Genomic DNA, 202,938 nt, shown 5'->3' with positions numbered 1-202,938 from the left:
TTATAGTATCCATGATAGTGTTCTCCAACTTTTAAAGTATACTGTCATGTACAGCTTTTTAAAAATATATATTATACATTCCATTACTTAAAAACAGCTTGTATTCCTGGAATGTGAAGGAAGCATTGTATTCTATGTGATATTCCACTGGTTCCATTAATTTTTTACCCAGTTATATACCTTTTTTAAAAATTTGAACCCTAGGCAGCTGTCCAGGTACCTTCCTCTGAATAGCCAAAATCTCATGAGATTGAAAGGAGTCAAGCTAAATTTCCTCATTCTCACAATTTGATCCTGTAGATTTGTTTAGCTTAATTTGAGAGTCTGTGAGTTTCATTGTAAGTTTTGGTGGGAACTTGGCTTTCTTAAAGTTAATAGTTTTTGTAAGAATGCTTCTGGACTCCAAGTGGAGACAAAAGGATGTATCCTATATTAATGAAAAGAAGGACTAGGGGTGACATGATAGCAGTGTTCCAATATTTCAGGGGCTGCCAGAAAGAAGAGCTATTCCCCAAAGCACCTGAGGGCAGGACAAGAAGCAATTGGTGGAAACTAATCAAGGAGAAAAGCAACCTAGGAGAAATTTCCTGACAGTTAGAACAATTAATCAGTGGAGCAACTTGCCTCCAGAAGTTGTGAATGCTGCAACACTGGAAGTTTTTAAGAAGAGATTGGATAACCATTTGTCTGAAATGGTACAGGGTTTCCTGTCTAAGCAGGTGATTGGGCTAGAAGACCTCCAAGGTCCATTCCAACTCTGTTATTCTATTCTAATTTGGGTAATGAAATATCTGCAAGACAACAATCAAGCTCAGAGAGCACAAAGGACCCTCCGTAGACAAAAGGAATTCTTAGAAAATGGAAAAACTGAGAAATGTGAGCTGCTATTTTTGAAAGTGTCTCCTCCTGCTCAGAAAAACAACAAAGTATTGTCTGAGAAACTAGAGATGGAGAGAGGAACCTTTGTAAATTGTCCAGGCAGCCAGATTACTCGCAACTATTCTCAAGAGCAGTGATAGGATTCAATTTTTTTTTACTACTGGTTCTGTGGGCATGGCTTTGTGAATGTATGGCTTTGTGGCCATGGCAGAGGAAGGATACTGCAAAATCCCCATTCCCTCCCCACCTACCCCATTCGTCTACTTTCCAGCTCCGTTCTCCTGTTCAGGGCAACAAAAGAAGATCAGCTGGGAGGCTGAGCGGGGGCAGGTCCAGCCTATTTGCCGGTTCTTTGAACTACTCAAAATATCCGCTACCAGTTCTCCAGAACCTGTCAGCTGGCTGAATACCACCTCTGCATAAGAGTGATAGAGCATTCTTTCCCCTTATAATACCTTCTAAATATTTTGGGACTACAATCCCCAGAATTCCCAGGCTGCGTGCTGGATGACTATTCTGAGACCTGTCCTAACACAGCTGGAAGGTGCTAGGATGAGAAAGGATGATCCAGTTCTAAGGTCCAGTCCAGTTTAGGAATGCAACCAATGAAACTGAATTATAAAAAAAAAAGTTTGATGATGACTGGGTAAAAAGTCACTACAACTAACACTTATATTACAAGCTGCCTTTAAAAAAAAGGACTGAGCTGTATTATTACTTTTTTATTTTAATACTGGAATCTGTACTTGCTTTTTTGGCTGGTAATCAATTGCATTTCTTAAAAACTGGATTTATCTTAAAGGCATCTTCCTGATTTGGGGGGTGCAGACATTTAGTTACCTGCCAGTGTGGCCCAGAGCTACTGTTATTGGACAATGTGTGACTTGCGGGTGGGATCTGATCAGCCAAACCTGCTTGGCAAGTCCCCAGGCCTGACTCACCTAAGAGACAGGTGGAGCCCTGCTCTCGCAGCGGCCCTCACACAGGGGCCATCAGTCCTGCACAGAGCCAAGCCCTCGCAGCACCATGGCTCTGAGTGTCAGCATCAAGAGGGTCTCCCAGCTGCCAGGGACTGGGGAGAGGCAGGTGCACATCAGCTTTCGAGGTGCGGAGGGCAGGGCATGGGGGAAGTTTGGGAAGGGTGGAAGGAGATGCACACAGGGTTTTGGGAAGGGGGAAGACTTAATCCAATGGCTTAATATTCTATCCTAGAGCAAGATAGAATATAGCTCTGTAATGTAATTGTTTCCTAATGATACAGAGTTTGTGGGGCTTGTATACAACATGGGAAAGTACATAAGCCTGCCAGTTATTTTTTCTGTGAACACTTGTTTGTCCTTTTAGGAATATGCACACAATTATATGTGTACTGCCACAAGCAGAACATATTCAGGAGTAGCTGCTTTAATCAAATCAACAACAACGAAGTCTTACAGTTGTTTAAAGACGAACGTTTATTATAATTTAAAGTTTTTCAGACTGTAATTCACTTTGTCAGAATGCCATCCTATGAAAGGCATACTATATATTCAATATGATTGTAGGGAGGAAGCATTAGTAAAAGGAAATGACAAAGAAAAAATAAATTAAAATTAAGAGGAATCACAGATAATTAAGAAAAAAGAATCTAAAATCAGTTCCTGGATAAACTTTCTGGGAGAACCTGAAAACTTCACACCCATTCCTGTCATTTTGGTTGATTCTACTAAAAGCATCACTCCACTATAGATTTTAATCTTTAAAAAACAGAATTTTCTCTCCTAAGTTCCTTCAGTTAGTTGGTCTCTCTCTATGTATATCTCTCATCTCTGTCTCTGTCTCTGTCTCTGTCTCTGTCTCTGTCTCTGTCTCTGTCTCTCTCTCTCTCTCTCTCTCTCTATCTATCTATCTATCTATCTATCTATCTATCTATCTATCTATCTGAAATTTGAAACTTTATCTTAAAAGTCACATCTGAAGCTCTGCTTCTAGCAAATATGGAAGCAGACTCCAGAACATGAAATACATATTAAAACTGGACACCATTATTTGTGTGGCAATAAGTCCAGTCAAAATCAATTTGGTTTATTTCTGAATAGATTTATATAGAATTCTACTGCTAAGGATTTAAACTGGCCGCATTTGACACTGGAGAGAGAAGAGTAAACAATTTTCAAAAACAGTATTGGGGTTCTGAATTTAATGTAAATAGATATTTCCTACAAGACTAATTCTGTAGAAAAATATAAATATATATAAGGTACAGTAATCTTAAAAGGTTTATTTAACCTATTCAGATACTTCATATTTTTCAATCCAGGTTCTGATCAATATTTTTGCCACTCTGGATTACATACTGAACAAGAAAATTGCTTTTCAATTGAAATGTCTAGTAGTCTTTTTGTCAGTAGTTATTTCCTTCTTTTTCATTTAATGCTCCATTGTGGGTGAGTCAATAACTGATAATGGCCTGGTGTCCTTTTTTTTTATTTTCCAATACAGTGGCATTTTACTAGAGTAGATACTTGTTTCATCTGTCTGTTTGAAAGAAGAAATAAATTATTAAATAATATTCTAATTATACATCTTTGGCCAGCTCCCCACTAATCGGTTATCACATCACCAAGCCATTGATGATGTCCTCAGTACTGTTATATTAACACAAGATCGTTTGGACATGGCTCTAGAAAAATGTTTCTCAATTTTAGCAGCCTTGGTATATATGGATTTCAACTCCCAGAATCCCCCAACCATCCATGCTGACTGAAGAATTCTAACAGTTAAGGTCCATATATCTTAAAATTGTCAGGGTTTAGCAATACTGCTCTAAAAAATTCTGTAAGTGACTGGTGTGGAATGGCAATTGTCTCTATAATTGTTTTTTTCTGCTCCCATAATCTATAAAACCTCCCAGAACGTGTATGTTGTTCCTACTATAGAACTAAGCATTTGGAGGGGTCAGACTGCAGAAAAAACTCGAGAAACATCCAAGAGTTACTACCAAAACAAATGATTTAATATGAATTAGGAATACATTATGAAATATCTAACTGAAAAATAATATTAGCTATAAAGTAGAACCTCTGGTCATGAATGCTTCTGCCCATGACCAAATCAGGTTCTCATCAAAAAATTCATTTAAAAAAGATTTTTTTTGCGGCCGATTTCCCCTTCTGCACCATTTTTTTTTGTAAGAGCAAAATTTCCAAAATTTGGTTCAGGTCACAACCAAATCAGGTTGCGATCAAAGTTATGGAACAAATTATGGTTGTGACCAGAGGTTTTACTGTATTTAATTTAATATAAATACTGTAAAGTATACATTGTCTTGACCAGCCATTACTGTTTTAGAATGTGACCGTAAGCAAACTTCAGCCTAAATAGTTAAACACCCCTAGTTTAATATTAAAGGTAGAGTCACTTATTTCATTTCTCAATGTACCATTTCTCTCCCCATTTTGGTTTTTTCCTCTTACGTTCCTAAGATAATGACCTTGGAAAACATGAGGTTTTTGCTCTTATTTCTGTATGTGTATTTGAACATAACACATATTGCATAGAAGCACTTTCTATATTTTGCAATATGGTATAATAGTTTGATTTCCCCAAACTTGGATTCCTTCCAAGTGTGTTGAGACTACAATTCCAAAATTCTCAACATTTTGTTTGAGAACTACACTCTAACAAATTGGAGACACAAGATTGGGTAAATGAAGGCTAGGTTTAGGTCACAAAAATTCACTTTCAAATACTCATCAGCCACAATGTTTACAATAGACAGTAGACAATTCTCCACCTCTTAAATGAATCTCTCTCACACAGCTGCTAGGGGATAAACGTGAAAAAGCATACACATTACATTGAAGTCTATAAATAAAGGCAATGGAATGAAAGAAAGAAAAAATGCTACAAACCCTCTTCAGATAACCATGGTTATCTTCAGGTTGCCATGGAGTGATGGTGGTGGAAGTTATGTAAAATCCATACATGAGGGCATCTGATTTTCTCTACTCTGAAAGCTTAAAGAAAGGTAGAACATATATACCATTCTGATAGATTCTATATATCACTTCCTGCAATGATTGAACATGAGGACCTGGATAGCTCCTAAAGCCAACACGCTGTACTGTGCAATCTCCAAAGTGCAAAGTTCTATGAATTTAACTTCCAGGAAAGGATTGAAGCCCCATTGGATAACATCGGACTATAAAAAAAAATCCTGATTTTTGAATGTGGCTTTCTTTTAAGGATATATGTCATGTAATTCATACGCAGTGTTTCAAATGTTTGACAAACTTTATATCCCCCACCTCCCCAAGGATTTACCCAGAAAACAAAGAAGATGCACTGTGACCAGGAAGCAATCTTTGGAGAGGTAAGGAAGTGTCACACTCAGCAGGAAGACTTAATTTTGAATCATAGTAAATTCATTGGTGTGTATGGAAGCAGTATCTCTGCATTACACTGGCCCAGGTTTCTCCAGAGTAGGAAGTACTACAATTTTGTGGAAGCAGGGTTGTATTATTAACTGAAAAAGCAAACACAATTGAAAAAGAGTTTGTTAAACTATATAATTGCATTATTTCTCAATTGTTGTAAGCCATTATAGTTCAAAGACCATGCTCTAGCTTCAGTGAATCTGAAATACACCAGATTGGGAAAAGTAGTGATCACTGAATACAAATAAATACTACAAACTAGCAATAGCACTTAGACTTATATACTGCTTCACAGCGCTTTACAACCCCCTCTAAGCGCTTTAAAGAGTCAGCATACTACCCCCAACAATCTGGGTCCTCAGTTTACCAACCTCGGAAGGATAGAAGGCTGAGCCAACCTTGAGCCTGGTGAGAGTCGAACTGCCAAATTGCAGGGAGCCAGTGGTCAGAAGAAGTAGCATGCAGTACTCTAACCACTGCGCCACCATGACTCTATGTCTATGAAACTATGTCTCATTGTGGGTGAATCCAGGTTATGATCTGGCAGCTTGCTGTTAAATTATAAATCTCAAGAACCCTTGGCAGCATGACAATGATGAAGGTTCATGGGAGTTGCACCAGCATCTGGAAAACCTAAATATCCACGATCCAATGTGAGATTGCTATAACATTCAGTAATTAGAAAGATAAATCAATAGTATTATGACATAAAGTCCCACCTTTACTGTCATCTGTTGAGACTGGAGATGAACAGATGGAAAGGGGACTTTTCAGAAGCTTTGGGTATTAATTTTGGCATTATTTTATTTTTTAGCTCTTTCGCTGGCCACATTATGGAAAGTTCATTATGGAAGAAATGTTGATAATTAAAGTTTACAACTGCAGTAAGGTGTTCAGTAACAGGTAGGTTCCTAACTCACTGGGAAAATCTTTCTGCTACATTTCACTTCACAGTCATTTGAACCTGAATCATTCATTCATACCAAAAATAAACATCCCATTTTTAGTAGATACACCTTTCCTTTTGTATCACCCAGAGAACAGTCAAGTAATTGTAAAATAGCCAACAGCTTGAGTTTCTCCCATTTAATATTTTATGCTTAACTTTCCTTCTTCTTGAAGACATTTTCCAGTGAACAATATAAAAAGTTGTGTTTTTAAGGATTTGTTATGTATAGAAGAGGGACGTGGTGGCTCAGTGGCTAAAAAGCTGAGCTTGTCAATCAGAAAGGTCAGCAGTTTAGCGATTCGAATCCCTAGCGCCATGTAACGGAGTGAGCTCCCGTTACTTGTCCCAGCTTTTGCCAACCTAGCAGTTTGAAAGTATGTAATGCTTTTAGTCATTCTGGACACATGACGACGGAGATGTCTTTGGACAGTGCTGGCTCTTCGGCTTTGAAACGGAGATGAGTACCGCCCCTGGAGTCAGGAATGAGTAGCACATATGTGCAAGAGGAACCTTTACCTTTACCTTATGTATAGAAGAGAAGGAAAAGGGCTATAGTGTTATCCAACGACTATTTACATTTCTTGCTATACCATGATAAGATTCGCTTGGTTGAAACCCAGATCAAAAGGGAAAGATGGGAGAAAGCAAAGAATTTGGAGGAAGGGTGGGGCAGAAGCAGAAGGCTTAATTTGCCTTTTATCTTGGTTTTCTTTTTGTAGATTACTTGGCACCTTAGTTATCAGCCTTCAGCAGTTGGTAATGTCTGGACGACTGAACATCAGAGAGGCTCTTGTTGACAAAAACCACAGCATTACTGGGGTAAGTCATTTGATTAGTAACATTTCAAATGCAAGTAATATGACCCAAGCATCTCAAATCGGCCTTTTGAGACATAGGACACTACCACAGAAACATTTCACTGTCTTTCTGTTGCTGAATATATCCGCAGTCATCACACAATAATTCATCGCTAACTCCAGTTCCTGGCCACCCTTGGAAAACCTCCTCCACCTGCTCCCCAGGCTTCATGTTGTATGAAATACATTTTTCAATATATTTCTCCTGTCTTGTGGTCATTCCTCTCTCCATGTTGGAGTCTGGCCAGGCAGAATCTACCTGGATTAGAAGGTAAAAAAAGGATCTTAAATCATAAAGGGCCTGACAGGAGGTAGCCAGCAAGGAGGAAGGAGGGACCTATGCTTTTTGTGCAAAAAGGAGCCTACACTTTTTGAACAAAAAATCCTCCAACTATTTGGGAGTTGTAATAGTTTAGTCTTAAGTTTTATTTTTCTTCTGTAGATATATATTGAATTGGATTTGAGATATCAACCTCCGGATGGTGCTGCAGGGACATGGGTTGAGGAAGATTTTATCTACCAGATGAAAGACAGGTACTGGAATCTGTACTCAATATATTCATTTTTAATATTCTAAATGATAATAGGTAGTATTGCTTTTTTAACTTAAAATATCTATCCCACACCTAAACAGCTTTCTAATCAGAAAGCCATAGAACACTGCTGAAATTAATATATAGTCCCACAGTCTGATAAAGGAGGTGTGATAAATAAAAAATAAGATAGTTTGTAAGACTTGTTACAGGTCCAAACCGATGATGACAATTGCCACATGGTTTTCAAGGTGGATCCAGGTGTATTTGCAAATAGCCAAAAACACAAATCAATCTTGAATGTGTTTGAACTGGACTGAATGAAATGGGAGATGGAAACCTACAGCTGTCTACTATATAAAACTTTAATTTCCAACTGGACGATTTGTAGGGAAAAGGTGGTTTTTTAAAAAAAAAGTTATATCAATAATGAATTTCAACAACCAACATTTATTTGCTTTTCATTACTCATATTTTATTTTTCTTTGTTACAGTTCTGAGGTTACAATTCGCAACCCAGGATTTGAAGAATTAGAGTAAGTAGCATATTCTACATACATGCTACTAGCCTGATACTGTATATCAGGGGTGTCCAAACTTGGGAACTTTAAGACTTGTGGACTTCAACTCCCAGAATTCCCCAGCCAGCATGGCTGGCTGGGGGATTCTGGGAGTTGAAGTCCACAAGTCTTAAAGTTCCCAAGTTTGGACACCCTGCTGTATATTGTTGCTGTAACAAGTATATGAAAATGTATACAGCTCATGTGATGGTGCAATATTCCAAGTTGTGTTCTCTCCCACCCCCTTTTTTATGTCCTTTTGAATCACTGTTGCCTCCTTAGTAAGCTTTTTGGAAATGATTTGTTGAGTGGGAATAACTTGCCCAAGGTCATGGAGCTGGCTTTGTGATTAAACTGGGACTAGAATTCATGGTCTCCTGTTTGTAGCCTAGTGCCTTAAATAGTACACCAAACTGCTTCTCAAATTGTAGAACTCCACATGTAATATTAGTCTGTTTTGAACTCATATTTCAAGCAAATAGCAATAGCACTTAGACTTATACACCGCTTCATAATGCTTTTCAGCCCTCTCTTAGCGGTTTACAGAGTCAGCATATTGCCCCCAACAATCTGGGTCCTCATTTTCCCAACCTCGGAAGGATGGAAGACTGAGTCAACCTTGAGCCTGGTGTGATTCGATCTGCCAAACTGCTCTCAGACGGTGATCAGCAGAAGCAGCCTGCAGTACTGCACTCTAACCACTGCGCCACCGTGGCTCAGTAGATCAGTAAATATCAGTGATCAACTCAGGAGTGCTTGTGATGTACAAGATACAGGATAGTACGGGATGGTAATAGTAAAGGCTTTCTACATAAAGCAACTGGGTGAGGTCATCTAATGGTACAGTGTAATACCCAGCATTATATCTCCACCCCTGGTTGCCCAATAGGTCGAACAACAGGTTTCAACTCAATCTTAGCAAGATTGAGTGGCTTTGGGTATGAAGACCCTCTGCTTCTGGGGGTCATCTATCTTTAATTCTTTGTGAGCTTGTACAACCTCAAACAGAACAATTTGGGAGACTTCCTGCACTTGCAATTCTTGTGGCAGCCATGGCTAGGATGGCCTTTGCATGACTTTATGTTTTTGCACCTTTTCCTGAACTGGGATGGCACTCATGTCTTGTTCACTTCCTACAATGTCCTTATATTTAAATCTAATTCCCTAAAATGAAAGTTTCAGAGACAATTCTATGCATTATTATTAGTTAGTAAAGTGATTCCTCTTCTAAAGTTTAAGCCAATAGTAGTAGTAGCAATAGCAGCAATTAAAAATACAATAACAGGGGACTAATGTACATCTCATCGGTGGGGGTTGAGACCCCCAAACTTTTAGTAATGGGGGACTTTAACCTGCCGTCAGTGGGAGAAGCATCAGAGGGGGTTCGGGAGTTCATGGCTTCCATGACAGCCATGGACCTGACTCAAATGATTCAGGGCCCGACACACGAGGGAGGTCACACCTTGGACCTCGTTTTTGTCTCTCGCCAGTGGTTGAGTGATCTGGGAGGAGTGAATTTAACCATCACTCCTCTATCATGGTCAGATCACTCACTCCTCCGACTTGACTTCCCTGGTGCTACCCCTCGCTGCGGGGAGGCGGAACCGGAAAACACTAGATGGTTCCGCCCCAGGCGCTTAATGGAACCAGACAGGTTCCAGACGGAGCTTGGGCCACCTCCTGCAGCCCTGACCCGCCCTCGGGTAGAGGACCTGGTGGCCGCGTGGGATAATGCGACTACCGGGGCCTTGAACCAGGTGGCGCCTTTGGGGCCTCTCCGGCGGCAACGATCCACCCTGGCTCCTTGGTTCACCGAGGAGCTAAGGGTGATGAAGCGCCGCAAGAGATGCCTAGAGAGTCGTTGGAGATCCTCCCGATCCGAATTGGACCGAGCACAGGTACGAGCCCATTTAAGGACGTACCTAGTGGCATTGAGAACGGCCAAACGTCGATACTGTGCCGCTCTCATTGCATCCGCAGAGAACCGCCCTGCCGCCCTGTTTCGGGTGTCCCGCTCCCTTCTGTTTCAGAGGCCGCGGGAGGCCCCTCTACAGGGTAGAGCAGAGGAGTTTGGGAAATATCTGCTAGATAAAGTCGCTCAAATCCGGAAGGATTGGGTCCCCTTCAGTGGCCCAGTCGAGACGCCAGTGGCGAGTCTTGAGAAACCTTTTTGGGAGGAGTTTGACTTGGTTGCCATCGAGGATTTGGACAGATTGCGTGGACGACTGCGACCTACCACATGTTTGCTGGACCCGTGTCCCTCCTGGCTTGTACTGGCTTCCTGGGAGGTTACACACGACTGGCTCCTGGGCCTAGTGAACACTTCGTTGGGTGAGGGGTCTCTCCCGGCCGCCTTGAAAGAGGCGGTGGTGAGACCCTTGCTCAAGAAGCCTTCCCTGGACCCTACGGAGCTGGCCAATTATCGTCCTGTCTCCAACCTTCCCTTTTTGGCGAAGGTTGTAGAGAGTGTGGTGGCTTCTCAGTTCCCACGACATCTGGAGGAGAATGATTATCTAGACCCGCGCCAGTCCGGCTTTCGCCCTGGGCACAGCACTGAGACGGCCTTGGTCGCGTTGGTAGACGATCTCTGGAGGGCCAGAGATAGGGGTTGCTCCTCTATCCTGGTCCTATTAGACCTCTCGGCGGCTTTTGATACCATCGACCATGGTATCCTGTTGCACCGACTGGAGGGGTTGGGGGTCCGGGGCACCGTTTTGCGGTGGTTCGGCTCCTACCTCTCCGGCCGGACGCAACGTGTGTTGGCAGGGGGGCAGAGGTCGACCCTAAGCCCCCTTACTTGTGGGGTGCCACAGGGGTCGGTCCTCTCGCCGCTCCTGTTCAACACATACATGAAGCCGCTGGGTGAGATCATCCGTGGTTTCGGGGTGGGATATCATCTGTACGCTGATGATACTCAGCTGTACATTTCCACCCCGAACCACCCCAACGAGGCCATCAAAGTGATGTCCCGGTGTGTGGAAGCCGTACGGGTCTGGATGGATGACAACCGACTCAGGCTCAACCCTTCCAAGACGGAGTGGCTGTGGGTTCCGGCCCCCCGGTTCAACCAGATAATTCCATCTCTGGCCATTGGGGGCATTCAACTTGCCCCCGTGGAGCGGGCGCGCAATTTGGGCGTCCTCCTGGATGCCAGGCTGTCCATGGATGAACATGTGACAGCCGTGGCCAGGGGGGCGTTCCACCAGGTTCGCCTGGTGCGCCAATTGCGCCCCCTATTGGACCGGGACGCCTTACGCACAGTCACCCATGCGCTGGTGACGTCTCGCCTGGACTACTGTAACGCTCTCTACATGGGGCTCCCCTTGAAATGCACTCGGAGACTGCAGTTGGTCCAGAATGCGGCCGCGCGGGTGATTATGGGGAGTACCAAGTACTCCCATGTGACACCTCTCCTGCGCGAGCTGCACTGGCTCCCTGTGGTCTATCGAGTGCGTTTCAAGGTTTTGATTACGATCTTTAAAGCGCTCCATGGCTCAGGACCTAGTTACCTGCGGGATCGTATTCTGCCCCATACATCCCTATGACCCATCCGCTCGCACAGAGAGGGACTTCTCCAGGTGCCGTCTACCAGACAGTGCCATGGGGCGGCGCCTAGGAGCAGAGCCTTCTCTGTGGCGGGCCCAGCCCTGTGGAATGACCTCCCCCCGGATATTAGGACTACTACTGATCTCCGCTCCTTCCGTGTCAAGCTCAAGACCCACCTTTTCCAAATAGCTGGCCTGGCTCGACCATAACTTAGTAACGCTCCTGATGGGTTTTTTTTAATTTGGTCATTTTATTAGGGGATTTTAAATTGTATTTTTTAACTGTCTTTCACTTAAGTCCATCCTCCTCCATGCACATATGTATATGTCTCTGTTTTTTGTATATATGTTTGTCTTATGTGTATTTTTTATCTGCTTGATTGTACGCCGCCCCGAGTCCTTCGGGAGAGGGTTGCGGCTAATCAAATAAAATTATTATTATTATTATTAGTATGTAATGTTTTTTATTTCAAATTGTACCCATTACCTTTGGAGATAAAAGAATTATGATGAGCATGCCATCCTTATGATTCTTAACTTCTGGTGTGGCCTTCAGGGTGGCTGATGCAAAACGAGCTGTGGACCTGGACAGAAAGGCTGCAATGCTGGGCAGGAAGCTTGTCAAAGGTCTAGAGATGGATGATGAGGAAGACGATTACTATGATGTATCTGACATGGAGTTCTCTGGGATTATCTTCAGCTCTGTAAAGAGGTACTTTCCAACCTGAGTAATGCTTCAATTTCTTCTCAGAAGAAAACAGACTTCAACCTGATACATTCCAGATACATTAAACGGCAATATCCAGTATCTTAAATCTGCTCTAACTATGGTGCGAAGATTTATTTATTTCTTAGGGAGTTAAGGGCAAACACTTCTTCAGACTTCCGAAGGGTAGCTGCAGTTTCAAATTGAGTAGGCTTTCACTTGAATATTTCCACACTAGCTCCTGCAGGGAAGAAAGAAAAGAGAAAGAAAATAGAACTCCTATAGCCACATTTTTGGGGATAGGGTGCGATCAAAAACATGGCAAGTAAAGAATTAGCTTTCTTTTCCCTGATTTGATGCATACTGCTACCCCACAGCAGGATAATTTGCAAGTTTTGATGATTTTGGCGTAAATCTGCTGGTGTAGCCATCTGTTAAAACTTGCTTCTCTCCACACCTTGTACATTAAGGAATGTAGTTGGTAGCTGTTTTCCTATCAGTGAATGTTGGTGGGTGGGGGTGGGAGGGAAGCAAAAACTGGAGAAACCAACACTTAGTTTTCTTAGCTTCTCCCACATTAAGCCTGTCAGCAGAGCCCTGTTCCTTGATCTGATTACTGGGGAAGAAGACAAGTCAGCAATGACATCAATGCAAGTATGTGGTTAGACAATTCTGCTTCCTCCGGGGCTGGAGGAAAGCTCTGGAAGGCAGCTGGCAGGCTAACTCAAAGGTGGCTAGAGTGTATCAGAAAGGGGAAGACTAAGTATTTAGCCAAACATTCCTTTCCAAAATAGTATGTTATTTGGGTTTATTGTTAGCATTTATATTTATGTAATACTGAAACTCATGTGTCTGTTTGTAACCTTCATTTGGGCAAAATTGGAAGGTATATTGGAAGTTATTGAACCCAAGTAACCCAAATGGATTGCTTTACAAAATGCTGGGACCAATGACATCCATGGAAATTAAATTTGGGGAAGCTGTGGCTGCTTCAGTGCCATCACACCTTCTGTTTGCACTACTCAGAAACCTACCCTCTTTCCTGCCTCCCTCTGGACTCTGCTCCCAGTCAATTAGCTTGGCAGGCAAATGGCAATAGGTTGCTTTGGAAACCAAGACTGAAATCTCTAAATAGCAGCGGGCAGCAAGGGAAGGATGAGGGAGCCACTTGAATGCCTCCTTGTAAGGTAGGCCTGGCTGGAGGGTAATGGCAATCAACAGATGAAGCCTCTTCCTCCCTAGAGAGAGGGGGCCCTTGTGGACATACTGAGATGAGGAGTGGGGGTGCAGTTTTCTTTGCCATCCATGGTTCTCCTTGCTCCCCCTCCACTTAGCAAAGTGGCAAGCAGTTTGGCCAAAATTATGATTGTTCAAACATTTATTACAATTTGTACTATTTGTAAATTAGCATTGGCATTAACTAGCAGTCCCTGACAGAACTTATTTTAAAAATGTTTGATTTCAAGATACGAAATGAATTATCAGAATAATTATATAATGGCATCAGTAACTTCAACATAAATAAGATAAGTTTGGGAAATTGTTAACCAACGACATGTAGCAACAATATCTTTTTGCAGATTAGGTATAGATATCTCCTTTGAATTTTTAGAAAAAGGGTCACAGTAACCATGCCATTATCACAAACAGAAGTGGTAGTAGATATATTTACTTACTTAGGCTTGCATGTTTCTTTAATCCTTGAAGATTCAAAGCAGTTTACAACATTTTTTCCAGCATAAGGATTTTTAAAATTTAGTATGTGCTTATATTGAAGCGCAGTACAAATGAAACTAATACATCAGTAACACCTAGAGGAATTTTTATTTAGTAGATTGCACCAATACACATTATTCCCATGTTTACCATCATAATAATCCTATAAAATTAATCTGCTGTGGGCAGATTACTCAATGAGTTTGCATTTGACTTAAACTAAACCCATGGTTTTAGCTACTACAGTGCACTGTTTTGCTACATTTTGTAGTTTGAATGTAATAGTACGATTGCATATCTTAATGGAAATGTAAAATTAAATTTAAATACTTTCTTTTCTTAAAATTAAATGTTGATTTACTGTCATCCTGCTGAAACAATATTAACTAAGAATACATCCCAATTAAAAAGTGTATTGAGCATTATTAATGAAATTAATTTAGTTCTTCAATAGACTTTCCATTTCCATAAACTGTAATCTTGGGGAATTGTCTGCATTCATACTGGTAGATTTGAGTAAGCATGTAGCTATTTATTTATTATCTTTTATTCCAATGTTCTCTGCATACCAAAACTAAAATAACAATTCAAATAAAATGACAAATCAGACATGTAATTAATGTTCGATATTCCATTTTAGTCGTTCTAAGGTTTTCTCCAAGTGGGATCTGAATGCATCTCCTAGACCACAGAACTTCCAGGTGACGTATCTGCCACTTTTACTGTGAACTTTGCATTTATAGCCCTTTTGAACCAGTGGGGTATATTTGAAATTATGAGAGGATGCTCTGGTATTCACATAAAATACCTATCCTGAATGGAGCTGGCCCTACTTCACAATAGTGCTCCGATGGGTGTAGCAGGTTATAAATAACCCAGTTACAAGGTAAATTTGTGAAGTTACTTCTTGCTTTTCCTGTATTCCCCAATGATGTCCCTTGTTAGCCCAGTTTATCTTGCCTTTTTTTCCCTGCCAAATAAGCAGAATCTAAAGAATGTACAGGGCTGTGTTTTGTTTTTACAAAATAAGTTTGTGCAATCCAGAGCCATGCTTGTCAAAAAAAACGACACTAGAATTTAGTAGTATTTTTGTTTTATTTATTGAATATAGCATTTTTAATTGAAGAATTAAAATCAGGTGGACAGAAAGCTTGGCAGACATACAGTATATGCATAGTTGACCTCTTAGAGTCTCTGCCAATAAATCATTCGAAAGAGTGCTCTTTGACTCATATTTCTTACCGGATTTTGAAAACCATGTATTTGTTTATAACTTTCAGTAATGATTGAGCAATCATTCCAGCAAATTTGAAAGTAAAAGGAAACACTGATTGATTGATTGATTGATTGATTGATTGATTGATTTTTTACAAATCAACAAGTTGTAAAAACAAACAATGAATGCTGGAGATTTGACTCCAGAACCATTCAAGCAAGTAGTTGATTTAATTCCTCTCACTTTATGCTGATATATCCAGACTGATTATAGGAAATGTTTTGTCTCCCTAGATTGGCATTAACATAATTGAAGCTCAGAAGTTGGTTGGAGTTAATATTGACCCTTTTGTGGTACTGAAAATTGGAGGTGAAAAAAGACACACAGCAACACAGAAATCCACCAATTGTCCTTTTTACAATGAGGTAGGCTAAACTTGAAGAAAGTGTACATAATTCTATTCTCAGACTTGTCAATCTAATGTATGTGAGAACAGTTATAGAGCCAACTACAAAAACTGCTGATTTAAACCATGAAATACAACTCAACTCCTTGCTTAATTCAGGAACTTTATTTAGAATATTCCTGAGAGACAGCAAAGGAAGATCTGTTTAGACACATCTGCTAAACAAGAGACCTAATCTGTTTCAGAAATAGATTCCAATCTCCAAGGACTCCTAGGCAGGTTTCCCTAACAATTAGTCATAATTTGTTTTCATCTAAAAGCACATTCTGTACTCTGGGATAATATGGAGTATGTTTTGGCCTTTTTAAACATGTAAATTAATCTTAAAGCCCTATAGAAAGGGACCTTTCATTTAGAAACATTGGGACATGAAAGGAAGCCCTTTTCTTACATAGCTTCTTGTTGATAATATTCTGCATAGTATTATATGATGCTGCTTGGCACATTGTAGAACTTAATTTTTACACGAAATGTAATGTTTATATTTTTTCCTTTTTTTTAGTATTTTACATTTGATTTTCATGAACCAAGAGATATTCTATTCCACAGATTGATAGAAATTTCTGTAAGTACAGTAGCTACTATGTATGGGGTGGGAGTGAGATGAGGGTAGATGGCCTTACATTATATCATGAAGTGAGCAATGAATTAAAACTACAGTTTCTCATTTATTCTTCTAAAGTTGCAGCTATTCTTTGTCACAGATCGATAAGAGCTAATCATATCATATTTATCATGTAGGCAGCCATTAGAGATGTATAATCTTTACTTTGTGCATTTCTCTCATAAAAATGTATTATTATTCAGATATTTGACATTCTAGTTTATCAAATAATTCAATTAAGCATACAATTATGAAAAGAAATACTTGGTAAGTGATGCTACTGAGAAAAATAAGTTTGACTTATGGTCTTGTAGAAACTAATTTGTGAAGCTTGTTTCAATTTCAATGGTATTAATACCATTTAACTTGGCTATGATTGCTACTTGCCATCTTGCTTTGAACCCAGTTATCAGCTGTTCAGTGACCTCCCTACTCTCAACTCAAATGCTAGGCTCTTCTTGGCAATAGTTGCCTTCTGTAGGTCTCTTGTCTGCAATATGTCTCTTGAGAAATACCATTGTGTTCATGTGCAGGTCTTCCATTCAAAGAAGATTCCTTTCCTAGGCACTCTCATAGGCAATTTCAAGATAGATCTTGAGACTGTATACAATCAGCCAGGTACTGTATCCCGAGGCTATTATCATACTAAAAGTTGCTTTTTAGTTCTCTTTTGCCATTGCTTTGAATTACCTGCTTTGAGTCCATAATGTTCGAGCATATTATTGTGATTTGATCAAAAGCTAATAAATCTTTTTGTGATAAGTATCATTCACATCCAAATGAGAATTAAAAATGAGCTCTCCCAGTACTTGATCCCTTCAAGAAGGTCCATGATCAAGATTCTTAGCTGAGAAAAATTGAGTTGGTTCATTAAATCTGGCCAATATTTTCAGGGCTGGTTGAAGATTTTTTGCTACAAGAGGTTGATCGCATCATGTTTGTGAAATTTACCCAGCTCACATGCTCATTCACGTGCATAAGCGCAGCAGCATGTCTACCGTCCCTGTCCTGTCCATTTATTTGTACTAATTTCCTTTGTTCATATCCATGTTTATACGTACACCTGTTATCTTGTAGATGTTTGCCAAATGAAATGAAATGAAATAAATGAAATAAAATATATTTGCAGTGAATTTGTTTCACTTTCACACTTTGCCCATATATTGGAGCGCTTGGTACTTCACATTGCCTAATTATCTACCTTCTAAAATCTGGTGTCATTTGGGATTAGTACTCCCAGAGTTTCTAAATATATGTGATGGGTGCCAGGTTAGGATTGGTGCCATTTGATTCTCATGGAGATTGTTTAGTAAAAGTTTATGTGCTCTGTGTTATAGCTTTCTTTATAATCAATCTGAAGAACTCTGCTAATTTCTGGGAAGCAATAACTAATCTATGCTTGCTAAGTATAATGTCAATCCATCAGTTTTAATTTTCTTCTGGGCCCTTTGTTCAAAACACTGGTAGTCTAGATTTACAATTTGTAGGCATTATTGTTTGTTTATGTGTTTATATTAATTACATGACCACCCATCCTACACTAGTGGTCCTGGGTGGTATATATTGATTAAAAACACAAAACGTCATAACATACAACCCATCAGGTAGCCAAGGATACATAAACAATAACCCCACTCACAAAAAAAGTACATCAACAAAAGCAGAGCTCCCCTCACCTTCTGACCCAAACTCCTAATAATCTAAATTAGATCCAGAGAAATTGTGATTCAATTGTTCTCTTTATGCATTTAGACCATAGGTTCTACCAGAAGTGGGCTGTGATTAATGACCCAAAGGACACCAGAGCAGGAATTAAAGGCTTTGTAAAGTGCAACATTTCTGTCATGGCTCGGGGGGATGTAATGGGTTCCTTTCCCGCCTCATCCAGCAGTCAGAATGAAGACATTGAAAAGTAAGTCTGTGGTGGTGAAAGGTGTGTAGAATGTTGTATTATGGAATTAGTAATAAGAGAACTGCTTTCTTACTCCTAAGGAGTAAAAGATCCAGAAGTACAGCGCTTAATCAAACTTGGAAAGTTTGCTTTATTTATAAATTGTATCATTTAGCACAGGAAAGGAGATAAGTATTCTAACAGAGTGAATTTTAGGTCTTCTCTTTCTTCCTTTCTCAATCTAAAATGGTTATCTGTCCTCTTTTACATTTGGGATCTTCTCCTTGTCCCACTATCAGTACAGGCCACCCATCATTTCCTGAGTGCAAGAATGGATAATGTCATCTTCCACCCACATCTATATTTATTTTGAAACTCCATGTGAACACTGGTTTTATGCCTGAAACTTTTTTAAGCATTTCTGAACCATGCAAAGAATCCAAAATACTATGAACTCTGTATTGCTAGTTTCCTTTGATTAAGAATAGAATAATCCTTAAAAAAAAGTGGAAGGTAGGAGACATTGAGACATTTGCCTACACAAAGCTAGAAAGTAAAGTTCCCTTTTCTGCATGGATGGGAAGGGAAAGAAGTAGGGCAAATAACCAATCGGGTTCTGCAGTAGCCATATTCTGGAGTGGGCACCAACCCATTGCAGTCTTGACTTGAATTTTTAAACTCAGCTTCAGCAATAGTTGAAAGCAGTAAGAAAGACAGCTGTGTCTGGCTGCAGTGTGGATTTCAAAAGATCATCTCTCTTAACTGATCAAATATCTTCTTTTCAGGAACTTATTGCTTCCTAAAAAAGTTCCAGCTGAGAGACCCTGGGCCAAATTCTGCATCAAAATATACAAGGCAGATGGTTTGCCCAATATGAGTGCAGGAATCATGGGTGGCTTTTCAAAAATAGTGAGTGAGAAGAAAGTCTTCATTGATCCTTATGTGCAGATTTCTTTCTCTGGACAGCAGGTAATTTTATTTTTTCTGCATATTTTCTTATTGAAAGATTCATTAAATAGACTGATTTGTTCAATTTTAGTAATGAACTTTTTGAATAGGTCATGTAGAAAAGGACCAAACATCAAGAACTTAGGAAACAGTATGACCCAGTCCTCTAATTGCTGGTTGTGGAATAAATTCCAAAGCTTCCCTAATGTGCTTAGGCAACTTTCCCTAATGCCTACAACTTCATTTTGTTCCTGCCTCTTAGTCTTGCAATATACAATTAATAGAAGCCCAATGTAGGATTTGCTGATGGTGTAATAGGCGACCTAAGGCTTTTCCTAATACTGAGTTAAAATATTATTTGTCCCCATCTGAGAGTGATGTGGTGGCTCAGTGGTTAAGATGTTGGGCTTGTTGGCTGGAAAACTGGCAGCCCAACTTCAAGACCCAAGTGTCACACAACTAGGCAAGTTCCCGCCCTTGCCCCAGCGGCCCCTCCCAATCTAGACGTTTGAAAAGATGCAAATGTTAATAGATAAATAGGTACCACTTTGGTGGATAGGTAACAGTGCCCAGTGATGCCATGCTAGTCACATGACTGCAGAAATGTCTTCAGTCAGCACTGGCTCAATGGCCTTGAAACGGAGATGAGCAACACCCCCTATAGTCGGCAACAAGTAGCAAAGTAAAATCCACAGGGACTCCTTTACCTTTACTTTACCTCATCTGAGTTAGGCAGAAATATTGTTCCTATTGTCAATTCCTATGCGGCCTGTATTCCAACCACAGCCAGTCAATGACTGATAATGGATTTCAAAGCAAGGCAACTTCATGAGAACAAGAGGAATAATAAGCATGATTGTAGTTGATTGTGCTGTATAGGAATTAGATGCAAATAGGGACATGAACACAGTGCAAGACTCTTTAAGGAAACTTTTTTTCAAATGTGAATTACTTCGTTTATATCGTTCTGATTAAGTGCATGAGCACTAAAGTTAAGCTTATAAGAATATAGAAATGACCATAGAACGATTCCCCTTTAAGGAAAGGTGACAAAGTTTGGAGGTAATTGTTTGTTTAAAAGATGGGTAAATGGGACATTTATCCTAGATGGGAATTCAGGGAGTTGCAATTTCAAGACATCTGAATGAGGTCAGGGAATGATAAAGCTGGTCTGAATAATTCTGTGCTTCTTCACTCTTCTATTTCTGCCTTATCACCAATTGAGTTCTCTGGTTCTGTTCTTATAATATTGTCTTATTTAGGGAGAAACATCAGTTGAAAACAGCACTATAGAACCAGTTTGGAACGAACAAATAACATTCATCGAGATGTTTCCACCTCTTGTTCGAAAAATAAAAGTCCAGCTACTGGATGATGCAAACATTGGAGATGTTGCCATTACTACACATTTCATTGATCTGCAACAAATATCTGACCCTGGAAGAAATGGTGAGTTTGTCATAGACATTGTCTTATATCAGACCGTAGTTCTGTCCAGCACTGTGTTATCAGAACTGCTGTTTTAGCTGACTGCAAGTCTCTCCAAGGTATCAGGCAATATTCTTTCCAGCTTTAACCCAGGAGAAGTCAAGGATAGAAGCAGCAAAAATTAGATTGGAAAGCAGTGATTTTGCTATTGAGCTGCAGCTCCTTAGAGCATCACAGCTGAAATACGATGGTCTTTACCTTTTGTCTATTACCCCATTTGTCTATTTAATTTAATTAAACATTAATTAATAGTATCCTTTATACAGTTACAGAAAAACAATGAATTGGGTCAAATTTCATTATAGTCATGGCAGCATGTGTAAAATACTCTGTAGGATTGTTTTGACTATATTGTATAGGCTAATCTTATAGAAATAGAAGAAAACTTTAAACAAAAGGTTTTACTTACCATAAATGGTTCACAAAAGGGAGTCGATTTTTATCAATAAAAATTCCACAGGGCCATTTACCAAGCAAGCTTTATTATTTTTGCACATCAGTTTAACATACCTTTCTGGTGAACATTTGAGAAAGATGCCTAATACAGCGATAAATGGCCAATTGAGGTTTTGTAAAAGTTTTGCATTGTATTTTCTTCTTGTCTTAATTAAGTATAGTAATACAGATTGCAAATGTATTGGAACAATGGGACATCTTTTTCTCAACTATAGTTCAACTGAGAATAGAATAGAATAGAATAGAATTCTTTATTGGCCAGGTGTGATTGGACACAGAAGGAATTTGTCTTTGGTGCATATGCTGTCAGTGTACATAAAACAAAAGATATGTACAGTGAGAGCACATGAACCAAAGACAAATTTTGCTGAGAAATTATTATATACAGTATCTATGTCTACTTCTGTATGTGGTGAGACATAGCTAGGAAATATCTGTACTGATTCACACCATGTTGAGGGATACAGTCACAATTACTGCTCTGAATTTTTGAGTGATAACCACATGCCACATATCTATTTACAGATAGTCCTCAACTTATGACCATATTTGGAACTAGAATTTCCATTGCTAAGAGCCATCGTCGTTAAGTGAGTTGTGCTCAATTTTATGACCTTTTAAATTGCAGTTAAGTGAATTGCTATGGTCATTAAATGAACCCCATGGTTATTAAGAGAATCTGACTTCATCTATTGACTTTGCTTGCCGGAAGCTCCATGGGAAGATTGGAAATGACAATCACTTGACCCCAGCACCCTGCAATCATTGCAAATATATGTCAATTGCCAAGCACTTGGATTCTAATTATTTGAGGGCAGGAATGTTGTGATGGTCATAAGTGCACAGACCGGTAATAAATCAATTTTTAGTGCAGCCATAATGTTGAAAGATCATTAAGTGAATGGTTATAAGTCAAGAACTACCTGCTTAAGATAGATCACCAAGGAAGCATAGCCTGTTAAAATGGTCTTGTAAAAGTGCAAATCTGAACCAAATGCTGGTATATTCAAAACCATATTTTCTTCCCCCCAGGATTTAATCCCACTTTTGGACCAACTTGGGTAAATTTATATGGTTCATCCCAGAATTCAACCTTGCGAGATATACACAAAGATCTCAATGAAGGTCTGGGTGAAGGCATCTTCTATCGTGGACGCCTTCTTATGGCCATTACAGTAGAAATTTTTACTACTATCCAGGCAGCGGAAAAGAAGCCAGCAGAAGTTCTTAAAGGGGCCTTAAGCAAACTCAAGTTGAAGAAGAAGAGTAAAAAGGCCAAAGAGAAGTCCAGAACTTCTGTCAAGGAGCAGCATAAAAGCCAGCCTGATATTAGTACCACTGAGGAGGCAGAACAACCAAGTGAAGTGATTGTGGAGGTAGAAGATCTCCATCCTCTCCCAGAGGTGAGTCTTGGTGATCAGATCACAGAAATCATAGGGAAGTGAAATTATTTTATATGAGGCCTTCTCTATATTTTGTGTTTAATAAATGAGGGCTAAAACATTATTTCCCCCATTTAACATTTTCCATATTAAACTTTAAACAGTAAAGAAGTGAATACAAATAACTGTAATAAATGTTAAATATTGTAAAACAATGTGATCTAAATTAACAAGATAAAATCCTTCTTTTGAGTAAAACATTAGGCAATTTGCAATCTGTCATTGAATCTTTGGAATTTTTTTATTTCTTATTCTCCCGTCCTCCTAAGAGTTATGCGTATTTTTAAAGAAGATGTAGTAATTGTTCAATGACTTGTGCCACTGATTTTTTTACTTCATTTTTTTTAATTTTACTCAAAAGATTAAAGTACAAAATCAAAAAGAAAAAAAGTGATCATAGACAAACTAGACAAAGACAACTGTGAATTAAAAAGGACAACCCCCCCCCTTTTTTTATCTCCCAGTTGAATATCCAATCTATTGCAACAATAAGAGGTTGTTGCAAAAAATAAAAAAGTTGTAAAACTCCAACAAGGGGTTATAAAATAGGGTCAGAAGTTAACTAGTTGTAAATCTCTGTTTAAAGGTCCAGTGAAGCCTTTTAAAAATAAAAGTTATAAAAGTTATTTGAAACTTAGTTTGCACAGCTATCGCCCATAAAGAAATTCCTGTCTATCTACTATTATTTCCTTTCCATGTATAGAGGTGATCTTTTTCTGAGGACAGAATGCTTCTGCCTTCCGCTAAGATCTCTATACCAGGGGTGTCCAAACTTGGGAACTTTAAAACTTGTGGACTTCAACTCCCAGAATTCCCTAGCCAGCTCTGCTGGGGAATTCTGGGAGTTGAAGTCCACAAGTCTTAAAGTTCCCAAGTTTGGACACCCCTGCTCTATACATTACTAAGATCAACATCCTTTTTAAAAAAAAAATAAAAGGAAGAAATTAAAAGTGTTTTTAGGTAGCTGAACTTCAGCATAGAGAAACTTTGGGATGAAAAGGATTAAAATAATTATCATTGCTTTTCCTGATCAAAGCATCCATCTGCATAAAAAGGAAGGCACATTATGAATGAAAAAATGAAAACACCCCTTATGTTTTAAATATCCTCAAAGTTGTTTTATTTTAAAATCTGGATTATTATCTGTGCCCTACCAATCTTAATATATTTAGATGCAATATAATTTGTTTTTTTATTCCTTAAAGCAGAATTCAGCTTTCAGCTCCCACCCGTTAGACAAATATTGTGTTATGCTAAAGTACTGCCAAGTCTAAATACCATTATGGGTGTGGTGGTGGGGACACATTAAATTAAAAAATATAGTTTGGATTAATCTGTGAATCAGTATTTTATATTATCATAAAGGAAGAAACTGAAAACTGAAAACTTTTTCTTCAGAATGCCCTAGGAGTGAAAGAAGAATTCCTTCTGTTTGCATCATTTTTTGAAGTGACTATGATGGATCCCTCAGTTGGTACTAAACCTATGAAGTTTGAAATCTCTATAGGTAAGTGACAGAAGCTTCAGTTCTTTTTAATTTAAAACAGATTCTCTTTTTCATCCCTCTGCCATGCATTTTTCTCTTTCGTCCTTTACTACAACTCTGCAATTTTGTTACAGCCACCTCTAAGTTTAAGTTTACTTTATTGTCATTGCGCCTCGTACAATGAAATTAAATGCCATCTTCAGTGAATATCATACATAAAAAAACCTATAAAAATAAAACAAAACCACACATCCTTCACATTCTACACAATTGAATAGATAAGCCTTGATACTGCATTAATATTGAATTCAACATAGTTACTTCGTTGGGATAGAAGCTGTTTTCAAGCCTATTTGTCCTTGTTTTTATTGTCCTGTACCGTCTGCCAGATGGCAATAGTTCAAAAAAAGGGTGTCCAGGATGAGATGGATCTTTAAGAACGTTTTGAACTTTCTTAAGGCAGCGGGAGCTATAAACTCTTCCAAGGAAGGGAGAGGGCAACCAATGATCCTCTGGGCAATGATGTTAACCCTCTGGAGTGCGGTCCTATTATCCACTGTGCAATTAGCAAACCATACACAGCAGTGTTGGGTTTCCATTATTTTTACTACCGGTTCGCTCGTGCACAGAAGCATCTGGGTGGGTGGGTGGAGGCTTATGCCACTGCAACTACCGGTTCGCCCAATCCAGGAGCAACCTACCTCTGATACCCAGGTGCAGTAAGTTAAGATACTTTCTATAATGCAGCGGTAGAAAGTCACCAGCAATTTTTCTTTCGGTTGTTTTTTCCTGAGAAGTCTCAGGTAATATAATCTTTGCTGGGCCCTTTACCAGTGATGCAATATGAGCGCCCCAGGTCAGAGTCAAGTATTATTATTATTATTATTATTATTATTATTATTATTATTATTATTATTATTATTATTATTATTATTATTATTATTATTATTATTATTAATTTATTTATTATTTATTAAATATTATTAAATCTTTGGTGAGATTCACAGCCTTTGGGGCTGGTCGGTAGCTCAACAGCTAGAGTCCAAACCAAGGACCTAGGAACTGTTAAGGTAACATCGGAGGATATAAGCTTATTATTGTTGTTGTTGTTATTTATTGTTTTTTTAAAAAAACCAGTTCTTTTATGAACTGGTGCCCTTCAGATGCATAGGTCCAGAACTACAGTACTTTTAAGTCCAGTGAACATGGTCAAAGTCCATGACTTCAGGAAGTTCAGATTCCAGCATTTCTTAGGTGGCACCTGCTGGGAAGAATGTCATATGATATAATTTTTCTATTTAGACTGAGTTCATTGAGAAAGCTTCCAGTTCTCTTTATGACTCCATAACTTTATTTGACTTTAAGAGAATAAGATTTTTATTCTTGTTTAGTTTGCAACTGAGCTGTGGGTTTGTCTAAGAATTAATAACTATAAAATAGCTAAGGATTTCCTCATTGAGGTACTAACAATAAATAATACTCTCTCACTATTGCACTTCAAATAGCTGAAAAAAATGGAAATATGTTAGTTTTCCCTGTCTGAGTAAGAAAAAAGAGGGAACACATGATTGCTCTAAATTCAGACCAGATTTGGCTTAGAGATGGCCTTCATCAACCTGATGTATGAGATGGAGCATATCAGTTGATGCCCTTAGAATTATGATCCATGGTATTCTTTTGGAGTGCTTCAACAAAGAGGATTGTCCAGCTATCTTTTGCCAAGTCTGAGTGAGGAAATTTGACACCAGCTTGTAGGACTTAGGCCTAAACTGTCTGCAGGACTTCAGTTTCTTAATAGTCTATCTGTGCTCTCAGGTTTTTTTTTTTTACAAAACAACTACCAGTAGATAATATAATATCAATAGTTATATTTTTTAAAGACAATTATGACTATATGGTTTTAGTTTTATATTTTCATAAGTGGCCTAAACCAGCTTATGGAATTGGAGGCTTATACATTACGTAAATTCATAGAGATAGGATAGCTAGATAGCTAGATAGCTAGATAGCCAGAGACAAACAGACAGACAAAGTAGATATTATGATTTGTAGATTACAAATGTTATCTTTATGTTCAAATGAAACAAAAATTGTGATATAATTAAACATATTAAATGTGCTATGATAACAAAGAATAAACATGTTTAACTTCAAGGGAACTATGGGAAAACTGAAGAAGTTACTACCAAGAAGTCTGTGAAGGGTGAGAAGGGAGAAAAGAGTGAAGAAAAAGAGCCTTTGCTAGATCCCCTTTCAGATGAAGAGCTGGATGTTGAAGTCATGCCTCCAACAACAACTTTGCTTGATAAGTCTATGATAGTGAACCAAAGACCAGAACCCACTGAATATGACAGGTAATTTCTCAATAGTTTTATGTCATTTGGATTTCCATATTTTAATCAACATACCATTAATTCCATTTGCAAAGAAACCAAGGTATCAACCTTAGTGTTCATTCATGACAGAAAATCTATTTTCTAAACTAAAATTTTCTCTCTCTCTATTGAGTAACTTATATTGCATCTGCAATATTCACATTTACCTGGTTGATAGGAGCCAGTTTGAATCTCGCTTCTTGATAACAGTATTTCTTTTATGCTTATGGAAAGCTCATTATATTTATACTCCTAATCCACCAGGAACCATTCAGCAGTAAATTAATGTTTGGAATTTTAGGACGATCCTCCAATTTTAGTTCATGATAGAGGAATTCATTTTCATTTATCATGAGTGAGCAGTCTATAGCTCAGAAGCTATACAAGGCCTTCAACAGCAAAAGCCATAGTCTTAGCAATGCTCAGCAGCATGCAAGAAACTGCCACTGTTTTCTTATTGCCATAATTGTGGAAAAATTAAGCAACCAGGTTCCCCACCTGGCAATAAAATGGCAGGAATCAAGTTGTTTATTTCTTACATCTATTTGCAGCGGGAAATAAACAATCTGTAGTGGATCAGTGGGAGAAAAAGGACTATGGATTGAGAAAGATACATAAATGTATGTAAATGTGTATAGGAGAAGTTAAAAGTATGTAACTACATGTATGAGCCACGGTGGCACAGTGGTTAGAATGCAGTTCTGCAGGCTACTTCTGCTGCCTGCTGGCTGCCAGCAGTTTGGCAGTTCAAATCTCACCAGGCTCAAATTTGATTCAGACTTCCATCCTTCCGAGGTAGGTAAAATGAGAACCCAGATTGTTGAGGGCAATATGCTGACTCGGTAAACTGCTTAGAGAGGGCTGTAAAGCACCATTAAATGGTATATACGTCTAAATGCTATTGCTATGTGAATAAGGCGAATCTATGTAGCATTCTGTGCACCTCTTAGTGCTGAAAAGATTGCCCACCTGTGAACCTGTGACAGGTTCACGTAGCGGAAACAACTCTTCCTCTGCCCTATAGGTTTTATGTTTATATTCCTTTCCCCAAAGAAATAGCAATTCTTTGTTCTATGTACCGGTAGTTTCCCTACTGGGCTTCTTACCAATAATTGATTAGGGTTACCAGGGGTAAGCAGCAGCTTTGCTGAATAAGACAAAAATTTGGCAGCTCAGATCTGGTAACCCTAATCAAGAGAACTCTAGCAGGCAGGCAAATATTAGTTGTTTGTACAAGCTTAAGCATTTTCTGTATACCGCTGTTAGCTCTTACAGCTGCCTTCCAATGCTGCATGAGAAACCCTGTGTTTATGTATGGAGCTACTGGGAAGACTACACCTGGAGACTCTATAATTCCAACTGGATTGTCAAAATAGCAGAGCGTTTGGTAAGTATCAGGTTGCCTGGAAACTCTGTCCAAGCCTGCTGCTTTTCCCCACATAATTGATTTCCTGGGAACATATGTAATTGTTTGGGTAGAGCTAAATCATGAATCATATTAAGAAAATCTTCTTGATTTCTTTGCAGAATGATAATTCCTGTTGCTTCTGGGTGACACAATACTTTTGGTGCAGGGTATATACAGTATTATGCCTCCATTCTTGCAGTTCTCTCCTGTGAAAATTAAATATAACTTTTCCATCTTTAGGTACCTTTTTTTCTATCTTATTTTGCATTTATGTATTGAATTGATATGGTCACTTGCTGTTTTAATGAATGCATTGATTTACATTGGTTCAGTATATTAGCTGCTGTTGTAAAATATTTAGTTCTGAGTTAGTTAGTCTAGCAATATTTTTTAATCATAAATATATTTTAGAAATGTGATTTTTTGAAACTTCTGCATGAATTTTACGATATAGATCATATAGAGCATAAATTAATTATCTTCCTGGTTTTACATATTGAAATAAGTGGTTTAGTAAAATAGATGTTTATAACTGTACATTTCATCAAAACTTGTTTAGTAATGATTATTTTAAATAATTTTATAGAACAATTTCATAGTTTTTTTCAATCCTTATATCACAGAGAAATAGGACTATACAGCTTATGATTAAAGTTCATGCTTCAGTACATTTAGGAATCCATTCTTGTGTTAATGTGATCTATTTAAAGAACCCATCACATTAAGCTGAGATATAATTTGGCTGTGTCTTTTTATTCAAAATAGCTGTTGAGTTTTGTTAACTTGGGTTTATGATCAAGCATGTTAGTTGAGTCTAGCTTTTTTGCTGCCATAGGAGTATGGACTAGAAGATGTAGAAAAACTCTTGAGGAGACCAAGATCAAAAGCAGATGAGAGGCTTCGTCAGGTTTTGGAGGAATTTGTTGCTGGATGTAGGTCAGTAAAGTTCTATTGCCTTTTTACTGGATGTAGGTCTATATGTTTTATTTAGATCCACTCTAGAAATACAAGTTTGCTACAAAACACTTTATTGCAAAAATGGGACCTCTCACATATTTTATTTTTTATTTATCAAACTTGTATGACTCCCATCTCACCAAAGATAATTCTAGGAGGCTTACAGACATTGAGTAAAATGCAGTATACAACACTACAACAATACATAAAGATTTTAAATTTAAAAATTCAGTTGAACTAAAACTAAACAGAATGGAGAGAGAAGAAGCAAAGTGTGCCCAGGGAGGAGGTCGGATATTTTCTACATCATTAGCCATAGTAGTATTTTGAAGCATATTCATGTTTGTCTTCTGAAATATAACTTTATAGGGTCCTGATACTTTTTAAGTCCACATATTAATTCAGAAGGGAGAAAAAATGATATTGTTTCAGAACTTTTGTGGGATATTTCAAGGTAAAATTATTCAGAGCTGGATTTTGGGCTTTTAAGACATTAACATGCATTTAAAAATGCTTCTGGGTAGTTCTGGGTACAATTTTATAATACTGAATGCACAGTGGAGCTCCAGTTTACTTGATACATGGATTTCATACATATGAGTTCTAATTCCACTGCAATTTACAGCATTTGCATAATAATGCCAATTTGTAAGTGACAAATGATGTGATGTGCACTATTGGCTCTTTGGCTTATTACACATTACATATTACACAAAACCTAGCAGATTTATAATAGATTTACTGCTTTTATTTTGTTTAAACTAATATGATTCATCTTCCTGGGCTTGTTTAGTTTTCTTCTTCCTCTCAGTTTACCACTGCTCTAGAAGGTAATTTGGACTGTGAGAAAGTGACTAGGCTAAAGTAACCCAGACAATTCCCATATCCAAGAGAGAACTAGAACTCATAATCTTCTGATTTCCAGTCCAGATCTTAACCACTACACCAAAGTGACTCTTAATTTCTCATTTGCATGAAAATGTCATTCATTTGTATTTCATTTAATATACTTTAGCATATAGTAGATATCCTCTAGTCTCAATCAATTCATTAAAATGTAATTGCAATGTATACTGATTTCTTCTAACTGTGTGTAGAGTCATAAATTATGGGATTTCTAATTATTTGTAAATTTATGCAATGTATGTTTTCATAAATTAAAACTTAACAGTATCTCTAATTTCAGACAGTATTCTCTTAATGTGGACAAAAAACCAATGACTCGTCCAAATAACCTTGATCGATGTCGGATGAAATCTCTTCCACAAAACATTGTAAGTTAGGTAGCCAGGCTATGTTAGTGTTGTAGATCAGCCTGATTTAGTGCCCTGCAGTTGTAAGGAGACATCACATATTGGTACCTACCATATTAGGTAGATTAAGAATGGCTGCTCTAAAGAGATGGACTGCTTGCTCTAAATTTCAGGAACAAACTTTGAATGCTGAGTGTGACATTATACATAAAAACCCAGGGGTCTGTTAGAATATTGCTTTTCAGAATTTCTCAAAGACAATACAAAGGCCTACAAGGTGAACTTTCTAGATCAATTAAATCCAGTTCATTTAGGCTTTCTGTGTGAAAATATCTTTATTGCAAGGGAGAAAAACTGCATTGACAAAGGAGATCCAAGTAGTAGTCAGTCATACACGTAACTTCTCTAGCACCAATCATAATTTATATTAATGAACTCTACCAGGAACTGGAACTCCTCTGTAATAAAGTCTGGCATGGAATGAGAATGGAAAAGAGAATTATCTTTATCTGAGGTATCTGGAAAGGGACTCAGAAAGGTAAAATGGTGGCTCAACTATGCTAATGAAGCCCTATTCTTTTTTACATGCCTGATATTTGTTTCAAAAAGACGATGAGAACTCAGTCTGATTCCCTCTTTTGGTAAATATATCTGATTAGCTAAAAACATTACTTTCCTGATGTTAACAAAACAGTTTAGTTAAGAGTTAATATTCTAATTTCTGACTTATTTTATCACCACATGTGATTACAATGAACTCTTCCTGAACTCTCACTGAGCAGCCGGTATGCATAAAACAAATAATTTATACCTCAATTATTAATTTGGCTCTGGATCGGTTCCTGTATGTGAAAATATATTTTTCTTGGCAATATTACATGGTGAAATCTGTCCAGTTATGAAGAATTATGTTTTTTCCCCTGGCACGGGGGCTGCCTTAAAAAGCATGCTATATCTGTGGAAGAAAAAAATTGCAGTCAGGGATTTCTTGATTGCTTGTTTTGTGGGTTAATATTGGAATTGTAGTCTTTTTTTCAACGAAGGGGCAAGGAAAATCTTCGAGCAAGATGCTCAAAATATTTGAAGTTCTGTTAATAAAATAATATCCAAGCCTTTTAAAAATTTTGTACTCCTGTGCTTTTCATTGTTGAAGTTATCCTGGTCCTTTAATGCTGTTGCATACTTTTAGACCTTTCCTTTGTGGATTAATTTTTAAAACGACATCTTTGTATTGCATTCAGATACTCTGTGCAAAACAGGGACTCCGCATAAGGAAACGACTGACTAGGCTCAACATCAAGGAGAAATTAAATGAGACAAAGATAATCCTGTCAAAGTTGCGCTTCCTGGCTAAAGAGGTATATAACTACAGAATGAAGGGTATAAATAAGCACAGCTGAGCAGTCAGTTTTAGCTTTAGCATTTTTAGCTGACTTTTAGCTTTAGCATTCAAGAAACAGGAAAGAGAGATGAAGTTCTGTTGCTGTAAAGGAGAGGGGTAATTTCCTAGAATGTGCTAGGATTTTCACATTTATATTTAGAAAGAGGGAATTCAAATCCTCTTAGGGGAGTCCTGAAAACATTCTGAAGAATCCTGGTAAGGTTTTACACATCACTAGGCATCTGGGTGGCCTGATCAGGGTTTGAAATTACTGCAAACATAGCTCCCAGTACTTTCTAAAAATCTTTTGTTCTCACATTAGTACCTATTACAATTCAATGAAATCTACAGCTAAATACCACCGCTGACTGCCCCTGCCCCCATCTATTCTCTGCCTCCTGAGTCCCAGCTGATCGGAGCAAATGGGAATTTTCCAGTAAACTTCCCCTGGAGTGGGGAGGGAATGGAGATTTTACAGTATCCTTCCCCTGTCATGCCCACCAAGCCACGCCCACCAAGCCACACCAAGCCCACCAAGCCACGCCCAAAGAACCAGTAGTAAAAAAATTGAATCCCACCACTGGTTTAGAAGTCTTTACTGTCTCTGTGAATATACAAAGAATAGCTTGCACAATAAACTTTCTTGCTAATTTTAACAAACAATTTTTTTTGTTTTGTACTGTGTTTTGTCATCTTCTTCAGCCTCAGTGTACTATCCCTGATGTCCTGATTTGGATGTTTAGTAACAACAAGCGGGTTGCCTATTCAAGGATCCCTGCACAGAATATCCTTTATGCAGTGGTAGAAGAAGAAAAAGGCAAGGACTGTGCAAAGATCCAAACTGTCTTTCTAAAGGTAGACATTATTCATTTCATCATTAGCTGATGAACTAATCATTATTCATCATTAAAGCTAGTTAGTTTTAAAAAAAGAAGGACTACTTATCAAATTAAATCAAATATCTTTATTACTGTCTTTAAACAGCCTTTCCAGTAGAAAAGTTTAATTAGGAAATAGTTTAAAAATGATTTAATTCAAGAATTCATTATTGGGGGAAACAAGAGGGCAATAAAATAAAACAATATCTGGACTACCTTTGTATAATAGTATGACTTGATGAAGATACTTGACCACCTGATTTGTTAGTGAAGGGTTAGTTTCCCTTGAAAAGTAATAAATGTAACATTTATCATTATAACTTTCAAAGTTAGAAATAATTGGGGCGATCAGAGCACAGCTTGGCTCATCATAAAAAGGGCATCTTATGAAACATTACTTAGGGTGGTGAATGTAAATTAAAGAAAGAGCAGGATAAATAGTGAATCTTAACTGAGCAACATCAAGGTAGTAATATTGTTTGGGCTTAAAGGTTCCAGGGTCACGCACTGAAGAGATCTTTGCAAAACTGGAAATCTATATGTGGCTTGGGATAACAAAGTATGTGAAGAACAGTACTGCAGAACTCCCAGAAGAATTCAAACCCATCTATGACAAGACACAGAAACTTACAAGCATTCAAAAATATTTACCGCCCATCCAACTGAACAGAGATGGTGAGTTTATTGCTTATGGAACTCTGGAAATAGAGTAGAAATTCAGATGACTTTTTTCTAGTACAAATAATCAGAAGCATTATTGATTTGTTCATCGTTTTAGCCATAATGGCAATATTTGGTTTTGGCTTGGTCTATTGTGTGCTAGTATCATGTACAGGTGAATTAAGCTACTATAACTTGCTGCTAAGGAATCCAGGGTTAATCTTGTTTTACAGCTGCTTGTGGATGTCTCCACTAAATGTATAATTTTGGCTCTTAGAGAAGTATTCCACAAATTTTCTCTCTGCTGTGATTCTGCATAGTTGCTTTTGTAAGAATTGTTTCTCTGAAAACTTTCTCAACAGAAAGTTCATTCTGTTGCACTGGAAGCTGTTGAATGATTCAATTACACACAATACAGAATCATACCCTAATTAGCATATGGCATTGCCTGAGTTAATCTAAGAAGCCTAAGTAGGATTCAATGTGGTTAGTATTTGGATAGAAGAATTCCAAGGAATAGCTGTAAACTAGAATAGAAAATCTAAAATACATTCTGGGAGAATACAGAGATGATTTATATATTGTGAATAAGTACATACAGGTAGTTCTCATTAATGACCATAATTGAGACAGCTGACTTGTTCACTAAGTGAAGTGGTTGCTAAGTGAAACCAGAACTGTGCTAATCTTTTTTCAGCTTCCCTTTGCTTTACAGACTTGCAAAGGTCACAAATATGAGGATTGGCCATAAATTATTTTTCATCAATGTTATAACTGCAAACAGTCATCAAATAAGGCAGTGACTACCTGTTTAGTTTCCAACTATATGGACATGTCCATGAAATCATTAGAGGTCAAGCCCAACTTGAAAGAACTTTAAGCAAATAATTGATTGGAAAGGGCCATTTAGAGATATGCTCTGAAACTGATGTGTCCAATTATATATAGAGATATAATCCTGGTTTACTGTTCACAATTGGGACCAGCAATTGGGACCATTGTAAAATGAAGCAGTTGCTAAGTAAAAAAAACAACAACTTTGTGTATGATTTTATTTAAGCTTTCATTTGCTTTACAGATCTGCAAAGGTCCTAAATGTGAGGCTTAAATAAAATCATAAAGTTACTTTTTCATCACCATCATGGCTGCAAACAGTCACTAAATGAGGCAGTTGCTAATTAAGGACTAGTATTGGGATTGGTAATGATTGCCCTACTTAAATTCTGTTCAAAGAGAGGTTTGAATTTCTTACAAGTTAAAAATAGAAGTGAAGCAGTTAAAAAAAAGAGTAGTACTGTATATTATGCAGATATATGGCTGGGATTTCTCAATGAATCCTATGAGGCTTACAAGACATTTCATTTTTTAAATCTACTTATTTATCAAGGCAATTCAGCACTTCCTCTTCAATGTACTGGCATGAAAAACGCACAATATGAAGTTAGTATTTCACTTGCAGCTATAAGATATGAAAAAAGAGAACGTAAACAAAATAAAAACATTTTAAAAAATAAGATAGAGATATTTTTCCCCCACATGAAAGATGTGAGTAGCTAATTTATGTTGCACTGAATATATGTCATAAGATATTTATTATGTTGCAAAGTATGATCCCATTTTTACTGCACTGAAAGCAAGCACAGAATCAAATGGGGCAGTTTGTTAGTTCACTGACTGCTGATTCACAATCTATAAAGTCTGGCTGCATTTTAAATGCATGAGCATCTGGGGACAATTTTTTGTATTGTAGCTGTTATAATTATTCCCATTTAACATGGCAAGACATCATTTTAGTTCCATCTTGGTATAAACTAGTTAGAGAAGTACATGTATTTCTCAAGACAGGCAAAATCAAAATCTGTGGATATCACATATAACCCATTACTGTGGAAGATTTATCTCTCTCCCCCTCCCTCCCCTCCCCTCCCTCTCTCTTAGACTTCAGCTACTTTCAGCTTCGAGCTCATTTGTATCAGGCAAGAGGAATTCTTCCTGCTGATGAAAATGGCCTTTCAGATCCATTTGCAAGAGTGGTGTTTTCAACACAGTGCCAATCTACAATGGTAAGAATATTTGCAGACATAGCAAGTAATGCTACAGGTGCAGTAAATACTGAAATGGCAACATTTCTCCTCTTCCCCTCCCCCCAGGGGTGAGATTCAGCCGGTTCGGACCAGTTCAGGCAAACCGGTTGTTCCAATTTTAACGCAGTTTGGAGAACTGGTAAAATTGATCACCACATCCATGCGCTCGCATTTTCAGTGAACCAGTTGTTAAGTGGGTCGAATCCTACCACTGCCCCTCTCCAAGAATATCTGTCTACTGGCCAAATATTTAAATTTAAAGATATTAAAAACATCCACAGTAACTCCATGGTTTCTGATATTCTTTTACTTATGCCATTAATTGTAGGGGCATCCATGGGGGTGAGGCAGAGTTGCCCAAAATGTCCAGATGACAGCTATGACTACGTGATTGAAGCCCCACTTCTTTTTTGCGTACTCTCTTGATTTTTTAAAAATCCCTCTATAGGTATCCCTATTCCAAAGCTAAATGAATTTCTGCACTTTCTACTTATTAATACATCATCCTTAGTCTTCAGTTCATCAAAATGCTGTTATGCTCCTCCTCCCATGTTTTTTCCTCCTGGAAGTGGGCTGAGAACTAATGACTCCTATGGCCATGAGCGATTTTGAACAGAGCCTCCCTGGTCCACTGGTGGGATTCAAATAATTTAACAACCAGTTCTCTGCCCTAATGATTTCTTCCAACAGCCAGACCACCAAACTGCTCACAAAGTTAACAACCGGTTCTCCCAAAGTGGTGCGAACTAGCTGAATCCAACTACTGCCCTGGTCTTGGTTGAACACCTGAAACTTTACATCATATTTATTTCTTTGTTATACCTTGCCCTTCCTTCAGGTGCTCAAGAGAGTGTACACAATGCTCCCTTTTATTTTTCTCCTAAGAACAACTGTGAGATAAGTTGGGCTGAGTAAGACTGAGAGTAGAAACCTGGGTTTTCAGTCCTAGTCTCTTACTTTCACTACTACATCTCATATAATTCATTAACATATTTGTATTATATTTCCATGGTTCATGCCATACCATACCTCTGTTAGAAGAGTCTCAACTGATTGAATGAGTTCACATTGGAGAAAATTATCCATAATATATCTTTCCAGTTGCATGTATTTTTCTTTTACCTTCTTAAAATGTGATACTAACTTGAGTAGAGTTTAAATCGGAAGAACTTAGGGAAAGACTGGGAAGGAATGGGGGAGAAGAGCATTTTACAACAAGAAGAGGCAACATAGCCTAGATGTGAGAAGTGTGGGAAGGAAATGTTCCAGAGAGACTTATCATACCTTAAATAATTCATTGTAGATCTGGCTGGGAATTTAGTTTCAGTTTTCAAGATTATCTTTTTACTCTTTGCTCTTCACTAGTATCATACATGTTTTTGAAACCAATGTGATTCTTGCTTGTTTAGTTTGATATTGTAGGACTTAACCCTACTTAATATTCCTCTCCAAACTATTTCAAATTTCACTTTCTATTACTCCTTGCTCACTTCAGAGGTTTTTTTTTTTTAATTAAGGAAAAGCGGGAAAGGCAGATGTTATTTTTTCCCCTTCAGGCAGAAGTATTTCAATTTGGAATGAAAATTAATGGGGGGGGGGGGATAGAGAGGCTATGCTCTTCTTTGTCACTGCTTAAACCTAGGACATTTCCATATGTGATGTTTGCATCACTTCAAAATCAGCTCTGGATCCATGCAATCCAAATTACCATAGCCACATCTTCAGCAGCTGAGCCAACTTATTTTCAGATCAACTGTATTATATCTGGATTGCACTGAAAACGATTCCTCTTAAAACACTGAAATTCTGCTGAGTTTGTGGGCAAGACGTTTTCACATTAGGGGCAATATTTGCCTCTTTCTGCCCCCCAGATCTAGTTTGCCATGTACTCCATTCTCATAGATTTTCAACTACTAGGCTCTGCAGGTCTTTTAAATATAGGTCAAAGGCCCTAGGTTTTGCAATTTCTGATGTTGAAATAATCTATTATTTCTTTGTTTCCTTCTTTCTTTACATTGAATACATTAAAGGTGGAAGGCAGGGAATTGAATCAATGCATTTTTTGCACTCTCCTATTGCCTTAGATCTGGGGGAGCAATATAAGATGTTCTTAGTGGTTCAAGGTTGAGAGTTATGAAGACAATCACTGATGACCTTCAACCTTGAGAGCAGAAATATCACTACTGTAACGTAAATTTTCTCTCATAGATGCTTCAGATTGCTTCCAAATTCTAAAAAAATGCTGGAGATAAGACATATTGTATATCATTTTATATTTTACTATATCTAGATTAGTTTTAAATAGTTATGGGGGTGTCAGTGGCATTGAATGGCAATGTCTAAAGTTGGCAGGCTGTTGTCTTCCTTTATTTGGAGTATGATCCATCAACAGATTATCTCTGCTTTTCAGATAAGATACCGTGATGCTTTTCATACAAACAGAAACTGTATGAAAAGTTATTTATTTGTTATTGTTCCCGTCTGAACTTATCAGAGTACCAGAACAGAGTGTATGTCTGGGCAGTTGTGCCATAGGGTGAAAAACACATTAATCGGCTCTATTCTGTCACTGTCAATAACTTCAATTTTTGATAATTCAGGTATTGGAAGAAACACTCAGCCCAATGTGGAATGAATTACTTCTGTATGATCAGCTTGTAATTGATGGAAAGAAAGAAGACTTGAAGACAGAGACTCCAATAGCTATTGTCAATATTTTTGACTACAATAAATTTGTAAGAGTACTTTTTCTTTCTAAACCTTTAAATATGCTTTTTATTGCTCAAAGGAGATTTCAAAGCAGGGAACATTTTTTTAAAGTTTACAATTAATTAAAGCAATGTTTCAATTGAAAACCATGATTAAAGAACATTAGATAACAATATTGAACTGAATCAGAAAGCCTAACATCACCAATTTAATGAATACCTGGAATGGATGAACAGACGTGTCTTAAATTCATGCCAAGAGTTTAGAAGATTCATTGGCAATCATCTCTGAAAACTTCATAATGTGAGAGATTGTGAAGAGAGGTTGGGAATACCTTTTATTTAGCCATCACATAGTGACCCACTGGTAGGTGTGGTATCCTTAAGAAACTTTGATTTTGAAGACTGTCATTTCCAGATGACTTACATTGATTGAAGAAGACTACATGACTAAAGGAATCTAGACACATGACATTTGCATCAATCTAGAGCTGGTCCGTCACCCTGCATACTGAGGATGTGTACTTTAGATCTTTTTGGCAGATAAGTCAAATCATTTCTGGTTCAACTCTGATGTAGGAGGAAATGCTATAAATGTTTTGTAGTATTAACTGGAACTGGAAGGGTTTTTTAAACAGATTAACAGAGTTGGAATGGACCTTGTAGGTCATCTAGTCTAATTACCCACCCAAGCAGTCCCTACATCATATGACAGATGACAGTCCAGTCTCAATTTCTCAGTGCAGTTTCTCAGTACAGGAACTCTCCCATTGTTCTCATTCCCATATTTTTGGTTCTCTCCCCTCTCCACGGAAGTGAAGATGCCTTAAAGCTTCACCTCCTTTACTTGCTTTTAAAACTGAGCATCTCTCTCTGATCCCTGTTGAAATCAATGCTCCAAGCTTTTTAGAAAGCATTACCTTTTACCCTGTCCACACTGCCAAACTAAATAGGGCAGCCAGAGGTTGGTTTCTACTGGTTCGCACCGGTTCGGGCGAACCGGTAGTGGTAATTTGGCCTGGGTCACAGAACTGGCAGCGATCCAAGCTGGGTACGCCCCAGAATCGGTTCCCTGGTCTCCGCTGCCATTGCCCGCATATTTTTTACTAGTTTTTCATTAGAATAATTTACAATGAACTGCGCACACGCACAAAGTGCACGCAAAGCAAACTGGTACCAACCAGGAACCCATTCCTGTGGGCAACAATAAGAACAATAATGGACTACTATCTAAGTAAAGTAAAAGGTTAAGGACTCTCTGTGGATTTTACTCGACTAGTTGTTGGCCAACTGTAGAAGGCAGTGCTCATCTCCATTTCAAGACCATTGAGCCAGTGCTGTCCGAAGACATTTCTGCAATCGTGGCCAGCATGACTTTATGGAGTGCAGTTATCTTCCCACCAAAGTAGTACCTATTATTTACTCGCATTTGCATGCTATCAAACTACTAGGTTGGCAGGAGCTGGGGCAAAGACAGGAGCTCGCCCCGTCGTGTGGCACTTGGGTCTCGAACCTGGGCTGCTGGCTTTCCAGACGACAAGTCTAGTGTCTTAACTGCTGAGCCACTGCACAGCCCCTGGACTGCTATCTAGTCACTTATCAAAATTATGTTCCAAAAATGATTTGGACTTCATATAAGCACCACACCTCTCTGGGATTGTTTAAATGAGCCAACCTTCTTGCTGGGTTTCTATAAAAGCCTGAAAAGAAGTTGCAAGTGCTGCAAGAGTTGCTTTTAGAATGGACTCCTTAAAGCAACAGCAACTTTTGCTAGGGTGGTGTTCAGCTACAAGAATATTCTACATCCGTGTTTCTCAATTTCAACAACTATTAAGATATGCAAACTTCAATTCCCAGGCTGGCTAGGAAATTCTGGGAGTTGAAATCTACAGGTCTTAAAATTGTTGAAATTGAAAAACAGTTCTTCATGAAATGTATAAGCAAAGGCATATAGAAGTAAGGAATCTCATACTGTTAGAGATAGAATACTGTCGTCTGAGTAAAATGCCCTTGCATGTTTTGGTAGTAAACGTTAGTGATCCCAAAATAATGTGCTTGTATAATTCTGATTTGATGTTTGCTTTTTTCTATAGGGTTCACCAGAGTTCCTTGGTCGAGCCTTTGTTACCCCACAGGTGAAGCTGGTGGATGAGCCTTACAGCAAACCTTCTCTTCAATTTTTTGATATTTATAAGGGCCATAAATCAGCTGGGGAGTTAATTGCTGTATTTGAGCTGATTGAACTGGATTATAGTGGTTACTTAGAGGTAAGCATTTACATTGCCATCATCTGATTTGTAGATATTGATGATTGATTGACTGAACCTCAATTAGCAAACTTTGGATGTAATGAACAAAATCCATTCATTTGTTTAACCATTTTATGTACATTTTGGTTTAGTGGACATCATTCCTATCATTAGTCCATTAAATCTAGAGTTTGCTGAACGTGGACACATGAATGGGTTGAAAATATCCTGCTAGAGACTCGATACATATTCAGTAATGTACAGTATATTTCTAGCATAACATTGAGCATAACAAGTAGACCTACATCTATTCTGTTTTTAATAGGGTAGCTTTTCATTTTGTAGCAGGATATTTTTTTTTCCAAAAAGTTTTATTGGTTTTTTTAAAACATTTATACGGAAAAGGGTAAGTGGAATGGTTACAAATTTTGGCAGTTGCAAGTGTGGCAGACGCCCCCTCCCTCCAAACTCCTAGGTTACATCTAAATATCAAACCTTAATACATAATCATAAAAAATCAGCATATTAATTCTAGAAAAAATAATTTTCAATCAGTTTATATAGTTATAATATATAGTCTAGTTATGAATTCATTATTACTTTCGGTCTGTTTATAACATTGTGGTTTTCTTATTTATTTTTGTGATCTGAGCTTTCTTGGTGTTGCCCCTTCACCCCCCGCTGGCAGAGCTCCGGCCCCTCCCGTGTCCTGTATGACCGTTGTAGTGTCTTCTGTTTTTTCTAGGTTCGCTTTATTTTTTTCCATAAAGGCCTGTGCCTCTATGGGTGTGTTGATTCTGATTCTTGTCTCCTCCCAGAATATCAGCATACCTTCAGGCATCAACCATCTAAACCACACCCCCTTCTGGTATAATTTATTCGCCAATTGCGAATAGCTTTTCCTTTTTTCCCTAATTTTTTTGGGAATCTGCTTCAGAATGGTTATCTCCCTGTCGTGGTATGTCAGTGTTTGCCCCCTTTGTACACCCAGAATTTCATCTCTTGTGGTTTTCCTAAGGAATTTAATATGAACCTCCCTGGGTACATTATGTGTTCTGGCATATGCTGAATTCACTCTATAGGCTAGGTCTATCTCCCATTCCATCTGCTGTTTATCTTTGTGTATGTATTCAGCTAAAATATTAGTCATAATGTCCCTTATATTTTCCCCATCTGCTTCTATTACATTTTGAAATCTAAGATAAAAGGACATTCTCTCAAACTCTGTTTTCATTTGTTGGATGTCAAGTTCTTTGTTCCCCTTCTGTAAAGCCTCTACCCCCCCTTTCGCCTCCGCCACCCCACCCTCCACAAGGTCCAGTCTCTGTGAGTTCTTAAAGATTTGGGCTTGATTCTCTTTAATTTCATCTTTCATTTCCCTTAACTGTTTCTTAATTTCCTCCTGGCCCTGTAAAATTTGTTGAAGCATTTGTTGAAAGTCTATCTCTGTAGTCTTGGGTTGCATCAGTTCTGTTATCTTTGACTGTGTGGCTGGACTGGACGTTGCAGACGTTGGAGCAGAAGTAGCAAAGCCAGGCTTTCCAGGAGGTGGTCTTTTTGGAGACATGGTTTATGAAGCAAGGAGATCAGTCAGAGTAGAAACTGGGCAGCTGGAGAAGTAGAGCAGGCAGGCGAATTCAGAAGGCAGAGGATCCAAACAGGTGGGAGTTTCTTTAGTCACTCTAGCGATAGATGAAAGTTTTTTCTCCAAAGAGTTCAGAAAATAACAATCCACAAGAGATTCCTCTGGGTGACTCGGAGACAAAGACCGGAAGCCTGAATTTTAAAGGTGGAGTCAGGTTTCACAGTTCATGAAGACAACGGAAGTGTGCCATCTTGCCCTGCCAGCTTTGGGCTCAGAGGCATAATAAAATTTAAAAAGTTCAAAAAGTTCTCAGTTCACCCATAAGTTCTGGAGCTAAGTCCAATGAAAGTCACTTTTATGGGGGTGAGGCATCATTAGTTGGCTCTCCCCCCTCCTCCTTCCCCTGGGGGTGAAAGCAAAATCTTCTCAAGCCGCTTGTCCAAGGGGGGGGAAATCCCCCTCCCTCTAGCCGCACCTCTAGCAAGGATCCGAAAGTTTAACTTTTTAAAAGTGCTGAAAAGTCCATCAATTCAAAAGAGAGGGAATGAAGAAAGGAAGCCTCTCACCATACTGCCGCTGCTTCATTCAAAAGTGCGTTCTCCGATCGGCATGGAGCGAGATGCACGCACGCCCTCCAAAACTGCTCCCCGATGCCTAGAACGAAGCGGAGAAGCCCCCGCCAGCCGACGCCGACGCCAGGACCCTCCGCGAGCCGTTCCCTCAGCAGGACGCCTCTCCGGGGCGTCCTGTGCCCCCCCAGAAGCGGGGGAGGCCCACCGGGAGAGCGGGAGCAGGCAAAGGCTTGCCTGTCGCCGTAGCTGCTGGAACCGGAAGTCTTTGTAGCAGGATATTGTAGTGCTGTGGTCAAGGTCTTTTATGGGAGGCTGATTTAAAAAATAGATTATAATCTACAATCTGTACAATAATAAAATAGTGAATGAATGCAAGTTAGGATGCAGTACGTGCCTTTTCATTTCTTAGGCCCAACCAGTGTGCAATTAGGAAATATTTCTGGGTAAGAAAGGATCACTTCCAGAAATATCATGGGATAGTTCCATTTTTGAAAGATAACAACTGATTTTTATAGCAATTATCATGTAAATATCATGCTCTAATGACTGAATTTCTTACTAATAAAATATATAGGAGATTTTTTTTAATACCAATACAGTTTTATCATTCCTCTCTTTGTTTAAATTAACAAACAAATCAAGGAATCTTTAGGTAATCATAGTCCTCTGTGACGTAACAACTATGAAACTTTGATTATTATTTCCAAAAATGCTATAGCTTATTAACTTGAAAAACTGTCATTAATAATTTTAAAAACCCTCTCATTTATTTGATAGCTCATACAAAGTAAGGAGGCCATAGGATTGGGCTTGCTTAAATCTTTTGGCAATATCCTTATTAATACATGCGCACAGAGATTTGTTTTTTTAATTGCTTTGAACTTTATTTATTTTCTAGCCATCAGTGCCTAATGATGTAGACCCCAAAGAGCCAGAGTATTTGGGGGATCCCCGTTCTGGACGATTCATTATTCCTGAAGGAATTCGCCCAATCCTTAAAGAATTCCGCATAGAGGTATAAATATTTTCTAAATGATATTCCATGAAAATAATTATTGTATGTAATTTAAATTGACTATCTAGATAGGGGAATGAAAACTGAAATTATTTGTAAGTATTAACGAATACATTTTGAGTTATCCAAGTGCTCTATGCCATACGTTAAATAAATAAATACCTTTATCCGTGTATTGAAATAATGGCAAACAAATTGTATGGGTAATAGCAAGCCTTATGCTGCAGCTAAATCTATGCATACTGAGGTTAAGAAACTATGAAGCTATAAATTAATATATCTGTTCAATAATTTTTACTTTTTAAAAAGTTTTTCATGGAGTTTTGAGAATTATAAAGTGATTCTCTGGAGAGAAGTGGCTAGATTGAGGTATTTTGCCGAAATTGTAGAATTAATATACAACCCAAGACACTTTGGATCATTCCCTCTTTCCAAATATAATATAGGTTTGTGCCATTTCCCCTTCCCTCCTCCCCTAAAACTGTCTGCCAGTTTGCTGGGGAGAAAGGGAGCAAAGGGAGTGAGTAAAACATTCTAGCATATGCCTTTGAGCCCTTCCTCCAGGGAGGAAGAGGGCTCACCCATCAACTGCTAAGCACCTCAGCCAGTCCTATCCTGCCATCAGGCATTGGAGTCACTCCCTCATTCTTCCTTCATTAACTACCACCATTAAGATATTTCAAATTTCAGCCTTGATTCCAAAGTAGCCAATGGCTGCTTTGGGCCTTACCTCTGGCCAGTTGGGTATGGGGCCCAGAGGGAGGCAGGAAAGAGGGTGGTAGCAAGGCCCTTCCCATCGTTCCTTGCACCACACAACATATGAGTTTCTGGGAAGTGTACTAGAAGGTGGTGGCATGACATGGCCACAGGTTTGCCAAATTTCAATCCCTCAAGGAGTCATGGATCCCAGACTTTGGGTGCATTCTGTAAATTAGCTTATTTGAAGTAGATTGGTTTAAAAATGGTTGCTCCATGATGCGCAGTTTTGTTGAATTGAAGTTACAAAGTATCAGACAGACCCAAGAGTTTTAATAATGTATAGATTTATGAACTTTACATTATTCTAAATCAAAATCAATATGTAGATTAACCCACATTAATTTAAACCGAGTATACTATCAGCAGAGAACAGTTTGCTAATCTGTCGCACAATTCAATGTGACACAATTCAGTGGGATTTGAGATTAAGATCCTTTAGAGAAGGAGAATGCCTGGCCTTGTTCTGATATTTATTTGCCTCTCTCTTAGATCTTGTTTTGGGGCCTGAGAGATCTGAAACGTGTGAACCTATTTGAGGTTGACCAGCCTCAGGTGATAATTGAATGTGCTGGAAAGAAAGTGGAATCTGAAGTGCTCACAACTTACAAAGGGAACCCCAATTTCAATGAACTTGTTAAATTTGTCAATGTGGTAAGTGATAACTGGGAGGTAGAGCCCAAAAGTTAAGATAATTGTAATACAACTAATCAAGCTAGTGTTGTACAAATATGATCTAGGGCAGGGGTGTCCAAACTTGGGAACTTTAAGACTTGTGGACTTCAACTCCTAGAATTCCCCAGCCAGCATGGCTGGCTGGGGAATTCTGGGAGTTGAAGTCCACAAGTCTTAAAGTTCCCAAGTTTGGACACCCCTGCTCTAGGCTTTTCTCAATAAAAAGGAAAAGATAAAATATATCACTAAACTCTTCAAAATAACAATGGTCTTTCACATTGCCCTTACAGGAAGGACAATTATCTTTTATAGCAGTCACATGGATATCTTTTTGTTAAATATTGTTTTCTTCCTTTTATAAATAATGAGAATCCTATACAGCTGAGTTTCGTGGAAATGGCTGGTGGCAATCTACATATTGAATTCCTGGATATCCGATTAAGGGAAAAAAACATGTACTTCTGCTATTGTAACACTGGAAATTCAGTGAAACATCATAATAATTTACTTATCTTAGAAATAGTATGGATTGTTCTGAAATTTATTTGGTTGACTTTTTTTAAAACAGGAACTTCCAGAACAGGTGTACTTACATCCACCTCTCAGTATCTTCGTGGTGGAGAAGAGAGCCTTTGGACGCTCTGTCCTCGTGGGAACTCACATAGTTTCCCATATTATGAAATTTGCTCCTAAAGAAATAGATGAGATGGAAGAGGAAACAGATAACGCTCCCAAGAGTGAGTATTTAGAGTTTTTAGGACATTACCCAATGAAATGAAATAGAGTATCATACAGGGGTGTCAAACGCGCCCCCCTGGGCTGGATGTGTCATGCACTGGCCACCCCCATACCCATTTTAGCAAAGGGGGGGAAAGTCGCAAAATGTCATGACGTGACGACTTGAGTTTGACACTCCTGGAATAATGCATTTGTTTATAAGAGTACAGCATCTGCTTTGTGAATTATCTTTGTCATATAAAGTTTAAGTTTAAGTTTTATTTGATTTATAGACCACCCCCTCTCCCCGAAGGGACTCGGGGCGGTGTACAGACATCTAATTAAAAACCATATACAAAAATAAATACCCTTAAATTCCCATAAAATCGAATTAAACAATAGGCTGTACAAGTGATAAACATTAAAAACAACCTAAAACGCACCCCTAAAAATTTTAAATACAGACTTGAGGGACTAAGCAGGGATTAGGCCAGGCCGGCTAAATTGAACAGGTGGGTTTTAAGCTTCTTACGGAAGGAGCAGAGATCGGTGGTCCTGACAGATCACACCTATAATGTATTTGTATTAAACATGTGGTTAATATATTTTATTTCAGAAAGGAAAGCGTCAGATAAACCAAATATCTCCCAAAAGGTGATGAACTTTGGTGCAACTGCTGGACAGACCGTAATAAATATTGGTGCAACTGCTGGACAGACAGTAATAAATATTGGTGCAGCTGCTGGAGACCTAGGAAGCAAAGTTAACCCCCTCAAGCTTGTCAAGGTGAATGCAGCAACGTTTCAGGTTTACTTTAACAAGCGATTCTGTAATATTGGCTGTTGGATGTTTCGGGAAAAATATTGATATGATGGCACCAATTAAATGACAAAGAAGGAAATACAAATGAGAAATGCATGAAAGCAAACAAATAAAAAGGAATCTAAAATATTTTAAGAACCACTTTGGGGCACTGTTTAATACATCAGTCTAGAAATCAGGAAACTGTGAGTTCTAATTCATGAATTCAGCTGGGTGACTTCCAAAACACTTCTTAGTAACAGTGATCAGGAACCTCCACCGTGCCAGATCCAGGAAGAAGTGCAAGTAGCACACTAGCAAAGTTATGCAAAGGTCCTCCAGATTATAGGGTGAATCCAAGTGAGGCAATGCAACCCCATTTAGATTCAAGGATGGATTTATCTCCTTAGGGCCCCAAATCCACAGCTAATTGTTCTTGGAATGATGGAGCTGAAATCTGTTCTTCCTTATCAAACTCCAAACTCCTTCACTTGGATGATTGGGACCATGATCTACAATTAAATGTTATCAGCATGCTGAGATACTGCACCCTATGCCAAACGATCACTCCCCTCAACAGCTTTACTATCTAATATACATATTAAACTGGAGAGGATAGAGAGTAGAGCCTTGAGATACATACAAAGCAGGGGTTTGAGGCTAGACCACTTTCTCCCTCCCCCACCTTCCAGCCCCTCAATGCTGATCAAGGAGGACTAGGATGGATGCACTATCCCTATTCTGAGACCACAAGAAGTCATTAGCAAGCATAATCAAAATCTCTTAGTATTGTATAATCCTAGTTTGAAAGAGGTCCAGATAATCTACTACTTCCTTCTTACCTTGACAGTAACGATGAGATAATGTCAGGATTCAGATAGCAGTTGTTTGAAGTAATCTTCTAGCAGTTGTTGGAGAGGTTCAACAAGATTGTTCTACATTTCCATATAATGGAATTTTATGTCATTTATTTTCAGGCACCACTGAAAAAAATCCCTATTGATAAATTGGTACCAAAAGAGGAAGAATTTGAGGAGGAAAAGCCTGAGAAGGAAGAACTGGATTGGTGGTCCAAGTACTATGAATCATTAAAGGAATTAAGTAAACAGGTAATTGTGAACCTTACAGTATAATCTATATTGAATTATAATGAGATATGAGACTGAGTTGGATAACCTGTCACTTTTAACTTATTGACTATATAGTGTAAAGTTGGGATACTAGAAGGTAAAGGGGCTGTTTAAATAGGAAAAGCTGCTAAAATACGTCTGATTTTTTTAGGTAAACTAGGGGGCAGTGTTCATGTTGATTTAATCTAGATTATGATTTTTTTTTTTTTACCATTCCTATGCTTCTGTCTTTGCTCTTCAATGCATTAACTGATTTTCCAAATAGAGGCGGGCTGCACTCTCTTATCAATAAACCTAGGATTAGTTCTCAGTGTGACTTAATCATTGTAGAGGACTGCACTGCCAGCATTTTTTCAAGCTCTATGAAAACTTTGTCCTGTTACCCATAATAAGAACTCTATAGAACAGTAAGAAGAAAAGGCTGAGACACAAAATAATTTAAAATTAGAGGCAGAGAAAAAAAGAGTGCTGAATATCCGTATTAAATAATCAATGTTTCGAGCGCAGCATTTATTAATTTCTAGCATTTTACTGTAAAACTCACATTAGAAAACTATAAGGAGTCTTCAATATTAGAAACTGTAAGAAATGTATTAACAGCATAGAATGGTAAGTCTGATTGACATCTGTTATTATAACTCAGTGAAAGGCTATTCTCTTTTGCAGTCTCTTAGTGATGAAGACGAGGATGACACAAATGATACAGGTGAGCTAATCATGCTATAGAACGGCATTCCTTAACTCTGTATCTTCCCAATGTGTTAAATTATACTTTCCACCTTTCTAGCATACCCAGAATGAATTGTATTAGCCCAGCAGACACCAGGGCAGAGGAATACTAGTGACAACATTTCTCCAGATTATTACCTATTTGAAGTTTCAGTTTCCTTTTGTTGTGATCTGCTGGCGGTCTGCAGAGCTGACAGCAGAGTCAGACAATGAGGAGGTTGGGGAGGAACATGGGCCAGTCCTGGAGTCTGGGGAAGGCTCACACGAGGGCTCTGCATCAGAGGTAGAGAGGGACCCAGTGCCATCTGGGAGTTATGCGCTGCCTCTCGAGCCTCCAGAGTCAGACATCAGCAAGGCAGAGGAACAGGTGGAGCCTGTTCCCAGTGCGCGCATTCGCAGAGCTGCCAGAAGGCAAGAACAGTTAAGACAAAAGGGGCGATTCAGGAGTAAGACTTGGAGATGATTGGCCCCTCCCATAAGACATGAAGGAAGAGCAAAGGCACGTGAGCCTTTGCAGGAAGCAACTTTGTTCGTTCTGGTCGGTTTAAACTCTGTAGCTCCGTTTTGACTCTATGCTGCGTGTGGCCTTGCCAAGCTAATTGCCAATTAGGTCTTTGGCACTGTTTCAAGAGAGATAAAGGTGGGTGCTTATCAGCCTTATCCTGAAAGACTGTGGCATACTTCTGTCAGACTCTTTACAAAAGTAAATTAAGTCATTAACTTTACCCGACTACTCAGAATCATTGCAGCCAGCATCTAACACTGTGAGCTGAGAAGAACACCTCTTTCATTTCGCTGTATCTTCTTTAGATGGAGGAAACCTGAATGCTGCTTTTCTTGATGAGGATGTAGAAGATGAAATAGTTGTTGAAGCAGAGCCAGTCCGTCCAAAAAGGAAACTTATAGCAACTTTAAAAGTAAGCCTTTGTACAAAGAAAAAAGACAGAAACTGATTGACATCACTTATAAATTTAGCTAAATATAGTATATTTACTGAAGCAGTTCTAGTTTTATCACATGAAAAGAGGTTCTGCTATATTTTAATGTTTTCTCTCTCAAAATGTGGGCAAACCTACTACCAGTGTTCAGTCAATAGTGATCAAAAAGAGTTCCAAGAACTGCAGAAAATGATTTAGAGGGAGTTGTTTGTACTTTTGGGACAGACTAGCCATCTTTCATAGTATTATCTATATCACCTGTATCTGTTGAAATAGAATTACTTCCTATATCACTGGCTGATAACATGAATTTTGAACACAATAGGAAAAGGATATAACATAAAAAGGAACAGGATAAGCAGCAGCAGCAAAAAAAATCAAACACTGAATCTGTCATTACAAAAAATTTCTTTGCATTAAGTTTTCTGTTCTGTTCTAATTCAGGTTATGATCAATTACCATAGTGCGCATTTTTATTCCAGATTTATAGTTCAGAACTAGAGAATGAGTTTGACAATTTTGAGGACTGGTTATGTATTTTTCCACTTCATCGTGGAAAAGCTAGTGAAGATGAAGATGGGAATGAGGAAGAAAAATTTGTCGGAAAATACAAGGTAGGAATCTTTATTTATTAATACCATTTGATTTTCTTCACAAAGTAGTAATGGCAGTGAATTTATTCCTATTAACATTAATTTATTTGGCATAGGGGCTCTTCGATAAGTCACAATTCAGTCTCAATCATTCCTTTATAAAATGCAAGCCTCATTGACAGTATCTTTGCTCTCTGCTTTCCATAGTTCTTAAGCCAGATTCCTGTTGCTGCAGTCTGGAGATAGGTGTGGTTTTTTTTTAAAACAAACGTTGAACTTTCTTTTGCAGTAGGTAAAAATTGGATGCAAATCCTAATTTGGAAATATGACTGCTAATCTGAAAGAAAGTCTATTTTAATACAATCTGTTATTGCAGGGTATTCACTCCAAAGCTTCAACAGGTTCAGAATATGATGGGCTTGCCATAGGATTTTTGCTCCATGAGCTGCAATGGTTGCCGGTGTGCTTTTGGGTGTGATTCAAGGTCCTCGGTTAATACCTATAAAGCAGGGGTATCAAACTTGATTTCATTGAGGAGCGCATCAGGGTTGTGTTCAGGGGTGGGTTCCTACCGGTTTAACAACCGGTTCACTGAGCGCGCGCTTTGAGTGCACACGCACATACTTACATTTCGGATTGCTGCTTGGGAAGGAAAAGAGCTGAGGTGTGGTAATCCACTCTGCTGCGCGACTCAGCTGAGAAGATAAAAGTAGGTAAAGTGCAGCGCCGGGCATGGGGGCCCCACTTGTTTGTGGGAGTGAACCGGTTTGCTCCCAGCTCATCTTCAGAGCTACAGGTTTGCCCGAACTGGTCCGAACTAGTAAAATCCCACCCCTGGTTGTGTTTGACTTTGGGGGGCCACGGTGGGTGTAGCCAAGCTGGCTGTGGCCAGCTTGACGTCACTTGTGTCGAGGGCATCTGTGGTGGCCCAAAAGCTATGCCAGCAAAAACGGGCTCCCGAGCTCCATATTTGACTGCAACAGCCTCCTGCAACCCTCTGCCAGAACAAATGGAGTGCTGGAGGGCCACCTGCAGCCCTCCCAATCTCCATTTTTGCTGGCAGAAGCACTGCAGGATGGGCCTTTGCTGTTTCCAGAACCCTTCCACGGGCCAGATCTAAGCACCTCACAGGCCAGATCTGGACCAGATCTGAGTTTGACACCCCTGCTATAAAGGTACTGCCTGCCTTCCACAGTTTCTACCAATCTGATATGAACTGGCAGAGTGGGCATTTTTCAGGTCACCTTGATTAAATGTGCCATATTTCAGGACCCAGGAAATATGTGTTCTCTGGCCTCTGAAATGAGGTTCCTCTTGAGGTCTTTTTGGTCTCTAGGTGGATGATGTCGTTCTTGAAAACTGGCTATTTATCCTGGCCTTGGGGTAGGATAGATGTTTGTATTGGCATTGTTGTTTGGATTGCTATATTGTAAGAATTTTGCACTTTTATACTTGTTCAGGTTAATACTTTGGTTTGGGTTTTTTTTTTGTTGCTTATGTTATTCCACTGTGAACTGTTGAAACTGGGTTGGAGTCAAGTGGCATCCCTATTGAATAAATAAATACTAATTCATTAAAAGTCACATATATTCTGCTAGGAGAAGTGAATAGCTTTTTCTCAGCAATAGGGTTTTTCAAAATATAAATTATTAGAAAAAACCCTACATAAACGGCATGTTCTTCTCAACTTCCTCTGTTGCAGGGTTCATTCTATGTTTATCGAGCTGAAGAGGCAGGTCCAGAACATAAGATCTCCCAAGGCATCCCCAGAAATAGACCCATCAAGGTTCTTGTCAGAATTTATATTGTCAAAGTAAGTATTTTGACTTCATATACAGAAATACAGATTTAGGATTCTAATGTTTCTTGAGGTACACTGCAGACAGGTTGATTTCCAAAGCACATGAAATAACAGAGATTCTGTCATTATTTCAACCCTGGTCATTATTTATTTATTGTGCTCTTAAGTGCCATTCTTTCCTGAATTGAAAAGTAAAATATTATTACAGAACATTCTTCTGACATTCTCAGGTTGGGTATTTTCAAATGAAGAATTCCTAATGATGTTCTTGCCCCTACCTTGCAGATTTATTTTATTTTATTTAGTTTGTCAACCATGTATGAGATGACAGGTATAAGAATAAATATGGACATGAACACAGGAAATGGGTACGAATAAATGGGGACAATAGGACAGGGACGGTAGGCATGCTGGTGTGCTTATGCACGCCATAATTTCTTGGAAAAGGGGTGAGGTCCACGCTAGACTGTTTTTTTGAGGAAAACAGATTTGTTTTCCTATTAGGAAAATAGACCCAGGATTGGGAAAATATAGGAGGGTTAAATATGGAAGGTGCTGTTTATAAACCATGAACTCTCCAAGGCAATTGCATTAGGAAAAATTCACCTGTATGCTATCTAAGCCTTTTTTTTTCAGATGGGAAGATATAGGTTTACCACAAATTGCAGGAAATTCCATTATATTGATTCCATGTCCATTTGTAGAATTCTTTTTGTCCCATCCTTTTGTATTCTGTCACCATATCACACGTGGTTTTTTCTTTAGGCAACTAATTTGACACCAGCAGATCCCAATGGCAAAGCAGATCCCTATGTTGTGGTTAAGATTGGCCAGCAACAAAAAAATACCAAGGATCGATATATCCCAAAACAGCTCAATCCAGTTTTTGGAGAGTAAGGATATGTTTTTATCTTATATCTGTCACATCTTTTCTAAATTGATTCTTGTCTTACCCAGAAGATTTTCTCTATTTCAGAAGAATGTAACCGTTAGTTATAGGCATAAAAGTACAAGAATATGTCTTCATAGCATCAGCTAAGTTTATATGTGTGGATTCTTAAGGGCTGATAGTGGATCTTCCTGTGGGAATGGTGATGTATAGCAATGTTGAGATTAAAAAAAATTACTACTGGTTTCTTGGGTATGGCTCGGTGGGCGTGGCAGGGGAAGGATACTGTACAATCTCCATTTCCTCCTGATCAGCCGGGACTCGAGAGGAAAAGAATAGATGGGGGCAGGGCCATTCAGACGTGGTATTTACCAGTTCTCTAAACTACTCAAAATTTCCACCATTACTGGTTCTCCAGAACTGGTCAGAACCTGCTGAATATCCAACTCTGATGCAGAGAAATAAGAAAGTTGAAATATTCCAAGGATGGATATTGACATGAGCAATGAAGTAAACCTTCAACTAGAAGGAAACAACCTTTCAGCACAGAAAGAGAGAATCTGAGGTTATATCTGTCTAATATGCTCATGAAAATAGGAGTAAAAGAAAGCAAATTGCTAATAAAAAGTAAAACAATTGCAAGAGTCTGATACTTATCTGGCTATATAAAATAAAGAAAGAAGGTGGACCAGGGACTTTAAAATGAAAGAATAGTCTTTATCATTCTGCCAATGGATCCATCCAGCGGGCACTTCTTTTATTTCAGCATTTATGTTCATTAAATACAAGTTAAAGGAAATGCTGCTATAGTAAGCAATAAAATGATTATTGTACAGAAGCTATTTTGTTATGTTCTGTCTTTACTTGCTATCTCCCAATGGTATTGTTTTCTTTCTATCTCATATTTAGAGTACTGGAGCTTTCGATATCCTTTCCTATAGAATCAGAACTCACTATATCAATATTTGACCATGATTTAGTTGGATCTGATGATTTAATTGGGGAGACCAAAATTGACTTGGAGAACCGATTCTACAGCAATCACAGAGCCAATTGTGGAGTGGCCTCACAATATGACACGTATGTATTATAGGAGCAGTCAAGGTGACTGAATCCCTCTGTCGTTTTACTAGTATTCTATAGCTTTGTCAATAGAGCTTAAGGCCCAATGTTTTCTGCCCTATAGGAATGCCAGCACTAATAAAACAGTTTCATATCTAATCTAAACTTGATAAAATGCAACTTACCAATATGTAATCATTTGTTACAGAGAAGGCTACAATATATGGCGAGATGCTTTCAAACCCACGCATATCTTGGAAAGTTTATGCAAGAAGAACGCCCTCCCCTCAGCTGAGTACAGGGCAGAGGAAGTCAAAGTAAATAACAAGATTTTTAAAATCCCCCCTGAAGCTTTTCCTGAAGGTAATGGTACTTACCTTTGCTATAATTTTTTTAAAATTTCAACAGCAGTGGTGGAATTCAAATAATTTAACAACTGGTTCTCTGCTCTAATGACTGGCTGGGTAGGCGGAGCTCAGTGGTCATGTGACTAGGTGGGCATCGCCAACTCAACGTCACTCACATTGATGGGCGCTTCGCCTTAGCTGTTATAATATAATAAGGGTTAACCGGAGAGGCAGTTTTTGTAAGCAGGGCTTACAAAAGAATTTTGTGCTTGTTTCTGCTACATTACATTCTATTATTTTCAATCCCTCAAACTTATCAAGAAATTCAATGAATTTTATTTCCGTGCTCCAGACTACAGTACTAGTTATTCCAACCAGTTTGGGGACATCTAGAAATTTGATGGGCATCCACATTCTAATTCATGAATAATAATACTAAAAAGCAGAGGATCCCTTGTGGTTGAAAATCTGTCCTCAATTTGATGAATAATTGATGAGCACTCCTTGAGTAAGAGTCATATACACAGGGCCGGATTTTCCTATAGGCTAACTAGGCTTCAGCCTAGGGCCTCAAGATCAAGAGGGACCTTTTATTTTTATTTATTATCCATGCCACATTTTTTATAAAGGTTAGTACCAATTACAACATGTTTCATTTAATATATTGATATATATCATAGTAATGATGTATTTTATTATCTCTCATGTAATTTACAAACTTAAAAATGGGAGGTGAAAGGGCCCCATAAGTGGAATAACCTAGGGCCTCTTTTCATCTAAATCCGGCCCTGCATATACATACAGATTCATCGTGTGACCAGGTCCACTAGTTTATGGGAGCATGCATGATGTGTAAGGTATACTTTGTGAGCACAGAATAAACACTTTGTGTCTTGTCAGTCTAATTTAACCAAACCCTGAACATCTTGTTTTGGATTTGCTTTCTTCCCATATGCATTTGCCCTCCTCTGATCTCTCCATATGTTCTTTCCCTTTCTGCAGTCACTTCTGTGCACTGTTTCCTTCACTGACAGTCCTTTTTCCACCACTCTCTTCACCCTGGAGCCTGCATGTTCTGGGTCTATGAATGAACAATACACACGTTCCAAACTGTCTTGTAGGCTAACATAAAGATAGAACAGGCATGTTTGAGTCTGTGCCCAGACTCTCCAGAACAATTTGTTCTGTCTATGCATGAAATGCTTTGCCCAACCTTACTAAGTTGCTACCTGGTTATTCACAGTTTACTTTCACTAAAATGGTTAAAAAATGGAAAGTCATCTGGCAAGAATTTGTTCTTGACAAATTTTTGTTGCCTTTTGGTAATTCAAATAGTTTTCGAAGATTTTTTTGAACCTTTATTGATCTGCTCTAGAATCTTCCCCATTACTGATGTGAGAGCTGAATCCCTAGATCCTCCTTTCTTTTTCCTTTTTGAAGATAGGTCAACAATTACCATTCCTCAGTCATCTACTAGGTAATAAGTGCTGTAGGATTTCTTTGATTCAGCTACTTCTTCATTACTCTAAGGAACAATTCATTATTAAGTCTTGGAAATTATTGAAGTAAATATGTTTCTCTTAACCATATTTCTGTCAATCTCGAGTTTCAATATGATAGAACCAGTCTTAATCATAGAGCCATAGTGCCTTATTAGTTAAAATGTTAATTTGCTACTTAGATGCTTGGATTTTTAAAAAAAAGGAAATTTCATGCTTGGTATCTTTCAGAAGGATAATTTATATATTCCTTTAACATAAATGCTACTCTTACCCCAAAACAGTATTGATATAATGAGGTATAATACAATCAATAATAAAACATCAATCCAGTGTAAGATTACTCAGGGACAGCATGATCTTATTCATTTGCAAATGTTTGTTTTTCTAAAGGGAACATGTTTTTTAAGAATCTTTGAAAATGTAAGAAGGGGCAGCCTGTACATCTGAGAGTAAACTGCTCCAAAGGGAGCATGGGGCCTGGCATGGTTAGGATGCTGGGTTGGAATTTAGGAAGTCCATGTTTGAGATCTGAACACTGTCATGGAGTGGAATTGAGCTCCCCTCCTTCACTCCAGCTCCTGCCAGGGACGTGAAAGGAGTCCCCAATTGTTTGTCCCCCATTGGCTAATCCTTTCAACCCGGAAGCACCTCAGTGCTTCTGAAACAATTGCAATGCAAAAAAACCCTGCTTCAAAGAAAATTCACTGAGCCCAGAGTCTCTGAACATGGATTCCCTCAATACTGGGACTCTTAGCAAGTCTTGATTAATGGGTTCCACTTAGAGAAGTTTTTAAATAGATTTGTCTGAAGTGTTGTAGGGTTTCCTGGCTAAGCAGGGGGTTGGACTAGAATATCTCCCAGGTCCCTTCCAACTCTTCTCTTCTCTTCTCTTCTCTTCTCTTCTCTTCTATTCTATTCTATTCTATTCTATTCTATTCTATTCTATTCTATTCTAAATCTCATATCACATTAATTACTGAATTGAATCCAGACTTGAAGAAGTGCCTGTTAGAATCTGTGTTTGGTTATATTTCAGAAGCCTTGGCAAAAGACGATAAAGAAAATAATGACGATACCTGGTCTGCCTATGATGAGCACAAGGCTTTGCATGTTCTTCAACACTGGGATGAAATGCCTGAGTATGGGTGCAAATTAGTACCAGAACATGTGGAAGTTCGATCCATTTACAATCCAGATAACCCCGGTATTCTCCAGGTAAAGCAGAAAGTTGATTTATACATACTATAGCACTGTTATATTTTGTGTTCAACATTTACATTTGTATCTGTAACATAGCAGCTGCTGACTGCAAATATTTGTAGGAACGCATGCATGGTCTGCTGTCAAATGAGGTCCTCTCTAACATATGCCTTATGTTATGGGATTTCAACTCCCATAATAACCCTCGGAGGACCGAAGGCTGCTCTAGTACAATCATAGCAATACGGGTTGATACGGTTGCTCTGGCCAAATCAAGCTCAGTTCCTGGTGTCTTTATAGATATGGCAGTATACACATAATTATAAATATTGTTTGCCATTATCTTCTTCCTGGGTGGTTCCCCCATCCCTCCAATTTTGCTATCTATGTGACAGCTCACTGTCTTAATCTCTCTTCACACCAGAATTCCCAGGTTGCAGTGTAAAAAAAAAACGGATGCATGGAGTAATACCAATCAACTTAGTCTATTGACCAACAAAGGAGAGAACATTGCCAAGTGACTTTTTGTTGTTCTTGTTTGTCCAGGGTTCTCTCCACATGTGGATTGACATGTTTCCAAATGATGTCCCTGCACCACCACCTGTCAACATCAAACCACGACTTCCAATCAGGTAGAGAGAAACCTCTGTGAACAGGAAACTGAATCAATATTTATTTTACCATCATAGAATTTGTTTTGTGTATTGTGCACTGGGTAAAGATTTGTGACTTGAAATTCTCTGATGCTGCAAACATCTAACCTTTTATCTACTTTCCAACTGCAAATTGCATCTCGTTGTATATGAGTAAAAAGTGCATTTAATATTCTTGGAAACAATAATTTCATCTGGATGCCTTTTCAAGTGGAAAGGTGCACACTTGTGGGTAATATGCTGTTAAGCATAGAAGATAATATATGTATAATAAAGCAAGAGAAATATGCAGCTGTATCTTGCCTCAGAATTAATGGAATGACTAACAAGCTAGAGTCAAATTTAGATTCACTCAATATATGAAAATAATCTGTAATTCTAGTTTTGAAACCATGGAAATCACATTGAATGCATTTTAGTTTAGCATTAAACCAAATGCAGAGAATCTGCAATTACTGTAAGGATTTGTTTGTCAAAGAGGCCTTTTTCTGCCAAGAACCCTGGCAAGGGGCTTCACTGCCCCCATCTTGTATGTATCTTTGCAATTAATTAACAGATCAACCAACAAATTTCTCAGGATTTGCAAGAAAATCATTATTGTCTTTGGTTTTTCTTCTTCTTTCCCAGTTATGAACTACGTGTCATTATCTGGAATACAGATGACGTGATTCTTGATGACGTCAATCCAATAACAGGAGAAATTTCCAGTGACATATATGTCAAAAGGTGCATTTGCTGGGATAGGTTAAAACAATCAGGAACCTGTCCCTGGGCCATTCTTTCTGTTTCATTAAATGTGCAAATTGAACTTTAATAGATTGTATTTGTGTGTGGAAGGTTAATTCATAATTATCTTGAAACAAATTCCTCCTGCCACATGGTTTTTTTTGTTGGGTTTTTAAAGAAACAGCACTTTGTATGATGTGAATTTTAATTTACACTCTCAATTTGTGGATTTTTCCTTGCTATTTGGGACTTAATCAATTTAACAGTTTATCTGAGGGACCGTCTCTTGCCAGTCACATCTACCTGACCCACTAGAGCAGGGTGGCAAGGAATGTTGCGGGTTCCATCCCCTAGGGAAATACACCTGGTGGGACCCAGAAGAAGGACCTTCTCCGTGGTGGCACCCTATGGAACATCATTTCCCCAGAGATTAGAATGGCTCCCACTCTAACACTCTTCAGGAAGGCGCTGAAGACCTGGTTCTGCCAGTGGGCCTAGGGAACCCAGAGAGGGATGGAGCCCATTAAAAGGCTTGTGAGATATGTTGTCACCAGGGTGGGGGAGTGGGGAGCTATTATTTGATTATTTTCTTCTATTAGTTTTATTTTTTATATATGTTATTTTTATATTTGTGTAAACTGCCTTGAGTTGCCATGTGCGAATAAGTGGCAATATAATTTTTCTAAAATAAATCCGTAAGTAAGTAAATAAATAAATAAGTAAATAAAACATTTTTTCATTTTTATAGCAAATATTACTCTACTCATACAGACTTTGGCTTGGGGCACCTAAATAATGCTGCTGCTGCTTTTTTTTTCAAACTTGCATATAAAAATACACTGTCTGTCCTACATAAGTAGTCCTCACAATCACAATGGAGCCCCACATTTCCATTGTTAAGCAAGACAGTTGTTAAGTGAATTGTGGCCGATTTTCTGACCATTTTTGCCACAGTTGTTAAGAGAATTACCGCAGTTGTTAAAGAAATCGTGCATTTATTCAGTAAATCCAGCTTCCTCCATGACTCTGCTTCTCGGGATCCAGCTGGGAAGTTTAGAAATCACATTGTAAAGTGAAACATTTCTTAAGTGAATTTTGCCCCCTTTTACACCCTTTCTTGCCACTGTTGTTAAGTGAATCACTGCAGTTGATAAGTTAGTAACATGGTTGTTAAATTAATCTCGCTTCCCCATTGATTTTGCTATCAAAAGATTGCAAAAGATGATCACATGACCTTTGGACACAGCAACAGTCATAGGTATGAGTCAGTTGCCAGGCATCTGAATTTTGATCCCATGATCGTGGGGATGCTACAAAGGTCATAAGTGTGAAAAATGGTCATAAGTCATTTTCCCCATGCCATTGTAACTTTGAACAGTCACTAAATGAACTGTTGTAAGTCGAGGACTACCTGTACTCTGAAACATCTTTATGTTAAAATGTTGCCAGCTGCTAATGAAAAATTCTCCTGCAGCTGGATCAAAGGACTGGAGAAAGACAAGCAAGAAACAGACGTTCATTTTAATTCGTTGACTGGGGAAGGCAACTTCAACTGGCGGTTTGTCTTCCGCTTCGATTACCTTCCAACGGAGAAAGAGATAACGTACAAAAAGAAGGATTCTATTTTTTCTCTGGAGGAGTCAGAATTCCGTGAACCAGCTGTCTTAGTCTTTCAAGTCTGGGATTACGACAGGATTTCGGCAAATGATTTCCTAGGTATTCTTTTCAATGCACAGAATCGGAATGTTAGCTTGTTTTAGTGTGTGAATGCATGGCACAAATAGGAGAACATTTAGGAGAAAAAGATCATCTATAATTTTGTTCCCAGTTATCTGAACTTGATTTGCTTCTTAAAGGTGTTCTGTTCTTCTATTAAGGTAGTTAATATGAAATAAAGAGGGAGCCAGAAACAGGAAAAAGAACTACTTAAATTCCCAGGCTATTATTCACAGGACATGTCCCAGAATGCCAGGGACAATTTGGCAAGAGCCTCTTCTCCTTGTTCAGTTTTGGATGTTTTATGCGGCTATATGCAATGAAAGTCACCTTACCTATTTATAGATACAAAATCTGTATCTTTGGTAAAGCAGTAAAGGAGAAAAATGAATATGCAGCACCACCCAGCGGTTACAAGATATTACAATGTCAGGTCTAGAACGCCAGGGTTATCTTATGAGTTCAAAAGCTTTGATCTAGTCTGGCTATCAGTTACATTTATTTGCAGGTGCTCCTTGGTTTATGACCACAAGTTGAGCAGGATTCAACAAGATGACATTAAAATCTAGTTGTGATTTCTTCAGTTATGTTGGCTATCAAGATTTGATGCCATGCTAACTATGACCAAAATTAATATAATTCCCAGTAAATTCTTACCCGTTTTGAAATTATTGCACATATTATATATATATTACATTATGTAAGTGGGAGAGTGCCTGAGATTCTCTGTTGTTTGAACTTTTCTAGGATCCATTGAGTTAAAGCTGAATGATATGGTGAGAGCTGCCAAGAGTTCAGAGCAGTGCACTATCAAGATGGCCAAGGAAAAGGCCATGCCACGGTTTTCTATCTTCCGAAACAAACGAATGAAAGGGTGGTGGCCCTTCATTAAATTGAAAGGTCAGGAAGACATTGAAAGGGAAGAGAAGGAGGCTAAGCAGAAGAAAAAGAAGAAGAAGAAGAAATGGAGGAGATCCGTTAAGCCAGAAGATGTGGAGTTTTCAGATCCTAGTGGGAACATCTTCATCTTAACTGTAAGAAAACATGCAGCAATATTGAAGTGGTGCCTGAAAGATTAAGGAGTAAATTACATGGGCTCAAACCCAGCTTTTATTTTAGGGTTCCCATTCCTTAAAAATGAGGAATGCGGTGGCTGAGTGGCTAAGACGCTGAGCTTGTCAATCAGAAAGGTTGGCAGCTTAGCAGTTCAAATCCCTAGCACCGCGTAATGGAGTGAGCTCCCATTACTTGTCCCAGCTTCTGCCAACCTAGCAGTTTGAAAGCATGTAAAAATGCAAGTAGAAAAATAGGGACCAACTTTGGTTGGAAAGTAACAGCGTTCCTTGTGCCTTCGGCGTTTAGTCATGCCAGCCACATGACCATGGAGACTTCTTCAGACAGTGCTGGCTCTTTAGCTTTGAAACGGAGATGAGCACCGCCCCCTAGAGTCAAGAATGACTAGCACATATGCGCGAGGGGAACTTTTACCTTTACCTAATCCTTAAAAATATGTCTGTTTTCCTGATCTTCCTACTGCTACTTCCTTCTTTATTTGAGATAAAGCTGGAAAACCATAGTTTTCTGATAATTGTGATGCTTCCTTATGAAATTGCCTTTTACAGAAAGACACCAGGCTGAATCCATCTTCAGTTTCCAGATATTAGGAAAAGCATCAGACTATACTTTGAAACTTGTATATTTGTGGAAGCTATCAATATTAAATCAAAAGCTGACAGGGAAAAAGAAGAATTCAAAATAAAAAGTTCCAAAGGGCTTATGCCAATGTTTCAGGGGAAAGATCAAACCTATCTCCAAGGAGAAGAAAATGTGAAAAGATGAACTTCATAATCAGAAAAGCTTCCTGATTAAAAAAGGTTCCCAATCTAGAATTTAATGGGATCTGCACTATCTGACCACAGTGGAACTATCTTCATCTTGCTAGGAAATGTGTTTTAAAGAGTGTCACACATAACATAAAACACAGAACAAAAAATAATGGGTGCCTCATATATTGTCAGAAGCCACCACACATTTTCTAGGTATCAGAGCAGTTGTTCTTAAAGACTCTCAACCGACCTCTCCCATTTCTCTGATGGTTGATTCTACAGACATGGATTTCTACTCTTTGCAGTAAATTTGATGGATTAATTTTAGATTTAATTGGCTTTCAACTGTGGTGGAAATTGTGCTTCTTGGAGAAACATTTTGGTTCACTGCGTTGTATTTCCTTTAATAAACAAATACTTGAAAATCTCAGCTGCTATTTCACAGTTTGCTTTTTCCCCAGGGAAAAGTAGAAGCTGAATTTCAGTTGTTGACTATAGAGGAAGCTGAAAAAAACCCAGTTGGTCTGGGGAGAAAGGAACCAGAACCCTTGGAAAAACCCAAGTAAGTGCTGATAAATGTTTGCAGATGATCATACAAATACCCCCAATTTTGCTCTCCCACTCAAAATGTACCATTAATACATAGTGGAAGCTTCTCTAGAATCCTCCTGCTAAGGTGTGTGAGGAGTTGGCTGAATGTAATGTTAAGATAATTTTATATGAACGTGGCCCACTTCCAATCAGATGTCCGGAAACTCTCCTTTCTACTTTATTTTTTAGTATTTTAATACTATCATTTCCAGATCCAGATAGCGGGAAAGTAGTAAGGGAGAGAGAACATAAATCTACCAAGAATAAATTTATATCCAAAATTATCATACTTCTGAAATTGCCTCTTTATGTTGCTTATTAAATAGAATACAGTAATTGGATTGGAACATATTCAGCTTAAAAACTGGCAACATGGTTTGGAAGATCTTTAGCTTTTCAGATTGTGGGGCTGAAGCAAAGAATATTGTATACTTGTGATGACTATATCTTGTCTCCAGAATGAGAAGCAATTTTTCTCTGAATATCACTTGCTGTTGGCCAACAGAATGATACAGTTGTTGTCCTTGTGTTCATCATCCTACATTCTTTAAAGCAGGGGTGTCCAAACTTGGGAACTTTTAAGACTTTGTGGACTTCAACTCCTAGAATTCCCTGGGAATTGAAGTCCACAAAGTCTTAAAGTTCTCAAGTTTAGACACCCCTGCTTCAAAGAATGTAGGATGATGAACTCAGAGCACTTTCTGCTTGAGAAGGGGCCTTTTATGAACCCCAGAATCTGTATAGTCAGCGGGAGTCACATTTATTTCTTTGAAACATGTATATAGTCACCCACCATACAACAAAAACAGAGCATATGGTTTGTATATTTTAAATTTTAGCATTTGATTTCTTCCTTAGCTCCCCCCCATCTAAAACATACTTTTTGTTCCTGCCCCTTTTTTTTGTCTCCTTCAGTCGTCCCAAAACATCCTTCAACTGGTTTGTGAACCCCATGAAAACATTTGTCTTCTTCATTTGGAAACGGTACAAGAAGTACATCATTGCATTGCTGCTCATTGCAATTTTGACCATATTCTTGGTTCTTATTCTTTACACAATGCCTGGATACATCAGCGAGAAGATAATAAATGGCTAAAGAATTACCCTTCCTCCCCAGCATACTGTATTGGGATTTAATAAAAGGAACAGAAGGATGACAACAATGACTTTCTATCAAAGATCTTAAAGAACATAGAATATAGCTGCCTAATTGCGTGTACAGCATTTTGAAAAGGAATCTGCCACTGGAAAGAAATACTGCCTCTATCTGAGCAGACAAGCTGCTCACATATAGGATTCATAACAGTCTCTGAAATACGTTTTCACCTGTCAATAGTTCTGAAGATAACATTTCACTGAAAAATAGACTCTGTGGACTTTATGGACAAAATAAAAGAAAGCAAGAGGAGGTGTAGAAGCACTAAAAATTAGTCATACAAAGAAGACTAACAGTTTTATGCTGCTGCTGTTTGTGTTCCCAGATCAAATGTCTGTGGGAAAATGAATTTCAATTAGTCAAAACACATGCTATGAAAAAAAATCCCAATATTATACAGCACAAGGTGATAAGGCAGTAGTGGGATGCACTTTATTTCTGGAAAAATTATCACTTGTCACTGTTAGTATTTTGTGTTTATATAACAGTACATAGGAAAACAGACTGTACTGAACCATGCAAGTAAACTAATTTTAATTGGGGGGGGGGGGGTTTAGAAAATGATTTGATCAACTTAATTATATTTATACCTCTGTTTTTTCATATACTTGCTATATCATGGGTTATGTTGTACCATGGTGAATAGAATGCTATGGTGATACACTGAGGACACAAAAAGCTATTAAGCTCTAGTTGAATCTTTAGATGTATTAAGTGTATCAAATCCTTTGTGAGTTTTGCCATGGAAGTACACACAAAAGTTGTGCAGGTCCGGTCTACACCAACCTTTGTAGATAACCAAGCACAGTTATTTTCTCTCTCCAACCATGCCTACCAAATAGCTAATAACACAATATCCAATTTGAGAGAGGTAGAGATGTACTGCTGTTTGTGGATCAGAGCACTTAGACTGCTGGAATACCAAACCACATTCGTCTACATAAGAAATACTGACAAACGGAAAGATAGTAGGGTTATGTAGTTATTCAGTACCAAATGTTCTATTAAGCAAAAGAGCATGCAAACTTGTATGAGCTTTGGATATTTGGGCAATCATGAGAGTATATTGTAAGTGTTTTCATAATATGGAGTCTGTGGGTCGTCTATTGATGAAATGGCTTTTCTGGTGGACATGACCAAACATAAAGCATTAGTTTTATAACCAAAAGACTGGAGAAGTTGACCCCCATCATTTGTTCTAGGCTCCAGGGAAGTTCTCTACTCTTACTTTGTGTTGTGGTCCGCTGGCAGCCTGTGGAGCTGACAGCAGAGTCGGACAGCGAGGAGGTTGGGGAGGAACATGGGCCAGTCCTGGAGTCTGGGGAAGGCTCAGATGAGGGCTCTGCATCAGAGGTAGAGAGGGGGCCAGGGCCATCTGGGAGTTATGTGCTGCTTCCACAGCCTCCAGAGTCGGACATCAGCGAGGCAGAGGAACAGGCTCCCCTTGTTCCCAGTGCGCGCATGCGCAGAACTGCCAGAAGCCAAGAACAGTTAAGACAGAAGGGATGACTCGGGAGTAAGGCTTGGAGGTGATTGGCTCCTCCCATAGGACATAAAGGAGGAGCAAAGTTTTCTTTGGCAGTGTTTCAAGGAAGATAAAGGTGGGTGCTTATCAGCCTTATCCGAAAGACTTTGGCAGCCTATTGTAGGATTCTTTACAACTATTTGGGACTCATTATGGGCTGTGAATGAACATAATTCACAGGCTTTGAACTAAAAAGAGGGTTTTGGGGACTAAGTGTGTGCTTTTTACTGTATCAGGAAGCCTAAGTCACTTTGGTTCTTTTTTTGGATAATCCACCTACTACCAAACAACTAGCCTAGACTCTAAATGTGTCCACTCAGCTGGAGCTTCTGGGCTGAGCAGAGATAATTGAAGAAGTCAGGCTGTTTCAGGAGCTGTACCATGAAGGGTCTTATGGGAGATAGTTGGCAGCTGGAATTGTACCCAAATTCTTATAGGAAATCAGTGCAGTTGGATAAACAATGAGATGAAATGAGTGCACTGTATTCTGCTGCAGATTTTTGTTGCACGAGACAACAAATAGTGTTGTGAAATACTATTTGAAATAGTGAAATAGCGGGGATGGGAAATCTACAATGCAAGACTGCACACAAAAAAGGTATCAAAAATCAGTTTATAGCCGTCAACATCAAACTTTTAGGAACTCAGATTGCTCTGCAAATCATGTTATTGACTAATCTTTAATTTCCAAAGGACCAACTGGCTCCTAAATATGTGTCAAAATACTTTCAGCTATGGTAAAGTGTGTTGTAAGCAATATGTATGCATCTACCGGTAGTACTGCACTAAATGAAGTGATTTGAACAGATATGAACACCAACCTCATTTCAATGATCACACCGCAAACAGTACTAGATATCTATTTGGAGTTCAGTGGGAGATGCCTTTGATTTGGTTTTGAATATTTGGAAAGTCCAGTGCTGAACTGAAATTTCATGATGCTTGGTACCTTTGGTGTCTGCCATATGTATGTATATCTCTGTACAAATAGTAATCAGCATCCAGGAATTTTTTAAAAAGTTAACTTTAAACACACACAAAAAAACATTTTAGCCTAACTTTATTTATTTTTTATTTATTATGGAATGTATACTCTGCCTTTCTGTTTATGAAAATACTTGAGACTGTTGAATATTTTAAAAATATATTTAAAAAATAAAATTTTAAAGCTTGGCAGAAGAAAGGCGTTGTTGCTATTTTCCTAAAGAGAATTGGTAGCCAAACACTCTTCTCCAAGTCACTCTATGGCCTTGGAAAGTCACAAGATAGGCAATTATCGGGTGGTAGAAAAGTGCATGAGTCTGAGCACTTCTTTAAGTACTGTTCTCTCTGTGTGGACAGGAAAGCAGAATTACAGAGGGAGAGTGAGCAAGCGGCTGCTGCTCTGCTTTTCAGAGGTTTGTGGTCTTCTCAGCTACCCTTAGCTGCTTCCTCTCAATCCTGTTCCCCTTTTTTTCCACCTCTGTGACTTTGCTGGATAGCCCAAGGCTGTGCGCTCCTTTGCTACGTCCACCCGCCTCAGATGCAAGAATGACGGACCTGATTTCTGTCCAAGACTTCATCTCTCAAACCCAGGAGGATCTGAGCTCTCCAACAACCTCCTCCTTCACTAGCCACATGGGCAAATGCAGGAACACAGTTTGCAGCTTAGAGGAGGTAAGGGAGGAGCAAGGAAAAAGGCTTTAAGCCAACGACCCAACTAGATTGAATCAGTTGCTGATGATTTATTGGGTTGCTTTTTTGGGGGGTGGGGGGTACACAGGAAATTTCACTTCATCCTATCAACATGTAGCCAATTATTATTTGTGAAATAATATGCACATTACTCTTTCAAAAGCAGAGGCTCAAAGCAGTTTACATAATAAAAATGCAATTAAAAATTATGTTCCCGAAAACGGAAAAAATCTAATATTAAATTTCTATTTTAAAAGTACGGATGTCTATGTGTATCTCCAGATGTTCACAGAGGTTGACAGTCCATTTAAAACTTTCTAACCAAGCTGACAAAAGGGTTATGATGTACAAGAGTTTGACCATAATAAATGGTCACTCCCTAAAATGCAGTCCAGTACAGCTACCCTCTGTAGAGCCAGACCATCATAGGACAGCTGCACAGAGTTTCTCTGAGCCTTAACAGGTTTCATCGCAGTGGTGAAGATACCATGAATTGGAGTCTTATTTAATGACTGCAAAATTCCCATGGGCACAACCTGAGAGAGGTTGATACGCCTCTTTGGCATAGTTTATGAGTTGTTACACAATTTATCAGGGGTGATTATGCTCTTCTTCTCACAATATTACTTGAGAATGAATCACATGAAAATAAATGAGGCTTCATTCTGAGAAAGCACCATATAACATGTATAAGTGACATATTTCAAAGGATAAGAGGTAGGGTATCTTTTATACAGCTATGGAAGGGATGCAGTAAATATTTGTTGCTTATGATTTTTAAAACCATTTCTGCCTCTCTTACTTTTTCATTTCCTCTTTTAAAATGTGTTGCACATCTTTCATTTTAGTTTCCCAATAGCCACACTTATTGTGAAGAAGGTTCTAGAAAGGGATAGCTAGTTAAGTTTTGCAAAGAGCTGAGCAGATCCTGAAAGCTATCAAAAGTTTGTTAAAAGTTAGGACAGGGTGTAACATTTAATTTAAAATTGATAGCAGGAAACCAGAAAATAATATTAATAGTTTGGAGGGGAAAAACATGTAGCATCAGGAAAAGGAAACGTTGGTGGAGTTCACATTATAAGTCCTAAGCTTTATCTTCATTATTAGTTCTCTTAATTAGCACTCTGACATTATTTCCTCAGGCATTATTTTACTACTGTAGTGTGTGAGATAGTGCGACTGAGTATGCTTTAGCACTGTTAATTTTTGATACTGGGAAATAAATTAATATTCCCAATCCTTTGGACACTTTTAAATATTTCTTCTAGAATTTAATCAACTCCTGTTGGTTTGTTATTAGCAATATTTTGTAGGGCCCAGGTTAGCTTTATTTTCCAGAATGTCTGATTGTAGTTCTGTGATAAAATCTTTTCATGCATTTATGCTTTCACAATCTTTTGTTCTGTTCTTCTCAAGACGTATGTGCTCGCCTCCTTTGATTTCTGCAATTTTCTTACTTTAAAAAAAACCCCTATTTTTTATCCTCCTATTTTTCTGTTGTCCTTAATTTCTTTGAATTGGTTATTCAGACATAACTCTTTGTCTCTCTGTATTTTTACCTAAAATTCAGAGTTTAGCTGCACAAATTTTCCTGTCTCTGTTGCCATTCAGCATGTCAACTGACAGCCATTTTTCTTTTACTTTTTTCATTTCTAAATGTTTTCTGTTTGCTTCATTTTTATTTATGCCTCCATTTTCAGCGTAGAGTTCTGAGAGCCACTCTGTTTACAATAACTATTACATTAAAGATATTTTTCACATTTGTCACATATGGAACATTGCTGAGGTTTTATTTTGGTCTGACTACTTTATTTATTTTCTTTAGTTTAAGGTTTAATTTGGTAAATTATGTGCAATCTAAGCCACAAGAAGCAGTAGGTCTTATTCGTGCTTATTGAATAGCATTTATCCACCTGTAGATCATGTAATTAATGATTTCAGGGCTGTCCATCTGATCAACAGAAAAATAAAATAAGAAAGTCTTGTCTAGTTAGTTCACACCTTGAACTTCCACCAACTGTACAGTGACAAACCCTCATTATCTTCATTCCACACAAAAAGCAAAAAGCATAATAAATTGCTAGCAATTCTCACCCATGCTTTCCAGTATTTGTATGAGTGTATTTATTTATATATATATATAATCAGCCATCTCACAAACAAGTGATTCTTGGAAGTATACAACAAACTAAAATAATAAATATCCAAAATCATTTTCATTAACAAGTATTTAAAACCAGAGGTGGTATTCAGCCAGTTCTGACAGGGTCTGGAGAAGCGGTAGTGGAAATTTTGAGTAGTTCGGAGAACTGGCAAATAGGCTGGCCCCACCCCACTGCCTCCCAGCCTCCCAGATGATCTTCTTTTGTTGCACTGAACAGGAGAACGGAGCTGGAAAGCAGGTTCGTGGGATAGGGAGGGAATGGGGATTTTGCAGTAACTTTCCCCTGCCAGCTCACCAAGCCACGCCCACCAAGCCACGCCCACAGAACCAGTAGTAAAATTTTTTGAATCCCACCACTGTTTAAAACATTATACTTGTCTTAGTAGTTTGTATAGTTTTTTTAGATGAAGGGACATCCATAGCAATGGAGCCACCTCACTAGTTCATTTGTCCCCTGGTATCCCAGGCCTGCTGGTAAAACCAGATCTTGAAGGACCTTCAGAAGCTGAGAACTGATGAGGTTATTCTTATCTTGAGGTGCAGGGGAGAAAATTACAGAATTTATTTATTTATAGCATTTGTATAGCTGCCCATTTTAAAACCAACTCTGGGTAGCTTTCATTCCATAAATATATACAGTCCTAAAACTGAAAACAATAAAACAGAGAGACCTGGCACTACCACCCTATTTCTCAGTTGCAACACACATTCTCACCTCACCTCACCTATCCCACTGCTTGGGGTATTGGAGTCAGATCTCATCCAGAAAAAGGGGTAGGTGCACTTTGAAATTAGAGAAGGGAGTATCATAGGGCAAGGCCTGCAATAGAAAAGGAAAGCTTCCAAGGATCCACAAGATGGCAATGTTTAAGGGAAAGGACTTGCAACATGCCTACTTTATCTGCTGCAAGCAAGGCAGTCCTGCAGATAACTTTGTCCTATGCTATATAGGGCTTTAAAGATATTAGCACCTTTCTTCTTTCTAACTAAAAAATTATATGAAAAAAATATCTGGTTTAGGTGGTTAATTCCAGAAGGCTTGTTAATTTTCGGGGAGGGGGGTAGAGTGAGAATTAATACAGTAGTGGAGGCAGAAGCTTCATGGAAAAACACAAGAACCTCCTAGATGAAACAAGAGACACTGCACAAGATATGAAGGGGGGAGGAGCCATGGCTCAGCCAACAGACAGGGGAGAAGACACAGCAATGAGACTTAGGTCACAGAAATGATTTAAAAACACAGTGCAATTGTTAATATAATGAAATGGTTAGAAGTGATATAAAGTAGGACTGAAGATGTTAAAGAATTTGAAGTAAACCTAAACTGCTAATATGTAAGTAATAATGATATTTTGATATATATAAAATGAGAGAGAGATGTAAGACTCCGGGGAAGTACCACCTTCCATATGATGTAGCTGTCAAAATTTTTCTCCACATTTATGTACCCTTTTCCCACAGGACGCCCAACACAGTTCATGTCTCTGCATTCTGGACCAGTTGTAACTTCTGGGTGGTTTTCAAGGGCAACCTCATGTACTCTGTATTGCAGTAATCCAAATACCCCTAATGAACTGCAAAATTAAAGCATTAGCATGTTGATAACTCTGCAATAATATACTTTTCCCAATTGCGGTGACTATGGTTGTGGTCAGAAGAGAACATCTGCTTAGTCTTTCTTTTTTTAAATGCTTTTAGGACTTGGATTCAGATCGAAATGTCCTGCAAAAAATGAGGAAAGCGGTCAAAGCAGAGCACACGACTGGACAAGGTCAGAATGCAACAGGAAATGGGATGTAGCCAAGGCAGCCAAATCTGGCAGGCCAGAATGATATTTCTGTATGCCTACAGAGTTATTTTTAAAGTCTAATTCTTTTAGTTCTTTCAATTCTTAAAAATACAGGTATCCAGAAATACTAAGCTTTAATAGGAATGTTGAATTTAGTAAGGCTGTTTAGAGAGCTAGTTTGGTGTAGTGGTAAAGGAATCAGGCTAGAAACTGGGAGACTCTGAGTTCTAGTCCCAGCTTAGGCATGAAACCAGGTGGGTGACCTTGGGCCAGTCACTCCCTCTCAGCTCTAAGAAGCAGGCAATGGCAAATCATTTCTGAAAGACTTTGCCAAGAAAACTACAGGGACTTGCCCAGGCTGTTGCCAGGAGTAAATACGTCCTCAAAGGAGCCAAAAAGAGAAAGGGGGAGGGAGAGGCAGCTGATACTGAACTATAAATATCTTGTAGACAACATAAGCCCAGTCCATGTCATGCAAAGAAAGAAAAGTTGATTTTATGTCCCCACTGGGTAAATGTATTGCACAAACTGCCATTTCAGGTAGGATGCATAGGACTGCTACCTGACAAATATACTTTGTTCAGGCATGACAAAGAAATTCCAACTCAGTACATACCTAACACTAAGCAGCTCCCTTATCTTAAACCAGGGGTGTCCAAACGTGGCAACTTTAAGACTTGTGGACTTCAACTCCCAGAATTCCCCAGCCAGCTCTGCTGGCTGGGGAATTCTGGGAGTTGAAGTCCACAAGTCTTAAAGTTGCCACGTTTGGACACCCCTGTCTCAAACCCTTTTCATTTTGTCCATGAAAACCTGGTTTCCCTGCAAAGGAGACATTCTAGAATTCTGTGTCAAGCTGTAGATGCAAATGCTACCCACTGCAGACAATCTTGCTGAACTCCATGGAAATTGGCTCTTCACTGATGTTGTGTACATCTTTGTTACATGTGAATAAACTCTTTTGGGTGCTGCAGACTAAATATATACACTCTGCTTAAAAACACATCTGTGCATGCAAGAAAAAGGCTGGATTCACAAAATAAAATGTGCCCCAGTTTGTTTTAACTATGGATTGTTGAATAAGCCCTATAGCCTGCTTTGCACATTAACCATAAACCATGACTTAGGAGTCAGAATGGCTAGATTCATACACTACAATAAGTCAGAATCACACTTATACAATCATAGGCATCACATGTCCACATTGACACAAACCATACAATTTGCATTTTTGCCTGATGATACCATAACATTGTGGTATCACTTGCCGTCCTGCTCCCCTCCAGACACATTCCCACAGTGTGTGAATCCAGCCAAACTGTCTGTAATATTCTTTCAAAGAAATTAGATCAGACAAGTGCTTTTGTAAACAAATTGATTCCAAAAACAAACAGCATAATCACGGACGTTACCGTGGTATCATCCATTTCTAAAGGGAAACAATATTCCAAAAGTGCTTCCTTCACTCCTGACCAGCTATCTCTCTGTGACCCCTTTGACATTACACCTCCTTTCTGTCTTTCGATTCCTCTTGTAGATAAATTTCCCATTCAGGATACACTTGGAAGTTATTAGTTCCAGATGAGAAAAGACGAAGGAATTATCTTTTATTAGAACGCAATCTTCATTGTAAAGGATTACCATTTGGCAATCTATAATTCCACGTTTGGCAGGGAACTCCAGCTCTTATCTGCCCTTACCAGCATGGTCAGGAGGACCATTAATGGAACTGAGCAGCAGTTCAAGACCTGGAAGACCACATATTCTCTCCTGCTGTGCTTCTTAACAAACTTCAGATCAGTGGTACATCCTTATCTTCATGCTGCATTCCACGTCCTTCCCGAAGTACATTTTCATTTGCTAAATTCCAGACTATTGCTATACTATATTCATGTGGGTTTTAGGGCTATTAAAATAAATGAAATGGCTTCCTGCCAACGTTTCCAGATTTCCTTTTGTAATACAGCATTGTTTGCCTCAGAAAAAGACGTGCAAGAACATTCAAATACCTTTTTTATTTCTGCAGATCTCATTAGCCACTTAGAAGCTCATATTGCTGCCCTGGAGAAATTTTCAGGAAACTATCACAACAGTGGAGATGAAAAGCTGTCTGAAGCTTTTACCACCTTTGCTTCATTTTCACAAGAGCTGCTAGAAGCCATCAAGAGCCTGGTACTGCCCCATCCATCTGACCTCCCATTTTCTGGGGAAAGTGTTCCTATGCCCTACTGTTGGGTTTACTGGGCATTGTTTTCCAACAGCATCTGGAGGGCCATGGACAGGTCTTTCCTGCTCTTTGTCATGATAGTTGGCATTAATTGCATTTTAGGAAATCCATTGAGAGGATCAAATATCTCCCCGGCCTGTGCAAAATCTGGCCACAGGTGTCAAGAAATGTACATGGTTAAATAATATCCTAGATATAAAAATGGAAAATGTGCTTAATACATTTATTAATCATAGGGGGCAGCAGAACATTTTTATGCTTTCCCCATGTGGGTAGTCAATTTTTGTGGACCAAAGCCCATGCTCAGCATTTGGGGAACCTGGGACAGAAATAAGGTGGGGGACAAATGTTTGAGAAATTTAACTGCAATGTGCATATTTTTAAATTATGCCAAAATTCCCATTAGGAGTCCAACTCAGTCCTGGTTTTAAAGGTATGCCATCAAGACTTTCCCTTCACCTTAATTTCAGGCCAAAGGATACACTTTGTAAAGTCATCTTTAGCTGTTCCAGTTTTGAATTAATGTTCTCATGATACAATTTTTGCCATGAGTATAATTTGGTGTAGCAGTTACTCTAGAAACCAGGAGACTGTAGGTTCTAGTGCCACCTTGGGTTCTTGTTCCAACTGGGTGACTTTGGGCCAGTCATTTTTTCTCAGTCCTAGGAAGGAAGCAATGACAAATTACTTCTGAAAACCTTGCCGAGAGAACTGCAGGGTCTTGTCCAGGCAGTCTCCAAGAATTGGCCATGATTGAATGGAAGAAAAACAAAATGTGGCATACTACACCAATCATTTGGCTGCTGATGTAATCTGGGTTGAGGATCAGCCGGCTTCCTATTGGTCCTTTAAATCTGACTGCAGAAGAGAGAGGACACTTGCATTCTGCAGAGACATTTGCCTTCAAATGCCTGATCAATCCATTCTGAAGAGCTGGTTCATCTTACACAGGCTCTTTATATGCACTGATTTAGCACACTTTTGAAAGAGCATGGATCTGTCCTTAAAGAAGACTAATTTACACTGCATAGAACAGTTGAATCAGGAAAGATAGTGGAGTTTGCCAGCTGTGCACTGCTAGTTCTGTGCCTAAAGAGGGTTTTAAAAGTTTTCTGGTGTTTCTACTGAGTAGGGGTTTCATGTAGCCATTGATTTTAATACTGGGGATAGCAGGCCCATCCCATTCCACAGGGTTCTTCTAGATGCTGCTTCTCATGAGTCCTCCCTTTGCAGCACTAAGCAAGGATGGAGTTCAATTATTATCAGTTGCTCCTTCCCATTTCACACCATGTCCCTTTCTCCATACCTGTGAAAACATCAGCTGGCTACTTTTGAATTCAGAATGCCTACTCTCTTGGAAGAGTAGTAGGACTTCTTCTTCTTCTTCTTCTTCTTCTTTTGCAAAACAGCAAGCTTAGGTCTGCTATAGATGAGATTTCTGAATATTATCTATTACAGGTAGTCCTTGACTTATGACCACAATTGAGCCCAAAATGTACGTTGTTAGGTGAGACATTTGTTAAGTGAGTTTCACCCCATTTTATGAACTTTCTTCCCACAGTTGTTAAGTAAATTACTGCAGCTGGTAAGTCAGTAATATGGTTGTTAAGTGAATCTGGCTTCCCCCTTGATTTTGCTAGCAAAAGATTGTCATGACCTTGGGACACAGCAACAGTCATAGGTTGCCAAGCATCTGAATTTTGATCACATAATCATGGGGGGGAGGGGTGCTATAAACATCGTAAGTATGAATAATTGTCCTGAGTCATTTTTTTCAGGGTCATTGTAACTTTGAACGGTCACAAAATGAATTGTTGTAAGTCAAGAACTACCTGTACTCTGGGACTGGTATTGCTTGCTTCTATCCTTGTTTTTGAATCCCTGCAGTACTGCTGAATCTGACTGCTTTTAGGGGAGGTTCTTATATCACCTGCCCTGCCTCATAAATACAATTATGGGGACCAGCCATTATAAGAGAACAGCTGCTTGCTAATCTTGTCTCTTCTTAATGTCTATAAACATCGACTGCCTAAAAGCATTCCACATAATAGCCCATGTTATACTGCATACTTTAATGTAAGTTATTACAACAGTTTTCAATATCCTCTTCTTTAATTAGGAAAGAGCACATTACGTGCCAACTACATAATAAACTGTGTTTTTCAGTTGCTGAGCCTCTATCACAATATTCGGTTTTCTCTGGATTCGCTGATCAAGGGAGATTTCAAAGGGGTGAGTTGATGCTGGAAACAGATTGTAGAATGTGTCTTAAAGCAAGTCATCTGCTTGTGGATTTTCAAAATGTGATTCCATGTAGTTTCAATAGTTGCTTTCCTATGTTGTAGGATCCAGCTCACACTCTTTATTGGGGGCAGCTCTTTTCATCCTAATTCACTCATGACAATATGGCAATGTCAATCATGCATGCTCAAATTCCTGATCTTGAAGTTATTTTCTTGCAAAGGCCCCCTTTTACACAGACTACTTTTCCGATAATGATTGTGGGCAGTTGTGGACAATATCCTTATTTTCTGAGCAATTCAATCTGTTCACTGCTTCACTGCTGCTGCCAGTTAGGGCAGAATCCATAGCAGATTGGGCTCTGGGGCTGATTGGGGCAGAACAATGCATTCCAGCTTACTTTTATGTCAGTTCAAAGACTGGTGGATAACATTTTAATATAACATTTCTGGAAAAGCTGATCATCTGAAAGAATTCACTGTCTATGATACCACATACTAAACAAAATTGAAAATGCTACTATGATATTTATTTCATCTGTTGGTAGGTTTTCAAACTCTTTGGAAATGTATTGGCTCTTTTTCTGTATATTGTTTTCAGTACCACTGTTAGAAGAAGGCTCAGGAGCTTTTGCAAGTATGTAGCCTCAGATTTTATTCCCTGATAGTCTCCGTTGAAAAGATCAAGTAGGTATTGCTTCTGTCAGAGAAGGTACTGATTAGGTCTGATGAGTACAATCAGACATCTTGAGGGTTGGTCATTCCAAACTTCTGTTTTAGTAATGGATCAGTTGAAACAAAACTTTGTTTAGTATCAATATTGTGCCTAAAGAAGCATAATAATGTAGCATGCTGTAAAGTATTATATAAACGGGAAATATGTCTTAAACACTAATCATGTTAAACAGATTAATTGCAATAACTAATTTTCTACATTATTGAAGTTAGTTCTAGCAAGCGATAAAAATAAAAATAGGAATCAAGTACATGTAAGCATAATGCATAGATACAGATAATCAACTAAATTGACAACTACAGATAAAATAGTTGACCAACAGAGCCAAATGGGAGATGTCTAAGAATTAATTGAGGAAAAATTGTGGTGTATTGTAAAAACAGTACAATGGTTTTAGCAATATTCAGAAAAATAGAATCCAGTTGATCTGATAATAACTGAAGAAAAAGGGAATCAGAGCAATTGGAATGCTTGACACACAAACTCATACATGTTAACAGAAAAGCTTAGCAATGTAAAATTATTTGGGAGTAGAAAAATAGAACGAAAGATCAAATGCAGCATGTTGCTTCGTCTCTCAATAGGATTTTAAAAAACCTTTTGAAAAAGCTTGGAAGGACTATGAAAGCAAACTGTAAGTTGGTTTGATATTATCTTCTTTACCAAAGTAACACTACTTTATTTTGAGCTGATTTTATTAAAATACCTAACATTGCTTTTTATCTACTTGAGTGCAAAGATAGAGAAAGAAAAGCGCGAGCTGGCAAAACAATATGGAATGGTGAGGACAGAGGTTGCTGGAGGAGAGATTGCGGAGGAGATGGAAAAAGAGCGAAGGATGTTCCAGTTACATATGTGTGAGGTGAGACAGGCAGGCGGTGAAGTTTCTTCTCAGGAAGGAGATCCTGAGCCCGTCTTTCTTTCAGCTTAGGCAGGACCCTAAGCATGATGCCTCTAAAATGGTTGAGAATCTATTAACTGCATCCTATGGAATCCTTGGTGCTCTGTGAGCTTGGTTGTTTTGGATGTTCAATACACAATTGGATAATATCTTCAGTGCTAGAAGGGGATGGGCTTATATCTCCCCCCCTGGCTTGGTTTCCACAGGCCTCGGACCAGTTCCCGCTCCACTAGGCCCCACATCCTTGGATCTTCTCGCTCCCTGTCATAACTTACTTCATTTATATTTTCTGAAGATTGCCCCTAGGAAAGAGAAATGGCCGATCTGCCATGTGGCCTTGCCTTACTATACAGAGTCCTCATGGTGCTGTGCTGTCCCAGTAGGGGGCATCATTTGGGAGCAGAAAAATTCTTGGATTGTGAGAATTGTGCCTGCTTCCAAATTGGTGCCCACTTCTAGGACAGCACCATTTGGCCCCTGTATATTATAGGAAGGCTGCATAGCAATTTGGATGGTTCTTTTTCTAAAAGATGTTCTTAGAAAAGTTAAGTGAACTGAGGCATGATTGGGGGAAAGAGGTCCAAGAGTGTGGGAAGCTTGCAAGGAGAGCCTCAGGAGACTGGGGAGGCCCTGGCAAGTCAGGGGCAGGCAGATAAGCTGGGGAAGTGTATACTGTGGGTCTTGGCCTGTGCCAGTCCTTCCTCACTGCCTGAGACACCTGGTATCCACTTAATGAACTGCATAGTCACTTAATGACCACCATGGGGAGAGCCAGGGTTGTGGTCGTTAAGGAAGTCAATCATATGGGCACCTCACTGAATAACCTCCGCAATGTACAACCGTAATTCTGGGCACAATTGTAGTCATAAGTTGAGGACTATCTGTAGTGGTTTTCAAAAAACAGGAGATGTAATATACAGCTGCAATGAAGAGGTAAAGTGGCAAAAATCACTTCCTGTTTTGTGCCCAATTCCCTCTTCAAATTGAAGAAACCTCTTCAGTTGATATAGGAGAATCTGGATCCAACTCTTTTAATTTTTTTCCCAATAAATTAAGTTTGTTTTTATTTCGCCAATACATATCCTTCAAGATAATTCCTTTAATTTTGGTACCTTCATTTTTAAAGCATCATTCCATCTCTGGGAATATATAATACTTTCATTATTTGGTAAAATTCAATTATAGTTCTTCAGATCTTAATTCTACCATAGTACCATAAACACCACTATATAGCAATTAGATTTTTTTTGCTGCTAGCTAGTGGAAATGAGTGTATCCTAATACTTGGGAATTATAAATGTAGCATTTGGTTTAGTTAGTGTAAACACTTATGTACGCTCTGCCTTTCATAGAATTTAAAAAATAAACCATAAAAATAAATTTAAATAACTTCAACACAAGTACAATTGTTTTTGAGTTTATGTAAAGCGAAGATTATCATATACTTTGTGCATGAGATAACTGCAAAGTGCAATTTAGCACTCAAGGAACAGAGGAGGATTAAACAAACAAATGAGTATGTAGCTCAAAAAGTCAGCTATGTAACCTTTCCCCCCAGTACCTAATTAAAGTGAACGAGCTTAAAACCAAGAAAGGAGTTGACTTGCTGCAGAATAACATCAAGCACTGCAACTCCCAGTTCAAGTAAGTGCCATCCATTTTCTACCTTTTCATTCTTCACAATTCTCTTGGTACCAAAGATATTAGGGCAGTTTAAATACAAATTTCTTGTTGCAAAAGCTTTTGAAAATGTGAATCTATGGCATAAATATATTTTATTCTATATTGTACATTTTACTCTGTTATGAGTAAGCAATCTTATCCTTGCAAAAGGGCTCTTCCAAATATAAATTGTAAATTTGAACTTACAGCAGTTCAAATCCTGGATCTCATCGTTCTCACAGTTGCATCTAGGACCGAATTGCTTTCTTATTAGCTCTATAATGCATGCAATATCACAACACATTAAATAGTTTCACTTGAGCATTAGAGAACTTCTGGGCAATCAGTTATCCATTCTTGCTTTACTGTCCCTCTAATGACTTGCCCACTGATGGGAAGATATCCTCATCTCTTCCCACTTCCCATCTTCTTTCTGCTGATCAAGCATCATTTCCAACATATTGAGGTCAGCAATTGTGATGGTAATTGTGGAAAGACTTCACTGAAAATAGTAGTGTTGATGAGAAAGAGTCCAATGGCATGAACTGAACATGCAATTTTTTACTTTGGTTTCATGGTATTTTTCTATCAGTTTCTTCCAGAAATGTTTAAAGGCAACAGAGAAGCACAAAGAATTTATAGAGAAATTAACTCCTGAGCTTCAGAGTGTGAGTATATAATATGAAATTGATAGGCCAAAATTTCATATCAGGTTAAAACACAGTGTGAAATACGTAAACAGAGACACGTTCTGGCAAGTCTTAAGCTTACACACAGGGAAACAAATGCTTTCCAAAGAGAAGTTCAAAGTTTTCACTTTACTTTTGGTTAATCAGATTCTTAGTTGTATTTAGCATGACTAAGGTTTGTATTATATCAAGACAAATTGGATAGCCATTTGTCTGGAACAGTATAGGGTTTCCTGCCTAGGCAGGGGGTTGGACTAGAAGACCTCCAAGGTCCCTTCCAACTCTGCTATTGTATTGTATTATTAGCAAGCTATCTTCAGAAAACACATTTTGAAGCTAGTTTGTTTGAACATAATACAACTAATATTAATAGCAGTTTCTCTGGATGGAGAATTTTGGCAGTTGAAGTCCACACATCTTAAAGCTGTGGAGGTTGAGAAATACTGAACAAATGCTTACATTTCCAAAATCCTTCTACCTTTGTAAATAATGTAGGAAAGAGCCTATCAACTTAGCGTAATGTGGAATTTCATTCTCATTCTGGCTTTTCATTCTCATGCATGCTGCATTGCAACAGTTTCACAAAATCTGAAGTCTTGGGCATGCAGTCTCCCATTAAAAACTTGGAAGTTCACATGTGTCAAGGGATTGGAGGTTGTAACTTAAAGTTTCAAGAACTTGCAGAAGCCACTGAGAAGAAAGGAATTATTGAACGATTACGATTTGAGAATATTATGTTTATTTTAAATATAAAATGGAATAAAATTTAACTTTTGTCCTAATGCGTCGATTTCATGCAGCCTCTAGCATGTCTCTCAACTGGAGTGGACATAAGTATAAGTATAATCTTTATTGTCATTGTACTTAAATACAACGAAATTGGTCAGCTGCAAGATACCTAGCCCTAACCTCCTCTCTAAATTTCAGGACAATATCTATTTGTTCCCAAGAGAAGGCAAACAGACTGGAAGACTCCTATAGTATAAGTGGAATAGTTAGCTTGAAACACTATATGTGTGGACTTGATTGTTTGGGCCTGACAACTGATGAGGCAAACTTTCAGCAACAGGTTGAAGGTTCCAAAAGGTCCTCAATCCTAAAATCACATTAAACCAGTTCCTTGAATATATCTTTAAGGAAGTGCAGATGTGCTCAAGTACTAATTGTTTGCAGGCCACATCCATAACAAATACTTTCAACTTAATAATTAAGTTCAAAATAAAAGGTAAACTGGTTCCATGGAAAGACATGTAACTTGGCCTTTTGGCTTTCCAGAAAGCTATTAAAGCTTGGTTTTGCCAATTGGCTTGGGTCCCTGAGGGGAGCGCTCACTGAGTTAGTTGATGGGGTAAGAAGACATCATCTCTATGGTGTCCATCGTCTTGGTTTTAGTTTTTTGAGTAAATTTAACATTTTAATTGTTTTTCTATTCATCTTTTTATAATCTGTAAGCTGCCCACAGTCAACTTATCGAGGAAGTGGGTGGCATATAAATTTAATAAATAAACTTCCTTTTCCTTCTGGACAGATTTTATATGCTGTTTTATGTAGTCTGAACGTCTCCTTTTAACATCTCATCTTAATCCCTTTCAAGTATGTGGAACAGTGAAGAAGGATTGAAGAGGCATAATTTGAAATTGCAAGCATCTGAACACACATCAGTCAGACTTGGAACAAGTGGTGTTAGCATTAAATTTGTTAGCTTAACAGGGGTTAAAATTGCTGTTAATAATGTGGGCTGGAGACTTCCTGGAGACTTGGGCAGCACAGAAAAAAATGCCAACTGAAGGTATTTTGCAGCAAACACAAAAACAACTTACGTGTTTGGTGGAATGTTTTTGTGATGCATTTTAGATGAAGTCAAAGCAGGAAGAGGAGAAGAAACAGTTATGTTCCCTTCGGGATCAGCTCAAATCAGCATTGCAGTTGGAACCCAGAGAGGTAAAACTAGGGATGGTACATCCAATTTTGCTATAGAGAAAGACCAGTAGGTACCTGATGAAACATTCTTAGAAATTGTTTTTTAAGGACTTAGAAGGAAGAATTAATTGGGGGAAAGGCAATTTACCATGAGCACAGTTTCTGCCAATCTGCCTTTGCTTCTGTCAATTCTTAAATTTTATGGAAGAGAATTTGGTTTCAAAATTCCTTCAAAGGAAAAGGGAGCTTCAGGAAATACTCACAGGTGGAGTGCTCCTGTATTTAATTACAAGAGAGTTGCATAGATATAGATGGGTGGATGTGGTCACGTCTCTTGTATTCATTGTACAGTTTTCTGTCCCATGTTCCGTATATCCTCCTTTCAATTAAATCTCAAAGGAAAACAGAATGAAGGACTTACTCCCAGAAGCCTTTTTAAAAAATAGTAGTAGCAGCAGTAGTCCCACCTAAGGGAAAGTTGTGCTCATGAGAAAATGTTGGAGAAAATGTTTTTCTTTCCATGGGGAAATTCAAAAAAGCCCAATATATCTCTCCCAAAATTTAGTGCAGAATTTCACATAGTCCTATTTTGTGCTTTGATGTGAAATAGACTGCCCATTACATTGTTTTAAGAGTAAAGTTCATAGTAAGAAAATGTACCAAGGTAGCCTATCACAGGGACAAAAAATATTTGGCCAAGGGTAATAAACACTCAGCTTTCAATTTCATCTGCTAACTTTGGAGGAGTTCTGATTAAAAGAAAAGATGGGGCCAGCAAAATCAGGCCATTATATTACATCAGTGTTTCTTAACCTTGGTAACTTTTAAGATGAATGGATTTCAGCTTCCAGAAATCCAATTCTACAGATCTTAAAGTTGCTACGGTTGAGAAACACTATACTAGATTGATCTTTCTATGCTTCAACAAGTATTGCTGCAGATAATTCATTGCTATTGCAGGCTTAGTATTTTCTGGGTAAATGTGCTGAACTTGTGCCCAAAGCAATTTTTTTTTAAAAAATATGAATCAGTGGGAAAAGAGAAAATATATCATATGATTAAATAGTTGAAAGGTTTTGTGCAGCAAATGGATTACATTATCTGTTAATGTAGAGAGCAGACCAAGAATCAATGGGTGAAAATGGCCAGGAAGCAATGGCTATATTTTAAGAGGATTTGATGGTAAGAGGATTTTGCAATATGGTGGAGTCTCTTCACTCAACTGCTGGATGATTGCCAGGGATTGGGCTGAGCAGAAAGGTGGAATCAATGTCCATCTAACTATTTCCAACTCAACATTTCTAATTTTGAGATCATAGTCCAATGGACCTTGGAGATTTTTTTTTTTTTTTTGCATTCTTGCTTATTGCTGTATATAATTACATTTTAAATATGTATATTTGTTTTCTAGCAGAATTCTATGAGCAAGCCAGTGAGGTATAGCATGCATCAGCTCCAGGGAAATAAGCAGTATGGCACAGAGAGATCTGGGAACCTCTTTAAGAAAAGTGATGGGTAAGTAATGCAATGATTTCATCCTTGGCAACTGCAAATATATGTTAAAAACAATAAAACTTAAAGCAATATAATTATTTAATTGTTGCCTGACTTTCTCTATTAAATGCCTGGGTTGTGACTATTTCTCTTGTAAGTTGCCTTGGAAATATTGTATTTTGAAAGCAGAGTATGAATTACTAAAAGGTAACCATCAGGTAACCATTGTTTTCCAGGCAGTTTTGGTGTCTAAAACTGTTTTTGTCATGTAAGTCTATGCTTGAAAAATATGCTTTTTGCTAAATTTCAACAGTTGGAATTTAAAGAAGAGGTCCATGTGAATTTTACATACCTTTAGTCCCACTTAGGCCTTGGAGTACATCATAACATTTAGTTACAAAGAATAACTATAATTTGATTTTTGTCTAATAAAATGCAGATCAATACGTTATGTATGCCAAAGCTTCCTTACAGATGTATCCTTAAATAAAACAATTTTATTCATATTAATCTTAATTATTAAAGTTGTTTCCAGGGTATATTTGGGGTTATCAGGTGTCTGGCAAAAAAGAGGATGTCCTTTTTGGCCTCATGTTTTTCTTCTAGCAAGCATAGCCTTAAAATCAAATATTGTCCACCTGAAATGGTATAGGGTTTCCTGCCTAGGCAGGGGGTTGGACTAGAAGACCCCCCCAAGGTCCCTTCCAACTCTACTATTGTATTGTATTGTATTTTTTGAGTCTGTTGATTTTTTTTTATTATTGTGTAGTGTTTCTCAGCCATAGTCATTCAAATTGTCATATATTGCGACTTTGTAAATTGTTTGCTTCTTTCTTTACCTTGTTTATTGATAAATTCAAGAGTCTAGATTTACATTATTTATTTCCCGATTTCAGCAATTGACTTCAATCAAGCCCTTTCAAATATATGATCATTATAGACTGTAGATCCCACGACTCATCATATATTTCTGTGTGAAATTTGAATGGGGCATCACTGCAGATTCTTTGTATTGTTAGCATGTGTTCTTAAAATTAGATTTTTTTGTAAAAATGCAATGAAAAGATGATTTCATATACATCTAAGATTATGAGTGTCAAACTCACATCACATCATCTTGTGACATATCATGACTTTCCTCACCTTTTGTTAAACTGGGGGTGGGGGGCATACGACACATCCGGCCCACGAGCAGCGAGGTCGATCCCCCTGATCTAGACCTAAGTAAATTTTTTTGCACTTTTTCACTGTAATTTTGAGTGTAGATGCCAAGAAAATTAAATAGTTAGTGTGCTCTCCTTTGTAATTCTCCATGTCCTCCCTTGCCTGTTCAGATATCTGATGGCCCACAGTACATTTCAAGGCCTAACTATCTTAAACCTTAACTTAAATCTGCCTCTTCTACAATGAACCTGTCTGACTCATAAATTGGTAAGATGGGTCTTTTTTGTAGCTGCCATCTTTCTGGCGTAGGAGGGAGGACCTCCTTTTTTCTCACAGATTTTGGAATGCATTCTCTTGGAAGCTGAGTTGGGCTTTCTCAGCACCCAGAATGTATTTATTGACCGTAAATTATATATTGTTTGGTTTTTTAAATGGACTGGCTCCCTTTTCTACTTTGCCTGAGTAGAAAATAAATAAATCCATTTATTATACTATGTCAGCCAGGGGTGAAATCCAGCAGGTTCTGACAGGTTCTGGAGAACCAGTAGTGGAAATTTTGAGTAGTTCAGAAAACCAGCAAATGCCATCTCTGGCTGGCCCCAGAGTTGGGTGGGAATGGAGATTTTGCAGTATCTTTCCCCTGCCATGCCCACCAAGCCATGCCCACCAAGCAACACCCACAGAACTGGTAGTAAAAAAAAATGAATTTCACCACTGATCTCAGCACAATTGTAGAAGATTCACCCTTCTCCACAGAGATTCCATGCTCTGCAGATTTGGAAAAGGCCTCTTTCCAGACAGCTCCTGTAGGGATGCAGATGGCTTCATTAGGAATAAAGGAAATAGTAGGAAACATTATTTCCATGAATACTTTTAAGTTCATTTAAATTATAGTTATATTCCAAGCATGAATACCTTTTGTTTGATCTGACCATCTGATGGTAATCTTATGCCATGGTGGTTGGAATTAATACTGTATATGTAACTGCTTAGTCCTCCAATAACTTAAAATGTTACCTGTTAACTTTTAAATAAAAATACACCATTTTTATATTTCAGCTTAAGGAAAGTCTGGCAGAAGAGAAAGTGCACAGTCAGGAATGGCTATCTTACCATTTCACACAGTACAGTATGCATTTTACTTCCAGTATCGGGATGTTTCTCTTAAAACAAAACTCTCAACAAAATGGAGCTACTGTTTATACATTGGAGTTCCTCTATGTCTTTTTTTCTTTTCTGGAGGCCCTGAAAGAGCAGGTCCACAACAGGTCTGCCTGGACTTGTGGATCAGCAGATCGAGGATGTGGCCAGTCAGGGCTTTGCCCGGTTTTAGCTAATATGTCATTTGCAGCCTTACCTGAGACCTGATTACAGTGTTGACTTCCTTCTGGAAATGCTCAACCTAACACCTATTGCTTCTCCATTGGTCTTCTGCCCAGTTTTTCCTCAGAAACCCTTCCTTTCCCTCTTGAATCTTGGATGAAGTGCTGCCAGTTGGATCTCTCCTTCCCATTCTTAGATTTTGAGATTTCTCATCCCTTTGGGTTATTTCCCTCTTTCAGGGCTGCCACCTGTGGACCTTTCTTCTCCTTTTTCAACTAGGAAGTGACAATTGCTCTGAGTACTCAACTTCTCTCCCCAACATTTCTTTCAGGACACTTTGTTCTCTTCATGCACATATATTTTCTCTCCTCTTCTTGTTATATTCCAACACATTTCATCTGACCCTCTTTATGAAATATATAATAAAACTCTGTAACATTAGCCCAAATAATGCTGCTTAGGATACTAGTTAAATGCTATTGAAACTGATGCGCGTTTCCTTTTCTATGATTATTTAGTTAAATCGTCTTCCGGTGAAGCTGAATTTGCTCACTTGTCAAGTTAAACCAAATGCGGATGACAAGAAATGTTTTGATCTTATTGCACGTGAGTTCTGTTAAGTTCATCTCAGACTGGAGTCGTTAACTAAGTGTCATCCAGATATTTGACTTTATTTCTCACCAGTCTCTGTAAACATGCCAATGACAACGGATTGTAGGAATTGCTGTTCAAAGTATCTAAAATGTACTTGGTTGCTTATTGCCGATGGAATGATTGTTAGGTACTTGTAATTTATCTCACAAGTATCGTGTATCCGAGTAACTCACCCTGCCTTCTCTTCCCTCTCCCCATTCCAACTGAAATCATACACATTTTTAGCTATGCCATGCATCTGACAAAATGAGCCAAAGTTCATGAAAGCTTATGTATTTTAATATATATATTTTAATTGTGAAAAAGTGCTACCAGATCCTTCCTAATTTTTGGCTACCATGGCTAATATGGCTGTCATCCTACAATATTTTTTGTTAATAACTCCACTTGTTTTTTTATTACATTTCTTTACTAATATCCAGTCCTTTCCATGTTTGTATATAAAAGGTAGCTTTATCACTGTTATTTTCTGGTTTGTAAATACAACCCTATTCTGTTTGTGTGGGGTTTTTTTTCTTTTCAGATAATCGGACCTATCATTTCCTGGCAGAGGATGAACAAGAATGTAATATGTAAGTTCCAGGGTGGAAAAACGAGGGCTTTTTCACTGGATTTCTCCAAAGAGAGTCTGAATAGGTTTTTGACCTCTGTGCTGAGAAAATGTTAATGTCAAGGGCCTGGCGGGTCTCTTTTAAGTCTAAGATGTTATTATTCTTTTCCTACTAATTGAAATCTTATTTTTGTTCTTTCAATTTTAATTTATTTATGGCGATAAGGCCCAAATGATACTCTCTGTTCAATTGTGTCCAATTCTCAGTTATTCTATGGACTGGGTCTCTCCATATTTTCTGATCTTACACAGCTTCTTCCAGTGATTTTATGCTGTGGCTGGTGTTGGCTTTGATGGTGTCCAGCCACCAAATACCTACAAAAGGTCCCAGTAGCAGGTTTCAAATATAATCTAAATTTTTCCATTTGATAAAACAGTTTAAAATGTATAACATTTTAAACATATTACATAATACACTAAAAAACCCAACTTACTGAGGTGTTACTAAAAATCCTGGTTTTATAATCATAGTTAAACATTTGGCAGTGGCCTCTGTAATATTTTCATCTGCAAGTAAAATTTTAACATATTCAGAAATACTTCTTCCTGTTTTTGATTTTAAAATAAGCCAGATAACTTCCTGCCAAAGACTCCTATAAAATTCACAATACCATAAAATGTGATAAACTGTTTCAAGATCAATATCATTTACAAGGACAAAATCTTTAAAAGATGGTGAGTTTTTGAAATGTACCTTTTAGTTCTTTTTTGGCAACATATTTAATTTAGCTTTTGAAAACTGCCCTTCACAGATGCATGAAATTAATAAGTGGGAGGCATAAGACTATATATCTTTTTCCCGTGTCAGGGAAGTGTTTCACCCATCAATTTCAGTCATCATACAGACAGATCCATTTTTATCTTTCTCCGTTTTTAATGTGAACGAAGTGATGTACACAGTGAGATTTTATACATTCCCTTAATCTGTGGCGCTCTATCTAACAGGATGAAGGCATACATTTATCTAATGACATTTTCTATATTACAGATGGATCTCTGTTTTGAGTAACAGTAAAGAAGAAGCTTTGAATGTTGCCTTCAAACAAACCCTCAACAAGGATGGATACAACATGGAGAATCAGACTGGAGCAATCATTGAGGAAATAAAGCACATGCCAGGAAACAACATGTGCTGTGATTGCTCAACACCAGGTGCAAAAAGAGATTGTTACTACTTTTCACCATATCTCTGAGAAACAATTTAGGATCTCAGCAAATGATTATGTTAAATTGTAGAAAAGAGTGATATAGCCCTTGCTATACAATAGATAGGATGTGTGGAGTCTTATTTCTTCTCCAGGAACTGAAAAGGCAGTCTTTTAACCAGCCCATATCAATCTAGTCAACAATTCTTACTATTTCCAATCACATAGCTGTTGGTTGTACCAGCAGGGAATTTCGGAGAAGGAATCCAACATACCTGAAGGGCGCCAGACTGGGGAAGGCTTGAGTGATGGGTGATTTGAAAGCAGTCTTCTCACTCATCTGGTTAATAGTTTTTCCTAGTTTGTTCATTCAGTTTCTATTTGATTTCAAATTCTAAACATAAAGTGGCTTTTTGAGGTACTTTGCAACAGGCTAGATATATTTATAAGCTCAGCAACATGGGCAGAGTAACAAAAGATGCTGGCATGGGGACAGAATATGAAAAAAAATGCATCAAAACTTCACTGAACACATGCCACCATTTTCTTTCATTGCACTAGCTGTGGATGCCTAGAGCTTCCTAGGAGGTCTGTGTTCAGCCTATGTTCGGTCCGGTTTGGCCAAATAGGTAGTAACTCCGAGATACACATGACTGTACTGGTTCTATGATCGGGGGGCGCCATCTTGATTTTCTGTTCTGCACATGCACAGAACAATCTTCATTTTAAAAATGTATTTTTTATTCATTCATGTGTTTATGTGCAGATCGTTTTAAATGAAAATGCTTCTGTGCAAAGTTTTTTTTACTAACAAACTGATAATAATGGCGGCCGGAACCCACCCCTGCATCCAGCAGACCAATTTGAGAATTTAAAAAATGGCATTGCATCATTTTCCAACATGAGAGTTAGTTCTGACACAGCCCCTGAAAAACAATTATGTTTTGGCAGTAAATCTCACAGTTGCCAAAACATAGAAACAAATGAGAATGGGATTTCCCCTGAAGAAAGGAGGCTGGACTACTTGTTGCACAGGAGTTCAAAGGAGACACAAACACATTTAAATTGTAATTCTCTAAAGAGGGTTTGATGTTGCAAAACAATTGCCTTCCCCCTTTGTTAAATAAAACATCTGCCCACTTCCTTGCACACAGACTGTTAAATGTGACTATTGTCTTTGTTTCCCCTTATTTTGTTTTATTTTTTATTCTGTAGTAAACAGTAGTAAACTATTAATATTTTAGGAAATACTGTACCTTCACAATGTCAAAAATTGGGAACATTTCCTGTATCATTGATTATTTCCAGCAAGATAACACTATATCCCTGTGCTCCCTCCCTGCATAGATCCAGCATGGCTCTCCATTAATTTGGGAATCTTAATTTGCATTGAATGTTCTGGGATTCATCGAGAGTTGGGTGTGCATCACTCCCGCATCCAATCATTAGCCTTGGACAAATTGGCCACCTCAGATCTTCTGGTAAGAACCAATTTCATTCTACACCATCACCATTCTTTTACAAATTTAGCATCGGAATAGGTTTGATGTTTCACTATGTTATAAAATCTGTGTTATATTCTTATTTCTTTTTGCAGTTGGCTAAAAATATTGGAAACTTACGATTTAATGAAATAGTAGAAGCCAACCTTCCCAATTCATCTTCAAAGCCAACTAAGGAAAGTGCAATGTAAGGAACATTCATTATTTTATGATCATGAGAAGGGGATTGGGAGAGAACAGACAGAATTATCACAATTCCATAAAACAAAGTTTAAAACACTCAGAATATCAGTTGAACAAATGGCTACAGTCAGTGTGAATTTTGGCAATTTAAAAGTAAACTTGAAAATAAAAATAAAAGCAACTGAGATTGCAGCAATTGTGGTTACTTTTCTTGTTACAAGAAGTTCCCTGCCAGATCAGATTAAAAGGCCATGAAATCCAGTATCTTCTAGTGACTTTTATTTGCTTCTGGGAATACAGCAGGGCTTGTAGGCATTAATCTTCTTTCGCTGTAAAAATATATATATTTTAACAATTGCACTGATTATATAGAAAAAGACAAATACATAACAGGACACGTGATTTTTATTGTAAATAGACTTTGGAGTCCTTAGTGTTATCTGAGCTTAGTTGTTTGCCTGTAGACATTTCATTACTTGGCTAGGTTTGGTCCTTTTTTATATACAATAGCTTGCCTGCCAGTGTTGGTGAAAGAATGCTTTTCTCTGTGGTAGCTCCTTGATTTCTGCTAAATTGCCATGGAAAGCAAAAAAAATCAACAACAGCATTGTATTAATTTTCTCCAGTAATGAACTATTTTTTAAAACAATATTCAAATATTCTGAGAATGCAGAAGAAGAATGATTTTTATGGTTTGGGAATGTTTATACCATTGTTGTGAGCTGCCGAGGCTTTTGGCAATAAAATGGGTAGCTGTCTAAATCAAACAAACAAGAATAGTAGTCACACCTCAGTATTTGACTGCTTCAAAACTCATCGAATTCAGTACTCCATGCATTTTGAAACAAAAATCTTGTCCCAATACTCATCTTTCTCCTGGTACTCGATGCGCAAGGAAGAACTTGCTGGCATAGGCTGCCTCATGACTCGCTACTCCTTCCAGCTGAAATAAAGGATCATGTGGTAAGTCATGTGGTTTGCTGAGTACCCGTTGTTTTTAGTATTTGTCACACCTCCCAGAACAAATCCTGAATGAGTACCAAGGTGCCACTGTATTTTGCATGGGGAAAAGAAATATTTGAGAAATTGCAATACCAATTTCAACACAAAGTTATTTATTGTCTTATTTAAGTAATTTATAGGTGGCTACTGAACTAATTAGATGGCCTCTCCCCCCCCCCCCCAATGCTTCCTTCTCCCTCTCAGTCCATCTTTTTAATTCATTTTTTTTACTTCCATTGTTTATTTTTTCATTGCTTTGCTTTTGTTATCTTTACATTTTTTATCATTTTTCTTTTTTTGTTTTTGTTTTACTGTTGCAAGTTGGCCAGAGTAGCCCCACAGAAGATGGCCAGCAAATAAATTTAACGAACAAATAAGTAAATATAAACAAATAATTTCCTTTTTTCCTACCCCAAAGGGTAATATGTTAAGTAGGGAACAATGGAAAGGACGTCTTTCTTCCTGTTTTTCCTTCTTTTGGAGCCTTATGATTTGCACTTCTCTGCTTATTGGAAAGAGTGCATTGTTTCTGCTAGAGGATCGTTATCGTGCACCTTTTAAATCTGTAATTTTTGTCTTCCCGTGTACCATTATAGGACTCATCGGAAACTTTTCATAATTTCGAAGTATGTTGATAGGAAGTATGTTGTTCCAAGGATCATGAGGAGTCCAGTTGCCAAGCTCAAGAATTTGGAGAATGCTGTCAAAGAGAAGGATATATTTATTTTGCTTCAAGCATATGCAGAAAAAATGGAGTTAAGCGAGCCTGTTTTGGAATTTAGCCAGGTGAGACTTCCTCCTGTTAAAAGCTGAAGGATAGGGACACTTTAGCAGAAATGATACATTAATATCAAAATGTGGAACATGCAAATACACTCTTTTTATTCACACTTAAAAGGAAACATTGGTTTTTGAACTATGTGCTAGAAAAGATAATTGGCTTGAAGTGACTCAGCATTCATGTTCTGGTCTTTTTCTTCAGAGCTGTAGCTTGCTCAATAAAAAACTCATTAACTTCCCTTTCCTTCTTCTGAGTCAAAACCCACTGAATGGAAAAAAACTTGATACAATTTGACACAGTTTATACACACACACACACACACAAACACACACACAAACACACGTTTTCTACAGTTTGGTGTCCTCAAGATGTGTTGGATTGTTATTTCTGTTGTCAGTAGTGCTGATAGAGTCTGTTTTCCCACTTATTCGGAGGCCACCATGAAGGATGATGCTGACATATTTATTTCCACCACTGCCTCTGTTGTCCGCTCATTTTGCCCTACATTTTCTCTTAAATGTAATTAATAAAATAAACAAATAACCCTTTTTTTACTAATAATATTATGTAAACGTTTGAACACTTTTCCACTATAGCAGTGATAGTGAACCTTTTTGGCACCGTGCCAAAAAGATTGCGCGGAAACATTGCATGTGCACATACATGCTCGTCGGGGCCTCTCTCTGGAAAAGCCAAACTTCTGGGCTCCAGCACGGACCTGCGCCCGACAATCAACTGGCCAGCATGCATGTGCATGACGGTTTTTGGCATTGCTGCACACACAAAGGTCAATTGATCATCACATGTGCATGCACACCAGAAACCCAGAAGGCAAACAGGCAAGGGCGCGTGTGCAGGGCGGCATAGCTTCGCATGCCACTTTGGGCACACATGTCATAGGTTCGCCATCACGGCACTATAGCCTAAATAATAAGTTTTCACAATTGCTGCAGGAAGTTCTGTGATTCTGTTTTCACCTGAGGAGACTTTTTAATAGTAACACCAAAAAGTCATTTTGAAAAATAGATACTGACAGTGGGAACAATTGGGTGGAATTAATTTCATAAATAGGATTAAGCAGCCCTTCCCGATTCTCCAGTAAACTATTAGCCATCCATAGTTGTTCAGTTGCACTAGGATCAGAGAGCAATTTGTAATCTAAATTTAGGCAAGTAATTCCGTAAAGTTTCTTCTGATGTTTTTTTCTATTGTAAATTAGCAGAAATTGAAGAAATCATCCCTATGATGTTAGTTCCCCATGAAATATCATGGCAATCTATTTTTCTAAATAATCAGCTTGTTTTTCTTTCTTGTTTCAAAGGAACCTAGAGAGACACTTCTTCATCTGGCAGTCCTTGTTAGTGACCGAACCTCTTTGCATATTGTAGATTTTCTGGTGCAGAACAGGTGAGTTGATTTGACAGGCCTAACAGATTTAGCAAGTAGCAAATGTTCTTGTGTTTTTTCACATGCATACCAAATAAAGTGAGAGTACTAATAGATTCTGAGCTATTAGCTCTGAGGTTTCTTCATCCTGGCAGAACAAAAAGTTTACATACCGCATATAGGAGAGATCATCAGACATCTTGGAGTGAGATATCATCAACATGCTGATGATACGCAGCTTTACATCTGCACCTCTGGGGACCCAAATGATGCTGTGGCTACCCTTTTGGGGTACCTCGAGGACTCTGGGGGCCTGGATGGGAGACGTTTCAACTGAACCCTGATAAGATTGAGTGGCTCTGGGTATATGGAGCCTTAGTATCCAAACACTTATCATCTTTAGTTCTGGATAGGTTGGTTACTATCACAGATAGACTTGATGCACAACTTGGGGTATTTCCAAGACTCACGGCTCCTAGACTCAAAAAGCAGGTGGCAGTCATGACTAGGAGAGTCTTCACACAACATTGTGTGGTACATCAATTGCGCCCTTTTCTGGACTGTGAGGACCTGCATTCAGTCATCTCCTGTTTGGATTATTGCAACACACTCTACATTGGGCTATGCTTGAAGAGAAACCACAATTGGTCCAGAATGGACCAGCGCAGACAGTTTTGGGGGCCCCTATGGTGGCACTGGCATAGATAATACCACTGTTACACAGGTTGCATTGTCAGCCAGTATGCTTCTGGGCGCAATTCAAGGTGGTTGCTACCTTTAAAACTCTTTATTGCATGGGTCTAAGATAACTGCAGAACCATCTTTCCCCAATGGGAATGGGCCACTCCACTCGTGCTAGCAGAAGGGGCAGATCCCATCAATCAAGGAATTTTGGCTGATGGGATCCAGGAGAAGAGTCCTTTCTGCCACTGCTCCTGCCCTTTAGAACATCTTGCCACAGAGATGGCACACTTCCGTTGTCTTTATGAACTGTGAAACCTGACTCCACCTTTAAAACTCAGGCTTCCGGTCTTTGTCTCCGTACTACCCAGAGGAATCTCTTGTGGATTGCTATTTCCTGAATCTACTGGAGAGGAAACCTTTTCTTAATGCCAGATTGACTAAAGAAACTCTCACTTGTTTGGATTTTCTGCTCCCTGGACTCATCTGCCTGCTCTGCTCCGCCAGCTGTCCAGTCTCTACACTGACTGACTTCTCTGTTTTATAAACTATGTCTCCAAAAAGACCACCACCTGGAAAACCTGGCTTTGCTACTTCTGCACCGACATCTGCAACATCCAGCCCTGCCACACAGTCAAAGATTACAGAAATGATGCAACCTAAGAGCACAGAGGTGGACTTGCTGCAAATGCTTCAACAACTCATACAGGGCCAGGAAGAAATTAAGAAACAACTAAAGGAAATGAAGGAAGAAATTAAAGAGAATCAAGTCCAAATTTATAAGAACTCGCAGAGACTGGACCTTGTGGAGGGTGGGGTGGCGGAGGCGAGGGGGGGGTGGAAGTTTTACAGAAGAGTAACAAAGAACTTGATATTCAACAAATGAAAACAGAGTTTGAGAGAATGTCCTTCTATCTTAGATTTCAAAATGTTATAGAAACAGATGGAGAAAATATAAGGGACATTATGACCAACATTTTAGCTGAATACATACACAAAGACAAACAACAGATGGAGTGGGAGATAGACTTGGCCTATAGAGTGAATTCAGCATATGCTAGGACACACAATGTACCCAGGGAGGTTCATATTAAATTCCTTAGGAAAAGTACAAGAGACGTAATTCTGGGTGTACAAAGGGGGCAAGCATTGACATACCACGATAGGGAGATAACCATCTTGAAGCAGATCCCAAAAAAAATTAGGGAGAAAAGGAAAAGTTATTCGCAATTGGCGAATAAATTATACCAGAAAGGGGTGTGGTTTAGATGGTTGATGCCTGAAGGGATGTTGATATTCTGGGAGGAGACAAGAATTAGAATTAATACACCCGTAGAGGCTCAGGCCTTTATGGAAAAAAATAAAGCAAACCTAGAAAAAGCAGAAGACTCTACAACGGTTATACAGGACACGGGAGGGGCCGGAGCTCTGCCAGCGGGGGGGGGGGGGGGAAGGGGCAATACCAAGAAAGCTCAGATCACAAAAATGAATAAGAAAACCACATTGTTATAAACATACCGAAAGTAATAATGAAATTATATTTAGAAAATATATTATGATATATAAGTTGATTGAAAACTTTTATTCCTATATGCTGATTTTACATGATTATGTATTAATGTTTTATATCCAGATGTATACCATGAGTTTGGAGGGAGGGGGCGTCTGCCATACTTGCAACTGCCAAAATTTGTATATTATTCCACATACCCTTTTCCTAGTAAATGTTTTAAAAAAACCAATAAAAATTTTTGAAAAAAAAAAAAAAGAACATCTTGCCACAGGAGGTAAGATCTGCCCCTCTCTTTTAGCTTTCAGGAAAAGCCTTAAAACATGTCTCTGCCAGTTGGCATGGGAACCTGAAGGAGAATCTGTTGGCTGGAGATGGCTAGTGCACTAATAGAGACCCTTACCTCTCTTTCCACCCAATCCTTGTTTTTAGTTTTTTTAATTTTTCTAACTTTAATCCATTTTCATATTAATAATCGTTGAGTGTTTGTGTGTTTTACCTTGCTATAAGCCACTCAGAGTCACCTTGATCAGTGAGATCCCAAATAAATTTGATCAATCAATTAATAAATAATCATGATTCCGTAAGTGGAGAATTTTTGTTTGATGAATAATATTTCTCTTCTAGTGGGAGCCTGCTGAAACAGACATCCAAGGGAAATACTCCCCTTCATTATTGTAGCCTTCATAATAAACCTGAATGCCTAAAACTCCTTCTGCGAGCAAAAGCCAACATCAAAATCAGTAAGTGATCATGAAATAAAATTAGGGTGCAAAATGTTAGTCTATTTCACTATAGTGCTACAATATGTATAGTGAATACAGGTAGTCCTTGAGTTACAACCACAACTGAGCCCAAAGTTTATGTTGCTAAGTGCAACATTTGTTAAGTGAGTTTGCCCCATTTTATGACCTTTCTGCCCATGGTTATTAAGTGAATCATTGCATTTGTTAAGTTGGTAACATGGTTGTTAAGTGAATCTGGATTCCCTATTGACTTTGCTTGCCAGATGGTCACAAATGTAGACCTTTTTTTCCTTTTTCCTTTTTCTATACCTTCTTTTTTTTTAAATTTAGGTTTACCTAGCAATAATGGATGAAAGTTCAGTTTAAGAAAACAACTTGAATATTTGTATCACTGTAAATATTATTTTAATACTGCATACCTGAATATTTAACCCATTCCCATTAATGTTATTGCATTAGCTTAGTCTTTTTCAGGACAGTATTTAACAACAAGCCATTTAAGAATAGTTTGTTTTACCCATTCAGTTGTGTCCAACTCTTGGCAACATTATAGGCAAGTGCTCTAACTTAAAATAATTACTAAATTACATAGAACCATAATTACTAAATTCCATAGAACCATGGAAGACAACAGCACTCTGCAGTGACTGGACATGTTGTTTTAGGTTTAAGTTCATATCTGTCAAACCCCACAGTTAGTAATTTGATTGGTGGCTAAACATGCCATTCCAGGCATCTGCCTACACTCGTCTAAGCCAATATGTGCCAGCTATTTATCCAGGGCAAAGCAGCAAATCTCACTCTAGTAATAAAAACCTACATATATCAGGAGCATAAGCACAAGAGCCAAGGACAAAGCTTGAATAGGCAATTGCTTTTATAGTTGATAAGAAAATAGTCCTGATTAACAAAGAAAATCAACTACTAGATATTTATATGTAGTAGCTAATACACATCAGATATGGGGGGTTGAAATCCTGCATCTTTTTAACCTGCCTTTACTTGGTTTTAGATAATGTGCCATTCATTTTATGACCTCAGATGTAGAAGGCATCTGCGTAGGAGTTTGATGATAGTCCTTTCTGGCTTCAGGCTCTTTTGTTTGCAGCCTTGACAACTACAGTCCTTGCAGGCAGATTTAACTGGTGTTTTTTCTTCCCTCTCTCCAGAGGCAATGGTTAGTGAGATGGTAAACAAAGCCAGGGAAATTCACCAATCACATGCCTTAACAGGCCACATTAAATCAGTAGTGACAGGACCAGTTGCAGCCTCCTCCTGTGGCAAAATAGAAATTGGCAATGAGTGCAGCAGATTTTATGCTGGCTTGGCATACTTTATTGCTGGAGAATAGCACTTTAAAATTTTGCTCTTAATACATTCATTTATCAGAAGCTTACAGTTTCGTTGCATTTTGCAATTTATTGTGATAAAATAAATCTATCTTCTCTACAGTCATGAGCAATTCACGTCCCCTTTTCTTTTTCGATGCAACTGTAAAAAGAAATGAGAAGGTTTCATGTCTAGTTAAGCAGTACCTTCATAAGCTAAAGTCCAGCTGACCTTCTAATTATGGCTTCCATGAGCTGGCAAGGAATTATGTAACTGTAGATATAGCAATTAGATTTTGGTTGTTCTTCTACTTAAGAAAAATATTAGGACATTTTTAACACCATAGTATCAACCCCAGCCAGTCATTTTGGAGATATTTTATTCTCAAATGACACAGATCCTTCTCTAATTTAATGCCTGTAGTTGTGAAAACAATAGAGCAGCTTTCATTGTATATTTTGTATCTTATTGTACACAATATTTAAATTTAAATAGCATTAGCTATTATGTTAATTGTTTCAATATGTAACTTGGAGAATCACTTAATAATTAATATTTTAAAAACTGTGTTTAAAACAGAGCAACTTTATATATTTCAGTCCGATTGGTTTATTTCCAACGACCTTTAGGCACCAGTGGTCTTATTCTAACATAGAAAAGGTTAATTAAAAACAAAAGAAAGTAAAAATTATTTCCATCACAATACTCTGAGTTAACATAGTGCCTAATATTGACATTTTGTATACTGTTCTTCATTTCACCTGAATCATCAAAACCATACTGTAGTGTAGTGTTTCAGTATGGCTTAGCCTCCAGGATGAGGGATGCTCAAACATGAATTTTCCTACACCACATATTTTCCTGTTAGGAGAACTTTGCTCATACTTCTGATTTCCTCCACATTATCTGTTCAACCGAGTGTAGAAAATCTTTTTCAAAATGCTTTTCACAGAGGCTCCAGATGAGGCAATTGTCAGAGCATTGCATCAGTGTTTTATATATTGTTTTCCTGTCTTTTGCAATCTCTCTCAGGGATCTCTCCAGGGAGCGGGGTCGAAAAGTTAATATGGCGGCCACATCCATGTGATTGAAGCCCCACCCTTTTTGTGAGCATAATGCATGGAAAAATGGGAAGGGCTTTGATTGCATGGTTATGGCTGCCATATTGACCTACCTGCAGAGTTACGCTGCTGTTCTTGCTTTGCATATAGATGATGGTAAAAATGTAGTATTTGAGCCATGCTAGACAATCACAGTTTCTAACAACCCTTTGTTAGAAAAAAAAGTTTCAAACTTGAAATATTAATACATCCATATAGCCACAATCTTCAAATGACATCTGATATTTTCCCATAGCTAATGAAGCTGGAGAGACAGCCCTTGATATTGCTAAGCTACTGAATCACACTACATGTGAAGATCTGGTAAGCAACAGCAGGTTCAACACAAATATCTAACATTGTCCTAAGGCCTTGACAAGAGGTGTCTGGATAATGTGCTCCAGACGTACTATAGCACAGTGGGTCTCAACCTTCCTAATGCCACAACCCTTTAATACAGTTCCTCATGTTGTGGTGACCCCCAACCATAAAATTATGTTATGTTTTCTGTATTCTTTTGAAAATATGTATTTTCCAATGGTCTTAGGTGACCCCTGTGAAAGGGTTGTTCGACCCCCAAAGGGGTCCCGACCCACAGGTTGAGAACCACTGCTGTAGCAATAGGGAGCATATTTTCAAAATACAAAGTATGTTGAAACTATTATAGCTCTGCTGTATATGTGCCTTTTTTCAGCTTTCATCATCATCTCTTCTCTAATAGGTGTTCAGTTTTATTTAGCATAGCACTTAATCATAAATTATAAGAGCAGAACCATGTTAAGTAAAAATAAATGCTGAAATATATTGAATCATAATCACAACTGTGATTGTGACTCAATAGATTAAAGTGCTTCTATTTTTATGTGATTTATGTGCATGATCATTGTGTAAAGAGGATAGAGTAACAGATTCTACTCACTTGCAAACAAAAATTAAAACTGAATTAAAAGCAGAACAATTGTTCTACGTAAGATTACTCTGAGTTCATAGCACAGTATTTTATAGTAGTGTGATTACATACTAGTGTGACATGCTCTGAAGTCTGCTACAGGTCCGAACTGGTAGCATTTCATCCCTGATTCCTTCCTTTTTTCCCCCCTGCGACTTCCTAATTTCCATTGAAAATCCCAAAAACCAAAGAAACAGCTTTTAGTCCAATGGGGTTAGAAATGCTAGGAACTTTCCCACACAAAATGATCGTGAGCAGAGGTTCTGTATCTTTCAGCTATTGCAGGCTGAAAATAATCAGTTCAATATGCGGGCCCATGTTGAATATGAGTGGCAGCCGGGCCAAGAGGAGATGTTTGAAAGTGATGATGAATTGGATGAAAAGGTAAGATCTCATCACTTCAGGTCAGGCTGAAATGTGTAAGTATTAATTATTATTTTATTATTTTATTATTTTATTGGTAATGGTATAGATTTGGCACCCTATTAATGGGTTTCTATTGGATATATATATATATATATATATATATATATATATATATATATATATATATATATGTGTGTGTGTGTGTGTGTGTGTGTGTGTGTGTGTGTGTGTGTGTGTGTGTGTGTATGTATGTATTGTGTCACAACCCCTGGTATGCCCAAATATGGGAGGGAACACACTGCTTCCCTTTTCTGTCTTTTGGCTCACTCCAGGAGACCATCCAGGCAGAAAACCATATATATATATATATATATATATATATATATATATATATATATATATATATATATATATATATATATATATATATATATATATATATATATATATATATATATATATATATATATATATATATATATATATATATATATATATATATATATATATATATATATATATATATATATATATATATATATATATATATATATATATATATATATATATATATATATATACATATACATATACATATACATATACATATATACATACATACATACATACATACATACATACATACATACATATATATATATATATATATATTTGTTTTCGTAGATTTTCACAGGTGTAGGTATGCTGGTTTTGTTGTATTCGGGTCTTTTCCCATGTAAGGTTGAGATTGTCTTTGCAACGTTTCGGCAGGATCACACCTGCCATCTTCAAGCTGTGGGCTTAAAATGGGAACGGAGCTGCCGTCTTTCTGTAAGTCTTGGTGGGAGGGGATGGGGTGGTGGCTTTGTTTCAGTAAGTGGAATGATTGGTTGTGTGGTTGTATCATGATTGGTAGATTGGTGCTGATTGGTGCAGGTTGTGTGTGCATTGTTGTTTTGTATTTTTTTTTTTTCAAAAAGTTTTATTGGTTTTTTTAAAAACATTTATGTGGAAAAGGGTAAGTGGAATTACAAATTTTGGCATTTGCAAGTGTGGCAGACGTCCCCTCCCTCCAAACTCCTAGGTTACATCAAAATATCAAATCTTAATACATGATCATAAAAAATCAGCATATTAATTCTAGAAAGAATAATTTTCAATCAATTTATATAGTTATGATATATAGTCTAGTTATAAATTCATTTTTACTTTCGGTCTGTTTATAACATTGTGATTTTCTTATTTATTTTTGTGATCTGAGCTTTCTTGGTGTTGACCCTTCACCCCCCGCTGGCAGAGCTCCGGCCCCTCCCGTGTCCTGTATGACCGTTGTAGTGTCTTCTGTTTTTTCTAGGTTGGCTTTATTTTTTTCCATAAAGGCCTGTGCCTCTATGGGTGTATTAATTCTGATTCTTGTCTCCTCCCAGAATATCAGCATACCTTCAGGCATCAACCATCTAAACCACACCCCCTTCTGGTATAATTTATTCGCCAATTGCGAATAGCTTTTCCTTTTTTCCCTAATTTTTTTGGGAATCTGCTTTAGAATGGTTATCTCCCTGTCACAGTATGTCAATGTTTGCCCCCTTTGTACACCCAGAATTTCATCTCTTGTGGTTTTCCTAAGGAATTTAATGTGGACCTCCCTGGGTACATTATGTGTTCTGGCATATGCTGAATTCACTCTATAAGCTAGGTCTATCTCCCATTCCATCTGCTGTTTATCTTTGTGTATGTATTCAGCTAAAATATTAGTCATAATGTCCCTTATGTTTTCCCCATCTGCTTCTATTACATTTTGAAATCTAAGATAAAAGGACATTCTCTCAAACTCTATTTTCATTTGTTGGATGTCAAGTTCTTTGTTCCCCTTCTGTAAAGCCTCTACCCCCCCCCCTCGCCTCCGCCACCCCACCCTCCACAAGGTCCAGTCTCTGTGAGTTCTTAAAAATTTGGGCTTGGTTCTGTTTAATTTCATCTTTCATTTCCCTTAGCTGTTTCTTAATTTCCTCCTGGCCCTGTAGAATTTGTTGAAGCATTTGTTGAAAGTCTATCTCTGTAGTCTTGGGTTGCATCAGTTCTGTTATCTTTGACTGTGTAGCTGGGCTAGACGTTGCAGACGTTGGGGCAGAAGTAGCAAATCCAGGCTTTCCAGGAGGTGGTCTTTTTGGAGACATGGTTTTTAAAGCAAGGAAATCAGTCAAAGTAGAGACTGGGCAGCTGGAGAAGTAGAGCAGGCAGGCGAATCCAGAAGGCAGAGGATCCAAACAGATGGGGATTTCTTTAGTCAGTCTAGCAATAGATGAAAGTTTTTTCCCCAAAGAGTTCAGAAAAGAACAATCCACAAGAGATTCCTCTGGGTGACTCGGAGACAAAGACCGGAAGCCTGAGTTTTAAAGGTGGAGTCAGGTTTCACAGTTCATGAAGACAACGGAAGTGTGCCATCTTGCCCTGCCAGCTTTGGGCTCAGAGGCATAATAAAATTTTAAAAGTTCAGAAAGTTCTCAGTTCACCCATAAGTTCTGGAGCTAAGTCCAATGAAAGTCACTTTTATGAGGGTGAGGCATCATTAGTTGGCTCTCCCCCCTCCTCCTTCCCCTGAGGGCGAAAGCAAAATCTTCTCAAGCCGCTTGTCCAAGGGAGGGGGGGAAATCCCCCTCCCTCTAGCCGCACCTCTAGCAGAAATCCGAAAGTTTAACTTTTTTTTAAAAAAAATGCTGAAAGGTCCATAAATTCAAGATAGAGGGAATGGAGAAGGGAAGCCTCTCACCACATTGCCGCTGCTTCGTTCAAGAGCGCGTTCTCCGATCGGCATGGGGCGAGGCGCGCGCACACGGGCGCCCTCCGAGACTGCTCCCCGGTGCCTAGAACGAAGCGGAGAAGCCCCCGCCAGCCGACGCCGACGCCAGGACCCTCCGCGAGCCGTTCCCTCAGCAGGACACCTCTCCGGGGCGTCCTGTGCCCCCCCAGAGACGGGGGAAGCCCACCGGGAGAGCGGGAGCAGGCAAAGGCTTGCCTGTCGCCGTAGCCGCCGGAACCGGAAGTGTTGTTTTGTATTTTAACGGCTTGGGTGGTGGGTGGTGTTCGTTTGTTGGCTAGGGCTGGTTTCCAGATGTTTGGTAGGCGGGAGGTATCATCACGTTTGTTCATGCTGTGGGGGTGTTTCTCTATTTCGATGGCTTCCATGATTATTCTCTTGTGGAGGTGTTCTGTTTTGGAGATTAACCTGGCTCCTTCAAAGTTGATTTCGTGTCCTGTAGCTTTAAGGTGCTGGAAAAGGGAAGAAGTTTTTTTTTTTTTTTCTTACTGCATTTTTGTGTTCTGTGATGCGTGCACTTATTCTCCTGTTTGTTTGCCCTATGTATATTGCTGGGCAGATTTTGCATGGTATTTCGTAGACTCCTTGGTTTTCTAGCTGGATTTTGTCTTTGGGGTTTCTTAAGATGTTGGCTATTTTTTGGTCAGTGGTGAAGGCTGTCCTGATATTGTGCTTGTGGAGAATTTTGCTGATTTTATCTGTGGTGCCTTTGATGTAAGGGAGGAGGGCGATGCCATTTTCCTGTTCTGTATCTTGGTTTTTTGGGGGAGTCTCCTTTTGGATTAGGTTGGTGATTGTTTTTCTTTGGAATCCATTGGAGATTAATACATTTGTGAGTTTGTGTAATTCAGTTTTCAGGTGGTCTTTGTCGGCTAGGCGTTTGGTTCTGGAGATGAGGGTCTTGGCTACAGAGTTGATCTGTGCAGGGTGGTGATGGGATTGTGCATTTAAGTAGCGGTTGGTGTGTGTTTTTTTCTGGTAGATGGTGTGTCCTAGGGAGCCATTGGGTTTTTTGTAGATTAGGACATCCAGAAAGGGAAGTTGGTTGTTTGCTTCTATTTCCATGGTGAATTGTATTTTGGGGTGTAGGTTGTTGAGATGTGTGAGGAAGTTGTCCAGTTTTTCTTTTCCATGTGGCCAAATCACAAAAGTGTCATCAACATATCTAAGCCAGAGTTTGGGTTTGTGTTCAGATTTGTCTAAGGCATTGGTTTCAAAATGTTCCATGTATAAGTTTGCAATGACAGGAGAGAGGGGTGATCCCATGGGTGCTCCTTCTATCTGTTTGTACCTTTGTCCATTATGGATGAAGTATGTGTTGGTTAGGCAGTGGTTGGTCAGGTCCAGGATGTGTTTGGGGGGGTTGTGTTTTTTCTGGATGGCTGTCAAGGCTTCTTTTATAGGCACTTGGGTGAAGAGGGATATGACGTCAAAACTCACAAGTAGGTCACTGGGTTGTAAGTTTTGTTTCTTTATTGTTTCTATGAAGTGGAGTGAGTTTTGTACGTTTGAGGTGATGGATTCTGCGTAGGGTTGGAGTTGTTTGGCGAGGAATTTGGCAAGGTTCTGTAGAGGTGAGCCTATGGAGCTGACTATGGGTCTGAGTGGTGTTCCTTCTTTGTGTATCTTGGGGAGTCCATAGAGTTTGGGGCATCTGGAAGATTTCTCTCTGGGGATGATTCTTTGCTGGATCTCTTCACTGATGGCAGAGGCTTTTATTTTGGATTTGGTGGTTTTTTCCAGGTAGGTGGTGGGGTCTGTGTTTATAGGTTTGTAAGCAGGGTCTTGGAGTAGGTTGGATAGTTTGGCTTGGTAGTCAGATGTGTTCATCACCACTGTGGCGTTTCCTTTGTCTGCTGGGAGAATGATTATGTTGTTGTCTTTCTTCAGGTTGGAGAGTGCTTTTTCTTCTTGTTGCTGTAAGTTGCTTCTGGGTGGAATGCTGGAGCAAAGGACGTTGCTGACTGCAAGTCTGATTTTATTGGCTTCATCTGGGTTGATTTTGATGAGTGTGGCTTCAACTCCGCATATGATGTCTTCAGTGGGGATACGTTTAGGGGCAACTGCAAAGTTGAATCCTCTGGAAAGGACATTGGTTTCAGCTGTGGTGAGGGTTCTGTCTGATATGTTGTGTACTGTTTGTTTCATGAGTTGCTGAGGAGGGGGGTTAGGCTTCTGTCGTTTTTCTAGTCTGTAGAGTTTGTTGGAGTGTTTTTCTGTCTTATAGAAGGTTTCTTTTTCTGCTCTCCAAAGGGCTAGTTGTTTGAATTTGTCCCAGAGTGCTGGGTGGATTTTGTTGCTGAGTTTGAGGTGAAGAGTGAGTAGGTCCCGGTTGGTTTGGTCTAGTAGGAATCTTTTCCTGTGGAGTTCGTTTCTGATTAGGGCTAATTCAGTTCTTTTCAGGATCCTTTCGGTGGCTGAGGTTTGTGAATGGAATTTTAGTTGGAAGCATGTGGGGATCAGGCTTTTGTCTAACCCCCCTCCTCAGCAACTCATGAAACAAACAGTACACAACATATCAGACAGAACCCTCACCACAGCTGAAACCAATGTCCTTTCCAGAGGATTCAACTTTGCAGTTGCCCCTAAACGCATCCCCACTGAAGACATCATATGCGGAGTTGAAGCTACACTCATCAAAATCAACGCAGATGAAGCCAATAAAATCAGACTTGCAGTCAGCAACGTCCTTTGCTCCAGCATTCCACCCAGAAGCAACTTACAGCAACAAGAAGAAAAAGCACTCTCCAACCTGAAGAAAGACAACAACATAATCATTCTCCCAGCAGACAAAGGAAACACCACAGTGGTGATGAACACATCTGACTACCAAGCCAAACTATCCAACCTACTCCAAGACCCTGCTTACAAACCTATAAACACAGACCCCACCACCTACCTGGAAAAAACCACCAAATCCAAAATAAAAGCCTCTGCCATCAGTGAAGAGATCCAGCAAAGAATCATCCCCAGAGAGAAATCTTCCAGATGCCCCAAACTCTATGGACTCCCCAAGATACACAAAGAAGGAACACCACTCAGACCCATAGTCAGCTCCAAAGGCTCACCTCTACAGAACCTTGCCAAATTCCTCGCCAAACAACTCCAACCCTACGCAGAATCCATCACCTCAAACGTACAAAACTCACTCCACTTCATAGAAACAATAAAGAAACAAAACTTACAACCCAGTGACCTACTTGTGAGTTTCGACGTCATATCCCTCTTCACCCAGGTGCCCATAAAAGAAGCCTTGACAGCCATCCAGAAAAAACACAACCCCCCTAAACACATCCTAGACCTGACCACTGCCTAACCAACACATACTTCATCCATAATGGACAAAGGTACAAACAGATAGAAGGAGCACCCATGGGATCACCCCTCTCTCCTGTCATTGCAAACTTATACATGGAACATTTTGAAACCAATGCCTTAGACAAATCTGAACACAAACCCAAACTCTGGCTTAGATATGTTGATGACACTTTCGTGATTTGGCCACATGGAAAAGAAAAACTGGACAACTTCCTCACACATCTCAACAACCTACACCCCAAAATACAATTCACCATGGAAATAGAAGCAAACAACCAACTTCCCTTTCTGGATGTCCTAATCTACAAAAAACCCAATGGCTCCCTAGGACACACCATCTACCAGAAAAAAAACACACACCAACCGCTACTTAAATGCACAATCCCATCACCACCCTGCACAGATCAACTCTGTAGCCAAGACTCTCATCTCCAGAACCAAACGCCTAGCCGACAAAGACCACCTGAAAACTGAATTACACAAACTCACAAAGGTATTAATCTCCAATGGATTCCAAAGAAAAACAATCACCAACCTAATCCAAAAGGAGACTCCCCCAAAAAACCAAGATACAGAACAGGAAAATGGCATCGCCCTCCTCCCTTACATCGAAGGCACCACAGATAAAATCAGCAAAATTCTCCACAAGCACAATATCAGGACAGCCTTCACCACTGACCAAAAAATAGCCAACATCTTAAGAAACCCCAAAGACAAAATCCAGCTAGAAAACCAAGGAGTCTACGAAATACCATGCAAAATCTGCCCAGCAATATACATAGGGCAAACAAACAGGAGAATAAATGCACGCATCACAGAACACAAAAATGCAGTAAGAAAAAAAGAAAAAACTTCTTCCCTTTTCCAGCACCTTAAAGCTACAGGACACGAAATCAACTTTGAAGGAGCCAGGTTAATCTCCAAAACAGAACACCTCCACAAGAGAATAATCATGGAAGCCATCGAAATAGAGAAACACCCCCACAGCATGAACAAACGTGATGATACCTCCCGCCTACCAAACATCTGGAAACCAGCCCTAGCCAACAAACAAACACCACCCACCACCCAAGCCGTTAAAATACAAAACAACAATGCACACACAACCTGCACCAATCAGCACCAATCTACCAATCATGATACAACCACACAACCAATCATTCCACTTACTGAAACAAAGCCACCACCCCATCCCCTCCCACCAAGACTTACAGAAAGACGGCAGCTCCGTTCCCATTTTAAGCCCACAGCTTGAAGATGGCAGGTGTGATCCTGCCGAAACGTTGCAAAGACAATCTCAACCTTACACGGGAAAAGACCCGAATACAACAAAACCAGCATATATATATATATATATATATATATATATATATATATATATATATATATATATATATATATATATATATATATATATATATATATATATATATATATATATATATATATATACACACACATACATGTGTGTGTGTGTGTGTGTGTGTGTGTGTTGTATTTGTGCTTATTTGTGTTGTATTTGTGCTTATTTATTTATCAGCACAAATACAACACAAATATAAAAAGGCAACATTAAAAATAAAAATATGGTTTTCTGCCTGGATGGTCCTCTGTAATGAGCCAAAGGACAGAAAGGGGGAGTAGTGAGCTCCCTCCCATATTTGGGCATACCAGGGGTTGTAACACAAATACACACACACACACACACACACACACACAGAAAATATTTCATTTGAGCATATTTCATTTGGTGGTTAAGTGGCTACTCATAGATTTTCATCCAAAAGTTGTACTCCAGATAGACTACCTGTTACTATATATTTAAGACCACCATTTTAAAGAGGATGTTTTTCCTAATATAATGTTCCCAAATAGGATAGCAATAGCACTTAAACTTATATACCGCTTCACAGTGCTTTACAGTTCTCTCTAAGCGGTTTACAGAGTTTACATTGCCCCCAACAATCTTGGTGCTCATTTTACCCACCTCAGAAGTATGGAAGGCTGAGTCAACCTGGAGCCTGGTGAGATTCGAACTGCCAAACTGCTGGCAGCCAGCAGTCAGCAGACGTAGCCTGTCGTACTGCATTCTAACCACTGCGCCACCTCGGCTGATACAAATATATGAATATAAAAAAAAACTTTATATCTTGAAATCTTTAACTTCACTTTTCCAGTAATGTAGGTCTACTTGTATGTTTCAGCTCTGTCTGGTGAAAAAAGATCGCTTTCATCGCCCACAAAGCTGCTACAATCTTCCTGGGCCAGCCTCTCAGTCATGGAAGAATCCAGCCGACTTTTTCAGAGGGACCAAGCCAGCATCCCAGGACAAATGCCATGATTTATATGCTACGCCACATACCTCTAGATCTGCTGAAATAGCATCTCCTCCCACTTATGCCTGTTCAGGCCCTCCACTGCCACCACGCAATGCACCCAGAGGTAAGACGGTACTTTTGGTATACCTTTGCATATTAGTCTTGGAATTGTTATCTATTTTTTTCATCTTAATTTTAGTAAAAGTATTAATCTATTTTAGGGACACGGTGGCTCAGTGGCTAAGATGGTGAGCTTGTTGATCAAAAATGTTGGCAAGTCAGCGGTTCGAATTCCTAGCCCCGCGTAATGGAGTGAGCTCCCGTTACTGCTACCAGTCTAGCAGTTCGAAAGCACGTAAAAAGTGCAAGTAGAAAAATAGGAACCACCTTTGGTGGGAAGGTAACAGCATTCCATGCGGTTCAGCATTTAGTCATGCCGGTCACATGACCACGGAGACATCATCGGACAACGCTGGCTTTTTGGCTTTGAAACAGGGATAAGCACTGCCCCCTAGAGTCAGAAACAACTACCACATATGTGCAAGGGGAACCTTTACCTTTACTAATCTATTTTAATTTTTAATGCAATCTGTTTAAAATAATACTTATGCTTTAGTACAAATACAGTAGATGAATCTATTTTTCTTATCTGCTTCTTACAATTTATTAAGATTTCTCTAATTGAATGTCTTTCTCAGCCCCCAGCTTCCCTCCACCATTACCCACAACCAGCAAACCTGCCTATCTTGTAAATACAGCAACTGAAAGAGCTGTGCCTCCACCTCTGACCATTAGGCATAAGCGGACCTCTTCAGAGCCTCTCCCCTCAACGCCACTGAATCACAGTCCTTCTGATGGTAAGAGAGCCTACTGAACCTTACAACTGGAAAATTTACTGTTGTGCAACAGGGAAAGCCTAAAATAAAGAGATACTGTATTTTTTGGAGTATAAGAAGTACCGGAGTATAAGACACACCAAGATTTTGAAGAGGCAAATTTTAAAAAAAGTTTTTGCACTCTGCAGACCCCCCCAAAACGGCCTGTTTTTCGCATAAATTGGCCTGTTTTTGGCAAAACAAAGGGCATGTATAGCCTTCAGGAGACTTATAGAGAGCTCCTGGGGGCTGGGAGGGGAATGAGTGAAAAACGGCCTGCTTCTGCTCATTTCTGCCCTCCCCAGCCCCCAGGAGCACTCTGGAAGCCTCCTAAAGGCTCTGCACAGACATTTTGGTGAAAGGGGCGGGGTTTCGGGAGGCCAAAAATGCTGTATTCAGTGTATAAGACGCACCCAGATTTTCACTCTCTTTTTTGAGGGAAAAAGATGCATCTTATACTCCAAAAAAATACAGTATATGAAGTGGCTTTATACTGATTCAGTTAACTGATTCATTATGCTTTTGACACTAGTTATACTATGTTTCTAAATCATTAGACAAAGTCATAACTGAGGAAAAATAGCTTTGATTCTGTTTTTTGTCAGATTCTAGATCTTTCTCACTTCCAAGGCGTTGCTCTCCAGAAGGAGCTTCTCCTAGGAGTTTGAGGTAATTGTGCACACATAATATGTAGAACTGAATTAAAAGTGCTACCTGTCTGAAGCTGGGTTTACTCTGAGGGTACATCCTGGTTTTGAATAGCATCTAAGATTCTTACGCTGATTGCGTGTGAGGCAGGGGTGAAATTCAACAGGTTCTGACAGGTTCTGGAGAACCGGTAGCAGAAATTTTGACTAGTTCGGAGAACCGGAAAATACCACCTCTAGCTGGCCCCAGAGTGGGGTGGGAATGGAGATTTTGCAATAATCTTCCCCTGGAGTAGGGTGGGAATGGAGAATTTGCAGTATCCTTCCCCTGCCACACCCACCAAGCCACGCCCACAGAACCAGTATTAAAAAAAAATTGAATTTCACCACTGGTGTGAGGTGATTGGTAATGGGAATATAAAAGCTACTCTGGCCAAAATAATCATTATCACTGTTCTTCTTTTCTTTATCAGCCAGCAGTTGGGAATAGCTGGGACTGTGGAAATCTCTCAAGGGTATTTTGTGAATGCAAATTTAAGCTACTTTGCACTAAACTGGGATTATCTACACAGAGGCTATCATTCAGACACGTTCAGTAGCAAGTAGCAAGTGGAGGATTAGTAATCTATATATACATATACATTACATGCACACACACACACACACACACACATACAATATGTATATATGTGTGTGTGTGTATATATGTATGCATATATATATATTCATGCATATCATTTTCCTCTCCCTCTCCACCTGCATTATTTCCCTCAGTTCTCAGCCATCTGAACTCTCTGAAGATTCCTGGCAGCAAGGTAAAATGATTTCTTTTAAATATACTATTTATTTGTAACTGAGAATTGGTATCTCTTTCTTCAGGGAGGCATTTCAGTTGTGAAGAAAGTCACCCTACATAACTGCCTTCAATAGTTGGGCGGGGGAAGAAGATTACGAAAAATACTTTATCAAAATTTATCATTATGAAAAGTAGTGCTACAGAAAGTGCAATTATATGAGTGCTATAAACTTTGCCTGGACAGCATGTAGAAATTAATAAGGGAAAAGTTTGCCCATCCAACTTCAGAAATATTCATCACATTATTTAAACACAGAAAGTCATCTACTTCACAATGTATCCTAAAATAATGATAATGTTATAAAGTATTTTTTGATAGCTAATTATGATCAAAATCTCTGATTTGGAAATTGAGTAGTTATAGGTGGGACACATCAAAGAACTTTTTTTCATGGGATAAAGTGGTTACTGCCATATCAAGTTATTCCCAACTGCTTTTAAGTATTTTGACAGATGCTACATATTCCTTCCAAAACACATTTTGCACTTCAAATCTGACTTCTCTTTAGTCACAATCAACACTTTTGCTTTCTTGTGTGATGTCATTCTCACCTTTAAAACTAGTAATTCCAGGAACAATAAAATCAAAACTATCACTATAATATCTCTCGAGGTCCTTGCTTTCTCCAGTCAAATTTATTACATTCCATCTGTGCCAGGATCCTAAATAGCTTGTGGTTATTTGAGGTTCGTGGGACTGGTTTCCATCCCATCTTCTTCAAGATTAGTTCTCCTGCCAGCTCCCCAAATTTGGGCCATCAAAACTGATTTTCAACTAGGATTGATTTATGGTCTCAAACTTTTCTAGGATGATGTCATCTCATCATAACATGTATCAGGGTTTTTTTTAGGGGCGGGGGCACAAACGGTAAACTTTGGAGACTTTGGGATCTGTCCCTTCCAGAAAATGTAAAGTTATAGCTTTATATTACAGTGTACATTATCCTGAAGATACTGGCATTAGGTTCATCACGTTGTGACAAATAAGCCTACCATAAAATGGTAATTTTAGATTACTAAAAATTTAATCTTGCACTTTGTCAGGCTTCAAGTGTTCATTTCTGGGCCTCATTCAAACACATCCTGACATTCATTCTCTTTCTCTTTCTCTCTCTCTCTCCCTCCCTCCCTCCCTCCCTTCCTCTCCCCCCTCTCCCTTTTCCCTCCTCTCCCTTTCTTTGAACCTGCTCCAGTTTCTCTCAATCTTTATTTAAATATGCCTAGAACTGAACACAAGCAGGAATCTGACCAGTGAAGAATGAAAGAAAGTTATAATTTTTGTGGTTAGGAAACAATATCTTTATACTCAGCAATGATATGGCCACTGTTAGGAGCATCAGGGTGTTCAATCAATAATACTGGTTCTATAACTCAGGAGTGGATAATGTTTTCATTTCTCCTTTCAGAAAAATCCACTATTTCAGAAGTGATCCACTATGTGTCTTATATGGGAAGCATATAGGATACAAATAGTTACACACTATTAAACACACCAACATGCATTCTGCATAATCACTCAGATCATCCAAAAATGATATGAAAATAACATATCTTTTTACATTGCAGCTGCCTCAGAAGGAATGGAGATTCCTTCTGAGCCAAACCAAAACTCAAGAGAGACTCACTGGGCTTCTTCTCGGTCTTCTGAATCATCAGATGACATCCCTCCACCCCTGCCCAAAAGGGGATACATGGTAGGTTCTTAAACTTAATATCCTGAGGTTATTTTTGTGTAGAATACCCATTTATGGGCTAAGGTAACTTTCTTCTTCTGAAATAAAACCTCCTAGATACTGTCTAAATATATGTGAACCCATATTCAGGTTTTGGGGGCAAATAACTGCTGGTTGTTCAATATTTCATTTAAAAAATAGAAATGCCACAGTGTAAGATTATTATGTGCACTGAAACATTTAGCAATTAGGAAATTCATTGTGTGACGGTCTCATCTTACATATTTAGGCCTTCTTCACAATATGATTGAGATTTCATTTCATAAACTGACTCCAGTCAGCTTGGCTATATGGATGCACGGGAGACGTGCACAAATATATAAATCATCTTTAAAACTCCAGAGATACCTACTGTTCTGAACATGTCTTCTTTTTATTTGCCTTATATTTGTATGATTTGCAGTTCTGTATCCCTACCCTTAAGCTTAATCCTGTTTGCTTATGGCAGAATACATCCTGTCTGCATCGTGTCAGAGCCCTCTATGATTGTCAGGCTGATCATGAAGATGAACTCACTTTCACGGCTGGAGAAATCATTATAGTAGAAGGGCAAGAGGACTCCAACTGGTGGGTAAGTTGTCATTTGATTCTCAATGATTATTACTGGGAATTCCTTACTGGGCACAGAACACAACCCATAAGACCAGCTTCAGGTTTGTGGCAAAGATTCTGTGAAGGAATCTATAAGAGTTTTCCTACTAAGTCATTGGGTCTGTTTTTGGCAATGGCTAGGATGGCAGGTGTATATCAGGCATCAGCAGGCACTGGAATATTCTGAGTATTTAACATCTATTTTTAGATGGCATCTAACTTTTCAAAAAGTCTTCCAAGCTTTGCATTACTTTTCAGTTATGCCTTAGAATAATGATATATTGGGACCATTGTGGGAAAATAAAAATGGCAAATAGATTTAGTTGCCTGTCATTATTCAGAATTCTTGGGCTGCTACAAAAGAAAAGGTACAATGGAATTCAAGATAAGCATTAAAGGTGTTCTTAATGGTTAGGTACAGACTCATCCCACCTAATGCATCCCTCTTCCAATATGTGGTAAATGATGGGATCAGAAATACTGAAAAGCATGCACATCTTCTTAAGGAGTTTCTAATTATTGTGCACTGTTCATCCTCTCTGTTAAAAGTCTTTCCTTTTGTTTTATTTTTTCAGCATGGCAGGATCGAAGCATACCCTCAAAGAAAAGGTGCCTTCCCGGTGTCATTTGTTTATATACTACCTGACTAAGAATACATCTAATTCATTCAAAGAACAATTCACTCTACTGTAACAGGGCCTCCTGCCCTCTCAAAGCACAATCAATAGTTGTAAAGAAACACTTACTGGAGTTAAAATCATTGGTATTGAAATGTCATATAGAGGACTAACATCTCCTCCTCAAGTCATTGGCAGGAATTCCACTGAATTTTTTAAAAATGATGCCGGAACTGCAAGAGATGTTTGATGACGTTCATCAAACATACATGTGTTAATGGTGCAATGTCTTGCTGTCACTGTTTGTGCATGAATGCAAGCAGTACGTTGGGTACCTTTCAAACGCCACTATCAACCAGCTGTTAGGCTAAAGAATGATTTAAACAAAAATACTTCACTGTCCAAAATTTACCAGTATACATATTAATATAATTCACAATAATAAGAGATAAAGAAAGAGAAGAAATGAATCAAACATGTCATAAGGAGATAATGCCTGTGCCTATTGCTTATTTCTAAATGTCAGAAACACATAAGAAAAAAATGCAAATGTATAGTGTTTCTTTGTACTTCTCTTCCGTGTATTCATGAAACATGAGGGAAAACATTCTCAGAAATAATGCTTTAAGATGTCTATGGAGATTCTCAGTCATCCAGGTCATGGTTGTCCCAAAAGTGCTTTGTCAAAAGGCAACTGGACCTTGCTTTTCCTTGAAGACATTTGAGAAACGTCTTCAAGAAAAAACGAAGTCCTGTTGCCTTTTGAAAAAGCACCTTTGGGACAATGTCTTAGGAATTGCTTTTGATAGTTTTTGAAGTAAAACAATCATGTTGTTTCTGATTTTTCTATAAATCTAATGTGCAATGTATGTATTCCTAAGGATTCCCACTGAGGGATGAAGAAGAATGCGGGAAATAAAAATCACAAAATATATTTCAGTTTCTGCAAACCCATCCAGTCCTTTCTTGAAAACATTGTTTATTATGGAAAGAAAATAATACATACACATTCAGAGTCTTTTAAATTTTCCAGTTAGATGCATTCTTCTCCTACTATTCATAATAAAGTCTTAGAAAAAATAGAGTATGTTGAAATTTCATTTTCCCTAAGTTTAAAAGGATAGTTCTTTTAAATCTCCATATATGTTTCTAATAATGCAAAATGATGCTATTAATGCAGAATTCATCTATTTGTTATTAGGTTACTAAATAAATATGGTACCCCAAATGTCTTAATTGTGGTTATATTATAGTGCTTCTGTTTACTAAGAATGTGATATTCCATCTTCAATAGCAATTTGGATCCTTGTTTCTGAATTGAATAGAGCTTCATAATCATATCTCTTATCCATGTCAACTTCACTGATAAGAGGATTAGAAAATGGCAGGACTATATATTATTTATTTCATCTCTTTGATTTTTTAAAATTTTGATTCATATTCATTCTCAAAAATGGTCTCTGTCTTCCTTTATATTAATAGTAATTTACTAAATCATAAATTGTTAATAGAATAGAAGGATCCTATTTTTATTCATCCTCCTCCCCCATACAAAAAGTTTTGAATGCCACCCTGCTTTGGCCTTGGTTTATTCATGAATATCTTTGCTGTCCAGTATAAAAAAGAAATGTTCTCAAAAGTAGAATTTGGAAGTAGCCATATGTTGACATAGAAAAAGAGAAATAACCTTAACATGATTGTTTATAGAACCTAGATTTCTACCTTCCAGGGGTGGGTTCTGGCAGGCACTACTCCCGGTTCGCTTGTGTGCACACTATGTGCGCATACGCAGTGCAATTAAAATTGTTCTGTGCATGCGCAGAACTGAAAAACAAGATGGTGCCATAGGCTCCGCCTGGGGAACTGGTTCGGGGGCGTGGCAGGCCTGGGTTCCTACTGGTTCGGCTGAACCAGTAGTGGATTGGCAGCCTGGGTCACTGCCGGTTCCAGCGACCCAGGCTGCCAATCCACTACTGGTTCAGCCGAACCAATCCGAACCAGTAGGAACCCACCACTGCTACCTTCATGTATATAAATATATTAGAGTACTAGTACAAGTGATTCTGAATGTGAAGCAAACAGAAATGCTAATTCTAAATAGCAACATGAAAACACAAACTACTGTGTAATTTTAATGTTATTGAAATTTAATAAAACTGAAATTTAAAAACCAGAATGCTAATCCTTTTTAACATTTTATTTGTAGTTTTACATTACAATAAAAGTATAAAAAAGAAAAAGAATAAGAAAAAATAAGAAAATAAGAAAAAAAAATTAAAAACAGAACTTTGATTTCTGTCCGTTATTCTATCAAATAATTGACCCCTTACTTTCCCCCCTCTGTAGCTGTTTCTAATACATAAATCCATAAGTTATTGGTTAAGACTTTTCTTCTTTTGGTAAAAAGTTCACTTGTCTTTTAAAAAATGAGTGAAATCTTTGTGTCTTTTGCAAATACTGAAATAATATATATACCTTAGGAAAGCAAGCATACGGAAATCCAGAACTCTATATTGTGAAACTTGCTTGAAGAATTATCAATATGTATTCATATGGCAAACAGACTTTATTAGCTAGAAACCACACCAGGATTGCAAACATGTCAACCACCACTAAATGGCAGTAAAGATTTGGCAGATCTATTTGTCATTGTTATAGAAAGTTAAAGGAATTCTTAATCCTACAGATTTGCTCAAATTCAATCTTTAGCATTATTGGGAGATGTAACTTCTGAATGCCATCAGTTTTGAATGTATTCCATGGAATGTTACATGAACCACATTTACAGAAAACAGTGTATAGTAACTTGGAATCATGTATCAATAAACATTTTAAAAATATTACATTCTTAACACAGAAATGCACCTTTAAGGGAGCATGGAGATGAACTAACTGTGCAATGTTTTTGAATTGATGGCATTTGGAACAGTTTATTTAGAAACCTTTGGATTACTGTATCCAGGAATACAGCAAAAGTGTTGTGGTAGCTCAAAAGTGACTGAATCGCATAGGCATTCATGATGCAGTAATATTCATTAAGAGCTTTTCATTATTATTATTTTTACTTTCAAAGTAAATAAACATGATCTGAAATTTAACCTAGGTGTTAGATAACTACAACAGTAGATATGGTTTCCACCAAGATTTGATTCTATTGGCTGAGAGTCTGACAGCTCCCTATAAAAGGGCTGCTGTCAGACCCAGCCTTTGCTGGATTGTTCTCACTTGTTGTCTTGTTAATAAAGAGCTGTTGCACTGTTAGCCTGTGTCTGCCTTCCCATTGTCCGATCTAACACTGGCGATGACGATGGGATCGGAAGGCAACCAAAAAGAGCACAAAAAATCCAGCAAGTATCCAGCCCGGAGCTCAGTGCTGTGTCAAGTGACCATTTTTGAGCGGCAAGCTTAAATCGCTCCACCAAAGAAAATGGCCATGCACACCTCACCGACTTGTATGACCCAGTCTCCGAGCACTGGGATTCGTATATGCTCTGCTTCGAATGTTTCCTAGAGAACAACGAGCTCGCGGGCATACCAGACAGCCGGAAAAAGAACATGTTCCTCGGGTACTGTGACCGGGAAGTGTTCAAAACAGTGAAGAACTTGTCAGAGCCGACACCACTACAGTCGGTTGCCCGGTCCACGCTTCAACAAACACTCAAAACACACTAAGTGCCCAAGCCATCCAAATATGTTCGCCGCCATGAGTTCAATTTGGGTGGAATCAAAAGGAGGGTGAATTGATAAACGATTATGTGGCGGCGCTTCGCAAGACTGCTGCATACTGTGAATTTAGGGACTTGGACGATCTGATTCTAGACCGCATTAGATGCGGCATACGGGACATTAGTCTGCAAAGGAGGTTGCTGGCACAATCAAACCTCTCCTTGCAGATCGCCCTGGACAAAGCCAGGGCATCAGAATCAGCCACCAAATCAACCAAGGTTTTGCAGTGCCAGAACGCGGCTCCAGAAGCGCGAAAAACCACACAAGTTCATCGCGAGGCCGCAGAGGCCGAGAGTTCTGAGGGGGAAGAAGATGACAGCTACCGCATGCGCAGTAGCCGCGCACAGCCGGCGTGCAAATTTAAACAACCTCCTCCTCCCTATGCTAGCTGTGGCATCTCTAAAACGCCAGGCAAAGCTGCTGTTTTAGAGACGGGACCTGCCAGCGCTGTGGAAGGATGGGGCACAAAGCCAAGGTGTGCCGGAGCGAATTCCCTGAGGCAGCCTGGCAACCCAGGAACGTGCCACACCACTGGCTGAAGGCCAACTCAGGATCCTGGCAGAAGGCCCCAAGATGATCCGAAGGGGACAATAGAGTCACCTCTCACACATCGATAGGACAAGTCCGCACCAGGCAGCCAAAAAAGCTAAGAGTCACTGTCCTAATAGAGGACTCTCTGCGCGAGATGGAAAATCCATCTTTAAGGAGTTCAAGGATGTCTTCAACCCGGCCCTGGGTAAGTATACAGGGAACCCAATTTCTTTCAATTTGGACCCCAACATAGCATCCATAAAGCTTAAACCCAAGAGAGTGCCTTTTGCTCTCTGCCCTAAAATTAACAAAGAAATTGACAAGCTCATAGGCAAGGGAATCCTAGAGCCGGTCTATCACGCACGCTGGAAGACCCCGATAGTGACACCTGTCAAATCTGATGGGCTAATCCGCATCTGCATGGATTACAAATGTACAATAAATAAGGCGCTACAACAAACCTTCTCCATTCACTAGGCCTTGGAAAGATTTTCACGAAATTAGGCATGGCGCAGGCATACCAGCAATTGCCAGTAGATGGCGCTATAGTGGAGGCCCAAACCATTGTGATGCACAGGGGTGCATTCAAATGTCACCGCCTGCAATTCGGCGTTAGTATCACTCCTGGACTGTTCCAAAGCGTCATGGAACGGCTTTTGCAGGGGATTCTAGGAGTCGTCCCCTATTTTGACAACATCTTGTATCGGCTGCAAACAAGGCGCAACTTTTAAAACGAGTACGCGCAGTTTTGACAAGAATTCAAGAAAAAGGCCTTCGCCTTAAAAAATAAAAAATTAAAATAAATGTGCCAAGGGTCGAATTCCTGGGGTACCTAATTGACAGCTCTGGGATTCACCCGACCTCTCAAAAAATTAAAGCTATTCAGGACACCCCTACACCTCGCAATCAAACCGAGCTGCAGGCATTCCTCGGGCTCCTTAATTTTTACAGCATTTTTCTACAACAGAAAGCCACCACCCCTTCACCGCATCCTAACAAAGAATGCAAAGTGGTCCTGGGGAAGAGCCGAAGCTGCCGCATTTGCCGCGGTCAAAAACTCCTGTCAGCCGAGTCATTCCTCATCCAATACAGCTAGACCCTGCCTTTGGTGTTGACCTGTGATGCATCACCTTTCAGCGTTGGAGCCGTCCTCAGCCACTGCATGCCTAATGGGAGTGAACCCCCCCCCCCATAGCATTTTATTCCAGGACCCTATCTGCTACAGAAAGGAACTATAGCCAGTTGGACCGTGAGCTTTGGCTGCTGTGGCTGTGGTAAAAATATTTCACGAATACCTCTATGGGTGGGATTTTGAACTCATTACCGATCACAAACCACTTTTGGGCTTGCTGGCTGGGGACAGACCAACTCCTGTGTCACTTTCACCGTGTATGACAAGGTGGACTTTTGCTTGGCTGCTTATTCCTACCAGCTGGTGCACCGACTGGGCACGACCTTGGGACATGCAGACGCGTTGAGTCACTGCCCTTTGCCAGAAATTCTTGCTGACTCTACGCCCAAGACGCCAGTCTTACTTATTGACTGTTTGGAGACTGGCCCTGTCTCGTCTAGCGATGTGGCCCGCTACTCCGCCAAAGACTCCACTGTTAAACAAATTATGAACTGGGTGTAGAGGGGGTGGCCCAAGGGGCCTGTGGGGTCTGAGTTCAAAATGTATTTTTGTAAACGTGATGAATTGTCTGTTGTGAATGGTTGCCTACTGTGGGGGGACCAGGTCGTTGTTCCACCCAAACTGTGCATTGCAGTATTGGAAGCTTTACATGTAGGGCACCCAGGGATTGTCAGAATGAAGTCCCTGGCAAGGAGTTACATATGGTGGCCTAACATGGACAGGGAGATAGAAGAATGGGTGGCTACCTGCACACCGTGCCAGTAGTCCAGACCTGCTCCCCCAGATGCGCCCGCTAACGAGTGGGAGCGTCCTCAAACACCATGGTCTAGGGCAGTGATGGCGAACCTATGGCACGTGTGCCACAGGTGGCACGCAGAGCCATTTGTCAGGGCACACGCGCACTGGCCAGCTGAGTTCATCCTTTTTAAAAGCCATTTTTCGGTCTCCCCAGACTCCAGAGGCTTTATAGGAGCTTCCCTGAAACCTCTGGAGTGCAAAAAAATGGCCCCACAGGCAAACCGGAAGTTTGGGAACGGACTTCCTGTTTGCTCAGAGGGTCGTTTTGAGCGCTCCGAAGGCTTCAGGGAAGCCTTTTGACAGTCCCTGAAGCCTTCGGAGCGCTTAAAACGACCCTCCAAGCAAACCGGAAGTGACTTCCGGTTTGCTCGGAGGGTCGTTTTGACTGCTTTGGAGGCTTCAGGGAAGGTCCCTGAAGCCTCCGGAGGGCTTCCAGAGGGGGCGGGGGGCTGTTTTCGCCCTCCCCATGCTCCTATAAAGCCTCTGGAGCCTGGGGAGGGCAAAAAAAGCATGCAAAAGGGGGGTCGTGTCTGTAGTGCGCGCATGCACACTGGGGGGTCGCGCATTGCATTATGGGTGCAGCACATCTGCACACGACCCCCCTGCGCTCCCCCCACTTATGGCACGCGAGCCAAAAAGGATTCACCATCGCTGGTCTAGGGTGCGTATTGACTTTGCTGGCCCAGTTCACGGCCAAACATTCTTAGTAGTTGTGGACGCCTACTCGAAGTAGTTAGAGGTAGTCCTGATGACCTCCACAATGGCAGAGGTGGTCATCAAGGTACTACGGAGACTTTTCTCTACGCACAGCCTGCCCAATGTCTTGATCTCAGACAACGGCCCCCAATTCATGGCCATGCACTTCGAGACCTTCCTAGCAGCCCAGGGAATTCGGCATGCCCTGGTCACAACGTCCCATCCGGCTTCCAATGGCCAGGCAGAACGTATGGTGCGATCTGCAAAAGAGGCCCTCTCTAGGATGGGCCCGGGAGATTGGCAAACATGGGTTGACCATTACCACCTAATTCAAGATATCACACCCAGTGCCACCACTGGGAGAAGTCCCTCTGAGCTTCTCATGGGTCGCCGGCTTAGATCCCACTTAGACCAGCTACACCCAAATTATTCTGCCGCTTTGCCCCCAGACTCCACAAGCAAAATCCGAAATTTTAGCGTAGGGGACTCAGTATACGCCCACAACAATGCCGGGGGAACACTGTGGATTCCTGCCATGGTGATAGGCATCACCGGGCCTCACTCATACCTTCTTGAGCTCAAGGATGGTAGAAATTGGAGAAGGCACATTGACCAACTCCATGGCCGCAGCTCCAACTCTAATCTTAGACCACCAGCAGTAACTCCTGTTCAAGTTAGCCAAAGCCCTACCCAAATGGAGCAACCACTCATTTCTCCAACAGTTAGCTCAAGCCCGAATTGTCCAGAATACTCATCTGGTGGTGTTGCAGGCTCGCAGCGAGCTCCGAGTGAATTGGCTCTAGAAGCTCCAGCCGCGGCCTGTGGAAGATTCCAGGAGCTTCCACCAAGCGGAGCTGCAGAGCAAACAGGTCCGTCCGACCTGTCCAAAGGAACCCCTCCTACTAAACTGCACAGGTCAGGCAGAGCTACGCAAAAGCCCGCCTACCTGCGTGACTACGTTACAAGTAGGATTGTTCCATCTAAGAGGGGAGGGGTGTTAGATATCTACAACAGTAGATATAGTTTCCACCAAGGTCCTCTGTTCCGGTGGGAACAGAGGTTTGATTCTATTGGCTGAGAGTCTGACAGCTCCCTATAAAAGGGCTGCTGTCAGACCCAGCCTTTGCTGGATTGTTCTCACTTGTTGTACTTAATAAAGAGCTGTTGCACTGTTAGCCCGTGTCTGCCTTCCCATTGCCTGATCTAACACTACGTATATAAAAGACTGGATGTGTGAATTAGACCAAAATTAGACCAAGTTGATGAACTTGTATATTCAATACTTAAAAAGAGTATGTGTTTTAAAAAAGAATTAATGGGTGTTGAATGAATAGAGATTGAATATGAATGGGAGTAAGCAGATAGTTTAGTCATACAGAGAAAATAAATTAGGATCCAATTGCAAAACAAATAAAACAGCAAACAACAAAGGAAGAATGAATAGGTTAAGAGAAAGAACAAGAAAATTATGATTGGATGGAGCAATTTAGTTCCTCAAAAAGAGAGAAGTGGGAATTTTATGAACAAAAGGCAGCTTATGAAGTGGTATGTGTACATCAGTGGTGGGTTCTGGCCAGTACAGCCCAATACAGCCGTACCGGTAGTAGCGGGGAGCAGCTGACAGTGTACCGGTATGGTGGCTTGTTTCGTCCACCCGCCCGCCCACGTTCTATACCGGTTTTTAAAGCAACCGGCCAATGGCGCACATGTGCACAGTGTGTTGTGCCTGCACGAGCACCGACAGGCAGCTGGGTGTTGCAGGGGCAATGGAGTGTGCATGCGTGTGCAGCGTATGTGCACGAAAGGACGCACAGCCCCATGAGAACCATACCAGTGGCAACGGGGAGAGGACCCCCCCCCCCGCTGTACATGTTAGAAATAAAAATGGTTTGCTGACATGTATGGAGAGATACAGTGATTGGCTTGGGCATAAACCAGATTAGTTTTTTAAAAAACACAGCTCATACCATTAATTTATTTGACTTATTATTTTTACTTGCAATCTACACTTTAGTTTTTACAATATTATAGTTTAGGAGGAATATACAGTATGTTGATTGTTATAATTCGATAATTTGATAATTTTGAACTGTTATAATGTTTTTCTCACCTGTTAATGATGTGCTGAAGAGGGAGAGCAAGAAAGCTTAAGGACTCAACCAATCAGTTTGGCTACCATATCCTGCACACACAAAAGCAGGGCATCCTTCATCAGCAACTCACAATCCATGCAGGGTAGGATCTGGCAATAGAGACAGTATTGTGAGTATAGTTTTCTGCTGTCTTGACTGATGGAAAGCCCCTTATGCCAGAAATTGTGAAAGGCCCTGAAAAGTCACCTAGTAAAGCATAGCATTTCAAGAAAAGATCAACAATGGTGAAAAATCTAACCCTGATTACTAAACTTCAATGAATGATGTCCCTGAAGAATGTAGTATAAAAGAACATTATGAGCAGATACTTCATGCTGTAGCCAAATTTTATGGCCTCAAACGTAAAAGAAATACAACTGCCAAATTAATAACAAAATATGTCATGGTCAATCAACAAGTTACTCACAGAGTATCTGCGGGTTGCCTCACATCTGCAAACAGTTACAGGAAACCACTTCTGATACAGTATAGTTCAAACACGTTTCCTTTTTTATTGCTTAAACCCGATCTGGGGTTTGTTTTTTTCGTTTTGAAAATGTGCATTCTCTTCCTAATGTGGTCAGGATTAGACTGTTGAATCTTTATTTCTTTATTTTTGCAAATTTTCTCCTCTAGCTAAAATACCAGAATCTATAAATTGTAGCCTATGACTGGAGAGGATTCAGATCTTTTATTAAGAAAAGGAGAACAAACAAGAAAGGGTCAAAACATTTATAGAAACAAAAGTACTATTTCTTGGCATAAGGTCTCCATGTAGGAAGTGCAGCTTGCAACACAAGTGAGTATATTGCATACCTTTTTTTCAATTTGTCTCATTAACAGGCTGCACACTCATTAGTAAAATGTAATGTGCGTCTATGTAAGTTTGAGTTTTTCCTAAAAAATCTTCTGGAATAATTCTGCTATCAATTGATTTTACCAGACTATTGAAAGTATGGGATTATGACTCCTCGCTTTCCCCCCTGTTAAGTGCTTATTTAGACTTTTGTGTTCTCTTTCATGCTAAAGAAAAACTGGAAAATTGCTTTTTAAATGTACATTACTATTAATAGGCTTTGTAAATGCATTACAGAACATTCAAGCAAAAGGAAAAACATGAATTTAATTTGTCTTGTAAGCTGCCTGTAGTAATGTTAACTAGAATTGTTCTTTCCTTTAGCTAAAGGCATTATAAATATACAAACCCCAACGGCTGTTAGAAGTGATAGCAAGATTTTTTTAAAAAAAAGCTTGATTTGTGAAAGCATTTTGCTGTTCTACAGTTAATTTATGTTAATGAATAAATAGATTTATAACACTATACAATCTAACATAACTTTTGGCAAAAGATTTAATTTATTCCACTTCATGGGGATTATATTGTATTATCTGACAAAGCATTCTATAATCCACAAAATATTATACAATAATAAATTGATTCATTCTTTAGGTGTCAGATGTAACATCGTTAAATGTAATGGAAAATAACAAAAGCATTAGCCCTTAGCAGTGGTGAAATTCATTTTTTTTACTACCGTTTCTGTGAGCGTGGCTTGGTGGGTGTGGCAGGGGAAGGATACCGCAAAATCTCCATTCCCTCCCCACCCTTGGGGGAAGGATATTACAAAATCTCCATTTCCACCCCACTCTGGGGCCAGCCAGAGGTGGTATATGCCGGTTCTCCAAACTATTCAAAATTTCCGCTACCGGTTCTCCAGAACCTGTCAGAACCCGCTGAATTTCATCCCTGCCCCTTAGAGATGTATTCTAATCTGCTAGAATTTATCCATTTACAGGTTCTTTTCCTGGCATTGTATAAATCTAGGATTTACCTAAGATTTGTGTTTCACGGTGCAATTTAGGATCTGACTGCAGTGCAATACAGGATCTTTTTATGACTGCAAATGTTTGACTTTCTTTCATTTTAAAATACATCTCTGTTGATACCAAGAAGTGAGAGTTAAGTCAGTCATTATAGGTGCGTTATATTCCCTGGCCAAAGGAAGAGTGGTTTTGTACTTTAGGATTACACATTCCAGATGCAACCAATTCTTGAAAACTCCACGCATAAAACATTTGTATGCATCTAAGTATGTGTTTATGTGAAATATTTATTGTTAATTCTTTTCACAGCAACTGTATGAGCAATTTCAAAGAGAACAGGACCTGGATAATTGCCCACTAATATTAAATAACAGCTGATTAAAATAAATATAACTAGCCAAGTGTAAGATGAGGAATGTTAGCTATCCCAGTAACTGATTCCCATCAAAATATACCAGTTATTCTGTCTCTCTGGGGGTGTCTGGCAACATTATGGCTACCATCTTAACTTTTTTTGAACATTTCCTGCAGAAACCACTGTCTCTATCACACTCAATCCATTCTACAGACAGGCTGACCCAACTATCTACTTCCTCTTCTTTTCCCAGTAGGAGGAGGGGAAAGGGAGGGGGGCCTGGGTGTAACAGGAATTGTCTAAGTGACAGGAAAGGAAGGGAAAGGAGATGAGGAGAGGAGACTGCTAACTGAATACGTTAGGGGGGGGGGATGGAAGGAAATCTTATGTTCTTAAGTAAAAGGTTTAGGTCAACATACAAACAACTCCTACCATAAAGTATCTCCCATTATTCATCAGTTTGTCTGTAGCTAGTTGCATTTCCTATTGATTTGCCTACTTGTGCTAAAAAAAAACTCTACCAGAAGTCTTTGAATGTTAGCTGAGTAATTTATATCTCAGTTTAGGTGACCAAAACTGAAATGCAAGCAAGAAAATATGTCTACCCACCAGCATCCCTTGATGACTCCACAGCTTTCCCAAAATGTGTGGGTCCAAAATTCAGTGGTCCTTTTGCATTTTTAAGAATTGAGGGAGTTAAGGGGCAATTGCTACATTCAGTCTTGCAGATGTTGAGGCATTCTTTTCAGTCTTTGAAGTTCTTCTTCTAATGTCTCCACCCACTTTCAGTGTGTGAACTTTGATGTGCCGTTCAAAGCCCTGGGGTGAACCTCAAGTTGAGTCTTGCATCTCTGATATTGGTTAAAACTGTTGTTGTATAAATAATAATTTGACTTGTCAATGTGGAAAGACATTGCACTTAACATATGAGAACAGCATAGTAATGCCATCTGAAGACAAATACACATTGTTGCAGGTTAACAAGACATTGATTTCTCCCCCTTTTTTTATTTATGATTTACTTAGTTTTGGTTTAGTATGCTGTGCAGCCTGTTCAATTGCTTGGTAAACCATGGTTTAATGCTTTAGTGAAGAAACTGGTTTATTACCCTGTTTCTCCCCTGAAAATAAGCCCTCCCCTAAAATATTGCAACATAGCAGCAGCCATGAAGTGACCATGCTTGCCGCCTCCTGCACCTCAAAAATAATAAGGTCTCCCCAACAATAAAGCCAAGTGCTTATTTCGGGGAAACACGGTAGTAAAGCAATGATTATGATTTACTTTACTATGTCAAATCCAACCAGTAAATAAGAATGTTGAAAGAACTAATTATTAAAATCTCTATAGCCACTCCTGCCTGCCCAACTCAATTGTCCCACTTGCCAGAGGCCAGGTTTTCTTCTGTTTACACAAGCAAGATTAGTCATAGCCAGAAATGCAGAACTTGCCATCTCTTGTTCTTTCCTTCTCTTCTTCATACAATTTTTGCCTTTCTTGGTATTTGCTTCACTTTTCCCATGTGCTTTTTCTTCCTCTTTCATTTTGTGTATTTATAAGTTGTCACTGACTATCAAAGGTGACACCAACCAGAGCATAGAATAATTCGAAGAAGTAGTGCAAGATCACATGCCATGGATAGACCTGGCCCATAGAATTGCCACGAATTGGACATGGCTGAATGGATAACATCATAAACAACAACAACAACAACAACAACAACAACCCACTTCTGCACTTATGCTCAACTGTAAATCTCACAGAATTCAGTAGAGTTGATTCCCAGGTAAATATGTTTCTCGAATTTCTGAAAATATCTTTTCTTGGTTATCCTTCTTTATTTCACTTATTCTTTATATTTTCTAACTTGTTTAGAACTCTATACAGGTAGTCCTCAACCACAATTGAACTCCAAATTTATGTTGCTAGGTGAGGAATTTGTATTGAGTTTCGCTCCATTTTACGACTTGCCACATTTATTAAGTGAATCACTGGAATTGTTATATTAGTAACACCATTGTTAAGTGAATCTGGTTTTCCCATTGACTTTGCTTGTCAGAAAGTCACAAAAGGTGATCACATGAGCACAGGACCCTGCCACCGTCGTAAATATGAAACCCGTTGTCAAGCATCTGAGTTTAAATCGCACAACCACAGGGATGCTGCAATGGTCATAAGTGTGAAACATGGACATAAGTCACTTTTTCAATACCATTGTAACTTTGAACGGTCTCTAAATGAACTGTTGTAAGTTAAGGATTACCTGTATTAGTTCTCTTTCTGTTTAAATGTTATGTATTGTTTTCTCTTAGTAAACTTTTCCCCCACTAAAAACATCTGAATCCTATGTCATTAATAAGGAAGAGTGAGTGCTGTCTGGAGTGACATCACAAGTCAAGGAATTGAATCTTTCCAAGATGAAATGATTGGGGAATTTGGGAGCCTAACAATTTCTGGGAAATTCCATCCCAGAAATTGAAGACTTATAGTTCCCCCTTCAGAGTTAGTTTGCAATTTGGGAGGTCTCCTAGACTTGCAGATCCTGCTTGAAATGCAGATAGCAACAGTAGCCAGGAGAGATTTTAGATAGTAACATCTTGTACACCAATTGTTATCCTTCCTGGACCCATGCCCTAATCATTTCCCATGTGCAATGCAAGCTACATGGACCTGCCTTGAGGAACATGAGGAAATTACAGTGGTTGCAGAATGAAAAGTCCCAAGCAGCGTAACCCACTGCTTTGGAAACTGGTTATCAGTTGACTTCTGATATGATTCAAGGTGTTGATTGTCATGTTTAAGACCATGAATGGCTGTTTAGGGACCACTTTCTTCTGTATTCATCTGCCTGTCCAATCAGATCAAATAGGGTCACTCACCTCCAGATCCCATTTCTAATCACTTGATGGAGCCCTGGAAGCATACATTTTCAGTAGCTGTCCTCACTCTTTATAGCTCACTCGTAGTAGAAATTCAATCCATGTCATGTCTCCTAGGCTTCCGGGAAAACTTTGAAGGCTTACCTGTTCAGTCTTGCACAGAAAGAAAGTAACCTGTGATTTGAAAGTGAGGTTGCAAATGCATGTATTTTTTGATGTTTAGTTTTTTAATCCCCTCCCCTTAAATGTATTTGGGGATTTCTAGGGTAGTGTTTATATGTTTGCATTGTAAACTGCCTAGAGCCTGTGGGAATGGGTAGCATACAAGTAAATCAGGCAGTTAATAATTTTATTAAATAAATGATGAAAGACTTTGTTGCTGGCTATGCTGCTATGGGGAAAATTCAAAACAAAATAAACTCTGAGACCACCAAGAAAATTGTCAGGAGTCTTATAATTAATAAGGATTTATTAAAACAGTCCCTTTTACTAACAGCACTGGAGATTCACCCCGAAGAGCATCACAGTACATCTGAGTGATGGGAAAGTAGGTAATTTATGGATGTGACTGACAAAGAAAACACTTTTCTTGGGCAAATGTTATAGCCCTTCAAATTCTTCACTCCCAGAGTTGGGAGCAGGTTTAGGCACAAGGGAAGGATATATATTAAGTGTCCAGCACCCGGCTAAGAAAAAAGAGGGAAACAGTTATAGAATTGGGATTAGGAGAGGAAATGTGTTACGTTGTAGTTTGTGAGATTAAATAGAAAGAGTTAGCTCCTGGGTACTTATAAATTCTAGTAATAAATTTTTGTCTAGATTTATTATAATATAAATATAAATGATTCTAGACAAAAGCACGTTTAAACAAATATAGTTAAATGAGAATGATGGTATATTGATGGTATAAAGATTTTTGATTTAAAATGTACAATTCAATATGAATGAAATATAAAGAATGATTGTAGTAACACACGAAATTTATTTGTAACCAATCGACATGCTTTCTGGAAGATGTAATGAAGAATGTTTTTGTGTGTGGTTTTTTTTGTTTAATTAAAACAATAAAATAAGAAAAAAAAAACAAAGAAAGAGTTAGCTTGTCCTACCTTCACTACCTTGATTGCACTCCAATTTGGATATAACAGTTTCAAATGTATTAAAATGGGGTGGGGGAAAGTTTACAAAAGTGCCAGAGTAAGTGTAAAATGAAAAGTTTTTCAAAGAAATTATCACTGAATTGAAAAATTCTTCATACTGATTTAGCTGTTAGCTGCTTTATTTGTATTTTTTCTTTCAAACTACGTATATTGTTTTCAGTGTTAAGAGCCTCCCACTTCTAACAAGGTTTCCTGGTTCTAATATAAACATACACCCATGAAATGGACTTTCATCTTTGTATTTAACTGATTGAGAAAAGATTGAAGCCAGATATAATTATCCACCAGTCTTATGGTATAATTTAATCAGATTGTGGATATTCGGAATGGTTGATGCTTTGGGAATCTAAACATTAATTCTTTGATTACATGTAACAATTATATACCTATTGCAACTGAAACCTATGTATATTATTACAGGTGTTCATTTTTGTTATATCCTTATTTACTTAAAATAATGCCCAAATATGAGTGTTATCAAAAATAAAGCCCATTTTAATCCCGTAGAGATGGTGCTATCCAGATGCGTTAAGAAAGTATAAACTGTATCTGCATGGAGTCAGAGGATTTCTTTTTTGTTTATAATTATCAATAATAATTTATTGTTTATTCTAGCATGTCTGAAAAATAATTGCTGTACACTGAAGGTAGGGCTGGAGATGCTTACATTTACAGCTTGTGCACTGTGTTCTTGTTTATTTATTTAGTTTGTCACTCATTTACAAGATAACAGGAATAAGAATGAACATGTATAAGAACACAGGAAATGGGCACAAATAAATGAGGATAGGGACATTAGGCCTGCTGGTGCACTTATGCACTTTTTTGGATAAATCTGAAAGAAATCACAATTATCTTGAGTACTTGTGACATTGGGGTCAGGCTTAATATATGATAATAAGCACTTCCACTGGGAAAGACAGCATCGTGTAAGATAATTACCTGATGTAGTAATTAGTATAATTTAAGGATTTGTCCTCTTAATAGTAGGAATTTGGGAAAACCTGAGATTAGAGGATTTCTCTGCAGAACTAGCCTGAATCTTTATGTACGCAGATGGGTAAGATACAAAGGTTCCATTCCTTTTCTAAGACAATTTTTACATGTCACATTGTACGCTATGCACCTGTACAAATTTAAATGCTGCCTGTTTCTGCTTACTGAAAGCAGCTGCTGCAATTCTTCCATTTCTGTCCATAAGGTTGGATGTATGTCAGTGATGGCTTAAGCAATCCCAGTTATCTTGGTAGGTGGTTATCTAACTACCTAGAGCCCCACATAAATAAAGTGCTCCATAACAAAATCTTTCTTTCCTATTCTTCAGTTTCATATTATCAGGACTTAAGCTAAAAAGTGTTGTGAGAAACAATACAAACATAATCGTTCCTGTTCTATGCTCCTTCATCCGCTATACTGTAACTCCCTAAGCAGAAAAGTCACCATAGTTTCATATAAAGTTCCAAGATTGTCTTTTCTATTTATCTTTTTCTATTTGCCAATCAGCAATGTAAATACGGGATTTTGCAATTTCTTTCGTCTTTTCCATTCCCTGGAAATACTACAAAATTCTGGGATATCTGTTCAAAAGTTATATATTTGCAATAGTTTCGGGAAATTTATAATTGACTTGAAGCAGTATTGTGTATTTTTTACACAATTCCTACACACCATCAAAATTCGTATTTCAGTACAGAAAATGCAAGCTGGTTGCATTAAATTCTGGCACAAATTAACACACTGTGAATTTGTACTTGAAAAAGCTTTGGATTACTGAAACATAGAATCATTAGACTTTTAAATCTGTTTATTAATATCAACAAATTATATTCTATCATGGCACATAGTATTGCCCTTTGAGATCTATGGATAATATTGACATACCATTTTAGCATTTGCCTTTTCTGTTTATCTTTTTTTAGCTTGTGTGTTTCAGCATTCTGAAGATATGGCGTCTCACTATAAGTACCTACCAACAGAATGCTACAATCTAGTTTCGTTTTTCTTGGTATTGAAGTTCTGAATAGTAAGACATCCAGTATAGTGAGACTTTAGCTACTTTGAAAACAATCTAATAATACCCGAATAAAGGATTTAGCTGCAGTTATATCACCCAGCATGATGATTTTTTCCGTCAAAGATGTCTAAACTAGGAGTTCAAACTGTACTGATGGAGTGAACAATGATGTGGAAGAAGAAGCTGTGGATTGTTGTGACACTGTGCTTTACACTTTCCATCTGGAAGATATATATTTCTGTTTCATCTTTGTCCAAAAGTCTTGGTGAGTGGCTACAAGAAGACTCATTAATGGAAGAAGAAATGTGTTACCATAACAAATGTATTGCCCAAAGCAGTCGGGATTGGTTTTGTGATCACTTTGATGCCTCGGTAAACTGCCTGCTGACTCTTGAAAACTCTGATATTCCGCCAGAGGTTCTTCAGTGGTGGCTGGTGAGTATTGCATCATATTACTAAGCTAAACAACGATAACCATTTAGAGAAAAGAATTGGAAAAACATATTATTCTCTCTACTAAGTGAAGTGTTGGTTGTGTGTAGTACATGTCCAGATTTGCCTTTTAGTGGAAAATAAATGACAGAGGCTTATTTTAGCATTTTATCGTTTTCATTTTAACTAAGATTGAGCATAGTAAAAGCACTGCAGTCCAATAAACAGTGAACATTTGTAATCTTTATATACTGTATGTAAACCATTTCACCCAACTTTTTGCTTGATTTTTTCCTGTACTTGTTTAAAACCTGGCTTCTCTTCCTTTCCTCTTTTTGAAGATCTAGATTGCATTATCTTTTGGCATGATAGATGAAGAAAGGTAGATTTGCTTCCTAACTATAAAGCATTCATTGCCCAGTCAGTCAGCAATCTCCCTAAATGTTGTTACAATCTGAATTTCATAACATAACATTAAATGTGCAGGACTATGGGAGTTAGGGTTGGACAATTTGTAGGGGGCCACACAGCCTCTCTCTCCATAATGTACATATCAGAGTCAGCCAGTTTGGAAATCTTCAAGCTGTCCTTTGGTTTCTATTAACTCTTCAGCTCTGTTCTCATGTCTTATAATGTAAGTAAGGTACAGAACATTTTTTTCTGTTTAGGACTATACTTGGTGTTTGATGTGTGCTGAGCTACATTAAAAATTAATTTTGATTTTATCTAATGAATATTTACTAGAAATTAACTAGATATGTTACTGAAATGTTACTTTCCCTGTATTTAATATTTCTCTATTTCTGTGTCATCAGTCATTACAATTTTATGCCTAACCCCAAATGAACCAATCATGATTAAGAAAGGATAAATCCATGTAGTAGGAAAAGATCAGTATTGCACTGAGAAATAATTAAGAATTTGTTTCTACAGTATCTTATAAATTGACTCAGTATTTTGAGTTGCTTAATGCAACTCATCCCTTGGAAGGAACGCGGTGGCTCAGTGGCTAAAATGCTGCGCTTGTAGATCAGAAGGTTGGCAGTTGGGCGGTTCAAATCCCCAGCACCGGGTAAGAGAGTGAGCTCCCGTTACTTGTCCCAGTTTTTGCCAACCTAGCAGTTCAAAAATGCTTCTACGCATTTTTTTAGTACTACGCATGTGCGTGTAGCTAGTATCAAGCATGCACATGTGAAGCGCATGCATGTGGCGTGTCCCTGAGTGAACCAGCAGTAGCAGCAGTCAGAACTCACCCCTATATAGTTCTCACTTTTGAAACCAGTATTAACCAGTGTAGTTCAGAGGTCTCCAAAAGGTTTGTATATCTTCTCCAAAATAAAACATTTTCTTGGGCAGGCTTTATTAGAAGTCCCTCCACCAAGCTTCTAATGCTTAATTTTATTCCATCAGAAGCTACAAAGATCAAAAGATGGCAGCCAAATTCAGAAGATGGTAAAATATCTGTTTGACCTCCTTCAGTCACCCACTGCTAAAGCCCAGGATGCTGTTCATTGTGGAGCCTGTGCTGTGGTGGGAAACTCAGGAAGGCTGAGGGGCTCTAAATATGGAAAGAAGATAGATTCGCACAAGTTTGTGATGAGGTAAGCAGGTAGAAGAGAGCATATAGACAAAGAATGAGAAAAAGACCTGCAGCCCTCAACCTAGATTCAAATGACACAGCAGATTGGTGTAGACCAGTGGTGGGTTCCTACCGGTTCAGAGCAGCTCGGCAGAACTGGTAATTCTGACTGCAAGCCGAGAGCGAACCAGTTCTCTGTTTGCGTGAAAGTGGTCCGTCCGCCCATCGCCAGGTTATGCTGATGTTTATTGCTGCTTCTGAAGCCCAGCTGATCAGTGACGGCAGATTGAATTGCCGTTCCTCAGCTGTTTGCAATGCGGAAGTTCACTTTTTGCTAAACTGCATGTGCACACGCAGTGCGCATCTGGCGCATGTGCGTGAGGTGAACCGGTTGGTCAGCCAGTAGGAACCCACCGCTGGTGTAGAACCTCTCGCAGGAGTGATATTTTCCTATTACTTTCTTTTTATTATTATTACATTAACTAGTCTAACTGCCCTAAAATGGTAGGGAGTTGGGATATTTATGCCGTGTTTGATTTGATTCAAAGGTGGTATTTTGAATATGCAGGTCTATGAACTCAGCACTGACTTGTTAAAACAGCGGCAGCAAAAGCAGTATTTTCCATGATCGCACATCCAGGAAACAGATGACATTGTATTAATGAGTCAAGGACAAAAACTGCATTTACTTTCTGAAGCATCTTTAATCTGAATTAAAACCCAAGTATTGTCCAGCCTACTCCTCTAGATTAGAAATAAAGATTATAGCAATAACAATCTTCTTCCCATCTTTGGCATCTTTGTTAATTTTGTCAATTTTAATGTTAATGTTTATTACTCTGATATTTTAATGTTTTATCTTGTTGCTTTTTACTTGTTTGTAAGCTTCCTAGAGTTGCCTCTAGGCGGGATGGCGGCATATAAATAATAAAAAGTAAAAATTTGTGGATATAGAAAAGACGTGATTTTCTCTATTGCCAGCAGGTGGCCACAAACAAATTGACAATAAAACCATTGATAACCATTACCATATTAAAAACATTTTTATCCTGATAAATGATCCTAAGTTTGCAATCAGGAATCTAATATATTGCTGCTATGAAGCAGATATTATAACTGGATATTGTAAGACACTATTGCGTGGGTGTCAAATTTGCAGCGTCACGTTGCTGCCATATGATGTATCGCAACACTTTTCTCCTTTGCGGAGCTGGGATGGGCGTGGCCTGCCCGTGGGTCATCAGTTAGACACCCCTGCTCTATTCCCTTAGGGAAGACAATGGGTCTTTGTGGGTCAGGTATAGAGATCTCAATCATTCATCCAGTTGGGGGTTAGAAAATCTTAATTTCTAAGGGTAGTGGTGTATATCTTGTTATGTAGGTAGCTGTATTTGCTTTGCCAAGCATGTCACATTCTAAAATATACACACTTGGACCGAAAGTAGGTCCCACAAGGTAATTTAAACCATGAAATAAACGCCTTAACATTATACGAAGGTTTAAAATTTGCCCCTTAAAATCCACCCCAAATCTTAAACTCTCTTCTGTTGATACTACAAAAGGCATGCTGCATGCAGCTTATGGACCATATTATGTACTTCTAAAACAAAATATATGTTTCCTATTTAATTTTTTCTCAAAAAGTGATAACTAAATGAGGAAATAGAATATCCATATTGAATATCATGTAGGCCAGGAGTATCAAACTGGCGGTCTGTGGGCCTGATGTGTCATGCACAGGCCACACCCACATCAGCTCCATGAAGGGGAAGAATGTCATGATACATCATGTCATGGCAATATGACGCTATGAGTTTGACACCCGTCATGTAGTTGATATCCACTAACTTTATCTGGATCTGTTCTTTATCTGTACTTATTAAGTACAAAAGCTGGACATAGATATAGGTTTTGTACTTAGTAAGTTTAAGTAACAATTTTTTCCATGTGTGTGATCTAGATATCTTGAATAAGAAGATTCTGATTGGTTTTTTAAAAATATTCTCCAAGAATGAACACTGCACAGGTTACAGGTTTTGAGGAAGATGTTGGTACACGAACCACACACCATTTCATGTACCCAGAAAGTGCGATGAATCTCCGTCCTAATGTACATCTTGTACTAATCCCTTTCAAACCTCTGGATCTCAAATGGTTGGCCAGTGCTCTTTCAACAGGAGATATCCAGCAGTAAGTATCCTCCCTAAGTAATTGCAGTATAAAAGGCTGGGCAATAACATAGTAATATCATGTCATCAAGCATTCCTAGTGCTATCAGGATATCAACCATGTTTCCATTCTTAGATGGCAAACACATTTCTCACTACATGAGATATTTGTCATTATCACTTATTAAATAAATTTCCTGATTTTCCATAAATGGATTTCAATCTATCAACCAGAGCAGGGGTGTCAAACTCAATTTCATTGAGGGCAGTATCAGGGTTGTATTTGACCTTGCAGACCGGTATGGGCATGGCCAGCATGATGTCACTCATGTTGGGGGGGCTGTGATGGCCCAAGCACTCTGCCAGTGAAAACGGGCTCCTGAGTTCCGTTTTCAGCTGTGACGGCATCCTGCAACCCTCTGCCAGCAAAAACAGAACTCGGGAGGACCACGCATACAACCCTCCCAAGCTCTGTTTTTGCTGGCAGAGCACCGCAGACCAGTTCTTTGCTGTTTCCAGGGCAGCCCTGCGGGTTGGATCTAAGCACCCTGCGGGCAGAATCTGGCCCCCGGGCCTTGAGTTTGACATCCCTGAACCAGAGGAACACAAATAAAATTATGGTTAAAATCAGAAGTCTCCTGATTTGTGGCTACCCTGGACTAATATAGTTCTTTTTCTACAATGTCTACAATGTTGATTAAAATAAAATAACGTTGAATGGCAAAGATTCTTTCATTCCTTTCACAGAACATACAGAAAGGTTAAACGATTTATTAAAGCCGACAAAAGTAAGGTAAGGGGTAAATTAAAACGCAATAATGCATTTATTAACATTACATGTTTTTTGTGGATTAAAAATAATTGGCATTGGAGTCCCAACTTCATAAATAAATGTATTGTTTCATATTTATTTTATACATGAAATGCATATTTCAAGCTGGTAATATTCCTTGCTAAATAATAAAATACGGGAGGCAGAAGGAAAAAAAATAGTTATGAAGGCCACCATACACAATCTTAACAGTCAAAGCAAACTTGCACTAGGGAGGATCCAACTAGGAATCTCTTAGGAATATGAACTGTTCTTGTTCCAGGCTACAGGTGTCGTATTTTGTGGTACCTTGGCCCTGAAGCCATGGAATAACTGCACATACTGTCAGGGACTGATGTGTCCAGAGAAAGGGGATCAGTCATTCTACTTTAAGTCCTAGGGAACATTAAGGACTTTTCTTGCTCTGAAGTTATTCTTATAATAGATGGACAAATTTGAGGAAAGATTTATGATCAATCTGGGCGAATTCTTGTTTTACAAAATTTTCTTCTTAGATTCTAATAATTCACCCTGGTTTCCTGAAATATATCCACGACAAATGGACACGGCATCATGGGAAGTATCCTTCCACTGGGTTGATTACACTGATGTTTGCCATCCATACCTGCACACGGGTAAGTGCACCAAAAAAACCTGTAAATCAGAGGTTCCCAATCCACGGGCTGTGACCATGTACTGGACCGCAGCCCATTGCGAACTGGGCCGCACAAGCGATGGGCCATCGGATGAGCTCCAACAGAGCTCTGCAAGCATTCTCCCACTGCTTGTGGAGAACCATTCCCTTTCCCCATTGGTCCCCTTCGCCACCGGTCTGCAGAGCCAGAAAGGCTGGGGATCGCTGCTATAAATGGGTTCTGAGCTGAATTGAGTTCCTATTGCTTCACTAGCCACTTTTAGCTCTGTTCCCAAAACAATTTCTCTTTACAATTTATTTAGTAATAAAAATCTTATTGGGAAGCTACAAAATGGCAGACACTATGTGGCCAATATTGATACTTTATAGGACACTTCGTACTTTAATCACCAAAATGAAAAACTAGGACAAAACATAAATTCCACCTACTATTCAACGTAAGTTATATTTTAAGTACTTGCTGTTTCACTTCCCACTTTGCAAAACCCATATATAACTTTCTAAAATAAAAAGTAAAATCAACATTTGCAACTATAGGGTTTATGTAATGGAATCGACTATAGTGTGGCGGGCAATCTAATACAGTATTTTTGATGTTTTGTATTTCAATGCTCATCTCTTCCATCCAACATGGCAATGACAGAGACCTGGGAGAAATGTAATTCAAAGCATATAACAGGGATTAAGTATCTGGTCTCTTAAGTAGATGTGTAACATTTACATTTTTTTTGCAGTCATTTATTATTTTCTCACTTGCTTCTATATGTGGTAGGTTTCTGCCTTTGGCTTTGGTGCAGACTTCCATGGGAATTGGCATCACTACTGGGAAGACAACCGTTACGCAGGAGCCTTTCGCAAGTCTGGCGTACACAATGGCACTGTTGAGCTACAACTCATTGAAAGGCTGACAATTGAAGGCAAATTGGCATTCTATAAGTAGTTTATACTTTACGCTACGTGTCTAAGCTTGCTGAATTAGATTGAAATAGGGATAACGCCTCCCCAAAATGTCTTACAATCTCACAGTTCTTCACACATTAAGATTTTTTTTAATTCCATCTGTTCTGGTTTCAAAGAAAAGCAGAATTAGAATAAAAAGCAAGAAGAGGAGACATTTCTGTTCATTTCATGCACCAAATATTAAAAACATGAGTAACATGGTTCTGCTTTTCTGAATTTATGTATTTTAGAACAAAGGAGACTATAAACACAATTTGTTACTACTTCAGCTTTTGCTTCCTTCTCTGAGTATGAAACCATAGACAGAACAATTCAGATTTACTAGCTGTGTTTTTGACAGCAGAAGAAATTGGAACACTAAAAGAAACGTATTTTTGATTATTTTCAGAATAGGTGTTTGAATGTGAAATATATCTTTGAATTTGAAAGTTAGGCTTTTTCATAACTAATTTGGTGCTTCCCCTTCCCTCCATCACAATTTATAAATCAAGTTCTCAATGAATTATCCAGATTTTTAATATTATTTGAATATTACTTGAAAATGATTTTTTAAATATTATTTGAAATGATTGCTGAAAATATGTTTATTAAATGTATATACATATTGCTGTTTGGGGTGATTCTACATATATATTACAACAGTCATTATTTAGGACTATGTAATTCACTAACTGGCAACTCTATATTAGCTTCATCAATTCTAGACCCTATCATACCATGTTAAGTTTAATATTAGTGATGTAAATCTTTATTTAAACAATGGTAAGCCAAACAGCCAATGTTATGGTTCATAACACAGCTTTCTATGATAGTAGATCATTTTTTGTTGGCATGGCCATTCCCATGGTTAGACATATTGTACGATAAACTTTTTCTCTGTGAAGAAAAACTGAAATGCAAAATAAATCTATTGAACTGGGCAAAAAATACACTATTATCTAAATACTTTTATGTTGCTCCAATTAGAGAATGAGTAAGTAAATAAAAAGGTCAGATTCACATCCAACTCTACTTAATTGACCTCTGCTCTTCTCTCCAACTGCTCTGATGGGTTTTAAGCAGAGAACCGCCCTCTCCACACAGTATTTAATCTAATTCCCCAAACCTGGAAAATCCTGACCAGCTGTTCCTGCTCAGTTTGTATTATTTTTTAACCCAGGGCTGTCAGGCTCACAGCCCGCGGCCCAGATGCATCACTGCTGGCCACACCCAGTTTAGCAAAGGGGAAAAAAATCCCGATAGCACGTTGCCATGACGTTTGATACCCCTGCTTTAACCCATTATGACTCTTACCACTTTACAAAACATCAGTGTGGTACCTAGCCACTGATAGATTATTATCCACCCTAAATGCCATTCAGTGCTGCACTTTAGCCACTGCTGCTCTCAAAAAGATAACACATAAATGATGTGATCAGTAAAACAGCAAAAATTCAGTTACATGGCTATAGACATTTAAGTTAATGTCAAGAAGAGTAAAGTGCCATAGTACAGTTGACATATACCACCAAGATGGAGTGGAAACCAGCGAGGAAACTATTTGTACTTTAGAGTCCAAAATATTTGGCCTAGAGTAGGCATAAATTCAATAGATCATTATTATCACAACCATGAATAATTGCCTTACCTGATCAATCATCATAATGATTAATGAATAGGATTCTTCCGTCAGCTGGAAAGTGAGATGAAGAATGAGATACTGCTAATAAATAAAGGAGGCATTGGGAAAAAGAGGTGAGAGACAGGAACCAATAACTTCACACTGTATTGTGCGAATATTCTAATCAAGTTTAGAAAATAACTTCCCAAACATGTGACCTATTGCAAACTGGGGTTAGAATTAAAGTATTATGTAACAATGAATAGGGAAAAATGGCTGCTATAAGGAATATTTTTGGATATAACAACTCTTGATACTACAAAAACAAGCTTTAAAAAAGTAAATTACCACATCACTTTAGTAAAACATTTTCCTGAGAATTTATTTCAACCACACAATTTACAGTATCACTAAATACAAATTAAATTAGAAATAACTAGTTTTAGACATATAGAAGTTCTTGTGATCTATATTCTGGATGACACTTTCTTTTGGAATATAGAAATTTAAAATATATGCCAACAGATTAATGTGAATATTAAAACAGAAATGTTTTAACAGCCACAAACATTGATGTTTAAATTTAATCCCTTGTCCCAGGGACTGGAATGTCAGTCTCTTCTCAAAGTTCCAATTATCTTCACTTGGCACATTCATATTGGACATTGATGTTAGGGTTATTTTTCATTTCTTCAAGTCTTTTAGGAAGGTTTGTAGATACTATGTAGTTTTTCCAAGTTCAATTTTCTTTTGAATAGCTCGAGCTGAATGATAGATCAAAGAATCAATGAGTCCTGCAACTGAAAAAGAGGAAAAGGAAGGTCAGTTTAATTAGCTCATATAAAAAAGAAAAATCCATGCACTCCACTGGCATTCTTTCTAAATGCTATTCTTACAGTATAATACACTCTTAACCATGTCAAATTAATTTTGTTGAATCAATCAGGAGTTATACTTTTTCAAAAGCTGTATAGTAAGTAGAAACAACAAATATCATTAATAGCAACTCACAAATTTTCCCTATTTATCATTTTACTTCCATTCATAATGGCAATTCTGAAACCTTGTAGCAGAACTTGATTTGAAAATGCCCCGAAAGTATGATGTACTGATCATAACATTTACAAACTAATTTTAGATTCAAAATGAATAGAAAAGTATTTAAATTTTTGAATACAAAAATCCAGTTACCTGTAAACACTCCTCCAATAATGGCACAGACGCCTGTGAGAAAATGTGTAAAGGACCTGGATTTGGAAAAACATTCCTCAGATTAATATATATTTACATTCTGAAGGCAAAAATTGAAATCGGTGAGAAAATTGTTTTATTAAAGCCATTTCATTAATTACATTTATGATTACATTTATAGGCAGACAAAAGTCTGATACATAGTCAGACCAATCTGGATCTGTTGATTCTATTTCAAAAAGTGACATTTATTATCTATTTCTATGCATCACACGCTTCACGTGGCTTCTATAGACACATTAAATGAAATTTCATCGGGTTGGGGAGTGGGGGGAAATGAGCTTTTGTTTTGCTTCACACTCAGCTAATGTTGAGAATCTCTCACCTGTGCTTCTCTGTTAATTTCACCATCATTGGAGAAAGCTCATACAGTACAAACACACCAGGTAGGCCTTGATCTCCAATTAGTCCGTTCGCTATTTTTTCATGCCTTGTTACTGAAAATTGATTTGTCCTCACCATCTACAAAAATGTTAAAATAGTTGATTAGGGTCAGGCATCATCCAAACTGAAGAAAAGAAAAATGCAGCTAACTGCGTATGGCTTTGCGTATTCTTCAGGTGGAGGCATTCTGAAGTCCATGTCACTCATTTCTCTTTTATGTATGCAGGGAGACTGCAACCATAGTAACAGTGACCTGCAATCCAACTTTCTCCTTTCAAAAATATCTATGATTCATATTTTGGAAGCTCCTAGGCCTGCTATTCATGGCTTAATAACAAAATATAGAATTGCTTGTAATTTTCTATCTTGAATTTATGAATGTTATCTCTTCACTCCCAATTAAATATAGCAGATTACTTCCCCCCAGAAAGGACTCTGATGAAAATCTGAGCTCTCCTTCATCCTGTAACCTCTCCACCTGTGTTTCTCACAGCAGATTTTTGGGGATATGCAAAAGGAAGAGAGAACAATAATAGAATCTGAATAAAAGACTGTTCATCTAATGCTGAATTTAACCAAATTTAAACAAAACTGTTTTAAAAAAAGACACTATTCAGCTCTTACCTCACCATCAACTTTCATGTATACTGTGGGGACTACTTTTACAAAATACTGGAACATCATCGAAGCTAAGAGACAAAATAAAATCATAATGGGTAAAACAGAAAATATGCTGTGTTTTAAACCCAGTACAAATACTGTATGGTGTCTAATGACTCTGCTGGGTTGTTTTGGATTAAATGTGGTTCAGCAGGGAAAAAAACCACTGTGGTTGTTCCAATTTCAGGATGACATAAAATTGGAAGAAATGCCAAAGTGATTTTACAGGGTATAGCAAAGCTGGCTTGCATCACCCCAGTTTTCATTGCATCTATATTGTCAGCCACCCCATCACCAAACACTTTTCCTTCCCTCCTTCCCTGCAACAACCACAATTCCCATCAGTGTTTGCACATCCCACTCCAAAGGAAATCCCTCACTGCCAAGGATGTAGACATACATTATTGGCACAGAAATCCAAGAGTGACTTTTCCCCTTTTCCTCCTCAAACCATTTCTAACAGGAAAATGCATTCTGGGCCACTGTATCTGGAACAACCCCCCCCCCCCCCCATTGTTCCATACAAGGGCTCAAACCCAACCAGAAACATTTTTCTATGGGTTGGAGCACCAGTTCCCTCGTGCACAGAATAGCTCGTGCCAAGTATAAGTAACCAAAATTGATTTCAGTAGAACTCAACCAGTAATTTGGTAGGCATTAATAGATCTGGGCATGAAATCCACTAGGATCTTACCTTCCCATTCTCTTCACACAGCTTGTGAAACTCTATTCAATGTCAAAAAAGACCACACATCTTATTACATTGCTGCCTGAGGCGAGGAAAAATCCAAGTTTTCCTCCAGAATTAATTATTAACATAGATTCCTGAAGATTATGTGGGAATATTTATGTAGCTACTTTCTTCCTGGATGTTTTAAGACTCTCTGATCCTGAGTTTATTTATAATCTCCCACCCAAGTACTGATCAGGTATGACCTTGCTTAGTTTTCCACTGATAAGCCAAGATTTGTAGGTGCTGCCACCTACTGTGGACATCTAAAAACTAGGGATATGCAAAACAGTGTCGTTTTGCAATTCTCAAAGTGCTTTTCAGAAGAAGAAGTGGCTTGTAATCGCACACAACTATCAAAAAGTTAAAAGCTGGATTTGTGGAGAAAACCTCAAGAAAATTTAAAACTTCAAGAATCTTAAAACAATGACTTAGGATTCAGCAAGAATTTGAAATCGATTAGCACCAGCCATTTTACAGGTGGTGTTTTATGAATTTTTATGAATTTTGGCAGGCTCTCAATCATAACATTATTTTTATTATTACAACTTGGATCTGCAATTAATAAAACTAAGCTGACATGTGAAGAGAGTAAAATGAGAGGTTGAGGACAGGAGTCCTTCCTTAAAGTAAACTCCTCTCTTTTTGTTGCTGTCCCCTTCAAACAAATTGAAGCAGTTAAAAGAAATTAAAAGATGATACTGTAAAGAAGACCAAGAAATTAGCACCTAACTCTATCCACACTGCTAATGAAAACATGGAGAAAGAAGCAAGGATAGGGTTCCATTAGGCATATATTCCTTAGTCTGAAGTACAAAACAGAGGTAAAGTTGCATTTCTATGGCTCTGCTGAAAAGCTACCAAGCTCCATTTTATAATTAAAATGATTAGTTTAGCCAAATCTATTTTACTTAACAAATGTTGTGCTGGTTGTCACCTTTATTTACCAGTTTAGACTGAAAGTCTGCTTCAAACCAATACCTTGATGAGCTGTGACAACGGTTCCGTCAAGTGGGTTCACAAGACCTGGATAATCCTTCCCAAATGAAAGATGCCTGATAATATGTGTTATGTTTATCTGAAACAAGCAAAGAAACAAAAGTCCCAAAATGTCAAGGAGTTGCAGAAATAGCACGAATGGAACAGGCTGGGGGCCATTCACAACGCTGGTACCATTTCTTATCATGGATGAAATATGATTCTTGTTATTCATCAGTTCTCAGCCAGTGCCTAGGCACACACATACATTTTACAGGCTTCCCTCTTTGTGGCTTGGAACAACAAGTGTTTAACACCTGTGCAGGTTTATGCCAGGTCAGAACTGCTAATATTGTTTCCTTTCTGTGCCTGTGTGTACATTACCCAAGGGCAAAAGCAGTGCAACTCTCCCCCGGCAATTATACATCTGTACTCCCTCCTGGGAACAGCAGCCGTTAAGAAAGACATAGGTTGTTTGTGCTCAATGAGCTTATGTCCTCTATCGAAGAAAACAACAATTCTAGCAAAAGGGGAGAGGGATTTTTTTAAAAGCATGACTGCATTGCATAATGAACTCTACAACAATTTTAAATAGAATAATTTTATTCCTCCTAGCTATAATGTTGTTATTCTCTTCAGATGCCACAGTAATATATGACAAATTATCTACATGTGTACAACTTGTAGATCTCTTATCCCTTCCAATGTCAATAGAAAGGTCAGATACAAGCTCTCTTAGGGAACTTACATTGTCAAGTCCATAACTCTGAAGATCATGAACTGCAAAAAGACAGACAACGCATAAAGTTACTGGAGCAAGCCTTTTTTGTATGAGACAAGTATGCATTTTTTTAAAAAAATCTAAAAGTTCAATTTTTTAGAATCAGCATTTACAAGTAAAGATCATGATACACTCTTAAGCTGGAATAGCTTAAATAAATAACTTAAATAATTTAATTTAAATAAGTAAATTAAATAAATAGCTCCTCAGTAGTAAATGCACACATAAATCTTTTTAAATTTTCCATTACAATCCTAAGCTGTCTTCTCGGCAATTTCACAATCTTTTTACTGTTAAAAGTATGTCTTCACTGATGCCTAAACTCATTCGGGATAAATTAAAAAGAAAAATAAATCCATGAATTTATCCCAACTTAGTTGTAATTATTCTGTAAATTATTCTGTAAATTACTGATTTCAGAAAGCACGCTCGTCATTTAATCAGGTTCTACCAAATACCTGGTTAAACATTCCTCTTTAATGTCAAGGGTCTTAAAGAAATATAAAGGAATATTTAGATATAAATTGTTTAAACATTCCACTTAGCAACTAAACTCATGAAACATTCCTGTAACATAAACTCTTAAGGATTTGATCAAGGCAATATAGAATAACGTATCCAACTAAGCAGGAAGATGAAATGCAAAAGTAATATCTAACTGAAGCCACGTTTGGAAAATCACAAATAATGTTGTTTGATTTTCAAAATTATTGCTTCTCACATTATGCAGAATCAAACATAAATACTGTACATATATGCAGAGACCATGATAGATGTCTGCCATTTATAGCAAGAATTTCTATCCATGCTTAGTTGAAAAATAGTATTTAGCTCCGTGCAAAGTATAAGGTATTTGAAACATATATTTTTAAAATGTGTGTGAAACTGGTTTCAATGGTCTATAAAATAGAATGTGCATAAAACAAGAAAAATTCTATTTCATGACTGGGCAACACAACCCCATTCAGAATGCTAGAATTACACAGTTGGAAGGGACCTTGGGGGTCTTCTAGTCCAATCCCCTGCTTCGGCAGGAAACCCTATACCATTTCAAATGGTTTTTCAATCTCTTCTTAAAAACTTCCAGTGTTGGACCTTTTACAACTTCTGGAGGCTAGTTGTTCCACTGATTAATTGTTTAACTGTCAGGAAATTTTTTCTTAGTTCTAGATTGTTTCTCTCCTTGATTAGTTTCCATCCATTGCTTCTTTCTTGCCCTCAGATGCTTTGGAGAATAGCTTGACTCCCTCTACTTTGTGGCAACCCTGCTCCACTGGAACATTTCAAGTTGGCTATATATAGATTTTTTACTGTTGTTGTTGTTGTAAATAGGTATCTAGGATATTGACATATTTGTCATATCAGAATTTCAGTACATTCCTTCCACCTTTCACCTCTTCAGCATATCAGTTTGAGGTTGGAAATTTCCTTGATTTTATTTCAGACTTCTTCTGGTTCCCTGTCAATGAGGCTCAGGACTTCAGAGTGATTCCTGATGTTCTCCTTTAAAACAGTGGGTATATACTCCAGATCATATTTTGGAAACCGTTCGACTTATTCTTCTGGGTTAGCTTGACTTAGAACTTGCACATGAGCAGTTCATGATCTGTTGCAAAGCTTCCAGACACATCTTTGCTGTTAAAACTGAGCTCTTCCATTTCCTTGTGTCAATATGGTGTAATGAAGAAGCCACTGCAGTGGCAAAAACTGAAAAGTAGTTCTCCTGCTTCACTTCTCGTCCTGAGAATATTTGGCTAGCTACTATTTCCAACACTGACATTTCTGGGTCTAAGCACAACACATCTTGCTTGCATTTTCAGTCATTTTCAGATGGAATTTGACTATGAAACCTGTCAGCCCCTATTTCTGCATCAGTGGCCGCCTAGCTGTCATATTAAATGGTTGTCTGCAAAATGTAATTGATATTATTTAGATACTGGCTGCATTGTACTCAAGGATGATCTTTGCTATATTTTTCCTGACTTGAAAACAAAGCCACAATTTCATTATTTGTGCTCTGAACGCTAAATAGTATAATTGCACTATATTGTAAACTGCCCAGAGCCACTTGGAAATAGCAAAATGGGCAGCATTTGATTTAATAAATAAATAAAACCACCTGATTTAAAGTGTCCAATTTCAGTCCATTTGATTCACTAATCACTGAAATGTCGGGGTGTAATTTCACTATGTTCGGCTTTCCCATGGCTATGCTTCTTACCTTCCACGTTTCCCACTGTAATTTTCTCTTTGCTGCTTCAGATGTTCTTTTCCTGCATGGCAGCATCAGCAACTAACTATCCCAAGGGCTTTAATGTAATTGTATCACAAACGCAAAATGGCAAAAATAACTCTGGCTCTTCCTCAGTTAGCATGCCATCTAATTTAAGGATGAATCATCATTCAGCACTAAACTGTCAATCATTTTCAAGCTTAAAATGTTCTGAGGGTTTGAGGCACATAAAACTCAAATAATGCAATTGATGGGCATTACTTATACTAAGAGGCCTGTTGTCAATTGGTGACAAAGTACAAACAATTTTTCTCTTTCCCACATCAAAAAGAAAGAAGAAAACGCTACTCTAATGTGATTTTCTGTGGTCAGCCAAGTACAGTAATATCTTGCTGATGCTAAAGGTCTGGAAGGGTGATTACGAATGATTAAAGTAATCATTACCGGCCCTTGCTTCTTAGGAGAGATGGGGCATGCAAGAAAATTCTCTCTTTCAAAGCAAAAGAAAAACATAAAAAGTAATGGATTGTTGCTGTACAATAACTACCACCACCAAGAGTACAAATTAACTTCATCAACATCATCACCATTGGACTTTTAACACCAGACCACTTGTTTTTAAATAAATAACTTTTTTACACTACAACATCAAAAGAAAAAAAGGAAGAAAAGCACTATTGTGTTTCAATAAACAAGCTGACAGAACCTGCATCTAAACTTGCACTCTGACATGGAACATCAGCAAGGTACTAAAACATGCACTAATAAATCAGCTCAATTTCAATTTTAAATGCACTATAAAAACACAAAACCTACAAAGCATAACAGCCAGACCCTACCAAACCAATCATACCAACATAAAAATTAAAATACTTGTTTCATTTTTAAAGATTTGATTTGATATTGAGAGTTAGGTTTATGGGATAAACCTGCCAATTCTAGGAAAGATAGGCATCAATTACTTCTGATATATAAGCTTTATAAAAATTCCAATTTATTCCTCTTGGAACATGATGCAGTGTGAGGAGTTGATAACTGATAACATTGATGCTTCTACAAAGTTTACCTTAAATCATTGTTTATTATAAATCCTGTCTTCTTCAAAACCACGTTTGCTAACTGCAATGGTGTTATCTCTGCCCTTTATACATCTTCTACAGAAAGTTTGAAGGAGGTCTTACTAGTTCACATACATATATACAACTTGTATAAGAAGATTTGTTCAATGGATTAGAAAGGATAAGTAGGAGTACATCCTCTAAATGTTCAGGGAAATTGTTTTTTAAGAACAGAATTGTCATCAAAACCACCTCAATATTTTAATGGAACATCATAGCCATATAATGCCCATTCCCAAGTCCTTGAACCAAAAATGCTATATCTAATATCATCCTCAGTTTGATCAAATCCTTAAGTATTACCAAGCCTCAACAGGAAAAATTAGTCCCCTTTATTATAGACAGCACAGAATTAGCAAATAAAATAAATCAACAAGACTTTAATTTCAACGGCATGCATGAATATTTCCAAATGTTTGAACATTACCTAATTCAGTTAGGACTGCATGTAACAGATAATAAATAATAAATTTACAGAGGTGCTATCCTAGTCAGTGTATTTTGACTTAAATCTTTTTAGAAAATAAATTCTTAGAACACAAAGAAAGAACTAAATACTTTTGACTGAGATCTTGTACCTTTTGCAGGCAATTGGAATTAACCATGTCAAACATCAGAAAAATGAATAAAGTGCTAACAAAGAGACTTTCCAGACAAGAATGAAAAACTATAATGGAGAGTAGCCAACATAGAATTTGACTCAACTTTCAAGAAATTATTATACATAGTTTGTTCAAATAAATTTTCAAGCTTTGTGCAAAAGCCAACATCCTTCTTCCTCTTGAAGAGGGTAAGGTTATTTATTCAGTTTTAGCTCACAATCCAACCAATAAGATCTACAGGTTCATGTAGAAAGTCTCACGTGCCACGTAAGAAAAGGAAATAGCATAGTAGTACAGGGCCACAGCTGCAATAACATTGCTGAGTATCTGAAGATCTTTAAATCACAAACCTAATGTTTGTTGCTTTAAATTGCATTTGAATTTTTCAGTCTCAAATATCCAACATTTATTTGATCTAAAGTGTACTGAATGTTATGTATGTTGATATTTTATTTTTATATGTTGAAAACATATTTTATTAAATCAGTCCTGCAACAGGAAACAGATGATCATATCATCTTGAATGCCTTTAAAATTGTACTTATAGCATTTCCAGTACAGAAGGAAATGATAAGAAACTATTTGTGTGTATGTTGTGTGTGTGTATGCGCGCGCGCACACACACACACACACACACATACACAACCTTGGATATTACAACCTTTTTCTTGTCATGAAAAAGTACTTTTGAAATATTTCCTCTTGCTAATTCTACTCTCTAGGAATGCTATATTAGTTATACTGCTAAAGTTCATGACACCTATTGTGCAGTAACTGGACTGATAATATCTAAACACCATCAATCAATCAATGTATCCTAAAATTTAATGGAGGAGGCAGGGAAGTTTGTAAGATATTCAATATAGATGTTACTTTACCATGAACATGAGACTGTTGAAAGCTTTTTCCTGGTGCAAAGTGAAAATTGCCAGCTACCTGTTAGAGAAATCGAGATTTCATTCAATTATATAGTTCCCTATACCAAAAAGCAGCAGCAGATTTGAAAAGTATGTCTTTTTAAATTAAGAAAACCCCTCTTATTTGAATATTTAAAAGGAGTACACATTCCTTTGTCTGAAATGGAATCCGAACAGATGGTTAAAGATATGCGATGTTCTATCCAAGTCACACTTGGTTGTTAAATTAATCTGGCTTGACTTAGCTTGTCAGAAGGTGGCAACAGGTTATCACATGACCCGGGGACATAGCAACCGTCATAAATATGACCAGTTGCTAAGCATCTGAATTTTGATCATGTGACCATGGGGGGGGTTTGCTACAACGATCCTAAGGGTGAAAAATGGTCATAAACCACTCTTTAAAATGCTCTTGTAACTTTGAATGGTCACTAAATGAACTGCTAGAAGGATACTAAACTTCTACTTAGCACGATTAACCTTTTATACTGAGTGAAATGCCAATGCGGAACGATGATAAAAATTGCCATACTTACTTTATTGACCTCTAAAAATCCATATACTTTGCATCCCTCATTTTTTTGCTCCTGCATTTTCTCGCTAAATCCTTCTCTCTTGCATTGCTCTATAGTATCTGGGTTCTTGAAGGCCCACCCTCGACGCCTGTATGCTTCCCTCACATCATCACAATTATTGCAGCATCTACCAGAAAACAACACACATAACACATTCATTAGAAATGGGGGGGCGGGGGGGGAGTTTGCTATAGTTTGCTGCTCTCTCATACAGCAGCATTACAAAGCCTGAACATTATGATTGTCAGGTGTGTGTTTTTCCAGGAAGTTCACAGTCCTGTATGAAAGACCTGTCTGAAAGTAATAGATAGACTGCTAGATGTCTGCCATGGCATTTCCAAAATGTATGAAAACTGGGAGAGGCAGAAAAAGTTAAGACAGCCATCACAGTACAGGTTAGTCCTCAACTTACGACCACAATTGAGCCCAACTTTTCTGTTGTTAGTGAAGACATTTGTTAAGGGAGCTTTGCCCCATTTTATGACCTTTCTTGCCACAGTGGTTAAGTGAATCTTGTTTCCCTATTGACTTTGCTTGTCAGAAGGTCTCTAAAGGGGATCATGTGACCCTGGGATGCTGCAACCGTCATAAATATGACTTCACTGCCAAGCATCTGAATTTTGATCATGTGGCCAGGGGGATGCTGGTCGTAAGTGTGAAAACAGTCATAAATCACTTTTTTCAGTGATGTAACTTTGGTCGTTAAATGAATTGTTGTAAGTCGAGGACTACCTGTACTTGGGTAATGACTGGAGACAGAAAATATGACACCAATGGACGACTGTTTTCCAAAGCAGGTTGCAGGAGCAAATATATGCTGAAATAACGTATGGTGCAGAGACTTTGGATTGATGGGCCTGAGCATCCAAATAAATATTATAGGCAGAGCCGCATGACAAAGAGCTTTGGATAGTTTGGAATTTCGTGATTATTCTTGGCTCAGTAGAGGTCTTAACACACTTTGCTGATTGTCTGAGGAGCAATATACCGTATTTTTTTAGAGTATAAGAGGCACCAAGGTTTTGAAGAGGCAAATTTTAAAAAAAAAGGTTTTGCACTCTGCAAACCTCCCCAAAACGGCCCTTAGGAGGCTTGTAGAGTGTTCCTGGGGGAGGGGGGGGAAACAAGCAAAAAAGGCCCATTTTCCACAAAAACGGGCCCATTTTTTGTCCCCCCAAAAAAGGACATTAACAAGCTTATAGGGTGCTCCTGGGGGCTGGGGGGGGGGCAAAATTGAGCAAAGAACTGACCTTTTTTGCTCATTTTTACCCTGCCCCGCCCCCAGGAGCACTCCGAAAGCCTCTTACGAGCTATACACAGCATTTTGGTGAAAGGGCCAGGGTTTCAGGAGGCAAACAATGCTGTATTCAGTGTATAAGACGCACCAAGATTTTCAGCCTCTTTTTTGAGGGAAAAGGGTGCGTCTTATATTCTGAAAAATACGGTAGCTTAGAATCCTATGGCAAGCGCTCCTACAGAGTGAATAGATTCTATTAGTTTTCCAGATGAGGAATTAAACAAAAATGTTTCATGCTCCCAGGAACGCAGCAGACTTCGCATCTGCTAACTTATAGGGACAGGAGATAGTGGACCATATTTGGGATACAGCACAAATATAGTAAGTTACTGTTGCAATTAACAACTTGTAGGTACTACAAATATCTGCAAGTAAGCTTCCTAAGAAAATAATGCAATAAAAGACCTCCACTCAGACAACTTAGAACTACACCGCCTTTGGTCTGACCTAAGCGTAGTACATAAAATTATCTACTACAATGTTCTGTCTTTCAATGACTACCGTATTTTTCGAAGTATAAGACACACCTTTTTACCTCAAAAAAGAGGCTGAAAATCTGGGTACGTCTTATCCACTGAATACAGAATACATTTTTGGTCTCCTGAAACCCTGCCCCCTTCACCAAAATGGCTGTGCAGAGCCTTTAGGAGCCTTGCAGAGTGCTTCTGGGGGCTGGGGAGGGCAGAAATGAGTGACAAACGCACTGTTTTTTTATCACCCCCCCCCAGCCCCCAGGAGCACTCTATAAGCCTCCTAAGGGTTATTCATGCCCTTTTTAAAAAAATGGGCCCATTTTCACAAAAAATGGGCCGCTTTGGGGAGGTCTGCAGAGTGCAAAAACTTTTTTTTTAATTTGCCTCGTCAAAACCTTGGTGCGTCTTATACTCCAAAAAATACGACTTCAGCAACAGAGTGGTCAATGCCTGAAATGCATTACCTGTGGTTTCTTCCCCAAACCCCCACAACTTTAACCTTAAACTGTCTACTGTTAACCTCACCCCATTCCTAAGAGGTCTGTAAGGGGCGTGCATTAGCGCACCAACGTGCCTACCGCCCCTGTCTTAACAACCCCATTTACTGGTATCCATTTCATGTATTCATAAACTTCTACGTACTTATATCTATTATGTTATAAACACTTGACAAAACAAATAAATAAAAATAAATAAACAGCTTTGTTTCAGACAAAACTATTATTGCACAGTTTTCAATCCTACCTGCCTTGGGACCTTATCAGGGTTTACCCTGGAGTGAAACCAGCAATTCAATCCAAACCCAAATTAAGTGGCTGAAACTTCCACTAATTTCAGATTCAATCTCTCTGCTATTACTGGAAAAACAGTTGACTGAAATCCATTCCCTACCCTCTATTAATAATGAAAAGCCCAATAAACCCATATGATGTTTTAGGCAAGAAAACATGGAAGACTATCAACACAACTACAAACAACCACAAGTTTAATTCTTCTTAGTAAGTTCAGAAAATGACGTAGCTCTGCAGCCCCCCCCCCCCAAAAAAAAAACAATTTTCTTGCTTCCAAGTCATAGAAAGAAAAGTATAACATACTTGATATCTTCATATTCCGCTCCATAACAGCTTTCACAGCGTTCAGGATCTAATGAATTTGGATCAAAGAAAAGTTCCTCTTCTTTTCCTAATTCTGAAACAAAGACATAAAAACTGTAAAAATAATGTATGACTAAGCATATCAGTGTAGAGCAGGGGTGTCAAACTCAAGGCCCAACGGCCGGATCTAGCCTGTGGGATACTTAGATCTGGGCCGCGATGCCACCCGGGAAACAGCGAAGGACTGGCCTGCGGTGCTTCTGCCAGTGCTCCCAAGCTCCGTTTTCAACTGCCACGGCCTCCTGCAACCCTCTGCCAGTGAAAACAGAGCTCTCAGCCCTCCCGAGATCCATTTTCACTGGCAGAGGGCTGCAGGAGGCCATGGCAGACAAAAATGGAGCTCAAGAGCCCGTTTTCGTTGGCAGAGTGCTGGGGCTACCACAGGCACCCCCGACACAAGTGATGTTGAGCTATCCACTCCCACCCTGGTCACACCTACCCTGGACCCCCAAGGTCAAACACAATCATGATGCAGCCCTCAATGAAATCGAGTTTGCCACCCCTGGTGTAGAGCATACTCAAACATCATTAATAGCAATAGCACTTAACACTTATATACCGCTTCACAGTGCTTTACAGCCCTCTCTAAGCGGTCTACAGAGTCAGCATATTGCCCCCAACAATCTGGGTCCTCATTTACCGACCTCGAAAGGATGGAAGGCTGAGTCAACCTTGAGCCGGTGAGAATCGAACTGCCGAACCGCTGACAATCGGCAGTCAGCAGAATTAGCCTGCAATGCTGCATTCTAATCACTGCGCCACCACGGCTCTTAATATTGGTCCATCTCTATTAGTTGTACCGAATATCTGGCCACAATAGAGACTTATGCCAGTCTGTCACTTTTATACCCTGAAAATCAGATGTCATGAAACTAAACCCAGTGTTACCATCTTGTCTGCAATACTGCTCCCACACTGGAACAGTATATCTATTCTACCATGTCTTTCTGCTTCTGGAGTCACATGCTTGCCATCTTTATCCAAGCGTTGTTTGAAGAGATTATGTTCAACATCTAATTGTTGCTCTCCAGCCACATCCATTGCATCAATGCTTAAATCTGTAAGTAACAAACACAGACAGTTCCAAACTGATTTTTGTGAGACACTTATAGTACACAATCATAGTACACAACATATCTGTTGGGCCATTAATAAGAACACTGAAGTTTTCTTGAAAACTATAGCAATTAGAAGACTGGATTATCAAAAATCAATGTAGAACCATAATCATACTAGCTAAGATCTAAGAGAAGAATTCTGAATCAATACTAATACATGTTACTGAAAATTTAAAAAAGGATGCATGGGACAAGTCAAACAACATTTACTTATATCTAGCTGTTGTTTATGTCTGAACCCTTAAGTTTAGTACTTCCTTTTACCACTTCAATCTACTACCTTATAATCAGCTTCCATCTTAACAGAATAACAGAGTTGGAAGGGACCATGGAGGTCTTCTAATCCAACCCCCCGCTCAGACAGGAAACCCAATACCATTACGGAAAAATGGCTGTCCAATCTCTTCTTAAAAACTTCCAGTTTTGGAGCACCCACAATGCCTGGAGACAAATTATCTACTGATTAATTGTTGTAATTGTTAGGAAATTTCTTCTTAGTTCTAGGTTGGTTCTCTTCTTGATTAGTTTCCATCCATTGCTTCTTGTTCTGCTGCCTTCAAGTGTTTCAGGAAAATAGATTGACTCTTTCTTCTTTGTGGCAGCCTCTGAGATATTGGAACACTGCTGTTATGTCACCCCAGTCCTTCTTTTTGTTAAACTAGACATACCCAATTCCTGCAAATGTTCCTCATATGTTTTAATCTCCAGTCTCCTAGTCATCTTTGTTGCTCTTCTCTGCACTTTTTAGAGTCTCAATCTTTTTAATCATGGCGAGCTAAACTGGATGCAAGTATGGTGTAATAACAAGGCATTATATAGTAGTACTAACACTTTGTGTGATCTTCGTTTTATCCTTCTGTTAAAGCAGTCTAGGACTGTACTGGCTTTTAAGTAAAATCTTACTTTAAAATTTTTAATTTTACGTAAAATCTTACTTTACTTTGCAGAGGTTCCAGACACTTGTTCCTTAGAACATTAATTAAAATATTATAAAATACTATGTGAAGCCAAGGAGTGTCCATTTTCCATCATTTCAATTAACTAAAAATCAAAATTCAATACCCTTTACTCACAAGCACATGGCATATGTGGAAAAGCAATGTCTATATTTATCCGTAGCTTATCTCCCCTTGATTTATCAACATATAATTCTGGGTGAATCTAAAGATAAAGAAAATAAACAAGCAAAAAATCATTTGTAGCTTAGACTCACGCTACTTACAAAATCACTTTTTCCCATACATTTTACTGCCCTCTTAAATCAATGGGACACAATAGGATATGTTTGACATCAAGCGCCAATCAGATTTCTCCATGACAAGGCTCATATTAGCGAACAAATTACCACTAGATTTAAAGCAAGTTCCTTCTTTATTTAAGTTTAGAAGCAGACTTGAAATATGGTTGTTTTTCCAGGAGTTTTAATGCTACCATTTTATGTTATATTTTATTGTTGTTTTTAAAAGAGTTTCTACTGCACCTTAATTAATTAATTTAATTAATTTATTAAATTTCTGGACTGCCCCCTCTCCCCGGGGGGACTCGGGGCGGTGTACAGGAATAAATTTTAAAACATACAAACAATCATATACATAGCTAAAAATCAAATTAAACAACCCCTGTACGAATTTATAAAAATTAAAAACATTAAAAACAGACCCTAAAAAATTTAGAAATAAAACTGAGGTGGGAAGATGGAATTAGGCCAAGCCGGCTAGCTGGAATAGGTGGGTTTTAAGTTTCTGACAGAAGGAGCGGAGATCCGTAGTCATTCTAATGTCGGAGGGAAGGTCATTCCAGAGGGTCGGGCCCATCACAGAAAGGCGCCCTAGGCGCCGCCCGCTGGCACAGCCTAGTGGACGGCACCCGGAGGAGTCCCTCTCTGTGTGAGCGAATCGGCCGAAGGGATGTATGGGGCAGGATACAGGACCTTGAAAAGTGTTCAAGGAATGTCTCACCTATTGGCAACTGAGACCATTGCTTAGCATGATATCACATGGCTGCTTTATTTAGTGAGGACAATCCTACCATCCCAACTTTATGGCCTCCCACCTGATTTGATGGGATAATTTTAAATCAGACACAATGAGAATTTAATAAAGGTGAGACCCAAAAGAGATTTCTGATATTTTCTGTCATATTAAAATTGAGTAAATGAATAAATGAAAAATTCATCAAGAGTTTTTAAAATTTGCTTCAGTGGCTTGAAAACAAGATTGCTTCTAAGCATCCTATATTCAAAAAACTAAAGAGGCCTAGTTGTGGATTTTGGAAATCTAAAGCAAAGAAATTGATTTTGGACTGGTCCCATAAAGACCAGTCAGCAGAGCCAATATTTTGGACTCCTCAGAGCTGTAGCCCAATATCTCTGGAGGACAATAAGGTAACGAATTCAGATGGAACATACTACAGTATAGTGAATAGGAGACACACCATTTTTATCTTTCAAGGCACCGGTTGTAAAGAAAAGGAAAATCCTCCTGAGGCACAACAGTCATATTAAGGAAGAAGGTAGGAACCTTAAGTAATATTTCCTTTGATTAGATGAGGGCAAAAGAGGTAAGCCAAAAAAATGCAATGGGAGAATAGCAGTTAATGACTTCAATTACATTAATTTTAATAACATGTATAATACAAATAGACCAATTTCAATGTAAATAGATAGCTATGTTTTAAAATATATTATTAAATGTATACTTTCTGCTTGTATAAGTCCTCAAAATGGACCATAAAAGTAAAATTTACTATTTTATTCCACTTTCAGAATGGTGTATTTCATCTACCTTTTGTTTTTTGAGACATCTTGTAGGATAAATTAGCCTGAAAGACAATAAGTGGCTCATAGCTGCCTAGATTTCATAGGGCAAGCAGGGAACTTTGAATCCATTTGGTCATATCTAATGCAGTATCTGCTTCTAAAGAACATGTGAGAAAATCAAATGTTTACATTCAGAAATGTGTATCCTAGGACAAGAAGAAAGAAGCAGATTCTTTTACCTCCTTTGTAAGATAGTACTGGAGCTCTGAGAAGAACAGGAAGAACATAATGAGTCCACTGATTACAGTCACTGTATATGAAGAAAGGAAAGTTACATGTTGTCATTATCTTAAAGCTCATACATTTATCATTGTATTAACATTTGAGCATAGAAGCTGTAAAGTATTTAACTGGACAGATCAATGATCCATCTATACCAATAGACAGTTGTTCTATAACAGCAATGGCTAACCTTTTTGGCTCGCGTGCCACAAGTGGGGGAAGCGCAGGGGGGTCGTGTGCAGGCGTGCCGCACCCATAATGCAATGCGCGACCCCCCCAGTGCGCATGCGCGCACAACGTGCGACCCCCCATTTTGACATGCTTTTTTCGCCCTCCCCAGGCTCCAGAGGCTTTATAGGAGCCTGGGGAGGGCGAAAAGAGCCTCCCCTGCCCCCGCGGAGGCCCTCCGGAGGCTTCAGGGACCGTCCGGAGGCTTCCCTGAAGCCTTCGGAACGCTTAAAACCACCCTCCGAGCAAACCGGAAGTGACTTCCGGGTTGCTCGGAGGGTCGTTTTAAGCGTTCCGAAGGCTTCAGGAACCGTCCGGATGCTGAACTCAGCTGGCCAGCGTGCGCATGCGCGCTGGCCAGCTGACAGGGCAGCGCCTCGCGTGCCCTGACAAATGGCTCCGTGTGCCACTTGTGGCACGCTTGCCATAGGTTCGCCATCACTGTTCTATAATTTCAAACAGATCTTTCTCATTCTACAGAAAGACCAGGAACTGAGCCTGAAGTGCTCTGCATCACAAAGCATTTGCTCTATCACCGAACAACAGCCATGTATATGTTATTTATTGTATTGTAACTTCTTTGTTGTGAGCCACCCAAAATCGTTGAGAGTTGAGCAGCATGCAAGGTTGATCAATTTTTTATTTATTCAAGAAAAATTAAATGGCTGCCTAACTCACTCTCGGTGATTTTGGGTTGCAAATCATCATCGTCTCCCTAACAATTTTTGCATATTTCTATCTGTGCTATAAACATATGGGATACCAACAGGGGCCCTCACTATGGCTTCCCTGACTGGAAATGAAAATGCATATACTTTTTAAGAAAACAACACTAGAAGCATGCTTGGCTTACTCAAGAAACCATGCAGGGAATCATCTGGAGGAACTGCCTAGGCCCTTTGCAAATCATCTAGTGCCTCTAGTTAAAATACCCAGCACTATCAAAATGCATCAAATGGGAAGATTTCTCAGGAAACCAATCAACCTCTATGGAACTCCTTGTTGAGAGAAAAGGATTCAACGCCATCTTTTTATTTAAAATACAAAGGTATCCATCTAGTCCATGGGTGTCAAACTCGCCGCGTCACATTGCTGTCACTTGACGTTTCATTTTTTTCCATTCGTGGAGCTGGGGTGGGTGTGGCCTGTGTGTGACGCATCCAGCCTGTAGGTTGCCAGTTTGACACCCCTGAATTCTAGTCCATAAAAATGTAGCTGGCTTACGACAACATAACAGCTGTTTTAGGTACAACAAATTGGCATCTCCCCCCCCCACACACACACACCTCTTAAAGAAAGCTTTCTTATAAAATTTTGAATCAACATTAAAATTTGGAATGATGAACCAATCCAAGCAATAATTAAACTAACTAGTCTTGGACTGCAGTACCATATAACCTGACTGACTTTTGCTATATTCGTGGAAATTAATTTATTGTATGAAACTTTTTATATACAAATATTATATTCAGAGAAATAATGTATGCAAAAACACATGAGAAATATATATTGCACTCCAGCTGCATGTGGAAAAGCAAATGCCTGATGAAACTTCCTAATGCAGGATCATTTGGTAAAACAAACATGTTTATGTTATTCAGATGCAATATGGTGCAATGCTTTTACTAGCTATACCAACAAAATAAAAAAATCAGGGGAAAAGTCCCTTCTTAGTTTTCAAAACCTTTGAAAAAGTGAAAAAATGAAATATTAGGTAATATTCATTTGTCTTCAATAATAAAGTGTTAAATATTCATATACTAAACAACCACCCATTATTCTCACCATAATTTTTTAAAGCTATACAATAAAATACATACTTTTTATATGATTATTTATAAGATATTATTATGACTTTTGCATGCAAAATGTTCATTCTCCGTGGAAGGTTGATATTATTTTCTTCCAAGAAGGATGCAAACTTTCTTTAAAGTTTTCCTTCGTCTTGTTGACTTTTGATCTGCAATCTGGTGAATGTGTTCTGAGCCTCAAAGAGGTCCCAAAGGACAGCTGAACATTGCCAGCACAATCAACTTGCCTTTTCAAAGGGATGCTTAAAAAGCAATGCATATATTTCATTTTTTTCAGATTCCAGGAAGCTGCTTTAATTAAAATTTCTACTATTGTTACCTATCTATAAGCACGTAGTTAAAGGAGTAGTGCTGAATCCTGGGAAGCAAAAGACTCAGAAAAAAGCTTGGATCAATACAAGTGAAAAACAAATTATGGCAAGCACTTTATAGCAAAAAAAAAAATACTCCTAAAAGAGATTATGTATTGCTTCATATATATTTTAAAAGATTTAAAATACTTTTGAGATGTTATATTTCAGAACATTTAAATTTTAAACAAGCAATGGAATCACCAAAAAGCATCCATTCATTATCTCTGGAAGATCAATTCTGATTCTTTGTCTCATCTTTATGGTACTTTAAAAGAGCATAGATTACTGTACTTTAATAAAATAAGCAATGATAAAGAAAGCCATTATAAGATAATTTGACTCCTTTTACCAGTCCTCAATAGAAGTCATATTTCCTTGGATTTTTACTGAGTATTAAATGACACAGAACATCTGGCAAAGGCTGAAAGATCCAAGTGAAAAACAAATCCAATCTACCATATGGTTCTAGACTGGAGAAAGTACCAGGAATAAGATGGTTTACTGAGTCTGATTTTTTTTTCTCAAGAGATTCAACAGCTCATTAGATTGCTACAAAAATACATTTAGGTTCCTTACCAGAAAGCGGTACCAAAGCTGTACCAAGCAATCACTTCACAATCCTGGCTATTCTGTGCATTCTTAAAGACTAATTTTCTTTTTAAAGAAATGGAAGCACTAACTGCCTAGGCTGGATTTTCTTTAAACGATTTCCTCACATACACATTCAATGCACACATAACAACACATACTGCCTTCGTAATTGATGCTGTTGCGGGCATTGAGAAAACGTTAGGTATGAGAACACAACCCAGAAGAAAAATCACATTAAGTTTAGCAGCCTCGATACTTTTCAATATCACCAAGCTGCGAAAAGGTCCAACTTCACAAACAATCCCCAGGACCAAACGATAACAGATGCGCCAAACTCTTTTCCGTTCACACGTGAAACATTACGCTGATTCTATCTGCCTGCATGTGCAACAAACACTAGATGCCTCAACTTAGGACCGCTTTCAACTAGCAAGGATCTCTCCAAGAGGCCCCCGCTTGTCTCCCTCCCAACCGCAGCCCTCTTGAGTCCTGTAGTCCTCGGGCAGCCGGCGGTCCCTCACCGAAAGCGCCGCCACAGGTCTTCACCCGAAAATCTTCCAGCGTCTTGGGGAAGGCATCGAACCGCTTCAGCCTCCTGAGCGACTCCATGATGGACACTCCCCCACCCACGAACCAGAAGACACGACGAACTTCCGGCTCTCGCTCCGCCCTCCGTTAGTTATCAAGGGGGGTGGCGACAGGTAGTGGCTTTCCCTTAGAATTCAAAGCCTGATTTCGGTGGGTTGTTTCCGTCCCGTCGCCAAAACGGAGCAATTTTGAGGAGCTTAAATAAATTGACGTCCAGGGTTGCGCAACGGCAGGGGGGAGTTCGAATGAATCTGCAGGATGGTTATAAACTACCTTCTTTCTAATCATTCCGCCAGTTTATATATGATATATACTAGCATAAAGGTTTTTCTTCTTCCATTTGCAACTCTCAAGCAGCCCCCAGGGACGTTTATAGTGGTGGTCAACTAGTCCCTGAAATGCCCAGTAGTAAGATGCGTGTTGTGCAGCTGAAGTTCTCTAATTGTAGAGGAGCAAAGGATTATTGAGAATATTATAAGCAACCATGGACCACTGGTTGCAAAAAGTGGTGGCATAGAATATAATGAAGAGATAACCAACCAAGGGCTGAGTTTCTAGAATCTCAGAAAATTAGCAATACATCCCATCACCACCCTGCACAGATCAACTCTGTAGCCAAGATCCTCATCTCCAGAACCAAACGCCTAGCCGACAAAGACTACCTGAAAACGGAATTACACAAACTCACAAACATATTAATCTCCAACGGATTCCAAAGAAAACCAACCTAATCCAAAGGGAGACTCCCCCCGAAAACTGAGACACAGAACAGGACAACGGCATCGCCCTCCTCCCTTATATCAAAGGCACCACAGATAAAATCAGCAAAATTCTCCACAAACATAATATCAAAACAGCCTTCGGCACTGACCAAAAAATAGGCAACATCTTAAGAAACCCCAAAGACAAGATCCAGCTAGAAAACCAAGGAGTCTACAAAATACCATGCAAAATCTGCCCTGCAACATACATAGGACAAACGAACGGGAGAATAAATACACACAAATGTCCATAAGCTCTATTCCCCCAATGCAGATCAAACAGCAAAATTGTAATTTATAAATTTAGTTTTATGCAATTAAAGCTTTTCAACATTTTAATTTAGAAAAACAAACAAGGGACTTTGCTAGCCAGTAATCTATGATATTTTAAGTTCACAGTTGTAATGATCAAATAGCAAAAAAGGAAAGAGGAACTTTTTCGTTACTATTATCCTATGTTTACCTTTTGTTATTGAAAATAGCAAGAGATACTTATCTAGCTGAAAGAGAATCAGGGATTTTACCCAAGTACTATCTTTGCTATATCCTTCCTATGAGAACAATACCATTGTTTGCTCAATTCACTGATGCCTAAAATGTCAATATGTAGTTGATTAATGTAATATTTCATTGTTGAGCTTTTCCATGTTTATGCCTCTTGCATTCCATGTTTCTACTGCAATTCCCTTAACAATTTAGGATTTTCTTTTCTTGCCTGGCAGATTAGTAACTAGAAGTTCTGAAGGCCTGTATCTAGCCATGTCATAAATACCCTTTAGTAATCCAAAAGAATCTCGGCTTTTCCTCATAGCATGCTAAGTGCCATCTAACCTAAACTACAGTCAACCACTTGTCTCTTTGGTACACTGTTGATTTCTTCCATGTTATGGTTGCCTTTACCATTGTCACTAAAGTGGTCATTTGTCCCCAGCATCTTCTCTATGGCTTCTGCCCGATACAGGGTTTATACTCCTGTAACTCAGAAGTCAAATTCAAGGCCCCCAGGCTAGATGTGGCCTGTGGGGTGCTTAGATGTGGCCTGCAGCCTGCTCTGGAAACAGCAAAGGATCAGCCTGCAGTGCCTCTGCCAGCAAAAATGGAGATTGAGAGGGCTCCATTTTCAGTCACAATAGCATCCAGCAACCCTCTGCCAGCGAAAACAGAACCCAGGGAAGTCAAGTGCGGCCTGTGATGGCCTCACCAAGCTCCGTTTTCGCTGGCAGAGGGCTGCAGGAGGCTGTCATGGCTGAAAACGGAGCTTTGATAAGTGACGTTGAGCTGGTCGTGGTCACCCCGGCCCCATGAGGTCAAATACAACCTTGATGTGGCCTTCAATGAAATGGAGTTTGACATCTGCTCTAACTAGACAGCTAGGAAGAGCTTCATACCTTGGCTGACCTTGCTGGGAGTATAAACATATGATGTACATATGGATGATGTCTCCACCGACCCAAGAAGGGGTGTATCAGGTAAGGAACCAACGCCCATTTCATTGCCTGCCATGTAATCTTTCTTTTAACAAGCCAACATCTATTTATGCTTGCACCTTTATGTATTCCTAAAACCTCTCCTGTTTAGAATCTCCATAGACATTCTGTTTAGTTAGCCAAGAGCTTAGCTGAAATTTTTTCAGGCTTTTGTTCCTGTGGTCAAATAGAAATGAACCCTTGAAATCTGGACCTTCCCTGGAACTCTTCAGGACTTAATTCACTCTGGAATCAGTAAATTTTCAATATGTAAACTGTCTAAATGCATTTTGGCTTCAGTAGCTATCTTTTTTCTTTCTCTCCAAAATGCTAGTGATAATCCCTCCTTTCTGTAAGGTCATGAACCTGTTTTTACTTTTGGTTTAAACCCATAAACTCCATTATGAATTGGTGTAACTACTGTACTTTCAGGAACAACTCTATGTTGTAGCAATCCATCTGTGTCTCATCACTCCTAACATTTTTTGGTAATCTCTTAAATTTTATGAGGTAAAGGAGTCAGTTTTGCAGACATTACTTCTTAGTTGTAACTTCTAACTTAGTACTTTCAGTACAGTATTGGCCTTCTAGAAGTTGGTACAAAGGGACTACTGTAGTTCCAGATGATACCTGAGAACTGGAGAACTAAATTTATTACTCGGGTATTCTTTATCTTCTATTTTAATTACAATGGTAATGTGTCTTATATATTCCTTGTCAACATAAACCTCCAGAAGTTCTTGTAGAAAATGGTTATACATATATTTTATCTATCTATATACATATATACCACAATCTCAAAAAAGCAGAAAAGCTTCATGTGAAATATTTGAACAAAGAAAGGAAAAATAAAAATGCATTTTTATTATAAGAAAACTGTTTAGTATAAAACTATAAAAACCATCTAGATATATCTTATACCAAATTGCTGTACAATAGTTTAGGAAATGATATCTCTATAAATAAGATTATTGAACCAAAATGTCTGTCCCATGTGACTATACAAAACAAAGCAAGAAATCTTTTTAATGAGTTTTGTTTTTTTCATGATTCATTTCCTGGAATGAACTTCCATTCTTCTTATCAAAAATGGTTGCAAGGAGTCATTTCTTTGTTTAGTTCTCATATGCTGGCTTTGAATTTTGTTATGTCCAAAGGTTTTCACATTGCTATCTTCAGCCACTTAATACGCAGCCTTTCAACTACTTTTGTTTTTTCTTAGGCTGTACTGAAATGATCTTCACTGATTTCAAAGAATCTGGAATTATATTCTGAAGGATCAAAACTGGCAGAGACACCCTGGAAATCAAGGCGAGCTGAATATGAGAAAGGATCCATCATATCAACAACTTTTTAACCTCTGCTTGTGCTGGAGCCTCTGTAATTTCTTGCTTTGGCCACTTTTATGCTACCTTGTGGGCTTCTGATGAACACTTTTGGGTGTTGAGCTTGGTAGATGTTTTCCAGATAAGACCCTGTCTGAGCCTACGGCTCCCAATGTGAAACTATTATTCAAGGTTTCATCAAGCCTGCGAGTCTCTGATTCCAAAACAGTTGCTTCAGGTTTCCTAGCCACAACAGCTAAAGAGTTTACAAGCTCTTGATGCAAATCGGAAAGCTCCTGATTTGTTTTAGTACAGCTGATGATATAATTCTGCTTCTGCTTCCGTTCCAGTGATAGCTGTGACTGTAGAACAACAACCTAAAACAAGAACAAATGACATCAAGGACTAATGAATTATTTCTCTCTGAAGAACTTAATTTCTAGTTTTCAACTCAAGGAACAGTATATAAAGTAAAACTGTTAAGATTTATTATTTAACATATCTAAGCCGTGGTGGTGCAGTGGTTAGAATGGAGTACTGCAGACTAATTCACTGCTCACCCCAGGAGTTCAATTCTCAAGGCTCAAAGTTGACTCAGCCTTCCATCCTTCTGAGGTGGGTAAAATGAGGACCAAGATTGTTGGGGGTAATATGCTGACTCTGTAAACCGCTTAGAGGGCGCAGTATAGCACTGGGAAGCAGTATATAAGTCTAAGTGCTATTGCAATATCTAAATTACTAATAAATTCGGAGAAAATGTTATGTGATCACTAATAATCAACACTGAGTTGATGGTGCATAATTAACATGTTTTATAACAATGAATTGTGCATTTAAAACAGTGCATTCAACAGCAAAAACTGAATTATTCAAATGACGTGGATAAAAATATTTTGATTTTTTTTTTAAAAAAATTAAGATTAAAATTAATACAATTTTGAGGACAAAATGTCCCAAACTGTTCTGTTTTGTTGTTGCCAAAATGATTCTCTACTTTAAACTGTCTTTTAAGATCGTTGCTTACAAAAACTATTGTGAATCTTTAAAAATGTAGTTACAATGGAGGTGCAGTTCTCCAACAATGGAAGATAAGAAAAGCAGTTCTAGGAGACCTAGTGTATATTCCAATTATAAAATACACACCTGTTTTTGTAACTCTGCCAGTTGCTTTTGGAGAACCTGGGTTTCTTTCTAGAGAAAAAAGAGAGAAAACTTATGCTTACCTTCAAGAAGTTTATTATTTAGGAAAAGAAAACTATTTATATAGATTTTCTCTCATTTATTCAGGTTCAACCCAACAACTATAAACTTTAGTTTAAATATAAAGGTAAATGTATCCCTTGGCCAATATCCATTTCTTAGCTGAGGGAGCCAGATTTGTTCGAAGACATTTCTGTGGTCATGTGGCCAGCATACACTGAGGTGCACAGAACACTGTTACCTTCCCATCAAAGTGGTATCTATCTACTTGCCTTTGCATGCTTTCATACTTCTAGTTGGGCAAGAGCTGAGGCAAGTAATGGAAGCTCACCCTGTCGTGTGATGCTTGGGCCTCAAACCCGGGTGGTCAGCTTTCAAGATGACAAGCTCAGTGTCTTTAACTGCTGAGCCGTAGTGCCCCCTATTTAAATATAATGGGAAGGGAAGAAAATAGTGGATGGTTTTAAGTGCAACTTCTGATAATAAAATATGCACTCTTCATGGCATGGATTTAGGATATCTGAGGAACTGTCTTATCCCAATGGGACTAGCCTGCCCCACCCATGCTGGCAGAAGGGGTATGTGTCAGATCCCATCATCAAAGAATTTAGGATGGCAGGGTCCAAACAAAAAACCTTTTCAGCTGTGGCTCCTGGAGAACAATGTGCTCCCCAAGGTGAAATCTGCATCCACCTTTTTGGCTTTCCAAAAGAGCTTGAAGATATAGCTCTGTCAACTGACCTGCGACCCCAATAATGGCATATCATTCTGCAGGAGGCCAATGGATTAGATAAAATCCCATGTTGCTTCCTTCCTCTTCATCTTGGTCAATTTAATTTTAACTAATTTTAAATTTAAAATCTCTGTTTATTGTTTTATGTAGCATTTTTATTTAATGATTGCAAGCTGCCTTTGGTGACATGGGTGGCATAAACATTTTGTATGTATGTATGTATGTATGTATGTATGTATGTATGTATGTTCAAACCTTTGAAATGGAGAGAATCTTTTGTAACCCAGAGGCAGCTTGTGAATATTCAAAACTTACAGAAAAGTCTCTATGACTGCTTTTCAGTTTCCTTCGTTCATATTCTACCTGCAATCAATAAGAGAAACAAAAATGTTATCCTAAATTACATAAAACTGGCTAATAACTGACTACTGATACTGAACAGATTACTGAATATAAGGCAAAGAAATCCAAGCACAAAATACTGAATTGTGAATAGCCCTAAATTTCTGAAAATAGGTAATGTGTATAAGAATATTCAGGACATCCAGATTCAGCCAAAGTTTTGTTCCATATAGTATTAACTTTGTGAACTCTCAAGCACCCTTCCCTTTTCACTTTGTATTCAAGATGGATAGTGATTAATATTTACATGTATTTATTTGTTAGGGTGTATATAGCATATCTATATCTGTGTTATGTAGGTGTACACTTCTGAGAACAGGCAACAGGATTTTGTTTTTAATGTGTGCCAGAGTGCCCACAGAAAAAAAAAATTACAAGGTTATCTTGACCTTAATAGTGACTACCCAATAAAATCAATAAAACAAAGTGACTCAGGAAGTAAAAAAGAAGAGCGAGCAAGTTTTATTTTATTAATTACACAGTGAGATAAGTTGGCAAACCCTTTATGATATTGCAGTACTGTAGGAAAGTAGAGCAGGAAAAGTAGAAAGTAGATCTAAATCCTATTAATAGATCAAAACATTCTGGTTAAATAAATAATACTGAAAACAGCATGTTGACTAAATATATGAAGCAGATCGTTGGAAGAAACTATGGGAAGCTTCAGGTTTAAAAACAGTTGCCCCCTCTTTCAACCAAGTGTATAATGTCCCTAATGATATCTTCCAAACATTGGCATGGAGTATTTTGGCCCATTCCTTTTTGACACACTGATATACTTGGGCTGCCCTGTGTGAAATGTTTTCTTTTGGTCATACTACAAAATTTCTGTTGGGTTAAATCATGGCTTTAATCCTCCCATTCAAATAATTATTTCGTTTGGTTCAGCCATGTTTTTACATATTTACTTTGTGTTTAGAACTCCTATAAAATTCATTGATATAATGCAAAATCCATTACTTCCTCAACCAACTGAAAATAATGCAGTATTCAATAATATTGAACAGTATTTGTAATATTTATTGAACAAGTATTTGTAATATTGAACACAGTAAAGGTTGACTCACTGTATTAAAAAGAATGACAGAATGCATTGTCTTACACATTTGTTGTTCAATAAGAAGCTCTTTAATGAGACTTTAGATTAATTTGATCACATTAAAGGGCAAACGACTACTTTACCCAATCACTGTATAATGAGGGCTAACATATGATTACATTGCACTGAAAAATAATGCTGATCTTGGTTACTTTTCCTTTACAGAAAAGCTTACCTCTTGCAAAGCATCTCTCAATTGAGCATTGTGCTTTTCTAAATCATGTTTATCATTCTCCAATCTGACCACAGCTTGCTGCAGAAGTTGTAAAGGCTTATACAAGAGTTGTTTTTCAGCTGTCCCTGTCAGGTGTCCCTCTTTTTTCAAAGCCTGCATGACATAGAAATGATGCAGTACAAAATAAAAATATAAAGGTCCGGATATATATAAAAAAATAGGAGGCAGTCTGACAGCCACTCACAAATGAGGGCAATTTTGTCTCATGGATGGGACATGACTTTTTTCTGAAGAAACCTTAACATGTTGCTATTGTACATTTCAGAATCTTAAGCAATTAACTGCTTAAGGTAGAGATGCCAGTTGCATCAGTTCCTACAGGAATAACTATTAATCATTTGCAATAAAATCAAGACTAACCTTAAAAAATTACATAATATGATTGATAGAATGGGAAGCAAAAAGGCATATAGAATTATAATAAAGTTATACTTTAAGGTGCCAAAAAACCCTGATGAAAATTGGAATATGTCTTGCTCTTCTATATGATGCATTGCCATCTCACATGTTTCGTATCTGTTCTTTTATCTTACCTTTCCGGCCTCATTATGCTGTACCCCTGGTATATCATTTTCACTGCATAGCAGATCAGAAACTCCCACCACAGTTTCAATAATGAACCTTGCCTCCTTCAGAGTTTTAAAAGCTGTATTCAATTGTTCCTACAGGAAAACAAACAAAACTCTTTGCTTATTTAAGTATGGTAGTAAAGTTGAATATAACTTTACTGTTCACATGCTTTATAAACTATGCTGAACCTGCAACAGTTTCATGCATTTTAAGATAAAATGCTTACCTGGAGATGAAACCTATCCACGTCCCTTTCTGAAACCATGCTCTGTGTAACAGCCATTTCCTCCTTTAAAATTCTCATAGCCTCTTCACTTCGGGCAAGGGTCAGATCCAACCTCTGAGCCTTCTGCTTCCATTCTATCTCACCACTCTCCGTCTGTTTTAGAACAGCTATCATATGATTCAATCGTTGTCTGTTTATCATTTTCTCATTTTCCAAATGTTCAATCTTTTCCTTCTGCCATTGCAAGCACTGGTCCTTTTCCTTAATAACCTTGCTTTTAGCTAGTTCTTCTTCCTTCCACATAAAAATTTTCTCAATACAACTATGGAAATTGTACTCTTTGTTATCATGCAATCTCAGAGCTGAGATGATTTGATTTATCTGATCACTGTAGGTTAATAATTCCCTCCCTTTATCTTTGAGTCTCTCTTCCAGTTGCTCAATTTTTCCTTTTTGCAATTTAATCTCATCATCTTTCTTCTGTATACGCTGGAGATGCTCCTGCTGCTTTTCAGATTCATCTTTTATTGGTTTTTGATTTCTTTCTTCTTGATAATTTATCTCTTTATTCTTTGGGTCAAGCAATTTCTCTTGCTCTCTGGGATGTTTTTCGTGTCCTTGCCCATTTTTGTGTTGATACCGCAAAAGATCATCCTTACTTTTTTGTTCTCTCTGTGTGGCTTCTACTTTAGCCTGGTATTTACTCATTTGTTCTGGTTGCTTGAGAAGCTCTTCTTCTTTCTCTGCATTCAACTGGTTAATCGTATCCAGATCCTGCTGTAGACTTAAAACAGTATGCTGTACTTCCTCTTTCTGTTTTGAGAGTTCCTTGATATGTGTTTGTAAGGATTTTATTTCCTTTTCTTTGTCATGAAGGGAAGACCTAGTAAGATGCAGTTTATCCAAGATAAATTTTGTCTGGGCCTCCTGTTGTTGAACTTGCTGGAGGTTGTTTTTCTTTAAATATTTGATCTGCCATTCTCCATTTTTTAAAGCTTGTTTTGCTTGTTGGACTTCTGCTTGCAATCCTTTCATTAGCCTTACATTCTCTTCTGTATGCTTTTCATGTTGCTCTTTCAGGGACTCAATTTCTTCTTGTTGCCTCTTAAATAATATTTTGAGTTGTCCCAGCATATCAAAAGTAGTTTCTTGTAGTTTTTGTTTTTTCAGTTGGTTTATTTGTTCATCTGGAAGCTCTGCATTATCATCTCTCTCCTTTAGCATTCCTGAACTGTACTGGATATCTTCAAGTAGAACTCTTATCTGGCTTTTTAATTCTTCTTCATGCTTCCTTTGGAACTCCAATTCTCTGTTCTTTTCCTCCAAAGTTGCCTGTGTCTTTGCTCTATGTTCATGAAAAGCCATTCTTTCTATTTCCATTTCTTCTTTCACTTCTTTCATTTGGTTTTCTTGTGCCTTGAGCTCTTGTTCTCTTTGGGTCAAAGTCAATGTCATTTGCTTCTGCTTCTCAGAAAGCTCACTGACATGCTCTTCCTTCTGAGCTTCAAGCCATTGGAAATTTGATATCTGTTCCCTCTGGGAATCTATCTCCCTTTCTTTGTCCTTAATAATGGCTTTCATGTGTTCTAGGCTCGTACAAAGAGCTTTCTCACGTTTTCCCCCTTGTTCTTCCCATTCTTGAAGTAGCTGTTTTTGAGATGCAAGTTCCCAATCTTTTTCATTCATCTTTATTTTCAGGTCTTCTAGATCTTTCAGCAAAGCACCAATTTGTGCTGATTCATTATGTTCTGCAATCTGAATTTTCTCCTCTTTGATGTTAGCTTCCTTGATTTTTTCCTCCAAATTCAGAGATAGGCTTTCAATTATTGTTTTTTGGTCTTCTGATAACTCTTGTAGTTTTTGAAGCTTTTCTTCTTGGGATTTCAAAGTCTGAACAGTCTCTTCTAGATCTAGATTTAATTTCTTGAGATTGGCCTTTTGCGTCTTATCTTGCATTGTCATTTCTTCAATCTGCATTTTTTGGGAATCAATTTCTTTGCTTCTGTTTTCTAAATTTTTAGTGAGATGCTCTAAGGCAGTTGTTTGTATTTCTTTGTGATTCTCTAAATCCTTAATTTTCTCTAGCTGGTCTTTTATTTCTTCATTTCTCTTTTCTAAAGTAACATTGAGCTGATCCACAATTTCCTGAAGTGCTCTTCCTACTTCTACCTCTTTCTGCAAAGCCACAAATCTCTTCTGATGAGTCTCACTTTCCTCCTGTTTATTTCTAAGAGTGGAGAGAGCTGTTTGAAGCTCTTGCTCCAGGAACTCATTCGTCTTTTCCAGGGCACTTGCTCGATGTTCTGAAACTTTCACTGATTCTCGAAGAAGCTCCAACTCCCGTGTGAGCTTTTCTTTGGTCATTTGTAATGTGCCCCGCTCATTCTGAAATGCAAAAAGAATTATTTGTTTCTTGTTCAGTATTCCACAGCTAGAGGCAGCATTCATTCAATGGTAAATCCTGCACAAAATTGCTTGTCATTTTTAAAAAATGAAATGTTTGCTAAAATATATCACTTCCAAATATACATGTTATCTATTCAAAATATTCACTGGAAGGCAGCCAGTACCTGTAGATGGAGAAAATCTTTAAATTACGGTTAAGCATGTGAATCAAGCAATTCTGTTTGATGATTCCTAAAATCCTATTAATAATTCAGAATTTGAGTAATAATTTTATATCCTTTAAATAAAACTTCATTTTTCCCATAATAATTTAACTCATAAAGATTTAATTGTGGCATATTTCTAATCTATCAAGAACTATTCCATCTCTGAAGATTAATACAAGAGAACAAGCTAGAAGCAGAAAACATGGACCAGAAAATGGTTACTGTTTTAATCACTACTTTGTATATCTCCCCGACACACGAGGGAGGTCACACCTTGGACCTTGTTTTTGTCTCTGGCCAGTGGTTGAGTGATCTGGGAGGAGGGGACTTAACCATCACTCCCCTGTCATGGTCAGACCACTCACTCCTCCGACTTGACTTCCCTGGTGCTACCCCCCGCTGCGGGGAGGCGGAACCGGAAAATACTAGATGGTTCCGCCCCAGGCGCCTGATGGAACCAGAGAGGTTCCAGATGGAGCTTGGGCCACCTTCTGCGGCCCTGACCCGCCCTCGGGTAGAGGACCTGGTGGTCGCGTGGAACAATGTGACTACCGGGGCCTTGAACCGGGTGGCACCTTTGCGGCCTCTCCGGCGGCAACGCTCCACCCTGGCCCCTTGGTTTACCGAGGAGCTAAGGGTGATGAAGCGGCGCAATAGATGCCTAGAGAGTCGTTGGAGATCCTCCCGTTCCGAATTTGACCGAACACAGGTACGAGCCCATTTAAGGACGTACCTTGTGGCATTGAGAGTGGCCAAACGTCAATATTGTGCCACTCTCATTGCATCCGCAGAGAACCGCCCTGCCGCCCTGTTTCGGGTGTCCCGCTCCCTCCTATTTCAGAGGCCGCGGGAGGCCCCTTTACAGGGTAGGGCAGAGGAATTTGGGAAATATCTGCAGGATAAAATCGCTCAAATCCGGAAGGATTGGGCCCCTTCCAGTGGTCCTGTAGAGGCGTCCGTGGCAAGTCTTGAGAGACCTATCTGGGAGGAGTTTGACTTGGTTGCCATCGAGGATTTGGACAGTGTGCGTGGACGACTGCGACCTACCACATGTTTACTGGACCCGTGTCCCTCCTGGCTTGTACTGGCATCCTGGGAGGTTACACGCGACTGGCTCCTGGGCCTAGTGAACGCTTCGCTGGGTGAGGGGTCCCTTCCAGCCGCCTTGAAAGAGGCGGTGGTGAGACCCTTGCTCAAGAAGCCTTCCCTGGACCCCACGGAGCTGGCCAATTATCGTCCTGTCTCCAATCTTCCCTTTCTGGCGAAGGTTGTAGAGAGTGTGGTGGCTTATCAGTTTCCACGGCATCTGGAGGAAAATGATTATCTAGACCCGCGCCAGTCCGGCTTCCGCCCTCGGCACAGCACGGAGACGGCCTTGGTCGCGTTGGTGGATGATCTCTGGAGGGCCAGAGATAGGGGTTGTTCCTCTATCCTGGTCCTATTAGACCTCTCGGCGGCTTTTGATACCATCGACCATGGTATCTTGTTGCGCCGACTGGAGGGGTTGGGGGTCGGGGGCACCGTTTTACGGTGGTTCGGCTCCTACCTTTCCGGCCGGACGCAACGTGTGTTGACAGGGGAGCAGAGGTCGACTCTGAGCCCCCTTACCTGTGGGGTGCCACAGGGGTCGGTCCTCTCGCCGCTCCTGTTCAACACATATATGAAGCCGCTGGGTGAGATCATCCGTGGTTTCGGGGTGGGATACCATCTGTACGCTGATGATACTCAGCTGTACATCTCCACCCCGAACCACCCCAACGAGGCCGTCGAAGTGATGTCCCGGTGTGTGGAAGCTGTACGGGTCTGGATGGATGACAACCGACTCAAGCTCAACCCCTCCAAGACGGAGTGGCTGTGGGTTCCGGCCCCCCGGTTCAACCAGTTAATTCCATCTCTGGCCATCGGGGGCGTACAACTTGCCCCGGTGGAGCGGGCGCGCAATTTGGGCGTCCTCCTGGATGCTCGGCTGTCCATGGATGACCATGTGACGGCTGTGGCAAGGGGGGTATTCCACCAGGTTCGCCTGGTGCGCCAATTGCGCCCCCTATTGGACCGGGATGCCTTGCGCACAGTCACTCATGCGCTGGTGACATCTCGCCTGGACTACTGTAACACTCTCTACATGGGGCTTCCCTTGAAATGCACTCGTAGACTACAGTTGGTCCAGAACGCGGCCGCGCGGGTAATTATGGGGAGTACAAGGTACTCCCATGTGACACCTCTCCTGCGCGAGCTGCACTGGCTCCCTGTGGTCTACCGGGTGCGTTTCAAGGTCTTGATTATGATCTTTAAAGCGCTCCATGGCTCAGGACCTAGCTACTTGCGGGATCGTATCCTGCCCCATACGTGTACAGCTGAAGACCCACCTCTTTCAATTATCTGGCCTGGCTCAATCGTAATTTCTCTTATTCCTCCTAACTGTTTTTAAATTGTCTTTTAAACGTTAAATTTTTTAATTACATATTGGGTTCTTACAATTGGGGTATTTTAATGCTGATTTTTAACTGTCTATATGATGTAATTTGTTACCTCCTCCGTGTCCGTGTCCGTGTATGTGTATGTGTGTTTTGTATGTATGTATGTCTATGTGTTTTTTATACATCTTCTATGTTTTATATGCTCCACTGTACGCCGCCCCGAGTCCTACTTGGAAAGGGAGCGGCTAATAAATTCATATTATTATTATTATTATTATTATTATTATCCCTGCGACCAATTCGCTCGCACAGAGAGGGACTCCTCCAGGTGCCGTCCACCAGACAATGTCGGGGGGTGGCGTCTAGGAGTAGAGCCTTCTCTGTTGCGGGCCCAGCCCTGTGGAATGACCTTCCTCCGGATATTAGGACTACCTCTGACCTCCGCGCCTTCCGGATAAAGCTCAAGACCCACCTATTTCAAGTAGCTGGCCTGGCTCAACCATAGTTCGTTCACTCTGCTCCTGACGGGTTTTTTAATTTTGTGACTTTTGGAATTTTATTAGGGGATTTTAAATTGTGTTTTAACTGTTTTTATTCATCTTCCCACCTCCTCCATGTACACGTATTCGTTTATTTTGTGTGTGTATTGTCTATATTGTTTTTATGTGTTTTATTGTATGCCGCCCCGAGTCCTTCGGGAGAGGGTGCAGCTAAGAAATAAATATTATTATTATTATTATTATTATTATTATTATTATTATTATTATTATTATTATTATTATTATTATTATTATTATTATTATTATTATTATTATTATTATTATTATTATTATTATTATTATTAAATTTTATACAGTTTATACAATATACAATTATACAATACAAATCCCAAATTTTGATCAACACCAGTTTGCTTATAGAAGCAACAGGCCGACAGGGGACGCCATCGCCACTGCTCTACATATTGCACTGAGCCACTTTTAGAAATCTGGGAATTATGTCAGAATGCTTTTTACAGACTATAGCTCGGCCTTTAACACCATCTTAGCAGGAATTCTCATTGAAAAGTTGACTGACCTGAATTTCCCTCCCCTCACTTGTGAATGGATCAAAGACTTCCTGACGGATCGTCCACAAACAATAAGGGTTGGGTCCTTTACATCTTCCACGCTAAAGCTCAGCACAGGCTCCCCTCAGGGCTGTGTGCTCAGCCCCTACCTGTACTCACTGTATACATAGGACTGCATATCCTCTGATCCATCCAATATCATAATAAAGTTTGCAGACGACACAACAGTGCTGGGTCTCATAACTGGAGGGGATGAATCAGCATACAGGGAAGAAGTCCAGAAGATATCTGCCTGGTGCTCAAGAAACAACTTACAACTAAATACTAGTAAGACAAAGGAGATGGTGCTAGATTTCCGGAAGCACAGAGAGGAGCCTGCCCCATTGTATATCGAGGGTGTGTGTGTGGAGAGGGTTTCCTCTTTTAAATTCTTGGAAGTGCTTATTAGTCAAGATCTCACCTGGAAAAACAACATGTCTCTGATGATTGGAAAGGCCCAACAGAGACTTCATTTCCTTAGAGTCCTGCGAAAAAATCAGGTGGAACAATGGCTGATGACCTCTTTCTATCGGTCCACCATAGAAAGTGTCCTCACATATTGCATTACAGTATGGTATGCTGGTTTAACTGCTGCGGACAGGAAGGCCCTACAGAGTGATCAATTCAGCACAAGAAACCATTGGTTGCCCTTTGACACCACTGCATGACATCACCAGAACTCGCTGCTTTAGCAGAGTAAGGAAGATACTCAGAGATGATTCACACCCTGGTCAGTGTCTCTTTGCACTTCTACCATCGGGCAGAAGACATCAAAGTATAGCCAGCCGAACAAAGAGGTTTAAAGATAGTTTCTATCCTTGGGCTGTCAGACTTTTAAATACAACCACAATCACTCCATGCTAGTTTTTTTTCTTTTTCTTTCTTTTTTCGTTTCTGCTATAATTTTGCACCAGTGAGGTTAAAACCAATTTCATTGTATTTAAGTACCATGACAGTAAAGATTATACTTATACTTATTAGAAAGTATGTGCTTTTGCAAAAGAGCAAAAGCTGTAAAAAAGCTTAGAAGAGAAAGACAGGCACAATAAACAACACGAAACAAGTATTTTATATGCCATCTATCCCATTATAAAATCGCATCATCAAAAAAATTTTTACCAGTAACTCCCATAGAAAAAATAATGTTTTCAACCATTTATCAAAGGTAGCTGAACCTACAAAATGTCTGGTATCCTTACCACCAAGCCTTTTCTTTGTTTCTCTGTGTTTTCAAGTTTCGTTTCCAAACTGGTCACCTTTTCACATAGAGTCACATTCTCTTCCTTGAAAGCAATGACTTCTAACTTTAAGGCAGACTCTAGGGAGCTGCGTCTGCCTTCAACTACATATTTTTCTAAAAGGAAAAAAAAAAGAAATAAAAAACTCTCCATCCCCTCATTATAACAAGAAAGTAATTTGGAGATACTTTAGAAAGTGCTAGTAGCTAATTAACTATTCAAAATAAATTTTAAAATATCAATGCATTTTCAGCATGGGATATCAAGATGATCTGACCCAGGCTTCCTTAGAAATCAAGAAGCAAAGTCTTGGTTCCTGCAAAACCTCTTTTATTTACACGACTGTGAATTCCTTTCATTCGTAGTCAGCAAGGCTTAGTAAACAGTCTTTCAGAGGAATGTTTATCCACACGCACCTTATCTCGATTGGAGCGCTGCCAGATAACTAGTTTCCAAACGCAGGGCAAAGCAAACTTGGCACAGAGTCTCTTAAAGTCACATACAGAATTTGCCAATCTTGAACCGACTGAATGAACGAATTGTTTCCTGCAAAAGCCCACTTCCCGTTTGTTCCTCTTTTGTTTCCTATCATCTCCAAGGTGCGGCTTTACTCCTAAGTCGACCCTGCTTTCTTAGTTGTTCTTGTCTTCTGGCACCTCTGCGCATGCGCACACTGGAAACAAGCTCCAGCTGTTCTTCTGCCTCACTGCTGCCTAACTCCCTCTCTGCCTCCGATGCAGAGCCCTCGTCTGAGCTTTCCTCAACCCCTAGGACTGGCCCATCTTCCTCCCCAACCTCCTCACTGTCTGATTCTGCTGCCAGCTCTGCTGCCAGCTCTGCTGGCTGCTGGCAGGCCACAACACAAAGAAGAAGAAAAGAAAGCATCAATAAAAATTTTCTAGGAAAAAATAGTTCCTGAATGAAGTGCTGATTTGTTATTGAAACCATTGTTAAGAACAGATTTTCTCAAAAGTCATCAGAGAAGATAGTTTGAATCTCCTATATTTGATGGTTTCTCTGTCCTTCTGGTACTCAGTACTGCTTTATAAATGGAATGTTTTTGTTACGAAGCTTGACATAACAAGTACAATAATGAAAAGAGCTTGCTTTGCCAAGATTTTCTGTAGCTCTCAACTCTTGTTTAGGGAAACTATCACATCTTTGCATTATCACAGTTTGTGTTACCTTCTTGGCACTGGTCCAGCCACTTTTGCAGCTCTTCGGCTTTGGCATTAATGCGTATCCTTTCTGTTTCCTTCTCACTAAGTTCTTGTTTCAACTTCTCAGAAGTCTTCCTTGCTTCATCCTGCCAAAAAAATTCCCAACCCAACACATGCTATAGGTATCCTTGAGATAGGGAGAGCTTTATAAAAATATTTTAAATAGAAATTTTCTTGCAGCAAATTATATATTACATTGTACAAACTATAGATTACATTTTCCTAGAAAACACTGTATGTTGCAAACTATACTAGTCCATGAGTCTGTCCCTCAGTGCCAATGAGATGCCCATGGGAAACTGACCAGCACACGTTGTCTGTAGGAACTATTTATACATGTTCTTCATTTAAGAAAAAAGATTTAAAGAATATTGCGGTGGATAACATGCAGCTATCACAATAACTTTATAAAAGTTTTATAACATTTTCTTTAAAATGCCAGGAAGCAACTCAAAGAATGATGCCCCATTCATAAACCAAAAAGGAAGTTACCAGTTGAAGGTGAGCCCGCCAGAGATCTTGCCTCAAGTCTTGAAGTGCTTCTGCTACTCTCTCCGCCGTAAGCTCTGTGGAGCTGTCCTTAGGTTGAGACAAAGCCAGTTCTTTCACATTATCCTGTTCTGAAGAAATAAACCTGTTTGGTAACTGTGCCTTCAGGTTAGGGTTATCAATTAGAAAGAAAGGAGAATCTAGATAAAACTCTAAAAGTCAACTATACTGTGATAGATCTGAAACTGACCCGAGTCTGCATTGTTTTCTGTCTACAGTTTCTTGCAACATGGAATATTGTTTTCACCACCCAAGTAGCTTCCAAATGTGTTAGGACAACCTTTCCACAGAATTTTCAGTCAAATGGGCACTTGTCAAACATTATTTGTATTACCAATAAAAGAGAATATATGTAGCTCAGGGTTGAACTGGGGAATCCTTGGTGCTCTCTGAGCTTGGCTGTTTTCTTGCAGATGTTTTTATTACTGGCTAGGTAACATCTCCATCTCCCTGTGTACTAAGGACTCCGCATTATTTGTATTGCCCATGTCACCTGTAACATCCATTTGGCCTGTAATTCAGAACCCAAAACTTATACTTTGCAATCCCAAGCATGCTTTTCAGATTTTTACTTACTCAGTTTAAAAAGTTCTAAACAACCACCATTCATACCAATAGACCTTGTGTGATGAATAATAAAAATACTATTGTATAGTGACACTATACAATACAAACACAATATAAAAGAAATACTTAAATTCTTAATCCTATATTTCACAACACACAGTACAAACGAAGCATCTCTCTTTGACATATTAAAACAGCTGCATGTTTGATGAGGAAAAAAAGAAGTTATCTGTGGATACCCATGCAGACATGGACTGCCAGAAGCTATTTCTAACACAGCTGCATAGGTCTGCAGAAAAAAACGGATGTTTTAATTATTCAAAGATAATTGCCCTGTTTATATTTCCATGTGTTGTGAAGCACTTCTTTTGAAGGTTTTGCATATCCCTAATAAACACAATTTAAAATTGTAGTCAGAAAATGTTTTGAACTGGTGTTAAGGTCACTATTATTTAAAAAAAAAATCAACAACCTGTATCATTCATTTTAATTGCTGTTCCAAATAGGTCTCAGATAATGATCAAAATCGACATTAAGAATTTCAATTATTTTTCCTTCTATAAAAATGGTGCCATTCTAACTCTCAACTTTAGGAAGGAGGCAATGGCAAGCCACTTCTGAAATCTTGCCGAGCCAACTGCCGGTAGTTACAATGAAGGGGCACACATACACACAAATATTGAAATGACACACATACAATGAGGACATATTTCCCAGAAATGAACCAGATTTTTTTTATACTCGGTCTCTTTAGGCTGACTTCAGCAACCTTCAATTTTTTCTTCTGTTTTATTCCAAACAGCATTTTTTTTTAAAAAAAAAAAGCAAGTTCTACCCTTAAATATCCTATATAGCCAATAGTTTGACATGAATTATGTAAGTTTATAAAGGTTATTGATTAGCAACTTATACTATTGGTATAAAAATAAGCATTACGTTTTCTCTCTATTTTCTGAGACTGTCACTATATTTTAATTAATAAGCTAAATTACAAAGGTTAGCTACAAAAGACATTGATAAATACACACACACACACACACCCTCAAATATAGTTCTACTACACTAGAATTCTGACTGTGACACTTGATTAAAAAAATGACATGCTTATTCACTTGCTCCTTAGACTTACCTCCATTAAGGAATGATGACTTCGAAATGTCTTGGTCTCCTTGCCCTCTAAGTTTTGGCTCAGGACTGTTACACAGCATGTAGTGAAGTACTGAATGTAGTTTTATCAGCTGAGCTTGAGCCTCCCAATGAACTGAACAAACTCGCTGACATTCAGATGCCAGTGCCTCTGCCCTACTCTCTGTGCTACTTAAGCTTAAGCGTAACTGAGACACTTCGGCCTCCAGCTTTTGTATGGTGTCTTTGGCATGTTGCTCATTCACATGGGAAACTTCCAGATCTTGAGTTAGCTGTTCCCCATGAGCTATCAAAGTTGCCTCCTTCTGTACCATCATCTGCTTGAGTGATTTCTTCTATGGAGGAAAACAATAAAGCTTGGACATAGGAACAAGGATAACTCTAAGATAAGTAAATACCTTCTAGACAAAATAAAAGACAAACTGGGAAAAGTTAATTAAATAGACAAAAGAATAAGGTTTGCATATTATTACAAATATAGGTAGTTCTCAATTTACATCGGCAGTTGGGATCTGAATTTCTGTCACTGAGAGATGCAGTTATAAAGTGTGACTACATTGTTTGGTGACACCAGTGCTTGTAGTCCAGATTGGTGCTTTTAATTGAATCCCTTGGTCATTAGGTGACGCAACTTCCTGCCGGCTTCTAACAATCGAAGTCCGGGGGGGCGGGATGGGGGACAGCAGGAAATTGCAAGAGCCACTCTTCCAGGCTGCTGCCAGGTGGGGGAGGCAGTGAGAGTGGATGGGTGGGGGAAGGTCATGAAGGGTGCGAGAGGTGCCATGTAAATCAGGAAGGTATGAGAAGATGTGCAAATTTGTGAGGATCATGAGAGGTACTGTACCGTGGGTGAGGTTACACATGGTATAAGGGGCTGTATGAGAAGCACTGAGGAACATAGGCAGGATGTGTGTGAGGGGTGCATGTGGGTTGGGGAGGGTTCATGGGGATGCAAGAGTGCGCAAGACGCATTATGTGGGTTAAGAAGACTGCACAAGGGAGAGTGCGAGAAGCACTGTGTGACACAGGGAAGATGCACAGAGCTACATGAGAAGTGCCATGGGGGTCAGAAAGGATAGGTCAATATGCACGAGTGGCCAGCAGGACATGAGTGTAGAGAAGTTGGGGGGAGAGTGTGCAAATGGGGGAAACTTATCCCAGTGACAAGTGATCTTCCCTGTTGGCTACTCCTTTGACTTTCTGGGGAAAATGGCATGGAAGGTTGCTGTCAACGCCTAAGGCATTTCCATGACTACTATCACCTTCAGAAGGGGAGGGAAATTCCATGCATACTTTTGGCCAGAGTGAAAGTCTCATATTTCTGTACTGGGATGTGAATGTGCATGTCCAGATCCCTGCCATAACATCCTGTTGGAGAATGTAATTAATGACCTCAGCCAGAGGGGAGGGGGCACAGGGGTAAAGATCAGACACCATTAAGTGTGATTTAGTTTCAGCTACACAGAAGTCTGTGCCAAGATGTTAGTCCTAATAAACGAATGGTTTTACTTTGAATTTCGTCTCGGGGCTCGTAAATTAATTAAGGCAACTCTTGGAACCTTCACAGTATTAATCATATGAGTATGGCAACCAGTCCTAAGTGCAAACAAGTTTCCAAGCATCCCGACTGCAATCACATGGCCACAGGGTACTGAGATGGCCAGAACTCTGAGAACCACTTGTAACCACCATTCATTCAGTGCAATATAACTTTGAAGGGTTGCTGTACTAAGGGTGGCTGTATGCAAATCAAATATTAGTTGTAGGGCATTACATATTAATATATTAGTTTTACGCAGGTAAAGGAAAAATTAAGCCAGGTTATTCCAAATAATGCAAGAAAGAGGCCAACGTATTAGAAAAAATAAAACACTGAAAGCAGATTTTATTCTAAAAATACTACTGTACATCGAGAAGCTAGATACTGACAATAAAGAGAAAAATAAAAAGGAATTGTTGTGGATGATACCTGGCTAATGAATTCCTGCACTTCTTGTTTCTGCTCAGCAAGTATCTTTTCTGCCTGATTTAGGGCACTACTCAATTTGGTGATTTCATCCTGATGAGCATCGTCCCTCTCTTGCAGTTTCTTGAGTCTGAACTCCTTCTCCTCCAATGAGAGAATCAAGCTAGAAAAAAAGCATGATTTCAGCTGTAGGATAACCACATTTACGGTATTTTTCAGAGTATAAGACACTCCAAAGTATAAGACGCACCTAGCTTGTGGGGAGGGAAACAAGGGGAAAAAAATCTACCTCTGCCTCCTTGCAATAAACAGCAAACAGTACAGACGATATACACTGCATGTGGTGTTACATTTCAGACAATACTTGTACAGATGCTGTTAAAATTGATGTGGCTTTCTGGAAGTATAGTTATTCTCTGCTATTTAAAAGAAGATATAATAGCACTGGGCCTCTTCAGATGAAGCGTTTATTTTACAAAGCTTCTATATTTTGTTAAGTTGTCTAACTATAGTTACCTCTGCCTCCCAGCAATTTGCCTTATGCAACAAACTGTAAGTTTCACTTTCAATTTCAGCATGGGCCTCCCGATGATCAGCTGTTTCAGGCTGCAGGGATTGCCATGCCTCCGCAAGCCCCCATTTTCCCTGTTTGCTGCAAGGAGGTAATTGCTGGGAGGCAGAGGCCAAAGGGGTGGGTGGGTGGGGCTACATTCAGTGTATAAGATGCACCCAAATTTTCACCCTCTTTTAGGGGGGAGGGAAAGGTATGTCTTATACTCCGAAAAATACGGTAAGTACAAAAAACCAATTTTCTTTTAGATGCTATCAACATGTAGTTTTAGTTCTTTTATGGTACACAGTTATAAATTATGATGTAAAGGCAAAAATTCAGTATATATGTTGGAAAATAATAATTACACAAAGATGGGTCAAGCACAGTGTGCACCTGTAAAAAAAGATACCCATACAAAAATTATTCATGTCACATAATTGGGGGAATATATGAGATTAAGCTACCAAGAGATCATCTCTCTTAATGTAAACAATGTAATATAAAAACAAGGGAGATCATGCCAGCATTAACAGATACAGATCCATGAAATTATAGTGCAATCATTATATGGCAGCAACATTCCTGACAGGATACAATAATTAATCAGACTATGCAAACTATAGAAACTAAGCTTTAAGACCTATAAAAGGCTGATTTTTAAATATAAATAAAAATAAATATAAATATAAATATTATAAATATAAATAATGTAAATGTAAATATAAATAATATAAATATAAATATATAAAATCTTTGGAAACAAACAATCAAGATCTATCCTGTCTTTCTCTAAGAGAAGTTTTCACCAAGTACATTCTAAAAAAAACACAATACAAAATCAAAAACACAATATTTATAGGGAATCAGCAAAAAGTAACTCTCTCCGATATCATTATTTTCCACTTACGATTTTTTTGTAGTTTGTGCTTACCTAGCTCGTTCCTGCTCCAGGCTTTCCAATGTTGCCTTAAGCTCCAAATTCTGGTTTTGTTCTTTCTTCATACAGGTATCCTTATTTTCCATTTCTTCTTGCTTGTTATGAAGAAGGGCCTGAAATTCTGCATTCTGATATTCAACTTTTTCTTTCCAATTCTGCAACTCTGCACAGCGATTTTGTGCCTCTTCCCAATGGCTCTGAAGCAGGGCGCTTTCGTGCTCTGCCTCCTCCTGCTGCCTTTGGAGTACAGCTTTCAGTTTGGCATTCTTCAGTTCCACCTCCTCTTTCTGTTGTCGCAGATTTCTGTTCTGAAGTTCTGTCTCCCGTTTCTGATTCTGCAGCAGTTTGACTTGAGATTTTGCCTCTTCCCATTGCCTTTGGAGCTCAGAATTCTGAAGCTCTGCCTTTTCCCACTGACCCTGCTTTCTTTCCAAGGCTTGAAGAGTGGTCTGGTAGTGCTCTACCTCTTCTTGCTTTCTTAGTAGCTTGTTGTTTAGGTGTTTTTCAGTTTCCCATTGGCTTTGCAGCATGGCTGCCAGTTCTGTGTTTTTTTGTTCCAACTCTTCCTTCTGTCTCTGCCACTTAATGTTCTGCTGTACAACCTCCTCTCTCTGTCTTCTCTCTGTTTCTAGTACCTTTTGTAGTTGTGACACTTCAAGCTCTTTCCGTTCAGACAATTCTTGCTTTTCTCTTAAATGCTGCTGAGCCTCTTGGTCAAACAGTTTGGAAGAATCTTTTGCAGTCAGCAGCTGGAGTTCCAACTCTTGTATCTTAAAGGAGAGAATAAAATAGCAAAGGGACAAATCATATAGCTTTGACAAATGGTACGGTATACTATGCACAAGTGTAAAGATGGTACATTATGACTCACCATCAATGAAGAGATAATGCTGCAGGTTTAAACATCTCAAGATAAACTAATTTAATATCAGCTTGAGCTTTTTAAAAATTTCAGTATTTGTCTGATCATAATAGAAATGGCACCAATGCAATGGGGTATTACACCATTAAGAAATAGGAAAAATATAAATTGGGCAGAAGGGAAGTTAGATACCAGAATCAGTCTTGTTATACAACCCAAAATATCTGGCTTTTCTTAAAATAATATATAGTTCTTATAGAAATGTTCTGATTTTTTTATTTGTATAGCTTTCCATAATGTTTTGGAAAAGTTGACACAATTCAGCTTTAGCCCACACTCACAGATTCTCATTACAATTTCAGAAAGGCTGCATATTAATACAAGGCAAGAATAAGTTAAAGCAAAATCACCTGATTTTGTAAACTGTTTCGCTGATTAAGTAGAAGATTTCTTTCTTCTTTGAGAGATTTAATTTCCTCCTTCTGCTTTATTTTCAATGTTTTCATTGTATTTGTGCTATCTTTCAGCTCAGCTTCCAGAAGTTGTACATTACTCTGCCAAAAGATAAATATGAAAGAATTGGGATTTAACATTTCAAACTATATCTGTGCATATCCGGGTTTAGTTTCTATAACAACACCTTTCTTTTATTAAGTTTCTAGATACTTATACAATCTAGGAGTATATATTCCTGGATGCCTATGCATTCATACGAGTGTATTGATAGATTGATTAATTGACTGATTTACTGTGCCACTCCATTCTCATAGGCTCTGAGCAGCATATAATCATCAAAAAATTAAAACAATATAAAATCTGTTTCCCTGAAAATAAGACCTCCCTGGATAATAAGACCAATTGGGCTTTTGAGTGCAAGACAGGGTCTTATTTTCTTTTGACCCCGAAATAGGCCCTTGGCTTAAGCCCTCCCCCGAATATAAGCCCTCCCAGAAAATATTGCAACACAGCAGCAGCCAAGAGGTGACCATGCTCGCTGCCTCCTGCACCTCAAAAATAATAAGAATTATTTATTTGCCCAAAAATAAGGCCAAGTGCTTATTTCGGGGGTCAAAAGAAAATAAGACCCTGACTTATTTTCAGGGAAACACGGTATACTTTCAAAAATAGTGCCATCCAGCCTTATATAAATTCTATTTGTATATCTGAATTTTAAATTATATGTATATCTGTGTAATGAAAGCATGAACAAGATACTATGTAAGAAGTAAAATGAGATATTTAAACAATCTTTAGCAATTAAATCTGATTGGTTTTTTTTTTCAATTTTCTACACTATTCAAGTACACCATCAAAATTTGGTTGGAAAACAGTGGTAGATTTGTAAAAAGAAAATGTTCAACCAAGAACCACACTGAGCTAGATTACACATCTTGTAAAATCCCAAAATAAAAAGGGTCCCCATTTTTTTCTCATCACTTGCCACTGGAGTCGGCCCAACCACTTCAATCATGCCAGCAGAGGCACCCATTTCCAGGAGGTTTGGAGGTAGGGGGGTCAGAAACCTATTTTTTTTTCATGACAGGATCAACCCTATGAAATGATTCGTTTATTTCTAACTTCTGGATCTGGAGGAAGTTTAAAGTAAAGCTTTTTCAGAGGGCTTTTGGAATTTAATATCATGTATTCTTTTGAGATTTTTATAATGTATCTAGGATATTTTGTTTTTTTTATTATTATTATGGGTGAACAAAAGACATTTTATGACTGCGGCACGATAAAAATAGGATAAATATATAAATAAATAAATAATAAAGGATGCAGTTGGTCTACCAGCAATTTTGCTAGTAAAATGTACTATAAGCTTTGTTACAGTAGGTTGTGAAAAGCATCTTTTCATCATTTCAAACCTAGAAACAGTGGTGAGTTTCCATTTTTTTTACTACTGTTTTTCTCATGCACATGCGCAGAAGCATCTGGGCAGGTGGGCGGAGCCTCCCGCCGCCGCTACTACCGGTTCGCCTGATCCAGGCCAAACTGGGAGCAACCCACCTCTGCCTAAAATTGAACAAAAAGCTAGGGCAAAGGTGTCAAATTCACATCATGTGACATATCGCAAGTTTTTTTCCCTTTGCTAAAACAGTGGTGGGGTGGCCAGCGTGACGCATCCGGCCCTTGAGCCATGGGTTTGACACCCCTGAGCTAGGGCTACATAGTATACATGGAAGCTGGAGGATGTAAAATGAAGCCTTTTGATAAATTGATGTTTGCAATGCTAAACTCACCATGATAGCCACTTCCTAGGGCAACAATTGTGCAAGATAATCTGCAACATATTTCACAAGTTCCAAATGTATCCACCAGCCTGAACAGGTTTGGAAACCCTCACTTACATAACCTCTAGGGACCTCTATACAGTAAGGAAGACAAATGAGGGTATTGTATCATGTGAAAGAGTAGTTCCTATACATCTAATATGGCTTTGAGCTGGATTCTTGGAAGGTTTCAGAGTATTTTTCACTAATCTGCTTATTTTTACCTGTTCCCTCTTTTCAAGCTTTTTCATCTCCTGATGAAGACATTCCAGCTTCTGAGAAGTATTAGCAAGTTTCTCATTTGTTTGGAAGATTTCCTCTCGTAACAATTTCTTTTCATTCTCTTTTTCTAGAAGAGCCTATACAGATAGAGATTACATAAAAATATATTTGGATCAATTAAATACATGAGCATTTTAAAGCTACAAGTATCACTTAGAAATTAACAGTTCATAATAACTTGAAACCAGGCTGCATAATTAGAGTTAAGCATTTCAGGCCTTCTCAAAAGACTCATTTCCCAAGATTTCTAATCTAAATGCAATTTGCTAAGTATGAAATACCAGAAATATTTACAGTATTTGTTTTAACAATTTATATCCACTTTCTAATTTAATTTGGTACCTAAAAAGAATCAAATCATGCTGAACATTTTCCATAAAATATACTGTTTTCCTATATATCACCATAAGGCCCACCTCTCCTTTGTTCTATTTGAAAATGATCCACAGTCACTGTAAACTGCTGAATCAATGCTGGAACAGAATTTCAGGAAAGAAAATGAAATTGCACACATAGCACCTTAAGAAGATAAACATACGAGATTATCTTATGCCTTTCCACTTTATCCTCACACCAAACTTGAGAAATAGAAAGAGGTGCCAGAGAGCAATTGACTTAAGCTCAACTTTTTTTGGAGACACATCTCTAGAACTTCAGCTTCATGCACTGTTTCCCAGAAGTTGACCCAGAAGTAACTCAAGGAAAGGATGTTTTCTTTCATTCCCCCATTTGATGATTTGTCTCTGGTTTGTTTTCTCCATAGAAAAAATTCCTTTCTTGTTGAAATATGTTCTTGAAATACTTTTCCTTTTTCGTTCCTGTTAGAAGAGCATCCTATGCTCTTTCTTTTCCTCCCCTACGTCCATTCCCAAATCTCTGGTGATAGAAAGCTCAGAGGCAGAGGCTTTCAATAAGTTCATGTAATTTCTTAACAAATTTTGTCCTTTTGAATCTTAAACATCTATTCTCTATGTTCTCTTAGTGGATCTGGTTATACCTACAAACATATGTTTTCTTAAGTATAGGCCCAGTGGTTCCAACTACTATAGAACTACTTCCAAATGTTAATGAAAGAAGGAAGACAATCTAAACAACTCTATAAAGACAATAAGAAGAAAACCCCAGTGATTGCATTATATGTCTCTATTTCTTCTACATGTTTCAGGTACTTCCTTTATTAAGTAGAGGGTACAAGTGAGATGCTGTTAAATACCGCTAATACATTACTGAAGTATTACAAGACATTCAGAGTTTTAGCATCCGCTGACCACATAATGGAGCGTAAAGGGTAAGAAATTTCCTTTATATTCCTTCTTTATTGTCTTCTGTTATTTTGTTTGGGAGACTAACAATTTTACTGAACTTCCTGATTTTTCTTCATAAACTTTTTGGCTAATTCTCAGAAAGGGTGAAGCTAGTCAGAAATAGGTTTTCACCTAGTCAGTGTGAATGAAGCTTTTATATTAAAATTGCAAATAGTAGATTCACCAATGTATGCTCAAATTAGATTCCCAGATATTAATCAGGGATAAATGTATTTTAGAAATGCACTGCATGAAACGGAATACAAGTACTCAAAAACCAGTACTCAAAAACCAATTTTAAGGAGTTTTTAAAAACCTGTGAGACCAAAGTCAGCACAGAAGATATATAAAATGTAAAAGTCTTAAATATACTTAACGCCTGTTATATATTAACACAAGCAAGAGAGTATCCCTTTAGCATCTTGAATTTTTATCACTCCAAATTCTGCATAATAGAAATTCTTTTTTGATCACTACAAAATTTTCAACATCCTCATCTCAAGAGTTCTTATTACCTAAAGGAATGGGCAGGCCTATGTGTGAATGGTATATGTGTAAGTAACAACCAGTTGGAAGATATGCAGTTGTAATTTTTTAAATATCTAAAACAATAAAAAAGAGCAATAAGTAGCAATAATATTCCACATTAGTATATTAGAGTCATAAATAATATAATAAAAGAGAAAAACAAAGGGGCTAATGCACAAACTTCCAGATATGCAGATTCTCAGCAATTACCATCCTGGCAAGAGAATTTTGAGGAATGAAGTCTAGATAACCTAATGGTGTTCAGAGTGGAGAAGGAAGTTCTAACACAAGCCATACTACCTCTTGTTTGGCATTTTCAGCCTTAATCAGCTCATCTTCCATATGGGTTTGAATTTCAGTGATCTTCTGCTGCAGTTCCAACAGCTTCCTTTCACAGACACTTTCAAGCTCTTCTTTCTCCTTGACAACATGTTCCAATTCTATTCGGTGACGTTCACGTTCATTTCTCTAGAAATACATCAGGCAAAAATCTAGTCAATACATAAGAGGGGAAAAAAAAGAATGATATCTTCTTTAATCACTAAATCAAAGGCTCTGCCTTTAAACAAAGATTTGAACTGAGTTTACTAAAGACAAAATACTATGCCTTAATGTCATATAATGACCCAAAAAAGAATTGACCAGAAAGAGAACACATAGGTTGAGGTGAAACAGAGCATCTGGAGAAAAGAAAAAAAAATGGTTGTATAATAGTGTATAATAGAATAGTGTGAGGTATAGCAATCATGTGAGAAACAGAACCAATGACAGAGTAACTGTTTCAATCCTTGCCAGCTTCTGAGAGAGTATGTCCATTTCTTCTTTATGTGCAGTGTAGCAGTGGCTGAGGGTTTCTTGGTACTTCTGCTCTATCTGTGATAGCTGCTGTGCTTTTTCTTCTTTCTCTTCTTCAATTTTTGATTTTGCAGCTTCCAGCGCAGCCCTAAGGCATTTCACTTCTCCTGAAATAATAAGCAAAGAAGAACCTGAATTTCTAATTAATTTCATTTCCCGTTAACCAAGGAAAATATAAGTATTCTACTGTTTCACGAAAACTCCAACTATTTCTCACCTTGTATCACTTCTTTGGCCTGGCTAATTGTCTGCATTTTCATTTCCAGTTGATCTCGGGTAACGTTTAGTTCAGATAATTGCTGTTGAGCCTGGAAAAAATTTGATTCCAAAAGATCCTTTCCTGACCTACAAGAATCAGACATAAAATTGGCATTTAGTCTTTGCTTCTTTCTTATACAACACTATGAAACCTGAAATACACAATAAGAAAAAATGTCACATTTGAAGTACTCCAACTAGAACCTCGCTATATAAACAATAATAACTTTAGTAAATATCTGTATGTCAAGCTGATACCAGATAGTTAATATTTGGAAAGAACACACTTTTGTGTGTGCACTGTATTTATACCTTGAAAGCAAATCTGACAAATTATATGTATATTTTAAAACTTGAATAAGGCTTGAATAATAGCAACAGCACTTAGACTTATATACTACTTCATAATACTTTACAACCCTTTCTAAGCAGTTTACAGAGTCAGCATATTGCCCCCAACAATCTGGGTCCTCATTTTACCAACCTTGGAAGGATGGAAGGCTGAGTTAACCTTGAGTCTGGTAAGATTTGAACTGCCAAACTTCTGGCAGCCAGCAGTCAGCAGAAATAACCTGCAGTACTGCATTCTAACCACTGCACCATCACGGCTCTTATAATATGGTGTATAAGAAGTGGCATAATAATGTGGTATAATAATGTAACTGCTATTTATTTCTTAAGTTGCTTTCTGCAGGGCTAGACCTATCTCTAATACAAGAGCTTTGTATTATGAAATATGAAGATTTTTTTCAGAATCCAGATTACCATGAACAGATAGTTATTTATTCACATAATCTTCATCCAACACTTTACCTAAATTTTGACACCTGCTCTGTAAGAGTCAGTCTGTCTCTCTCAACAACTTTTAGTCGTACTTCCAAAGCAGTTTTTTCACGCATTAGAGATTCCTTTTCTCGAGAAGCCTTGGACAGCATTTCCCCTATATGAATTAGCTCTTGATTTGCTTGTTCCAAACTAGTTTGATATATTTCATTCTGATGTTGTACCTACAAGAACAAAAAAAATGTTTAGTATAAAATAGTCTCAATAGATACCATAGTAAAAAAAGAAATATTCATTATTTGTTTACTTATATGTATAAAAATTTGTATAGTACCCACCGGGATAAATCAGTAAAACAAATACTAAAATCTACTACATCTTTAAATTTAAACTGTTTTATGTAGTTTTTTTAAAAGAACTTATATAGCTGCTCATATTGCGAACTATTACTATGGGCAACTCATAAAACAAATAAAAACAGCAAAACGAAACAAAAAAACATCCCTCCCCACAATAAAAACTTCTGGAACCCCAGGCCAACTTTCTTCTATAAATTAGTGTACTAAACTTTGCTGGGGTCCTGCCTGATTGTATTCCAATCATCAGCCTCTGACATAGGAAACAATGCTCTAATACAGGGGTGTCCAAACTTGGGAACTTTAAGACTTGTGGACTTCAACTCCCAGAATTCCCCAGCCAGCATGGCTGGCTGGGGAATTCTGGGAATTGAAGTCCACAAGTCTTAAAGTTCCCAAGTTTGGACACCCCTGCTCTAATATATTTATGCTTTTAATACTCACTTGACTCAGCTTCTCATTTGTCTCTTCCTTTTCACCTGTCAATATTCTCAATTCATTCTGTAAGCTTTCCTGCAGCTCCTCAGACTTATACAGCAACTGTTCCAAATGACACTTCCCTGCACTTGATTCTTCATTTATTCTTTCTGCCTGGTTAAGCTGCTTTTGCATGGAAGCCCATCTCCTTTCCATGTGATCTACTTTGTCCAAAAGTGCCTGGTTTTCTTGTTCTAACTGAATGTAATTAAAGACCAACAATTAATAAAGATAATCTTAGCTTGAAGAAACACTTGTTTTTATTCTGAGTTGAACACAATCACTGAATTAACATATGCCTTATTTTCATACTACATGCCATTCAGCATAAAAACAATGGATCTGGTATATGTTCTTACCTTCAAAATTAGTTGATTTAAACTCACTTTATCCAGTGCTAGTGCTTCGTTAAGGGCACTCATCTTTGTAACTGTATCATGAAGGTTAGCAGTTTCTGCCTTCAGCCTATTGTGCCCACTGGTGAGCTTTGCAAGAGACTCTTCAGCCTTACAGAATGAAACGCATCAAAAACAAACATCTATTAATCACTATGACAATTTATATTCAGTGGCTTGAACATGCGCCAAATTCTGCTCATCCAATTATGGCTAAACAATGTAATCTCGGGAGTAGCATTAGGGATAAGGAGAGGAAAAGATGGTGTTGTAATTGCCTTCTGTGTGACAACATATTTCTATGCCTATCATATGTAGAACGGGACAAGTTGTTTTTATATTATTAACTGGAATTATATACAAAACTCAAGAAATATGTAACATATAATACATTTTTTATTAGCCTGACCATTACAGCCATTCCTCATTTAGTATCTTTACTGATCAATAAGTGCGTTTACCACCACATTTTGTGCCTGATAACAAAAACCTTCAGTGTAAAACTAATTACGGTCCCGCATGTTTCAGGCAGCATTGCAGCCAGCAGGAGGGTTCTAATCAACTAATTAAGGACACAGAGCTGAGCTTGTTAACTTGCATTTAGCACTTTTAAGGAAGCACTGCATTGTGGAGAAAAGCAGCGCAAGAAGAGATAGTTTGTTTACGCAATCTTTCAGCCCTGTGATGGGAGAGGACACTCTATGAGAGAACATGATCTGAATAAGACAACAGCTACTGGAGATCTTCACACCACTGTTCACTTACTCAGTAAGTTATGCCTCACTATCAAGTCATTAGATCAGAATGTAGTTAGTAAATGAGGAAAGGGTATATAGTGTATAACATTTAATATGACATTTATACTTTACACATTTCCAGTTTAAGTTCAAGTATAAGATAAGGTCTCAACAAGAAGAGTACATTAATAGTACCTGCTCTAATGCTAAAGCAAGTTCATATTTTTCTTGCTTCATCAGTTCTCCATCAAGATGAGATTTTTCCAATGATTCTCTCATAGCTATCAATTCCTTTTTTACTAATGAATGCTTTTCTTCAAGAGCATTTTGATCTTCCTGACTGAAAAAAAATTATTTAAAAAAGGTGAATATACATGTATTTTCTATCAAAACAAAGGTACATGTTTCATATTCTGCCCTAAGAAAACTGTCCTAAGAGTATTGAAAGCTGGTTTTGCAGCCAAGGTACTACTAATTCACTCAAAGTAGTAAAATTTACAAAACTCAAATACAGTACATGGGAGGGAATAGAGAGAAAAGCACTCTATTTTTTTTCCTGTCAAGCTGCATCGATAAACTGAAGATGGTTATTTCCAGCATTGGAATATTGAAGCATTGCAACTTGTGTCAATATACTGGATATGTTTTCTAAATAGTTTTAAATGTATATGTTCTAAATATACATACACGAGTATATTATTTTGCAAGGTAGCTTACACAGACTATCATGGGTAAAAGTTTAATTGCCTTGTGGTATATTAGCCAAAATGTGCCCAAACTGACTACAGTCTACCCCAATTCTTAGGATATGTTTCATCTGACACTAAGGTTGGTAACCTAGTCAACACTATCACTAACTTATTAAAAGGTATTATGTTAAAGCCACAACTAGAACAACAGCTTGCCTCCAGAAGTTGTGAATGCCCCAACACTGGAAGTCTTTAAGAAGATGTTGGATAGCCATCTGTCTGTCTGAAACTAGATAAATATATGTGTCTTTATAGAAAATTAATCATCCAACAGAATGAATGAGAAAAAGTTTCTTAAAAAAAAAAAGAACAGATGCATAATGTGGGAGTGGGTCGTTTTTTTAGGGCAAACTATTGCTCTTTGGGGAATGTGTGCAGAAAACAAGCAAAAAAGCTCACATGTATTCTCTCTCACGCATTAGCCTTTCCAATTCATCCTGTCTTTCTTCTTTTTCTCCATCTGCCATATCTCCTTTCAGCTGTAGCTCTGTGTTACTTTGGCGTAAATGCTGGGCCTCCTGTTCCAAAATTTCCAGCTGTTGCTGCAGTTCCATTCTAGATTTGTCCAGAGTTTCATGGTCACTGTGAAACAGCAGCCTCCAGTTAAGTAGTTGCTTATAATGCTGGAAATGAATAACTAGCATGGCAACAGCAAAATGATATATAAGGTAAATGTTAATATTATTAACTAGCTGAATACCCATGCTTCATGATGAAACTATATGATCGGGTATGCAGTAGAAATTCGGTTCACAATCCGTTGGCTCAGTGGTGGTTGGTGATAGAAACACATAAGGGAATATCGCTCCCTCCGCCTTGAGTCCAGAAGCAGTTCCAAAGGTGGAAGGCGTAGACATGTTGGTGAGATACTGATGTTTAGTACTGTAAGGAGGCCCAGACCGCTCCTTAGTGAAGAAGTGGAACATCTACCAGTTTGAACTGAGGTAACGGAATATGAGACAACTGGCAGTTGGGACAGAGTTCGTTCAGTGGTGGTCGGTGATTGAAACACATAAGGGAATATTGTTCCTGACATGCAGTTGGAACAGAGTTCTTCTCAGGAGGGGAGGGGGAGTAGAATGCCTAAGTCCTTAGCATCAGAGTGTGTTAATTACTGCATAAGAAATACTAATGATCTGATGGTCATTTCGAAAAATCCTTTCTTAGCTAGCACCTAGAAGCCAAGAGGAACATACATGCCAAATTTCAAGTTGGTAGGCTTTACAGTTCTGGAGATTTTGTGATGATGCATGAGTGGTATTTCTTTTATATATGTATATAGATTAATAGTGAGTGTGTATGTATGTATGTATATATATATTAATTAAAAGAATTACTGGCATCTCTCAGATATTTTGATACTACAGCTCTCAAAATTCCTAATCAGGGGAAGCAAAAGAATTCCAGGAATTGCAAACGCAACACATCTGAAGGCCGCACATTGGAGAAGATACTTTAAAGCTAGAAAAAGCTAGCTTAATGCATACCTACGGTAAGTCTCCAGTACAGACTGTAAATGCTGAAGCTGGCTTGCATATGTGTCTCGTTCTCCTTCTAGTCGTTCTACCTTATCTCTTAGGAAGCTGCCCTGCTCTTCCTGCTGCTTTTGTTGCTTTTCCAAAGCAGTGACAGAATCTTGACTTTCCAATAGCTGTTGCCTCAATTGCTGCAAAAGGAGGAAAAAAACCCAAGAAAATCAGGCTTAAAATGCACGATGAGAGAATCGAGAGTGAATATTTACAGAGATCAAGTGTTGAAATTTTTATAAGAGAAAGAAGTATTCTTATCAGTCCTCTTACCTCTACTTGATTTCTTCTCCCAGCAAGCACATCACGTAAAAGAAGGAGGGTCCCATCTGAATCACCTGTATTCAGTTCCTTGATACCACAAGGATCAGCATACTTTTCAACTTGCCTGATGCCAGTTGTTGCATCATTCTCACTAATAAGTGCCTGAAATCCAAACCAATATCACTTTTCATATTAAAACCAACACCTACCCAGAATCTCCTACATAGGATTTACTCTTGTGAAAGATTCTAGTGGACAATGGATAAGTCATTAACCTTAGTCATACTTTATATCTGCACAGAACCTTACCAAGTTGAAGCAAGACTAGGGCATCTCAGTGTTACATCTGACATCCACTATCCATATGCTGAGTAATGCTTATAAAAATTAACCTGCCAGCAGAACTTGTAATTCATGAGATTGTGGAATAACAGCCTGATTATGTAGATCTATAAGCAGATGCTCCATGAATAATTACACTATTGTCAGTGCTGAATTTTGGAGATGTACAATTGAAAAAAACATAACTTTGATAACTGTTTCTCCAAATATCGTAAATCCAAATAATATGTAATGAGAATGTCTGTATTTCCCAAGTGATGGGTGGAATATAAAACAACTTCTCCCATTTAAATTGACTATCATCACATAATGGAAGATAGATTTTTCTGAAACAACGGAACATGTTCTCCAGAGTGTCTCAAAGTAATAATATATGATTATTTTGTTATTAAATACAAAACAATTTTATGAACATATTTCTAATATATTAAGATAGGCATTGCCTTCCTTGTAAACACATAAGAAATCCATAACCAACAAATCTGCCTCTTCTTGTGGAATAACAGAAAATGTAACTTGAAAGGGGTGTTGTAAGTCATTTAGTCCAGCACCATGCTTATCCAATCTATTTAAAAGCCTCCAAGTGAATGACAATCCCCTCTGATTGAACTCTGCCGATTGGTTAATACAAGGATAACAAAATAACACAAATTTTGCTGAAGCTGTATTGGTTACCAGAAGGCTTCTAGGTCCAATTCAAAGTTCTGATTATTAACTATAAAGCTTTTTATGGCTCAAGTCTCTGTTACTTTTAGGTACCAGGTAAGCGAGATAAAATTTATCTGACCACTCTGCAAAGGCAAGTGGGTAGTGAAAGAAGGTCTCCCTCGTGAAAAGTCAAGGGAAAGGGAGGGGGGCAGAAAACTCCTTCTAGGAAACCACCTGATGTTGGAACTAAGGATGACACTTTCTTTGTTCTCCTTTTAAAAAATACCAATACTATGTTCTTCAACAGGTTTTGAGATGCAATGGTGGAGGGAGGTATAAGCAGTCAGCTAACACGGGGAAGTACCTATGTTTTGGAGGGCAATATTACTTTGATTTGATTTTACTTAAAACTATGTGGGCTTTTTTGGTTATTAAGAACCCCTATAGCCTGAGATGACAACAAAAATTATTGTAAATCATTAAGTCTTTTGCATAAAGCTTTTCTATATTTTGTAAATTGGGGCCTCTAATGTAATGCCTGCTGTATAATAAATGTATTTTTGTGATTGGCCACACTCATCACAGTGGTTATGTTATGAGTGGACAAAGGCCAGCCATACACTACAAAGTACCATGTTTCCCCAAAAATAAGACAGAGTCTTATTTACTTTTGATCCCCCAAATAAGCGCTTGGCCTTATTTTCAGGGGTCTTATTTTTAAGGTGCAGGAGGTGGTGAGTATGGTCACCTCATGGCTGTTGCTGTGTTGCAATATTTTCGGGGAGGGTTTATTTTCAGGGGAGGGCTTATTTTAGCGCATGCACTCAAAAGCCCGATTGGGCTTACAGTATTATATGGGGAGGTCTTATTTTGGGGGAAACAGGGTATGCTCCTCAGTATCCAAATGTGTACCTCTAGGCAAAAGAATATGATATTTAATTTATATTTTTAAAAGTAACAGAATCATGAAAAGCTATCCAAATTATACTACCTGGGTAATTTCTGTCAATACATGTTGCAGAGAAAATATCTCTTCACTGATATCTTTGCTTGGTGTTTGGTCACAATCTATCTTCAAATTATTAGCCTTCTGAAAAAATAAGTGTATTAGAATTAAATCACTATTTATAGAATCTGAATTCTCACAAACATCTGGACTTAGAACATAATTTAATGGGCATACTGACTGACAACATATCAATAAAACTGCAATGGGCATATCTCACTGGCCAAAATATTTATATGAAAGCATACCAAAAGGAGTTCTATCTGTAGGCAAATCCATCAAGTATTACAAGATTCCAGAGCAGTACAGGGAAATTAGTACTTCTTAACTAGCTATTAAAATTGATATTCAGTTTACATATTTCATACGTTTTCAAACTCCATTAGCAAAAATAATTTTGGCTTTATACATGCCTAACCTGTTTTCCCATTGCAATAGTATAATTATATAAACATTAGGTTTTTACTGTTGTAGCAAATAGTACATTTCTTTCCAAAACATCTTGTGCTCCAACATTTAACTTGTGAAAGCAGTTATCACTAAAATTGCATGAAGTAAGACTGTATAACTTTGAGTTTTTAATCAATGAACTGAATATTTTTTTGGCTTTGGAAAGCCTCTTAAATGATAACAAACCAAGGAACTGAGTATCTCTTCCACTGGCTTTTCTCTAACTCCTTGACAACATACCAGAATTTCCACCATCTCTCTTAGAGCCTTCACCGTCTTCTCCTTCTCTTCATTCTGTTGATGAGACTCTTCAAGCAAAGCAGTCAACTCCAGCACTCTGAAAAGAGAACAGCAATATTTACAGACTAAGATATTTTGGCTAGCACAATTTTACCTTGTTGCTTCTAAAAGTGGCTCATTGTCCCTGAAAGCTCAAGATGAGAATGAGAATCCTGCACATACTTTTATGCATTTAGAAATCCCAGCAGAGCCCCCATTTTTAAAATGGGGGGAGGATCTAATTATATAATTTACATTAATCTCTGGAAAGAGCAAAACTTTACAATCTTTGTTACCATTTGCAGTTGATAAACTTTCCAAAGCCAAAGAAGGATTTCTGTATCCATTTCTCAGTGTGTTAAAGCAGAGCTTTTCTGTGGACAGAATATTCCTACAGGAACTAAATTCCACCATCTGGAAACCAAGTTCCCTTTTCAATATATCACTAATTGTGGTATAGTGGCCCAAGATTTTACTTACATACACACTTTTAATAGAGAAAACATCTCCCAAATTATATTACCGATACTTTAAAATATAGCCTACGTATATATAAAGCCATGCATTTTACCTTCTTTTCCCTGAATACTAGTTCATATATCACAATTATCAGAAGATCTGCATTGTTATCAAGAGAGAATGAATCATATTGATTAGTTATTTGGGCCAATAGTAAATGCATCAAAGTATTCAAATTTTATGAAGAAAGATAGTGTATTCCCCTTATGTAAGCTTAGTTTTGGCATATATCAGTATGAATACATTTCTTGATCATTCAAATTAGGCAGATTTTCCTTTTACAACATAATCCAGCACTGATTTATTGTATACTGGGTTTCTCTTTGTTGAAAATAATGAAAACAAAATAATCCAAATTACAAAGAATAGGATAACCCTAGCAAACCCATATTCTATTAACACTATCTTTCCAATTTTCCCCACTAATTAAATTCTTATTTGGTATAATTCATTCTTACTATTAACAAAAATGTCTTCCTTGATAAAGTCGTGGCACTAACAATCAGTATAATTTGAATAAAGAATTACAACCAGTGAGAGCAATTAGCAGACCTTTTAAATAGAACTTACCTGCTCTGAAGATCTTCCTTTGAAAAATCTCCTTTGACCTGTAATGTTGCAATTGTTTTTGTTTGCTGGTGTTTTTCTTTCTCCACATCTATTTTCTCCAAATTTTTACCAAGTTGTTGCCGTTCTTGCAGCTGGTATTTTAGGACTGACTGTTCCAAATTTTTGGTCTCCCAAAACTGTGCATCCGAGCTCACATGGAAACAATTGATCAATACAGAGCCGTAAAGCCTCACTTGGTCAGCTTTTAATTCAGACAGATCCCTGGAGTAAAAATAAATAATACTACATTCTACCAATCTATAGATAGTGGCACTCAACCACTAGTAAGCCAAATGTCTTTAGAGGAGAGATGGAGTAGGTAAGAATTTTCCTTCCTATACAGCAGTGAAAGAAACATACGGTATCATAATTCTTTCACTGATATACAGAAAAAGGACATTTCCACATACAATTTAATTGTATACAATTTTATCTGATAGAAGAATTCATTCCTCTTTACCTGTCGGTTGCGGTCTTCATTTCCCAAAAATGCCGACGTAATGTTACCACTTGCCGCCAAATGCCAAGGATACGATCATGTTCAGATTGCCTATAGTGTTCAAAGAGCTAGAAACAAGAAAATTACAAGTGGCAACACTTGTGATAAACATGTTTTATCCCACCACAGTAATTTGGAATATACTTTTTCAAAGAAAAAAAAACCCTTTTAAACCTTATACCCTTCAACTTTATCCTTACTATTCTTTTTCTGTAATATGAATCAACTTTCAAGATATAGCTATTAGTTGATCAATTATTTTAAAAAAGGAAAGCATTTGGTTCCCATTTCCCAAAGATCTAGTAATCTTTGACTTCTAGAATCATATGCATTTGTTTATATCAGTTTGATTTCTTAATCTTTATCAGCAAATATCTGTTCAAGCTGAAGCATGGGGAATTTATATTTGACTGGAATACAAGATTGTCTAGGGAAAAAATTTACTCTCCTTACATTTTCTGTAATCTTACTACAAATGCATTCTTACCTCCCGTTCTTTGCGCCAGTCATTCTCTTTGTGCTCTAATTCAGTTTTGGCTCTTGTCCAATCATCTGTCAATTTATTGATATCTTCCTGGAGTGCCCCATTCACTTCATTGGCTTTGTCCAAGTGTTTCCGAAGCAAGATATTAACTCTACCCAAATTCTCACATCTGATATTTAAAAGTGATAGTTTAAACAAATAAGCATGATTCTGAGAAGGTGAGCTAGCATCAGTACAAATACTCCTTATTTAGCAACCAAAATCGGGACTGACAACTTGACCATTAAGTTAATCAGTTGCTAACTGAAACCACAATTATGCTTATGATGTTCAGGTTTCCTTTGTTTTATGGACTTGTGAAGGTCATAAATGCAAGGAATGGATGTAAAATTACTTTTTCATCACTTTTGTAATTGCAAACAGTCACTAAACAAAGCAATCACAAATCAAGGGCTATCTTTACTGTAACTGTACTATTACTCAACACACTTCTACAATTAGGTTTAATTTACCTTTGCTGTTCTTCTTCCAAATGAACCAAAACATTTTCTAGATTCTGTTCCACTTTGTGATCCCGTAGATGTGGATGAGAATCCTTTGTGAGAAAGCAAAGTCTTAATTAAACATCAGATTATAAAGCACTGATCAAATGGATAATCAGTAGCATAGTACTAACTAAGCCATATTCATTTAATTACAATTAAACTAAGTGCATGGCTCTGAAGTGGGGATGTTTATCAGAATCCAGAAAACAGTGCTATGCTAAATACTGATAATAGGACTGGGAGAGAGATGCAGGATGTAGAAGTGCCCAAAGCATAAAAGTATAGAAAGGTATAGGTCAAAACACATGACATGAGGATTCCAGTGGACCTATAGAAATGTACAGAATATGGTGTCAAAGAAGAACACCCAAAAGCAAATACAATTTGAAAGGTATTATTGAAACTTGGTAAAATGAAATTCATGAATGGAATGCCAGGAAAGAAGATGAAACATATTCAAAAGGAATACACCAGACAAAAGATAACGGGGAATGGCATTATATGGGCACCCACATACTGAGACCCAGCAATTTGAGGAGAATTCAGTCAAGAACATATTTATAAGAATACTAGAAAAGGAGTATGATTGTGAGGATGTCCAGTAAACCTCCAACCAGGTGAGGATAATGGCCTCCTGTACCAGAATTTTCAGCGGAGAATAACAATAATAATTCACTATCTGAATATAGATAGTTCTTGGCTTACAACAATTTGTTTAGCGACCATTCAAAGTTAAAATGGAACTGAAAAAAGTGACTCATAACCACTCATGACCCGTCTACACACTTACAACAATAGCAGTATTCCCGCGGTCATATGATCAAAATGTTTGTAACCGACCTGTATTCACGACAGTTGCAGCATCCTGGAGTCTTGTGGTCGCCATTTGCAACCTTCTCAAAAAGTTTCTGACAAGCAAAATCAATGGGGGAAGCCAGAATCACCTAACAACCATGGGAATCACTTAACTGCAGCAGTTTGCTAAACAACTGTGGCAAAAAAGGTCATAAAATGAGGTGTGATTTACTTAACTGTCTTCCTTAGCAACTGAAATTCTGGTCCCAATTCTGGTCGTAAGTCAAGGATTACTTGAATCAGTTGGTAACAACTAAGATTGGAAGATCCTTAAATATTCTCAATGGTCTTTCTAATTGTTTCATTGCAGGTACAGAAGAGAAAGGGAATCAGTTCTACTGAACAGTTCTTCCTTAACTAAATAAGATGGTTGAACATATAAAAGCAAAGAGAATTTTGAAAAAAAAGTCATCTTGCGGTTCAAGTTATAGAGAAAGAGAAATTGAAAGCAAAGGAAAAGTGCAAAGTGGGATCCCATGGACACAAAGCCCAGGAGAAAAGATAGTCAGGACAGAAGAGAATATTTGTAGCTCAGAATTTTGGAGTCCTTAGTATTTTCTGAGCCTGGTTATATGCTTGCAGATGTTTCATTACCCAACTAGATAATGTCATCAATGCCAGTGAGAACTGGGAAAGTTTAACTGGAAAACAATAAACATCCTAGACCAAACTAAATCCAAAAATGGTAGGGAATTCCTGGAAGCTTGGCATTCAGACAAAGCCATCAACTGACACACATAAATTAACCATATTTAAACACTGTTCAAAAGACCCACAAAAAGCTAAAAAGGAAACAAAAAGATCAGAAGACATCCCTTCCAGCAGCCAACACCCAAATAAGCAGGGTTTATCACCAGACACCAGACAAACAAGCAGAAAACAATATTGTAATCAAGGGACTACCAAGGGGAAAAAACCACACCCACCAACATTGAATGGCAAGTTCTCTTACATAAAGAAGGAGCAAACCTCACACTCACTAGCACTGTTATCTTCAGATAATAAAATGTCTGCAAACAACCAAGCTAAGTATTTCATAGGATGTAACTTCACGCACCTTCCTCTCTTTTGCATGGCACACCATTAGTAACACATAATTACAAAAATCATTACTCACACTGTTGGATTCCAGACGCTTTTCTAATTCTTTGCACCAATTTCGATATTGCAAAACCTGCAAACAGAAAATTAGTGTACATCTTTTTGTATGCACATTTAAACAGTTTCACATTTGTTACCAATTAAGGCTTTTTTCTCTGCTTTCTCTTATAAGTAGATGCCTACATACATATATTCACTTATAAATTCCAGTTTTAGAACAATTTTTAAGCACAAGCTGGTCATTTTTAAATATATATTTCACATTTATATTCTGCTTTTCTTTCAGCAACTTAACAGTATTACCACTACCAATTTTATCCTCACAACCGTTGTATTCTGGGAAAGGTTAAGCTGAAAGACAGGATTATCCACAACTTACGTAGTCATTTCCATAACTGAGTGGGAATTTGAATAACATTCTCCTCCATTCTTGCACAGTCCCATTAACACCTCTGTAACTCTTTTATTTATTTGTGCATCTAAGAAGATAATCACTTTCTTTTGGATGTCACTGGTAACAGAATGGCTTTTTTACCTTTGCCTGCAGCTTTTGAACAAGTATTGCCTGATGGTGTTGTGCTTCATGGGAACTTTGCAATTTCTGCCGATATGATGCACACTTTTCCATCATCTGCTGATGTAATACTGTTATTTGGTCATTTGGAAACAAAATGCCCCTCTGTGTTTTCATGCTGTTTAGTCTGTTATCTTCTTCCATCTGTAAGGGAAAAAAAATCTATCTGAGCAAGATTGATTCCTTTCCTCTGGAAGCAAAATCTGCTCTTGACAGTCTGTTCTTTTCAATAACAGAAACAAGCATTCTATTTTGGCATTCTTTTAACAGATAAAATAAGTAAGATAACCCGGGACAGAAACTAGTCTGTTTTGTGTCCAGTACACGAATGCAAAATTACAGGCGTTTAATATAACCCACAGAAGTGGGGGGGAGATAGGTATTTACAAAAACTAACTTCTCTAAAGTTCAGAAATTCGTCCGCAGCTCCACAAACCTAATATTTAGCATCTACCGTATACATTCTTATAATCTCGGGGACCGCAAGACTTTTACTCCCAGGCTCGCTAATGCCACTGAGCATGGATCTCAGGTAAAGTCCGGAACAGCCCTCTCTCGTCCAGAAGTTAGGATGCAGTTGCCTTTCTGCTCCTCCTCACCTGTGAAGCAGCGAGCAGGTGAGACGGAGGGGAGGGGGGAGGGGGAGTAGAGCAGTAGGCCAGACGCTACGAATCAGCTGTGCGATATATTTCCCGAGCTTGCTTGCAGGAGCACTGAGCCAAAAAAAAACCCCATAAAAATCCAGTAGCGACTTGTGGGAAATAGAGTTCACTTCAAGGCGGTTGTAATTAAAGCTGCCCTTGAAAAACAACGTTACCCGTGAGCCCTTGGGCTCCGCTTCTGTGCTTCTCCGCTGCCTCTTATTGGTTCGAAGGGAAGGTGACGTTAGTGTAGAACAGCGGGAAGATGAAAGTGTTTGTTTTTAAAAACTGTCTCATTCTAATTGGTCAACGTAGCTCGTGTTTTAATATTGCTGGTGAATCTTCTGGTTAGAGGATGCGTTCTGTGAAGATCGAGAAGTAGAAAGGAAAGGATCTCCCCCCCCCCCCCCGGTCTTCCCATTCCTTTTATTTTTCTCCTCGTTAGATTTGCTTCTCTTCCTGGCTCCCTCTCCCCCAACTTTGACTTGGGTTGTCGTCCCCCATGTTATTCAAGGGGTTTCGAACTGTGGTGTTGAAGAAGACTCTGGACTGCAAGATGCTTGGACTGCAAGAACAAATCAGCCAATCCTAAAGGAAATCAACCCTGATTGTTCTTTGGAAGGACAGATACTAAAGCTGAAGCTCAAATACTTTGGCCATCAAATGAGAGAAGAGAACTCATGGGAAAAGATCCTGATGCTGAGAAAAATTGAAGGCAGAAGGAGAAAGGGAGAGGATGAGATAGATAGATAGTGTCATTGACACAGTGAACATGAATTTGGGAAATTCTGAAATATAGTGGAGGAAGATTGCAAAATCCCTCCCTAGAATTTCTTGCAAAAGAGTGCCTGCAAATTATAACAACAATTGCATCTTTCACCTCAAAACCAACATGTTTTAAAGATTTCACCTTTTGTAACATCTATAAATTTACTAGCACTTCATTCCAGATAAGACACAGAAGTAGGTGATAAAGAGTTGTGTTAATTTTCTTAACTGTTTTATATGTATTGGGGGATTTTTTTAAATATATCTTTCTTTGGGAATATTCTATTGCCTGCTAAAAAATATCTCTATATGGTAGCAGCTATACACCATACAAATAAGTTCCAAATTCAGAAGTCCAGATATGAGATGGTGCATATAATTCATAGTACTCTGTTGTGGTCCAGCAGGATCCGGTTGAGCTGCTGATGGACTCGGATAGCGAGCAACCATATGAGTCTGCCCTGGACGATGTGGAGGGTTCAGACTCAGAGCAGGGACCAGAGAGCCTGGTTCGCCACCAAGAGGCGCCTGAGGCATGGAGCAGTGGGGAGGATCAAAGGCAGTTTGTCCCTGATGCTAGATTGACAAGGGCTGAGAAACAGAAGCAGCAACTCCGTAGGCAGACTCACAGAAGATGATTAAGCACAGGTGGTTATGGATTGGCCCCTCCCAAGAGAGATTATAGGTGAGGCGTTGGGAGGGGACAATTGCAGGAAACAACAGTTCGAATTAGTTAAGAAAATCTATCTGTGTATTCTAGCTGTGTCTGTTCGTTTGGACTATCTGCGTTGCTTCATTTGAACGTGAGTTGTCTGGGCCCTCAGCCAAAGGATTGGTTATTTCAGTAATTAAACAGTGGCAAACAGCCAGGCCTGTTTTCTGGTTTATTCACAGGCGTTTGGGGGTGGGGGGGAGGTCAGAACAGTACTCCATGGGTTATTTTAATTATGGTTCTAAATTAGTGGAATATGGTACTGCTCTCCATTTCA

The 202,938-nt window shown here is 38.5% G+C and overlaps 5 protein-coding genes and 1 long non-coding RNA gene across 15 annotated transcripts; 3 read left to right on the top strand and 3 right to left on the bottom strand.

Moving 5' to 3' along the window:
* The first annotated feature begins 1,871 nt into the window (after positions 1-1,871).
* Positions 1,872-64,011, top strand: LOC309390156 (fer-1-like protein 4). 2 transcript variants are annotated; one of them, XM_081949242.1, is made up of 45 exons: positions 1,872-1,984; positions 5,178-5,233; positions 6,112-6,200; positions 6,966-7,065; positions 7,546-7,637; positions 8,131-8,172; positions 12,298-12,453; positions 14,804-14,864; positions 15,673-15,804; positions 16,348-16,410; positions 16,983-17,067; positions 18,202-18,361; positions 19,126-19,309; positions 20,551-20,737; positions 22,265-22,635; positions 24,073-24,181; positions 26,316-26,514; positions 27,802-27,922; positions 28,779-28,879; positions 30,087-30,174; positions 31,395-31,511; positions 32,237-32,389; positions 32,904-33,087; positions 35,011-35,135; positions 37,757-37,891; positions 39,958-40,131; positions 43,169-43,285; positions 44,534-44,695; positions 45,285-45,453; positions 46,050-46,219; positions 47,212-47,343; positions 48,031-48,070; positions 48,904-49,010; positions 49,514-49,645; positions 51,327-51,437; positions 52,191-52,318; positions 53,224-53,394; positions 53,585-53,739; positions 56,262-56,440; positions 56,972-57,057; positions 57,706-57,804; positions 59,279-59,520; positions 60,268-60,554; positions 61,808-61,908; positions 62,853-64,011. In XM_081949242.1, exons 1-45 carry the CDS (start codon positions 1,906-1,908, stop codon positions 63,031-63,033), a joined length of 6,132 nt encoding a protein of 2,043 aa, XP_081805368.1. In that variant the 5' UTR covers positions 1,872-1,905; the 3' UTR covers positions 63,034-64,011. The 2 variants fall into 2 exon arrangements, with proteins under 2 accessions (XP_081805368.1, XP_081805367.1); XM_081949241.1 differs by lacking the exons at positions 1,872-1,984; positions 5,178-5,233; positions 6,112-6,200 and having other exon boundaries at positions 6,970-7,065; positions 56,265-56,440.
* A 2,063-nt stretch (positions 64,012-66,074) lies between these two features.
* Positions 66,075-114,194, top strand: LOC309388924 (arf-GAP with SH3 domain, ANK repeat and PH domain-containing protein 1-like). 2 transcript variants are annotated; one of them, XM_081946695.1, is made up of 28 exons: positions 66,075-66,274; positions 70,155-70,227; positions 72,272-72,417; positions 74,639-74,704; positions 76,033-76,082; positions 76,181-76,310; positions 77,908-77,993; positions 78,604-78,679; positions 80,555-80,641; positions 82,035-82,135; positions 84,338-84,407; positions 85,120-85,207; positions 85,779-85,827; positions 86,854-87,017; positions 88,358-88,491; positions 88,608-88,699; positions 90,294-90,483; positions 91,800-91,885; positions 94,683-94,798; positions 97,487-97,554; positions 98,456-98,563; positions 106,886-107,123; positions 107,698-107,856; positions 108,480-108,543; positions 109,296-109,336; positions 110,944-111,071; positions 111,559-111,681; positions 112,277-114,194. In XM_081946695.1, the coding sequence occupies exons 1-28, from the start codon at positions 66,149-66,151 to the stop codon at positions 112,349-112,351; spliced, it is 2,934 nt and encodes a 977-aa protein (XP_081802821.1). In that variant the 5' UTR covers positions 66,075-66,148; the 3' UTR covers positions 112,352-114,194. The 2 variants fall into 2 exon arrangements, with proteins under 2 accessions (XP_081802821.1, XP_081802820.1); XM_081946694.1 differs by having other exon boundaries at positions 82,032-82,135.
* On the bottom strand, positions 89,910-126,504 carry LOC309388928. The gene is made up of 4 exons (XR_014174868.1): positions 126,390-126,504; positions 124,122-124,379; positions 121,312-121,443; positions 89,910-90,397 (listed from the first exon to the last, which is right to left on the bottom strand). It is a non-coding gene; the product is annotated as an uncharacterized lncRNA (long non-coding RNA).
* Positions 121,918-137,097, top strand: LOC309388927 (CMP-N-acetylneuraminate-beta-galactosamide-alpha-2,3-sialyltransferase 2-like). Of its 3 annotated transcripts, XM_081946700.1 has the most exons (9): positions 121,918-122,132; positions 125,090-125,296; positions 126,507-126,576; positions 129,469-129,998; positions 131,406-131,596; positions 133,585-133,764; positions 134,490-134,535; positions 135,069-135,188; positions 135,981-137,097. In XM_081946700.1, exons 4-9 carry the CDS (start codon positions 129,729-129,731, stop codon positions 136,146-136,148), a joined length of 975 nt encoding a protein of 324 aa, XP_081802826.1. In that variant the 5' UTR covers positions 121,918-122,132; positions 125,090-125,296; positions 126,507-126,576; positions 129,469-129,728; the 3' UTR covers positions 136,149-137,097. The 3 variants fall into 3 exon arrangements, with proteins under 3 accessions (XP_081802826.1, XP_081802825.1, XP_081802827.1); XM_081946699.1 differs by lacking the exons at positions 121,918-122,132; positions 125,090-125,296 and having other exon boundaries at positions 126,421-126,576; XM_081946701.1 differs by lacking the exons at positions 121,918-122,132; positions 125,090-125,296; positions 135,069-135,188 and having other exon boundaries at positions 126,422-126,576.
* A 1,027-nt stretch (positions 137,098-138,124) lies between these two features.
* On the bottom strand, positions 138,125-158,737 carry ERGIC3 (ERGIC and golgi 3). Of its 3 annotated transcripts, XM_081946698.1 has the most exons (14): positions 158,584-158,600; positions 155,037-155,107; positions 154,823-154,954; positions 153,113-153,200; positions 151,860-151,979; positions 150,862-150,955; positions 147,959-148,124; positions 147,384-147,441; positions 142,520-142,551; positions 141,775-141,871; positions 140,028-140,092; positions 139,345-139,481; positions 138,960-139,015; positions 138,125-138,568 (listed from the first exon to the last, which is right to left on the bottom strand). In XM_081946698.1, the coding sequence occupies exons 3-14, from the start codon at positions 154,880-154,882 to the stop codon at positions 138,489-138,491; spliced, it is 1,053 nt and encodes a 350-aa protein (XP_081802824.1). In that variant the 5' UTR covers positions 154,883-154,954; positions 155,037-155,107; positions 158,584-158,600; the 3' UTR covers positions 138,125-138,488. The 3 variants fall into 3 exon arrangements, with proteins under 3 accessions (XP_081802824.1, XP_081802823.1, XP_081802822.1); XM_081946697.1 differs by lacking the exon at positions 154,823-154,954 and having other exon boundaries at positions 151,893-151,979; positions 158,584-158,737; XM_081946696.1 differs by lacking the exon at positions 154,823-154,954 and having other exon boundaries at positions 158,584-158,736.
* Positions 158,738-161,616: 2,879 nt separating this feature from the next.
* On the bottom strand, positions 161,617-201,262 carry CEP250 (centrosomal protein 250). 4 transcript variants are annotated; one of them, XM_081948056.1, is made up of 33 exons: positions 201,140-201,262; positions 200,502-200,684; positions 199,983-200,039; positions 197,978-198,060; positions 197,469-197,634; positions 196,943-197,049; positions 196,444-196,704; positions 195,316-195,412; positions 194,611-194,709; positions 192,639-192,791; positions 192,327-192,505; positions 191,239-191,421; positions 190,286-190,430; positions 189,318-189,464; positions 188,926-189,156; positions 188,156-188,349; positions 187,302-187,429; positions 187,007-187,191; positions 186,530-186,697; positions 184,340-184,474; positions 182,253-182,396; positions 180,975-181,750; positions 179,494-179,653; positions 177,508-177,859; positions 175,755-175,882; positions 175,228-175,348; positions 174,004-174,158; positions 166,668-169,052; positions 166,405-166,533; positions 165,812-165,964; positions 164,451-164,498; positions 163,346-163,393; positions 161,617-162,579 (listed from the first exon to the last, which is right to left on the bottom strand). In XM_081948056.1, exons 2-33 carry the CDS (start codon positions 200,682-200,684, stop codon positions 162,286-162,288), a joined length of 7,794 nt encoding a protein of 2,597 aa, XP_081804182.1. In that variant the 5' UTR covers positions 201,140-201,262; the 3' UTR covers positions 161,617-162,285. The 4 variants fall into 4 exon arrangements, with proteins under 4 accessions (XP_081804182.1, XP_081804181.1, XP_081804184.1 ...); XM_081948055.1 differs by lacking the exon at positions 201,140-201,262 and adding an exon at positions 200,977-201,104; XM_081948058.1 differs by lacking the exon at positions 201,140-201,262 and adding an exon at positions 200,977-201,104 and having other exon boundaries at positions 187,022-187,191.
* Between the last annotated feature and the right edge of the window lie 1,676 nt (positions 201,263-202,938).

Source organism: Natrix helvetica, assembly GCF_964273705.1.
Source record: "Natrix helvetica genome assembly, chromosome: 3".
In the NCBI taxonomy this organism is placed as follows: domain Eukaryota; kingdom Metazoa; phylum Chordata; class Lepidosauria; order Squamata; family Natricidae; genus Natrix; species Natrix helvetica.
This window is presented reverse-complemented; position numbering and strand designations above follow the sequence as displayed.

Coding starts and splice junctions, on each gene's coding strand:
- LOC309388924 (XM_081946694.1), top strand. CDS start 66,149: ATGACGGACCTGATTTCTGTCCAAGACTTCATCTCTCAAACCCAGGAG. Junction 107,124..107,697: donor ACCACGCAATGCACCCAGAG/GTAAGACGGTAC, acceptor TGTCTTTCTCAG/CCCCCAGCTTCCCTCCACCA. Junction 109,337..110,943: donor TGAAGATTCCTGGCAGCAAG/GTAAAATGATTT, acceptor TTTACATTGCAG/CTGCCTCAGAAGGAATGGAG.
- ERGIC3 (XM_081946696.1), bottom strand. CDS start 158,671: ATGGAGTCGCTCAGGAGGCTGAAGCGGTTCGATGCCTTCCCCAAGACG. Junction 148,125..150,861: donor GCGGAATATGAAGATATCAA/GTATGTTATACT, acceptor GTTTTCTGGTAG/ATGCTGCAATAATTGTGATG. Junction 141,872..142,519: donor AGAGTTATGGACTTGACAAT/GTAAGTTCCCTA, acceptor TGCTTGTTTCAG/ATAAACATAACACATATTAT.
- CEP250 (XM_081948056.1), bottom strand. CDS start 200,684: ATGGAAGAAGATAACAGACTAAACAGCATGAAAACACAGAGGGGCATT. Junction 192,792..194,610: donor TATTGACAGAAATTACCCAG/GTAGTATAATTT, acceptor TTTGGATTTCAG/GCACTTATTAGTGAGAATGA. Junction 175,349..175,754: donor GGCGGGCTCACCTTCAACTG/GTAACTTCCTTT, acceptor TTTTTTTGGCAG/GATGAAGCAAGGAAGACTTC.
- LOC309388927 (XM_081946700.1), top strand. CDS start 129,729: ATGATGTGGAAGAAGAAGCTGTGGATTGTTGTGACACTGTGCTTTACA. Junction 129,999..131,405: donor AGGTTCTTCAGTGGTGGCTG/GTGAGTATTGCA, acceptor TTATTCCATCAG/AAGCTACAAAGATCAAAAGA. Junction 134,536..135,068: donor TTAAAGCCGACAAAAGTAAG/GTAAGGGGTAAA, acceptor TTTTCTTCTTAG/ATTCTAATAATTCACCCTGG.
- LOC309390156 (XM_081949242.1), top strand. CDS start 1,906: ATGGCTCTGAGTGTCAGCATCAAGAGGGTCTCCCAGCTGCCAGGGACT. Junction 7,066..7,545: donor AAAACCACAGCATTACTGGG/GTAAGTCATTTG, acceptor TTTCTTCTGTAG/ATATATATTGAATTGGATTT. Junction 35,136..37,756: donor CACAGTGCCAATCTACAATG/GTAAGAATATTT, acceptor TTGATAATTCAG/GTATTGGAAGAAACACTCAG.